Consider the following 288358-nt stretch of genomic DNA (forward strand, 5'->3'; position numbering starts at 1 on the left):
CGTGGGATGGCAAAACCACAAAACCACAGTTATTGTTTACTGGGGTATACCACACTTTTTTAAATAGAGATATTTGCGGCTGAACAGTGAGCGACACACTCAAACTGCTTTTTTTTTAGATACCAAAGGCCCAAAACTGGATAGTACAGCGATTTGACCCGTGGTACTGCGAAACCACACTGGGATGTCGGGCCTACACAAGACTATTTTCAACAGATATATTTTTGTGTCACAACAGTCAGGAGACACTACTGTTTTTCTTTACGGAAAAAACTACCAAAAGCTGAATAATAGAGATTTTTTACCGTGGGATGGCAAAACCACAGTTATTGTTTACTGGGGTATACCACACTTTTTTAAATAGAGATATTTGCGGCTGAACAGTGAGCGACACACTCAAACTGCTTTTTTTTTAGATACCAAAGGCCCAAAACTGGATAGTACAGCGATTTGACCCGTGGAACTGCGAAACCACACTGGGATGTCGGGCCTACACAAGACTATTTTCAACATATATATTTTTGTGTCACAACAGTCAGGAGACACTACTGTTTTTCTTTACGGAAAAAACTACCAAAAGCTGAATAATAGAGATTTTTTACCGTGGGATGGCAAAACCACAGTTATTGTTTACTGGGGTATACCACACTTTTTTAAATAGAGATATTTGCGGCTGAACAGTGAGCGACACACTCAAACTGCTTTTTTTTTAGATACCAAAGGCCCAAAACTGGATAGTACAGCGATTTGACCCGTGGAACTGTGAAACCACACTGGGATGTCGGGTCTACACAAGACTATTTTCAACAGATATATTTTTGTGTCACAACAGTCAGGAGACACTACTGTTTTTCTTTACGGAAAAAACTACCAAAAGCTGAATAATAGAGATTTTTTACCGTGGGATGGCAAAACCACAGTTATTGTTTACTGGGGTATACCACACTTTTTTAAATAGAGATATTTGCGGCTGAACAGTGAGCGACACACTCAAACTGCTTTTTTTTTAGATACCAAAGGCCCAACACTGGATAGTATAGCGATTTGACCCGTGGAACTGCGAAACCACACTGGGATGTCGGGCCTACACAAGACTATTTTCAACAGATATATTTTTGTGTCACAACAGTCAGGAGACACTACTGTTTTTCTTTAAGGAAAAAACTACCAAAAGCTGAATAATAGAGATTTTTTACCGTGGGATGGCAAAACCACAATTATTGTTTACTGGGGTATACCACACTTTTTTAAATAGAGATATTTGCGGCTGAACAGTGAGCGACACACTCAAACTGCTTTTTTTTTAGATACCAAAGGCCCAACACTGGATAGTATAGCGATTTGACCCGTGGAACTGCGAAACCACACTGGGATGTCGGGCCTACACAAGACTATTTTCAACAGATATATTTTTGTGTCACAACAGTCAGGAGACACTACTGTTTTTCTTTAAGGAAAAAACTACCAAAAGCTGAATAATAGAGATTTTTTACCGTGGGATGGCAAAACCACAATTATTGTTTACTGGGGTATACCACACTTTTTTAAATAGAGATATTTGCGGCTGAACAGTGAGCGACACACTCAAACTGCTTTTTTTTTAGATACCAAAGGCCCAAAACTGGATAGTACAGCGATTTGACCCGTGGAACTGTGAAACCACACTGGGATGTCGGGTCTACACAAGACTATTTTCAACAGATATATTTTTGTGTCACAACAGTCAGGAGACACTACTGTTTTTCTTTACGGAAAAAACTACCAAAAGCTGAATAATAGAGATTTTTTACCGTGGGATGGCAAAACCACAGTTATTGTTTACTGGGGTATACCACACTTTTTTAAATAGAGATATTTGCGGCTGAACAGTGAGCGACACACTCAAACTGCTTTTTTTTTAGATACCAAAGGCCCAACACTGGATAGTATAGCGATTTGACCCGTGGAACTGCGAAACCACACTGGGATGTCGGGCCTACACAAGACTATTTTCAACAGATATATTTTTGTGTCACAACAGTCAGGAGACACTACTGTTTTTCTTTAAGGAAAAAACTACCAAAAGCTGAATAATAGAGATTTTTTACCGTGGGATGGCAAAACCACAATTATTGTTTACTGGGGTATACCACACTTTTTTAAATAGAGATATTTGCGGCTGAACATTGAGCGACACACTCAAACTGCTTTTTTTTAGATACCAAAGGCCCAAAACTGGATAGTACAGCGATTTGACCCGTGGAACTGTGAAACCACATTGGGATGTTGGGCCTACACAAGACTATTTTCAACAGATATATTTTTGTGTCACAACAGTCAGGAGACACTACTGTTTTTCTTTACGGAAAAAACTACCAAAAGCTGAATAATAGAGATTTTTTACCGTGGGATGGCAAAACCAAAGTTATTGTTTACTGGGGTATACCACACTTTTTTAAATAGAGATATTTGTGGCTGAACAGTGAGCGACAAACTCAAACTGCTTTTTTTTTAGATACCAAAGGCCCAAAACTGGATAATACAGCGATTTGACCCGTGGAACTGCGAAACCACACTGGGATGTCGGGCCTACACAAGACTATTTTCAACAGATATATTTTTGTGTCACAACAGTCAGGAGACACTACTGTTTTTCTTTACGGAAAAAACTACCAAAAGCTGAATAATAGAGATTTTTTACCGTGGGATGGCAAAACCACAGTTATTGTTTACTGGGGTATACCACACTTTTTTAAATAGAGATATTTGCGGCTGAACAGTGAGCGACACACTCAAACTGCTTTTTTTTTAGATACCAAAGGCCCAACACTGGATAGTATAGCGATTTGACCCGTGGAACTGCGAAACCACACTGGGATGTCGGGCCTACACAAGACTATTTTCAACAGATATATTTTTGTGTCACAACAGTCAGGAGACACTACTGTTTTTCTTTAAGGAAAAAACTACCAAAAGCTGAATAATAGAGATTTTTTACCGTGGGATGGCAAAACCACAATTATTGTTTACTGGGGTATACCACACTTTTTTAAATAGAGATATTTGCGGCTGAACATTGAGCGACACACTCAAACTGCTTTTTTTTAGATACCAAAGGCCCAAAACTGGATAGTACAGCGATTTGACCCGTGGAACTGTGAAACCACATTGGGATGTTGGGCCTACACAAGACTATTTTCAACAGATATATTTTTGTGTCACAACAGTCAGGAGACACTACTGTTTTTCTTTACGGAAAAAACTACCAAAAGCTGAATAATAGAGATTTTTTACCGTGGGATGGCAAAACCAAAGTTATTGTTTACTGGGGTATACCACACTTTTTTAAATAGAGATATTTGTGGCTGAACAGTGAGCGACAAACTCAAACTGCTTTTTTTTTAGATACCAAAGGCCCAAAACTGGATAATACAGCGATTTGACCCGTGGAACTGCGAAACCACACTGGGATGTCGGGCCTACACAAGACTATTTTCAACAGATATATTTTTGTGTCACAACAGTCAGGAGACACTACTGTTTTTCTTTACGGAAAAAACTACCAAAAGCTGAATAATAGAGATTTTTTACCGTGGGATGGCAAAACCACAGTTATTGTTTACTGGGGTATACCACACTTTTTTAAATAGAGATATTTGCGGCTGAACAGTGAGCGACACACTCAAACTGCTTTTTTTTTAGATACCAAAGGCCCAACACTGGATAGTATAGCGATTTGACCCGTGGAACTGCGAAACCACACTGGGATGTCGGGCCTACACAAAACTATTTTCAACAGATATATTTTTGTGTCACAACAGTCAGGAGACAATACTGTTTTTCTTTAAGGAAAAAACTACCAAAAGCTGAATAATAGAGATTTTTTACCGTGGGATGGCAAAACCACAATTATTGTTTACTGGGGTATACCACACTTTTTTAAAAAGAGATATTTGCGGCTGAACATTGAGCGACACACTCAAACTGCTTTTTTTTTAGATACCAAAGGCCCAAAACTGGATAGTACAGCGATTTGACCCGTGGAACTGCGAAACCACACTGGGATGTCGAGCCTACACAAGACTATTTTCAACAGATATATTTTTGTGTCACAACAGTCAGGAGACACTACTGTTTTTCTTTAATGAAAAAACTACCAAAAGCTGAATAATAGAGATTTTTTACCGTGGGATGGCAAAACCACAGTTATTGTTTACTGGGGTATACCACACTTTTTTAAATAGAGATATTTGCGGCTGAACATTGAGCGACACACTCAAACTGCTTTTTTTTAGATACCAAAGGCCCAAAACTGGATAGTACAGCGATTTGACCCGTGGAACTGCGAAACCACACTGGGATGTCGGGCCTACACAAGACTATTTTCAACAGATATATTTTTGTGTCACAACAGTCAGGAGACACTACTGTTTTTCTTTACGGAAAAAACTACCAAAAGCTGAATAATAGAGATTTTTTACCGTGGGATGGCAAAACCACAAAACCACAGTTATTGTTTACTGGGGTATACCACACTTTTTTAAATAGAGATATTTGCGGCTGAACATTGAGCGACACACTCAAACTGCTTTTTTTTAGATACCAAAGGCCCAAAACTGGATATTACAGCGATTTGACCCGTGGAACTGCGAAACCACACTGGGATGTCGGGCCTACACAAGACTATTTTCAACAGATATATTTTTGTGTCACAACAGTCAGGAGACACTACTGTTTTTCTTTAAGGAAAAATCTACCAAAAGCTGAATAATAGAGATTTTTTACCGTGGGATGGCAAAACCACAATTATTGTTTACTGGGGTATACCACACTTTTTTAAATAGAGATATTTGCGGCTGAACATTGAGCGACACACTCAAACTGCTTTTTTTTAGATACCAAAGGCCCAAAACTGGATAGTACAGCGATTTGACCCGTGGAACTGTGAAACCACACTGGGATGTCGGGCCTACACAAGACTATTTTCAACAGATATATTTTTGTGTCACAACAGTCAGGAGACACTACTGTTTTTCTTTACGGAAAAAACTACCAAAAGCTGAATAATAGAGATTTTTTACCGTGGGATGGCAAAACCAAAGTTATTGTTTACTGGGGTATACCACACTTTTTTAAATAGAGATATTTGTGGCTGAACAGTGAGCGACACACTCAAACTGCTTTTTTTTTAGATACCAAAGGCCCAAAACTGGATAATACAGCGATTTGACCCGTGGAACTGCGAAACCACACTGGGATGTCGGGCCTACACAAGACTATTTTCAACAGATATATTTTTGTGTCACAACAGTCAGGAGACACTACTGTTTTTCTTTACGGAAAAAACTACCAAAAGCTGAATAATAGAGATTTTTTACCGTGGGATGGCAAAACCACAGTTATTGTTTACTGGGGTATACCACACTTTTTTAAATAGAGATATTTGCGGCTGAACAGTGAGCGACACACTCAAACTGCTTTTTTTTTAGATACCAAAGGCCCAACACTGGATAGTATAGCGATTTGACCCGTGGTACTGCGAAACCACACTGGGATGTCGGGCCTACACAAGACTATTTTCAACAGATATATTTTTGTGTCACAACAGTCAGGAGACAATACTGTTTTTCTTTAAGGAAAAAACTACCAAAAGCTGAATAATAAAGATTTTTTACCGTGGGATGGCAAAACCACAATTATTGTTTACTGGGGTATACCACACTTTTTTAAAAAGAGATATTTGCAGCTGAACATTGAGCGACACACTCAAACTGCTTTTTTTTAGATACCAAAGGCCCAAAACTGGATAGTACAGCGATTTGACCCGTGGAACTGTGAAACCACACTGGGATGTCGGGCCTACACAAGACTATTTTCAACAGATATATTTTTGTGTCACAACAGTCAGGAGACACTACTGTTTTTCTTTACGGAAAAAACTACCAAAAGCTGAATAATAGAGATTTTTTACCGTGGGATGGCAAAACCAAAGTTATTGTTTACTGGGGTATACCACACTTTTTTAAATAGAGATATTTGTGGCTGAACAGTGAGCGACACACTCAAACTGCTTTTTTTTTTAGATACCAAAGGACCAAAACTGGATAGTACAGCGATTTGACCTGTGGAACTGCGAAACCACACTGGGATGTCGGGCCTACACAAGAGTATTTTCAACAGATATATTTTTGTGTCACAACAGTCAGGAGACACTACTGTTTTTCTTTACGGAAAAAACTACCAAAAGCTGAATAATAGAGATTTTTTACCGTGGGATGGCAAAACCACAGTTATTGTTTACTGGGGTATACCACACTTTTTTAAATAGAGATATTTGCGGCTGAACAGTGAGCGACACACTCAAACTGCTTTTTTTTTAGATACCAAAGGCCCAAAACTGGATAGTACAGCGATTTGACCCGTGGAACTTCGAAACCACACTGGGATGTCGGGCCTACACAAGACTATTTTCAACAGATATATTTTTGTGTCACAACAGTCAGGAGACACTACTGTATTTCATTACGGAAAAAACTACCAAAAGCTGAATAATAGAGATTTTTTACCGTGGGATGGCAAAACCACAGTTATTGTTTACTGGGTACACCACACTTTTTTAAATAGAGATATTTGCGGCTGAACAGTGAGCGACACACTCAAACTGCTTTTTTTTAGATACCAAAGGCACAAAACTGGATAGTACAGCGATTTGACCCATGGAACTGCGAAACCACACTGAGATTTCAGGCCTACACAAGACTATTTTCAACAGATATATTTTTGTGTCACAACAGTCAGGAGACACTACTGTTTTTCTTTACGGAAAAAAACTACCAAAAGCTGAATAATAGAGATTTTTTACCGTGGGATGGCAAAACCACAAAACCACAGTTATTGTTTACTGGGGTATACCACACTTTTTTAAATAGAGATATTTGCGGCTGAACAGTGAGCGGCACACTCAAACTGCTTTTTTTTTAGATACCAAAGGCCCAAAACTGGATAGTACAGCGATTTGACCAGTGGAACTTCGAAACCACACTGGGATGTCGGGCCTACACAAGACTATTTTCAACAGATATATTATTGTGTCACAACAGTCAGGAGACACTACTGTTTTTCTTTACGGAAAAAACTACCAAAAGCTGAATAATAGAGATTTTATACCGTGGGATGGCAAAACCACAGTTATTGTTTACTGGGGTATACCACACTTTTTTAAATAGAGATATTTGCGGCTGAACAGTGAGCGACACACTCAAACTGCTTTTTTTTTAGATACCAAAGGCCCAAAACTGGATAGTACAGCGATTTGACCCGTGGAACTGCGAAACCACACTGGGATGTCGAGCCTACACAAGACTATTTTCAACAGATATATTTTTGTGTCACAACAGTCAGGAGACACTACTGTTTTTCTTTAATGAAAAAACTACCAAAAGCTGAATAATAGAGATTTTTTACCGTGGGATGGCAAAACCACAGTTATTGTTTACTGGGGTATACCACACTTTTTCAAATAGAGATATTTGCGGCTGAACAGTGAGCGAGACAGTCAAACTGCTTTTTTTCAGATACCAAAGGCCCAAAACTGGATAGTACAGCGATTTGACTCGTGGAACTGCAAAACCACACTGGGATGTCGGGTCTACACAAGACTATTTTCAACAGATATATTTTTGTGTCACAACAGTCAGGAGACACTACTGTTTTTCTTTACGGAAAAATCTACCAAAAGCTGAATAATAGAGATTTTTTACAGTGGGATGGCAAAACCAAAGTTATTGTTTACTGGGGTATACCACACTTTTTTAAATAGAGATATTTATGGCTGAACAGTGAGCGACACACGCAAACTGCTTTTTTTTTAGATACCAAAGGCCCAAAACTGGATAGTACAGTGATTTGACCTGTGGAACTGCGAAACCACACTGGGATGGCGGGCCTACACAAGACTATTTTCAACAGATATATTTTTGTGTCACAACAGTCAGGAGACACTACTGTTTTTCTTTACGGAAAAAACTACCAAAAGCTGAATAATAGAGATTTTTTACCGTGGGATGGCAAAACCACAGTTATTGTTTACTGGGGTATACCACACTTTTTTAAATAGAGATATTTGCGGCTGAACAGTGAGCGACACACTCAAACTGCTTTTTTTTTAGATACCAAAGGCCCAAAACTGGATAGTACAGCGATTTGACCCGTGGAACTTCGAAACCACACTGGGATGTCGGGCCTACACAAGACTATGTTCAACAGATATATTTTTGTGTCACAACAGTCAGGAGACACTACAGTTTTTCTTTACGGAAAAAACTACCAAAAGCTGAATAATAGAGATTTTTTACCGTGGGATGGTAAAACCACAGTTATTGTTTACTGGGGTATACCACACTTTTTTAAATAGAGATATTTGCGGCTGAACAGTGAGTGACACAGTCCAACTGCTTTTTTTCAGATACCAAAGGCCCAAAACTGGATAGTACAGCGATTTGACCCGTGGAACTGCAAAACCACACTGGGATGTCGGGTCTACACAAGACTATTTTCAACAGATATATTTTTGTGTCACAACAGTCAGGAGACACTACTGTTTTTCTTTACGGAAAAATCTACCAAAAGCTGAATAATAGAGATTTTTTACAGTGGGATGGCAAAACCACAGTTATTGTTTACTGGGGAATACCATACTTTTTTAAATAGAGATATTTGCGGCTGAACAGTGAGCGACACACTCAAACTGCTTTTTTTTTAGATACCTAAGGCCCAAAACTGGATAGTACAGCGATTTGACCCGTGGAACTGCGAAACCACACTGGGATGTCGGGCCTACACAAGATTATTTTCAACAGATATATTTTTGTGTCACAACAGTCAGGAGACACTACTGTTTTTCTTTACGGAAAAAACTACCAAAAGCTGAATAATAGAGATTTTTTACCGTGGGATGGCAAAACCACAGTTATTGTTTACTGGGGTATACCACACTTTTTCAAATAGAGATATTTGCGGCTGAACAGTGAGCGAGACACTCAAACTGCTTTTTTTTTAGATACCAAAGGCCCAAAACTGGATAGTACAGCGATTTGACCCGTGGAACTGCGAAACCACACTGGGATGTCGGGCCTACACGAGACTATTTTCAACAGATATATTTTTGTGTCACAGCAGTCAGGAGACACTACTGTTTTTCTTTACGGAAAAAACTACCAAAAGCTGAATAATAGAGATTTTTTACCGTGGGATGGCAAAACCACAGTTATTGTTTACTGGGGTATACCACAATTTTTTAAATAGAGATATTTGCGGCTGAACAGTGAGTGACACAGTCAAACTGCTTTTTTTCAGATACCAAAGGCCCAAAACTGGATAGTACAGCGATTTGACCCGTGGAACTGCAAAACCACACTGGGATGTTGGGTCTACACAAGACTATTTTCAACAGATATATTTTTGTGTCACAACAGTCAGGAGACACTACTGTTTTTCTTTACGGAAAAATCTACCAAAAGCTGAATAATAGAGATTTTTTACAGTGGGATGGCAAAACCAAAGTTATTGTTTACTGGGGTATACCACACTTTTTTAAATAGAGATATTTGTGGCTGAACAGTGAGCGACACACTCAAACTGCTTTTTTTTTAGATACCAAAGGCCCAAAACTGGATAGTACAGTGATTTGACCTGTGGAACTGCGAAACCACACTGGGATGGCGGGCCTACACAAGACTATTTTCAACAGATATATTTTTGTGTCACAACAGTCAGGAGACACTACTGTTTTTCTTTACGGAAAAAACTACAAAAAGCTGAATAATAGAGATTTTTTACCGTGGGATGGCAAAACCACAGTTATTGTTTACTGGGGTATACCACACTTTTTTAAATAGAGATATTTGCGGCTGAACAGTGAGCGACACACTCAAACTGCTTTTTTTTTAGATACCAAAGGCCCAAAACTGGATAGTACAGCGATTTGACCCGTGGAACTTCGAAACCACACTGGGATGTCGGTCCTACACAAGACTATTTTCAACAGATATATTTTTGTGTCACAACAGTCAGGAGACACTACTGTTTTTCTTTACGGAAAAAACTACCAAAAGCTGAATAATAGAGATTTTTTACCGTGGGATGGCAAAACCACAGTTATTGTTTACTGGGGTATACCACACTTTTTTAAATAGAGATATATGCGGCTGAACAGTGAGCGACACACTCAAACTGCTTTTTTTTAGATACCAAAGGCCCAAAACTGGATAGTACAGCGATTTGACCCGTGGAACTGCGAAACCACACTGGGATGTCGGGCCTACACAAGACTATTTTCAACAGATATATTTTTGTGTCACAACAGTCAGGAGACACTACTGTTTTTCTTTACGGAAAAAACTACCAAAAGCTGAATAATAGAGATTTTTTACCGTGGGATGGCAAAACCACAGTTATTGTTTACTGGGGTATACCACACTTTTTTAAATAGAGATATTTGCGGCTGAACAGTGAGCGACACACTCAAACTGCTTTTTTTTTAGATACCAAAGGCCCAAAACTGGATAGTACAGCGATTTGACCCGTGGAACTTCGAAACCACACTGGGATGTCGGGCCTACACAAGACTATGTTCAACAGATATATTTTTGTGTCACAACAGTCAGGAGACACTACTGTTTTTCTTTACGGAAAAAACTACCAAAAGCTGAATAATAGAGATTTTTTACCGTGGGATGGTAAAACCACAGTTATTGTTTACTGGGGTATACCACACTTTTTTAAATAGAGATATTTGCGGCTGAACAGTGAGCGACACACTCAAACTGCTTTTTTTTTAGATACCAAAGGCCCAAAACTGGATAGTACAGCGATTTGACCCGTGGAACTTCGAAACCACACTGGGATGTCGGGCCTACACAAGACTATGTTCAACAGATATATTTTTGTGTCACAACAGTCAGGAGACACTACTGTTTTTCTTTACGGAAAAAACTACCAAAAGCTGAATAATAGAGATTTTTTACCGTGGGATGGTAAAACCACAGTTATTGTTTACTGGGGTATACCACACTTTTTTAAATAGAGATATTTGCGGCTGAACAGTGAGCGACACACTCAAACTGCTTTTTTTTTAGATACCAAAGGCCCAAAACTGGATAGTACAGCGATTTGACCCGTGGAACTTCGAAACCACACTGGGATGTCGGGCCTACACAAGACTATGTTCAACAGATATATTTCTGTGTCACAACAGTCAGGAGACACTACTGTTTTTCTTTACGGAAAAAACTACCAAAAGCTGAATAATAGAGATTTTTTACCGTGGGATGGCAAAACCACAGTTATTGTTTACTGGGGTACACCACACTTTTTCAAATAGAGATATTTGCGGCTGAACAGTGAGCGACACACTCAAACTGCTTTTTTTTTAGATACCAAAGGCCCAAAACTGGATAGTACGGCGATTTGACCCGTGGAACTGCGAAACCACACTGTGATGTCGGGCCTACACAAGACTATTTTCAACAGATATATTTTTGTGTCACAACAGTCAGGAGACACTACTGTTTTTCTTTACGGAAAAAACTACCAAAAGCTGAATAATAGAGATTTTTTACCGTGGGATGGCAAAACCACAGTTATTGTTTACTGGGGTATACCACACTTTTTTAAATAGAGATATTTGCGGCTGAACATTGAGCGACACACTCAAACTGCTTTTTTTTTAGATACCAAAGGCCCCAAACTGGATAGTACAGCGATTTGACCCGTGGAACTGCGAAACCACACTGGGATGTCGGGCCTACACAAGACTATTTTCAACAGATATATTTTTGTGTCTCAACAGTCAGGAGACAGTACTGTTTTTCTTTACGGAAAAAAACTACCAAAAGCTGAATAATAGAGATTTTTTACCGTGGGATGGCAAAACCACAGTTATTGTTTACTGGGGTATACCACAATTTTTTAAATAGAGATATTTGCGGCTGAACAGTGAGTGACACAGTCCAACTGCTTTTTTTCAGATACCAAAGGCCCAAAACTGGATAGTACAGCGATTTGACCCGTGGAACTGCAAAACTACACTGGGATGTCGGGTCTACACAAGACTATTTTCAACAGATATATTTTTGTGTCACAACAGTCAGGAGACACTACTGTTTTTCTTTACGGAAAAATCTACCAAAAGCTGAATAATAGAGATTTTTTACAGTGGGATGGCAAAACCAAAGTTATTGTTTACTGGGGTATACCACACTTTTTTAAATAGAGTTATTTGTGGCTGAACAGTGAGCGACACACTCAAACTGCTTTTTTTTTAGATACCAAAGGCCAAAAACTGGATAGTACAGTGATTTGACCTGTGGAACTGCGAAACCACACTGGGATGGCGGGCCTACACAAGACTATTTTCAACAGATATATTTTTGTGTCACAACAGTCAGGAGACACTACTGTTTTTCTTTACGGAAAAAACTACCAAAAGCTGAAAAATAGAGATTTTTTACCGTGGGATGGCAAAACCACAGTTATTGTTTACTGGGGTATACCACACTTTTTTAAATAGAGATATTTGCGGCTGAACAGTGAGCGACACACTCAAACTGCTTTTTTTTAAGATACCAAAGGCCCAAAACTGGATAGTACAGCGATTTGACCCGTGGAACTTCGAAACCACACTGGGATGTCGGTCCTACACAAGACTATTTTCAACAGATATATTTTTGTGTCACAACAGTCAGGAGACACTACTGTTTTTCTTTACGGAAAAAACTACCAAAAGCTGAATAATAGAGATTTTTTACCGTGGGATGGCAAAACCACAGTTATTGTTTACTGGGGTATACCACACTTTTTTAAATAGAGATATATGCGGCTGAACAGTGAGCGACACACTCAAACTGCTTTTTTTTTAGATACCAAAGGCCCAAAACTGGATAGTACAGCGATTTGACCCGTGGAACTGCGAAACCACACTGGGATGTCGGGCCTACACAAGACTATTTTCAACAGATATATTTTTGTGTCACAACAGTCAGGAGACACTACTGTTTTTCTTTACGGAAAAAACTACCAAAAGCTGAATAATAGAGATTTTTTACCGTGGGATGGTAAAACCACAGTTATTGTTTACTGGGGTATACCACACTTTTTTAAATAGAGATATTTGCGGCTGAACAGTGAGCGACACACTCAAACTGCTTTTTTTTTAGATACCAAAGGCCCAAAACTGGATAGTACAGCGATTTGACCCGTGGAACTTCGAAACCACACTGGGATGTCGGGCCTACACAAGACTATGTTCAACAGATATATTTTTGTGTCACAACAGTCAGGAGACACTACTGTTTTTCTTTACGGAAAAAACTACCAAAAGCTGAATAATAGAGATTTTTTACCGTGGGATGGTAAAACCACAGTTATTGTTTACTGGGGTATACCACACTTTTTTAAATAGAGATATTTGCGGCTGAACAGTGAGCGACACACTCAAACTGCTTTTTTTTTAGATACCAAAGGCCCAAAACTGGATAGTACAGCGATTTGACCCGTGGAACTTCGAAACCACACTGGGATGTCGGGCCTACACAAGACTATGTTCAACAGATATATTTCTGTGTCACAACAGTCAGGAGACACTACTGTTTTTCTTTACGGAAAAAACTACCAAAAGCTGAATAATAGAGATTTTTTACCGTGGGATGGCAAAACCACAGTTATTGTTTACTGGGGTACACCACACTTTTTCAAATAGAGATATTTGCGGCTGAACAGTGAGCGACACACTCAAACTGCTTTTTTTTTAGATACCAAAGGCCCAAAACTGGATAGTACGGCGATTTGACCCGTGGAACTGCGAAACCACACTGTGATGTCGGGCCTACACAAGACTATTTTCAACAGATATATTTTTGTGTCACAACAGTCAGGAGACACTACTGTTTTTCTTTACGGAAAAAACTACCAAAAGCTGAATAATAGAGATTTTTTACCGTGGGATGGCAAAACCACAGTTATTGTTTACTGGGGTATACCACACTTTTTTAAATAGAGATATTTGCGGCTGAACATTGAGCGACACACTCAAACTGCTTTTTTTTTAGATACCAAAGGCCCCAAACTGGATAGTACAGCGATTTGACCCGTGGAACTGCGAAACCACACTGGGATGTCGGGCCTACACAAGACTATTTTCAACAGATATATTTTTGTGTCTCAACAGTCAGGAGACAGTACTGTTTTTCTTTACGGAAAAAAACTACCAAAAGCTGAATAATAGAGATTTTTTACCGTGGGATGGCAAAACCACAGTTATTGTTTACTGGGGTATACCACAATTTTTTAAATAGAGATATTTGCGGCTGAACAGTGAGTGACACAGTCCAACTGCTTTTTTTCAGATACCAAAGGCCCAAAACTGGATAGTACAGCGATTTGACCCGTGGAACTGCAAAACTACACTGGGATGTCGGGTCTACACAAGACTATTTTCAACAGATATATTTTTGTGTCACAACAGTCAGGAGACACTACTGTTTTTCTTTACGGAAAAATCTACCAAAAGCTGAATAATAGAGATTTTTTACAGTGGGATGGCAAAACCAAAGTTATTGTTTACTGGGGTATACCACACTTTTTTAAATAGAGTTATTTGTGGCTGAACAGTGAGCGACACACTCAAACTGCTTTTTTTTTAGATACCAAAGGCCAAAAACTGGATAGTACAGTGATTTGACCTGTGGAACTGCGAAACCACACTGGGATGGCGGGCCTACACAAGACTATTTTCAACAGATATATTTTTGTGTCACAACAGTCAGGAGACACTACTGTTTTTCTTTACGGAAAAAACTACCAAAAGCTGAAAAATAGAGATTTTTTACCGTGGGATGGCAAAACCACAGTTATTGTTTACTGGGGTATACCACACTTTTTTAAATAGAGATATTTGCGGCTGAACAGTGAGCGACACACTCAAACTGCTTTTTTTTAAGATACCAAAGGCCCAAAACTGGATAGTACAGCGATTTGACCCGTGGAACTTCGAAACCACACTGGGATGTCGGTCCTACACAAGACTATTTTCAACAGATATATTTTTGTGTCACAACAGTCAGGAGACACTACTGTTTTTCTTTACGGAAAAAACTACCAAAAGCTGAATAATAGAGATTTTTTACCGTGGGATGGCAAAACCACAGTTATTGTTTACTGGGGTATACCACACTTTTTTAAATAGAGATATATGCGGCTGAACAGTGAGCGACACACTCAAACTGCTTTTTTTTTAGATACCAAAGGCCCAAAACTGGATAGTACAGCGATTTGACCCGTGGAACTGCGAAACCACACTGGGATGTCGGGCCTACACAAGACTATTTTCAACAGATATATTTTTGTGTCACAACAGTCAGGAGACACTACTGTTTTTCTTTACGGAAAAAACTACCAAAAGCTGAATAATAGAGATTTTTTACCGTGGGATGGCAAAACCACAGTTATTGTTTACTGGGGTATACCACACTTTTTTAAATAGAGATATTTGCGGCTGAACAGTGAGCGACACACTCAAACTGCTTTTTTTTTAGATACTAAAGGCCCAAAACTGGATAGTACAGCGATTTGACCCGTGGAACTTCGAAACCACACTGGGATGTCGGGCCTACACAAGACTATGTTCAACAGATATATTTTTGTGTCACAACAATCAGGAGACACTACTGTTTTTCTTTACGGAAAAAACTACCAAAAGCTGAATAATAGAGATTTTTTACCGTGGGATGGCAAAACCACAGTTATTGTTTACTGGGGTACACCACACTTTTTCAAATAGAGATATTTGCGGCTGAACAGTGAGCGACACACTCAAACTGCTTTTTTTTTTAGATACCAAAGGCCCAAAACTGGATAGTACAGCGATTTGACCCGTGGAACTTCGAAACCACACTGGGATGTCGGGCCTACACAAGACTATGTTCAACAGATATATTTTTGTGTCACAACAGTCAGGAGACACTACTGTTTTTCTTTACGGAAAAATCTACCAAAAGCTGAATAATAGAGATTTTTTACCGTGGGATGGCAAAACCACAGTTATTGTTTACTGGGGTATACCACACTTTTTTAAATAGAGATATTTGCGGCTGAACAGTGAGCGACACACTCAAACTGCTTTTTTTTTAGATACCAAAGGCCCAAAACTGGATAGTACAGCGATTTGACCCGTGGAACTTCGAAACCACACTGGGATGTCGGGCCTACACAAGACTATGTTCAACAGATATATTTTTGTGTCACAACAGTCAGGAGACACTACTGTTTTTCTTTACGGAAAAAACTACCAAAAGCTGAATAATAGAGATTTTTTACCGTGGGATGGCAAAACCACAGTTATTGTTTACTGGGGTACACCACACTTTTTCAAATAGAGATATTTGCGGCTGAACAGTGAGCGACACACTCAAACTGCTTTTTTTTTTAGATACCAAAGGCCCAAAACTGGATAGTACGGCGATTTGACCCGTGGAACTGCGAAACCACACTGTGATGTCGGGCCTACACAAGACTATTTTCAACAGATATATTTTTGTGTCACAACAGTCAGGAGACACTACTGTTTTTCTTTAAGGAAAAAACTACCAAAAGCTGAATAATAGAGATTTTTTACCGTGGGATGGCAAAACCACAGTTATTGTTTACTGGGGTATACCACACTTTTTTAAATAGAGATATTTGCGGCTGAACATTGAGCGACACACTCAAACTGCTTTTTTTTTTAGATACCAAAGGCCCCAAACTGGATAGTACAGCGATTTGACCCGTGGAACTGCGAAACCACACTGGGATGTCGGGCCTACACAAGACTATTTTCAACAGATATATTTTTGTGTCACAACAGTCAGGAGACACTACTGTTTTTCTTTACGGAAAAAACTACCAAAAGCTGAGTAACAGAGATTTTTTACCGTGGGATGGCAAAACCACTGTTATTGTTTACTGGGGTATACCACACTTTTTTAAATAGAGATATTTGCGGCTGAACAGTGAGTGACACACTCAAACTGCTTTTTTTTTTAGATACCAAAGGCCCAAAACTGGATAGTACAGCGATTTGACCCGTGGAACTGCGAAACCACACTGGGATGTCAGGCCTACACAAGACTATTTTCAACAGATATACAGTCATATGAAAAAGTTTGGGCACCCCTATTAATCTTAAGCTTAATATTTTATAAAAAATGGTGTTTTTGCAACAGCTATTTCAGTTTGATATATGTAATAACTGTTGGACACAGTAATGTTTCTGCCTTGAAATGAGGTTTATTGTACTAACAGAAAATGTGCAATCTGGATTCAATCAAAATTTGACAGGTGCATAAATATGGGCACCTCACCAGAAAAGTGACATTAATATTTAGTAGATCTTCCTTTTGCAAAAATAACAGCCTCTAGTCGCTTCCTGTAGCTTTTAATGAGTTCCTGGATCCTGGATGAAGGTATTTTTGACCCTTCCTCTTTACAAAACAATTCCAGTTCAGTTAAGTTTGATGGTTGCCGAGCATGGACAGCCCTCTTCAAATGATCCCACAGATGTTCAATGATATTCAGGTCTGGGGACTGGGATGGCCATTCCAGAACATTGTAATTGTTCCTCTGCATGAATGCCTGAGTAGATTTGGCGCAGTGGTTTGGATCATTGTCTTGCTGAAAGATCCATCCCCTGCGTAACTTCAACTTTATCACTGATTCTTGAACATTATTGTCAAGAATCTGCTGATACTGAGTGGAATCCATGCGTCCCTCAACTTTAACAAGATTCCCGATGCCGGCATTGGCCACACAGCCCCAAAGCATGATGGAACCTCCACCAAATTTTACTGTGGGTAGCAAGTGTTTTTCTTGGAATGCTGTGTTTTTTTGCCGACATGCATAATGCCTTTTTGTATGACCAAACAACTCAATCTTGGTTTCATCAGTCCACAGGACCTTCTTCCAAAATGAAATTGGCTTCTCCAAATGTGCTTTTGCATACCTCAGCCGACTCTGTTTGTGGCGTGCTTGCAGAAACGGCTTCTTTCGCATCACTCTCCCATACAGCTTCTCCTTGGGCAAAGTGCGTTGTATAGTTGACCGATGCACAGTGACACCATCTGCAGCAAGTTGATGCTGCAGCTCTCTGGAGGTGGTCTGAGGATTGTCCTTGACTGATCTCACCATTCTTCTTCTCTGCCTTTCTGATGTTTTTCTTGGCCTGCCACTTCTGGCCTTAACAAGAACTGTCCCTGTGTTCTTCCATTTCCTTACTATGTTCCTCACAGTGGAAACTGACAGGTTAAATCTCTGAGACAGCTTTGTGTATCCTTCCCCTGAACAACTATGTTGAATAATCTTTGTTTTCATATCATTTCACAGTTGTTTGGAGGAGCCCATGATGACACTCTTCAGAGGAGATTCAAACAGGAGAACAACTTGCAAGTGGCCACTTTAAGTAGCTTTTCTCATGATTGCATACACCGGGCTATGAAGTTCAAAGCTCAATGAGGTTACAAAACCAAAAAAAGTGCTTTAGTAAGTCAGAAAAAAGTAGGTAGGAGTATTTAAAACAAGAAAATGATAAGGGTTCCCATACTTATGCACCTGTCAAATTTTTTTGAATGCAGATTGCACATTTTCTGTTAGTACAATAAGCCTGATTTCAAGGCAGAAACATTACTGTGTCCAACAGTTATTACATATATCAACCTGAAATAGCTGTTGCAAAAACACCAATTTTTATAAAACATTAAGCTTAAGATTAATAGGGGTGCCCAAACTTTTTCATATAACTGTATTTTTGTGTCACAACAGTCAGGAGATACTACTGTTTTTCTTTACGGAAAAAACTACCAAAAGCTGAATAATAGAGATTTTTTACAGTGGGATGGCAAAACCACAGTTATTGTTTACTGGGGTATACCAAACTTTTTTAAATAGAGATATTTGCGGCTGAACAGTGAGCGGCACACTCAAACTGCTTTTTTTTTAGATACCAAAGGCCCAAAACTGGATAGTACAGCGCTTTGACCCGTGGAACTTCGAAACCACACTGGGATGTCGGGCCTACACAAGACTATTTTCAACAGATATATTTTTGTGTCACAACAGTCAGGAGACACTACTGTTTTTCTTTACGGAAAAAACTACCAAAAGCTGAATAATAGAGATTTTTTACCGTGGGATGGCAAAACCACAGTTATTGTTTACTGGGGTATACCACACTTTTTTAAATAGAGATATTTGCGGCTGAGCATTGAGCGACACACTCAAACTGCTTTTTTTTAGATACCAAAGGCCCAAAACTGGATAGTACAGCGATTTGACCCGTGGAACTGCGAAACCACACTGGGATGTCGGGCCTACACAAGACTATTTTCAACAGATATATTTTTGTGTCACAACAGTCAGGAGACACTACTGTTTTTCTTTAAGGAAAAAACTACCAAAAGCTGAATAATAGAGATTTTTTACCGTGGGATGGCAAAACCACAGTTATTGTTTACTGGGGTATACCACACTTTTTTAAATAGAGATATTTGCGGCTGAACATTGAGCGACACACTCAAACTGCTTTTTTTTTTAGATACCAAAGGCCCCAAACTGGATAGTACAGCGATTTGACCCGTGGAACTGCGAAACCACACTGGGATGTCGGGCCTACACAAGACTATTTTCAACAGATATATTTTTGTGTCACAACAGTCAGGAGACACTACTGTTTTTCTTTACGGAAAAAACTACCAAAAGCTGAATAACAGAGATTTTTTACCGTGGGATTGCAAAACCACTGTTATTGTTTACTGGGGTATACCACACTTTTTTAAATAGAGATATTTGCGGCTGAACAGTGAGTGACACACTCAAACTGCTTTTTTTTTTAGATACCAAAGGCCCAAAACTGGATAGTACAGCGATTTGACCCGTGGAACTGCGAAACCACACTGGGATGTCAGGCCTACACAAGACTATTTTCAACAGATATACAGTCATATGAAAAAGTTTGGGCACCCCTATTAATCTTAAGCTTAATATTTTATAAAAAATGGTGTTTTTGCAACAGCTATTTCAGTTTGATATATGTAATAACTGTTGGACACAGTAATGTTTCTGCCTTGAAATGAGGTTTATTGTACTAACAGAAAATGTGCAATCTGCATTCAATCAAAATTTGACAGGTGCATAAATATGGGCACCTCACCAGAAAAGTGACATTAATATTTAGTAGATCTTCCTTTTGCAAAAATAACAGCCTCTAGTCGCTTCCTGTAGCTTTTAATGAGTTCCTGGATCCTGGATGAAGGTATTTTTGACCCTTCCTCTTTACAAAACAATTCCAGTTCAGTTAAGTTTGATGGTTGCCGAGCATGGACAGCCCTCTTCAAATGATCCCACAGATGTTCAATGATATTCAGGTCTGGGGACTGGGATGGCCATTCCAGAACATTGTAATTGTTCCTCTGCATGAATGCCTGAGTAGATTTGGAGCAGTGGTTTGGATCATTGTCTTGCTGAAAGATCCATCCCCTGCGTAACTTCAACTTTATCACTGATTCTTGAACATTATTGTCAAGAATCTGCTGATACTGAGTGGAATCCATGCGTCCCTCAACTTTAACAAGATTCCCGATGCCGGCATTGGCCACACAGCCCCAAAGCATGATGGAACCTCCACCAAATTTTACTGTGGGTAGCAAGTGTTTTTCTTGGAATGCTGTGTTTTTTTGCCGACATGCATAATGCCTTTTTGTATGACCAAACAACTCAATCTTGGTTTCATCAGTCCACAGGACCTTCTTCCAAAATGAAATTGGCTTCTCCAAATGTGCTTTTGCATACCTCAGCCGACTCTGTTTGTGGCGTGCTTGCAGAAACGGCTTCTTTCGCATCACTCTCCCATACAGCTTCTCCTTGGGCAAAGTGCGTTGTATAGTTGACCGATGCACAGTGACACCATCTGCAGCAAGTTGATGCTGCAGCTCTCTGGAGGTGGTCTGAGGATTGTCCTTGACTGATCTCACCATTCTTCTTCTCTGCCTTTCTGATGTTTTTCTTGGCCTGCCACTTCTGGCCTTAACAAGAACTGTCCCTGTGTTCTTCCATTTCCTTACTATGTTCCTCACAGTGGAAACTGACAGGTTAAATCTCTGAGACAGCTTTGTGTATCCTTCCCCTGAACAACTATGTTGAATAATCTTTGTTTTCATATCATTTCACAGTTGTTTGGAGGAGCCCATGATGACACTCTTCAGAGGAGATTCAAACAGGAGAACAACTTGCAAGTGGCCACTTTAAGTAGCTTTTCTCATGATTGCATACACCGGGCTATGAAGTTCAAAGCTCAATGAGGTTACAAAACCAAAAAAAGTGCTTTAGTAAGTCAGAAAAAAGTAGGTAGGAGTATTTAAAACAAGAAAATGATAAGGGTTCCCATACTTATGCACCTGTCAAATTTTTTTGAATGCAGATTGCACATTTTCTGTTAGTACAATAAGCCTGATTTCAAGGCAGAAACATTACTGTGTCCAACAGTTATTACATATATCAACCTGAAATAGCTGTTGCAAAAACACCAATTTTTATAAAACATTAAGCTTAAGATTAATAGGGGTGCCCAAACTTTTTCATATAACTGTATTTTTGTGTCACAACAGTCAGGAGATACTACTGTTTTTCTTTACGGAAAAAACTACCAAAAGCTGAATAATAGAGATTTTTTACCGTGGGATGGCAAAACCACAGTTATTGTTTACTGGGGTATACCAAACTTTTTTAAATAGAGATATTTGCGGCTGAACAGTGAGCGGCACACTCAAACTGCTTTTTTTTTAGATACCAAAGGCCCAAAACTGGATAGTACAGCGCTTTGACCCGTGGAACTTCGAAACCACACTGGGATGTCGGGCCTACACAAGACTATTTTCAACAGATATATTTTTGTGTCACAACAGTCAGGAGACACTACTGTTTTTCTTTACGGAAAAAACTACCAAAAGCTGAATAATAGAGATTTTTTACCGTGGGATGGCAAAACCACAGTTATTGTTTACTGGGGTATACCACACTTTTTTAAATAGAGATATTTGCGGCTGAGCATTGAGCGACACACTCAAACTGCTTTTTTTTAGATACCAAAGGCCCAAAACTGGATAGTACAGCGATTTGACCCGTGGAACTGCGAAACCACACTGGGATGTCGGGCCTACACAAGACTATTTTCAACAGATATATTTTTGTGTCACAGCAGTCAGGAGACACTACTGTTTTTCTTTACGGAAAAAACTACCAAAAGCTGAATAATAGAGATTTTTTACCGGGGGATGGCAAAACCACAGTTATTGTTTACTGGGGTATACCATACTTTTTTAAATAGAGATATTTGCGGCTGAACAGTGAGCGACACACTCAAACTGCTTTTTTTTTAGATACCTAAGGCCCAAAACTGGATAGTACAGCGATTTGACCCGTGGAAATACGAAACCACACTGGGATGTCGGGCCTACACAAGATTATTTTCAACAGATATATTTTTGTGTCACAACAGTCAGGAGACATTACTGTTTTTCTTTACGGAAAAAACTACCAAAAGCTGAATAATAGAGATTTTTTACCGTGGGATGGCAAAACCACAGTTATTGTTTACTGGGGTATACCACACTTGTTTAAATAGAGATATTTGCGGCTGAACAGTGAGCGACACACTCAAACTGCTTTTTTTTTAGATACCAAAGGCCCAAAACTGGATAGTACAGCGATTTGACCCGTGGAACTGCGAAACCACACTGGGATGTCGGGCCTACACAAGACTATTTTCAACAGATATATTTTTGTGTCACAGCAGTCAGGAGACACTACTGTTTTTCTTTACGGAAAAAACTACCAAAAGCTGAATAATAGAGATTTTTTAGCGTGGGATGGCAAAACCACAGTTATTGTTTACTGGGGTATACCACACTTTTTTAAATAGAGATATTTGCGGCTGAACATTGAGTGACACAGTCAAACTGCTTTTTTTCAGATACCAAAGGCCCAAAACTGGATAGTACAGCGATTTGACCCGTGGAACTGCAAAACCACACTGGGATGTCGGGTCTACACAAGACTATTTTCAACAGATATATTTTTGTGTCACAACAGTCAGGAGACACTACTGTTTTTCTTTACGGAAAAATCTACCAAAAGCTGAATAATAGAGATTTTTTACCGTGGGATGGCAAAACCACAGTTATTGTTTACTGGGGTATACCACACTTTTTTAAATAGAGATATTTGCGGCTGAACAGTGAGCGACACACTCAAACTGCTTTTTTTTAAGATACCAAAGGCCCAAAACTGGATAGTACAGCGATTTGACCCGTGGAACTGCGAAAACACACTGGGATGTCGGGCCTACACAAGACTATTTTCAACAGATATATTTTTGTGTCACAACAGTCAGGAGACACAACTGTTTTTCTTTACGGAAAAAACTACCAAAAGCTGAATAATAGAGATTTTTTATCGTGGGATGGCAAAACCACAGTTATTGTTTACTGGGGTATACCACACTTTTTTAAATAGAGATATTTGCGGCTGAACAGTGAGCGACACCCTCAAACTGCTTTTTTTTTAGATACCAAAGGCAAAAAACTGGATAGTACAGCGATTTGACCCGTGGAACTTCGAAACCACACTGGGATGTCGGTCCTACACAAGACTATTTTCAACAGATATATTTTTGTGTCACAACAGTCAGGAGACACTACTGTTTTTCTTTACGGAAAAAACTACCAAAAGCTGAATAATAGAGATTTTTTACCGTGGGATGGCAAAACCACAGTTATTGTTTACTGGGGTATACCACACTTTTTTAAATAGAGATATATGCGGCTGAACAGTGAGCGACACACTCAAACTGCTTTTTTTTTAGATACCAAAGGCCCAAAACTGGATAGTACAGCGATTTGACCCGTGGAACTGCGAAACCACACTGGGATGTCGGGCCTACACAAGACTATTTTCAACAGATATATTTTTGTGTCACAACAGTCAGGAGACACTACTATTTTTCTTTACGGAAAAAGCTACCAAAAGCTGAACAATAGAGTTTTTTTACCGTGGGATGGCAAAACCACAGTTATTGTTTACTGGGGTATACCAGACTTTTTTAAATAGAGGTATTTGCGGCTGAACAGTGAGCGACACACTCAAACTGCTTTTTTTTTAGATACCAAAGGCCCAAAACTGGATAGTACAGCGATTTGACCCGTGGAACTGCGAAACCACACTGGGATGTCGGGCCTACACAAGACTATTTTCAACAGATATATTTTTGTGTCACAGCAGTCAGGAGACACTACTGTTTTTCTTTATGGAAAAAACTACCAAAAGCTGAATAATAGAGATTTTTTAGCGTGGGATGGCAAAACCACAGTTATTGTTTACTGGGGTATACCATACTTTTTTAAATAGAGATATTTGCGGCTGAACAGTGAGCGACACACTCAAACTGCTTTTTTTTTAGATACCTAAGGCCCAAAACTGGATAGTACAGCGATTTGACCCGTGGAAATACGAAACCACACTGGGATGTCGGGCCTACACAAGATTATTTTCAACAGATATATTTTTGTGTCACAACAGTCAGGAGACATTACTGTTTTTCTTTACGGAAAAAACTACCAAAAGCTGAATAATAGAGATTTTTTACCGTGGGATGGCAAAACCACAGTTATTGTTTACTGGGGTATACCACACTTTTTTAAATAGAGATATTTGCGGCTGAACAGTGAGCGACACACTCAAACTGCTTTTTTTTTAGATACCAAAGGCCCAAAACTGGATAGTACAGCGATTTGACCCGTGGAACTGCGAAACCACACTGGGATGTCGGGCTTACACAAGACTATTTTCAACAGATATATTTTTGTGTCACAGCAGTCAGGAGACACTACTGTTTTTCTTTACGGAAAAAACTACCAAAAGCTGAATAATAGAGATTTTTTAGCGTGGGATGGCAAAACCACAGTTATTGTTTACTGGGGTATACCACACTTTTTTAAATAGAGACATTTGCGGCTGAACATTGAGTGACACAGTCAAACTGCTTTTTTTCAGATACCAAAGGCCCAAAACTGGATAGTACAGCGATTTGACCTGTGGAACTGCAAAACCACACTGGGATGTCGGGTCTACAGAAAACTATTTTCAATAGATATATTTTTGTGTCACAACAGTCAGGAGACACTACTGTTTTTCTTTACGGAAAAATCTACCAAAAGCTGAATAATAGAGATTTTTTACCGTGGGATGGCAAAACCAAAGTTATTGTTTACTGGGGTATACCACACTTTTTTAAATAGAGATATTTGTGGCTGAACAGTGAGCGACACACTCAAACTGCTTTTTTTTTTAGATACCAAAGGCCCAAAATTGGATAGTACAGCGATTTGACCTGTGGAACTGCGAAACCACACTGGGATGTCGGGACTACACAAGACTATTTTCAACAGATATATTTTTGTGTCACAACAGTCAGGAGACACTACTGTTTTTCTTTACGGAAAAAACTACCAAAAGCTGAATAATAGAGATTTTTTACCGTGGGATGGCAAAACCACAGTTATTGTTTACTGGGGTATACCACACTTTTTTAAATAGAGATATTTGCGGCTGAACAGTGAGCGACACACTCAAACTGCTTTTTTTTAAGATACCAAAGGCCCAAAACTGGATAGTACAGCGATTTGACCCGTGGAACTGCGAAACCACATTGGGATGTCGGGCCTACACAAGACTATTTTCAACAGATATATTTTTGTGTCACAACAGTCAGGAGACACAACTGTTTTTCTTTACGGAAAAAACTACCAAAAGCTGAATAATAGAGATTTTTTACCGTGGGATGGCAAAACCACAGTTATTGTTTACTGGGGTATACCACACTTTTTTAAATAGAGATATTTGCGGCTGAACAGTGAGCGACACACTCAAACTGCTTTTTTTTTAGATACCAAAGGCCCAAAACTGGATAGTACAGCGATTTGACCCGTGGAACTTCGAAACCACACTGGGATGTCGGTCCTACACAAGACTATTTTCAACAGATATATTTTTGTGTCACAACAGTCAGGAGACACTACTGTTTTTCTTTACGGAAAAAACTACCAAAAGCTGAATAATAGAGATTTTTTACCGTGGGATGGCAAAACCACAGTTATTGTTTACTGGGGTATACCACACTTTTTTAAATAGAGATATATGCGGATGAACAGTGAGCGACACACTCAAACTGCTTTTTTTTTAGATACCAAAGGCCTAAAACTGGATAGTACAGCGATTTGACCCGTGGAACTGCGAAACCACACTGGGATGTCGGGCCTACACAAGACTATTTTCAACAGATATATTTTTGTGTCACAACAGTCAGGAGACACTACTGTTTTTCTTTAAGGAAAAAACTACCAAAAGCTGAATAATAGAGATTTTTTACCGTGGGATGGCAAAACCACAGTTATTGTTTACTGGGGTATACCACACTTTTTTAAATAGAGATATTTGCGGCTGAACAGTGAGTGACACACTCAAACTGCTTTTTTTTTAGATACCAAAGGCCCAAAACTGGATAGTACAGCGATTTGACCCGTGGAACTTCGAAACCACACTGGGATGTCGGGCCTACACAAGACTATGTTCAACAGATATATTTTTGTGTCACAACAGTCAGGAGACACTACTGTTTTTCTTTACGGAAAAAACTACCAAAAGCTGAATAATAGAGATTTTTTTCCGTGGTATGGCAAAACCACAGTTATTGTTTACTGGGGTATACCACACTTTTTTAAATAGAGATATATGCGGCTGAACAGTGAGCGACACACTCAAACTGCTTTTTTTTTAGATACCAAAGGCCCAAAACTGGATAGTACAGCGATTTGACCCGTGGAACTGCGAAACCACACTGGGATGTCAGGCCTACACAAGACTATTTTCAACAGATATATTTTTGTGTCACAACAGTCAGGAGACACTACTGTTTTTCTTTACGGAAAAAACTACCAAAAGCTGAATAATAGAGATTTTTTACCGTGGGATGGCAAAACCACAGTTATTGTTTACTGGGGTACACCACACTTTTTTAAATAGAGATATTTGCGGCTGAACATTGAGCGACACACTCAAACTCCTTTTTTTTTTAGATACCAAAGGCCCCAAACTGGATAGTACAGCGATTTGACCCGTGGAACTGCGAAACTACACTGGGATGTCGGGTCTACACAAGACTATTTTCAACAGATATATTTTTGTGCCACAACAGTCAGGAGACACTACTGTTTTTCTTTACGGAAAAATCTACCAAAAGCTGAATAATAGAGATTTTTTACCGTGGGATGGCAAAACCACAGTTATTGTTTACTGGGGTATACCACACTTTTTTAAATAGAGATATTTGTGGCTGAACAGTGAGCGACACACTCAAACTGCTTTTTTTTTAGATACCAAAGGCCCAAAACTGGATAGTACAGCGATTTGACCTGTGGAACTTCGAAACCACACTGGGATGTCGGGCCTACACAAGACTATTTTCAACAGATATATTTTTGTGTCACAACAGTCTGGAGACACTACTGTTTTTCTTTACGGAAAAAACTACCAAAAGCTGAATAATAGAGATTTTTTACCGTGGGATGGCAAAACCACAGTTATTGTTTACTGGGGTATACCACACTTTTTTAAACAGAGATATATGCGGCTGAACAGTGAGCGACACACTCAAACTGCTTTTTTTTTAGATACCAATGGCCCAAAACTGGATAGTACAGCGATTTGACCCGTGGAACTGCGAAACCACACTGGGATGTCGGGCCTACACAAGACTATTTTCAACAGATATATTTTTGTGTCACAACAGTCAGGAGACACTACTGTTTTTCTTTAAGGAAAAAACTACCAAAAGCTGAATAATAGAGATTTTTTACCGTGGGAGGGCAAAACCACAGTTATTGTTTACTGGGTATACCACACTTTTTTAAATAGAGATATTTGCGGCTGAACATTGAGAGACACACTCAAACTGCTTTTTTTTTAGATACCAAAGGCCCAAAACTGGATAGTACAGCGATTTGACTCGTGGAACTGCGAAACCACACTGGGATGTCGGGCCTACACAAGACTATTTTCAACAGATATATTTTTGTGTCACAACAGTCAGGAGACACTACTGTTTTTCTTTAAGGAAAAAACTACCAAAAGCTGAATAATAGAGATTTTTTACCGTGGGATGGCAAAACCACAGTTATTATTTACTGGGGTATACCACACTTTTTTAAATAGAGATATTTGCGGCTGAACAGTGAGCGACACACTCAAACTGCTTTTTTTTTAGATACCAAAGGCCCAAAACTGGATAGTACAGCGATTTGACCCGTGGAACTGCGAAACCACACTGGGATGTCGGGCCTACACAAGACTATTTTCAACAGATATATTTTTGTGCCACAACAGTCAGGAGACACTAATGTTTTTCTTTACGGAAAAAACTACCAAAAGCTGAATAATAGAGATTTTTTACCGTGGGATGGCAAAACCACAGTTATTGTTTACTGGGGTATACCACACTTTTTTAAATAGAGATATTTGCAGCTGAACAGTGAGCGACACACTCAAACTGCTTTTTTTTTAGATACCAAAGGCCCAAAACTGGATAGTACAGCGATTTGACCCGTGGAACTGCGAAACCACACTGGGATGTCGGGCCTACACAAGACTATTTTCAACAGATATATTTTTGTGTCACAACAGTCAGGAGACACTACTGTTTTTCTTTACGGAAAAAACTACCAAAAGCTGAATAATAGAGATTTTTTTACCGTGGGATGGCAAAACCAAAGTTATTGTTTACTGGGGTATACCACACTTTTTTAAATAGAGATATTTGCGGTTGAACAGTGAGCGACACACTCTAACTACTTTTTTTTTAGATACCAAAGGCCCAAAACTGGATAGTACAGCGATTTGACCCGTGGAACTGCGGAACCACACTGGGATGTCGGGCCTACACAAGACTATTTTCAACAGATATATTTTTGTCTCACAACAGTCAGGAGACGCTACTGTTTTTCTTTACGGAAAAAACTACCAAAAGCTGAATAATAGAGATTTTTTACCGTGGGATGGCAAAACCACAGTTATTGTTTACTGGGGTATACCACACTTTTTTAAATAAAGATATTTGCGGCTGAACAGTGAGCGACACACTCAAACTGCTTTTTTTTTAGATACCAAAGGCCCAAAACTGGATAGTACAGCAATTTGACCCGTGGAACTGCGAAACCACACTGGGATGTCGGGCCTACACAAGACTATTTTCAACAGATATATTTTTGTGTCACAGCAGTCAGGAGACACTACTGTTTTTCTTTACGGAAAAAACTACCAAAAGCTGAATAATAGAGATTTTTTACCGTGGGATGGCAAAACCACAGTTATTGTTTACTGGGGTATACCACACTTTTTTAAATAGAGATATTTGTGGCTGAACAGTGAGTGACACACTCAAACTGCTTTTTTTTTAGATACCAAAGGCCCAAAACTGGATAGTACAGCGATTTGACCCGTGGAACTGTGAAACCACACTGGGATGTCGGGCCTACACAAGACTATTTTCAACAGATATATTTTTGTGTCACAACAGTCAGGAGACACTACTGTTTTTCTTTACGGAAAAAACTACCAAAAGCTGAATAATAGAGATTTTTTACCGTGGGATGGCAAAACCAAAGTTATTGTTTACTGGGGTATACCACACTTTTTTAAATAGAGATATTTGTGGCTGAACAGTGAGCGACACACTCAAACTGCTTTTTTTTTTAGATACCAAAGGACCAAAACTGGATAGTACAGCGATTTGACCTGTGGAACTGCGAAACCACACTGGGATGTCGGGCCTACACAAGAGTATTTTCAACAGATATATTTTTGTGTCACAACAGTCAGGAGACACTACTGTTTTTCTTTACGGAAAAAACTACCAAAAGCTGAATAATAGAGATTTTTTACCGTGGGATGGCAAAACCACAGTTATTGTTTACTGGGGTATACCACACTTTTTTAAATAGAGATATTTGCGGCTGAACAGTGAGCGACACACTCAAACTGCTTTTTTTTTAGATACCAAAGGCCCAAAACTGGATAGTACAGCGATTTGACCCGTGGAACTTCGAAACCACACTGGGATGTCGGGCCTACACAAGACTATTTTCAACAGATATATTTTTGTGTCACAACAGTCAGGAGACACTACTGTATTTCATTACGGAAAAAACTACCAAAAGCTGAATAATAGAGATTTTTTACCGTGGGATGGCAAAACCACAGTTATTGTTTACTGGGTACACCACACTTTTTTAAATAGAGATATTTGCGGCTGAACAGTGAGCGACACACTCAAACTGCTTTTTTTTAGATACCAAAGGCCCAAAACTGGATAGTACAGCGATTTGACCCATGGAACTGCGAAACCACACTGAGATTTCAGGCCTACACAAGACTATTTTCAACAGATATATTTTTGTGTCACAACAGTCAGGAGACACTACTGTTTTTCTTTACGGAAAAAACTACCAAAAGCTGAATAATAGAGATTTTTTACCGTGGGATGGCAAAACCACAAAACCACAGTTATTGTTTACTGGGGTATACCACACTTTTTTAAATAGAGATATTTGCGGCTGAACAGTGAGCGGCACACTCAAACTGCTTTTTTTTTAGATACCAAAGGCCCAAAACTGGATAGTACAGCGATTTGACCAGTGGAACTTCGAAACCACACTGGGATGTCGGGCCTACACAAGACTATTTTCAACAGATATATTATTGTGTCACAACAGTCAGGAGACACTACTGTTTTTCTTTACGGAAAAAACTACCAAAAGCTGAATAATAGAGATTTTTTACCGTGGGATGGCAAAACCACAGTTATTGTTTACTGGGGTATACCACACTTTTTTAAATAGAGATATTTGCGGCTGAACAGTGAGCGACACACTCAAACTGCTTTTTTTTTAGATACCAAAGGCCCAAAACTGGATAGTACAGCGATTTGACCCGTGGAACTGCGAAACCACACTGGGATGTCGAGCCTACACAAGACTATTTTCAACAGATATATTTTTGTGTCACAACAGTCAGGAGACACTACTGTTTTTCTTTAATGAAAAAACTACCAAAAGCTGAATAATAGAGATTTTTTACCGTGGGATGGCAAAACCACAGTTATTGTTTACTGGGGTATACCACACTTTTTCAAATAGAGATATTTGCGGCTGAACAGTGAGCGAGACAGTCAAACTGCTTTTTTTCAGATACCAAAGGCCCAAAACTGGATAGTACAGCGATTTGACTCGTGGAACTGCAAAACCACACTGGGATGTCGGGTCTACACAAGACTATTTTCAACAGATATATTTTTGTGTCACAACAGTCAGGAGACACTACTGTTTTTCTTTACGGAAAAATCTACCAAAAGCTGAATAATAGAGATTTTTTACAGTGGGATGGCAAAACCAAAGTTATTGTTTACTGGGGTATACCACACTTTTTTAAATAGAGATATTTGTGGCTGAACAGTGAGCGACACACGCAAACTGCTTTTTTTTTAGATACCAAAGGCCCAAAACTGGATAGTACAGTGATTTGACCTGTGGAACTGCGAAACCACACTGGGATGGCGGGCCTACACAAGACTATTTTCAACAGATATATTTTTGTGTCACAACAGTCAGGAGACACTACTGTTTTTCTTTACGGAAAAAACTACCAAAAGCTGAATAATAGAGATTTTTTACCGTGGGATGGCAAAACCACAGTTATTGTTTACTGGGGTATACCACACTTTTTTAAATAGAGATATTTGCGGCTGAACAGTGAGCGACACACTCAAACTGCTTTTTTTTTAGATACCAAAGGCCCAAAACTGGATAGTACAGCGATTTGACCCGTGGAACTTCGAAACCACACTGGGATGTCGGGCCTACACAAGACTATGTTCAACAGATATATTTTTGTGTCACAACAGTCAGGAGACACTACAGTTTTTCTTTACGGAAAAAACTACCAAAAGCTGAATAATAGAGATTTTTTACCGTGGGATGGTAAAACCACAGTTATTGTTTACTGGGGTATACCACACTTTTTTAAATAGAGATATTTGCGGCTGAACAGTGAGCGACACACTCAAACTGCTTTTTTTTTAGATACCAAAGGCCCAAAACTGGATAGTACAGCGATTTGACCCGTGGAACTTCGAAACCACACTGGGATGTCGGGCCTACACAAGACTATGTTCAACAGATATATTTCTGTGTCACAACAGTCAGGAGACACTACTGTTTTTCTTTACGGAAAAAACTACCAAAAGCTGAATAATAGAGATTTTTTACCGTGGGATGGCAAAACCACAGTTATTGTTTACTGGGGTACACCACACTTTTTCAAATAGAGATATTTGCGGCTGAACAGTGAGCGACACACTCAAACTGCTTTTTTTTTAGATACCAAAGGCCCAAAACTGGATAGTACGGCGATTTGACCCGTGGAACTGCGAAACCACACTGTGATGTCGGGCCTACACAAGACTATTTTCAACAGATATATTTTTGTGTCACAACAGTCAGGAGACACTACTGTTTTTCTTTAAGGAAAAAACTACCAAAAGCTGAATAATAGAGATTTTTTACCGTGGGATGGCAAAACCACAGTTATTGTTTACTGGGGTATACCACACTTTTTTAAATAGAGATATTTGCGGCTGAACATTGAGCGACACACTCAAACTGCTTTTTTTTTAGATACCAAAGGCCCCAAACTGGATAGTACAGCGATTTGACCCGTGGAACTGCGAAACCACACTGGGATGTCGGGCCTACACAAGACTATTTTCAACAGATATATTTTTGTGTCTCAACAGTCAGGAGACACTACTGTTTTTCTTTACGGAAAAAAACTACCAAAAGCTGAATAATAGAGATTTTTTACCGTGGGATGGCAAAACCACAGTTATTGTTTACTGGGGTATACCACAATTTTTTAAATAGAGATATTTGCGGCTGAACAGTGAGTGACACAGTCCAACTGCTTTTTTTCAGATACCAAAGGCCCAAAACTGGATAGTACAGCGATTTGACCCGTGGAACTGCAAAACCACACTGGGATGTCGGGTCTACACAAGACTATTTTCAACAGATATATTTTTGTGTCACAACAGTCAGGAGACACTACTGTTTTTCTTTACGGAAAAATCTACCAAAAGCTGAATAATAGAGATTTTTTACAGTGGGATGGCAAAACCACAGTTATTGTTTACTGGGGAATACCATACTTTTTTAAATAGAGATATTTGCGGCTGAACAGTGAGCGACACACTCAAACTGCTTTTTTTTTAGATACCTAAGGCCCAAAACTGGATAGTACAGCGATTTGACCCGTGGAACTGCGAAACCACACTGGGATGTCGGGCCTACACAAGATTATTTTCAACAGATATATTTTTGTGTCACAACAGTCAGGAGACACTACTGTTTTCTTTACGGAAAAAACTACCAAAAGCTGAATAATAGAGATTTTTTACCGTGGGATGGCAAAACCACAGTTATTGTTTACTGGGGTATACCACACTTTTTCAAATAGAGATATTTGCGGCTGAACAGTGAGCGAGACACTCAAACTGCTTTTTTTTTAGATACCAAAGGCCCAAAACTGGATAGTACAGCGATTTGACCCGTGGAACTGCGAAACCACACTGGGATGTCGGGCCTACACGAGACTATTTTCAACAGATATATTTTTGTGTCACAGCAGTCAGGAGACACTACTGTTTTTCTTTACGGAAAAAACTACCAAAAGCTGAATAATAGAGATTTTTTACCGTGGGATGGCAAAACCACAGTTATTGTTTACTGGGGTATACCACAATTTTTTAAATAGAGATATTTGCGGCTGAACAGTGAGTGACACAGTCAAACTGCTTTTTTTCAGATACCAAAGGCCCAAAACTGGATAGTACAGCGATTTGACCCGTGGAACTGCAAAACCACACTGGGATATTGGGTCTACACAAGACTATTTTCAACAGATATATTTTTGTGTCACAACAGTCAGGAGACACTACTGTTTTTCTTTACGGAAAAATCTACCAAAAGCTGAATAATAGAGATTTTTTACAGTGGGATGGCAAAACCAAAGTTATTGTTTACTGGGGTATACCACACTTTTTTAAATAGAGATATTTGTGGCTGAACAGTGAGCGACACACTCAAACTGCTTTTTTTTTAGATACCAAAGGCCCAAAACTGGATAGTACAGTGATTTGACCTGTGGAACTGCGAAACCACACTGGGATGGCGGGCCTACACAAGACTATTTTCAACAGATATATTTTTGTGTCACAACAGTCAGGAGACACTACTGTTTTTCTTTACGGAAAAAACTACAAAAAGCTGAATAATAGAGATTTTTTACCGTGGGATGGCAAAACCACAGTTATTGTTTACTGGGGTATACCACACTTTTTTAAATAGAGATATTTGCGGCTGAACAGTGAGCGACACACTCAAACTGCTTTTTTTTTAGATACCAAAGGCCCAAAACTGGATAGTACAGCGATTTGACCCGTGGAACTTCGAAACCACACTGGGATGTCGGTCCTACACAAGACTATTTTCAACAGATATATTTTTGTGTCACAACAGTCAGGAGACACTACTGTTTTTCTTTACGGAAAAAACTACCAAAAGCTGAATAATAGAGATTTTTTACCGTGGGATGGCAAAACCACAGTTATTGTTTACTGGGGTATACCACACTTTTTTAAATAGAGATATATGCGGCTGAACAGTGAGCGACACACTCAAACTGCTTTTTTTTAGATACCAAAGGCCCAAAACTGGATAGTACAGCGATTTGACCCGTGGAACTGCGAAACCACACTGGGATGTCGGGCCTACACAAGACTATTTTCAACAGATATATTTTTGTGTCACAACAGTCAGGAGACACTACTGTTTTTCTTTACGGAAAAAACTACCAAAAGCTGAATAATAGAGATTTTTTACCGTGGGATGGCAAAACCACAGTTATTGTTTACTGGGGTATACCACACTTTTTTAAATAGAGATATTTGCGGCTGAACAGTGAGCGACACACTCAAACTGCTTTTTTTTTAGATACCAAAGGCCCAAAACTGGATAGTACAGCGATTTGACCCGTGGAACTTCGAAACCACACTGGGATGTCGGGCCTACACAAGACTATGTTCAACAGATATATTTTTGTGTCACAACAGTCAGGAGACACTACTGTTTTTCTTTACGGAAAAAACTACCAAAAGCTGAATAATAGAGATTTTTTACCGTGGGATGGTAAAACCACAGTTATTGTTTACTGGGGTATACCACACTTTTTTAAATAGAGATATTTGCGGCTGAACAGTGAGCGACACACTCAAACTGCTTTTTTTTTAGATACCAAAGGCCCAAAACTGGATAGTACAGCGATTTGACCCGTGGAACTTCGAAACCACACTGGGATGTCGGGCCTACACAAGACTATGTTCAACAGATATATTTCTGTGTCACAACAGTCAGGAGACACTACTGTTTTTCTTTACGGAAAAAACTACCAAAAGCTGAATAATAGAGATTTTTTACCGTGGGATGGCAAAACCACAGTTATTGTTTACTGGGGTACACCACACTTTTTCAAATAGAGATATTTGCGGCTGAACAGTGAGCGACACACTCAAACTGCTTTTTTTTTAGATACCAAAGGCCCAAAACTGGATAGTACGGCGATTTGACCCGTGGAACTGCGAAACCACACTGTGATGTCGGGCCTACACAAGACTATTTTCAACAGATATATTTTTGTGTCACAACAGTCAGGAGACACTACTGTTTTTCTTTAAGGAAAAAACTACCAAAAGCTGAATAATAGAGATTTTTTACCGTGGGATGGCAAAACCACAGTTATTGTTTACTGGGGTATACCACACTTTTTTAAATAGAGATATTTGCGGCTGAACATTGAGCGACACACTCAAACTGCTTTTTTTTTAGATACCAAAGGCCCCAAACTGGATAGTACAGCGATTTGACCCGTGGAACTGCGAAACCACACTGGGATGTCGGGCCTACACAAGACTATTTTCAACAGATATATTTTTGTGTCTCAACAGTCAGGAGACAGTACTGTTTTTCTTTACGGAAAAAAACTACCAAAAGCTGAATAATAGAGATTTTTTACCGTGGGATGGCAAAACCACAGTTATTGTTTACTGGGGTATACCACAATTTTTTAAATAGAGATATTTGCGGCTGAACAGTGAGTGACACAGTCCAACTGCTTTTTTTCAGATACCAAAGGCCCAAAACTGGATAGTACAGCGATTTGACCCGTGGAACTGCAAAACTACACTGGGATGTCGGGTCTACACAAGACTATTTTCAACAGATATATTTTTGTGTCACAACAGTCAGGAGACACTACTGTTTTTCTTTACGGAAAAATCTACCAAAAGCTGAATAATAGAGATTTTTTACAGTGGGATGGCAAAACCAAAGTTATTGTTTACTGGGGTATACCACACTTTTTTAAATAGGGTTATTTGTGGCTGAACAGTGAGCGACACACTCAAACTGCTTTTTTTTTAGATACCAAAGGCCAAAAACTGGATAGTACAGTGATTTGACCTGTGGAACTGCGAAACCACACTGGGATGGCGGGCCTACACAAGACTATTTTCAACAGATATATTTTTGTGTCACAACAGTCAGGAGACACTACTGTTTTTCTTTACGGAAAAAACTACCAAAAGCTGAAAAATAGAGATTTTTTACCGTGGGATGGCAAAACCACAGTTATTGTTTACTGGGGTATACCACACTTTTTTAAATAGAGATATTTGCGGCTGAACAGTGAGCGACACACTCAAACTGCTTTTTTTTAAGATACCAAAGGCCCAAAACTGGATAGTACAGCGATTTGACCCGTGGAACTTCGAAACCACACTGGGATGTCGGTCCTACACAAGACTATTTTCAACAGATATATTTTTGTGTCACAACAGTCAGGAGACACTACTGTTTTTCTTTACGGAAAAAACTACCAAAAGCTGAATAATAGAGATTTTTTACCGTGGGATGGCAAAACCACAGTTATTGTTTACTGGGGTATACCACACTTTTTTAAATAGAGATATATGCGGCTGAACAGTGAGCGACACACTCAAACTGCTTTTTTTTTAGATACCAAAGGCCCAAAACTGGATAGTACAGCGATTTGACCCGTGGAACTGCGAAACCACACTGGGATGTCGGGCCTACACAAGACTATTTTCAACAGATATATTTTTGTGTCACAACAGTCAGGAGACACTACTGTTTTTCTTTACGGAAAAAACTACCAAAAGCTGAATAATAGAGATTTTTTACCGTGGGATGGCAAAACCACAGTTATTGTTTACTGGGGTATACCACACTTTTTTAAATAGAGATATTTGCGGCTGAACAGTGAGCGACACACTCAAACTGCTTTTTTTTTAGATACTAAAGGCCCAAAACTGGATAGTACAGCGATTTGACCCGTGGAACTTCGAAACCACACTGGGATGTCGGGCCTACACAAGACTATGTTCAACAGATATATTTTTGTGTCACAACAATCAGGAGACACTACTGTTTTTCTTTACGGAAAAAACTACCAAAAGCTGAATAATAGAGATTTTTTACCGTGGGATGGCAAAACCACAGTTATTGTTTACTGGGGTACACCACACTTTTTCAAATAGAGATATTTGCGGCTGAACAGTGAGCGACACACTCAAACTGCTTTTTTTTTTAGATACCAAAGGCCCAAAACTGGATAGTACAGCGATTTGACCCGTGGAACTTCGAAACCACACTGGGATGTCGGGCCTACACAAGACTATGTTCAACAGATATATTTTTGTGTCACAACAGTCAGGAGACACTACTGTTTTTCTTTACGGAAAAATCTACCAAAAGCTGAATAATAGAGATTTTTTACCGTGGGATGGCAAAACCACAGTTATTGTTTACTGGGGTATACCACACTTTTTTAAATAGAGATATTTGCGGCTGAACAGTGAGCGACACACTCAAACTGCTTTTTTTTTAGATACCAAAGGCCCAAAACTGGATAGTACAGCGATTTGACCCGTGGAACTTCGAAACCACACTGGGATGTCGGGCCTACACAAGACTATGTTCAACAGATATATTTTTGTGTCACAACAGTCAGGAGACACTACTGTTTTTCTTTACGGAAAAAACTACCAAAAGCTGAATAATAGAGATTTTTTACCGTGGGATGGCAAAACCACAGTTATTGTTTACTGGGGTACACCACACTTTTTCAAATAGAGATATTTGCGGCTGAACAGTGAGCGACACACTCAAACTGCTTTTTTTTTTAGATACCAAAGGCCCAAAACTGGATAGTACGGCGATTTGACCCGTGGAACTGCGAAACCACACTGTGATGTCGGGCCTACACAAGACTATTTTCAACAGATATATTTTTGTGTCACAACAGTCAGGAGACACTACTGTTTTTCTTTAAGGAAAAAACTACCAAAAGCTGAATAATAGAGATTTTTTACCGTGGGATGGCAAAACCACAGTTATTGTTTACTGGGGTATACCACACTTTTTTAAATAGAGATATTTGCGGCTGAACATTGAGCGACACACTCAAACTGCTTTTTTTTTTAGATACCAAAGGCCCCAAACTGGATAGTACAGCGATTTGACCCGTGGAACTGCGAAACCACACTGGGATGTCGGGCCTACACAAGACTATTTTCAACAGATATATTTTTGTGTCACAACAGTCAGGAGACACTACTGTTTTTCTTTACGGAAAAAACTACCAAAAGCTGAATAACAGAGATTTTTTACCGTGGGATGGCAAAACCACTGTTATTGTTTACTGGGGTATACCACACTTTTTTAAATAGAGATATTTGCGGCTGAACAGTGAGTGACACACTCAAACTGCTTTTTTTTTTAGATACCAAAGGCCCAAAACTGGATAGTACAGCGATTTGACCCGTGGAACTGCGAAACCACACTGGGATGTCAGGCCTACACAAGACTATTTTCAACAGATATACAGTCATATGAAAAAGTTTGGGCACCCCTATTAATCTTAAGCTTAATATTTTATAAAAAATGGTGTTTTTGCAACAGCTATTTCAGTTTGATATATGTAATAACTGTTGGACACAGTAATGTTTCTGCCTTGAAATGAGGTTTATTGTACTAACAGAAAATGTGCAATCTGGATTCAATCAAAATTTGACAGGTGCATAAATATGGGCACCTCACCAGAAAAGTGACATTAATATTTAGTAGATCTTCCTTTTGCAAAAATAACAGCCTCTAGTCGCTTCCTGTAGCTTTTAATGAGTTCCTGGATCCTGGATGAAGGTATTTTTGACCCTTCCTCTTTACAAAACAATTCCAGTTCAGTTAAGTTTGATGGTTGCCGAGCATGGACAGCCCTCTTCAAATGATCCCACAGATGTTCAATGATATTCAGGTCTGGGGACTGGGATGGCCATTCCAGAACATTGTAATTGTTCCTCTGCATGAATGCCTGAGTAGATTTGGCGCAGTGGTTTGGATCATTGTCTTGCTGAAAGATCCATCCCCTGCGTAACTTCAACTTTATCACTGATTCTTGAACATTATTGTCAAGAATCTGCTGATACTGAGTGGAATCCATGCGTCCCTCAACTTTAACAAGATTCCCGATGCCGGCATTGGCCACACAGCCCCAAAGCATGATGGAACCTCCACCAAATTTTACTGTGGGTAGCAAGTGTTTTTCTTGGAATGCTGTGTTTTTTTGCCGACATGCATAATGCCTTTTTGTATGACCAAACAACTCAATCTTGGTTTCATCAGTCCACAGGACCTTCTTCCAAAATGAAATTGGCTTCTCCAAATGTGCTTTTGCATACCTCAGCCGACTCTGTTTGTGGCGTGCTTGCAGAAACGGCTTCTTTCGCATCACTCTCCCATACAGCTTCTCCTTGGGCAAAGTGCGTTGTATAGTTGACCGATGCACAGTGACACCATCTGCAGCAAGTTGATGCTGCAGCTCTCTGGAGGTGGTCTGAGGATTGTCCTTGACTGATCTCACCATTCTTCTTCTCTGCCTTTCTGATGTTTTTCTTGGCCTGCCACTTTTGGCCTTAACAAGAACTGTCCCTGTGTTCTTCCATTTCCTTACTATGTTCCTCACAGTGGAAACTGACAGGTTAAATCTCTGAGACAGCTTTGTGTATCCTTCCCCTGAACAACTATGTTGAATAATCTTTGTTTTCATATCATTTCACAGTTGTTTGGAGGAGCCCATGATGACACTCTTCAGAGGAGATTCAAACAGGAGAACAACTTGCAAGTGGCCACTTTAAGTAGCTTTTCTCATGATTGCATACACCGGGCTATGAAGTTCAAAGCTCAATGAGGTTACAAAACCAAAAAAAGTGCTTTAGTAAGTCAGAAAAAAGTAGGTAGGAGTATTTAAAACAAGAAAATGATAAGGGTTCCCATACTTATGCACCTGTCAAATTTTTTTGAATGCAGATTGCACATTTTCTGTTAGTACAATAAGCCTGATTTCAAGGCAGAAACATTACTGTGTCCAACAGTTATTACATATATCAACCTGAAATAGCTGTTGCAAAAACACCAATTTTTATAAAACATTAAGCTTAAGATTAATAGGGGTGCCCAAACTTTTTCATATAACTGTATTTTTGTGTCACAACAGTCAGGAGATACTACTGTTTTTCTTTACGGAAAAAACTACCAAAAGCTGAATAATAGAGATTTTTTACAGTGGGATGGCAAAACCACAGTTATTGTTTACTGGGGTATACCAAACTTTTTTAAATAGAGATATTTGCGGCTGAACAGTGAGCGGCACACTCAAACTGCTTTTTTTTTAGATACCAAAGGCCCAAAACTGGATAGTACAGCGCTTTGACCCGTGGAACTTCGAAACCACACTGGGATGTCGGGCCTACACAAGACTATTTTCAACAGATATATTTTTGTGTCACAACAGTCAGGAGACACTACTGTTTTTCTTTACGGAAAAAACTACCAAAAGCTGAATAATAGAGATTTTTTACCGTGGGATGGCAAAACCACAGTTATTGTTTACTGGGGTATACCACACTTTTTTAAATAGAGATATTTGCGGCTGAGCATTGAGCGACACACTCAAACTGCTTTTTTTTAGATACCAAAGGCCCAAAACTGGATAGTACAGCGATTTGACCCGTGGAACTGCGAAACCACACTGGGATGTCGGGCCTACACAAGACTATTTTCAACAGATATATTTTTGTGTCACAACAGTCAGGAGACACTACTGTTTTTCTTTAAGGAAAAAACTACCAAAAGCTGAATAATAGAGATTTTTTACCGTGGGATGGCAAAACCACAGTTATTGTTTACTGGGGTATACCACACTTTTTTAAATAGAGATATTTGCGGCTGAACATTGAGCGACACACTCAAACTGCTTTTTTTTTTAGATACCAAAGGCCCCAAACTGGATAGTACAGCGATTTGACCCGTGGAACTGCGAAACCACACTGGGATGTCGGGCCTACACAAGACTATTTTCAACAGATATATTTTTGTGTCACAACAGTCAGGAGACACTACTGTTTTTCTTTACGGAAAAAACTACCAAAAGCTGAATAACAGAGATTTTTTACCGTGGGATTGCAAAACCACTGTTATTGTTTACTGGGGTATACCACACTTTTTTAAATAGAGATATTTGCGGCTGAACAGTGAGTGACACACTCAAACTGCTTTTTTTTTTAGATACCAAAGGCCCAAAACTGGATAGTACAGCGATTTGACCCGTGGAACTGCGAAACCACACTGGGATGTCAGGCCTACACAAGACTATTTTCAACAGATATACAGTCATATGAAAAAGTTTGGGCACCCCTATTAATCTTAAGCTTAATATTTTATAAAAAATGGTGTTTTTGCAACAGCTATTTCAGTTTGATATATGTAATAACTGTTGGACACAGTAATGTTTCTGCCTTGAAATGAGGTTTATTGTACTAACAGAAAATGTGCAATCTGCATTCAATCAAAATTTGACAGGTGCATAAATATGGGCACCTCACCAGAAAAGTGACATTAATATTTAGTAGATCTTCCTTTTGCAAAAATAACAGCCTCTAGTCGCTTCCTGTAGCTTTTAATGAGTTCCTGGATCCTGGATGAAGGTATTTTTGACCCTTCCTCTTTACAAAACAATTCCAGTTCAGTTAAGTTTGATGGTTGCCGAGCATGGACAGCCCTCTTCAAATGATCCCACAGATGTTCAATGATATTCAGGTCTGGGGACTGGGATGGCCATTCCAGAACATTGTAATTGTTCCTCTGCATGAATGCCTGAGTAGATTTGGAGCAGTGGTTTGGATCATTGTCTTGCTGAAAGATCCATCCCCTGCGTAACTTCAACTTTATCACTGATTCTTGAACATTATTGTCAAGAATCTGCTGATACTGAGTGGAATCCATGCGTCCCTCAACTTTAACAAGATTCCCGATGCCGGCATTGGCCACACAGCCCCAAAGCATGATGGAACCTCCACCAAATTTTACTGTGGGTAGCAAGTGTTTTTCTTGGAATGCTGTGTTTTTTTGCCGACATGCATAATGCCTTTTTGTATGACCAAACAACTCAATCTTGGTTTCATCAGTCCACAGGACCTTCTTCCAAAATGAAATTGGCTTCTCCAAATGTGCTTTTGCATACCTCAGCCGACTCTGTTTGTGGCGTGCTTGCAGAAACGGCTTCTTTCGCATCACTCTCCCATACAGCTTCTCCTTGGGCAAAGTGCGTTGTATAGTTGACCGATGCACAGTGACACCATCTGCAGCAAGTTGATGCTGCAGCTCTCTGGAGGTGGTCTGAGGATTGTCCTTGACTGATCTCACCATTCTTCTTCTCTGCCTTTCTGATGTTTTTCTTGGCCTGCCACTTCTGGCCTTAACAAGAACTGTCCCTGTGTTCTTCCATTTCCTTACTATGTTCCTCACAGTGGAAACTGACAGGTTAAATCTCTGAGACAGCTTTGTGTATCCTTCCCCTGAACAACTATGTTGAATAATCTTTGTTTTCATATCATTTCACAGTTGTTTGGAGGAGCCCATGATGACACTCTTCAGAGGAGATTCAAACAGGAGAACAACTTGCAAGTGGCCACTTTAAGTAGCTTTTCTCATGATTGCATACACCGGGCTATGAAGTTCAAAGCTCAATGAGGTTACAAAACCAAAAAAAGTGCTTTAGTAAGTCAGAAAAAAGTAGGTAGGAGTATTTAAAACAAGAAAATGATAAGGGTTCCCATACTTATGCACCTGTCAAATTTTTTTGAATGCAGATTGCACATTTTCTGTTAGTACAATAAGCCTGATTTCAAGGCAGAAACATTACTGTGTCCAACAGTTATTACATATATCAAACTGAAATAGCTGTTGCAAAAACACCAATTTTTATAAAACATTAAGCTTAAGATTAATAGGGGTGCCCAAACTTTTTCATATAACTGTATTTTTGTGTCACAACAGTCAGGAGATACTACTGTTTTTCTTTACGGAAAAAACTACCAAAAGCTGAATAATAGAGATTTTTTACCGTGGGATGGCAAAACCACAGTTATTGTTTACTGGGGTATACCAAACTTTTTTAAATAGAGATATTTGCGGCTGAACAGTGAGCGGCACACTCAAACTGCTTTTTTTTTAGATACCAAAGGCCCAAAACTGGATAGTACAGCGCTTTGACCCGTGGAACTTCGAAACCACACTGGGATGTCGGGCCTACACAAGACTATTTTCAACAGATATATTTTTGTGTCACAACAGTCAGGAGACACTACTGTTTTTCTTTACGGAAAAAACTACCAAAAGCTGAATAATAGAGATTTTTTACCGTGGGATGGCAAAACCACAGTTATTGTTTACTGGGGTATACCACACTTTTTTAAATAGAGATATTTGCGGCTGAGCATTGAGCGACACACTCAAACTGCTTTTTTTTAGATACCAAAGGCCCAAAACTGGATAGTACAGCGATTTGACCCGTGGAACTGCGAAACCACACTGGGATGTCGGGCCTACACAAGACTATTTTCAACAGATATATTTTTGTGTCACAGCAGTCAGGAGACACTACTGTTTTTCTTTACGGAAAAAACTACCAAAAGCTGAATAATAGAGATTTTTTACCGGGGGATGGCAAAACCACAGTTATTGTTTACTGGGGTATACCATACTTTTTTAAATAGAGATATTTGCGGCTGAACAGTGAGCGACACACTCAAACTGCTTTTTTTTTAGATACCTAAGGCCCAAAACTGGATAGTACAGCGATTTGACCCGTGGAAATACGAAACCACACTGGGATGTCGGGCCTACACAAGATTATTTTCAACAGATATATTTTTGTGTCACAACAGTCAGGAGACATTACTGTTTTTCTTTACGGAAAAAACTACCAAAAGCTGAATAATAGAGATTTTTTACCGTGGGATGGCAAAACCACAGTTATTGTTTACTGGGGTATACCACACTTGTTTAAATAGAGATATTTGCGGCTGAACAGTGAGCGACACACTCAAACTGCTTTTTTTTTAGATACCAAAGGCCCAAAACTGGATAGTACAGCGATTTGACCCGTGGAACTGCGAAACCACACTGGGATGTCGGGCCTACACAAGACTATTTTCAACAGATATATTTTTGTGTCACAGCAGTCAGGAGACACTACTGTTTTTCTTTACGGAAAAAACTACCAAAAGCTGAATAATAGAGATTTTTTAGCGTGGGATGGCAAAACCACAGTTATTGTTTACTGGGGTATACCACACTTTTTTAAATAGAGATATTTGCGGCTGAACATTGAGTGACACAGTCAAACTGCTTTTTTTCAGATACCAAAGGCCCAAAACTGGATAGTACAGCGATTTGACCCGTGGAACTGCAAAACCACACTGGGATGTCGGGTCTACACAAGACTATTTTCAACAGATATATTTTTGTGTCACAACAGTCAGGAGACACTACTGTTTTTCTTTACGGAAAAATCTACCAAAAGCTGAATAATAGAGATTTTTTACCGTGGGATGGCAAAACCACAGTTATTGTTTACTGGGGTATACCACACTTTTTTAAATAGAGATATTTGCGGCTGAACAGTGAGCGACACACTCAAACTGCTTTTTTTTAAGATACCAAAGGCCCAAAACTGGATAGTACAGCGATTTGACCCGTGGAACTGCGAAACCACACTGGGATGTCGGGCCTACACAAGACTATTTTCAACAGATATATTTTTGTGTCACAACAGTCAGGAGACACAACTGTTTTTCTTTACGGAAAAAACTACCAAAAGCTGAATAATAGAGATTTTTTATCGTGGGATGGCAAAACCACAGTTATTGTTTACTGGGGTATACCACACTTGTTTAAATAGAGATATTTGCGGCTGAACAGTGAGCGACACACTCAAACTGCTTTTTTTTTAGATACCAAAGGCCCAAAACTGGATAGTACAGCGATTTGACCCGTGGAACTGCGAAACCACACTGGGATGTCGGGCCTACACAAGACTATTTTCAACAGATATATTTTTGTGTCACAGCAGTCAGGAGACACTACTGTTTTTCTTTACGGAAAAAACTACCAAAAGCTGAATAATAGAGATTTTTTAGCGTGGGATGGCAAAACCACAGTTATTGTTTACTGGGGTATACCACACTTTTTTAAATAGAGATATTTGCGGCTGAACATTGAGTGACACAGTCAAACTGCTTTTTTTCAGATACCAAAGGCCCAAAACTGGATAGTACAGCGATTTGACCCGTGGAACTGCAAAACCACACTGGGATGTCGGGTCTACACAAGACTATTTTCAACAGATATATTTTTGTGTCACAACAGTCAGGAGACACTACTGTTTTTCTTTACGGAAAAATCTACCAAAAGCTGAATAATAGAGATTTTTTACCGTGGGATGGCAAAACCACAGTTATTGTTTACTGGGGTATACCACACTTTTTTAAATAGAGATATTTGCGGCTGAACAGTGAGCGACACACTCAAACTGCTTTTTTTTAAGATACCAAAGGCCCAAAACTGGATAGTACAGCGATTTGACCCGTGGAACTGCGAAACCACACTGGGATGTCGGGCCTACACAAGACTATTTTCAACAGATATATTTTTGTGTCACAACAGTCAGGAGACACAACTGTTTTTCTTTACGGAAAAAACTACCAAAAGCTGAATAATAGAGATTTTTTATCGTGGGATGGCAAAACCACAGTTATTGTTTACTGGGGTATACCACACTTTTTTAAATAGAGATATTTGCGGCTGAACAGTGAGCGACACCCTCAAACTGCTTTTTTTTTAGATACCAAAGGCAAAAAACTGGATAGTACAGCGATTTGACCCGTGGAACTTCGAAACCACACTGGGATGTCGGTCCTACACAAGACTATTTTCAACAGATATATTTTTGTGTCACAACAGTCAGGAGACACTACTGTTTTTCTTTACGGAAAAAACTACCAAAAGCTGAATAATAGAGATTTTTTAGCGTGGGATGGCAAAACCACAGTTATTGTTTACTGGGGTATACCACACTTTTTTAAATAGAGATATTTGCGGCTGAACATTGAGTGACACAGTCAAACTGCTTTTTTTCAGATACCAAAGGCCCAAAACTGGATAGTACAGCGATTTGACCCGTGGAACTGCAAAACCACACTGGGATGTCGGGTCTACACAAGACTATTTTCAACAGATATATTTTTGTGTCACAACAGTCAGGAGACACTACTGTTTTTCTTTACGGAAAAATCTACCAAAAGCTGAATAATAGAGATTTTTTACCGTGGGATGGCAAAACCACAGTTATTGTTTACTGGGGTATACCACACTTTTTTAAATAGAGATATTTGCGGCTGAACAGTGAGCGACACACTCAAACTGCTTTTTTTTAAGATACCAAAGGCCCAAAACTGGATAGTACAGCGATTTGACCCGTGGAACTGCGAAACCACACTGGGATGTCGGGCCTACACAAGACTATTTTCAACAGATATATTTTTGTGTCACAACAGTCAGGAGACACAACTGTTTTTCTTTACGGAAAAAACTACCAAAAGCTGAATAATAGAGATTTTTTATCGTGGGATGGCAAAACCACAGTTATTGTTTACTGGGGTATACCACACTTTTTTAAATAGAGATATTTGCGGCTGAACAGTGAGCGACACCCTCAAACTGCTTTTTTTTTAGATACCAAAGGCAAAAAACTGGATAGTACAGCGATTTGACCCGTGGAACTTCGAAACCACACTGGGATGTCGGTCCTACACAAGACTATTTTCAACAGATATATTTTTGTGTCACAACAGTCAGGAGACACTACTGTTTTTCTTTACGGAAAAAACTACCAAAAGCTGAATAATAGAGATTTTTTACCGTGGGATGGCAAAACCACAGTTATTGTTTACTGGGGTATACCACACTTTTTTAAATAGAGATATATGCGGCTGAACAGTGAGCGACACACTCAAACTGCTTTTTTTTTAGATACCAAAGGCCCAAAACTGGATAGTACAGCGATTTGACCCGTGGAACTGCGAAACCACACTGGGATGTCGGGCCTACACAAGACTATTTTCAACAGATATATTTTTGTGTCACAACAGTCAGGAGACACTACTATTTTTCTTTACGGAAAAAACTACCAAAAGCTGAACAATAGAGGTTTTTTACCGTGGGATGGCAAAACCACAGTTATTGTTTACTGGGGTATACCAGACTTTTTTAAATAGAGGTATTTGCGGCTGAACAGTGAGCGACACACTCAAACTGCTTTTTTTTTAGATACCAAAGGCCCAAAACTGGATAGTACAGCGATTTGACCCGTGGAACTGCGAAACCACACTGGGATGTCGGGCCTACACAAGACTATTTTCAACAGATATATTTTTGTGTCACAGCAGTCAGGAGACACTACTGTTTTTCTTTATGGAAAAAACTACCAAAAGCTGAATAATAGAGATTTTTTAGCGTGGGATGGCAAAACCACAGTTATTGTTTACTGGGGTATACCATACTTTTTTAAATAGAGATATTTGCGGCTGAACAGTGAGCGACACACTCAAACTGCTTTTTTTTTAGATACCTAAGGCCCAAAACTGGATAGTACAGCGATTTGACCCGTGGAAATACGAAACCACACTGGGATGTCGGGCCTACACAAGATTATTTTCAACAGATATATTTTTGTGTCAAAACAGTCAGGAGACATTACTGTTTTTCTTTACGGAAAAAACTACCAAAAGCTGAATAATAGAGATTTTTTACCGTGGGATGGCAAAACCACAGTTATTGTTTACTGGGGTATACCACACTTTTTTAAATAGAGATATATGCGGCTGAACAGTGAGCGACACACTCAAACTGCTTTTTTTTTAGATACCAAAGGCCCAAAACTGGATAGTACAGCGATTTGACCCGTGGAACTGCGAAACCACACTGGGATGTCGGGCCTACACAAGACTATTTTCAACAGATATATTTTTGTGTCACAGCAGTCAGGAGACACTACTGTTTTTCTTTACGGAAAAAACTACCAAAAGCTGAATAATAGAGATTTTTTAGCGTGGGATGGCAAAACCACAGTTATTGTTTACTGGGGTATACCACACTTTTTTAAATAGAGATATTTGCGGCTGAACATTGAGTGACACAGTCAAACTGCTTTTTTTCAGATACCAAAGGCCCAAAACTGGATAGTACAGCGATTTGACCCGTGGAACTGCAAAACCACACTGGGATGTCGGGTCTACACAAGACTATTTTCAACAGATATATTTTTGTGTCACAACAGTCAGGAGACACTACTGTTTTTCTTTACGGAAAAATCTACCAAAAGCTGAATAATAGAGATTTTTTACCGTGGGATGGCAAAACCACAGTTATTGTTTACTGGGGTATACCACACTTTTTTAAATAGAGATATTTGCGGCTGAACAGTGAGCGACACACTCAAACTGCTTTTTTTTAAGATACCAAAGGCCCAAAACTGGATAGTACAGCGATTTGACCCGTGGAACTGCGAAACCACACTGGGATGTCGGGCCTACACAAGACTATTTTCAACAGATATATTTTTGTGTCACAACAGTCAGGAGACACAACTGTTTTTCTTTACGGAAAAAACTACCAAAAGCTGAATAATAGAGATTTTTTATCGTGGGATGGCAAAACCACAGTTATTGTTTACTGGGGTATACCACACTTTTTTAAATAGAGATATTTGCGGCTGAACAGTGAGCGACACCCTCAAACTGCTTTTTTTTTAGATACCAAAGGCAAAAAACTGGATAGTACAGCGATTTGACCCGTGGAACTTCGAAACCACACTGGGATGTCGGTCCTACACAAGACTATTTTCAACAGATATATTTTTGTGTCACAACAGTCAGGAGACACTACTGTTTTTCTTTACGGAAAAAACTACCAAAAGCTGAATAATAGAGATTTTTTAGCGTGGGATGGCAAAACCACAGTTATTGTTTACTGGGGTATACCACACTTTTTTAAATAGAGATATTTGCGGCTGAACATTGAGTGACACAGTCAAACTGCTTTTTTTCAGATACCAAAGGCCCAAAACTGGATAGTACAGCGATTTGACCCGTGGAACTGCAAAACCACACTGGGATGTCGGGTCTACACAAGACTATTTTCAACAGATATATTTTTGTGTCACAACAGTCAGGAGACACTACTGTTTTTCTTTACGGAAAAATCTACCAAAAGCTGAATAATAGAGATTTTTTACCGTGGGATGGCAAAACCACAGTTATTGTTTACTGGGGTATACCACACTTTTTTAAATAGAGATATTTGCGGCTGAACAGTGAGCGACACACTCAAACTGCTTTTTTTTAAGATACCAAAGGCCCAAAACTGGATAGTACAGCGATTTGACCCGTGGAACTGCGAAACCACACTGGGATGTCGGGCCTACACAAGACTATTTTCAACAGATATATTTTTGTGTCACAACAGTCAGGAGACACAACTGTTTTTCTTTACGGAAAAAACTACCAAAAGCTGAATAATAGAGATTTTTTATCGTGGGATGGCAAAACCACAGTTATTGTTTACTGGGGTATACCACACTTTTTTAAATAGAGATATTTGCGGCTGAACAGTGAGCGACACCCTCAAACTGCTTTTTTTTTAGATACCAAAGGCAAAAAACTGGATAGTACAGCGATTTGACCCGTGGAACTTCGAAACCACACTGGGATGTCGGTCCTACACAAGACTATTTTCAACAGATATATTTTTGTGTCACAACAGTCAGGAGACACTACTGTTTTTCTTTACGGAAAAAACTACCAAAAGCTGAATAATAGAGATTTTTTACCGTGGGATGGCAAAACCACAGTTATTGTTTACTGGGGTATACCACACTTTTTTAAATAGAGATATATGCGGCTGAACAGTGAGCGACACACTCAAACTGCTTTTTTTTTAGATACCAAAGGCCCAAAACTGGATAGTACAGCGATTTGACCCGTGGAACTGCGAAACCACACTGGGATGTCGGGCCTACACAAGACTATTTTCAACAGATATATTTTTGTGTCACAACAGTCAGGAGACACTACTATTTTTCTTTACGGAAAAAACTACCAAAAGCTGAACAATAGAGTTTTTTTACCGTGGGATGGCAAAACCACAGTTATTGTTTACTGGGGTATACCAGACTTTTTTAAATAGAGGTATTTGCGGCTGAACAGTGAGCGACACACTCAAACTGCTTTTTTTTTAGATACCAAAGGCCCAAAACTGGATAGTACAGCGATTTGACCCGTGGAACTGCGAAACCACACTGGGATGTCGGGCCTACACAAGACTATTTTCAACAGATATATTTTTGTGTCACAGCAGTCAGGAGACACTACTGTTTTTCTTTATGGAAAAAACTACCAAAAGCTGAATAATAGAGATTTTTTAGCGTGGGATGGCAAAACCACAGTTATTGTTTACTGGGGTATACCATACTTTTTTAAATAGAGATATTTGCGGCTGAACAGTGAGCGACACACTCAAACTGCTTTTTTTTTAGATACCTAAGGCCCAAAACTGGATAGTACAGCGATTTGACCCGTGGAAATACGAAACCACACTGGGATGTCGGGCCTACACAAGATTATTTTCAACAGATATATTTTTGTGTCAAAACAGTCAGGAGACATTACTGTTTTTCTTTACGGAAAAAACTACCAAAAGCTGAATAATAGAGATTTTTTACCGTGGGATGGCAAAACCACAGTTATTGTTTACTGGGGTATACCACACTTTTTTAAATAGAGATATATGCGGCTGAACAGTGAGCGACACACTCAAACTGCTTTTTTTTTAGATACCAAAGGCCCAAAACTGGATAGTACAGCGATTTGACCCGTGGAACTGCGAAACCACACTGGGATGTCGGGCCTACACAAGACTATTTTCAACAGATATATTTTTGTGTCACAACAGTCAGGAGACACTACTATTTTTCTTTACGGAAAAAACTACCAAAAGCTGAACAATAGAGTTTTTTTACCGTGGGATGGCAAAACCACAGTTATTGTTTACTGGGGTATACCAGACTTTTTTAAATAGAGGTATTTGCGGCTGAACAGTGAGCGACACACTCAAACTGCTTTTTTTTTAGATACCAAAGGCCCAAAACTGGATAGTACAGCGATTTGACCCGTGGAACTGCGAAACCACACTGGGATGTCGGGCCTACACAAGACTATTTTCAACAGATATATTTTTGTGTCACAGCAGTCAGGAGACACTACTGTTTTTCTTTATGGAAAAAACTACCAAAAGCTGAATAATAGAGATTTTTTAGCGTGGGATGGCAAAACCACAGTTATTGTTTACTGGGGTATACCATACTTTTTTAAATAGAGATATTTGCGGCTGAACAGTGAGCGACACACTCAAACTGCTTTTTTTTTAGATACCTAAGGCCCAAAACTGGATAGTACAGCGATTTGACCCGTGGAAATACGAAACCACACTGGGATGTCGGGCCTACACAAGATTATTTTCAACAGATATATTTTTGTGTCACAACAGTCAGGAGACATTACTGTTTTTCTTTACGGAAAAAACTACCAAAAGCTGAATAATAGAGATTTTTTACCGTGGGATGGCAAAACCACAGTTATTGTTTACTGGGGTATACCACACTTTTTTAAATAGAGATATTTGCGGCTGAACAGTGAGCGACACACTCAAACTGCTTTTTTTTTAGATACCAAAGGCCCAAAACTGGATAGTACAGCGATTTGACCCGTGGAACTGCGAAACCACACTGGGATGTCGGGCTTACACAAGACTATTTTCAACAGATATATTTTTGTGTCACAGCAGTCAGGAGACACTACTGTTTTTCTTTACGGAAAAAACTACCAAAAGCTGAATAATAGAGATTTTTTAGCGTGGGATGGCAAAACCACAGTTATTGTTTACTGGGGTATACCACACTTTTTTAAATAGAGACATTTGCGGCTGAACATTGAGTGACACAGTCAAACTGCTTTTTTTCAGATACCAAAGGCCCAAAACTGGATAGTACAGCGATTTGACCTGTGGAACTGCAAAACCACACTGGGATGTCGGGTCTACAGAAAACTATTTTCAACAGATATATTTTTGTGTCACAACAGTCAGGAGACACTACTGTTTTTCTTTACGGAAAAATCTACCAAAAGCTGAATAATAGAGATTTTTTACCGTGGGATGGCAAAACCAAAGTTATTGTTTACTGGGGTATACCACACTTTTTTAAATAGAGATATTTGTGGCTGAACAGTGAGCGACACACTCAAACTGCTTTTTTTTTTAGATACCAAAGGCCCAAAATTGGATAGTACAGCGATTTGACCTGTGGAACTGCGAAACCACACTGGGATGTCGGGACTACACAAGACTATTTTCAACAGATATATTTTTGTGTCACAACAGTCAGGAGACACTACTGTTTTTCTTTACGGAAAAAACTACCAAAAGCTGAATAATAGAGATTTTTTACCGTGGGATGGCAAAACCACAGTTATTGTTTACTGGGGTATACCACACTTTTTTAAATAGAGAAATTTGCGGCTGAACAGTGAGCGACACACTCAAACTGCTTTTTTTTAAGATACCAAAGGCCCAAAACTGGATAGTACAGCGATTTGACCCGTGGAACTGCGAAACCACATTGGGATGTCGGGCCTACACAAGACTATTTTCAACAGATATATTTTTGTGTCACAACAGTCAGGAGACACAACTGTTTTTCTTTACGGAAAAAACTACCAAAAGCTGAATAATAGAGATTTTTTACCGTGGGATGGCAAAACCACAGTTATTGTTTACTGGGGTATACCACACTTTTTTAAATAGAGATATTTGCGGCTGAACAGTGAGCGACACACTCAAACTGCTTTTTTTTTAGATACCAAAGGCCCAAAACTGGATAGTACAGCGATTTGACCCGTGGAACTTCGAAACCACACTGGGATGTCGGTCCTACACAAGACTATTTTCAACAGATATATTTTTGTGTCACAACAGTCAGGAGACACTACTGTTTTTCTTTACGGAAAAAACTACCAAAAGCTGAATAATAGAGATTTTTTACCGTTGGATGGCAAAACCACAGTTATTGTTTACTGGGGTATACCACACTTTTTTAAATAGAGATATATGCGGATGAACAGTGAGCGACACACTCAAACTGCTTTTTTTTTAGATACCAAAGGCCCAAAACTGGATAGTACAGCGATTTGACCCGTGGAACTGCGAAACCACACTGGGATGTCGGGCCTACACAAGACTATTTTCAACAGATATATTTTTGTGTCACAACAGTCAGGAGACACTACTGTTTTTCTTTAAGGAAAAAACTACCAAAAGCTGAATAATAGAGATTTTTTACCGTGGGATGGCAAAACCACAGTTATTGTTTACTGGGGTATACCACACTTTTTTAAATAGAGATATTTGCGGCTGAACAGTGAGTGACACACTCAAACTGCTTTTTTTTTAGATACCAAAGGCCCAAAACTGGATAGTACAGCGATTTGACCCGTGGAACTTCGAAACCACACTGGGATGTCGGGCCTACACAAGACTATGTTCAACAGATATATTTTTGTGTCACAACAGTCAGGAGACACTACTGTTTTTCTTTACGGAAAAAACTACCAAAAGCTGAATAATAGAGATTTTTTTCCGTGGTATGGCAAAACCACAGTTATTGTTTACTGGGGTATACCACACTTTTTTAAATAGAGATATATGCGGCTGAACAGTGAGCGACACACTCAAACTGCTTTTTTTTTAGATACCAAAGGCCCAAAACTGGATAGTACAGCGATTTGACCCGTGGAACTGCGAAACCACACTGGGATGTCAGGCCTACACAAGACTATTTTCAACAGATATATTTTTGTGTCACAACAGTCAGGAGACACTACTGTTTTTCTTTACGGAAAAAACTACCAAAAGCTGAATAATAGAGATTTTTTACCGTGGGATGGCAAAACCACAGTTATTGTTTACTGGGGTACACCACACTTTTTTAAATAGAGATATTTGCGGCTGAACATTGAGCGACACACTCAAACTGCTTTTTTTTTTAGATACCAAAGGCCCCAAACTGGATAGTACAGCGATTTGACCCGTGGAACTGCGAAACTACACTGGGATGTCGGGTCTACACAAGACTATTTTCAACAGATATATTTTTGTGCCACAACAGTCAGGAGACACTACTGTTTTTCTTTACGGAAAAATCTACCAAAAGCTGAATAATAGAGATTTTTTACCGTGGGATGGCAAAACCACAGTTATTGTTTACTGGGGTATACCACACTTTTTTAAATAGAGATATTTGTGGCTGAACAGTGAGCGACACACTCAAACTGCTTTTTTTTTAGATACCAAAGGCCCAAAACTGGATAGTACAGCGATTTGACCTGTGGAACTTCGAAACCACACTGGGATGTCGGGCCTACACAAGACTATTTTCAACAGATATATTTTTGTGTCACAATAGTCTGGAGACACTACTGTTTTTCTTTACGGAAAAAACTACCAAAAGCTGAATAATAGAGATTTTTTACCGTGGGATGGCAAAACCACAGTTATTGTTTACTGGGGTATACCACACTTTTTTAAACAGAGATATATGCGGCTGAACAGTGAGCGACACACTCAAACTGCTTTTTTTTTAGATACCAAAGGCCCAAAACTGGATAGTACAGCGATTTGACCCGTGGAACTGCGAAACCACACTGGGATGTCGGGCCTACACAAGACTATTTTCAACAGATATATTTTTGTGTCACAACAGTCAGGAGACACTACTGTTTTTCTTTAAGGAAAAAACTACCAAAAGCTGAATAATAGAGATTTTTTACCGTGGGAGGGCAAAACCACAGTTATTGTTTACTGGGTATACCACACTTTTTTAAATAGAGATATTTGCGGCTGAACATTGAGAGACACACTCAAACTGCTTTTTTTTTAGATACCAAAGGCCCAAAACTGGATAGTACAGCGATTTGACTCGTGGAACTGCGAAACCACACTGGGATGTCGGGCCTACACAAGACTATTTTCAACAGATATATTTTTGTGTCACAACAGTCAGGAGACACTACTGTTTTTCTTTAAGGAAAAAACTACCAAAAGCTGAATAATAGAGATTTTTTACCGTGGGATGGCAAAACCACAGTTATTATTTACTGGGGTATACCACACTTTTTTAAATAGAGATATTTGCGGCTGAACAGTGAGCGACACACTCAAACTGCTTTTTTTTTAGATACCAAAGGCCCAAAACTGGATAGTACAGCGATTTGACCCGTGGAACTGCGAAACCACACTGGGATGTCGGGCCTACACAAGACTATTTTCAACAGATATATTTTTGTGCCACAACAGTCAGGAGACACTAATGTTTTTCTTTACGGAAAAAACTACCAAAAGCTGAATAATAGAGATTTTTTACCGTGGGATGGCAAAACCACAGTTATTGTTTACTGGGGTATACCACACTTTTTTAAATAGAGATATTTGCAGCTGAACAGTGAGCGACACACTCAAACTGCTTTTTTTTTAGATACCAAAGGCCCAAAACTGGATAGTACAGCGATTTGACCCGTGGAACTGCGAAACCACACTGGGATGTCGGGCCTACACAAGACTATTTTCAACAGATATATTTTTGTGTCACAACAGTCAGGAGACACTACTGTTTTTCTTTACGGAAAAAACTACCAGAAGCTGAATAATAGAGATTTTTTTACCGTGGGATGGCAAAACCAAAGTTATTGTTTACTGGGGTATACCACACTTTTTTAAATAGAGATATTTGCGGTTGAACAGTGAGCGACACACTCTAACTACTTTTTTTTTAGATACCAAAGGCCCAAAACTGGATAGTACAGCGATTTGACCCGTGGAACTGCGGAACCACACTGGGATGTCGGGCCTACACAAGACTATTTTCAACAGATATATTTTTGTCTCACAACAGTCAGGAGACGCTACTGTTTTTCTTTACGGAAAAAACTACCAAAAGCTGAATAATAGAGATTTTTTACCGTGGGATGGCAAAACCACAGTTATTGTTTACTGGGGTATACCACACTTTTTTAAATAAAGATATTTGCGGCTGAACAGTGAGCGACACACTCAAACTGCTTTTTTTTTAGATACCAAAGGCCCAAAACTGGATAGTACAGCAATTTGACCCGTGGAACTGCGAAACCACACTGGGATGTCGGGCCTACACAAGACTATTTTCAACAGATATATTTTTGTGTCACAGCAGTCAGGAGACACTACTGTTTTTCTTTACGGAAAAAACTACCAAAAGCTGAATAATAGAGATTTTTTACCGTGGGATGGCAAAACCACAGTTATTGTTTACTGGGGTATACCACACTTTTTTAAATAGAGATATTTGTGGCTGAACAGTGAGTGACACACTCAAACTGCTTTTTTTTTAGATACCAAAGGCCCAAAACTGGATAGTACAGCGATTTGACTAGTGGAACTGCGAAACCACACTGGGATATCGGGTCTACACAAGACTATTTTCAACAGATATATTTTTGTGTCACAACAGTCAGGAGACACTACTGTTTTTCTTTACAGAAAAAACTACCAAAAGCAGAATAATAGAGATTTTTTACCGTGGGATGGCAAAACCACAGTTATTGTTTACTGGGGTATACCACACTTTTTTAAATAGAGATATTTGCTGCTGAACAGTGAGCGACACACTCAAACTGTTTTTTTTTTTAGATACAAATGGCCCAAAATGGATAATACAGAGGTTTGTATCGTGGAAGTGCAAAACAACACTTCTGTTTCTCTAGCCTACACCAGACTATTTTCAACAGTTATATTTGTGTCTGAAAAATCAGAGACACGCTTTTTTTTTGGGGGGGGGGATACACCAAAAGGTTAATAAGACGGGTATTTGTACAGTGTGAAGGAGGAAAAAAAAAGGAGGATTTAGATGAAAAAAAATGGATTTTTCCTGTCCCCCGACACCTGGTGCTAAGTCCAGCAATTTCAGCAGCAGGAGCACACAGGACTGTAATGCAGCGTTTGCTGGTATAACCACTGTGTCTCCTATACAGCCTGCCTGCCTGGTATCTGGGATGGATATTAGTCCTGAAAATGACTGTTTGTTTGTTCTGGCAGCCTTTACAGACCCTACACTAACTATTTCACAGTTTATATCTCTCCCTAAATCAGCAGCGCTGTCCCTACACTGTCTAATCCGGAGCAACTGTGTCCAAGATGGCGGTGCCCGGTTTTAAATACTCGAGGTGACGCTGTGCGGCCAGCCAATCACTGTAATGCCCACAACCAACATGGCTGCAGCATTACAGTGACTGGCTGGCAATCCCTGCATGTTCATTGGCTCTGTAAAGAGCGCCAAACATGCAGGGCGGAGACCCGAGCTCCCGCCCGAGTAACCCGGAAATGCTCGGTGCTCGCCGAACATCCCGAGTAGCGTGATGCTCGGGCGAGTACCGAGCAGTGTCGAGCATGTTCGCTCAACACTAATCTTTATCCAATGCCCAGAGTGGATGAGCTGATTGAGAGATTGGGGCAGGCCCAGTACTTTACCATGCTCAATTTCACCAAGGGTTACTGGCTCACGAACTCGGTGAAGTAAAAGACCGCCTTCATAACTCCGGAGGGTCTATACCACTATGTGGTCTTGCCTTTTGGGTTACATGGGGCCCCGGCTACATTCCTGAGGTTGATGGACATAGTGCTCAATTCTCATCAGGAGTATGCGTCCATGTATCTAGATGATATTATCATCTTTAGCACTGACTGGCATACGCACCTATCCCAGGTACAAGCAGTGCTGGATTCTCTCAGAGCCACCGGGTTAACGGCAAACCCCAAAAAATGTGCGATAGGACTAGAGGAAGCCCGATATTTGGGGTATGTGATTGGCCGAGGAGTTATCAAGCCCCAAATCAATAAAGCTGAGGCCATTAAAAACTGGCCTAAACCGTTAAGTACAAAACAGATGAGGGCATTCCTTGGCATCCTTGGGTATTACTGCCGGTTTATACCTAATGTATCCATCAATATAATGTACCCATCAATAAATATTATTATGAACAAAAAAACAAAAACAACAATAAAAGTACACATATTTGGTATCGCCTCATTCAGAATGACCTGACCTATAAAACTGTCCCACTATTTAACCCCTTTAGTGAACTAGTGAACACGGTAAAAAAAATAAATACAAAACGAAACAAAAAACAATGCTTTATCATCATATCGCCAAACAAAAAATGGAATAACACGTGATCAAAAAGACAAATATAAATAAAAATGTTACCGCTGAAAATGTAATCTTGTCCCACAAAAAACAAGCTGCCATACAGCTCCATTAGCCAAAAAATAAAAAAGTTATAGCTCTCAGAATAAAGCGATGCAAATAAATATTTTTTTCTATAAAATAGCTTTTATTGTGTAAAAGCGCCAAAACATAGAAAAATGATATAAATGTGGTACTGCTGTAAATGTACTGACCCGAAGAATAACGCTGCCTTATCAATTTTACCACACGTGGAACAGCATAAAAAAACCCCCATAAAAACAATTCTGGAATTGCTGGTTTTTGTTTATTCTGCCTCCCAAAAATCGGAATAGAAAGCGATCAAAAAATGTCAAGTGCCTGAAAATGCTACCAATAAAAACGTCAAGCAAAAAAAAAGCCGTCACATGACTCTGTCGGCCATAATATGGAAAAATTATAGCTCTCAGAATATGGCGATACAAAACTAGATTTTACAAAAAATGCGTCTTTTAGTGTGTGACAGCTGTGAATCATAAAAACCCGATATGATTCTGGTATCGCTGTAATCGCATCGACCCGAAGAATAAAGTTGTCTTATCACTTATACCGCACGAGGAACGGCGTAAAAAATAAACTCTAGGGTTAGGGTTGTGCTAGGGTTAGGGTTATGTTAGGGTTAGGGTTGGGCTAGGGTTAAGGTTGGGCTATGGTTAGGGTTAGGGTTGGGCTAGGGTTGGGGTTGGGGTTAGGGTTGGGCTAGGGTAAGGGTTGGGATTTTTTTCAAAAGTAAAAAAAAAAAGATGACGATATGACGATTAGTGTTGAGCGCAAGTGCTCGCTACTTGAGTTTGCATCGGGGGCTCGGGTATGCACTGAGTATCGCGGGTGCTCAAGTGACATGCTCGAGTCTCCGCTCCATATACTTCGTGGCCAAAAAAAAACCTTGCGGGGATTGCCTGCCATGCACGAGCGATCCCCGCATGTTTTTTTTTTGGTGTCTAATAACCATGAAACATATGAGCGGGGACTTGAGCATGTCACTCGAGCACGCACGATACATGGTGCATACTCGTGTACCTGACTCAAGTAGCGAGCACTTACGCTCAAGACTAATGACAACTTATTCAATACGATGACCTAATGTTATCAAATTTTGCGTCGTACCTCTGGGTTCAAAATGTTCACTATACCCCTTGATAAAATCCTTTAGGGGTGTAGTTTCCAAAATGGGGTCACTTGTAGGGGGTTTCCACTATTTAGGCACATCAGGGGCTCTCCAAATGCGACATGGTGTCCACTCTCAATTCCAGCCAATTTTGTGTTCAAAAAGTCACACAGTGCTCCTTCCCTTCTGAACTCTGCCGTGCACCCAAACACTGTATTTTCCCCACATATGGGGTATTGGCGTACTCAGGAGAAATTGCACAACAGTTTTGGGGTCCATTTTCTCCTCTTATCCTTGTGAAAGTAAAAAAAATGGGGCTCAAACATCATTTTTGTGGAAAAAGTTTGATTTTTTTATTTTCACGGCTCCATGTTATAATCTTCTGTAAAGCACTTGGGGGTTCAGGGTGCTCACCACACATCTAGATAAGTTCTCTGAGGGGTCTAATTTCCAAAATGGTTGTCACTTGTGTCTTTTTTTCACTGTTTAGGCACATCAGGGGCACATCCGCTAAGTATTCAAGCAAATTTTACATTCAAAAAGTCAAATGGTGCTCCTTCCTTTCCGAACCCTGCCGTGCGCCCAAACAGTGGTTTTCCCCCACATATTGGGTATCTGCTTACTCAGGAGAAATTGCACAACAAACTGCATGGTGCAATTTCTTCTGTTACCCTTATGAAAATGCAAAATTGGGGGCTGAAAAACATTTTTGTGGGAAAAATGTGAAAATTTTATTTTTACAGCTCAATGTTCTAAACTTCTGTGAAGCACCTTGGGGTTCAAGGTGCTCATCATACATCTAGATAAGTTCCCTGAGAGGTCTAGTTTCCAAAATGGTGTCACTTGTGGGGGTTTCCACTGTTTAGGCACATCAGGGGCTCTCCAAACGCAAAATCGCTTCCGCTAATTATTCATGCAAATTTTACAATCAAAAAGTCAAATGGCGCTCCTTCCCTTTCCAACCCTACCGTGTGCCCAAACAGTGTTTTTTCCCCACGTATGGGCTATCTGCGTGCTCAGGGGAGATTGCACAACAAATTTTGTGGTCCATTTTTTCCTGTTACCCCCGCGAAAATAAGAAAATTTGGGTCTAAAGTAACATTTTTGTGAAAAAAGTTAAATGATAATTTTTTTATTCCACATTCCAATAATTCCTGTGAAGCACCTGAAGGGTTAATAAAGTTCATGAATGTGGTTTTGAGCGCCTTGAGGGGTGCAGTTTTTAGAATGGTGTCACTTTTGGGTATTTTCTGTCATAAAGACCCCTCAAAGTGACTTCAAATGTGATGTGGTCCCTAAAAACATGGTTTTGCAAATTTTGTTGGAAAAATGAGAAATCGCTGGTCATCTTTTAACCCTTATAGCTCCCTAATAAAAAAAAATTTTGGCTCCAAAATTGTGCTGATGTAAAGTAGACATTTTGGAAATGTTATTTATTAACTATTTTGTGTGACATATCTCTCTGATTTAAGGGCATAAAAATTAAAATTTTTAAAATTGCTAAATTTTCAAAATTTTCTCCAAATCTCAGATTTTTTCACAAAGAAACGCAAGTGATATCGAAGAAATTTTACCACAATCATGAAGTACAATCATGAAGTACAATATGTCATGAAAAAACAATTCAAAATCAGGGGGATCCATTGAAGCATTCCAGAGTAATTACCTCATAAAGTGACGGTGGTCAGAATTGTAAAAATTGGCCCGGTCATTACTGTGTAATGGCTGTGTCTGATCATACAGGAATATGGTCTGATCATATCACAGCTACTGGGCAGTAAGTCACTTATTCATACCAAGTTTAAGAGCGGTCTTCGCTCGAAACACGTCTGGCAGCGCACCCCTCCTTGGTGCCCCTGTGTTTCCTTTCTAGTATCGTTCTTCTACCAGCTGGAGTTACATTATCACCATCTGAATATTTTTAAAAAATTCTAAATAAAAGACATTTGTTTTTACTATTGGAGTCTGTGGAGCTGGATCATCGCTTTTCCTATTACCTGTCTACTGAGCGCAAGCAGCAGCGCTGATCACGAATCACGGATCGCGGCGACACCCAGCTGGTTCATGGAGGTGAGCTGTTTTTTTTTCTTTTCCCTGCCCTGGAGTGGTACCTGGTGTCTACCGGTGGCCCAGCCTATCCTCACCATCAGAGGCTCTAGTGAATACCTGGCAGACACTTAGTCACGCCCCTCCAGGGTAAATCGGCCCATGACGCAATAGGTCCTTACTAGTGTTGAGCGAGTATGTTCTATTAACCCTTTTGCCGAGTATGCTCGGGCCAAGCTCCGAGTATTTATAGCTGCTCGGTGATATGGTTGAATCGCTCCCGTGTGCATGATTTGCAACTATTTAACAGTTTTATTACATGTGAGGAATGTCTATTTCTTACACATTCCTCACATTTAATAAAACTGTCAAATAGTTGCAAATCATGCAGGGAGTGATTCAACCATATCACCGAGCAGCTATAAATACTCGGAGCTCAGCCCGAGCATACTCGGACAGAACATACTCGCTCAACACTAGTCCTTACCCACCAGCATTACACAAGGGATTAGGCCATGTTCAGCATTTGGTCTGTATTTTACATAAGTATTTGTAAGCCAAAACCAGGAGTGGGTGATAAATACAGAAGTGGTGATTTGTTTCTATTATTCTTTTCCTCTGATTGTTCCACTCCTGATTTTGGCTTACAAATAGTGATGTAAAATACAGACCAAATGCTCAACGTGTGCACATGGCCTTACAATGGCCAAGTCAAAGTTCAATTGTCAGTGCCATTGAAATGCTGTGCTGGATTTTAAGAGCACAGTGCATAAATTAATACCCACAAACCTAAATGAACTTAGGTTGTAAAGAAAGGTAGGCTAAAATCTTGCTACAAATATGTTAGCGACTGTTAAAATTATATAGAAAACTATTATGCAAAGTCATTGTTATTAAATGTGGTTCTATAAGCCATTGAGGAGTGTACTTAGTCCTCTACACACTGTTTCTGCATTTTAGCCTAGTTTTTCTTAAATAAATAATGACACACTAATTTATCATGTGTTCTAGTTCATATGAGGTTGGGTTTACCTAATGTTAAGACCTTCTAAGTACCAAATGTTTTTATTTATTAATTTCCTAAAACCATAGAGCTCAGAGTATGTTTAGTTTATATCATGACTGTACATTGAGTTCATTCAATATATAAAGATAAAACCAAACATTCATGTCTGCATATGTCCACACAGGCCGTATTTCAGGCAGGTTTCAAATAAAATAAAAAAATCAGAAAATTGTATTCCTGCTGAGTACTAGACAAATGGTGAGGATCAACCTACCATAATATGATCTCCTTGGATAAAATGCTTGAAAATGTTGCTCCTCTATGTATTGCACAGCTTCTGTTCAGTTATAGCCTCTGTTCTCAATACTGTTCTATCAGTTCTTTCATTCTTTCTGTGCTATGCTACGCAACAAAGCATAAAATTTAAGGATTAGGGATGAACGAGCACTAAAATGCTCGTAAGCTCATTACTTTAAATGATCAATTCCTAATGCTCGGATGCTCGTTTCAAGTAGCAAGTATAATGGGAGTCAATGGGAAATGCAAGCATTTTTTCCAGCAGACACTACAAGGAGGTCAGTGAAAATATTGAAATGAATGGAAAAAGTTCGGAATAGAAGGAGAAGAGCACGAGGAAGACTCCTGGAAGCATCTCTGACTCACAGATCGCTGCTGAGAACAATAGTGTCACAATTTTACTCCACTTTAAGGAATGACAATAAAACATTCAAAATCGACAAGAAATTGAAGTTTACATGAAAAAAAATGTTAAGAAACATTCTTTCCTGTATAATGACTTGTATATAAGGCAAAATTTAAAAAGGATATAAAATAAATAATAATTTAAGTAAACAAAACTGTATTTTTTATTAATTCTTAATTTTTTTATAAAACAATTGGAAATGTCAGTTTAATTTATGAAGGAAGCAAGAACTGCCAAAAATTAGATGAAAGAGGGACTCAGATACACCCTGTATTAGACATAAAGGAGGGCCTCATACACATCCTGTTCAAATTGTGATGTAGTGGTACTCCTAGACTCATAAAGGCTATACACTAAGTGCAAAGCATGGCAGAAATTACAAGCAGTGTCATCCATACACCCTTGAAGGCAAAATAAATAACCAAAAACAAAAATGCTCCACCATACCTTGGGCTACATTCACATGTACCATTTTTGATGCATTTTTGCACTTTTGCATTGCTTTCAACGGTGAAAAATACATTCACCAATAAATGTAATTTTAACATTTTACTACCTTATCTGGCCATGCTGTGTGTGAGACATGATCAGACACATCCTGTTTCATTTATGAAGGAGGGCCATCAGGTGACCCTTCCTATTCTTAAAGGGCCAGCAGTTGGACCTCACTATTGTTAGAGAGCCATCAGACAAATATGTTTTGGTGTTTCCATTATTAAAGAGTGGGTCTCCTATACTGTTATTGCCTATGCAGTGAATGCAAGGGCTGACAAAAATTTGGAGGCACTCCAATGCCCATTACAAGAGATGTAGAGGAGGGCCACATGAAAAATGTTTTCCCATTATTAGGAAGTGGGTCTCCTATACTGTTATTGCCTATGCAGTGAATGCAATGGCTGCCAAAATTTGGACGCACTCCAATGCCCTTTGCAAGAGACGTAGATATGGTGATATGTTAGATATGGTGGTGATAAGGTGGTGGAAGATGAGGATGAGAAGAAGGAGGAGGACAAGAGCAAATAGACAAAATCAGGGAGTGTATACCCATGTCTGGGTGTGAAGAGGTGCATGGGAATAGACCTCCCCCCAAAAAAAGACACTGGATTTGAGATTGTTATGCTGCTATCAGTCGGTGATGTTGAGAAGTCTGGCCCAATCCAGCCCTTGTTCATTTTTATAAGAGTCAGCCTGTCAGCATTTTCAGTTGATAGGCGGATGCGACTATCAGTTATAATTTCCCCGGGGGCACTAAAAACCCACTCTGACAAAACGCTAGAGGCAGGGCAGGCCAGGACCTCCAAGGCGTAGAGAGCCAGTTCATGCCACATGTCCAGCTTGGATACCCAATAATCATAAGGCACAGAGGAATCATGGAGGACGTTAGGACGTTTGGCAAAGTACTCCTTCAGCATCTTCCCAAACTTTTCCCTCCTTGTGAGACTACCCCACACATCAGGGCTTGCGCGATGGTAGGGTCTGAGAAAACTGTCCAGAACTTTGACAGTGTTCCCCTGCCTCTGCTGGATTGGATTTGTGTCTCTCTCACCTGTACTCCTTGGTTGTCCAATGAACTGTGACTTCTGCCTTCAGCGTCTTCAGATGGGAATTTTTTTAATAATTCTGCAACAAGGGGCTTCTGGTACTGCCCCATTTTAGCAGACCTGTCTGCCACGGGACTAAGAGATAGAAAGTTCTCCTTGTAGCGTTGGTCTAGAAGTGTCACCAACCAGTAATGACTGTCACCCAAAATTTGGAGAACGCGAGGGTCACGTGAAAGGCAGCGTAACAAACTGAGCCATGTGTGAGAGACTACTAACAGACAAGACTTCCGTGTCCTCACCAAGAGAATGACTGACCATGCTCTCCTCATCCTCCTCTTCCTCCTCCCTCTCCTCAGGCTATCCACACTGAACAGACGATATGACAGTTGTGCAGGCAGTACCATCTATAGCGCAGGAAAATAGCTCCTGTTCTTCCTCCTCCTTCTCTTCCTCATTGTCACTTAATCCACATTGGGATGTGATGAGGCTGGGCTGTATGGAATCACCCTGTATGGTTCCTTGCTCCATCTCATCATGCTTTGCCTGCAATGCCTCCTCTTTAATTGTGAGCTGCGAGCATTTTAGAAAACAGAGAAGCGGAATGGTGACACTAATTATGGCATCATCACCACTCACCATCTTGGTGGAGTCCTCAAAGTTTTGGAGGATGACACAGATGTCTGACATCCATGCCCACTTCTGAGGTCTTATCTGTGGAGGCTGACCTGAATACCGACAGCCGTTTTGATGCTGGTAGTCAATATCTGCCATCTGCTACTAACAAGTCCTTCCCAACATCTGCAATGTTGAGTTCCAATGTATGGGGACATCGCCCACCAGTCGGTGAGCTGGAAGTTGCAAATGCTGCTGAAGCACGGCAAGGGCGGTGGAAGCTGTAGCTGACTTTCTAAAATAGGCACACACGCGGCGTACTTTGACAAGCAGATCCGGCAGATCCAGGTAGGTTTTGAGAAACCGCTGAACCACAAGGCTAAGCACATGGCCAGGCATGGTACATGTGTGAGCTAGCCTCACTTCAGAGCCGCCACCAGGTTCCAGCCATTGTCACACACGACCATGCCTGGCTGAAGGTTCAGTGGTGTCAGACACAGATCTGCCTGCTCTTTCAGGGCTGTCCACAACTTTTCAGCGGTGTGCGGTTTGTCACCTAAGCATATTAGTTTCAGCACAGCCTGTTGCTACTTTGCCGAGGCAGTGCTGCAGTGCTTCCAGCTTGTGACTGATGTGGTCATTTTGGACATGGAGGCTGAAGAGGAGGAGGAGGTTCAGGAGCTGTAGAATGTGGGGGCAACCCTGATTGACCCAGGGCCTGCAATCCACGGTGTTGGGAGGATGTGTTCCATCCCAGGATCCAACTGGGTCCCAGCTTCCACTATATTAACCCAGTGTGCCGCCAGCGAGATGTACGGTCCCTGCCCAAAAGCACTTGTACACGTGTCCGTGGTTAGGTGGACTTTCCCAGTATCTGCATTGCTGAGGGCATGGGTAATGTTCTGGGACACGTGCTTGTGTAATGCGGGGACGGCACACCAGGAGAAATAGTGGCGGCTGAGGACCAAGTACCGAGCGACGTCCGCCGCCATCAGGTTGTGGAAAGCTTCCATCTCCATGAGCCTAAAAGGCAATACTTCAAGCGCAAGCATTTGCAAAATGTGTGAGTTTAGTAGTGTGACTTGTGGGGCGTTGGCTGCGTATTTGCACTTGCGCTCCGAAGACTGGGGTAGGTACAACTGAACACTGTACTAGGACAAGGACGTGGATGTGGTTGCTGATGGTGCTAGTTGAGAGTGTGCAATGACAGGTGCAGGGCGGGAGACATCTTCGTTTGCGCCATGGACAGGGGATTGGCGTGCATGCACAACAGTGGAACAAGCAGACACTGTTTCTGGACCCTGGCGTTTGACCCACTTAGTGGGGTGTTTTGCTTTCATGTGCCTTATCATGCTGGTGGTGGTCAGGCTACTAGTTTTACTACCCCTGCTGATGCTGGCCTGGCAGATGGTGAGGTTATCTGCAGAGACTTTAAAAAAGAACCAGACTCGGGAAGACCTAACAGTTGTATTGGCAACTTCCGTCGTGTTGGTGTTCCGGAAGCAATTGCAATTGCCCATCTTGTGTCTGTGGCAACCACACTGCATGTTACCTTCCCAGGTTTGGTCAGTGACTTCATCGTCCACCAGCTCGTTTAAACTTCCGCACCCTGGTCCTCCTCCTGACTTTCTGGCAATTGTGTCTCATCATCATCATCCACCTCTTGCAACAGTAATTGCACTTTCCCACCGTCGCCTTCATGTGACTGTGGCTGGGCATTGCTACACGCGTTCTCCTCTTGCCCCATTTGAAGCTGGCCGGACGAGAGGCCCAAATCTATAAATGGAAAAGTGAACAGCTCTTCGGAGTGTCCAAGTGTGGGATCAGTTGTCTCCGGGAGTTGTGACTCCCCACGGGAAGAGTGCAGCCCCAGGGCAGTGTAGTGGATGTTGGGAGTGATGATAGTGCGGGTCCCCGTGCTGATAGTGCTGGAGGCGCGAAGGAGCACACAGACAACAAGTTACAGTCCAGGGTCTTTACTCACAGTTAGTTTGTTCCAGGTCACTTCGGCCAGCAGTGACCACCCGAGCCGTGCTGCGTCCACCAGGTGAGGGGCTCGGTCAACTCCCAGGCAGTTCAGGAGCATGGCACAGGACCCCCTTTTATCCTTTCTCTGGCCTGCCTCACCAGTGACCCACTTTGGTCCAGCTGCCGCGGACCTGTGCGGTTAAACGTGGGCCCCGTCCTCCGCTGTCCTATATGGTGCCTTCCTAGCAGGTTTGATGAGGTGTCGCACCAATATATGATCACGACGACCGGTCTTTGGCTGAGGGTTGTTTCTCCTCCACCAACTTGGGATCCGGTACCCTTAATCTGCCTGACCCTGCACCCTGGATTCTCGTGGGTTCTTAGGGTCCCTTCCACCTTCTTGTTCCTGAGCCCTTCTGTTTCTCTGTCTCTCCTTCTTTGCAGTTCCTTTCTGTTTCTGTTCCTTTCTCTTGGAGCTGAGATGAGCCAGAATCTCAGCTCCCCTTCACCTCCTCCTCGGCCTCTTCTCCAGGCCTACTTCTCCTTCTCCTCTCAGGCCCCGGCCTCTTCCCTAGGCCTGCCTCTGGAGCAGCACTCAGCCTGAGCTGCTGCTCCCTGTCTTCTCCTCTCCACAGACTGAACACTGTTCTAAGATGGTGCCCACCTTTTATACCTCCCTCTGACCATGAGCCCAGGTGACCAGCAACCAATGGGCTCCTTCCTACGCTCAGGAACCGCCCCTATCTGCCCCTACAGCACTGGGTGTTCCACCCCTCCCTCCCCACTCCAGCAGGGACATGGTCGGTCGTGCCTGCACTTATGTCTAGTGGGAGCACCGTTGAGCTGTCCCTCGGAAATGGGGTGTGTGTGCTGCATGCAGCTAACTGAGCCCTGGTCCATACTCCATCCTTACCTGGGAGTGGAATATCACACCTCTGGTCTGAGGTGCAATACCCCTGTAGCGGCCGAACCCTCGGGGCGCTACATTCCCCCCTGGTAAAGCACAGCACGTCCTCGGGCTGGAAAAGAGCAAAAACAGATAATTACAGGACATGCAAAACTTTTTCAATAACTTTTTACATTAGAAACAGACATTACGGTTCAACTCCCTTTATGGGACACACTTTTCTTTTCACTAGACATTATAGAAAACTTTTCCAATACTTCTGGAACTCTTTTGTATAAAACATTATAGAAACTTTCACATGACTATTTAGCAGCATATAAAACCTTTTCACATAAAACATTTTTTTAAGTAAAGCACATTCTTGGATTTTGGCGGCGGTGCAACTTGCGACCAGGTGTTCTTTCTTTTTAAAGGTGCAACAGTCCATTTTAACTTTGAGGTAGACGTTGCGGTTCTTGTATAAAACCAGTAGGGGTCGCTTTAAGAAGCGCAACTATATACATGGGATTGGCCGTTCCCAGTCCTCCGCCGGTGGGGATAGGGGAATGGCTGCTCACAGTCCTCAGCCTGTTAGGGGAAGAGGGATGGCTGCTCTCAGTCCTCAGCCAGGTTACTTAGGAGATAGGGCATAACGTTCACACAGTCCTATATCAGTCCCAACGGGGACCACACGCAATTTGAAACAGTCCCACACAGTTTCTTTGCACCCTCACGGGTAACTATTTACAATGCCACTTGACCGTTCACTGGTAACGGTGTCTTCGTGACGCTCCTTCTTCCTCCTCATACGGACCTTCAGGCCCGTCCGGGCCCTCCTGGTACTCAGCGTCCGAGTAGTGCTGTTCCTCCTCCTCTACTACTCGGCGGACGTGTAGGGCGTACCACCCCTTCACGCCTTGGTGTCGGGTGTAAGACACCACGTCACCTGGGAATAGATCCCGCCCACGATTGCCTTCCGGTAGGTGACTCTCCACATCTCTCCTTGTCACAAACACGTCACTGATGGTCTCGGGGTCTCGGATGAAGCCCCAGCCGCGCTCCATCTGGAACTTCACCACAGTCCCGGTAACTCGGGGTCTGCGGGCAGTTCGGGAATCTCGTCGCGCCTTCATCTTCTGCTCCGCACTTTGGGCCTGCAGCTTCTCCTGTTTCATGCGCCGCTCCCGCTGCTCCCTCTCGAACTCCTCCAGCTGTTGGCGGCAGTACTCCCGTCGACGGGCGGCGTACGGGGGCGCTAGGCCTTGCGACCGGGTCTGCGATTGTGGTCTGCTGATCACGCCCGGGGTCAGAGGGCACGGCGTGGGGCGGGGCTCGCTGGTGGTGTCGATGGCATGGGAACCGGTTGGTAGCGGTGGAGGCACGGTGTTGATGGCGGGTTCAGGTACGTTGGGCTCCGCAACAGGGTGCAGGGGCAGGTCGGCGGCCCCAGGGTTCGGGGTAGGGGCGTCTCCATTACCTGCCTCTGCTGTCGCGGCCTCCTCCGCGGCGTCGTCCTCGGCCTCCGCTCTGCTTTCACTGCCCTCGGTGGCTGGTGTGCCGCTGGATGTCGACGGCGCCTCCTGCTGCAGGATCACGGCCCGCCGGGCCATTTCTTCTTTCCACCCGGCAATCACGTCCCGCTGCGCCCGGACCATCCTCTGGTCCAGCTCCTCCAGCGCAGCCCGCACATACTCGGGGTCTTCCTTGGGGAGGTGTGCTAGCAGCTCCGTGAAGCTGCATGGGGATTCGGCCTGCAGCAGGCCACGCGCCAGGGCGCTGGAGCTGGTTCCTGTCTCTATCTTTGGGTGTGGCCTGGCCAGACTGATCCAGACTGCGCCCTGCCCCACAGTTTTCTTCTCTCTCCGCCCCCAGAGGGGGTGGTCCTGGGGCATTCTGCTGACAATCACTTTCAGGGGCAGCCCCCCCATGTTGATGGACATCTCCACTTCTGCATTCATGGCTGGTGGGGGCGGGCTCCTTCTTTGGCGCCATTCTGGGACCTGGCCCACGATGGGAGGTGGCTTCCTGCTGTCTTTTGGTGCGCACATAATGGCGTCCGCTCTGCCAGGGCGGGAAAGACGGATGAAGATGGCGGGAAACGGTCCAAGATGGCGTCTGATGGCGGGAATCGGCTCTGGATGGCGGGAAACGACTCCGGACGGCGGGAAACTTCTTTTTAAGGTACATGTGCAATTTTCTTCAGGCACGCAATATCCGCTTGTGGCGGGTTGGTAATGATCCTGCCGACTACGCCAAAGCTGACTCGCCCCCTGGGCCGTGGGGCACGCGGATCCGGGCGATAGGGGAACGATGGGGGTAGTAGTAGTGGCGGCCCGGTCCCGCGGCTCAGGGTGGTCAGGCCAATGGTAGTCTGCTATGCGCTCCAAATAATGTCCGACTACGCCACCCGTGGATTGCGGTTATTAGGAACCGCCGCTGCAAGGCAGTCCGCTGGGGCTGATGATGGGTGCAGCTGAGGTGATGTGACTCCCCACGGGAAGAGTGCAGCCCCAGGGCAGTGTAGTGGATGTTGGGAGTGATGGTAGTGCAGGTCCCGGTGCTGATAGTGCTGGAGGCGCGAAGGAGCACACAGACAACAAGTTACAGTCCAGGGTCTTTACTCACAGTTCGTTTGTTCCAGGTCACTTCGGCCAGCAGTGACCGCCCGAGCCGTGCTGCGTCCACCAGGTGAGGGGCTCGGTCAACTCCCAGGCAGTTCAGGAGCATGGCACAGGACCCCCTTTTATCCTTTCTCTGGCCTGCCTCACCAGTGACCCACTTTTGTCCAGCTGCCGCGGACCTGTGCGGTTAAACGTGGGCCCCGTCCTCCGCTGTCCTATATGGTGCCTTCCTAGCAGGTTTGATGAGGTGTCGCACCAATATATGATCACGACGACCGGTCTTTGGCTGAGGGTTGTTTCTCCTCCACCAACTTGGGATCCGGTACCCTTAATCTGCCTGACCCTGCACCCTGGATTCTCGTGGGTTCTTAGGGTCCCTTCCACCTTCTTGTTCCTGAGCCCTTCTGTTTCTCTGTCTCTCCTTCTTTGCAGTTCCTTTCTGTTTCTGTTCCTTTCTCTTGGAGCTGAGATGAGCCAGAATCTCAGCTCCCCTTCACCTCCTCCTCGGCCTCTTCTCCAGGCCCACTTCTCCTTCTCCTCTCAGGCCCCGGCCTCTTCCCTAGGCCTGCCTCTGGAGCAGCACTCAGCCTGAGCTGCTGCTCCCTGTCTTCTCCTCTCCACAGACTGAACACTGTTCTAAGATGGTGCCCACCTTTTATACCTCCCTCTGACCATGAGCCCAGGTGACCAGCAACCAATGGGCTCCTTCCTTCGCTCAGGAACCGCCCCCTATCTGCCCCTACAGCACTGGGTGTTCCACCCCTCCCTCCCCACTCCAGCAGGGATATGGTCGGTCGTGCCTGCACTTATGTCTAGTGGGAGCACCGTTGAGCTGTCCCTCAGGAAATGGGGTGTGTGTGCTGCATGCAGCTAACTGAGCCCTGGTCCATACTCCATCCTTACCTGGGAGTGGAATATCACACCTCTGGTCTGAGGTGCAATATCCCTGTAGCGGCCGAACCCTCGGGGCGCTACACATGCAGTTTCACTTCTGCCAGCTGGTAACCAGACAGGAGAAAATGGAGAGAGCAGAGCCGTAGTACATGCCCAACTTCAGCCTCCACGATGGAGTTTACAATTCAAATCACACTAGGTAGTGCTTCGCTCAGCAGGAGAAGAGGCAGAAATAAGGGCATCTTTGCTTCTGTTCTCCTGTAATGCTCTTGCCCAGCACAGCGCTGCTTAGTGTTATCCATCTGCGATTGCAGAGGCAGAAGCAGTCAGGATGTCCTACTGACCTGCGCTCTGCATCTTCTCATGCTCTGGGATCTGGCCATCCATCTTTACATTGACAGGTTTTTAATCTATACTGTGTACTGACACTTGCTGTTCAGCAAAAAGCACATAATATAAATCTGGGCTGGGAACAAAAGGTAAAAAGTCCCCCTAAATTTGTATATCAAGTGAAAGGTGGAGTACTCCCATATCATAAGAACATCCAGAAGCAGCAAAAGAGTGGAGTAAACAAGGACCACCAAGCAAGGATGTTAGCTAAAAAAAAATCACCTTTTATTAATTGAAAAAAACAAAGACAGAAACACAATGCACAAATACCCTGAAGTAAGTAAATAAACCGCAAGTGCATGAAAATAATAAAGGGTACTGAGTTAACATAATTTTGATCAAAATAATGTGTAAGCCATCCCGGCTCGTCACGGTGACCCCCATGGGACAGTCCTAACTCTAATATTAAAAACCTTACCGTTTGTCAAGTGACATCAAACATGTAAGATAAGGGCAGAGAGACTGAACCACTGATGGACTCACAGCACACAGTGCATGCCCTGGAGGGGATTCAAAAGTTTTAATTTTAGACCGGACAGTATAGTCCTCCATACAGCATTATGGCCACCACATAGTCCTCCATACAGAATTATGAGCACCACATAGTCCACCTTACAGAATTATGGGCACCACATAGTCCTCCATACAGAATGCAATGGGCACCACATAGTGAACCATACAGTATAATGGGCAAAACATAGTAAGCCATACAGCTTAATGAGCCCCATATAATGTTCCATACAGTATAATGGGCCCCACACGGTGCACCATACAGCATGCAATGGGCCCCACATGGTGCACCATACAGTATGAAATGGGCCCCACACGGTGCACCATACAGTATGAAATGGGCCCCACATGGTGCATCATACAGTACGTAATTGGCCCCACACGGTGCACCATACAGTATGCAATTGGCCCCATACAGTGCACCATACAGTATGCCATCGGCCCCACACAGTGCACCTTACAGTATGAAATGGGCCCCACATGGTGCACCATACAGTATGCAATGGGCCCCACATGGTGCACCATATAGTATGCAATTGGCCCCACACGGTGCACCATACAGTATGCAATGGGCCCTACACAGTGCACCATACAGTATGCAATAGGCCGCACCCAGTGCACCATACAGTATGCAATGGGCCCCACAGAGTGCACCATACAGTATGCAATGGGCCACACACAGTGCACCATACAGTATGCAATGGGCCCCACACGTTGCACCATACAGTATGCAATAGGCCCTACACGGTGCACCATACAGTATTCAATAGGTCCCACACAGTGCACCAAACAATATGCAGTGGGCCCCACACAGTGCACCTTACAGTATGAAATGGGCCCCACACGGTGCACCATACAGTATGCAATGGGCCCCACACGATGCACCATACAATATGAAATGGGCCCCACACGGTGCACCATACAGTATGCAATTGGCCCCACACGGTGCACCATACAGTATGCAATTGGCCCCATATGGTGCACCATACAGTATGCCATGGGCCCCACACGGTGCACCATACAGTATGCAATGGGCCCCACACAGTGCACCATACAGTATGCAATGGGCCCCACACAGTGCACCATACAGTATGCAATGGGCCGCACACAGTGCACCATACAGTATGCAATGGGCCCCACACAGTGCACATAAGATATGCAATAGGCCCCACACAGTGCACCATACAGTATTCAATAGGCCCCACACAGTGCACCAAACAGTATGCAGTGGGCCCCACACAGTGCACCTTACAGTATGAAATGGGCCCCACACGGTGCACCATACAGTATGCAATGGGCCCCACACGATGCACCATACAATATGAAATGGGCCCCACACGGTGCACCATACAGTATGCAATTGGCCCCACACGGTGCACCATACAGTATGCAATTGGCCCCATATGGTGCACCATACAGTATGCCATGGGCCCCACACGGTGCACCATACAGTATGCAATGGGCCCCACACAGTGCACCATACAGTATGCAATGGGCCCCACACAGTGCACCATACAGTATGCAATGGGCCGCACACAGTGCACCATACAGTATGCAATGGGCCCCACACAGTGCACCATAAGATATGCAATAGGCCCCACACAGTGCACCATACAGTATGCAATGGGCCCCACACAGTGCACCATACAGTATGCAATGGGCACCACACGTTGCACCATACAGTATGCAATAGGCCCCACACGGTGAACCATACAGTATGAAAAGGGCCCCACACAGTGTTTCATACAGTATGCAATGGACCCCACACAGTGCATCTTACAGAATGAAATGGGCCCCACACGGTGCACCATACAGTATGCAAAGGGCCCCACACGGTGCACCATATAGTATACAATTGGCCCCACACGGTGCACCATACAGAATGCAATTGGCCCCATACGGTACACCATACAGTATTCCATGGGCCCCACATGGTGCACTTTACAGTATGCAATGGCCCCCACACAGTGCACCATACAATATGCCATGGACCCCACATGGTGCACCATACAGTATGCCATGGGCCCCACATGGTGCACCATACAGTATGCAATTGGCCCCACGCAGTGCACCATACAGTATGCAATAGGCCCACACAGTGCACCATACAGTATGCAATGGGCCCCACACAGTGCACCATACAGTATGCAATAGGCCCCACACAGTGCATCATACAGTATGCAATGGTCCCACACAGTGCACCATAAGATATGCAATGGGCCCCACATAGTGCAACATACAGTATATTGGGCCCTGTATAATGCTGCATATAGAAAATATTGGCCCCCATATAATGTTGCATAAAAAAAATCAAATACTCACCTCTCTCCTTCCCCACGGGTCCATTGTACTCACTGTGCCTTCTGACTCTGCATTGCTCAGCACAGAGGGCCTTAGGAAGGGATAAAGCGAAGTTTTTCTTGTAGCGTGGGTCTAACAGGCAGTGTGAACAACCAGTACTCTTTTTTGGCCAAGATGAATGTAGTGCGAGGGTCACTGGAAAGGCAGTGGTACATAAAGTCGGACATACAGTACAGACCAAAAGTTTGGACACACCTTCTCATTTAAAGATTTTCCTGTATTTTCATGACTATGAAAGTTGTACATTCACACTGAAGGCATCAAAACTATGAATTAACACATGTGGAATTATATACTTAACAAAAAAGTGTGAAACAACTGAAAATATGACTTATATTCTAGGTTCTTCAAAGTAGCCACCTTTTGCTTTGATGACTGCTTTGCACACTCTTGGCATTCTCTTGATGAGCTTCAAGAGGTAGTCACCGGAAATGGTCTTCCAACAATCTTGAAGGAGTACCAGAGATGCTTAGCACTTGTTGGCCCTTTTGCCTTCACTCTGCGGTCCAGCTCACCCCAAACCATCTCGATTGGGTTCAGGTCTGGTGACTGTGGAGGCCAGGTCATCTGGCATAGCACCCCATCACTCTCCCTCTTGGTCAAATAGCCCTTACACAGCCTGGAGGTGTGTTTGGGGTCATTGTACTATTGAAAAATAAATGATGGTCCAACTAAACGTAAACCCGATGGAATAGCATGCCGCTGCAAGATGCTGTGGTAGCCATGCTGGTTCAGTATGCCTTCAATTTTGAATAAATCCCCAACAGTGTTACCAGCAAAGCACCCCCACACCATCACACCTCCTCCTCCATGCTTCACGGTGGGAACCAGGCATGTAGAGTCCATCCGTTCACTTTTTCTGCATTGCACAAAGACACGGTGGTTGGAAACAAAGATCTCAAATTTGGACTCATCAGACCAAAGCACAGATTTCCACTGGTCTAATGTCCATTCCTTGTGTTCTTTAGCCCAAACAAGTCTCTTCTGCTTGTTGCCTGTCCTTATCAGTGGTTTCCTAGCAGATATTTTACCATGAAGGCCTGCTGCACAAAGTCTCCTATTAGCAGTTGTTGAAGAGATGTGTCTGCTGCTAGAACTCTGTGTGTCATTGACCTGGTCTCTAATCTGATCTGCTGTTCACCTGCGATTTCTGAGGCTGGTGACTCGGATAAACTTATCCTCAGAAGCAGAGGTGACTCTTGGTCTTCCTTTTCTGGGGGGTCCTCATGTGAGCCAGCTTCTTTGTAGCGCTTGATGGTTTTTGCAACTGCACTTGGGGACACTTTCAAAGTTTTCCCAATTTTTCGCACTGACTGACCTTCATTTCTTAAAGTAATGATGGCCACTCATTTTTCTTTACTTAGCTGCTTTTTTCTTGCCATAATACAAATTCTAACAGTCTATTCAGTAGGACTATCAGCTGTGTATCCACCAGACTTCTGCACAACACAACTGATGGTCCCAACTCCATTTATAAGGCAAGGCAAGAAATCCCACTTATTAAACCTGACACGGCACACCTGTAAAGTGAAAACCATTTCCGGTGACTACCTCTTGAAGCTCATCAAGAGAATGCCAAGAGTGTGCTAAGCAGTCATCAAAGTTGTAACGGGTCTGGGAGGCGGAACCTCTGAGCTACTATACAAGGGGGCAGTCCTTGTAAGGGAGCGGGTGGCGACCAGGGAAGACGGGCAGGAGGTCACAGCAGGTGACCGGGACAGTCTCTGAGTGAACGGGCTGGAGGTCACGGCAAGTGACCGGGGCAATCTCTGGATGAACGGGCAGATGGTCACGGCAAGTGACCGGGGCAGTCTCTGGATGAACGTGCAGATGGTCACGGCAAGTGACCGGGGCAGTCTCTAGGTAAAGGGTTGGTACGACCTGTGGCGGCTGATAATAGACGTGAGCTCCCAGGTGAGCAGGCGAGAGTCTCTGGATGAACGGGTGGTCACAGCATGTGACGGCGGAGCCTCCAGGAAGACCAACAGACAGGCGGCAGAGAAGCGCTCCCAGGTGAGCGAGCAGAAGTCTCTGGACAGGCGGGTGGTCACAGCACGTGACGGCAGAGCCTCCAGGTAGGCTAGCAGACAGGCAGCAGGTGAGCGCTCCCAGGTGAGCGAGCAGGAGTCACTGGACAGGCAGGTGGTCACAGCACGTGACGGCGGAGCCTCCAGGTAGACTAGCAGGCAGGTAGCAGGTGTGTGCTCCCAGGTGAGCGGGCAAGCTGGTCCATAGACAGACTGACAGGAGTTGGAAGGCAGACCGTCGGACCTCGGGCAAGCAGGCAGGTGGCTGATGTGCGCTCCCAGGTGAGCGGGCAGACTGGTCCTTAGACAGACTGACAGGAGTAGTAAGGCAGACCGTCGGACCTCAGACTAGCAGGCAGGTAGCGGATAATCAGGCAGGAATCTGGCAGGTAACTGGCAGGTAACTGGCAGGTAACTGGCAACGGGACCTGAGGGCTGAAGCAGAGTAGTAAACAGTGCAACAACATTGCTCGGGCACCTCCATTTTGGAGGAGGTGCCTTATATATGGTGAAGTCCTCTGGCCATTGGCCGGGGACTCCTTAGGACGGCACGCGCGGCCCCTTTAAGAGGGAGGGAGAGCGCGCGCACCCTAAGCACAGTGGACGGGAAGGAGCGCGCGCTGCCAGCAGAGCGGGAGGAGGACGCCGGGCACGGAGCAGGGAGGTGAGGGGAACAGCGTCCCTGCCTAGCAGAGGGCAGGGACGCCAGCGCTACAGTACCCCCCCCTTTAGGCCCCCCCTTTTTTAGGCCAGACAGAAATTTAGCTAGGATAAGAGGGGCATGGATGTTCTCCCGGGGCTCCCACGTTCTCTCCTCATAACCAAACCCCCTCCAATCTACTAGAAAAAAGGTCTTTCCTCTTACCCTTTTGGTGGCAAGAATGTTCTCTACCTCAAACTCGTCCTCAGCGGAAACCGGAGCAGGAGGCGTACCTGTAGACTTGGAAAAAGAGTTAAGTACCACAGGTTTGAGGAGAGATACATGGAAGGAGTTAGGGATCCGTAAGTTGGCCGGGAGTTTTAATTTATAGGCCACCGGGTTGATCTGACTGATGACCTCCAGAGGACCGATGAACCGAGGCCCTAACATGTAAGAAGGTATCTTGAGTCGGACATATTTAGACGAGAGCCAGACTTTATCTCCAGGACGAAATTGTGGAGGATCCAAGCGTTTTTTGTCAGCGTGTCTTTTCATCCGTTCGGACGACTGGAGGAGTGCGGATCGGGTACTCTCCAAAATGGAGGTTCCCGAGCAAACTCTAACGGGTCTGGGAGGCGGAACCTCTGAGCTACTATACAAGGGGGCAGTCCTTGTAAGGGAGCGGGTGGCGACCAGGGAAGACGGGCAGGAGGTCACAGCAGGTGACCGGGACAGTCTCTGAGTGAACGGGCTTGAGGTCACGGCAAGTGACCGGGGCAGTCTCTGGATGAACGGGCAGATGGTCACGGCAAGTGACCGGGGCAGTCTCTGGATGAACGGGCAGATGGTCACGGCAAGTGACCGGGACAGTCTCTAGGTAAAGGGTTGGTACGACCTGTGGCGGCTGATGATAGACGTGAGCTCCCAGGTGAGCAGGCGAGAGTCTCTGGATGAACGGGTGGTCACAGCATGTGACGGCGGAGCCTCCAGGAAGACCAACAGACAGGCGGCAGAGAAGCGCTCCCAGGTGAGCGGGCAGAAGTCTCTGGACAGGCGGGTGGTCACAGCACGTGACGGCAGAGCCTCCAGGTAGGCTAGCAGACAGGCAGCAGGTGAGCGCTCCCAGGTGAGCGAGCAGGAGTCACTGGACAGGCAGGTGGTCACAGCACATGACGGCGGAGCCTCCAGGTAGACTAGCAGGCAGGTAGCAGGTGTGTGCTCCCAGGTGAGCGGGCAAGCTGGTCCATAGACAGACTGACAGGAGTTGGAAGGCAGACCGTCGGACCTCGGGCAAGCAGGCAGGTGGCTGATGTGCGCTCCCAGGTGAGCGGGCAGACTGGTCCTTAGACAGACTGACAGGAGTAGTAAGGCAGACCGTCGGACCTCAGACTAGCAGGCAGGTAGCAGATAATCAGGCAGGAATCTGGCAGGTAACTGGCAGGTAACTGGCAGGTAACTGGCAACGGGACCTGAGGGCTGAAGCAGAGTAGTAAACAGTGCAACAACATTGCTCGGGCACCTCCATTTTGGAGGAGGTGCCTTATATATGGTGAAGTCCTCCGGCCATTGGCCGGGGACTCCTTAGGATGGCGCGCGCAGCCCCTTTAAGAGGGAGGGAGAGCGCGCGCGCGCGCCCTAAGCACAGTGGACGGGAAGGAGCGCGCGCTGCCAGCAGAGCAGGAGGAGGACGCCGGGCACGGAGCAGGGAGGTGAGAGGAACAGCGTCCCTGCCTAGCAGAGGGCAGGGAAGCCGGCGCTACAAAAGCAAAAGGTGCCTACTTTGAAGAACCTAGAATATAAGACATATTTTCAGTTGTTTCACACTTTTTTGTTAAGTATACAATTCCGCATGTGTTAATTCATAATTTTGATGCCTTCAGTGTGAATGTACAATTTTCATAGTCATGAAAATACAGAAAAAAATTTAAGTGAGAAGGTGTGTCCAAACTTTTGGTCTGTACTGTATGTGCCAAGCTCCCTACAGCCAGCACTTCCCTGTCTCCACCATGATAACTACTCTCCATCTCTTCCTCCTCATACAAGCTTGTGTGGGTACTAGCCTCTGTTGCTCTAGCAACCATTCCTGTTACTCTTCCTACTCAGCCTCCACCTCCTCATTGTTACTCAATCCACTCTGAGCAGATGAGATGAGGCTGGGCTGGGTAGTATTTCCCGTCTCATGTCTTCTTCCTTGTCTACCTGGTACGCATGCAAATCTTCAGCTTTAATTGTGAGCAGCAACTGTTTAAGTAGGCACTAGTATTGAGTGAGCATGCTCGACACTGCTCGGTACTCACCCGAGCATCACACTACTCGGGATGTTCGGCGAGCACCGAGCATTTCCGGGTTACTCGGGCGGGAGCTCGGGTCTCCGCCCTGCATGTTTGGCGCTCTTTACAGAGCCAATGAACATTCAGGGATTGCCAGCCAGTCAATGTAATGCCGCAGCCATGTTGTTTGTGGGCAGTGATTGGCTGGCCGCACAGCGTCACGTCGAGTATTTAAAACCAGGCGGCGCCATCTTGGACACAGTCGCTCCGGATCAGACTGTGTAGGGACAGCGCTGCTGATTTAGGGAGAGATATATCCTGCGAAATAGTTAGTGTAGGGTCTGCAAAGGCTGCCAGATCAAACAAACAGTCCTTCTCAGGACTAATATCCATCCCAAATATCAGGCAGGCAGGCAGGCTGTATAGGAGACGAAGTGGTTATACTAGCAAATGCTGCATTACAGTCCTGTGTGCTCCTGTTGCTGAAATTGCTGGGCTTAGCTCCAGGTCTCGGGGGCCAGGAAAAATCTTTTTTTTTCGTCTAAATCCTCTTTTTTTTTCCGCCTTCACACTGTGCAAATACTCGTCTTATTAACCTTTTGATGTCACCCCCCCAAAAAAAAGTGTGTCTCTGATTTTCAGACACAAATATATCTGTTGAAAATAGTCTGGTGTAGGTCAGAGAAATAGAAGTGTGGTTTTGCAGTTCCATGGGCCATTTGTATCTAAAAAAACAGTTTGAGTGTGTCGCTCACTGTTCAGCCGCAAATATATATATTTAAAAAAGTCTGGTATATATAAGTAAATTATAACTGTGGTTTTGCTGTTCCACGGTAAAAAATCTCTATTATCCTGTTTTTGTAATTTTTTGCCGTAAAAAAAAAAATAATACTGTCTCCCTGATTTTTCAAACACAAATATATCTGTTGAAAATAGTCTGGTGTAGGCCAGAGAGACAGAAGTGTGGTTTTGCTGTTCCACGGTAAAAAATCTCTATTATCCTGCTTTTGGCATTTTTGGCCGTAAAAAAAAAAATAATAGTGTCTCCCTCATTTTTCAGACACAAATATATCTGTTGAAAATAGTCTGGTGTAGGCCAGAGAGACAGAAGTGTGGTTTTGCTGTTCCACGGTAAAAAATCTCTATTATCCTGCTTTTGCCATTTTTTTGCCATAAAAAATAAATAATATTGTCTCCTGATTGTTCAGACACAAATATATCTGTTGAAAATAGTCTGGTGTAGGCCCGAGAAATACAAGTGTGGTTTTGCAGTTCCACGGGTCAAATCTCTGTATTATCCTGCTTTTCGCATTTTTTGCCGTAAAAAATAAATAATAGTGTCTCCTGATTTTTCAGACACAAATATATCTGTTGAAAATAGTCTGGTGTAGGCCAGAGAAATACAAGTGTGGTTTTGCAGTTCCACGGTTGAAACCTCTGTATTATCCAATTTTGGGCCACTTGTATCTAAAAAAAAAGTTTGAGTGTGTCGCTCACTATTCAGCCGCAAATATATATATTTAAAAAAGTCTGGTATACACCAGTAAATTATAACTGTGGTTTTGCTGTTCCACGGTAAGAAATCTCAATTATTCAGCTTTTGGTATTTTTTCCGTAAAGAAAAACAGTAATAGTTTCTCCCTGATTGTTCAGATTGTTTAAAAGAGTCGGGTGTAGGCAAGAGAAATAGAACTGTGGTTTCCCTCTTCCACGGCTCTAATCTACTTTTTAATACCCTTTTTCCATTGATAGTGCGAGTGTAAGCTATTTTACTTCCTTTACAATGGGCATGGCGCATGGCAAGGGACGTGGAAGTGGACGTTCAGGTGATGGTGCGTGCAGAGGACGGGGCCGTGGCCAAGATGAAAATGTGCCACAACCAACAGCCACATCTTCTCACTCCCACTTCATGACCGAATTACTAGGGAAGCACAGAAAAACACCAGTATTGCGAACTGATCAGTGAGAACAGGTTATTAATTGGATAGCAGATAATACTTCCAGATACCTGGGCACCACCACCTCCGGCCTCTTTTCCACACGGTCGACTCTTAGTAGCAGTGAGTCTCGAAAGCATACTCCTCCTCACCCTGATGCTCCTTCCTCCCACCATGCCAAGTGTCGTCAGACAGCAATTGATCCCACACTTGGACACTCTGAAGAGCTGTTCACTGGTCCATTTCAATATTTGTGCCCCTCGCCTGCTCCACTTGAAGTGGTGGAAGATGAGATCCAATGTAGCGATGCCCGAATATTTGAACAGCCATGGCCAGAGGAAGTCGACGCTGGCAATTTGTCACAAGAGGTGGACTATGACGAGACATAATTTCCAGGAAGTGAGGAGGAGGATCGTGGTGTGCAAGTGGAAGAGTAAGAGGTGGTGGATGATCTAGTAACTGACCCAACATGGCAGGAGGACATGCACAGTGAGACCAGCAGCACACAGGGGGAGGGAGGCAGAGTACCCCAACAGGCAGGAAGAAGCAGTGTGGTGGCCACAGACAGAAGGCAAGAAACCGTTCCCCGTAACACCAACACGAGGGACATTGCGAGTACAAGCGATAGGTCTTCCAGAGTCTGGAATTTTTTTAAAGACTCTGCTGATAACCCCAAAAAGGCCATTTGCACCACCTGCCATGCCAGCATTATCAGGGGTGACAAAACTACCAGCCTGACCACTGCCAGCATGATCAGGCACATGGTAGCAAAGCACCCGACTTTGTGGGGCGAAATCCAGGGTCCACGACCAGTGTCAGAGGGTGTCACCACTGCTTCTTTCGCTGTTGTGCGTGCAATAGAACCCCCTGTTGTGTGTGCAAGGCTATACCCTGTCCATACTGCATGCAAAGATGCACCCTCCACTCAGTCTTCACTTGTTATGACAGTTTCTCAAGAAACAACATCAACGTCCACGTCGCACCGCACCGTTCAATTGTCCATATCCCAGACCTTTGAACGAAAGCGGAAATTCGCAGCTAACGCCCCACAGGACACAGTCTTAAATTCGCACATTTCACGACTGCTTGCGTTGGAAATGCTGTCTTTTAGACTGGTGGAGACGGAATTCTTCCGCAACCTTATGGCGGTGGCCATCCTGCGGTACTCGGTCCCCAGCCGACACTATTTTGCCCGGTGTCTCATCCCCGCACTACACAAGCACGTGTCCCAAAATCATCTGCCGTGCCCTCAACAACGCAGTTACTGGGAGAGTCCACCTGACAACGGACACGTGGACAAGTGCTTGTGGCAAGGGACGGTACATCTCCCTGACGGTACACTGGGTAAACAGAGTGGAAGCCAGGACCCAGTCGGACCTTGGGACAGAACACATCCTCCCCACACCGAGGATTGCAGGCCCTATGTTGCCAGCACAGTGTACAGCTCCTGCGCATCATCCTCCTCCTCCTCCTCATGTTCAGCCTCCATCTCAAATATCAACACATCAGTTACAAGCTGGAAGCACTGCAGTACTGCCTCCGCCAAGCAGCAACAGGCTGTGCTGAAACTCATAAGCTTAGGTGAGAAACCTCACACTGCTTGTGAGTTGTGGACAGCTGTGAATGAGCAGGCAGATCTGTGGCTGAGACCGCTGAACCTACATCCAGGCATGGTCGTGTGTGACTATGGCTGTAACCTGGTGGAGGCTCTGAGGCAAGGCGAGATCACACACGTACCATGCCTGGCTCATGTGCTTAACCTCGTGGTTCAGCGGTTTCTTAAATGGTACCCCGAGTTGCCAGATCTGCTCGTCAAAGTACGCCGCCTGTCAGCTCATTATCGCAAGTGGGCTACAGCTTCCGCCGCCCTTGCTGTGTTGCAGCAGCGTTTGCAGCTTCCGGCACACCGACTGGTGTGTGATGTCCCCACACGTTGGAACTCTACCCTCCACATGTTGCAAAGGATTTGTGAGCAAAACAGAGCAGTTGTGGAGTACCAGCTGCAACAAGGCCGTCGATATTCAGGTCAGACTCCACACATAAGACCTCAGGAGTGGACCTGGATGTCTGACATATGTACCATCTTGACAAACTTTGAGGAGTCCACCATGATGGTGAGTGGCGATGACGCCATCATTAGCGTCAGCATCCCACTTGTCTGTCTTTTGCAACGCTCTTTGCAGAGAATTAAAGAGGAGGCATTGCAGCCAGAGTATGATGAGATGGATTAAGAAGCCGTAGCGGTCGATTACACACAGCCCAGCCTCATCTCATCCCAACGTGCATTGGGGGACAATGAGGGAGAGGAGAAGGAGTAGGAGGAAGAACAGGAGCTTGTATCATGCGCTGTAGACGGTAGTACCTGTACAACTGTCATACTGTCGGTTCAGGGTGGGTGGCTTGAGGACAGGGGGGAGGAGGAGGAGGAGGAGAGCATGGTCAGTTGTCATCTTGGTGAGGACACGGAAGTCTTGCCCGTTACCAGTCTGGCACGCATGGCTGACTTTATGTTACGCTGCCTTACGCGTTGTCAAAATGTTGGGTGACAGTCATTACTGGTTGGTGACACTATTAGACCCCCGCTACAAGGAGAACTTTCACTCTCTTATTCCTGAGGTGGAGAGGTCTACAAAAATGGGGCAGTACCAGAGGGCCCTTGCTGCAGAACTGTTAAAAAAGTTCCCATCTGAACACGCTAGCGGCAGAGGTCACAGTTCGTTGACCAACCAAGGCATACAAGCGAGAGAGAGGCAACTCCAATCCAGCAGAGGCAGGGGAACACTGTTAACGTTCTGGGACAGTTTTCTGAGACCCACCCAGCTTACAGGCCCTGAGGCGCGGTGTACTCTCACAAGGAGTGGAAAGTTTCAAAAGATGGGGAGGGAGTACCTTGCCGACCGTACCAGCGTCCTCCGTGATTCCTCTGTGCCTTTTAATTATTGGGTATCCAAACTGGACACTTGGAATGATTTCGCTCTGTACGCCTTGGATGTCCTGGCCTGCCCTGCCGCTAGCGTGTTATCGGAGCGTGTTTTTAGTGCCGCTGGGGGAATTATAACTGATAACTGCACTCGCCTGTCAACTGACAATCTTGACAAGCTGACCCTTATCAAAATGAACAAGGGCTGGATTGGGCCAGACTTATCATCACCACCAAATGACAGCAGAGTAACATAAAGTCAAATTCACTGTGTTTTTTCGGGAGGTGTATTCACATGCACTGCTTCACACCCACACATGGGTATACGCTTCCTCATTTCGGCTGTTCTATGTTCTTCTCCTTATCCTCAGCTTCCACCACCATTATACAACCAGGGTGACCGTGGTCGGTGTTGCCATTATTGAAAGTTCCTCCGTCCTTATTTTTGACAGCTTTTGCTTGGAAGGCATAAGCAAAGACTGTGGGAGACCCACTCCCCAATAATGGGAATAATATTTTTAAGATGTTGTACTGTATGGCTCTTGTAAGGGGCATTAAAAGCGTCTTGCTAAGCTACTGCGACCTCCACCACTTTTCCGAGGGGCATTAAAAGCGTCTTGTTAAGCTACTGGGACCTCCACGTCACTTCTGATGGGCATTAAAAGCATCTTGTTAAGCTACTGGGACCTCCACGTCTCTTCTAAGGGGTATTATAACCTTCTTGTTAAGCTACTGCAACCTCCAAGTCTCTTCTGAGGGGCATTAAAAGCATCTTGTTAAGCTACTGGGACCTCCAAGTCTTTTCTGAGGGGCACTAAAACCATCTTGTTAAGCTACTGCGACCTCCACCACTTTTCCGAGGGGCATTAAAAGCGTCTTGTTAAGCTACTGGGACGTCCACGTCTCTTCTGAGGGGCATTAAAAGCGTCTTCTTAAGCTACTGCGACCTCCACCACTTTTCCTAGGGGCATTAAAAGCATCTTGTTAAGCTACTGGGACCTCCACGTCTCTTCTGAGGGGCATTAAAAGCGTCTTGTTAAGCTATTGGGACCTCCACGTCTCTTCTGAGGGGCATTAAAAACGTCTTGTTAAGCTACTGGGACCTCCACGTCTCTTCTGAGGGGCATTAAAACCTTCTTGTTAAGCTACTGTGTCCTCCACGTCTCTTCTGAGGGGCATTAAAAGCATCTTGTTAAGCTACTGGTACCTCCACGTCTTTTCTGAGGGGCACTAAAACCATCTTGTTAAACTACTGCGACCTCCACCACTTTTCCGAGGGGCATTAAAAGCGTCTTGTTAAGCTACTTTGACCTCCACGTCTCTTCTGAGGGGCTTTAAAAGCGTCTTGTTAAGCTACTGGGACCTCCACGTCTCTTCTGAGGGGCATTAAAAGCGTCTTGTTAAGCTATTGCGACCTCCACCACTTTTCCGAAGGGCATTAAAAGCATCTTGTTAAGCTACTGGGACCTCCATGTTTCTTTTGAGGGGCATAAAAAGCGTCTTGTTGAGCTACTGCGACCTCCACCACTTTTCCGAGGGGCATTACAAGCGTCTTGTTAAGCTACTGGGACCTCCACGTCTCTTCTGAGTGGCATTAAAACCGTCTTGTTAAGCTACTGCGACATCCACGTGTCTTCTGAGGGGCAATAAAAGCGTCTTCTTAAGCTACTGGGACCTCCACGTCTCTTCTGAGGGGCGTTAAAACCATCTTGTTAAGCTACTGTGACCTCCACGTCTCTTCTGAGGGGCATTAAAAGCGTCTTGTTAAGCTACTGGGACCTCCACGTCTCTTCTGAGGGGCACTAAAACCGTCTTGTTAAGCTACTGCGACCTCCATCACTTTTCCGAGGGGCATTAAAAGCATCTTGTTAAGCTACTGTGACCTCCACGTCTCTTCTGAGGGGCATTCAAAGCGTCTTGTTTATCTACTGGGACCTCCACCACTTTTCCGAGGGGCATTAAAACCGTCTTGTTAAACCACTCTGAACTCCACAGCTCTTCCAAGGGGCATTGAAATGTTGTTTTTAATTAACTCTAACCTCCACGACTCTTCGAACGGGCATTGCATTTCCTCCTAATTTTTGGCACCTTTTGCTTGGAAGGCATAAGCAAAGACTATGGGAGACCCACTCCGGAATAATGGGAATAATGTTTGTAATATGCTGTACTGCATGGCTCTTGTAAGGGGCATTGCAAGTTCCTCCGTCCTAATTTTTGGCAGCTTTTGCTTGGAAGGCTTAAGCAAATACTATGGGAGACCCACTCCCCAATCATGGGAATAATGCTTGTAATATGCTGTACTGCATGGCTTTTGTAAGGGGCATTGCAAGTTCCTCCGTCCCAAATTTTGGCAGATTTTGCTTGGAAGGCATAAGCAAATACTATGGGAGTCCCACTCCCCAATAATGGGAATAATGTTTGTAATATGCTGTATGGCATGGCTCTTGTAAGGGGCATTGCAAGTTCCTTCATCCTAATTTTTGGCAGCTTTTGCTTGGAAAGCATAAGCAAAGACTCTGGGAGACACACTCCCCAATAATGGGAATAATGTTTGTAATATGCTGTACTGCATGGCTCTTGTAAGGGGCATTGCAAGTTCCTCCGTCCTAATTTTTGGCAGCTTTTGCTTGGAAGGCATAAGCAAAGACTATGGGAGACACACTCCCCAATAATGGGAATAATGTTTTTAAGATGCTGTACTGTATGGCTCTTGTAAGGGGCATTGCAAGTTTCTCCATCCTAATTTTTGGCAGCTTTTGCTTGGAAGGCATAAGCAATGACTATGGGAGACACACTCCCCAATAATGGGAATAATGTTTGTAATATGCTGTACTGCATGGCACTTGTAAGGGGCATTGCACGTTCCTCCATCCTAATTTTTGGCAGCTTTTGCTGGGAAGGCATTAGCAAAGACTATGGGAGACCCACTCCCCAATAATAGGAATAATTTTTGTAATATGCTGTACTGCATGGCTCTTGTAAGGGGCATTGCAAGTTCCTCCGTCCTAATTTTTGGCAGCTTTTGCTTGGAAGGCATAAGCAAAGACTATGGGAGATACACTCCCCAATAATGGGGATAATGTTTTTAAGATGCTGTACTGTATGGCTCTTGTAAGGGGCATTGCAAGTTTCTCCATCCTAATTTTTGGCAGCTTTTGCTTGGAAGGCATAAGCAATGACTATGGGACACACACTCCCCAATAATGGGAATAATGTTTGTAATATGCTGTACTGCATGGCTTTAGTAAGGGGCATTGCAAGTTCCTCAGTCCTAATTTTTTGGCAGCTTTTGCTTGGAAGGCATAAGCAAAGACTATGGGAGACACACTTCCCAATAATGGGAATAATGTTTTTAAGATGCTGTACTGTATGGCTCTTGTAATGGGCATTAAAACCGTCTTGTTAAGCTACTGTGACCTCCACCACTTTTCCGAGGGACATTAAATCCGTCTTGTTAAGCTACTGTGACCTCCACGTCTCTTCCAAGGGGCATTCAAACCGTCTTGTTAAGCTACTGGGACCTCCACGTCTTTTCCGAGGGGCATTAAAACCATCTTGTTAAGCTACTGTGACCTCCACGTCTCTTCAAGGGGGCATTAAAAGCATCTTCTTAAGCGGCTCTGAACTCCACAGCTCTTCCAAGGGGCATTGAAATGTTGTTTTTAATTACCTCTAACCTCCACGACTCTTCCAACGGGCATTGCATTTCCTCCTAATTTTAGTCAGCTTTTACTTTTCAATGCAAAGGCGAAAACTAAGGGAGACCCACTCCTCAATAATGGGTAGAAGGTTTTTAGTACGCTGTAATACACGTCTGTTTCAACGGGCATTGCAGTTCCTCATAATTTTTGGAAAGCCTTCCATTCACTGCTTAGGCCGACAGTGTACAGGAGACCCAATTGCTATAAATGGAAAAAACGGTTTAGTTAAGGCCCTCTGACCTCCATGTCATTTCCAAGGGGCATTGGAGTGCCTCAAAATTTTTGGTAGGCATTGCACTCACTGTATGCCCTATAACTGTGTAGCCGAACCGCTCCTTTTGTTACAGAAACATATCCTACAAGACATATGTGGTTGAATGGCCTGATATTGATGTGAATGGTCCCTGTTCCTCCTGCTCTTTCTCCTTTGCCACTACCTCATCCATCATTTATCACTTGAAGCTTTTTTTAACAGGAGTCATAGAACTGGGATAGTAGCAGGAAAACATCCAGCAATCCTCGGAGGAGGTAGGATATGCGCCAAAACGCTGACCACCTCAGGCCTAGCCGCTACTACATACATGCGCTTGCATTCCAAGGAAACAAAGCAGATGGTAACTTCTATCATCATCATCATGGTCCTCACCTTGGCACTCTCAACTCCCCTGATGGAGAAGCCAGGGCCTACCGGAGGAGTCTGGCTCTCTGGTGGGCTCGTCCAATGCTGCCCTAAAGCAGGCCGGGCTAAGAAAAGTGTGTGGGGGGATGTTCCAAGGTGAAATAGGGGCCGCTTGGGACCGTTTATGGACACCCGGCTGCCCCCAGACGGCTGGGGACCGTGTGTGGACACCCGGCCGTGGGGTGGCTGGGGACTGAGTATGGATACCCGGCCGCCCCCTGGCGGCTGGGGACCGAGTGTGGACACCCGGCCGCCGGGCGGCAGGGGACTGAGTATGGATACCAGGCCACCAACGTAGCCATGATGTGGTGGCCAGATTCAGCCTCCACATGCCTAAAAGGCCCAATTTCAAGTGCAAGCACGCAAGCAGTATGGTATTGCAGCCTGGGGTTGGTTGGGTGGCAGGCTGCACACTTACAATTGCATTCCAAGAAAACAAAGCAGATGCTAACTTCTATCATCATCATCATGCTCCTCACCTTGGCACTCTCAACTCCCCTGATGGAGAAGCCAGGGCCCACCGGAGGAGTCTGGTTCTCTGGTGGGCTCGTCCAAAGCTGCGGTAAAGCAGGCCGGGCAAAGGAAAGTATCGGGGGGGATGTTCCAAGGAGAAATAGGGGCGGCTGGGGACTGTTTATGGACACCCGGCTGCCCCCAGACGGCTGGGGACCGTGTGTGGACACCCGGCCGTGGTGCGACTAGGGACCGAGTATGGACACCCGGTCGCCCCCTGGCGGCTGGGGACCGAGTGTGGACACCCGGCCGCCGGGCGGTTGGGGACTGAGTATGGATACCAGGCTGCCAACACAGCCATGATGTGGTGGCCAGATTCCGCCTCCGCATGCCTAAAAGGCCCAATTTCAAGTGCAAGCAATCAAGCAGTATGGTATTGCTGCCTGGGGGTGGGTGGGTGGTTGGCTGCATATTTGCGCTTGCATTGCAAGGAATGGGGGAGGTACAATTGAACAGTGCCCTGGAACAAGAACTTTCACGGGGATAGTTGCAAGTCTGCATCTTCTGATGCGGCAAGGATCACTTATGATGGGCACACTTTTAGGCAGTGACCTGGGTGTCAGAGATGCTTCATGGGGTCTTCTCCATGCTGTTCCCATGTATTTTCAGCACTGTATGCATGTGTCACACAGTACATGGCCAGATAAGGTTGTAAAATGTTAAAATGACATTTCCCAGTGAATGCATTTGTCACGGTTGAAAGCAATGCAAAGTGCAAAAACGCATAAAAAATGCTACTTGTGAACATAGCCCAAGGTGTGGAGGAGTACTTTTGTTTTTGGTTATTTATTTTACCTCATACACAAATCTTTACCCTGGAAACGAACTTCCTTAACATATTTCACAGGAAAGCACTTTCAGTTTCATTTTTGAACGCTTTATTGTGAGCCCTTAACAATGGCTTAATACCTCTGACCACGTTGTTGACAGCAGTGACCTGGGGGTCAGAAATGCTTCCTGGGGCGATCCCCATGCTGTCCCCATGTCATTTGAGCACTGTCACTATCGTTTTGGGCACTTGTTAGGCTTTTAAAAGACTGCCGGGGGTGCCGCCGCAAAAATGCTCGGTCTCCCATAGACTAACATTGGGCTCGTTGCTTGGGTCGAGCACCCGAGTATCACGGCGAGCTCGGCCCGAGCTTCGAGCACCCAAGCATTTTAGTGCTCGCTCAACACTAGTAGGCACAGAAGCGGGATTGTTGCGCTGATTATGGTGTCATCGCTGCTCACCAACTTTGTGGAGTCCTCAAAGGGTTTGAGAATCGCACAAATGTCAGGCATCCATACCCACTCTTCAGTTGTTATGTGTGGAGGTTGCCCAGAATACCGACGGGCGTGTTGGAGCTGGTATTCGACAACTGGCCTTTGCTGCTCACAACACCTTTTCAGCATGTGCAGTGTGGAGATCCAGCATGTGGTGACATCTCACACCAATCGGTGAGCAGGCACTTGCATGTGCTGCTGCAGCGCAGCCAGAGCGGCGGCAGCTGTAACCACCTTGCGGAAATGGGCACTGACGTGGCGTACCGTGACCATAAGCTCTGGCAAATCTGAGTTTTTTTCAGAAACTGCTGAACCACCAAGTTTAGCACATGGGCCAAGCATGATACATTTGTGAGCTTGCCAAGCTTCACAGCCACCATCATTATTGTAACATCCCTGGCAGCATGCTTGCATAGTGCACCACCTCCCACCATGCAAGAGCGCAATCTTTCCCAGCAGTCCAGCCTGCAAACCTTGCTCCAGTTCATGCTGCGTGCATGTCTCTTGTCTGACTGCTTAGGGCGGAGGCCCGGTTACTTCCTGATTCTTATAGCTGCTGTGGGCGCACTCCTAATGCATCTCCAGCCTATTGCTGTGAGTCACTGGATATTTAAACCCCCTCCACCCAGAAGGAGGTGCCTGAGCCACACTTTCTATCAGTGTGCTCCTCGCATCTGAGTTGCCAGGTCTTGTCCTGTATCTTGTCTGGTTCTGCCACCCTGGGGGCTGCATACCCAGGCCTGTTATCTCTTACTTCTAATCTGTTTCTGCCACCCAGGGGGCTGCATACCCTGGCCTGTTATCTCTAACTTCTAGTCTGTTTCCGCCACCCTGGGGGCTGTATACCCAGGCCTGTAACCTGTGACTTCTAGTCTGTTTCCGCTTCTGGGGGCTGTATAACCAGGCTCGTTCCTGTATCTCGTTGCAGTGTCAGTTCCTGTCTGAAGTGTCTCCTAGCCTGTTACCTGTTTGTCTCTATGTCCCTTCCTTCCTTTTTCCTGCAGTGTCTGAACCTGCACCTAACTCCAACTCGTTGTCTCTGTACTTCTGTTTGTGAAATTTGTGTCCACTCGTTGCTTCATTGTAAGTACCTTGTGTGTATCTGGTTCTGCTTGTCCCTTTTCCCTTCCTCCGTATCTACCTCCTATGTTCTAGCCATTTTCCTGTATTTTCCAGTCTGTTCCATGTGAACAGAGCCCTGTCCTCTCTGCCTGCATCTGCAGCCCTGTTCTGCTCTGCTTGCTCACCGTGCCAGCGGTTTCTCTCTGCTCTGCCTTGCCCATCGCTCCGGCGGTTCCTCTCTGCTCTGCCTTGTCCACCGCACCTGCGGTTTTGCTCTGCTCTGCTTGCTCACCGCACTTGCGGTTTTGCTCTGCTCTGCCTTGTCCACTGCTCCGGCGGTTCCTCTCTGCTCTGCCTTGTCCACTGCTCCGGCGGTTTCGCTCTGCTCTGCCTTGTCCACCGCACCTGCGGTTTCGCTCTGCTCTGCTTGCTCACCGCACCTGCGGTTTCGCTCTGCTCTGCCTTGTCCACTGCTCCGGCTGTTCCTCTCTGCCCTGCCTTGTCCACTGCTCCAGCGGTTTCGCTCTGCTCTGCCTTGTCCACCGCACCTGCTGCTTCGCTCTGCTCTGCTTGCTCACCACACCAGCTGTTCCTCTCTGCTCTGCCTTGTCCTCCGCTTCAGCAGTTCCTCTCTGCTCTGCCTTGTCCACCGCTCCGGCGGTTTCGCTCTGCTCTGCCTTGTCCACCGCACCTGCGGTTTCGGTCTGCTCTGCTTACTCACCGCACCGGCAGTTTCGCTCTGCTCTGCCTTGTCCTCTGCTCCGGCGGTTTCGCTGCTTGTCTACTGCATCTGCGGCTCTGTTCCTGTCTCCCAGTCTGTACTGGACCCTATCCAGCCTCCGCTCCAACCTGCTAGTACCTCCGTGTCTGCACTCCAGCCGTGCTTGCCAGTATCTCCCTGTCTGCACTCCAGCCATGCTTGCCAGTACCCACCTGTCTGCATACCAGCCGTGCTTGCCAGTACCCACCTGTCTGCATACCAGCCGTGCTTGCCAGTACCCACCTGTCTGCATACCAGCCGTGCTTACCAGTACCCACCTGTCTGCATACCAGCCGTGCCTGCCAATACCCACCTGTCTGTATGCCAGCCTAACCTGCTTGTTCCTGCATTCCCCGGTGTGGGTCAACAGCTGTGACCGGGGTCTGACCTGGAGTAGCACCTGGTCCCTCTGCTCGGTTCCTCCTTGGTTCACGGAGTCGACTGAGCCACCGTGCGACCTTGGACGGGTTGATACTTAGTTACGCCCCTCCAGGAACTCCTCGGTTCATGGTACAGTGGGATCACTAATCATGCTCAATGCAGTCAGTCCAGGCGCGAGCGTAACAATTATCACACACTACCATGCCTGGTTGAAGGTTCAGTGGCAAGAGCCATAGATCTGTCTGGTATTCCTTTCAAAAACTCTGCTTTGGTGTGTGGTTTGTTTCCTAGACAAATTAGCTTCAGCAGAGCCTGTTACCACTTCGTTGAGGCAATGCTGCAGAGCTTCCAGCTTCTGGCTGATGTGGACAAAGTGCTCTGAGAATCGGAAGTGGAGGATGAGGAGGAGCAGAAAGGGGTGCAGGCACTGGTGTAGAAGGTGGACCAAACCCTGATAGAAGTAGGGCTAGCAATCCTCTGCGTCAGTAGCACATGTGCTGTGCCAGGGTGGGACTCGGCCCCAGCCTCCACAGTGTTTACCCAGTGTGCTGTCAGGGAAGTGTAGCGTCCCTTGTCCACATGTCAGTCGTTAAGTGTACTATTCCACGAACTGCATTGGCAAGGACACGGGTGATATTCCTGGAAACGTGCTGGTACAAGATGGGGATGCCACACTGGGAAAAAGAGTGGCGACTGGGGACCGAGTACTGTGGAAGAGCAGCAGCGATGAGTCAACGGAAATACTCCAGCCTAAACGGCAACATTTCCACGGCAAGCAAACTTGAATTGTGCTCGTTTAGCGTTTGGGCCTGTGGGTGGGTGGCTGGGAACTTTCTTTTTTATTCCAAAGCCTGGAGTAGGGAGGGACAGCTGAATTCTGTTCTGCGACAAGTTTTTGAAAGCGCCTGATGATAGTGCCTCAGAATGTGCAAGGACTAGTGTTGAGCGAGCACTAAAATGCTCGGGTGCTCGAAGCTCGGGCTGAGCTCGCCGTGATACTCGGGTGCTCGACCCGAGCAACGAGCCCAATGTTAGTCTATGGGAGACTCGAGCATTTTTGCGGTGGCACCACCGGCAGTCTTTTAAAAGCCTAACAAGTGCCCAAAACGATAGTGACAGTGCTCAAATGACATGGGGACAGCATGGGGATCGCCCCAGGAAGCATTTCTGACCCCCAGGTCACTGCTGTCAACAACGTGGTCAGAGGTATTAAGGCACTTTTATGGGCTCACAATAAAACGTTCAAAAACGAAAGTGAAACTTTTTTCCGGTGAAATATGTTAAGGAACATCCTTTTCAGGGAAAAGACTTGTGTATAAGTTAAAATAAATGACCAAAAACAAAAATACTCCTCCACACCTTCGGCTATGTTCACAAGTAGCATTTTTTATGCGTTTTTGCACTTTTGCATTGCTTTCAACTATGACAAATGAATTCACCGGGAAATGTCATTTTAACATTTTACAACCTTATCTGGCCATGTGCTGTGTGACACATGCATAAAGTGCTTAAAATACATGGGGACAGCATGGGGAAGACCCCTGGAAGCATCTCTGACTCCCAGGTCACTGTCTAAAAGTGTGCCCATCATAAGTGATCCTTGTCGCATCAGAAGATGCAGACTTGCAACTATCCCCATTCAAGTCCTTGTCCCAGGGCAGTGTTCAATTGTACCTCTCCCATTCCTTGCAATGCAAGCGCAAGTATGCAGCCTGCCACCCACCCACCCCCAGGCTGCAATACCATACTGCTTGCTTGCTTGCACATTAAATTGGGCCTTTTAGGCATGTGGAGGCGGAATCTGGCCACCACGCCATGGCTGTGTCGGCGGCCTGGTATCCATACTCAGTCCCCAGACGCCTGGTGGCCGGGTGTCCCCGCTTGCTCACCAGCCTCCAGGGGGTGGCCGGGTGTCCATACTCGGTCCCCAGCCACCCCTATTTGTCCCGGTAACCTTTCCCACACCTTTCTTAGCCTGGCCTGCTTTAGGGCAGCATTGGCAGAGCCCAACGGACTATCAGACTCCTCCGGTGGGCCCTGGCTTCTCCATCAGGGGAGTTGAGAATGCCAAGGTGAGGAACATGATGAGGATGATAGAAGTTAGCATCTGCTTAGTTTTGTTGTAATGCAAGAGCATGTATGTAGTAGCGGCTAGGCCTGAGGTGGTCAGCGTTTTGGCGCATATCCTACCTCCTCCGAGGATTGCTGGATGTTTTCCTGCTACTATCCAAGTTCTATGACTCCTGTTAAAACAAAGCTTCAGGTGATAAATGATGGATGAGGTAGTGGCAAAGGAGAAAGAGCAGGAGGAACAGGGACAATTTACATCAATATCAGGCAAGTCAACCACATATGTCTTGTAGGATATGTTTCTGTAACAAAAGGAGCGGTTCGGCTACACAGTTATAGGGCATACAGTGAGTGCAATGCCTACCAAAAATTTCGAGGCACTCCAATGCCCCTTGGAAATGACATGGAGGTCAGAGGGCGTTAACTAAACCTTTTTTTCCATTTATAGCAACTGGGTCTCCTGTGCACTGTTGGCCTAAGCAGTGAATGGAAGGCTTTCCAAAAATTATGAGGAACGGTAATGCCCCTTACAAGAGCCAAGTGTGGCACCCCAGGGGTCTGGTCACACAGTAATAGAGATATTACGTCGGAGAGCAAGTGGGAGGTTTCCTGGTCAGGATCCCTTAAACATGCAACATCCTCCTGCCCCAGTCCTGGGAGGGGAGAATTCTGCCCTTATAAACTGGATCTGGTGCGAGGTTGAGTGAGTCAGAGAACAGAGAACAGTCAGAGTCAGAGTGAGAGCAAGGGAAAATAACAGCAAGAAGCTCTGTAGGAGCTAGGAGCTAAAGACCAGGGGCTGGAAGCTGAGCAGAGCTCGCCCTGGCAGAAGACAATAGGAACCGGACACAGGAGTCCGAGGCTGTGAGGACTTATATATCCAGAAGCAGAAACCAGCCGGCAGGGGATTTCAGGTGCTCTGGCCATAGAAGCCCAGAGGCTCAGTCACAAGCAAGGGACCAGCACCGCCGTCGTGGAGCGGAGGCTAACAGAAGGCCCCAAGTCACCAGCCATACGGGTGAGCACTACACGGTACACTCAGGGACGTAAGCTACTTCTACCCGCTTACAGCAAGGTGGCCAGGAAGAGTGCAGACAGATGGGGAGGCCTACAACTCCACCTGGCCAGGGGAACTCCTGCTTGCTCACAGACTGACCAGGCCTCTTATGCTAGCTAGTACTCCCGGGATGGTCTACCTTATAATCATCAGTAAAGACCCTGAACTGCACTGCAAAGACTCTGAGTCGTTCCTGCTGCGCTCGTGCACCATCACCCCCATCATCCACACTCACTGCCCTGAGGCTATACTCCTCCCGTGGGGAGTTATCTCATTCTCTGCTGCGCACACAACACCAGCCTCAGCGGTCTGCCTCGCAGCGGTGGTACTCCCTGACAGCAATCCACGGGTGGTGCAGTCGGACAATTAACCTCAAAACCTAAGAAAGACTGCCACTGGTTTGACCAGCCTGAGCCACGGGACCGGGTCACCGCTACGGAGACTACAGACCCCAGAGACCCGGCACCGGGTATCCCACACACGTGTACACACGGCCCAGGGGGCGCGTCACATGCAGTACAGCATATTACAAACATAAGTCCCATTATTGGGGAGTGGGTCTCCCATAGTATTTGCTTATGCCTTGCAAGCAAAAGCTGCCAAAAATTAGAATGGAGCAACTTGCAATGCCCCTTACAAGAGCCATGCAGTACAGCATTTTACAAACATAAGTCCCATTATTGGGGAGTGGGTCTCCCATAGTATTTGCTTATGCCTTGCAAGCAAAAGCTGCCAAAAATTAGGACGGAGCAACTTGCAATGCCCCTTACAAGAGCCATGCAGTACAGCATATTACAAACATAAGTCCCATTATTGGGGAGTGGGTGTCCCATAGTATTTGCTTATGCCTTGCAAGCAAAAGCTGCCAAAAAGTAGGACTGAGCAACTTGCAATGCCCCTTACAAGAGCCATGCAGTACAGCATATTACAAACATAAGTCCCATTATTGGGGAGTGGGTCTCCCATAGTATTTGCTTATGCTTTCCAAGCAAAACCTGCCAGAAATTAGGACGGAGCAACCTGCAATGCCCCTTACAAGAGCCATGCAGTGCAGCATATTACAAACATAAGTCCCATTATTGGGGAGTGGGTGTCCCATAGTATTTGCTTATGCCTTGCAAGCAAAAGCTGCCAAAAATTAGGACGGAGCAACTTCCAATGCCCCTTACAAGAGCCATGCAGTACAGCATATAACAAACATAAGTCCCATTATTGGGGAGTGGGTCTCCCATAGTATTTGCTTATGCCTTGCAAGCAAAAGCTGCCAAAAATTAGAATGGAGCAACTTGCAATGCCCCTTACAAGAGCCATGCAGTACAGCATTTTACAAACATAAGTCCCATTATTGGGGAGTGGGTCTCCCATAGTATTTGCTTATGCCTTGCAAGCAAAAGCTGCCAAAAATTAGGACGGAGCAACTTGCAATGCCCCTTACAAGAGCCATGCAGTACAGCATATTACAAACATAAGTCCCATTATTGGGGAGTGGGTGTCCCATAGTATTTGCTTATGCCTTGCAAGCAAAAGCTGCCAAAAAGTAGGACTGAGCAACTTGCAATGCCCCTTACAAGAGCCATGCAGTACAGCATATTACAAACATAAGTCCCATTATTGGGGAGTGGGTCTCCCATAGTATTTGCTTATGCTTTCCAAGCAAAACCTGCCAGAAATTAGGACGGAGCAACCTGCAATGCCCCTTACAAGAGCCATGCAGTGCAGCATATTACAAACATAAGTCCCATTATTGGGGAGTGGGTGTCCCATAGTATTTGCTTATGCCTTGCAAGCAAAAGCTGCCAAAAATTAGGACGGAGCAACTTCCAATGCCCCTTACAAGAGCCATGCAGTACAGCATATAACAAACATAAGTCCCATTATTGGGGAGTGGGTCTCCCATAGTATTTGCTTATGCCTTGCAAGCAAAAGCTGCCAAAAATTAGGATGGAGCAACTTGCAATGCCCCTTACAAGAGCCATGCAGTACAGCATTTTACAAACATAAGTCCCATTATTGGGGAGTGGGTCTCCCATAGCATTTGCTTATGCCTTGCAAGCAAAAGCTGCCAAAAATTAGGACGGAGCAACTTGCAATGCCCCTTACAAGAGCCATGCAGTACAGCATATTACAAACATAAGTCCCATTATTGGGGAGTGGGTCTCCCATAGTATTTGCTTATGCCTTGCAAGCAAAAGCTGCCAAAAATTAGGACGGAGCAACTTGCAATGCCCCTACAAGAGCCATGCAGTACAGCATATTACAAACATAAGTCCCATTATTGGGGAGTGGGTCTCCCATGGTATTTGCTTATGCTTTCCAAGCAAAAGCTGCCAAAAATTAGGACGGAGCAACTTGCAATGCGCCTTACAAGAGCCATGCAGTACAGCATATTCCAAACAAAAGTCCCATTATTGGGGAGTGGGTGTCCCATAGTATTTGCTTATGCTTTCCAAGCAAAAGCTGCCAAAAATTAGGATGGAGCAACTTGCAATGCCCCTTACAAGAGCCATGCAGTACAGCATATTACAAACATAAGTCCCATTATTGGGGAGTGGGTGTCCCATAGTATTTGCTTATGCCTTGCAAGCAAAAGCTGCCAAAAAGTAGGACTGAGCAACTTGCAATGCCCCTTACAAGAGCCATGCAGTACAGCATATTACAAACATAAGTCCCATTATTGGGGAGTGGGTCTCCCATAGTATTTGCTTATGCTTTCCAAGCAAAACCTGCCAGAAATTAGGACGGAGCAACCTGCAATGCCCCTTACAAGAGCCATGCAGTGCAGCATATTACAAACATAAGTCCCATTATTGGGGAGTGGGTGTCCCATAGTATTTGCTTATGCCTTGCAAGCAAAAGCTGCCAAAAATTAGGACGGAGCAACTTCCAATGCCCCTTACAAGAGCCATGCAGTACAGCATATAACAAACATAAGTCCCATTATTGGGGAGTGGGTCTCCCATAGTATTTGCTTATGCCTTGCAAGCAAAAGCTGCCAAAAATTAGGATGGAGCAACTTGCAATGCCCCTTACAAGAGCCATGCAGTACAGCATATTACAAACATAAGTCCCATTATTGGGGAGTGGGTCTCCCATAGTATTTGCTTATGCCTTGCAAGCAAAAGCTGCCAAAAATGAGGACGGAGCAACTTGCAATGCCCCTTACAAGAGCCATGCAGTACAGCATATTACAAACATAAGTCCCATTATTGGGGAGTGGGTCTCCCATAGTATTTGCTTATGCCTTGCAAGCAAAAGCTGCCAAAAATGAGGACGGAGCAACTTGCAATGCCCCTTACAAGAGCCATGCAGTGCAGCATATTACAAACATAAGTCCCATTATTGGGGAGTGGGTCTCCCATAGTATTTGCTTATGCCTTGCAAGCAAAAGCTGCCAAAAATTAGGACGGAGCAACTTGCAATGCCCCTACAAGAGCCATGCAGTACAGCATATTACAAACATAAGTCCCATTATTGGGGAGTGGGTCTCCCATGGTATTTGCTGATGCTTTCCAAGCAAAAGCTGCCAAAAATTAGGACGGAGCAACTTGCAATGCGCCTTACAAGAGCCATGCAGTACAGCAAATTACAAACAAAAGTCCCATTATTGGGGAGTGGGTGTCCCATAGTATTTGCTTATGCTTTCCAAGCAAAAGCTGCCAAAAATTAGGATGGAGCAACTTGCAATGCCCCTTACAAGAGCCATGCAGTACAGCATATTACTAACATAAGTCCCATTATTGGGGAGTGGGTGTCCCATAGTATTTGCTTATGCCTTGCAAGCAAAAGCTGCCAAAAAGTAGGACGGAGCAACTTGCAATGCCCCTTACAAGAGCCATGCAGTACAGCATATTACAAACATAAGTCCCATTATTGGGGAGTGGGTCTCCCATAGTATTTGCTTATGCTTTCCAAGCAAAACCTGCCAGAAATTAGGACGGAGCAACCTGCAATGCCCCTTACAAGAGCCATGCAGTGCAGCATATTACAAACATAAGTCCCATTATTGGGGAGTGGGTGTCCCATAGTATTTGCTTATGCCTTGCAAGCAAAAGCTGCCAAAAATTAGGACGGAGCAACTTGCAATGCCCCTACAAGAGCCATGCAGTACAGCATATTACAAACATAAGTCCCATTATTGGGGAGTGGGTCTCCCATGGTATTTGCTTATGCTTTCCAAGCAAAAGCTGCCAAAAATTAGGACGGAGCAACTTGCAATGCGCCTTACAAGAGCCATGCAGTACAGCATATTACAAACATAAGTCCCATTATTGGGGAGTGAGTGTCCCATAGTATTTGCTTATGCCTTGCAAGCAAAAGCTGCCAAAAATTAGGACGGAGCAACTTGCAATGCCCCTTACAAGAGCCATGCAGTACAGCATATTACAAACTTAAGTCCCATTATTGGTGAGTGGGTCTCCCATAGTATTTGCTTATGCTTTCCAAGCAAAAGCTGCCAAAAATTAGGACGGAGCAACTTGCAATGCCCTTTACAAGAGCCATGCAGTACAGCATATTACAAACATAAGTCCCATTATTGGGGAGTGGGTGTCCCATAGTATTTGCTCATGCCTTGCAAGCAAAAGCTGCCAAAAATTAGGACGGAGCAACTTGCAATGCCCCTTACAAGAGCCATGCAGTACAGCATATTACAAACATAAGTCCCATTATTGGGGAGTGGGTGTCCCATAGTATTTGCTTATGCCTTTCAAGCAAAAGCTGCCAAAAATTAGGACGGAGCAACTTGAAATGCCCCTTAAAAGAGCCATGCAGTACAGCATATTACAAACATAAGTCCCATTATTGGGGAATGGGTCTCCCAAAGTATTTGCTTATGCTTTCCAAGCAAAAGCTGCCAAAAATTAGGACGGAGCAACTTGCAATGCCCCTTACAAGAGCCATGCAGTACAGCATATTACAAACATAAGTCCCATTATTGGGGAGTGGGTGTCCCATAGTATTTGCTTATGCCTTGCGAGCAAAAGCTGCCAAAAATTAGGACGGAGCAACTTGCAAATGTCCCTTACAAGAGCCATGCAGTACAGCATATTACAAACATAAGTCCCATTATTGGGGACTGGGTGTCCCAAAGTATTTGCTTATGCCTTGCAAGCAAAAGCTGCCAAAAATTAGGACGGAGCAACTTGAAATGCCCCTTAAAAGAGCCATGCAGTACAGCATATTACAAACATAAGTCCCATTATTGGGGAGTGGGTCTCCCATAGTATTTGCTTATGCTTTCCAAGCAAAAGCTGCCAAAAATTAGGACGGAGCAACTTGCAATGCCCCTTACAAGAGCCATGCAGTACAGCATATTACAAACATACTGTAAGTCCCATTATTGGGGAGTGGGTCTCCCATAGTATTTGCTTATGCTTTCCAAGCAAAACCTGCCAAAAATTAGGACGGAGGAACTTGCAATGCCCCTTACAAGAGCCATGCAGTACAGCATATTACAAACATAAGTCCCATTATTGGGGAGTGGGTGTCCCATAGTATTTGCTTATGCTTTCCAAGCAAAAGCTGCCAAAAATAAGGACGGAGGAACTTGCAATGCTGGCAACCTGGTGGTATAGTGGTGGTGGAGGCTGAGGATAAGGAGAAGAAGATAAAACAGCCGAAGCGAGGAAGCGTATACCCATGTGTGGGTGTGAAGCGGTGCATGTGAATACACCTCCCGAAATAACACAGTGGATTTGACTTTATGTTACTCTGCTGTCATTTGGTGGTGATGAGAAGTCTGGCCCAATCCAGCCCTTGTTCATTTTGATAAGAGTCAGCTTGTCAGCATTGTCAGTTGACAGGTGAGTGCGCTTATCAGTTATAATTCCCCCAGCGGCACTAAAAACACGCTCCGATAACACGCTAGCGGCAGGGCAGGCCAGGACCTCCAAGGCGTACAGAGCGAGTTCATTCCAAGTGTCCAGCTTGGATACCCAATAATTAAAAGGCACAGAGGAATCACGGAGGACGCTGGTACGGTCGGCAAGGTACTCCCTCACCATCTTTTGAAACTTTCCACTCCTTGTGAGATTACCCCGCGCCTCAGGGCCTGTAAGCTGGGCGGGAGTCATAAAACTGTCCCAGAACGTTGACAGTGTTCCCCTGCCTCTGCTGGATTGGAGTTGCATCTCTCTCGCCTGTACGCCTTGGTTGGGCAACGAACTGTGACCTCTGCCGCTAGCGTGTTCAGATGGGAATTTTTTTAAGAGTTCTGCAGCAAGGGCCTTCTGGTACTGCCCCATTTTTGTAGACATCTCCAGCTCAGGAATAAGAGAGTGAAAGTTCTCCTTGTAGCGGGGGTCTACAAGTGTCACCAACCAGTAATGACTGTCACCCAACATTTTGACAACGCGAGGGTCACGGTTAAGGCAGCGTAACATAAAGTCAGCCATGCGTGCCAGACTGGTAACGGGCAAGATTTCCGTGTCCTCACCAAGATGACGACTGACCATGCTCTCCTCCTCCTCCTCCTCCTCTTCCTCCTCCCCCCTGTCCTCAGGCCACCCACGCTGAACCGACGGTATGACACTTTTACAGGTACTACCGTCTACAACGCATGATAGCAGCTCCTGTTATTCCTCCTCCTCCTCCTCTCCCTCATTGTCCCCCAATGCACATTGGGATGAGATGAGGCTGGGCTGTGTGTAATCGCCCGCTACGGCTTCTTGATCCATCTCATCATACTCTGGCTGCAATGCCTCCTCTTTAATTCTTTGCAGAGAGCGTTGCAAAAGACAGACAAGTGGGATGCTGACACTAATGATGGTGTCATCGCCACTCACCATCTTGGTTGCCTCCTCAAAGTTTGTCAGGATAGTACATATGTCAGACATCCAAGTCCACTCCTGAGGTCTTATGTGTGGAGTCTGACCTGAATATCGACGGCCTTGTTGCAGCTGGTACTCCACAACTGCTCTCTTCTGCTCACAAATCCTTTGCAACATGTGGAGGGTAGAGTTCCAACGTGTGGGGACATCACACACCAGTCGGTGTGCCGGAAGCTGCAAACGCTGCTGCAACACAGCAAGGGCGGCGGAAGCTGTAGCCGACTTGCGAAAATGAGCTGACAAGCGGCGTACTTTCACGAGTAGATCTGGCAACTCGGGGTACGATTTAAGAAACAGCTGAACCACGAGGTTAAGCACATGAGCCAGGCATGGTACGTGTGTGATCTCACCTCGCCTCAGAGCCGCCACCAGGTTACGGCCATTGTCACACACGACCATGCCGGGATGTAGGTTCAGCGGTCTCAGCCACAGATCTGCCTGCTCTTTCACAGCTGTCCACAACTCACAAGCAGTGTGAGGTTTATCACCTAAGCTTATGAGTTTCAGCACAGCCTGTTGCCGCTTGGCGGAAGCAGTACTGCAATGCTTCCAGCTTGTAACTGATGTGGTGATATCTGAGATGGATGCTGAACATGAGGAGGAGGAGGAGGATTCTCTAGGAGCTGTACACTGTGGGGGCAACTCTGACTGACATGGGGCCCGCAATCCTCGGTGTGGGGAGGATGTGTTCCGTCCCAAGGTCCGACTGGGTCCTGGCTTCCACTATGTTTACCCAGTGTGCCGTCAGAGAGATGTACCGTCCCTGGCCACAAGCACTTGTCCACGTGTCCGTTGTCAGATGGACTCTCCCAGTAACTGCGTTGTTGAGGGCACGGCAGATGCTTTGGGACACGTGCTTGTGTAGTGCGGGGATGGCACACCGGGCAAAATAGTGTCGGCTGGGGACCGAGTACCGAGGGACGGCCACCGCCATAAAATTGCGGAAGGATTCCGTCTCCACCAGCCTAAAAGGCAGCATTTCCAACGCAAGCAGTCGTGAAATGTGCGAATTCAGGACTGTGGCCTGTGGGGCGTTAGCTGCGAATTTCCACTTTCGTTCAAAGGTCTGGGATATGGACAATTGAACGCTGCGGTGGGACGTGGACGTGGACGTTGATGCTGTTTCTTGAGAAACTGTCATAACAAGTGAAGACTGAGAGGGGGCATCTTTACATGAGGTATGGACAGGGGATTGCCTTGCACACACAACAGGGGGTTCTATTGCATGCACAACAGTGGAAGAAGCAGTGGTGACACCCGCTGACACTGGTGTGGACCCTGGGTTTCGCCCCACAAAGTCGGGTGCTTTGCTGCCATGTGCCTGATCATGCTGATGGTGGTCAGGCTGGAAGTTTTGTCACCCCTGCTGATGCTGGCATGGCAGGTGGAACATATGGCCTTTTTGGGGTTATCAGCAGAGTCTTTAAAAAAATTCCAGACTCTGGAAGACCTACCGCTTGTACTGGCAACGTCCCTCGTGTTGGTGTTACGGGGAACGGTTGCCTGCCTTCTGTCTGCGGCCACCACACTGCTTCTTCCTGCCTGTTGGGGTACTCTGCCTCCCTCCCCCTGTGTGCTGCTGGCCTCACTCTGCATGTCCTCCTTTCACGTTGGGTCAGTTACTAGATCATCCACCACCTCCTCCTCTTCCACTTGCGCACCACGATCCTCCTCCTCACTTCCTGGCAATTGTGTCTCGTCATCGTCCACCTCTTGTGACAGATTGCCAACGTCGACTTCCTGTGGCCGTGGCTGTCCAAATATTTGGGCATCGCAACATGGGATCTCCTCTTCCACCACTTCAAGCATATCAGGCGAGGGGCCCAAATATGGAAATGGACAAGTGAACAGCTCTTCAGGGTGTCCAAGTGTGGGATCACTTGCTGTCTGACGACACTCGGCATGGTGGGAGGAAGGAGCATCAGGGTGAGGAGAAGTATGCGGTCGAGACTCACGGCTACTAAGAGTTGACCGTGTGGAAGACAGACCGGAGGTGGTGGTGCCCAGGTAACTGGAAGTATTATCTGCTATCCAATTAATAACCTGTTCACACTGATTAGTTCTCAATACTGGTGTTGTTCTGTGCTTCCCTAGTAATTCGGTCAAGAAGTGGGAGCGAGAAGATGTGGCTGTTGGTTGTGGCACATTTTCACCTTGGCCACGGCCCCGTCCTCTGCACGAACCATCACCAGAACGTCCACTACCACGTCCCTTGCCACGCGCCTTGCCCATTGTAAATGAAGTAAAATAGCTTACACTTGCACTATCAATGGAAAAAGGGTAATAAAGAGTAGATTAGAACTGTGGAAGAGGAAAACCACAGTTATTGTTTACTGTGGTATACCACACTTTTTTAAATAGAGATATTTGCGGCTGAACAGTGAGCGACACACTCAAACTGCTTTTTTTTTAGATATCAAAGGCCCAAAACTGGATAGTACAGCGATTTGACCCGTGGAACTGCGAAACCACACTGGGATGTCGGGCCTACACAAGACTATTTTCAACAGATATATTTTTGTGTCTCAACAGTCAGGAGACACTACTGTTTTTCTTTACGGAAAAAACTACCAAAAGCTGAATAATAGAGATTTTTTTACCATGGGATGGTAAAACCACAGTTATTGTTTACTGTGGTATACCACACTTTTTTAAATAGAGATATTTGCGGCTGAACAGTGAGCGACACACTCAAACTGCTTTTTTTTTAGATATCAAAGGCCCAAAACTGGATAGTACAGCGATTTGACCCGTGGAACTGCGAAACCACACTGGAATGTCGGGCCTACACAAGACTATTTTCAACAGATATATTTTTGTGTCTCAACAGTCAGGAGACACTACTGTTTTTCTTTACGGAAAAAACTACCAAAAGCTGAATAATAGAGATTTTTTACCGTGGGATGGTAAAATCACAGTTATTGTTTACTGGGGTATACCACACTTTTTTAAATAGAGATATTTGCAGCTGAACAGTGAGAGACACATTCAAACTGCTTTTTTTTTAGATACCAAAGGCCCAAAACTGGATAGTACAGCGATTTGACCCATGGAACTGCGAAACTACACTGGGATGTCGGGCCTAAACAAGACTATTTTCAACAGATATATTTTTGTGTCACAACAGTCAGGAGACACTACTGTTTTTCTTTACGGAAAAAACTACCAAAAGCTGAATAATAGAGATTTTTTACCGTGGGACGGCAAAACCACAGTTATTGTTTACTGGGGTATACCACACTTTTTTAAATAGAGATATTTGCGGCTGAACAGTGAGCGACACACTCAAACTGCTTTTTTTTTAGATAGCAAAGGCCCAAAACTGGATAATACAGCGATTTGACCCATGGAACTGCGAAACTACACTGGGATGTCGGGCCTACACAAGACTATTTTCAACAGATATATTTTTGTGTCACAACAGTCAGGAGACACTCCTGTTTTTCTTTACGGAAAAAACTACCAAAAGCTGAATAATAGAGATTTTTTACCGTGGGATGGCAAAACCACAGTTATTGTTTACTGGGGTATACCACACTTTTTTAAATAGAGATATTTGCGGCTGAACAGTGAGCGACACACTCAAACTGCTTTTTTTTTAGATACCAAAGGTCCAAAACTGGATAGTACAGCGATTTGACCCGTGGAACTGCGAAACCACACTGGGATGTCGGGCCTACACAAGACTATTTTCAACAGATATATTTTTGTGTCACAACAGTCAGGAGACACTACTGTTTTTCTTTACGGAAAAAACTACCAAAAGCTGAATAATAGAGATTTTTTTACCGTGGGATGGCAAAACCAAAGTTATTGTTTACTGGGGTATACCACACTTTTTTAAATAGAGATATTTGCGGCTGAACAGTGAGCGACACACTCAAACTGCTTTTTTTTTAGATATCAAAGGCCCAAAACTGGATAGTACAGCGATTTGACCCGTGGAACTGCGAAACCACACTGGAATGTCGGGCCTACACAAGACTATTTTCAACAGATATATTTTTGTGTCACAACAGTCAGGAGACACTACTGTTTTTCTTTACAGAAAAAACTACCAAAAGCTGAATAATAGAGATTTTTTACCGTGGGATGGCAAAACCACAGTTATTGTTTACTGGGGTATACCACACTTTTTTAAATAGAGATATTTGCGACTGAACAGTGAGCGACACACTCAAACTGCTTTTTTTTTAGATAGCAAAGGCCCAAAACTGGATAATACAGCGATTTGACCCATGGAACTGCGAAACCACACTGGGATGTTGGGCTTACACAAGACTATTTTCAACAGATATATTTTTGTGTCACAACAGTCAGGAGACACTACTGTTTTTCTTTACGGAAAAAACTACGAAAAGCTGAATAATAGAGATTTTTTACCGTGGGATGGCAAAACCACAGTTATTGTTTACTGGGGTATACCACACTTTTTTAAATAGAGATATTTGCGGCTGAACAGTGAGCGACACACTCAAACTGCTTTTTTTTTATATACCAAAGGCCCAAAACTGGATAGTACAGCGATTTGACCCGTGGAACTGCGAAACCACACTGGGATGTCGGGCCTACACAAGACTATTTTCAACAGATATATTTTTGTGTCACAACAGTCAGGAGACACTACTGTTTTTCTTTACGGAAAAAACGACCAAAAGCTGAATAATAGAGATTTTTTACCGTGGGATGGCAAAAGCACAGTTATTGTTTACTGGGGTATACCACACTTTTTTAAATAGAGATATTTGCGGCTGAACAGTGAGCGACACACTCAAACTGCTTTTTTTTTAGATACCAAAGGCCCAAAACTGGATAGTACAGCGATTTGACCCATGGAACTGCGAAACCACACTGGGATGTCGGGCCTACACAAGACTATTTTCAACAGATATATTTTTGTGTCACAACAGTCAGGAGACACTACTGTTTTTCTTTACGGAAAAAACTACCAAAGGCTGAATAATAGAGATTTTTTACCGTGGGATGGCAAAACCACAGTTATTGTATACTGGGGTATACCACACTTTTTTAAATAGAGATATTTACAGCTGAACAGTGAGCGACACACTCAAACTGCTTTTTTTTTAGATACCAAAGGCCCAAAACTGGATAGTACAGCGATTTGACCCGTGGAACTGCGAAACCACACTGGGATGTCGGGCCTACACAAGACTATTTTCAACAGATATATTTTTGTGTCACAACAGTCAGGAGACACTACTGTTTTTCTTTACGGAAAATATACCAAAAGCTGAATAATAGAGATTTTTTACCGTGGGATGGCAAAACCACAGTTATTGTTTACTGGGGTATACCAGACTTTTTTAAATATACAGATTTGCGGCTGAACAGTGAGCGACACACTCAAACTGTTTTTTTTTTTAGATACAAATGGCCCAAAATGGATAATACAGAGGTTTGAACCGTGGAAGTGCAAAACAACACTTCTGTTTCTCTAGCCTACACCACACTATTTTCAACAGTTATATTTGTGTCTGAAAAATCAGAAACACGCTTTTTTTTGGGAGGGGGGACACCAAAATGTTAATAAGACGGGTATTTGTACAGTGTGAAGGAGGAAAAAAAAAGTAGCATTTAGATGTAAAAAAAAGGATTTTTCCTGGTCCCCGACCCCTGGTGCTAAGTCCAGCAATTTCAGCAACAGGAGCACACAGGACTGTAATGCAGCGTTTGCTGATATAACCACTGTGTCTCCTATACAGCCTGCCTGCCTGGTATCTGGGATGGATATTAGTCCTGAAAAGGACTGTTTGTTTGTTCTGGCAGCCTTTACAGACCCTACACTAACTATTTTGCAGTTTATATCTCTCCCTAAATCAGCAGCGCTGTCCCTACACTGTCTAATCTGGAGCGACTGTGTCCAAGATGGCGGCGCCCGGTTTTAAATACTCGAGGTGACGCTGTGCGGCCAGCCAATCACTGTAATGCCCACAACCAACATGGCTGCAGCATTACAGTGACTGGCTGGCAATCCCTGCATGTTCATTGGCTCTGTAAAGAGCGCCAAACATGCAGGGCGGAGACCCGAGCTCCCGCCCGAGTAACCCGGAAATGCTCGGTGCTCGCCGAACATCCCGAGTGATGCTCAGGCGAGTACCGAGCAGTGTCGAGCATGTTCGCTCAGCACTAGCAAGGACAGGTGCAGAGTGGAAGATATCTGTCATGGACAGGGGGTTGGGAAGCAACTAGCACAGGGGAAGAGGTGTTGGTTTCACCTGCTAGCACCAACCATGAACACAGGTGTTCGGCCCACCGAGTCGGGTGCTTCGATGACATGTGCTTGATCATGCTGGTGGTGGTTAGGCCCTTAGTGGTCAGGCCCCTGCTGGTCTTGGCATGGCACATGTAGCAAATGACCATTTTTTTTATCTCAGAACTGTCTTTAAAAAAGTCTCTTTAAAAAAGTTTTAGACTGGGGAACACCTAACTCTTTAACGGAGAAATTCACGAGTGTTGGTGTTCTGTGGAAGAGTTTCCCGCCTTCTTCCTCTGGTCACCCCACTGCCTCTTTCTGCCTGTTTTGGTGCTGTCAATCCCTCCCCATCAGTGCTGCTGGCCTTGCTCTGCATGCCAGCTTCCCACATTAGGTCGGTGACTTCGTCATCCATCACCTCGTGTTCCACCGCCGCACCCTGGTCCTCCTGACTTGATGATTTAACAACAACCTGACCTATCGGCAATTGTTTCTTATCATCATCTATCTCCTTCGACAAAATTTTCCGTTCCCCATGTCATCTTCTCGTGACCATGGCGGCTCTAAATTTGGTGCTGGCAAGCATGCTGGAAGCATTATCTGCTATCTTAAGAGCCACCTATTCGCACTGGTGCAATTTCAGAAGTGGTGTCCCGTGCCTCCCTGCAAAGTAGGACAGAAAGCTATGTGTCGTGGATGGGCGCGTTTCTTGTGCTCCAGAAACAGGCATAGTCACTAGTGATGAGCGAATGTGCTCGCGACTGCTCGGTACTCGCCCGAGCATCTCACTGCTCGAGATGCTCGGAACTTTGCGAGTATTTCCTGGTTGATCGGGCGGTAGCTCGGGTCCCCTCCCTACATGTTTGACGCTCTTTAGAGAGGCAATGAACATGCAGGATTGCATGCCACGCACTGTAATACTGTAGCCATGTTGGTTGTGGCATTACAGTGATTGGCTGGCCGCACACTGTCATCATCTTTATAAGACCTGGTGCCGCCGTGCTCGTCACAGCCTACCCCGGAAACAGGCAGTGTAGGGAGAGATGCTGCTGAGCTAGGGAGAGATTTGCTTGTTTATTAGTTAGTGTATGTATACCACAACATCTATATATATCCATCTGAACTAACAGTCCTTCTGAGGACTAAAAAAGCTGCATCTATTCAGTGGTGACAGCAGGAGTTAGGCAGGCAGGCAGTGTATGTGGCAGACTGCAGTGCATATAGCAAGAGGGTCCATTGAAAGTCCTGTTAGTCTAGATATTCCACAACATATATATATATATATATATATATATATATATATATATATACACATACATATATATACAGTATGTATGTTTTTTAAGTATATAATTCCACATGTGTTAATTCATAGTTTTGATGCCTTCAGTGTGAATGTACAATTTTCATAGTCATGAAAATACATAAAAATCTTTAAATGAGAAGGTGTGTCCAAACTTTTGGTCTGTACTGTATATATATATATATATATATATATATATATATATATACACTGCTAAAAAAAATAAAGGGAACACTTAAACAACAGAATATAACTCCAAGTAAATCAAACTTCTGTGAAATCAAACTGTCCACTTAGGAAGCAACACTGATTGACAATCTATTTCACATGCTGTTGTGCAAATGGAATAGACAATAGATAGAAATGATTGGCAATTATCAAGACACCCTCAATAAAGGAGTAGTTCTGCAGGTGGGGACCACAGACTACATCTCAGTACCAATGCTTTCTGACTGATGTTTTGGTCACTTTTGAATGTTGGCTGTGCTTTCACACTCGTGGTAGCATGAGATGGACTCTACAACCCACAGAAGTTGCTCAGATAGTGCAGCTCATCCAGGATGGCTCATCAATGCGCGCTGTGGCAAGAAGGTTTGCTGTGTCTGTCAGCGTAGTGTCCAGAGGCTGGAGGCGCTAAAAGAAGACAGGCCAGTACACGAGAAGACATGGAGGGGGCCGTAGCAGGGCAACAACCCAGCAGCAGGACCGCTACCTCCGCCTTTGTGCAAGGAGGAACAGGAGGAGCACTGCCAGAGCCCTGCAAAATGACCTCCAGCAGTCCACAAATGTGCATGTGTCTGCACAAACGGTTAGAAACTGATTCCATGAGGGTGGTATGAGGGCCCGACGTCCACAGATGGGGGATGTGCTCACAGCCCAACACCGTGCAGGACGCTTGGCATTTGCCACAGAACATCAGGATTGGCAAAGTCGCCACTGGCGCCCTGTGCTCTTCACAGATGAAAGCAGGTTCACACTGAGCACATGTGACAGAGTCTGGAGATGCCTTGAAGAGTGATCTGCTGCCTGCAACATCCTTCAACATGACCGGTTTGGCAGTGGGTCAGTAATGGTGTGGGGTGGCATTTCTTAGGAGGGCCGCACAGCTCTCCATATGCTCGCCAGAGGCAGCCTGACTGCCAATTGGTACTGAGATGAGATCCTCAGACCCCTTTTGAGACCATATGCTGGTGCAGTTGGCCCTGGGTTCCTCCTAATGCAGGACAATGCCAGACCTCATGTGGCTGGAGTGTGTCAGCAGTTCCTGCAAGATGAAGGCATTGAAGCTATGGGCTGGCCCGCCCATTCCCCAGACCTGAATCCGATTGAGCACATCTGGGACATCATGTCTAATTCCATCCACCAACGTCACGTTGCACCACCAGGAGTTTGCGGATGCTTTAGTCCAGGTCTGGAAGGAGATCCCACAGAAGACCATCCGCAACCTCATTAGGAGCATGCCCAAGCATTGTAGGGAGGTTATACAGGCACATGGAGGCCACACACAATACTGAGCCTCCAAATCCAGGCCTCCATTGGTTAATAAATTTGATTTTTATTCATGATTTTTGTGTGATTTTGTTGTCAGCACATTCAACTTTGTACAGAACAAAGTATTCAATGAGAATATTTCATTCATTCAGATCTAGGATGTGTCATTTGAGTGTTCCCTTTATTTTTTTGAGTTGTGTATATCAGAGCTAGGCAGGCAGGCAGTGTATGTGGCAGACTTCAGTGCATACAGCACAAGAGGCTCCATTGCAGTTCTGTCTGCTGCTGCTGCTAGAAATAGTCCCAAGTATAAGTGCCAGGGATAATTTTTATCTTAATCCTGATTATTAGCTTAAAAAGCAATCCAGGGAACACCGTTTTTCTGTTCCATTTGCTTGTTGCCATTGCAGAATACAGCCAGATCCTTTTTCATATTACAGTGATAAAAATCCAGAAATTTGTAGTGAACGTGGAAAATCTTGGCCTCCATTTAAATTTTTTTGCAGTGTGTTAGTGAAGTTATTGACACCAGGTCGCTGTGAAAAATAGTAACCCACAGGCCTGTTATTTAAAACTGTGGTTTTCCGTCACACGTATCACATATAAGTTCCCTCCAAATTCAGCCATTTCTGGCTTCCATTTACAGTGGGTACGGAAAGTATTCAGACAGCCTTAAAAATTTTTCATTGTTTCATTGAAACAATTTGGTAAATTCTAAAAAGTTCATTTTTTTCGCATTAATGTACACTTTGCACCCCATCTTGACTGGAAAAAAACAGATATGTAAAAATTTTTGCAAATTTATTAAAAAAAAACTGAAATATCACATGGTCATAAGTATTCAGACTCTGCTCAGACACTCATATTTAAGTCACATGCTGTCCATTTCCTTGTGATCCTCCTTGAGATGGTTCTACTCTTTCATTGGAGTCCAGCTGTGTTTAATTAAACTAATAGGACTTGATTTGGAAAGGCACACACCTGTCTATATACAGTTATATGAAAAAGTTTGGGCACCCCTATTAATCTTAAGCTTAATGTTTTATAAAAATTGGTGTTTTTGCAACAGCTATTTCAGTTTGATATATGTAATAACTGTTGGACACAGTAATGTTTCTGCCTTGAAATGAGGTTTATTGTACTAACAGAAAATGTGCAATCTGCATTCAAACAAAATTTGACAGATCTGGCCAAGTTTACAAAACTATTTCTACAACACTCAAGGCTCCTAAGAGCACAGTGGCCTCCATAATCCTTAAATGGAAGAAGTTTGGGACCACCAGAAGTCTTCCGAGACCTGGCCGTCCATCCAAACTGAGCAATCGTGGGAGAAGAGCCTTGGTGAGAGAGGTAAAGAAGAACCCTAAGATCACTGTGGCTGAGCTCCAGAGATGCATTAGGGAGATGGGAGAAAGTTCCACAAAGTCAACTATCACTGAAGCCCTCCACCAGTCGGGCCTTTATGGCAGAGTGGCCCAACAGAAGCCTCTCCTCAGTTCAAGACATATGAAAGCCCACATAGAGTTTGCTCAAAAACACATAAAGGACTCCCAGACTATGAGAAATAAGATTCTCTGGTCTGATGAGACGAAGATAGAACTTTTTGGTGATAATTCTAAGCGGTATGTGTGGAGAAAACCAGGCACTGCTTATCACCTGCCCAATACAATACCAACAGTGAAACATGGTGGTGGCAGCATCATGCTATGGGGGTGTTTTTCAGCTGCAGGTACAGGACGACTGGTTGCAATTGAAGGAAACATGAATGTGGCCAAATACAGAGCTATCCTGAATGAAAACCTCTTCCAGAGTGCTCTGGACCACAGACTTGGCCGAAGGTTCACCTTCCAACAAGACAATTAACCTAAGCACGCAGCTAAAATAACAAAGGAGTGGCTTCAGAACAACTCGGTGACCATTCTTGACTGGCTCAGCCAGAGCCCTGACCTAAACCCAATTGAGCATCTCTGGAGAGACCTGAAAATGGCTGTCCACCAACGTTCACCATCCAACCTGACGGAACTGGAGAGGATCTGCAAGGAAGAATGGCAGAGGATCCCCAAATCCTGGTGTGAAAAACTTGTTGCATCATTCCCAAGAAGACTCATGGCTGTACTAGCTCAAAAGGGTGTTTCTACTCAATATTGACAAAAGGGTCTGAATACTTATGACCCTGTGATATTTCAGCTTTTCTTTTTTAATACATTTTTAAAAATTTCTACATTTCTGTTTTGTTTTCAGTCAAGATGGAGGGCAGAGAGTACATTAATGCAGTGTGTTAGTGAAGTTATTGACACGAGGTAGCTGTGAAAAATAGTAACCTACAGGCCAGCTATTTAAAACTGTAGCAAAACTAGCATCCTGACAACCACCAGCATGATCGGGCACATGGCAGTAAAGCACCCGACTAAGTGGGTCGAACCCAAGGGTCCAGCAACAGTGTCTGCGGGTGACAGCATTGCTTGTTCCGCTGTTGTGCATGCACGCCAATCTCCTGTCCATGGCGCATGCCAAGATGCCTCCCACCCACACCTGTCGTTGAACACTCTCAACTAGCACCATCAGCAAGCACGTCCATGTCCTTGTCCTAGTGCAGCGTTTAATTGTCCCTACCCCGGTCCTTGGAACGCAAGTGCAAATACGCAGCTAATGCCCCACATGCCACACTACTAAATTCACACATTTCGCGAATGCTTGCGATCTAAATGTTGCCTTTTAGGCTCGTGAAGACAGAAGTTTTTTGATGATGGCAGCCGTCCCTCAGTACTCGGACCCCAGCTGCCACTATTTCTCCCGGTGTCCCGTCCCCGCATTACACAAGCACATGTCCCACAAAATTAGCCGTGCCCTTAACAATGCAGTTAATGGAAAAGTTCACTTAACCACGGACACGTGGACCAGTGCTTGTGGGCAGGGATGGTACAACTTGCTGACGGCACACTGGGCTAACATAGTGGAAGCCGGGACCCAGTCGGACCTTGGGACGGAATATGTCCTCCCGACGTCGAGGATTGCGAGCCCTAGGTCAATCAGGGTTGCCCCCACATTCTATAGCTCCTGCACCTCATCCTCCTCTTCCTCCTCTTCAGCCTCCATCTCTGAAATGACCACATCAGTCACAAGCTGGAAGCACTGCAGCACTGTCTCGGCTAAGCGGCAACAGGCTGTGCTGAAGCTAATATGCTTAAGTGACAAACCGCACAATGTTGAAGAGTTGTGGACAGCTCTGAAAGAACAGGCAGATCTGTGGCTGACACCACTGAACCTACAGCCAGGCATGGTCGTGTGTGACAATGGCTAGAACCTGGTGGCGGCTCTAAGGTGAGGCAAGCTCACACACGTACCATGCCTGGCCCTTGTGCTTAACTTTGTGGTTCAGCGGTTTCTCGAAACCTACCCAGATCTGCTGGATCTGCTTGTCAAAGTATGCCGACTGTGTGCCCATTTTAGAAAGTCAGCTACAGCTTCCACTGCCCTTGCCGTGCTTCAGCAGCATTTGCAGCTTCCGGCTCACTGACTGGTGTGTGATGTCCCCACGCAGTGGAACTCCACATTGCAGATGTTGGGAAGGATTTGTGAGCAGAAGAGGGCAGTTGTTGACTACCAGCAACAATAAGGCCATAGGTGTTCAGGTCAGACTCCACACATAAGACCTCAGGAGTGGACATGGATGTCACACATATGTACCATCCTCCAAAACTTTGAGGACTCCACCAAGATGGTGAGCGGCGATGACGCCATAATTAGCATCACTATCCTGCTTCCCTGTCTTCTGAAACGCTCTCTGCTCTCAATAAAGAAGATGCATTGCAGGTGGAACACGATGAGATGGAGCAAGGAACCATACAGGGTGATTACACACAGCCCAACCTCATCTCTTCCCAACTTGGATTGGGTGACAATGAGGAAGATTAGGAGGAGGAGGAAGAACAGGAGCTAGTTTCCTGCACTATAGACGGTACTACCTGCACAACTGTCATACAGTCTGTTCAGCGTGGATGGCCTGAGGACAGGGAGGAGGAGGAGGATGAGGAGGAGAGCATGGTCAGTCGCCCTATTGGTGAGGACATGGAAGTCTTGCCTCTTTGCAGTCTGGGACACATGGCTGAGTTTATGTTACACTGCCTTTCCCGTGACCCTCGCGTAGTCCAAATTTTGGGTGACAGTCATTACTGGTTGGTGACGCTTCTAGACCCACACTATAGGGAGAACTTTATGTCTCTTATTCCCTTGCAGTACAGGCCTAATAAAATGGTGCAGTATGAGAAGGCCCTTGTTGCGAAATTATTAAAAAAAATTCCCATCTGAAAACGCTGCCGGCAGAGGTCACAGTACATTGGACAACCAAGGAGTACAGGCGAGAGAGCCACAAATGCAATCCAGCAGAGGCAGGGGAACACTATCAAAGTTCTGGGACAGTTTTCTCAAACCCTTCCATCGCACAGGGGCAGGGTACTCCCATCGCCCTGAGGCGCAGGGTACTCTCACAAGGAATTCAAAGTTTCGGAAGTTGGTGAGGGAGTACTTTGCCGACCATACCAACATCCTCCGTGATTCCTCTGTGCCTAATAATTATTTGGTATCCAAGCTGGACACGTGGCATGAACTGGCTCTCTACGCCTTTGAGGTCCTGGCCTGCCCTGCTGCTAGCGTTTTGTCAGAGCGGGTTTTTAGTGCCGCAGGTGGAATTATAACCTATAGGTGCATCCACCTGTCAACTGAAAATTCTGACAGGCTGACTCTTATAAAAATGAACAAGGGCTAGATTGTGCCTGACTTCTCAACACCACCGAATGATAGCAGAGTAACATAAGCTCAAATGCAGTGTCTTTTTTTGGGGAGGTCTAACTCTATTCCCATGCACCTCTGCCTTCACACCCAGACATGGGTATATGCTCCCTGATTTTGTCTATTTGCTCTTGTCCCCCTCCGTCTCCACATCCTCATCCTCCACCACCATATCACCACCATATGTACCATATCAACATACATTCGTCTCTTGCAAGGGGCATTGGAGTTCCTCCAAATTTTTAGCAGCTGTTGCTTCACTGCATATGCAAACACTATGGGAGACCAACTTCCTAATAATGGGAATATTGTTTTCAGGAGGCCCTCTGACCTCTATGTCTCTTGCAAGGGGCATTGGAGTGCCTCCAAATTTTTGACAGCCATTGCAGTCACTGCATAGGCAAACAGTATGGGAGACTGTCTCCTTTCTAATGGGAATATGTCGTTACTGTGGCCCTGCTCTATGTGTCTTTAAATTGTTGGTGGAGTTTTTCCTAAATTTTATCAGCCGTTGGACTCACTGCATGCCCTATAACTGTATAGCACACCAGCTCCTTTGTAGTGAAAACATGTCATTACTGTGGCCCTGCTCTATGTGTCTTTAAATTATTTGTGGGGTTTTTCCCAAATTTTGTCAGCCCTTGCAGTCACAGTATGGGCATTACCACTATAGGAGACCCGCTCCTTTATAATGGGAACATTTTTTGTACTGAGACCTTTCTCTATGTCTCTTCAAAGGGGTATTGGGTTGCGTTCAAATTTTTGGCAGCCCTTGCAGTCACTGCATACGCAATAACAGTATAGGAGACCCATTTGTTAATAATGGGAACAGCAAAGCATAGCCGGCTGATGGCTCTCTAACAACAGCGAGGGCCGATTGCTGAGTAGTGTTGAGCCACCCCCGTAGTGTTCGAGTTCGGTTCGGTTCGTCAAACACCCGTGTGTTCGCCGAATTGTTCGTCGAACTGTTCGTCGAACACCTTCGAACACCGTTAAAACCAATGGCAGGCAAACAAAAAAACATAGAAACACATAGAAAACACCTTCAAAGGTGTCCAAAAGCTGACAAACTGCTCAGAAGACACAACTAACACATGGAAAAGTGACAAGTACATATAGTCATGCGAAAAGAAAAGAGGTGGAGGAGTAAAAGGAGGGGGAGACACAGATATAGGCATGTCATGCCCTTCTAAAATCCAAAAAGTGAGAAGCCGACACTGCCAGTCCGTTCCTGCCTGTGCCACCTCTGTGTCGCCGGGTTTGTGCCAGAGCCGCGGTGGACCCTGACGGCCAGCCCCCCTATCCCAATACTGGTGCCTGTCCGCCGGTGGGTCGAGGCCCCCACGGTGGGGGGGGAGTAACATCTGCAGAAGAAAGACCATCTTCCAGCCAAACTAAGATGTCGACTTCTTTTCGTGGACAATGTGATACGATCCCATTCTTACGGACACGCCCATCGCTACAAATTCTAGATGAGGCACAAAAACAGCAGGTGCTTCAACGGATATCAAGTGCTCCTTCAAATGGGCTCTCCATCACCTCAATTTCAACATCACAAATACTCCAGTCCTCAGAGGTGTCACCCCAATCGCACTTGCTTCCTCACAGCTCCCAAGTCTCCAGCTGCCCGTCTGAGTATGGGGTAACACAGATGGCTGAGTCTGCCCAGCTGTTTACTCATACTATAGCCTGGGAAACGGAGGTCTGCTCCAGAGCTTCTGTTAATCCAGATGAGGAAATGATCTGATCCGATGCCCAGAATCTTTATAAGTTGGATCCAGGACCAGATGAAGAAGGTTCTGAGCATAATGTAGACCCTTGTTCCCAAACTGTAACTCCTGTTGGTGGAGACAATGATGAAGACGATGATGAGACTCAAATACCTGATTGGAGCGACAACTTGACTTTTCGGTCAGGGCAGGAAGAGGTTGGCTCTGAGGGCGACGGGTGTGATAACACACAGGGTGATGATGACGAGGTTGGAGATCCCACTTACTGTCAACCCACAGTCAGACAGTCGATGAGGTCAGCAGAGGAGGTGGAGGAGGATGTGACTAGCCCTGGGGATGGGGATGACTCGGTACCCGGGCATTTGCCTGGCCTTGGGGATGTCGCGGTGGTCGGCTCCCTGGCCCGTACCCTGGGGTCTCTCTTTAAAAGGGTGGATAATTGTTAATTTTATAAGAGTTCATGACGCCACCTGTGGTATCTGGTGACAAGCACCAGCGCTGCAGCAGTCCACTGAGGCCGGTGATAAGGCAGCTCGATGGTATAGCTCCCCACAGGTGGAGCTAGGTCTCAGGGCAGTGTATGCAGGGGGAATGCAGGACAGGCGAGACCCAGCTGGGTCAGAGCAAGAACGGGAACGGACACGGTAGTCACTTCAGTACCTTTTACTGGTGGAAATTCAGGCACATCCCGGAGCACTGTAGGGTGAAGGGTGCATATCAGGATCCTCCCCAATGAGCGGGTGTAGGGCCTCCTGTTTCTTGCCTCTGCGTAGTAAGTTTCTGACCTGCCTGGAGCTAGGCCTAACTTTGTCTCTGTCCTGCGCTGGCTGACCTTGGGGTAGGGCCTTCTCTTGGAGTTCACGCTCCCAGTATGCGGGGCCTAAGCGTCTCCTGGCTCTGTTACATATCAGCACCTTAGCGATCCTGGGACTTGTAGTTCTCCAGGGATTCCGGTTATGCCTTACTGGGTCATAGAGATACCGGTAAGCTCGGATCCTGTGTCCGGTAAATGCTTCGGGGTGAGCTAGTTAAGCTCCTCTGCCCCTTATGTACTAACTCGCCACTCGCCTTCGGCCTACTCGGGCCCTCACTAGGCTATACACACTAACGGCAGCTTGCCGCGCTTCACTGATCTTACGGCACCGGCACACCTTAAGCTCTATCTGGGCTCCCTGAATCTAGCAAGCAGGAGCATCGTGCTCCACTGCTGAACTATTAACTGCGTTCTCTAGACTAGACTGAGCTCCACTGCAGACTGACCTCTCTTAGGCTTCTCTACTGCAGGAACTCTTCAGAGGAACTGAACTGCCTAGCTCCACCTTCCCTATTTATATCCCTAACGGGCTCCCTCTGCTGGTCTGAGGTGGAAGGTGGAGATGTGTGAATGTTTATGGGGGCCTCTTGTGGAGGATTCCATCAATGCACTCTTGTAGGATCTGTGATACCAAGCGCAGCGGGGCATCACAGATGCTATTGACGACGAGGTTAGGTTGCGCCTTCCTGAACAGAGACGGAGTACTGGAAGCACGTAAACAACTGCATCCTCAACCACAACTCTGCCTCTGACCACAAGTCGTAGTGGCTCTTCAGGTCACATGGGCTATAAGCCTTGCATAGCCTGGGCATTTATTCAGATCGATAAGGATGACCCAACTCGTGTTATCTGTAATATTTGTCAGCAAAAGCTAAGTAGAGGCCAAAAAATACATAGTTTGAGTACTTCATGCATGTACCGTCACATGGATATGAAGCATAAGTTGCAGTGGGAAGCTCACTGTGCTACAATGCGGCCTAGCCGCCTGGGCCAACCACCGTCTGCCCCATCTTGTGCATCCGCAGCCTCTTCATCCTCTGTGACTGGGGGGACAGCAGTCACACATGTTTTTGGACGCAGACCTGCCACCTCTTTACCCGCAACAGCCAGTGTGATTGGCAGGTCGTCAGTTCATTGGGAAGTGGAAACACCTGCTAGTGTTGAGCGCTCTCCGACATCGAGAGCACCACCTTTGGATCAAGGCAACCTAACATGTCCGTCTGCATCTTCCTCACAGACCGGCAGTTGCCGGGGACACCCTACTCAACACCGTCTAAGCACAACAGCCAGCCTCGGTCCCTCAGATGTGGAAAAGTAAAAGACCATTTCCTCCTAGCCATGAGAAAGCTAAGAGGTTGAATTTCACCATCTGCAAGCTGTTGGCTACAGAAATGCTGCCTTTCCACCTGGAGGACACAGATGATTTTCAAGACCTTATGTCCATCACAGTGCCCCAGTACCAGATGCCCAGTCGGCACTACTTCTCAAAGAAAGGTGTGCCTGCGCTCCACTAGCATGTCGCACACAACATCACCGCTTCTTTGAGAAACTCTGTGTGTGACAGGGTGCACTTCACCACAGACACTTGGACGAGAAGGCCTTTACAGGGGCGTTACATGTCGCTGACTGGGCACTGGGTAACTATGGTGACAGCAGGACAAGGGGCTGCTGTCCAAGTCTTACCGTCCCCACGAGTTGTGTGTTAATCCTCTTTATGTCAACATTCCTCCACTGCTTCTGCCTCCTCAACCTCCTCTCGGTCCTCCAGCTGCACCCAAAGCCTGTCTGGTAATGCCACCTGCTTTCTAACTGCGCAGAAGGAATCCTGCACACCTCCTTACTATGCTGGCAGCAGGGCTCAACGCATCAGTGTTTACTTTGAAATGTCTGGGAAATGTGAGTCACACAGCTGAGGAGTTTTGGTCAGCTCTGGAGAACCAGTTTCATGAAAGGTTGTCTCCACTGGACCTGCAACCAGGGAAGGCCATGTGCGACAATGCTGCAAACCTGGGTACGGCACTTCGCCGGGGCAATGTCACACACGTGCCTTGTATGGCTCACGTGTTGAACCTGGTTGTCCAGCAATTTTTAGCCCACTATCCCGGACTAGATGGCCTTCTGCAGAGTGCACGGTCGCTGTGTGCTCACTTCCGCCGTTCGCATCCCGCAGTTCAACGACTTACATCTCTACAGAAGTCGTTGGGCCTGCCAGTTCACCGGCTGAAATGCGATGTGCCGACACGGTGGAATTCAACTTTGCACATGTTGCAGCGACTGTGACAGCACCGACAAGCCCTGGTGCAATACGTTCTGACGTATAGCCTGGGCCAACGAGATCCAGAGGTGGGGCAAATCACGCTGGAGGAGTGGTCTCAGATCAGGGACCTATGCACCCTTGTGCACAGTCTTGAAATGGCGACGAAGATGTTTAGTGCTGACGATGCCATTATCAGCATGACTATTACGGTGATTTCCATGCTGGAGCACATGTTAAACAGAATTCGGAGTCAGGTGGTGGGACAAGAGGAGGTGGAGGAAGTAAAGGAGGAGTCGTATGCGGAAGGGATAACATCTCCAAGGTCCAGACGGTTGGCAGCACCAAGGCGGCAGGCATAGGAGGGTGGGGGAGAGGGATTAACCAGGGCGCATGGTAGCAGCCAAACTGTTGAGGAAGGTGCAGGAGCCGAGGAAGAAGTGGAGGACAAACTGGCAATGGGCATGGAAGACTCATCAGATGAGGGAGACCTTGATCACATTTCTGTTGTGCGAGGTTGGAGGGAGAGGGTAGAGGAAGGAAGCATGATTCTTACCTCGCTACCAACACAACAAGGACTTGGTCCTTCTGGATGTGCAAGACACATGAGTGCCTTCTTGCTGCACTACCTGCAACATGACCCCCGGATTGTCAGAATTCGAAGTAATCCCGACTACTGGGTTGCCACACTCTTAGATCCCCGGTACAAAAGTATATTTGCCGAAATAATTCCTGCCATAAAAAGGTATTGACGAATGCAGGAGTATCTGTTGCAGAATCTTACATGTGCTTTTCCACAAAACACCAGTGGTGCACGTAGTGAATCTCACAGTTCTAACTTGCCAACGGTGGGACTGTCAATTCTTCATCACTCAAACAGTAACAGTAACACAGTATCTGCTGGTAACAGCAATTTTGTGGAATCGTTTCACCACTTTTTTAGACCATCCTTTGCAAGGCCACAGGAGACAAGAAGTCTGACACATAGTCAATGCCTAGAGAGGATGGTACAGGAGAATCTCCAAGTGAACATCGAAGCCAAGACTGTGTCACTGGACCCTTGCTCATTTTGGTATTCCAATCTTGAAAAATCGCCGGAGCTCGCCACTCACGCCTTGGAGATCTTGTCATGCCATGCAGCCAGCGTTCTCTCTGAACGTGTGTTCAGCGCTGCTGGTGGTGTGCTGACAGATAAGCGCACGCGGCTGTCCACTGAGAATGTAGACAGACTCACGTTCATAAAGATGATCAAATCATGGATCCGCAAGGACATTTCTACCCCTGTGTCATCCTTGGGAGACTAAAAGCTTGGGGATTTGGTAAAATCACCTCACCAACCGTTTTAAGCAACAGTGGGCCAATTGATGCCACTTAACCCTAGAACGCATGACCATAAAAATCTACACTTTCACATACCTGGGGCCCTTTAGGCCCGTGTGCAAATAACATGGAATAACTCAAACTCAAATGACAAACAACTATATACATGAAGAATACCTAGAGTTTCAAAATTCTAACTAAAGCAATCTTGCAGAAAATAGAAAACAATTAACTGGGCGGGCCTGCAAGGCCACAGGTATGCGTTCTAGGGTTAAGTGGTGTCTGTGCCACAATTTTGGGAGTCCCCTTGCTGTGTCTTACGTGACGTTGGCATCGTCAATTCCAGGTGGGTTGGGTCGCACCCCCCCCTTTTAACTGTAAGAAACTACATACACTATGGCTTGGGGTAACACAGATGGTTGAGTCTGAAGAGCTGTTTACTCAGAGGTCTGCTCCAAATCTTCAGTGTCTGCTAGTCAGCGTAGAATTTTTAACTGCATCTAGCCTAGGCAATACTTTGGGCGTAGTAGCCCAGCTGCGAAGCAAGCTGCACCGCCTGTGTATTTAATAAGAATTTTTAAATTAATCTAGCCTAGGCAGACTGTGGGGACCCCCAACCAAACCCAGATGCCCAGCCCCCCTACCGCCAACCTTTCATGGACAACCCAATAATGTAACTCTTACATCTGGATGGGTGAGGATCGGTCACAGCTTTATTAACTCTTTATTCTCATTCCATTAGAAAGGCATTTTATTTCTAAAATAATTCAGCTTGTTGCAGCATGCCCTGGGTCCCCACTCCGGCAAGTTGGCCAACAAGTGTAACTCTCCAACATGTCCTTTCTATTTCCAGGCCACGGAGGATCCAGCGTACTCGTATGCAGGACTCTGACCCCCACCCATCACTCTTAACGCTTGTTCCACTCCGTCCTGGAGTCCTGACAGGAATATGTCCAGTCCAATATCTATTAAGTGAACACCGTCGGGCCGTATGAGGCCTGCTTTATCTCCTTCCAGTTGTCGGTGTCGTATCACTACACCGCCTCTGTCTCTTCTAAATTTTGCCATCCGAATATTTATTACCCGCCTTGTCCATTCGATGGCCGTGATGTCTCGCGCACCTTGCCATACCGCTATCGGCACAATCTCTGACCATACTATAGCTAATTTTGTGAAAAATTCTCTGAAGCTCTCAGTGTCTAGTTTCATTATTGCCATTAGTTATGCGCTCTTGTAATGACCTAGGTTGTTTCCCCCGGCCTGTATAACTAAGATGACCGGACCTCTTGCCTCTCTCCCTACCTTGATTACCTCCATTAGTACCTGTGGCCATAGCAGGCCTCTAATACCTCTCCAGTTGAAATATGTGTTATGAAACTCTAATTTCCTCCCGCCTGGGCGGACTTTCGCCCTTTTTTGTGCCCAATATATATATGAGTGGCCTATCACTCACACTGTTGGCTTAGCGTCACCTGTAAAAGAAACAAACCACGTTAGGATAACAAGTCCGGTCTTATGTATCTCGCCAAACACGTGGATCGCCATCTCCCTATCTTCTGAACTTCCGTTTCTGACAGTCCTGCTCTTGCTGCTTCCGTGGCCGCACCTATGCGGAATGAGTGTGTCCCGTAATCTTTGGGGTGGTTCCCTGCCGATGTTATGCATTTATTAAATATAGCTTGGAACAGGTATCTTGATAATGGCGTTCCATCAATGTGTGATACGAAGAAATTACTTTGTGATCTGATGGTTAGATATGTTTTTACTATTGTTACCCGACTCAGTGTACCGTTTGTGGGTTGTAGAAGTACCCAAGTATCCCTGCCCGCTGGAACCGTTTTCGATTGGTGTATGCGTACACGTATTGCATTATTGGCTATGACTACTTCCTGGTGTAATAAACATCCACTGGTGGTAATTTTGGATTGAGGGACTAATTCGCTTATACATAGCGCCCCGAAGAAGGCGATCACAAATGCAGTAGACGTTAGTGTTGCTTCAAATTGTGAGTGTCATGTTAATGGTATTAGGGATAAGATGTGAGAAATCAGTTTTAGTGACACGGGACGGGACGTCTACATTTCTGACTTGGCTGACCCCTTTTCCACCCTTTTATGGATTGTCTGATGATGAATCTTTGTCACATCTCCCCAATTCAGTAGTTGGAAGTGAAATGCTACTCCGGTCAGACACCGCTGCGCTGACGCCCCTGATATGCCCCTCATCATTAGCTGGTGGAGAAATTCTATGGTGACTTGTGATCTGGCTTGTTCACATTGGTCAACCCGTCTGCCTGCTACTAGTCGTGTCCACTCTTCCCATGCCTTACCGTATGCTTGCCACGTTGACGGGGCAACTGACGCTCTGATTAATGGCATCAATTATTCGCCACTAGATACCATAGGGAGGGTGGGCAACTGTTGCCCGATGGGTGGGCATTGTGGAAGAGCTCTGTGAAAATCTGCCAATCGAATTGTTATAAAGCGTTAGCAGCAGCTTTATACCCCTCAGCATAGTGGCTAGCGCGGACCCATACATTGTGTTTTAGGCACAGGAATACTAGCCTGCGTAGTAGGCCTAGCACTGGGAGAGACGATGATGCCATCTTATTAATGCAGTGCGCTAGGCTGGTGTTTTGTGTTATGAAGCGTATATTTTTGTTAGCCAGGCGCGCGCCCCATATTTCTATTGCTACCACTATTGGGAAAAATTATTTTCAGGGCTAGATGCAGCTAAAAATTATTATTAATTTCAAAGCTGGTGGAGCTTGGTATATATGGTCTAATACAATGAGTCCCACAAACTGCTAGAAGCCCAAATATTTTTTCAGAGGTAGATGCAGATAAAAATTATTTTTAATTTGCAACCTGATGGAGGTCAGTATAGATGGACTAATAGAGAAAGTCCCACACACTGCTAGAAGGCCAAATATTTTTTCAGAGCTAGATGCAGATAAAAATTATATTCAATTTGCAACCTGATGGAGGTCAGTATAGATGGACTAATAGAACAAGTCCCACACACAGCTAGAAGCCCAAATATTTTTTCAGAGGTACTGTAGATGCAGATAAAAATTATTTTTAATTTGCAATCTGATGGAGGTCAGTATAGATGGACTAATACAACAAGTCCCACACAGCTAGAAGCCAAATATTTTTTCAGAGCTAGATGCAGACAAAAAATTATTTTGAATTTGCAACCTGATGGAGGTCAGTATAGATGGACTAATAGAGAAAGTCCCACACACTGCTAGAAGGCCAAATATTTTTTCAGAGCTAGATGCAGAAAAAAATTATATTCAGTTTGCAACCTGATGGAGGTCAGTATAGATGGACTAATAGAGAAAGTCCCACACACTGCTAGAAGGCCACATATTTTTTCAGAGGTAGATGCAGAAAAAAATATATTCAGTTTGCAACCTGATGGAGGTCTGTATAGATGGATTAATAGAACAAGTCCCACACACAGCTAGAAGCCCAATATTTTTTCAGAGGTAGATGCAGAAAAAAATATATTCAGTTTGCAACCTGATGGAGGTCAGTATAGATGGACTAATACAACAAGTCCCACACACAGCTAGAAGCCCAATATTTTTTTCAGAGGTAGATGCAGAAAAAATATATTCAGTTTGCAACCTGATGGAGGTCTGTATAGATGGATTAATAGAACAAGTCCCACACACAGCTAGAAGCCCAAATATTTTTTCAGAGGTAGATGCAGATAAAAATTATTTTTAATTTGCAACCTGATGGAGGTCAGTATAGATGGACTAATAGAGAAAGTCCCACACACTGCTAGAAGGCCAAATATTTTTTCAGAGCTAGATGCAGATAAAAATTATATTCAATTTGCAACCTGATGGAGGTCAGTATAGATGGACTAATAGAACAAGTCCCACACACAGCTAGAAGCCGAAATATTTTTTCAGAGGTAAATGCAGATAAAAATTATTTTTAATTTGCAACCTGATGGAGGTCAGTATAGATGGACTAATAGAGAAAGTCCCACACACTGCTAGAAGGCCAAATATTTTTTCAGAGCTAGATGCAGATAAAAATTATATTCAGTTTGCAACCTGATGGAGGTCAGTATAGATGGACTAATAGAGAAAGTCCCACACACTGCTAGAAGGCCAAATATTTTTTCAGAGGTAGATGCAGAAAAAAATATATTCAATTTGCAACCTGATGGAGGTCAGTATAGATGGACTAATACAGAAAGTCCCACACACTGCTAGAAGGCCAAATATTTTTTCAGAGCTAGATGCAGAAAAAAATTATATTCAGTTTGCAACCTGATGGAGGTCAGTATAGATGGACTAATAGAGAAAGTCCCACACACTGCTAGAAGGCCACATATTTTTTCAGAGGTAGATGCAGAAAAAAATATATTCAGTTTGCAACCTGATGGAGGTCTGTATAGATGGATTAATAGAACAAGTCCCACACACAGCTAGAAGCCCAATATTTTTTCAGAGGTAGATGCAGAAAAAAATATATTCAGTTTGCAACCTGATGGAGGTCAGCATAGATGGACTAATACAACAAGTCCCACACACAGCTAGAAGCCCAATATTTTTTCAGAGGTAGATGCAGAAAAAAATATATTCAGTTTGCAACCTGATGGAGGTCTGTATAGATGGATTAATAGAACAAGTCCCACACACAGCTAGAAGCCCAAATATTTTTTCAGAGGTAGATGCAGATAAAAATTATTTTTAATTTGCAACCTGATGGAGGTCAGTATAGATGGACTAATAGAGGAAGTCCCACACACTGCTAGAAGGCCAAATGTTTTTTCAGAGCTAGATGCAGATAAAAATTATATTCAATTTGCAACCTGATGGAGGTCAGTATAGATGGACTAATAGAACAAGTCCCACACACAGCTAGAAGCCCAAATATATTTTCAGAGGTAGATGCAGATAAAAATTATTTTTAATTTGCAACCTGATGGAGGTCAGTATAGATGGACTAATAGAGAAAGTCCCACACACTGCTAGAAGGCCAAATATTTTTTCAGAGCTAGATGCAGATAAAAATTATATTCAATTTGCAACCTGATGGAGGTCAGTATAGATGGACTAATAGAACAAGTCCCACACACAGCTAGAAGCCCAAATATTTTTTCAGAGGTACTGTAGATGCAGATAAAAATTATTTTTAATTTGCAACCTGATGGAGGTCAGTATAGATGGACTAATACAACAAGTCCCACACACAGCTAGAAGCCCAATATTTTTTCAGAGCTAGATGCAGAAAAAAATTATATTCAATTTGCAACCTGATGGAGGTCAGTATAGATGGACTAATAGAATGATGCTATGCCCAAAAGATTTTACTTCACTAGGTGCAGTAAAAAAATTGGTATTCTATACACAGGTGGTATATCTTGCAACACAGATAGGCTACTCCACTGACTAACACACTCTGCAATAGGCCAAAAAGGATTAGCTTTGCTAGATTCAGCCAAATGCTGTGAAAAAAACTTGCACAGCACTGGCACAGACCTGCCTGGCAAAAACTGATAGGAACTGATGTAACCTAGTCCTGAAAAGGACTCCAATTACAATTAGTCTTTACTCCCACAACCTATCTATTTAAGAGCACAGACCTGCCTGATAAAAGTCATAGGAAATGCTGTAACCTAGTCCTTAAAAGGACTGCAATCACAACTATTTCCTACTCCCAAGCTATCTGTAGATTTGTGCGAAAATTGGCTTGAAATTAACAAGGTATAGCGCACACAGCAACAGCGGTGCCGTCTAACACGCAGCTGCAGCAGTGAGAAAATGGTGGCGACGGGGAAAATGGCTTGGTCTTATAGGGCAAGGACATGTGACATACACTGCCAATGACACATGCCCTTGCTTGTGTGAAAAAAAGCACTTCGCTCCGTGTGTGCGCTGCTGATAGGCTGACAGATTGCACCTCCCCACTGTAAATGCGGGAAAGAGAAAAAAAAAATGGAGATCTTCATTGTTCCTGCAGAGATCCATCCCCTGCCCCTCCCCCCACCCCGCTGTACACTCAAACTGCGTATTAACATTAATTTTCATCATTACTGAGAAAAAATCCAGTTATGATTTTGGTGCACGAACAGTTATCGAACATAACCTCGAACAGCCGAATTTTTCTCAAATTGTTCGTGTTCGCCGAACGGCTCGAACACCGCCCAAAACAGCTCGAATTTGAGATTGGCGAACAGTTCGAGTAGAACAATGCTCATCTCTATTGCTGAGCCTTTAAGAATAGTAAGAGCTGCCTGATGGCCCTATAAAAATAGGCTTTGTGACTTTCAGAGTCCTTCCATCATAAATGAAACAGGATGTGTCTGATGATGTGTCACACACCACATGGCCAGATAAGGTTGCAAAATGTTAAAATGACATTTCCCAATGAATACATTTGTCTTGGTTGAAAGCAATGCAAAAATGCATCAAAAACGCTATGTGTGAACATAGCTCAAGGTGTGAAGGAGCAGTTTTGTTTTTGGTTATTTATTTTGCATTATATATAAGTCATTACCCGGGAAAGGATGTTCCTTAACATTTTTCCCAGGAAAATCCATTTTGGTTTCATTTTGACATGTTTCATTGAGTCCGTAAAAGTGGCGTAATACCTCTGATAACATTGTTGACAGCAGTGACTTGGACATCCGAAATGCTTCCAGAGGTCTTCCCTATGCTGATCCTATGTCATTTGAGCACTGTTCCCATCGTTTTGTGCAATTTTTAAGCCCTCTGCAGACCGCCGGGGAAAGCCGTTGGAAAAATGCTCGAGTTTCCCATAGACTTACATTGGGCTCGTTACTCAGTCTGAGCACTCGTGCATTCCAATTTGCTCAACTTCAACGACGAGTACCCGAGCATTTTAGTGCTCGCTCATCACTAGTAGTCACACCTGCCCCACAACCTTGGCGTCTGCGTGCACCATCATCAGCACTTCTACTTCCATGTCCCTAGCCACATGCCTTACACATTTTCTAATTGTTAGGTCTCTGGAAACCAATTTTATTTTTAATGAAAAAAAAAAAAATTGTCACCTGCAGCAGGCAAAGTGGTTTTGGGGAGTTTAATATACCACCGTAATGTAACACAAAGCATTCTAAACTCTACAGATGACTCATTTTTTTGGAACGTAATGTAACACTAAGTATGTTACACTGTATGGATTACTAATTGAATACAGAAAGATTTTTTGAACTTTTTTTTTAGATTAACCCCTTTACCCCCGAGGGTGGTTTGCACGTTAATGACCGGGCCAATTTTTACAATTCTGACCACTGTCACTTTATGAGGTAATTACTCTGGAATGCTTCAACGGATCCCCCTGATTCTGAGATTCTTTTTTCGTGACATATGGTACTTCATGATAGTAAAATTTCTTCGATATCACTTGCGTGATATCGAATGGAAATTTGGCGAAAATATAGAAAATTTTACAATTTTCAAACTTTGAATTTTTATGCCCTTAAATCAAAGAGATATGTCACACAAAATAGTTAATAAATAACATTTCCCACTTGTCTACTTTACATCAACACAATTTTGGAAACACATTTTTTTTGTTAGGGCGCTATAAGGGTTAAAAATTGACCAGTGATTTCTCATTTTTTCAACAAAATTTACAAAAACATTTTTAGGGTCCACATCACATTTGAAGTCACTTTGAGGGGTCTTTATGACAGAAAATACCCAAAAGTGATGCCATTCTAAAAACTGCACCCCTCAAGTGCTCAAAACCACATTCAAGAACTTTATTAACCCTTCACATGCTTCACAGCAATTAATTGAACGTGAAAGGAAAAAAGAACATTTAACTTTTTTTCACTAAAATTTTACTTTAGACCCCAAATTTTTTATATTCACGAGGGTACCAGGAGAAATTGGACATCAAAAGTGGTTGTGCAATTTCTGATACCTAAACAGAGCCCCTAAACAGAGAGTGTTTTGCAAAACTTTATGACGTAGAGGCGTGAAAATAAAAAATCATTTTTTTCCCACAAAAAAAGATCTTTTAGCCGCAATTTTGTTAATTTCATGAGGGTACCAGGAGAAATTGAACCCCAAAAGTTGTTGTGCAATTTCTTCTGAGTACGCTCATACCCCATATGTGGGGGAAAGCCATTGTTTGGGTGCACGGCAGGGCTCGGAAGGGAAGGAGCGCCATTTGACATTTTCAATGCAAAACTCGCTGGAGTTGACAGCGGACCCCATGTTGCGTTTGGAGAGCCCCTGATGTGCCTAAACAGTGGAAACCCCCAACAAGTGACCCCATTTGGGAACTTATTTAGATGTGTGGTGAGCACTTTGAACCCCCAAGTGTTTAGAAAAACTTTATGACGTAGAGGCGTGAAAAAAAATCATTTTTTTTTCCACAAAAACAATGTTTTAGCCACAATTTTGTTAATTTCACGAGGGTACCAGGAGAATTTGAACCCCAAAAGTTGTTGTGCAATTTCTTCTGAGTACGCTGATACCCCACATGTGGGGGAAAGCCATTGTTTGGGCGCACAGCAGGGCTCGGAAGGGAAGGAGTGACGCTTTGGAATGCAGACTTTCATGGAATGGTCTGCGGGCGTCATGTCACGTTCTCAGAGCCCGTGATGTGTCTTAACAGTAGAAACCCCCCACAAGTGACCCCATTTTGGAAACTTGACCCCTCATTGAATTTATCTAGATGTGTGGTGAGCCCATTGAACCCCCAGGTGCTTCACAGAAAATTATAACGTTGACTTGTGAAAATAAGAAAAACACATTTTTTCCACAAAAATGTAAAAAAAAAATATTTTCACAAGGGTAACAGGAGAAAGTGTACCTCAAAATCTGTTGTCCAATTCCTCCTGCATACTCTGATACCCCATGTGTTGGAGAAAACTACTGTTTGGGCGCATGTCAAGGCTCGGAAGGGAAGGAGCGACGCTTTAGAATGCAGACTTTCATGCAGGCGTCATGTCACATTCTCAGAGCCCCTGATGTGCCTAAACAGTGGAAATGCCCAATAAGTGCCCCCTTTATGGAACTGATACTCGATTTGTGAATTTTATATTGTAGTGTTATACATCAGTTGTGTAGGACAACCTGACGAACACTACACAACTGACATATGACAACCTGACGAACACTACGTTAGTTGTGTAGTGTTCGTCAGGTTGTCATACGTCAGAAATTAATTTAGCAGAAGAAGGGGGTTTCACCAGCTCACCTGAGCACAGACGTTTCTGAAGCACGGATGCGATGAACCATTCGCAAAATTCCAGAAGATGAGGATGTTGTATTATCAAAAATTCTGGATTCTGGAGTGTTAGTGGTTGCAAAAAAAGCACAAACAATAGGAGTACTATTATCATCTAGTCTCCCTAATAACAGACATAAACGCCACACCTGGCTCAATTGTAAAGGTTTTTACAGATGTGGTCACACTAGATGCGGCATCTGCCGTTATATAAAAATTACTAAAACCTTTATTAATGCTGATTTAAGTGAAACACACAACATAAGGAGCTATCTAAATTGCAACAGTAACTATGTAATATATATAATTAAATGCACTATTTGCGATTTAGCATATGTTGAATACACTATAAGAAAGCTAAAACAAAGAGTGGGTGAACATTTAAGCGATATCTGCAATGTCACTAATCATAATATCTCTTGTGCCTCCAGACATTTTATCAAACAGCACAATAGAGAGACATCTTCATTTCAGGTTTTGGGTATCGAAAAACTGACCTTTAACCCACGGGGTGGAGACAATAGGAGACGCCTACTTGATCGAGAAGCATTTTGGATGTATCATTTAGATACTTGTCAACCAAACGGCTTAAATTTACGGAGAGAATTACTGTTTCATTACAGCGAATGAATCACCTATATACTGTATGCGTTATCTTCTTTGTCATGTTATTTGTTTTATTTGTGCATTTGTTTTGTTAAAGAAAGAGTTTTACACACTTGTATGTGAATTCTTGCATCATGTGACCTTTATTCTGTATGTTGATTGGTGAACAATGGTTTATATACCTTTGCAATGCCTTTCACAAGCCAGTCTTGACAAAGAACGCACCTTTTGCGTTCTAAACGCGTTGCCCTGGCTATACACCATGACTATGTAGTCTGAATTTTAAATTTTGTCTACAATAAAAGAAAATTTTTTGGACTATTCATGAAGCTGGATACCCTTTCTTTTATATCTTCAGAAATTAATTTAGTAGTGCATAGAAGTATGGTACCTTTTGAAGCATTCTTTCATGCACAGGCCTGGTTTGTCGGGGCAGGTGTCGCATTGGTAAGTGGTGTCCTTGCGTATTCCCCTTTTAAAACACACTCGGCACCTCTTTTGTGACTTACCTTTTTTTCCGCTGTGAGGAACCTTTCCCGGGAAATGCTGGCCTGGTACAATTCGAGGTCCTTCAGTTCCAGAAGTACTGGGGCCCGCTCCGTCACCGCTGCCAAATATCAGGGCCTTGATAATTGTCTCCTGGAAGTGAAGGTACGACGCAGAAGTCTGGCCTGCACATTGTGACAGAAGGAAAGCGTTGTGCATTGCCATCTGTACAAGGTGCACCGCCAACTTCTTATACCATACCTTGGCCTTTCTCAAAGCACTGTACAGCTGGAGGACTTGATCAGAGAGATCAACTCCCCCCATGTACTTGCTGTACCCCACTACACAGTCTGGCTTGGCGACTTGTGTAGTGGAACCTCGTACAGTGCTGAGGGTACTGCCATCACCATGTATGGTGGTCAAGAGAAGGACATCCCTCTTGTCCTTGTACTTGACCACCAGCAGGTGGTCACTACATTGGGCTCTGCTCTCAACCCTACTGAGCAGCGGCCCAATTAGCATCTTTGGGAGGCCTCTCTGATTTTTGCGGACAGTACCACAGGCTGCAGTACATCGCGCATAGAGGGACTTGAAGAGCGGGATACTTGTATAAAAGTTATCCACATACAGGTGATAACCTTTATCCAGCAGTGGGTGCGCCAAATCCCACACAATTTTCCCACTCACTCCCAGGACAGGGGGGCACTCAGGGGGTTCAATCCGGGAGTCCTTCCCTTCATAAACTCTAAACTTGTGAGTGTACCCTGAGGTACTCTCACAAAGTTTATACAGCTTGATTCCGTACCTCGACCTTTAACTGGGCAGGTACTGCCGGAATCCAAGCCGCCCCTTAAAATGGATTAAGGACTCATTCACGCAGATGTCCCTTTGGGGCACATACACTTCAGCAAACTTATTGCTGAAGTGCTCGATGACCGGCCGAACTTTGAAAAGACGATCAAAGTTCGGGTCATCACGTGCTGGACACCTTGCATTATCGTTGTAATGCAAGAACTTGTGGATGGCCTCAAAACGTTTTTGGGTCATGACCATTTGGAACACTGGAGTGTTATACAAAACGTCAACACTCCAGTATTGCTGAAGTTCTGTTTTTTTCAAGATCCCCATATCAAGGACCAGGTCGCAAAACTTCATAATTTCTTCTGCGTCTACAGGAGACCAGTTAGAAAATGATGAAGAGGGGTTTTGTTCAAAAAATTGATGAGAGTACAAATTAGTTTGGCCCACCATGAGGTTTACGAAATCCTCATAGAAAAAGACTTTGAAAAAGTCTATTTCTGTGAGGCCGGTGGTGTCAAACTTGATTCCTGATTCCGCCACGAATTCAGGAATCAGGGGCTCATAATTTTTGGGGGGCGAGGTCCATATGGGGTCAGTAAAGGGGGGCGCTGGTTCATCTTCTATCCTGGGGCGTCTTCGTGGCGGTCCAGCAGCACCTGAGGAGGAGGAAGAAGAGTAGAAAGAAGAAGAGGAGGAAGACGAGGAATCAGAAAAGTAAAGAAATGTGGGATCCTCGCCATCACTTTCAGTGTCAGTGTCGGAGGCAAGGAGAGCGTATGCCTCCTCCGCTGAATAGCGAGTTTGGGATGAGTGGGACATTTTTTGTTGTGTATGTGGTGCGTGTGTGTCAGTACTTTATTTAGAGTGTGTGTGTGTCAGTGTGCTTGGTGTGAACTTTTTTCTTTATCTGGAAAAAAAAAGAAACAACCGTATGTGGTGAAAACAGTGAGCACGAGTGTGGATCGGTGAACTATATCACCAATCAACTCTCGGCAGCTGCTGGATGTGCACGTGGATGTGGTGCAAATGAGGGGGAGTGCTAAACTGCGAGCACGAGTGCGGATCAGTGATCTGTGGTCACGAATCAGCGCTCAGCCGCTTCAGAAAGCACGAAAAAAAAAAACAGACAAAAGTCGAGCGATCAAATACTGATCAAGTAATGATCAGCACTTGGTGGCAGAAAGGCGGATGGGAAGGGGGGAAGAGGAGAGGGGAGAGAGGGGGATTGGCGTGGATGAGGACGGATCAAAAAATCCTACTTACAGTTGTCATCTTTCAGATGTCTTCTGTAGCAGGAGCGGCGATTGTGGTGTCACAGGCTTCTGTGGCACAGCAAGGCCCAGCACGGCGCACAGCACGGAAGACAGCGCGATCGCCCTCTACAAAAAAAAAGGTTAGTGGAGAAAAAAAAAGTGTAAAGTAGCAAGCGCAAGTGCTGATCAGTGATTTGTGTCACAGATCAACGTTCAGCGACTGCTGGATGCACGCACGGAGGTGGTGCAAAGTGGGAGGGGCGGAGAAAAATGGACAGTGACAAAAAAAGTCCTGGAAAACAGTGAGCATGGACGTTGATCAGTGACATTGTCACTGGTCAGCGCTCGGCTGCTGCAGGACGCACAAAAAAAGACACGCAAGGACGGTAAAAAGAGAGGGGTGAGGGGGGGTAAAATGAGGGGGGGGGGAGGGGGTTGAGGTGGATGAGGGGACAAGAGCGATGGACTTACCAAAAAGTCTTCTCTGTTCTTTTTTCTGCAGGATTAGGAGCAGGCTCAGGAGCAGGAGCAGGGTCAGTAGCAGGATCAGCAGCAGGAGCCCAGCAGCAGCAGGAGACTGAAGACCCGAGCAGACCAGAGCAGGAGATCCACGACACTGCAGCAGGACTGGAGCAGGACACCGGAGGAGCAGATCCAGAAGACCGAACACGGGAGCAGGTAGGAGAAAGGTCTTGTAGTGTCACAGAAAATTATGTGACACTACAAGGCCCAGCACAGCGCAGATCAGACGTGACCGCTCTGTAGAAATCCTCACCAAGTGTGAGGATCTGCAGGGCGGTCACAGGGGGGTGATAGGGTGGTGACAGGCAGGTCACAGGCCGGTCACCTCCAGTTCAGGTACTCTGATTGGTGCGATCGATGATGACATCGATCGCACCAATCAGAGATGGCTGGAGCCTGGACATGCACCACAGGGGGTCACAGGGAGTTGACAGGCAGATCACAAGCCGGTCACCGCCCTGTGACTGCCCTGTCACCTGTGTTCAGGTACTCTGATTGGAGCGATAGATGTCATCATCGATCGCTCCAATCAGAGCTGGCTGGGGGCTTCTATGACATCACAGGAGGTCATGGGGCGGTGACAGGCAGGTCACAAGCCAGTCACCGCCCTGTGACCGCCCTGTTACCGCGTGGTCCCGCTATGATCGGTGCGATTGATGTGATCGTCGATCGCACCGATCATAGAAGTTGGGGGTCAGGGCTGGGGTCTCCTAGCAAACAGCCTAGGATCGGTGCTCTTAGGAGCACCGATCCTAGGCTGCACATCACTGTTTCCGGCAATCTGATTGCTGGAAACAGTGAGAAATTCTGTGATTGGCTGTTCAGAATTGAACAGGCAATCACAGCGATCGTGGTAGTGGGGGGGCGGCGACACCCCCTGAGATGCCGGCACCATCTACCCTAAGGTAAGATGGGACCGGAATTTTAATGCAATCACTGCGACTTCGGTCGCGGGACCGCATTAAAGATCACGCGTAATAATACATAGCTGGTCCATAAGGCCCAGGACGCAGCTACGTACTATTACTGACAAGGTCGGAAAGGGGTTAATACCACCGTAATGTAATACTAACCACGTTAAACTCCATGGATGAAAAATTTAATCCAGAAAAAAAGTAACGTTTTTTTTTTAGTTTTATATACCACCGTAATGTAGCACTAAGCACGGTAAACTTTATGGATGACTAATTCAATCCACAAAAATTTTTGTAACTTTTTTTTTGAGTTTTGTATACCACCATAATGAAACACTGTGTACGTTAAACTCTATGGATGACTCATTGAATCCAGAAACGACTATTGACTAACTGAATCCAGAAAGATTTTTTGAGCGTTTTTTTTGGAGAGTAATACCACCGTAATATAACACTAAGCACCTTACGCTGTATGGATTACTAATTCAATCCAGTAAGATTTTTTGAACTTTTTTTTGAGTTTTATATACTACTGTAATTTAACACTAACCACGTTAAACTCTATGGATGACAATATAGTACATTCCCCCCCCCCGACCAAAAGAAAAAAATGCAGTCACCTGCAGCAGATATATATTTAGCAACGGACTGCAAAGCCTTAAGCCCTACCTAGTGGCTGTATTCTGATACTGTCCCTGTGTCCCTGCTCCTGTGTTTGTCCCTCCTAAGTCTAAATACAGAATGTATCTGATACAAACAGCAAAGCACAGGATTAGCCCTTAGAAGCACTGTTAATACGATGGCACAGCATCAGCACCAGTAGCAACACTAGAGGGCAACCACTCTCTCCCTCCAATAAGAACTGTCCCTGAGCTGTGCAATGGTGTCAGTGTGCCGAGCGTGGTGGTGCATGTTCCTTTATAACCCCTGATGATGTAATTCGGCCAGCCAATTACAGTAATGCCACTACCAAGATGGCTGTGGCATTACAGAGACTTGGAGGCAATAATCGCATGTTTATTGGCTGTGTAACAGGTGCCAATCATGCAGGACGGGGTTTCAAGCTTCAAATCCAAGCACCAGTCAATGCTCACTGAGTGCCAAGCACATCCGAGCACCCAGATACTGGAGTTATATCTGAGTATCACCGAGCACGTTCACTCATCCCTATTAAGGATACATTATAAATCAATGGGAATAGTTAATATCCATTATGAAACATATCATAATAGATCTATCATATTTGTAATGGATTCTTCCAAAACATAAGCCAGGGTACTTTGTATGTTACACTGTGTGTTTTTGATCTGCAACCTATGTAAACTGGTTGAAAATCTAGTAACATTTTTTGACAGGACCGAGGGAGGAGATTTTTATGGTGTACATGTGCTGCCCCGGCCGGACCGCTGTGGTTGCGGTACTGGTGCACGGCGGTCCAAGTGCTGTTATGGTCCGACTGGCGACACGTGACAGTCTTTATCAACTGTGGGGGTTAATAATAAAACAATAAAAAGGTTCGTGATTGATGAGGGCCCCTGGGAGTTAGGTGGTGATGAGCAGTGCCAGGTGGTTAACCCTTCCCAACCAGGGCTGGCTCTGAGGGGAGAGGGAGCAGGAATGGCGCAGCAGCAAATAATTAGCTTCAGACAGGGTGATAACCAGTTTGTACCTTTTACTGGAATCAGGCACACAGCTCCAACAACTTCTGTACCGTTCACATACAGGGGTTTAGACAGGTCTGCATGGTGAGAGATGAGTTTCTCTGCTGTGAGATTGTGTAGCCTCCTTGCTGCTAGTTTTACCTCTGTTAGACAATTCTTTGGATCCCCAGGGGTCAGAGGTAAACAGTTACTGGATTTGTGATCCCTTCCAGCAAGCAGGCAACATGAATCCTGTCAGAACACTCACTTTCTCTTGCAGCAGTGTCTTTGTGACTCCATGCGGTTTGTGAGCTCCAGGGAAAACATTTCACTGCTCGTTATATGAAAACCGAGTGTGAGGTTCTCATGGTGGTAGTTGTGGCGAGGGGCTGCTGCGTTCCCACACCCTGGCTACCTGACAAAGACAAATGTCCCAGCTCTCTTGTGTTGTGTGTGTGGTGTGTAACACTTACGTTTCGGTCACAGATCTCTGCTGTCTACGGTTCTTCCACTCCAGGAACCGCCACACACACATTTAGGGACTTTCACTTTTTATAAAAAATAACTTTACTTGAACGTTTGGAATCAACTTCATACAGCATGCAGAATTGATCACATACTTTTCCAGGGTTACCGTCTGTTGCACCGCACGTATTGATGTTCACTGTCCATTTGTCCTGAGCTGTCCCTTCCATAGTTGACCTTTTTGGCCTATGAGATGCCCGCAGCTCTAAGAATCCTGTATTGTCTTCTCTGTACTATTTCCTGTCTGACTTCTGAACACACACTCCTCTGTGGCTCCTGTGGACCATAGGCCTCGAACATTAAGGAAATATCTGCTTCAGAGTTTCTGACTGACGTTCTTCTGCTGCTGGACAGACGGTGCCCCTGCTGCCCCCTGGACCACTAACTGCTGCTCTTGTCACATCATGCTCTCACTCTCTCCAACCCCCACTTAAACTGCCTGCAATCAGGAAGTGTCTCAGTTCTTCAAGGAACCTGCTCCTCCCACACTGCAGAAGCTCCTGAACCCCTTAACTCATTCCTATCTGATAACTAAGTACTTCCTAACCTATAGTGCCAAAAGCTGAACTATCCCATTCCTAATCTAACACCCTATCTATATCTATCCTTTACTGACCCTGTAACTGACACATCAGACAGTCGGTCCTAGCACATTCTCGTATATAAAACAGAGTGTAACATTATGTGCATAAAGAGGTAGGAGGCACTTGACCGTCCCGATCACCCTCTTACACGAGCAGGCTCACAGTTTAGCACAGACTCTGCAGGTCTCTGTGCTCTAGGGACTGAAGGACCCTGCCTTGTGCATCTTGTCCTCTCAGAGAGAGCATGTCTCAGCATCCAGGACCTCCATGATGCTACTTGTTTCTTTAACACACTACAACTACAACTGAAGCACCTCCTCCCTTCTCTAAGGGAGCTGCTAAACTTCCTGGTTTAATCAAAAATGTACAGCCCTTCAGTAAGGGATCGGGTAACAATATGTGTATGCAATGAAAGCAGCAGAGAACTTGTCCCTCACCATTGCGGGCAAAACATATGAATTATATTACACATGCAGGCATATTTTAGTGGCACCATAGACACGGGCGCCACATATGCATTTCACCTAGATTCCTGACTCAACTACTTTAATGAATCAACTGTGGAGTTTTGTGCAAGGAATTTATTACATCCAGGTTTTTGGTGTCAATGTGGCCAATTACATACATAGCTGAGGTGCTTAAAGGGGTTGACCGGTAAAAAGTGACTGCAGACTTATGAAACTGTACTGTGCGCTGTGGGGATTCACCGGTATGAGACCCGGGACCAGAGGCTATAATATACGTTATACATACCCCTTATGGAGTGAGGCTGCGCTGAATGGCCGGAGGTATGTATAACGTATATATAGCCTCCGGTCCCGGGTCTCATACCGGTGAATCCCCACAGCGCACAGTGCATGCGCTGGTGGGATTCATGAGTCTGCAGTCACACAGAGTGACTGCAGACTTATCACTTTTGACCAGACAACCACTTTATACAGAGCAGAGAGAGTTATGTTTGCTTGGGATGTGCATAGTTAGTGGCCAGGGCCCTAGGAATTTCTTTTGAATTACTTATATATTGTTTTTGCTAAATTGCAAGAAAAGCAGATAAAACTGTTTGCGGTTAATTGCATCAAACTTGTATGATTTGGACAATATTCTTGGAATGTCTGAAGAGCCCATTATTATGAGATGGTGGATAGTGTTGAGCCACCCACGTAGTGTTCGAGTTCGGTTCGTCGAACACCCGTATGTTCGTCGAACTGTTCGTCGAACACCTTCGAACACCGTTAAAACCAATGGCAGGCAAACAAAAACACATATAAACACATAGAAAACACCTTCAAAGGTGTCCAAAAGCTGACAAACTGCTCAGAAGACACAACTAACACAAGGAAAAGTGACAAGTACATATAGTCATGCGAAAAGAAAAGAGGTGGAGGAGTAAAAGGAGAGGGAGACACAGATATAGGCATGTCATGCCCTTCTAAAACCAAAAAAGTGCGAAGCCGACACGGCCAGTCCGTTCCTGCCCGTGCTACCTCCAGAGTCGCGGTGGACCCTGAAGGCCAGCCCCCCTCTCCCAATACTGGTGCCTATCCGCTGGTGGGTCGAGCGAGCCCCCCTGCGGTGGAGGCAGGTCTAATCTTTTTAATTTAAATTGTCTCTCTAATTTGAATGAGTTCACTTTAAATCCTTTTACAAGGATCTATTGAAGGGCAAGTCTCATGCCAGCAGCCGCGGTAATTCCAGCTCCAGTAGTGTCCACTAAAGCTGCTGCAGTTAAAAGCTTTTATAAGGATCGAGCTTGGCGGTCCTCCGCAAGGCGTCCTACCGCCAGTCCCAGCCCCTGTGCCTTGGGGTGCCTCCCCGATGCTCTTCACTGAGTGTCCCGGGGGCCCGAACCATTTCCTTTGAAAAAATTAAGTGTCCAAACTACAGGTGGTGTAGCTAGTTTAACAGCTGGGATAATCCGCTGACTAGCAGACACTGCTACTAGGCACAAAGTATTTCCTGGGCTAGATGCAGTTAAAAATTTGTAATTAGATACTCTCGTTGGATGCTGAGAAAGCATTCAATGGAGTCTCCTGGCACGCCATATATTATTCTCTTAAAAAGCTTGGGGTAGGGGTCAAGGGGACCCTTTTATAGGCAAAATCATGGCCCTGTTTCGCAATACGTCACCTAGGCTGAAGATAAATGGAACATTTTCATCACCTTTCATAATCACCAATGGGCCAAGACAGGGATGTCCTCTGTCCCCTCTCTTATACATCCTAGTGACGGAGCACCTGCTCTCATCAATTCGCCATAACCCCAATATTAGGTGGATTGAGGTGGGAGGCACCGAGTACAAGTGCCCTGTATTTGCTGATGATGTCCTAGTATACATCACTCAATCACATATATCCATCCCTGCTGTTATAGCTGAAATAGATCACTTTGTTACATGGTCAAATTTTAAAATCAATGCAAGTCTGAGGTCCTCGATGTCTCCCTCCCCAAATCCATACAGGATTCCATCCAGTCCAACTTTCCCTTTGCCTGGCCCTCACAGGGTATCAAATACTTAGGAATTCGTATTCATAGAGACCTCTCTCGTCTATGTTATATTAATTTTGGGCCCTTTATTGAACAACTCCATACAGACCACGGTTGGCAAGTTACAACTGTAAGATTCACTACGTGAACCACTGGTGTTTTGTGGAAAAGCACATGTACACTGTGTTCCAAATTATTATGCAAAAAGTGTTTAGGAGTGATAAGGTAAGAATTTTTTTGTTTTTCAGTTAAACTCATTGATGGTGATGTGTGTCAGGGCTCTTTATATCACTGTAAGCAATTGCAGACACCTGTGCTAATTAGTTTGGCAGGTGTGTCCAATGAAAGGCAAGACTACTTAAGAAGGCTGTCCCACATTATTAAGCAGCCTACATTTTCTGCCAAAATGGGAAAGAAAAAGGATGTGTCGGCTGCTGAGAAGCAACAAATTGTGGAGTGTTTAGGTCAAGGCATGACTACAATCAACATTGCCAAGACACTTCATCCTGATCATCGCACAATCAAGAAGTATGTAGCTGATTCACAGTACACACGTGTGCGTGCTGATAAGGGAAAATTGAGGACTCTTTCCTACAGGCAATTACGTCAGGTCAAAAGAGCAGTGGCAAAAAAACCTTGTCATAGCAGCAGACAAGTTTTTGAAGCTGCTGGTGCCTCCAACGTCCCCCAAACAACAAAATGCAGGGTCCTTCAGAGGTTTGCAGCTGTGCGTAAGCCATCCTGTCGACCGCCTCTATCCACTGTACACAAGCAGGAACGGCTCCAGTGGGCCAAACAATACATGAAGACTGACTTCAAAACTGTTTTGTTCACCGATGAGTGCCGTGCAACGCTCGATGGTCCAGATGGATGGAGTGGAGGATGGATGGTTGATGGACACACCATGCAAACACGGCTACAGCGCCAACAAGGAGGAGGTGGAGTAATGTTTTGGGCTGGGATCATGGGGGGAGAGATTGTCAGCCCCTTTAGGATCCCTGAAGGGGTAAAGATGAACTCCATAATGTATGTGGAGTTTCTCAAACCACTTCCTGCCATGGTTCAAGAAGAAGAACCGTGTATTCTGCAGCATGATCATTTTCATGCATAATAATGCACCGTCTCATGCTGCACATAACACATCTGCATCTGTGGCTGATATGGCCATAAAAGGGGACAAACTTATGGTGTGACTCCCATGCTCCCCTGACCTCAACCCCATTGAGAACCTCTGGAGCATCATCAAAAGGAGTGTCTATGATGGCAGGAGGCAGTTCATATCTAAGCAACAGCTCAGGGAGGGTATTCTGTCCTCATGCAAAACAATTGAAGCAGAAACCATCCAAAACCTGACAAATTAAATGGACGAGAGAGTTCAGAAGCTCCTTTCGAACAAGGGGTCCTATGTGCAAATGTAACATCACCTAGAATAAAGTTTTGAGTTGAAAACTGTTTGATTTCAGTTTCTAATAACCTGCTAATGCTTATAATTTCAAAAATGACCATTTTTTGGTTCTTTAGTAAAATGAAAAGGTTGATCGAAGAGTGTGGGGGATCTAAGAGTGTGGCAACCCAGTAGTCAGGATTATTTCGAATTCTGACAATCTGAGGGTCATGTTGCAGGTAGTGCAGCAAGAAGGCACTCATGTGTCTTGCACATCTTGGAGCCCCAAAATTATTTTCCGAGCTAGATGCAGCTAAAAATTATTATTAATTTGAAAGCTGGTGGAGCTTAGTATAGATGGACTAATAGAATCAGTACTGCAAACTGCTACAAGGCTCAAATTATTTTCCAGCCAAGATACAGATAAACATGATTAGTAATTTTAAATCTGGTGGCGTTTAGTATAGATGGCCTAATAGAATCAGTACTGCAAACTGCTACAAGGCCCAAATTATTTTCCAGCCAAGATACAGATAAACATGATTAGTAATTTGAAAGCTTAAAATGGTTGGTGAGGTGATTTTAACAAATCATCAAGCTTTTACTCTCCCCAGGATGACACAGGGGTAGAAAAGTTGTTTCGGATCCATGATTTGTTCATCTTTATGAGCGTGAGTCTGTCTAAATTATCAGTGAAGAGCCGCGTGCGCTTATCTGTCAGCACACCACCAGCAGCGCTGAACACACGTTCAGACAGAACGTTGGCTGCGGGGCATGACAAGATCTCCAAGGGGTAAGTGGCGAGCTCCGGCCATTTATCCAGATTGGAAGCCCAAAAAGAGCAAGGGTCCAGTGACACAGTCATGGCTTCAATGTTTACTTGGAGATACTCCTGTACCATCGTCTCTAGGCGTTGACTATGTGTCAGACTTCTTATCTCCTGTGGCATTGCAAAGGATGGGCTAAAAAAGTGGTGAAATGATTCCGCAAAATTGATGTTACCAGCAGATACTGTGTTTCTGTTACGTTTTGAGTGCTGAATACTTGACGGTCCCACGGTTGACAAGTTGGAACTGTGAGATTCACTACGTGCACCACTAGTGTTTTGTGGAAAAGCTCATGTAAGATTCTGCAACAGTCTCTGCTGATACTCCTGCATGCGTGCATCTCTTTCTATGACAGGAATAATTTCTGCAAATTTACTTTTGTACCGGGGATCTAACAGTGTGGCCACCCAGTAGTCAGGATTATTTCTAATTCTGACATTTCGAGGGTCATGTTGCAGTTAGTGCAGCAAGAAGGCACTCATGTGTCTTGCGCATCCAGGAGCACCAAGTACCTGTTGTGTTGGTGGCGAGGTAACAATCATGCTTCCTTCCTCTGCCCTCTCCCCTCAACCTCGCACAACAGAAATGTGATCAAGGTCTCCCTCATCTGATGAGTCTTCCATCAGTTCGTCCTCACTTCTTCCAGGGCTCCTGCACCTTCCTCACTAGTTTGGCTGCTACCATGCGCCCTGGTAAAACCATCTCTCCCACCCTCACATGCCTGCCGCCTTGGTGCTGCCGACCGTCTGGACCTTGCAGATGTTAGCCCTTCCGCATACAACTCCTCCTCCTCTACTTCCTCCACTTCCTCTTGTGCCACCACCTGACTCCGAATTCTGTTTAACATGTGCTCCAGCATGTAAATCACCGGAATAGTCATGCTGATAATGGCATCGTCAGTAGAGATGAGCGTTGTTCTACTCGAACTTTTCGCCAATCTCAAATTCGAGCTGTTTTGGGCGGTGTTCGAGCCGGTCGGCGAACACGAACAATTTGAGAAAAATTCGGCTGTTCGAGGTTATGTTCGATAACTGTTCGTGCACCAAAATCATAACTGGATTTTTTCTCAGTAATGATGAAAATTAATGTTAATACGCAGTTTGAGTGTACAGCCTGGGCGGGGGGAGGGGCAGGGGATGGATCTCTGCAGGAACAATGAAGATCTCCATTTTTTTTTCTCTTTCCCGCATTTGCAGTGGGGAGGTGCAATCTGTCAGCCTATCAGCAGCGCACACACGGAGCGAAGTGCTTTTTTTCACACAAGCAAGGGCATGTGTGATTGGCAGTGTATGTCACATGTCCTTGCCCTATAAGACCAAGCCATTTTCCCCGTCGCCACCATTTTCTCACTGCTGCAGCTGCGTGTTAGACGGCACCGCTGTTGCTGTGTGCGCTATACCTTGTTAATTTCAAGCCAATTTTCGCACAAATATACAGATAGCTTGGGAGTAGGGAATAGTTGTGATTGCAGTCCTTTTAAGGACTAGGTTACAGCATTTCCTACAACTTTTATCAAGCAGGTCTGTGCTCTTAAATAGATAGATTGTGGGAGTAAAGACTAATTGTAATTGGAGTCCTTTTCAGGACTAGGTTACATCAGTTCCTATCAGTTTTTGCCAGGCAGGTCTGTGCCAGTGCTGTGCAAGTTTTTTTCACAGCATTTGGCTGAATCTTGCAAAGCTAATCCTTTTTGGCCTATTGCAGAGTGTGTTAGTCAGTGGAGTAGCCTATCTGTGTTGCAAGATATACCACCTGTGTATAGAATACCATTTTTTTTACTGCACCTAGTGAAGTAAAATCTTTTGGGCATAGCATCATTCTATTAGTCCATCTATACTGACCTCCATCAGGTTGCAAACTGAATATAATTTTTTTCTGCATCTAGCTCTGAAAAAATATTTGGGCTTCTAGCAGTGTGTGGGACTTGGTCTATTAGTCCATCTATACTGACCTCCATCAGGTTGCAAATTAAAAATAATTTTTTTCTGCATCTAGCTCTGAAAAAATATTTGGGCTTCTAGCAGTGTGTGGGACTTGGTCTATTAGTCCATCTATACTGACCTCCATCAGGTTGCAAATTAAAAATATATTTTTTCTGCATCTAGCTCTGAAAAAATATTTGGGCTTCTAGCAGTGTGTGGGACTTGGTCTATTAGTCCATCTATACTGACCTCCATCAGGTTGCAAATTAAAAATAATTTTTTTCTTCATTTATCTCTGAAAAAATATTTGGGCTTCTAGCAGCGTGTGGGACTTGTTCTATTAGTCCATCTATACTGACCTCCAGCAGGTTGCAAATTAAAAATAATTTTTTTCTGCATCTAGCTCTGAAAAAATATTTGGGCTTCTAGCAGTGTGTGGGACTTGGTCTATTAGTCCATCTATACTGACCTCCATCAGGTTGCAAATTAAAAATAATTTTTTTCTTCATTTAGCTCTGAAAAAATATTTGGGCTTCTAGCAGTGTGTGGGACTTGTTCTATTAGTCCTTCTATACTGACCTCCAGCAGGTTGCAAATTGAATATAATTTTTTTCTGCATCTAGCTCTGAAAAAATATTTGGGCTTCTAGCGGTGTGTGGGACTTGGTCTATTAGTCCATCTATACTGACCTCCATCAGGTTGCAAATTAAAAATAATTTTTTTCTGCATCTAGCTCTGAAAAAATATTTGGGCTTCTAGCAGTGTGTGGGACTTGGTCTATTAGTCCATCTATACTGACCTCCATCAGGTTGCAAATTGAATAAAAAAAATTTCTGCATCTAGCTCTGAAAAAATATTTGGGCTTCTAGCGGTTTGTGGGACTTGGTCTATTAGTCCATCTATACTGACCTCCATCAGGTTGCAAATTAAAAATAATTTTTTTCTGCATCTAACCCAGCCAATAGTTTTGGCCTAATACCACAGTTTGGCCACTCAGCTCTGCTCGGTTACCATCCATTTTTTTTTTGTGCAAACAACTCCAGAGTTGTGAATTAGTTAACCACCAAAATGAGTGGAAAAAGGCCTGCTGCTGGTGGAAAGGGGAATAGGCGTGTTGGGAAGGGGAAAAAAGGTTGTGTCCGTGGGGTAGGTGCAGAAGAAAGACCATCTTCCAGCCAAACTAAAATGTCTACTTCTTTTAGCGGACAATGTGATAAGATCCCTTTCTTACGGCCACGCCAATCGCTACAAATTCCAGATGAGGCACAAAAACAGCAGGTGCTTCAACGGATATCAAGTGCTCCTTTAAGTGGGCTCTCCTCCACATCAACTTCAACATCACAAATACTCCAGTCCTCAAAGGTGTCACCCAAATCGCACTTGCTTCCTCACAGCTCCCAAATCTCCAGCTGCCCGTCTGAGTATGAGGTAGAACAGATGGTTGAGTCTGCAGAGCTGTTTACTCATACTATAGCCTGGGAATCAGAGGTCGACTCCAGCGCTTCTGTGAATCCAGACGAGGAAATGATCTGCACTGATGCCCAGAATCTTTATGAGTCGGATCCAGGACCAGACGCAGAAGGTTCTGACCATAATGTAGACCCTCATTCCCAAACTGTAACTCCTGTTGGTGGAGACAATGAGGAAGACGATGATAAGACTCAAATACCTGATTGGAGCGACAACTTTAGTTTTTTGTCAGGGCAGGAACAGGTTGGCTCTGAGGACGACGGGTGTGATAACGCACAGGGTGATGATGATGAGGTCGGAGATCCCACTTACTGTCAACCCAGAGTCAGCCAAGAGATGAGGTCAGCAGAGGAGGTGGAGGAAGATGCTAGTGACGACGAGGTCAGGTTGCGCCTTCCTGGCCAGAGACGTAGTACTGGATGCACGTCAACAACTGCATCCTCAAACACAACTCTGCCTCTCACCACAAGTCGTGGTGGCTCTTCAGGTCGCATGGGTGCTAAGCCTTGCATAGCCTGGGCATTTTTTCAGATCGATAAAGATGACCCAACTCGTGTTATCTGTAACATTTGTCAGCAAAAGCTAAGTAGAGGCCAAAAAATACATAGTTTGAGTACTTCATGCATGAACCGGCACATGGACATGAAGCATAAGTTGCAGTGGGAAGCTCAGTGTGCTACAATGCGGCCTAGCCGGCCGGGCCAACCACCGTCTGCCATATCTTGTGCATCCGCGGCCTCTTCATCCTCTGTGACTGGGGGGACAGCAGTCACACCTGTTTTGGGGCGCAGACCTGCCACCTCTTTACCCGCAACAGCCAGCGTGATTGGCAGGTCATCATTTTCTTTGGAGGTGGTAACACCAGCTGGTCTTGAGCGCTGTCCGACATCGATAGCACCACCTTTGGATCAAGGCAACCTAACATGTCCGCCTGCATCTTCCTCACAGACCGGCAGTTTGCCGGGGACACCCTTATCAACCCCGTCTAAGCACAATAGCCAGCCCTCGGTCCCTCAGATGTGGACAAGTAAAAGACCATTTCCTCCTAGCCATGAGAAAGCTAAGAGGTTGAATTTCACCATCTGCAAGCTCTTGGCTACAGAAATGCTGCCTTTCCGCCTGGTGGACACAGAGGATTTTCGAGACCTTATGTCCGTCGCAGTGCCCCAGTACCAGATGCCCAGTCGGCACTACTTCTCAAAGAAAGGTGTGCCTGCGCTCCACCAGCATGTCGCACACAACATCACCGCTTCTTTGAGAAACTCTGTGTGTGACAGGGTGCATTTCACCACAGACACTTGGACGAGTAGGCATGGACAGGGGCGTTACATGTCGCTGACTGGGCACTGGGTAACTATGGTGACAGCAGGACAAGGGGCTGCTGTCCAAGTCTTGCCGTCCCCACGAGTTGTGCGTCAATCCTCTTTATGTCAAAGTTCCTCCACTGCTTCTGCCTCCTCAACCTCCTCTCGGTCTTCCACCTGCACCCAAAGCCTGTCTGGTCATGCCACAAGCTTTCTAACTGTGCAGAAGGGATCCTGCACACCTCCTTACTATGCTGGCAGTAGGGCTCAACGTCATCAGGCGGTTTTTACATTGAAATGTCTGGGAAATGTGAGTCACACAGCTGAGGAGTTGTGGTCAGCTCTGGAGAACCAATTTCATGAATGGTTGTCTCCACTGGACCTGAAACCAGGGAAGGCCGTGTGCGACAATGCTGCAAACCTGGGTGCGGCCCTTCGCCGGGGCAATGTCACACACGTGCCTTGTATGGCTCACGTGTTGAACCTGGTTGTCCAGCAATTTTTAGCCCACTATCCCAGACTAGATGGCCTTCTGCAGAGGGCACGGTCGCTGTGTGCTCACTTCCGCCGTTCGCATCCCGCAGCTCAGCGACTTACATCTCTACAGAAGTCGTTGGGCCTGCCACTTCACCGGCTAAAATGCGATGTGCCTACCCGGTGGAATTCAACTCTGCACATGTTGCAGCGACTGTGGCAGCACCGACAAGCCCTGGTGCAATACGTTCTGACGTATAACCTGGGCCAACGAGATTCAGAGGTGGGGCAAATCACGCTGGAGGAGTGGTCTCAGATCAGGGACCTATGCACCCTTCTGCACAGTTTTGAAATGGCGACGAAGATGTTTAGTGCTGACGATGCCATTATCAGCATGACTATTCCGGTGATTTACATGCTGGAGCACATGTTAAACAGAATTCGGAGTCAGGTGGTGGCACAAGAGGAGGTGGAGGAAGTAGAGGAGGAGGAGTTGTATGCGGAAGGGCTAACATCTGCAAGGTCCAGACGGTCGGCAGCACCAAGGCGGCAGGCATGTGAGGGTGGGGGAGATGATTTTACCAGGGCGCATGGTAGCAGCCAAACTAGTGAGGAAGGTGCAGGAGCCCAGGAAGAAGTGGAGGACGAACTGATGGAAGACTCATCAGATGAGGGAGACCTTGATCACATTTCTGTTGTGCGAGGTTGGGGGGAGAGGACAGAGGAAGGAAGCATGATTGTTACCTCGCCATCAACACAACAGGGACTTGGTGCTCCTGGATGCGCAACACACATGAGTGCCTTCTTGCTGCACTACCTGCAACATGACCCTCGAATTGTGAGAATTAGAAATAATTCTGACTACTGGGTTGCCACACTGTTAGATACCCGGTACAAAAGTAAATTTGCAGAAATTATTCCTAAATTTGCAGAAATTATTCCTGCCATAGAAAGGGATGCACGCATGCAGGAGTATCAGCAGAGACTGTTGCAGAATCTTACATGTGCTTTTCCACAAAATACCAGTGGTGCACGTAGTGAATCTCACAGTTCCAACTTGCCAACCGTGGGACCGTCAAGTGTTCAGCACTCAAACCGTAACAGAACCACAGTATCTGCTGGTAACATCAATTTTGCGGAATCATTTCACCACTTTTTTAGCCCATCCTTTGCAAGGCCACAGGAGACAAGAAGTCTGACACATAGTCAACGCCTAGAGACGATGGTACAGGAGTATCTCCAAGTAAACATTGAAGCCACGACTGTGTCACTGGACCCTTGCTCTTTTTGGGCTTCCAATCTGGATAAATGGCCGGAGCTAGCCACTTACGCCTTGAAGATCTTGTCATGCCCCGCAGCCAGCGTTCTGTCTGAACGTGTGTTCAGCGCTGCTGGTGGTGTGCTGACAGATAAGCGCACGCGGCTCTCCACTGATAATGTAGACAGACTCACGTTCATAAAGATGAACAAATCATGGATCCGAAACGACTTTTCTACCCCTGTGTCATCCTGGGGAGAGTAAAAGCTTGATGATTGGTTAAAATCACCCTACCAACCGTTTTAAGCTTTCAAATTACTAATCATGTTTATCTGTATCTTGACTGGAAAATAATTTGGGCTTTGTAGCAGTGTGCAGCACTGATCCTATTAGGCCATCTATAATAAGCTTCACCAGATTTAAAATTAAAAATAATTTTTAGCTGCATCTAGCCCGGAAAATAATTTTGGGGCTCCGAGATGCGCAAGACACATAAGTGCCTTCTTGCTGCACTACCTGCAGCATGACCCTCATATTGTCAGAATTCGAAGTAATCATGACTACTGGGTTGCCACACTCTTAGATCCCCCAAACTTTTCGATCAACCTTTTCATTTTAATAAAGACCAAAAAAATGGTCATTTTTGAAATTATAAGCATTAGCAGGTTGTTAGAAACTGAAATCAAACAGTTTTCAACTCAAAACTTTATTCTAGGTGATGTTACATTTTCACATAGGACCCCTTGTTCGAAAGTAGCTTCTGAACTCTCTCGTCCATTGAATTTGTCAGGTTTTGGATGGTTTCTGCTTCAATTGTTTTGCATGAGGACAGAATACCCTCCCAGAGCTGTTGCTTAGATGTGAACTGCCTCCCGCCATCATAGACACTCCTTTTAATGATGCTCCAAAGGTTCTGAATGGGGTAGAGGTCAGGGGAGCATGGGGGTCACACCATAAGTTTGTCCCCTTTTATGCCCATATCAGCCAGAGATGCAGATGTTTTATGTGCAGCATGAGATGGTGCATTATCATGCAGAAAAATGATCTTGCTGTGAAATACACGGTTCTTCTTCTTGAACCATGGCAGGAAGTGCTGTTTGAGAAAATCCACATACATTATGGAGTTCATCTTTAGCGCCTTCAGGGATCCTAAAGGGGCCGACAATCTCTCTCCCCATGATTCCAGCCCAAAACATTACTCCACCTCCTCCTTGTTGGCGCTGTAGCCGTGTTTGCGTGGGGTGTCCATCAACCAGCCATCCTCCACTCCATTCATCTGGACCATCGAGCGCTGCACGGCACTCATCCGTGAACAAAACAGTTTTGAAATCAGTCTTCATGTAATGTTTGGCCCACTGGAGCCGTTTCTGCTTGTGTGAAGTGGATAGAGGAGGTCGACAGGATGGCGTATGCACAGCTGCAAACCTCTGAAGGACCCTGCATCTTGTTGTTCGGGGGACGTTAGAGGCACAAGCAGCTTCAAAAACTTGTCTGCTGCTATGAAAAGGCTTTTTTGCCGCTGCTCTTTCAACCTGACGTAATTGCCTGTAGGAAAGAGTCCTCAATTTGCCCTTATCAGCACGCACACGTGTGTACTGTGAATCAGCTACATACTTCTTGATTGCCAAGACACTTCATCCTGATCATCGCACAATGTTGATTGTAGTCATGCCTTGACCTAAACACTCCACAATTTGTTGCTTCTCAGCAGCCGACACATCCTTTTTCTTTCCCATTTTGGCAGAAAATGTAGGCTGCTTAATAATGTGAGAGAGCCTTCTTAAGTAGTCTTGCCTTTCATTGGACACACCTGCCAAACTAATTAGCACAGGTGTCTGCAATTGCTTACAGTGATATAAAGAGCCCTGACACACATCACCATCAATGAGTTTAACTGACAAACAAACAAATTCTTCCCTTATCACTCCTAAACACTTTTTGCATAATAATTTGGAAAAAGGTGTACATGTGCTTTTCCACAAAACACCAGTGGTTCACGTAGTGAATCTTACAGTTCTAACTTGCCAACCGTGGTCTGTATGGAATTGTTCAATAAAGGGCCCAAAATTAAGATAACATAGATGGGAGAGGTCTCTATGAATAGGAATTCCTAAGTATTTGATACCCTGTGAGGGCCAGGCAAAGGGAAAGTTGGACTGGATGGAATCCTATATGGATTTAGGGAGGGAGACATCGAGGGCCTCAGACTTCGCTGCATTGATTTTAAAATTTTACCATGTAACAAAGTGATCTATTTCAGCCATAACAGCAGGGATGGATATATGTGATTGAGTGATATATACTAGGACATCATCAGCAAATAGAGAGCACTTGTACTCGGTGCCTCCCACCTCAATCCACCTAATATTGGGGTTATGGCGAATTGATGAGAGCAGGTGCTCCGTCACTAGGATGTATAAGAGAGGGGACAGAGGACATCCCTGCCTTGTCCCATTGGTGATTGTGAAAGGTGATGAAAATGTTCTGACGCACCCCCTGGGCCTTGGGACACCCGGAGCCGGACCCTTTTTGGTGGATGCTGGTGGTTGTAGTCTTCGTGGCGGCGATCCGGTTCCGTGGCTCAGGGCGGTCAAACCAGTGGCGGAACTATTTATGTGGTTTTGATGTTTAAATGTCCGACTACGCCACCCGTGGATTGCGGTCAGAGTGAACCGCCGCTACAGGGCAGACCGCTAAGGCTGGTGTTGTGGGTGCAGCAGAGCGTAGCATAACTCCCCACGGGAGGAGTATAGGCTCAGGGCAGTGTATGCGGAGGATGGGGGTGATGGTGCAGGGCAGCAGCAGTAACGACACGGAGTCAGTGATGCAGTTCAGGGCCTTTACTCACAGTTCTTATTATCCAGACCACGTCTGCAGGTAACGGCTGCCCACGTCGTACTGTGCTCACCAGGTGAGGGGCTCAGACAACTCCCAGATAACTTTGGAGCGCTTCACAGGACCCCCTTTGTGTGTCCTTTGTCTGGCCTTTCTTACCAACACTTCTGTCCGGCTGCCTCGGGCCTCCTCTTGGTAAACTTGGCGCCAGTTTCCCTGACCCTATGTGGTGCCTTCCTAGCGGGTGGAGCAAGGGGCTGCGCCACATAAAATGTCAGAGCCTCCGGTTTCTAGCTGAGGGTCGTTTCCTGCCTCCACTAGTTCGGGGACCGGTCTCCCCCTTTGGCCTGACCCCTCCACGCATTTGGATTCGGGCGTGCGGTGGCGACTCGCCCGTCCGCACCCCTGGGATCCCTTCATTCCTCGTTCCTGGAGCCTTCTCCGCTCCTCTTCCTTCCTTCTCCCTCTTGCAGGCCTGGGCCTCTGTTACTAGGCCCGCCTCCGGAGCAGAGCTCATGCAGAGCCCCTGCTCCCTGCCACTTCTGCTCAGACTTCTCTGCACTGAACTAAGATGGTGCCCACCTTTTATACTCCCTTCTCAATGCACCCAGGAACTGCTTCCTCCCTGCTCCTGCACTGCAGGGTTCCCCTTCCTCAGTGTTCCCTCCCCCCACTCCAGCCAGGGACATGGACTGTCGTGTCCATCTCAGGGGCATATTGGTCGCCCTGCCCCATGGCAATGTGGTGTAATGCATGCAGGTGTCGGGTCCTGATCCACACTCCATCCTTATCTGAGAGTGAGATATCACACCTCTGGGTGAGGTGCAATACGTCTGTAGCAACCGAGCCCTCGGTGCTACAGTTCCATTTATCTTCAGCCTAGGTGACGTATTGTGATACAGGGCCGTGATTTTGGCTATAAAAGGGTCCCCTAGACCCCTACCCCAAGCTTTTTAAGAGAATCATATATGGCGTGCCAGGAGACTCTATGGAATGCTTTCTCAGCATCCAAAGAGAGTATCTACTTACAAATTTTTAACTGCATCTAGCCCAGGAAATACTTTGTGCCTAGTAGCAGTGTCTGCTAGTCAGCGGATTATCCCGGCTGTTAAGCAAGCTACACCACCTGTAGTTTGGACACTTAATTTTTTCAAAGGAAATGCTTCGGGACCACGGGATACTCAGTGAAGAGCATCAGGAGGCACCCCAAGGCATAGGGGCTGGGACTGGCACTAGGATGCCTTGCGGTGGACAGCCGAGCTCGATCCTTATAAAAGCTTTTTAACTGCAGCAGCTTTAGTGGACGCTACTGGAGCTGGAATTACGCGGCTGCTGGCATGAGACTTGCCCTCCAATAGATCCTTGTAAATGGATTTAAAGTGTATTCATTCAAATTAGAGGGACAATTTAAATTAAAAAGCTTAGAGCTGCCTCCACCACAGGGGGGCTCTCTCGACCCACCAGCGGACAGGCACCAGTATTGGGAGAGGGGGGCTGGCCGTCAGGGTTCACCGCGGCTCTGGCACAAACCCGGCGACACGGAGGTGGCACGGGCAGGAGCGGACTGGCCGTCTCGGCTTCTCACTTTTTGGATTTTAGAAGGGCATGACATGCCTATATCTGTGTCTCCCCCTCCTTTTACTCCTCCACCTCTTTTCTTTTCGCATGACTATATGTACTTGTCACTTTTCCATGTGTTAGTTGTGTCTTCTGAGCAGTTTGTCAGCTTTTGGACACCTTTGAAGGTGTTTTCTATGTGTTTCTATGTGTTTTTGTTTGCCTGCCATTGGTTTTAACGGTGTTCGAAGGTGTTCGACGAACAGTTCGACGAACAGTTCGGCGAACACACGGGTGTTCGACGAACCGAACCGAACTCGAACACTACGGGGGTGGCTCAACACTAATCGTCAGCACTAAACATCTTCGTCGCCATTTCAAAACTGTGCAGAAGGGTGCATAGGTCCCTGATCTGAGACCACTCCTCCAGCATGATTTGCCCCACCTCTGGATCTCGTTGGCCCAGGCTATACGTCAGAATGTATTGCACCAGGGCTTGTCGGTGCAGCCACAGTCGCTGCAACATGTGCAGAGTTGAATTCCACCGGGTAGGCTCATTGCATTTTAGCCAGTGAAGTGGCAGGCCCAACGACTTCTGTAGAGATGTAAGTCGCTTAGCTGCGGGATGCGAACGGCGGAAGTGAGCACACAGCGACCGTGCCCTCTGCAGAAGGCCATCTAGTCCGGGATAGTGGGCTAAAAATTGCTGGACAACCAGGTTCAACACGTGAGCCAAACAAGGCACGTGTGTGACATTGCCCCGGCGAAGGGCCGCACCCAGGTTTGCAGCATTGTCGCACACGGCTTTCCCTGGTTTCAGGTCCAGTGGAGACAACCATTCATGAAACTGGTTCTCCAGAGCTGACCACAACTCCTCAGCTGTGTGACTCACATTTCCCAGACATTTCAAAGTAAAAACTGCCTGATGACGTTGAGCCCTGCTGCCACCATAGTAAGGAGGTGTGCAGGATCCCTTCTGCGCAATTAGAAAGCTTGTGGCATGACCAGACAGGCTTTGGGTGCAGGTGGAGGACCGAGAGAAGGTTGAGGAGGCAGAAGCAGTGGAGGAACTTCGAGATAAAGAGGATTGACGCACAACTCGTGGGGACTGCAAGACTTGGACAGCAGCCCCTTGTCCTGCTGTCACCATAGTTACCCAGTGCAGAGTCAGCGACATGTAACATCCCTGTCCATGCCTACTTGTCCAAGTGTCTGTGGTGAAATGCACCCTGTCACACACAGAGTTTCTCAAAGAAGCGGTGATGTTGCGTGCGACATGCTGGTGGAGCGCAGGCACACCTTTCTTTGAGAAGTAGTGCCGACTGGGCATCTGGTACTGGGACACTGCGACTGACATAAGGTCTCGAAAATCTTCTGTGTCCACTAGGTGGAAAGGCAGCATTTCTGTAGCCAAGAGCTTGCAGATGGTGAAATTCAACCTCTTAGCTTTCTCATGGCTAGGAGGAAAGGGACCGAGGGCTGGCTGTTGTGCTTAGACGGGTTGAGAAGGGTGTCCCCAGCAAACTGCCGGTCTGTGAGGAAGATGCAGGCGGACATGTTAGGTTGCCTTGATCCAAAGGTGGTGCTATCGATGTCGGACAGCGCTGAACACCAGCTGGTGTTTCCACCTCCAAAGAAAATGATGACCTGCCAATCACGCTGGCTGTTGCGGGTAAAGAGGTGGCAGGTCTGCGTCCCAAAACAGGTGTGACTGCTGTCCCCCCAGTCACAGAGGATGAAGAGGCTGCGGATGCACAAGATGTGGCAGACGGTGGTTGGCCCGGCCGGCTAGGCCACATTGTAGCACAGTGAGCTTCCCACTGCAACTTATGCTTCATATCCATGTGCCGGTTCATGCATGAAGTACTCAAACTATGTATTTTTTGGCCTCTACTTAGCTTTTGCTGACAAATGTTACAGATAACACGAGTTGGGTCATCTTTATCGATCTGAAAAAATGCCCAGGCTATGCAAGGCTTAGCACCCATGCGACCTGAAGAGCCACCACAACTTGTGGTCAGAGGCAGAGTTGTGTTTGAGGATGCAGTTGTTGACGTGCTTCCAGTACTACTTCTCTGTCCAGCAAGGCGCAACCTGACCTTGTCGTCACTAGCATCCTCCTCCACCTCCTCTGCTGACTTCATCTCTTGGCTGACTGTGGGTTGACAGTAAGTGGGATCTCCAACCTCGTCATCATCACCCTGTGTGTTATCACACCCGTCGTCCTCAGAGCCAACCTCTTCCTGCCCTGACAAAAAACTAAAGTTGTCGCTCCAATCAGTTATTTGAGTCTCATCATCATCTTCCTCATTGTCTCCACCAACAGGAGTTACAGTTTGGGAACGAGGGTCTACATTATGGTCAGAACCTTCTGTGTCTGGTCCTGGATCCGACTCAAAGATTCTGGGCATCAGTGCAAATCATTTCCTCGTCTGGGTTCACAGAAGCTCTGGAGCCGACCTCTGATTCCCAGGCTATAGTATGAGTAAACAGCTCTGCAGACTCAACCATCTGTTCTACCCCATACTGAGATGGGCAGCTGGAGACTTGGGAGCTGTGAGGAAGCAAGTGCGATTGGGGTGACACCTCTGAGGACTGGAGTATTTGTGATGTTGAAGTTGAGGTGGAGGAGAGCCCACTTAAAGGAGCACTTGATATCTGTTGAAGCACCTACTGTTTTTGTGCCTCATCTGGAATTTGTAGCGATTGGCGTGGCCGTAAGAAAGGGATCTTATCACATTGTCCCCTAAAAGAAGTAGACATCTTAGTTTGGCTGGAAGATGGTCTTTCTTCTGCAGATGTTACTGGTGCTTTAACACATACCCCACGGACATGCCTATTCCCCTTTCCACCAGCAGCAGGCCTTTTTCCACTCATTTTGGTGGTTAACTAATTCACAACTCTGGAGTTGTTTGCACAAAAAACAATGGATGGGAACCAAGCAGAGCTGAGTGGCCAAACTGTGGTATTAGCCCAAAAGTATTAGCTGGGTTAGATGCAGATAAAAATTATTTTGAATTTGAAACCTGGTGGAGGTTAGTATAGATGGACTAATAGAACAAGTCCCACACACTGCTACAAGCCAAAATATTTTTTCAGAGCTAGATGCAGATAAAAATTATTTTGAATTTGCAACCTGGTGGAGGTTAGTATAGATGGACTAATAGAACAAGTCCCACACACTGCTACTAGCCGAAATATTTTTTCAGAGCTAGATGCAGAAAAAAATTATATTGAATTTGCAACCTGGTGGAGGTTAGTATAGATGGACTAATAGAACAAGTCCCACGCACTGCTACAAGCCGAAATATTTTTTCAGAGCTAGATGCAGATAAAAATTATTTTGAATTTGCAACCTGGTGGAGGTTAGTATAGATGGACTAATAGAACAAGTCCCACACACTGCTACAAGCCAAAATATTTTTTTCAGAGCTAGATGCAGAAAAAAATTATATTGAATTTGCAACCTGGTGGAGGTTAGTATAGATGGACTAATAGAACAAGTCCCACGCACTGCTACAAGCCGAAATATTTTTTCAGAGATAGATGCACATAAAAATTATTTTGAATTTGCATCCTGGTGGAGGTTAGTATAGATGGACTAATAGAACAAGTCCCACACACTGCTACAAGCCGAAATATTTTTTCAGAGCTAGATGCAGGTAAAAATTATTTTGGATTTGCACCCTGGTGGAGGTTAGTATAGATGGACTAATAGAACAAGTCCCACACACTGCTACAAGCCAAAATATTTTTTCAGAGCTAGATGCAGATAAAAATTATTTTGAATTTGCAACCTGGTGAAGGTTAGTATATATGGACTAATAGAACAAGTCCCACACAACGCTACAAGCCCAAGCCCAAATATTTTTTCAGAGCTAGATGCAGATAAAAATTATTTTGAATTTGCAACCTGGTGGAGGTTAGTATAGATGGACTAGCAGAATGATGCTATGCCCAAAAGGTTTTACTTCACTAGGTGCAGTAAAAAAAATTGTATTCTATACACAGGTGGTATAGCTTGCAACACAGATAGGCTACTCCACTGACTAACAGACACTGCAAGAGGCCAAAAAGGATTTGCTTTGCTAGATTTAGCCAAATCCTGTGAAAAAAACTTGCACAGCACTGGCACAGACCTGCCTGGCAGAAAGTGATAGGAACTGATGTAACCTAGCCCTCAAAAGGACTGCAATTACAATTAGTCTTTACTCCCAACCTATCTATTTAAGAGCACAGACCTGCCTGATAAAAGTGATAGGAACTGATGTAACCTAGCCCTGAAAAGGACTGCAATTACAATTAGTCTTTTCTCCCAACCTATCTATTTAAGAGCACAGACCTGCCTGATAAAAGTTGTAGGAAATGATGTAACCTAGTCCTTAAAAGGACTGCAATCACAACTATTCCATACTCCCAAGTTATCTGTAGATTTGTGCAAAAATTGGCTTGAAATTAACACTGAAAGTATAGCGCACACAGCAACAGTGGTGCCGTCTAACACACAGCTGTAGCAGTGAGAAAATGGTGGCGACGGGGAAAATGGCTGGGTCTTATAGGGCAAGGACATGTGACAGACACTGCCAATGACACATGCCCTTGGTTGTGTGAAAAAAAGCAGTTCGCTCCGTGTGTGCGCTGCTGATAAGCTGACAGATTGCACCTCCCCATTGTAAATGCGGGAAAGAGAAAAAAAAATGGAGATCTTCATTATTTCTGCAGAGATCCATCCCCTGCCCCTTCCCCTGCCCCGCTGTACACTCAAACTGCGTATTAACATTAATTTTCAGCATTACTGAGAAAAAATCCAATTATGATTTTGGTGCACGAACAGCTATCGAACATAACCTCGAACAGCCAAATTTTTTTCAAATTTTTCGTGTTCGCCGAACCGCTCGACCACCGACCAAAACAGCTCGAATTTGAGATTGGCGAACAGTTTGAGTCAAACACCGCTCATCTCTAATGGTGGATCTCTGACCTAATCCCCCAAAAGTATATCACTGACTGCGGTGGAACATAATAAAATATAACCTTTATTGAATATATAAGATAATACTCTAAATCCACCGTGCTTGTCTGCAGTCTACCCAAGTGTGTCTGCACAAGCAGAACACACCATGGGTAATATTAGACCTAAAATGACAATTAAATGTCCACCAGCATCAGCTTATAATATACGGAGGTACTAGACTCACTAATATTCAAATCCCCAACTGATGAAAGAGGGCATAGAAAAACTAAACCAAGAAGGGAGAACACCCCCTTTCATAGAGTGCAATTAGTTGTATATTGCACACTAGCCCAAATGCTTGTCATAGAGCCCTGTCACAGAGCTCCCTATCTCATAAAGTGCAATCAGTTGTATATTGCACAATAGACTAATTGCCTATCATAGAGCCCTGTCATAGAGCTCCTTCTTAAAACCCTAATTTACCCAGAGCACCTTAGAGTTTACTACAGATAGCTCCCACAAATATTATGGTCTATATCACAGGTCACTGCCTTGAGATTAATTACCAGCTCCTAATACTATAGCTCACACTGCTTCATTCATAGCAGAGGAGCACATTCATATCACACCTCGACGCATTTCATCCCTTTTTAATGCTCATAGGGATACATCAGGAGGCTTATTAGACTACGGTGCATTAGTTTAGCACTGGAGCTCAACAGGTACCGGCCACGATATGAGCCGCACGCGGCGGCACGGACACCCGACATTTGTAAAGAATCCTCCGCCAATCCCATGCTTCGTCCCATCGGACCAATCAGCGGTGGCCACATCTGGCGCAAACGTCACAGCGCCGTCCCGGATGCAGAGGTATCCTAGATACAGGCATAGATAGATTGCGGAGAAGAACACACTGTGGGCAAAATCTGCGCAAACAAATCCTGCCCACTATATGGATCCCCACTTATAACACAAGGATTACTAGGCTTGTCTAAAGGAATATATAAGTGTTAGAACCTTCCTGTTAATTTTTTTTCTATTTTGTGGTCACATGACCTGCTGCCTATTTATTCCAGCTCCGCCCTTCTGGCTTTGCTGGACTTCAGTGTTACTTTGACTCTTAATCTAGCCAGGTGCTTTGTACATATCTCTATAGTTTGCTTGGTCCTTGGACCTCTAAGTATTTTTGTCTGTTTGTCTTTTTGCTCCGCTACAACTTCTGTTAGGCGGTGTCCAATTTTGTCCCAGTCCTTAGTACTTTTAGGGACCCCTCCCTTATATCTATAGGTCTGCGTTCAGACTAGCTGAGGACAAAGGCGGGTCTGTTCACAAGGAACAGGTTGCCCGCTGCATCGTAGGGAATCAGCTTAGTCCTATTGTAGGGACAGTTTTCCTATCTTTCCTTAGTTCTTGTAGCAGATCATAACAATAAGGGACTATTATGTCTCTACTGATCACTTCCAATAATTGAAATAGGCCCTCATATCAATATAAGCATAATTCAAAACTTATTGACATCTATAGGGCACTACATTAAACTACTATCTTCTCACAGTTTGGGGCATTTTTACCCTAAAATAACGGTCCCAGTCTCTTCTCATCAAATAAAGGGGACAAAGGAAATACATTCATTAAGTCCCAATGGGGTCACCGTATTTACCTTATTTTTCGGACCATAAGACGCACTTTTTTCCTCCAAAATTTTGGAGGAAAATGGGGGGTGCGTCTTATAGTCCGAATGTTGGGGGGTGTATATTTATGTGTGGTGTGGGGGGAGCGGTAGCGGTGGAGGAGCGGGGCACAGGAGGCAGCAGCCGCCTGCTGCAGCCTACACTGTCCACGTTTCTAAAGAAAATTAATATTCAGTGCTCCCCACGCCCATTGGGCGTGGGGAGCACTGAATATTCATGCTCCTTAATAGCGGTATACAGTGTAGCCGCGCCGCGGCTGCTGCTGCTGCCTGCTATCTCCTGTGCCCACTCATTAAAGGGCATGAATATTCAACCTCTCTCCACACCCATGGGCGTGGGGAGGGGGTGAATATTCATGCCCTTTAATGAGCGGGCACAGGAGATAGCCTACAGCAGCAGCAGCCGCAGCGCCGCTCCGCTGTATGCCGGCTATGAAGGAGAGTGAAGTCACTGCTCCCCGCGCACACAGACCCGGCGTGGGGAGCAGTGACTTCCGGCAGCTGATCTCTCCTTGTGAGCCGCGCATGGCAGTGACGTCATGCGCGGCTCACATGGAGAGATCAGTGCAGGCAGATCGGACGCAGCGCTGGAGGAGAGAAGAAAGGTGAGTAGGAGTGTTTATTTTTTTTTAATGTGCAGCATGATGGGGATTAGGGGGACCATGCCTACTAGGACAGGGTTTAGGGGTGCCATGCATACCAAGACAGGGATTACGGGTGCCATGCATACCAGGAAAGGGATTAGGGGTGCCAAGCATACCAGGACAGGGATTAGGGGTGCCAAGCATACCAGGACAGGGATTAGGGGGGCACATGCATACCAGGACAGGGATGAGGGGTGCCATGCAAACCAGGACAGGGATGAGGGGTGCCATGCATACCAGGATAGGGATTAGGGGTGCCATGCATACCAGGACAGGGATGAGGGGTACCATGCATACTAGGACAGGGATAAGGGATGCCATGCATATCAGGATAGGTATGAGGGGTGCCATGCATACCAGGATAAGGATGAGGGGTGCCATGCATACCAGGATGGGGATGGGGACCACGTATAAAAGGAAGGGGGGGTCATATATATCAGGATGGGGGATATTGTCAGAATTGGGGGACATTACCCCTATACCAGTGACAGCAGAAGACCCCCTCCCCCTTAAAAGTGCATCATGACCACATTTTTTGCTTCCATTTTAATTTTTTTATTTTCCTCCTCTAAAACCGAGTTGCGTCTTATGGTCCGGTGAGTCTTATAGTCCGAAAAATAAGGTAATCTAAAAATCCATTGGGCCTCCTTCCTCAAAATCCTATTATCATGATCACCCCCCCTGGGAGAGGATCTAATTTTCTCCACACCTTGAAACCGCATTACTTTGAGGTCACCACCATGTTTCTCCCAAACATACCTATCAATAGGGGTGTCCTCTTTTCTCTTAATATCCCCTATGTGTTCAAGAATTCTCCTTCTTAATTCTTGACTCGTCTTCCCAACATAAGATTTAGGACATGTGCATTTAGCCAAATACACTAGGCCTTCAGTACGACAGTTAATGAGCACTCTATTTTCATAGACAATCCCCGTTTTATCACTTTCAAAGGTATTACCCTTTAGGATATAATTACAGGCCTTACATAGGCCACATCTAAAGGTACCCCTAGGTGTGGTCTTATTCAACCATGTCGGGTTGGCCACATCAGGTGAGAGATGACTGTGGACGAGACGATCCTTCAAATTTTGGCCTCTCCGATAAGTGACCGAAGGGCGAGGAGTTATCACTTCCTTCAAATCAGGATCCAGTTTAAGGATTTCCCAAAAAGTCCCTAAGATGTTCATAACCTCTCTTGACTTATCATCGTAGGTACCTATAAGGCGTATACATTTATCATCCTCTTTTCTCTGCCTAGGAACCAACAGGGAGGTCCTATTGGCAGCTTTAGCATGAAGGTATGCTGATTCCTAAGTACTTTTGGGATATCCATGTCTCACAAATCTATCTCTCAAATTAATGGTCTCCTACTCAAAATCCACCAAAGATGAACAATTACGCCTAAGTCTTAAATATCATCCCTTTGCGATTCCACGTTTTAAAGAAAGAGAATGATGGCTATTATATTGAAGGAGGCTATTAGTGGCCATAGATTTATGAAAAAGATTGGTGACCAGATGTCCTGTGGATTCAATTTGTATATTCAAATCCAAAAATGACATTTGATGTTTATGAATGGCGGATGTAAGTCTCAGATCAATGTTATTATTATTTAATACTGAGACAAAGTTTTCAAACAACTCGATGGTTCCCGTCCACAAAATGAGGACTTTGTCTATGAACCTTATCCACAACGACACATTAGACGTCCATTCCTCATTAGCATCACTAAAAAACAGAGTTTCCTCCCACCAGCCCAGGAATAAATTAGCATACGTGGGGGCACAAGGGCTCCCCATCGCTGTACCCCTGAGCTGGTGGAAGTACCGCCCACTAAATAAAAAATAATTATGCTCCAATATGAATCTTACAAGGTCCATCACTAGGATATTATGTCTTCTGAGGTGCAACCCTTTCATTTTCAAAAAATGTTCAATCGCTCCACAGCCCGCCCCATGTGGTATCGAGCTATAGAGCGCCTCCACATCAAGTCTCGCCAAATATACTTCCTTCTGAACCTGCAAGTCCTCCAATCTTCTAAAGACGTCCATTGTGTCTCGGACATAGGAAGGCAATGCCAACACAAAGGGCCTAAGGATGATATCCACATAGGTGCCTATGCCCTGGGTAAGACTTCCTATGCCTGAGACAATCGGACGTCCCCTTAATGGGTTGCACCCCTTATGAACTTTAGGAAGTTCATAAAAAGTTGCGGTTTGGGGGTGTCTCGGTTTTAAAAAAGACATCTCATTTTTGTCAATCAATCTATCCTCCAATACTTTTACTAATATATTCTCGAGTTCAGCTTCATATTTGGTAGTGGGATTGGTTTTAAGAATCTCATAACACTCACGATCAGATAAGAGATCAAGACACATCCGTTTATATTGAAGTCTATCAAGGACCACAATATTACCTCCCTTGTCGGAGGGCTTGATTATCAAATTAGGGTCATTCTCAAGACACTTAAGGGCCTGTGTCTCATTCTTTGTTAAATTAGCATTTCTTACTCCATTATTCTGCCCCTCTTCTAGGCTCTGTGTGACCATCGCTTCAAATATATCAATATGACTCGAATCCAGGACAGGGGGAGATTTTGTATTCTTAGATCTTAATTTAGTGAAGGGACCATCACCTATGCCACCTTGTCCATCCTGCCATAGATCCTCCAACAATCTAAGATCCATTAATTCATTTTCTGAGATTCCTGCCCCTCTACATTTGTCTCTTTCATTTTGTTTCATAAATTTTCTCCACCTCAGTTTTCTTGCAAATAGGGCAACATCCTTCGTCCACTCAAAGCTGTCAAAGCGTGCAGTGGGGACAAATGATAGCCCCCCTTGAGAGTAGATCAATTTCACTCTCAGTTAGAGCCCTCTCCGATAAATTAATCACTCTAAGATCATCATCCCTCTGTCCTAAATTATGATCACAAGTTCCTGATCTTTTTGGAATGGCCCCCCTCAATATTTCTTCGCTCACATTAATCATTCCTCTTCTTTCTATATTGGCATTGGTAGAGGTTACCCTTAGTTCTTCTTTTCTATGAGCAGACCACCCCCGCCATTAGGGGTGGTCCCTGAGCCAAAAAAGAAGCCCCAGATCCAGGCGAACCAGAGGATGATTCTCCATGATATAGACCAACCGATGTGCATTGTTGAATATCTCTAGAACGTGTATTATATTCAAATCTCCCTCTGCCCCTATCACTGTTCCTATTCCTACCTCTATTCCTTCCCTTATTTCTATTCCCTCTACCGAAATTAGGTAGGATTCTCTCACTATCTGAAGTATCATAGTCAGAGGAACTAATATCACCACCTCCTGTTGTCAAATTTTGTGGGTCATAAGCTCTATTCTCTTAAAAATCAGATAGATCTCTCAGAAATTGATAATGCTTCCTTTCCTTAATGAAGGAGGTGAATTTCTCTATACTTAATTGCAAAGCTTTTTCTTTTTTCAGAAATTCTGTATCGGATGAAATTTTTTTTATATGGTCCAATGTTTCTTTCAGTATTCTATCTTTGTCCTCCAAAATTGACCGTTCCTCCTCTAATAAGATAGCAATACACCTCAAGGAACTTTCTGTGGTTTCCTTTTCCCACTTTCCCACTAGGGTCGGCGTACGTACCCTTCTACTGGGCACCAAGAGAATTCTTAACCCTCTAGGGACAATCTTATGTTGGAGATAATTTTGTAAACCTTTAACTTCCCACCACGACCAAATATAATCTTTATACACAGAGGTTAATTTCTTAAAGGATAAATTAATAGATATAGGATTAGAATCTGAAGGTAAATCCTTATCCGAGAAGACGTTCCTATCTTCCTCCAGCCATCTATCAGTGTTTACATTCGTTGACAGAAAACCTGCCATTAGATAATCAGGTCTTTGGTGGATTTTGAGAAGGAGGCCATTAATTTGAAAGATAGATTTGTGAGACGTGGATATCCCAAGAGTACTTTGGAATCAGCATACCATCATGCCAAAGCTGCCAATATGACCTCCCTGTTGGTTCCTAGGCAGAGAAAAGAGGATGATAAATGTATACGCCTTATAGGTACCTACAATGATAAGTCAAGAGAGGTTATGAACATCTCCTGTGGCGCCGGTACTATCCCCGAGTGCCCAGGAAGGTAGTAAGAGATGTTGTGAACTGGGTCCTAGGACTGTTGCAGGTTTTTTTTTTAGAGTAACCCCTACAGATATAGTTGTCCAAAAGGAAGCGGAGTTTCAAAAGGGGGTGGAGCATACAAAACCAGAAGTGGTTACCGGTCATGTGTTGGTACCACCTAAAAATGACAATTCGACCATTGATAATTGGGTAGCTCCAGTAGAAGAGGTTGACGTCAAAGTGGGAGGTGACTTGTTGGTCCATAACACCAGGGGGAGTGACACAGACCCCACAGCTGACGGTGACACTACAAAAGTAGAAAGAGAGTTCAGTTAGGAGGAGTTAAACGAGGTGAGTAAGTCCCACTCTCGTCGTCGAAGGCGCAAGGGCCACAAAAAGGTTGCTCCTGTAGCCTTTGCTGAAAGGGTAAATAAAGAAAATGCAATGCTGTGTGCCTTTATTCCAAGTGTGGATCCTCCTTTAGAAATAGAGGAGACCAGGAAGGAAGAGGAGGTGGCATTCAAGAGCTGGAGCCTGTCAGGCAGCAGTATCAGAGTGATGTGCAGCAACTAAGGAAAAACATGTAGAATGTGTCCCCGGACCAGCTGAGTCTGGAGTCTGAATGGCAGAAAATAAACCAGGTTGTGAGGAACTTGCAGTGAGAACTGGAGGAAAGCAGCGAGGAAATCAACAAATGGAAGGAAAAGTTCCAGAAAAAAAAGAGGACCTCTGCAAAACCAAAGAGGAGGTTTTTCAGTTTAAGTTTGACAAAGCGGTGTTTTAAGATGAGCTGTACGAGATGAAAGATCGTTTCTCCCTGGTGCAGTTAGAGCTGTACTAAGTGAAGAAAGGCTCTGTGGATGTGGAAGAAGCAGAGGTCTCAAGAAAGTGAGTGCAGAGATTTCAGGAGCAGGTGAAACAGCTGATGCAGGAGAAGCAAAGGCTGGATGAGGGTCTACACCAGAGGGATAGGGAGCTATCTGCCTTAAAAGGGGCGCTGCAGGATGAAGTTTCTGGACGTGATCAAGGCCTAGAACGACTGCGCGAACAGTTCAAGTGAGAGATGTGTGAATCCAAGAAGGAGTATGGTGAACTCATGAGGGAGCTGCAGCAATTCCAGGACCAAGTGAAGCCTCTAATGAAGGAGAAGGAGTGGCTGGAGGACTCTACCAGCGAGACCGGGAGCTATCCACCCTGAAAGGGGCATTAAAAGATGAAGTGTCTGGTCACGACTGGGAGGCAGAAAAGATGCGTGAAAAATTCAATAGGAAACTGCAACAAACCAAGAGAGACTGTGAGGATCTCCTCAAGGTTAAGAAAAAACTAGAGGATGGTAAGGGTGATGCAGAGCACATGCGCCAAGTGATTGAGACCACTCTACAGGACACTCGTGATGAGAATGATGATCTCCGCAGAAAGATCCCGGGACTGGAAGCTCAGGTGAAGGAGCTGCAGACATTCTGTGATGATCTCCAGAGGGCAGAGACGTGCCTTAAGGATAGAATCTGCAGGATGGAAGCTGAATGGAAAAAGGTGGAGGAGTCTATCAGAGAAGCCACAGACCAGGGTCAGGAGTTTGCCACTGGAGAAGGGAGGTATGAAGTAAATACCACCTCGAATAATGCGAGCTTGGATGATTCGGTGGGTGTAAGAGCCGAGATCAAGGAGCTCAAGGTGACGCTACAAGCCCATTTGAAGCAAGAGAAGCTTGAGAGACTGGCTGTCGAGAGCCGAGTGGCGCATTGGAGACAGAGAGGTCTGAAAGAACTCTACTGATAAAGGAGCAGTTGAAGCAGGAAGAGCTTCAGAGATGGGCTGCTGAGAGGCGAGTAGCTGAGCTAGAGGAAAAAGTTTTTGAGCTCAAAGGTCGCCTGGTAAAGTACCAATCAGTGAACAAGGCCGCCTTGGAGAAGGAAAAGGGCAAACAAGGTGCGCTTAATCCTTTATACCATGAGAAGGTGGACCTGAGGAGAATTCTTGAGTTCATAGCTGTGAGTCAGCTCAGGGGAAACATACAGGGTGAATCCTGAATCCTGAGCCAGATGATCATTTGGAGACCACTGGTGAGACAGAAACTTTTCGGTACAAGTGCCTCATAGATGTACCCGAAGATTTGAGAGAAGAATGCACCAGCGAGTCTGTGCATGAAGAGTTTAAGAAGGCCGTGGGAGCCTGTAAGGTGTACTCGACCTCAGAAGCTAAACATCTGGTGGTCCTGTCCACAACAGAAGTCACAGTGAAGAGGTGGCTATCCTAAGTGACATGCACTGGCAATGTGTTCGCACTAAGTGGTTTGTCCGGTTAAAGACGGAACAAGCCATTAGACAACTGGAGCTTATGAGAAAAGCTCAAAGTCTGCGGAAAGAAGTCATCCGGGTGCCTCATTGGGAGAAATGGCCGAACCATGCAAATGATGGTAAAGAAGTTTGGTGTGATAAAAATAAGCAGTCCACGTGATCATCAGGACTGGATACTGGATGAAGACTGCATGGTGTCATTCTCTGCTGTAGGCACAGAAGAAAATCTTGCATATATACGAATGCTGATGGAGTACCGAGTGACCTACCTGCGAGAGGTAGAACAGTTGAATCTCGCCAGACTGCGAATAGAAAGACAGCGTCGTCTGAGCAGCAGAAGATGGCTGCAGTCTATAAATTGTGAGACCAGACAGAGAAAGGGCCCCCTAAATAATAGAACAGCTACAGCAGAAGTTAGAGACCTTTCAGGATGTCCTGAGGGTAGTGGGCATGGGTTTAGAGGTAGTGAGACCTCCAGTAACTCAGGTCTGAGAGGCCCATGCAAACGTCCCAATTGAGTACGAGACAGTACGGAGTTGGACCGGACCTTAGATACAAGTGCATGTGAGTCACACTGCTGTATTGACCGCTGGGAACGGGGGAGGTCTGACAAGGTTACGACTAGGAAATGTGACTTGACGAAGTTGGAGACAATGACGGATGGTAGGTCCCTAAGGAATGGGCTAATGTTGATGACTAATGTTCCAGGGGCTGAGATGCGCAAATGTCAAGTACATGGTCTTTGTGTGAACTGTGGGTTATAATGTGATTGTGTATATTATGTGTTCAACCCCACAAGTTTGAACATAGGGGGGGGATATGTAATGCAGCGGCTTGCTGCATTACTAAAATGACCAGGGGGCGTGTTCTGGCTGACCACGTACCACCCCTTCAGGTGACTGATCACATGACTGTGACATCATCACAGGTCCGGTGCACACAGAAGGATATATAAATCCTGGTGGTTTTGAAACAGTGGAAGGCAAGAGGCCTGGTCCCTGTGTCTGGGACACCATTAAAACTGGAAGGCACGTGGCCGGGGGGGCCACACCTGGTGAACCTTAAGCCACAGTTTTGGCAGAACAGAGCTGATAGAAGCAGCTAAGACCCGGCAAAGGTAAAAACGCTGCTTGATATGGACATTGACATTGTTAACTTGCTGAAGGCTGTATCTAGAGCCAGGCGGGCATAGCTGCCACTGAAAAGGCTCTAGGATATTACATGTGTAAAATGCCTGCGAGCCACTGAGATGGACTATGTTATAAGCAGTTTATGATTAGAGATGAGCGCTATTCTACTCGAACTGTTCGCCAATCTCAAATTCGAGCTGTTTTGGGCGGTGTTTGAGCCGTTCGGCGAACACGAACAATTTGAGAAAAATTCGGCTGTTCGAGGTTATGTTCGATAACTGTTCGTGCACCAAAATCATAACTGGATTTTTTCTCAGTAATGATGAAAATTAATGTTAATACGCAGTTTGAGTGTACAGCGGGGTGGGGGGAGGGGCAGGGGATGGATCTCTGCAGGAACAATGAAGATCTCCATTTTTTTTTTCTCTTTCCCGCATTTACAGTGGGGAGGTGCAATCTGTCAGCCTATCAGCAGCGCACACACGGAGCGAAGTGCTTTTTTTCACACAAGCAAGGGCATGTGTCATTGCAGTGTATGTCACATGTCCTTGCCCTATAAGACCAAGCCATTTTCCCCGTCGCCACCATTTTCTCACTGCTGCAGCTGCGTGTTAGACGGCACCGCTGTTGCTGTGTGCACTATACCTTGTTAATTTCAAGCCAATTTTCGCACAAATCTACAGATAGCTTGGGAGTAGGGAATAGTTGTGATTGCAGTCCTTTTAAGGACTAGGTTACAGCATTTCCTACGACTTTTATCAGGCAGGTCTGTGCTCTTAAATAGATAGATTGTGAGAGTAAAGACTAATTGTAATTGGAGTCCTTTTCAGGACTAGGTTACATCAGTTCCTATCAGTTTTTGCCAGGCAGGTCTGTGCCAGTGCTGTGCAAGTTTTTTTCACAGCACTTGGCTGAATCTAGCAAAGCTAATCCTTTTTGGCCTATTGCAGAGTGTGTTAGTCAGTGGAGTAGCCTATCTGTGTTGCAAGATATACCACCTGTGTATAGAATACCAATTTTTTTACTGCACCTAGTGAAGTAAAATCTTTTGGGCATAGCATCATTCTATTAGTCCATCTATACTGACCTCCATCAGGTTGCAAATTGAATATAATTTTTTTCTGCATCTAGCTCTGAAAAAATATTGGGCTTCTAGCTGTGTGTGGGACTTGTTGTATTAGTCCATCTATACTGACCTCCATCAGGTTGCAAACTGAATATATTTTTTTCTGCATCTACCTCTGAAAAAATATTGGGCTTCTAGCTGTGTGTGGGACTTGTTCTATTAATCCATCTATACAGACCTCCATCAGGTTGCAAACTGAATATATTTTTTTCTGCATCTACCTCTGAAAAAATATTGGGCTTCTAGCTGTGTGTGGGACTTGTTGTATTAGTCCATCTATACTGACCTCCATCAGGTTGCAAACTGAATATATTTTTTTCTGCATCTACCTCTGAAAAAATATTGGGCTTCTAGCTGTGTGTGGGACTTGTTGTATTAGTCCATCTATACTGACCTCCATCAGATTGCAAACTGAATATATTTTTTTCTGCGTCTACCTCTGAAAAAATATTGGGCTTCTAGCTGTGTGTGGGACTTGTTCTATTAATCCATCTATACAGACCTCCATCAGGTTGCAAACTGAATATAATTTTTTTCTGCATCTAGCTCTGAAAAAATATTCGGCCTTCTAGCAGTGTGTGGGACTTTCTCTATTAGTCCATCTATACTGACCTCCATCAGGTGCAAATTAAAAATAATTTTTATCTGAATCTACAGTACCTCTGAAAAAATATTTGGGCTTCTAGCTGTGTGTGGGACTTGTTCTATTAGTCCATCTATACTGACCTCCATCAGGTTGCAAATTGAATATAATTTTTATCTGCATCTAGCTCTGAAAAAATATTTGGCCTTCTAGCAGTGTGTGGGACTTTCTCTATTAGTCCATCTATACTGACCTCCATCAGGTTGCAAATTAAAAATAATTTTTATCTGCATCTACCTCTGAAAAAATATTTGGGCTTCTAGCTGTGTGTGGGACTTGTTCTATTACTCCATCTATACTGACCTCCATCAGGTTGCAAACTGAATAAAAAAATGTTCTGCATCTACCTCTGAAAAAATATTTGGGCTTCTAGCTGTGTGTGGGACTTGTTCTATTAGTCCATCTATACTGACCTCCATCAGGTTGCAAATTGAATATAATTTTTTTCTGCATCTAACCCAACCAATAGTTTTGGCCTAATACCACAGTTTGGCCACTCAGCTCTGCTCGGTTCCCATCCATTGTTTTTTTGTGCAAACGACTCCAGAGTTGTGAATTAGTTAACCACCAAAATGAGTGGAAAGGGGAATAGGCGTGTTGGGAAGGGGAAAAAAGGTTGTGTCCGTGGGGTAGGTGTTAAAGCAACAGTAACATCTGCAGAAGAAAGACCATCTTCCAGCCAAACTAAAATGTCTACTTCTTTTAGCGGACAATGTGATAAGATCCCTTTCTTACGGCCACGCCAATCGCTACAAATTCCAGATGAGGCACAAAAACAGCAGGTGCTTCAACGGATATCAAGTGCTCCTTTAAGTGGGCTCTCCTCCACATCAACTTCAACATCACAAATACTCCAGTCCTCAAAGGTGTCACCCCAATCGCACTTGCTTCCTCGCAGCTCCCAAATCTCCAGCTGCCCGTCTGAGTATGAGGTAGAACAGATGGTTGAGTCTGCAGAGCTGTTTACTCATACTATAGCCTGGGAATCAGAGGTCGACTTCAGCCCTTCTGTGAATCCAGACGAGGAAATGATCTGCACTGATGCCCAGAATCTTTATGAGTCGGATCCAGGACCAGACACAGAAGGTTCTGACCATAATGTAGACCCTCATTCCCAAACTGTAACTCCTGTTGGTGGAGACAATGAGGAAGACGATGATAAGACTCAAATACCTGATTGGAGCGACAACTTTAGTTTTTTGTCAGGGCAGGAACAGGTTGGCTCTGAGGACGACGGGTGTGATAACGCACAGGGTGATGATGATGAGGTTGGAGATCCCACTTACTGTCAACCCACAGTCAGCCAAGAGATGAGCTCAGCAGAGGAGGTGGAGGAAGATGCTAGTGACGACGAGGTCAGGTTGCGCCTTCCTGGACAGAGACGTAGTACTGGAAGCACGTCAACAACTGCATCCTCAAACACAACTCTGCCTCTCACCACAAGTCGTGGTGGCTCTTCAGGTCGCATGGGTGCTAAGCCTTGCATAGCCTGGGCATTTTTTCAGATCGATAAAGATGACCCAACTCGTGTTATCTGTAACATTTGTCAGCAAAAGCTAAGTAGAGGCCAAAAAATACATAGTTTGAGTACTTCATGCATGAACCGGCACATGGACATGAAGCATAAGTTGCAGTGGGAAGCTCAGTGTGCTACAATGCGGCCTAGCCGGCCGGGCCAACCACCGTCTGCCATATCTTGTGCATCCGCGGCCTCTTCATCCTCTGTGACTGGGGGGACAGCAGTCACACCTGTTTTGGGGCGCAGACCTGCCACCTCTTTACCCGCAACAGCCAGCGTGATTGGCAGGTCATCATTTTCTTTGGAGGTGGTAACACCAGCTGGTGTTGAGCGCTGTCCGACATCGATAGCACCACCTTTGGATCAAGGCAACCTAACATGTCCGCCTGCATCTTCCTCACAGACCGGCAGTTTGCCGGGGACACCCTTATCAACCCCGTCTAAGCACAATAGCCAGCCCTCGGTCCCTCAGATGTGGACAAGTAAAAGACCATTTCCTCCTAGCCATGAGAAAGCTAAGAGGTTGAATTTCACCATCTGCAAGCTCTTGGCTACAGAAATGCTGCCTTTCCGCCTGGTGGACACAGAGGATTTTCGAGACCTTATGTCCGTCGCAGTGCCCCAGTACCAGATGCCCAGTCGGCACTACTTCTCAAAGAAAGGTGTGCCTGCGCTCCACCAGCATGTCGCACACAACATCACCGCTTCTTTGAGAAACTCTGTGTGTGACAGGGTGCATTTCACCACAGACACTTGGACGAGTAGGCATGGACAGGGGCGTTACATGTCGCTGACTGGGCACTGGGTAACTATGGTGACAGCAGGACAAGGGGCTGCTGTCCAAGTCTTGCCGTCCCCACGAGTTGTGCGTCAATCCTCTTTATGTCAAAGTTCCTCCACTGCTTCTGCCTCCTCAACCTCCTCTCGGTCTTCCACCTGCACCCAAAGCCTGTCTGGTCATGCCACAAGCTTTCTAACTGCGCAGAAGGGATCCTGCACACCTCCTTACTATGCTGGCAGTAGGGCTCAACGTCATCAGGCGGTTTTTACATTGAAATGTCTGGGAAATGTGAGTCACACAGCTGAGGAGTTGTGGTCAGCTCTGGAGAACCAATTTCATGAATGGTTGTCTCCACTGGACCTGAAACCAGGGAAGGCCGTGTGCGACAATGCTGCAAACCTGGGTGCGGCCCTTCGCCGGGGCAATGTCACACACGTGCCTTGTATGGCTCACGTGTTGAACCTGGTTGTCCAGCAATTTTTAGCCCACTATCCCAGACTAGATGGCCTTCTGCAGAGGGCACGGTCGCTGTGTGCTCACTTCCGCCGTTCGCATCCCGCAGCTCAGCGACTTACATCTCTACAGAAGTCGTTGGGCCTGCCACTTCACCAGCTAAAATGCAATGTGCCTACCCGGTGGAATTCAACTCTGCACATGTTGCAGCGACTGTGGCAGCACCGACAAGCCCTGGTGCAATACGTTCTGACGTATAGCCTGGGCCAACGAGATCCAGAGGTGGGGCAAATCACGCTGGAGGAGTGGTCTCAGATCAGGGACCTATGCACCCTTCTGCACAGTTTTGAAATGGCGACGAAGATGTTTAGTGCTGACGATGCCATTATCAGCATGACTATTCCGGTGATTTACATGCTGGAGCACATGTTAAACAGAATTCGGAGTCAGGTGGTGGCACAAGAGGAGGTGGAGGAAGTAGAGGAGGAAGATTTGTATGCGGAAGGGCTAACATCTGCAAGGTCCAGACGGTCGGCAGCACCAAGGCGGCAGGCATGTGAGGGCGGGGGAGATGGTTTTACCAGGGCGCATGGTAGCAGCCCAAACTAGTGAGGAGGGTGCAGGAGCCCAGGAAGAAGTGGAGGATGAACTGATGGAAGACTCATCAGATGAGGGAGACCTTGATCACATTTCTGTTGTGCGAGGTTGAGGGGAGAGGACAGAGGAAGGAAGCATGATTGTTACCTCGCCACCAACACAACAGGGACTTGGTTCTCCTGGATGCGCAACACACATGAGTGCCTTCTTGCTGCACTACCGGCAACATGACCCTCGAATTGTGAGAATTAGAAATAATCCTGACTACTGGGTTGCCACACTGTTAGATCCCCGGTACAAAAGTAAATTTGCAGAAATTATTCCTGCCATAGAAAGGGATGCACGCATGCAGGAGTATCAGCAGAGACTGTTGCAGAATCTTACATGTGCTTTTCCACAAAATACCAGTGGTGCACGTAGTGAATCTCACAGTTCCAACTTGCCAACCGTGGGACCGTCAAGTGTTCAGCACTCAAACCGTAACAGAACCACAGTATCTGCTGGTAACATCAATTTTGCGGAATCATTTCACCACTTTTTTAGCCCATCCTTTGCAAGGCCACAGGAGACAAGAAGTCTGACACATAGTCAACGCCTAGAGACGATGGTACAGGAGTATCTCCAAGTAAACATTGAAGCCATGACTGTGTCACTGGACCCTTGCTCTTTTTGGGCTTCCAATCTGGATAAATGGCCGGAGCTAGCCACTTACGCCTTGGAGATCTTGTCATGCCCCGCAGCCAGCGTTCTGTCTGAACGTGTGTTCAGCGCTGCTGGTGGTGTGCTGACAGATAAGCGCACGCGGCTCTCCACTGATAATGTAGACAGACTCACGTTCATAAAGATGAACAAATCATGGATCCGAAACGACTTTTCTACCCCTGTGTCATCCTGGGGAGAGTAAAAGCTTGATGATTGGTTAAAATCACCCTACCAACCGTTTTATGCTTTCAAATTACTAATCATGTTTATCTGTATCTTGGCTGGAAAATAATTTGGGCTTTGTAGCAGTGTGCAGCACTGATTCTATTAGGCCATCTATAATAAGCTCCACCAGATTTAAAATTACTAATCATGTTTATCTGTATCTTGACTGGAAAATAATTTGGGCTTTGTAGCAGTGTGCAGCACTGATCCTATTAGGCCATCTATACTAAAGCTTCACCAGATGTAAAATTAATAATAATTTTTAGCTGCATCTAGCCCGGAAAATAATTTTGGGGCTCCGAGATGCGCAAGAAACATAAGTGCCTTCTTGCTGCACTACCTGCAGCATGACCCTCATATTGTCAGAATTCGAAGTAATCATGACTACTGGGTTGCCACACTCTTAGATCCCCCAAACTTTTTGATCAACCTTTTCATTTTAATAAAGACCAAAAAAATGGTCATTTTTGAAATTATAAGCATTAGCAGGTTGTTAGAAACTGAAATCAAACAGTTTTCAACTCAAAACTTTATTCTAGGTGATGTTACATTTTCACATAGGACCCCTTGTTCGAAAGGAACTCTCTCGTCCATTGAATTTGTCAGGTTTTGGATGGTTTCTGCTTCAATTGTTTTGCATGAGGACAGAATACCCTCCCAGAGCTGTTGCTTAGATGTGAACTGCCTCCCGCCATCATAGACACTCCTTTTAATGATGCTCCAAAGGTTCTGAATGGGGTAGAGGTCAGGGGAGCATGGGGGTCACACCATAAGTTTGTCCCCTTTTATGCCCATATCAGCCAGAGATGCAGATGTTTTATGTGCAGCATGAGATGGTGCATTATCATGCAGAAAAATGATCTTGCTGTGAAATACACGATTCTTCTTCTTGAACCATGGCAGGAAGTGCTGTTTGAGAAAATCCACATACATTATGGAGTTCATCTTTAGCGCCTTCAGGGATCCTAAAGGGGCCGACAATCTCTCTCCCCATGATTCCAGCCCTAAACATTACTCCACCTCCTCCTTGTTGGCGCTGTAGCCGTGTTTGCGTGGGGTGTCCATCAACCAGCCATCCTCCACTCCATCCATCTGGACCATCGAGCGCTGCATGGCACTCATCCGTGAACAAAACAGTTTTGAAATCAGTCTTCATGTAATGTTTGGCCCACTGGAGCCGTTTCTGCTTGTGTGAAGTGGATAGAGGAGGTCGACAGGATGGCGTATGCACAGCTGCAAACCTCTGAAGGACCCTGCATCTTGTTGTTCGGGGGACGTTGGAGGCACCAGCAGCTTCAAAAACTTGTCTGCTGCTATGACAAGTCTTTTTTGCCGCTGCTCTTTCAACCTGACGTAATTGCCTGTAGGAAAGAGTCCTCAATTTGCCCTTATCAGCACGCACACGTGTGTACTGTGAATCAGCTACATACTTCTTGATTGCCAAGACACTTCATCCTGATCATCGCACAATGTTGATTGTAGTCATGCCTTGACCTAAACACTCCACAATTTGTTGCTTCTCAGCAGCCGACACATCCTTTTTCTTTCCCATTTTGGCAGAAAATGTAGGCTGCTTAATAATGTGAGACAGCCTTCTTAAGTAGTCTTGCCTTTCATTTGACACACCTGCCAAACTAATTAGCACAGGTGTCTGCAATTGCTTACAGTGATATAAAGAGCCCTGACACACATCACCATCAATGAGTTTAACTGACAAACAAACAAATTCTTCCCTTATCACTCCTAAACACTTTTTGCATAATAATTTGGAACACAGTGTACATGTGCTTTTCCACAAAACACCAGTGGTTCACGTAGTGAATCTTACAGTTCTAACTTGCCAACCGTGGTCTGTATGGAGTTGTTCAATAAAGGGCCCAAAATTAAGATAACATAGATGGGAGAGGTCTCTATGAATAGGAATTCCTAAGTATTTGATACCATGTGAGGGCCAGGCAAAGGGAAAGTTGGACTGGAAGGAATCCTATATGGATTTGGGGAGGGAGACATCGAGGGCCTCAGACTTCGCTGCATTGATTTTAAAATTTGACCATGTAACAAAGTGATCTATTTCAGCCATAACAGCATGGATGGATATATGTGATTGCGTGATATATACTAGGACATCATCAGCAAATAGAGAGCACTTGTACTCGGTGCCTCCCACCTCAATCCACCTATTATTGGCGAATTGATGAGAGCAGGTGCTCCGTCACTAGGATGTATAAGAGAGGGGACAGAGAACATCCCTGCCTTGTCCCATTGGTGATTGTGAAAGGTGATGAAAATGTTCTGACGCGCCCCCTGGGCCTTGGGACACCCGGAGCCGGACCCTTTTTGGTGGATGCTGGTGGTTGTAGTCTCCGTGGCGGCGACCCGGTTCCGTGGCTCAGGGCGGTCAAACCAGTGGCGAAACTATTTATGTGGTTTTGATGTTTAAATGTCCGACTACGCCACCCGTGGATTGCGGTCAGAGTGAACCGCCGCTCCAGGGCAGACCGCTGAGGCTGGTGTTGTGGGTGCAGCAGAGCACAGCATAACTCCCCACGGGAGGAGCATAGCCTCAGGGCAGTGTATGCGGAGGATGGGGGTGATGGTGCAGGGCAGCAGCAGTAACGACACGGAGTCAGTGATGCAGTCCAGGGCCTTTACTCACAGTTCTTATTATCCAGACGACGTCTGCAGGTAACGGCTGCCCACGTCGTACTGTGCTCACCAGGTGAGGGGCTCAGACAACTCCCAGATAACTTTGGAGCGCTTCACAGGACCCCCTTTGTGTGTCCTTTGTCTGGCCTTTCTTACTAACCCTTCTGTCCGGCTGCCTCGGGCCTCCTCTTGGTAAACTTGGCGCCAGTTTCCCTGACCCTGTGTGGTGCCTTCCTAGCGGGTGTAGCGAGGGGCTGCGCCACATACAATGTCACAGCCTCCTGTTTCTAGCTGAGGGTCGTTTCCTGCCTCCACTAGTTTCGGGGACCGGTCTCCCCCTTTGGCCTGACCCCTCCACGCAGGTGGATTCGGGCGTGCGGTGGCGACTCGCCCGTCTGCACCCCTGGGATCCCTTCGTTCCTCGTTCCTGGAGCCTTCTCCGCTCCTCTTCCTTCCTTCTCCCTCTTCCAGGCGTGGGCCTTTGTTACTAGGCCCGCCTCCGGAGCAGAGCTCATGCAGAGCCCCTGCTCCCTGCCACTTCTGCTCAGACTTCTCTGCACTGAACTAAGATGGTGCCCACCTTTTATACTCCCTTCTCAATGCACCCAGGAACTGCTTCCTCCCTGCTCCTGCACTACAGGGTTCCCCTTCCTCAGTGTTCCCTCCCCCCACTCCAGGCTGGGACAGGGACTGTCGTGCCCATCTCAGGGGCATATTGGTCACCCTGCCCCACGGCAATGTGGTGCAATGCATGCAGGTGTCGGGTCCTGATCCACACTACATCCTTACCTGAGAGTGAGATATCACACCTCTGGGTGAGGTGCAATACCTCTGTAGCAACCAAGCCCTCAGGGTGCTACAGTTCCATTTATCTTCAGCCTAGGTGACGTATTGCGATACAGGGCCGTGATTTTGGCTATAAAAGGGTCCCCTAGACCCCTACCCCAAGCTTTTTAAGAGAATCATATATGGCGTGCCAGGAGACTCTATGGAATGCTTTCTCAGCATCCAACGAGAGTATCTAATTACAAATTTTTAACTGCATCTAGCCCAGGAAATACTTTGTGCCTAGTAGCAGTGTCTGCTAGTCAGCGGATTATCCCGGCTGTTAAGCAAGCTACACCACCTGTAGTTTGGACACTTAATTTTTTCAAAGGAAATGCCTCGGGACCACGGGATACTCAGTGAAGAGCATCAGGAGGCACCCCAAGGCATAGGGGCTGGGACTGGCAGTAGGATGCCTTGCGGTGGACAGCCGAGCTCGATCCTTATAAAAGCTTTTTAACTGCAGCAGCTTTAGTGGACGCTACTGGAGCTGGAATAACGCGGCTGCTGGCATGAGACTTGCCCTCCAATAGATCCTTGTAAATGGATTTAAAGTGTATTCATTCAAATTAGAGAGACAATTTAAATTAAAAAGCTTAGAGCTGCCTCCACCACAGGGGGGCTCGCTCGACCCACCAGCGGACAGGCACCAGTATTGGGAGAGGGGGGCTGGCCGTCAGGGTTCACCGCGGCTCTGGCACAAACCCGGCGACGCGGAGGTGGCACGGGCAGGAGCGGACTGAACGTGTCGGCTTCTCACTTTTTGGATTTTAGAAGGGCATGACATGCCTATATCTGTGTCTCCCCCTCCTTTTACTCCTCCACCTCTTTTCTTTTCGCATGACTATATGTACTTGTCACTTTTCCATGTGTTAGTTGTGTCTTCTGAGCAGTTTGTCAGCTTTTGGACACCTTTGAAGGTGTTTTCTATGTGTTTCTATGTGTTTTTGTTTGCCTGCCATTGGTTTTAACGGTGTTCGAAGGTGTTCGACGAACAGTTCGACGAACAGTTCGGCGAACACACGGGTGTTCGACGAACCGAACCGAACTCGAACACTACGGGGGTGGCTCAACACTATTTATGATGTTTAATAAACTGCAGGACTGTAGATTACCGGAAAACGTTGCATGTGTGCTTTAATTGACCTGGTGAAGTGAGTGCCCCTCAACATGATAAACAGCGCTACCTTACAGTGGGGATCCACATAGTGGGCATGATTTGTTTGTGCAGACTTTGCCCACTGTGTGTTCTTCTCCGCAATCTATCTGTTGTTTCTATGCCAGTATCTAGGATACCTCCTTATCCGGGACGGCGCTATGACGTTTGCACCAGACGTGGCACTGCTAATTGGTCCGATGGGATGAAGGTTGGGAATGGCCAGCGTGAGCGTGCGTCATCTGTTGGGGGCGGAGGATTCTTTACAAATGTCAGGCGTCCATGCCGCCGCGTGCGGCTCATATCGTGGCTGGTACCTGTTGAGCTCCAATGCTAAACAAATGCACCGTATACTAATAAGTCTCTTGATGTATCCCTATGAGCATTAAAAAGGGATGAAACGCGTCGAGGTGTGATATGAACGTGCTCCCCTGCTATGAATGAAGCAGTGTGAGCTATAGTATTAGGAGCTAGTAATTAATCTCAAGGCAGTGACCTGTGATATAGACCATAATATTTGTGGGAGCTATCTGTATGTAAACTCTAAGGTGCTCTGGGTGAATGATGGTTTTAAGAAGGAGCTCTATGACAGGGCTCTATAATAGGCAGTTGGGCTATTGCGCAATATACAACTGATTGCACTTTATGAGATAAGGAGCTCTGTGACATGGCTCTATGACAAGCATTTGGGCTAGTGTGCAATATACAACTAATTGCACTCTATGAAAGGGGGTGTTCTCCCTTCTTGGTTTAGTTTTTTCTATGCCCTCTTTCATCAGTTGGGGATTTGAATATTAGTGAGTCTAGTACCTCCGTATATTATGAGCTGATGCTGGACATTTAATTGTCATTTTAGGTCTATTATTACCCATGGTGTGTTCTGCTAGTGCAGACACACTTGGGTAGACTGCACACAAGCAACGTGTATTTAGAGAATTATCTTATATATTCAATAAAGGTTATATTTTATTATGTTCCACAGCAGTCAGTGATATACTATTATATTTGGTGGTAAATTACGAGTTGGTAGGTCCTCTTTCAGTGATTAGTTTATTTATTTTTCTAGACCTGATTATCTAATGGCAGGTTTTCCGTCAACGAATGTAAACACTGATAGATGGCTGGAGGAAGCTAGGAACGTCTTCTCGGATAAGGATTCACCTTCGGATTCTAATCCTATATCTATTAATTTATCCTTTAAGAAATTAACCTCGGTGTATAAAGATTATATTCGGTCGTGGTGGGAAGTTCAAGGTTTACAAAATTATCTCCAACATAAGATTGTCCCTAGAGGGTTAAGAATTCTCTTGGTGCCCAGTAGAAGGGTACGTACGCCGACCCTAGTGGCAAGGTGGGAAAAGGAAGCCACAGAAAGTTCCTTGAGGTTTATTGCTATCTTATTAGAGGAGGAACGGTCAATTTTGGAGGACAAGGATAGAATACTTAAAGAAACATTGGACCATATTTAAAAAATTTCATCCGATAAAGAATTTGTAAAAAAGAAAAAGCTTTGCAATTAAGTATAGAGAAATTCACCTCCTTCATTAAGGAAAGGAAGCATTATCAATTTCTGAGAGATCTATCTGATTTTAAAGAGAATAGAGCTTATGACCCACAAAATTTGACAACAGGAGGTGGTGATATTAGTTCCTCTGACTACGATACTTCCGATAGTGAGAGAATCCTACCTAATTTCAGTAGAGGGAATAGAAATAAGGGAAGGAATAGAGGTAGGAATAGGAACAGTGATAGGGGCAGAGGGAGATTTGAATATAATACACGTTCTAGAGATATTCAACAATGCACATCGGTTGGTCTATATCATGGAGAATCATCCTCTGGTTCGCCTGGATCTGGGGCCTCTTTTTTGGCTCAGGGACCACCCCTAATGGCGGGGGGTGGTCTGCTCATAGAAAAGAAGAACTAAGGGTAACCTCTACCAATGCCAATATAGAAAGAAGAGGAATGATTAATGTGAGCGAAGACATATTGAGGGGGGCCAATCCAAAAAGATCAGGAACTTGTGATCGTAATTTAGGACAGAGAGATGATGATCTTAGAGTGATTAAATTATCGGAGAGGGCTCTAACTGAGAGCGAAATTGATCTACTCACAAGGGGGCTATCATTTGTCCCCACTGCACGCTTTGACAGCTTTGACTGGACAAAGGATGTTGCCCTATTTGCAAGAAAACTGAGGTGGAGAAAATTTATGAAACAAAATGAAAGAGACAAATGTAGAGGGGCAGGAATCTCAGAAAATGAATTAAGGATCTTAGATTGTTGGAGGATCTATGGCAGGAGGGACAAGGTGGCATAGGTGATGGTCCCTTCACTAAATTAAGATCTAAGAATACGAAATCTCCCCCTGTCCTGGATTCGAGTCACATTGATATATTTGAAGGGATGGTCACACAGAGCCTAGAAGAGGTGCAGAATAATGGAGTAAGAAATGCTAATTTAGCAAAGAAAGAGACACAGGCCCTTATGTGTCTTGAGAATGACCCTAATTTGATAATCAAGCCCTCCGACAAGGGAGGTAATATTGTGGTCCTTGATAGACTTCAATATAAACGGATGAGTCTTGATCTCTTATCTGATCGTGAGTGTTATGAAATTCTTAAAACCAATCCCACTACCAAATATGAAGCTGAACTCGAGGATATATTAGTAAAAGTATTGGAGGATGGATTGATTGACAAAAATGAGATGTCTTTTTTAAAACCGAGACACCCCCAAACCGCAACTTTTTATGGACTTCCTAAAGTTCATAAGGGGTGCAACCCATTAAGGGGACGTCTGATTGTCTCGGGCATAGGAAGTCTTACCCAGGGCATAAGCACCTATGTGGATATCATCCTTAGGCTCTTTGTGTTGGCATTGCCTTCCTATGTCCGAGACACAATGGACATCCTTAGAAGATTGGAGGACTTGCAGATTGAGAAGGAGGTATATTTGGCGAGCCTCGATGTGGAGGCGCTCTATAGCTCGATACCACATGGGGCGGGCTGTGGAGCGATTGAACATTTTTTTGAAATTGAGAGGGTTGCACCTCAGTAGACATAATATCCTAGTGATGGACCTTGTAAGATTCATATTGGAGCATAATTATTTTTTATTTGATGGGCGGTACTTCCACCAGCTCAGGGGTACAGCGATGGGGAGCCCTTGTGCACCCACGTATGCTAATTTATTCCGGGGCTGGTGGCAGGAAACTCTGATTTTTAGTGATGCTAATGAGGAATGGACGTCTAATGTGTCATTGTGGATAAGGTTCATAGACGAAGTCCTCATTTTGTGGACGGGAACCATCGAGTTGTTTGAAAACTTTGTCTCAGTATTAAATAATAATAACATTGGTCTGAGACTTACATCCGCCATTCATAAACATCAAATGTCATTTTTGGATTTGAATATACAAATTGACTCAACAGGACATCTGGTCACGAATCTTTTTCGTAAATCTACGGCCACTAATAGCCTCCTTCAATATAATAGCCAACATCCTCCTTCTTTAAAATGTGGAATCCCAAAGGGACAATATTTAAGACTTAGGCGTAATTTTTCATCTTTGGTGGATTTTGAGAAGGAGGCCATTAATTTGAGAGATTGATTTGTGAGACGTGGATATCCCAAAAGTACTTTGGAATCAGCATACCATCATGCTAAAGCTGCCAATAGGACCTCCCTGTTGGTTCCTAGGCAGAGAAAAGAGGATGATAAATGTATACACCTTATAGGTACCTACGATGATAAGTCAAGAGAGGTTATGAACATCTTAGGGACTTTTTGGGAAGTCCTTAAACTGGATCCTGATTTGAAGGAAGTGATAACTCCTCGCCCTTCGGTCACTTATCGGAGAGGCCGAAATTTGAAGGATCGTCTCGTCCACTGTCATCTCTCACCTGATGTGGCCGACCCGACATGGTTGAATAAGACCACACCTATGGGTACCTTTAGATGTGGCCTATGTAAGGCCTGTGATTATATCCTAAAGGGTAATACCTTTGAAAGTGATACAACGGGGATTGTCTATGAAAATAGAGAGTTAATTAACTGTCGTGTATTTGGCTAAATGCACATGTCCTAAATCTTATGTTGGGAAGACGAGTCGAGAATTTAGAAGGAGAATTCTTGAACACATAGGGGATATTAGGAGAAAAGAGGACACCCCTATTGCTAGGCATGTTTGGGAGAAACATGGTGGTGACCTCAAAGTAATGCGGTTTCAAGGTGTGGAGAAAATTAGATCCTCTCCCAGGGAGGGTGATCATGATAATAGGATTTTGAGGAAGGAGGCCCAATGGATTTTTAGATTAAAAACGGTGACCCCATTGGGACTTAATGAATGTATTAGCTTTGTCCCCTTTATTTGATGAGAAGAAAGTGGGACAGTTTTTTTAGGGTAAAAATGCCCCAAACTGTGAGAATAGAAGTTGTTTAATATAGTGCCCTATAGTTGTCAATAAGTTATGAATCATGCTTATATTGATATGAGGGCCTATTTCGATTATTGGAAGTGATCAGTAGAGACATAATAGTCCCTTATATGTTCCTTTAGACAAGCCTAGTAATCCTTGTGTTATAAGTGGGGATCCACATAATGGGCATGATTTGTTTGCGCAGATTTTGCCCACAGTGTGTTCTTCTCCGCAATCTATCTGTTGTTTCTATGCCTGTATCTAGGATACCTCTGCATCCGCGACGGCGCTGTGACGTTTGCGCCAGACGTGGCCACCGCTGATTGGTCCGATGGGACGAAGCATGGGATTGGCCGGCGTGAGCGTGCATCATCTGTTGGGGGCGGAGGATTCTTTACAAATGTCGGGTGTCCGTGCCGCCGCGTGCGGCTCATATCATGGCCGGTACCTGTTGAGCTCCGGTGCTAAACTAATGCACCGTATTCTAATAAGTCTTCTGATGTATCCCTATGAGCATTAAAAAGGGATGAAACGCGTCGAGGTGTGATATGAATGTGCTCCTCTGCTATGAATGAAGCAGTGTGAGCTATAGTATTAGGAGCTGGTAATTAATCTCAAGGCAGTGACCTGTGATATAGACCATAATATTTGTGGGAGCTATCTGTAGTAAACTCTAAGGTGCTCTGGGTGAATGAGGGTTTTAAGAAGGACCTTTATGACAGGGCTCTATGATAGGCAATTGGGCTATTGTGCAATATACAACTGATTGCACTTTATGAGATAAGGAGCTCTGTGACAGGGCTCTATGACAAGCATTTGGGCTAGTGTGCAATATACAACTAATTGCACTCTATGAAAGGGGGTGTTCTCCCTTCTTGGTTTAGTTTTTCTATGCCCTCTTTCATCAGTTGGGGATTTGAATATTAGTGAGTCTAGTACCTCCGTATATTATGAGCTGATGCTGGACATTTAATTTTCATTTTAGGTCTATTATAACCCATGGTGTGTTCTGCTTGTGCAGACACACTTGGGTAGACTGCACACAAGCACTGTGGATTTAGAGTATTATCTTATATATTCAATAAAGTTTATATTTTATTATGTTCCACCGCAGTCAGAGATATACTATTATATTTGGTGGTAAATTACGAGTTGGTAGGTCCTCTTTCAGTAATTACCTAATCCCCCAAAACCCTTACATTATTGACAATTATAATCTTTACTAAACAATTGATCACAGGCTCTATTCACACTGAAGTGATGGCTTAAGTTTATAACAGAAGCCATTATGCTGTAACATATCTGCTTTCCAAAAGATCCAGATGGACACTGACAGATACTATTGACTTTAATGGGTTCATTAGGGTTTTGCTATCTTTGACACCATGATCGGATGAAATCAGGATGATTGATTACAATGTAAAGCAAAGGGTCGTTTGCAGCCTTACTATGGAGGGAGTAAAAGTAAGTTCGGAGATGATAAATACATAGATTACATATTTGGAATCTGTGTCTCTTCAGCTATGCAAGCATTATAGTAGATCGAGTGTGGCAAAGGCTGGTCATTAAAGGGAATGTGTCAGCAGGTTTTGCTACCTCATCTAAGAGCATTACAATGTAGGAAAAGAGACCTTGAATTCAAGATATATCACTTAGTTTACTGAGTTCTGAAACAATCTGAGTCTTTAGATTTACCATGCAGCGGAGCTAAGAAAGCTAACCCCGCCCGCACCTGGTTCTCTATGTCTATTGACAGTGAGCTGCTTATCACAGGAAGGTGCATGGTTGAAACAGTGATCGTGCACCAGCCCAGTCACAGCAATGACTATGTTCTAGTGATAAAATCTTCACTGTAAGAAAACAACAGCAGACAGCCTTATAAGAGGCACATCACTGAAATCTGTGTTTAAACCCCTACGTTATGCTGTAATCAGATTACAAAGCAAAAACCTGCTGACAGATTCCCTTTAAAAGAAATTAATATTGCAAGAAAAGGACCCTTAGACTTTATCCTTACCTGAATAAAGGCTTCAATTTCTGGACACTCTATGTTGGATTTGTTTCTTGATCATAAAAATATTAATAGATAAGAGAAAATGTTGTGAAGACAAGCTCTATCCTTAAAGGGGAGTCCTCTATTCTAGACCCCTGTCTATAAAGCAAAATAGAGAGTTGTGGACATTGCAGGGGAAGTATCTGACCAGACAACACATCTATTGGCAATAAAAGCTGATCACCCAGGGTAAAATAAGTTGGCACTTATTTAAAGAGAGGCATGTCTTTAAAATGTTTAAGACTCTTGTATTTTTTCAGGAAATTTTAGTTAGCTTTAAGGCTGTGTGCCAACTATGCGTTTTTAAGTGTTTCCTCAGCGGCAAAAACGCTGCAGAAATGCTTAAAAAACGCATGGTAGAAAGCCTGCCATGTTCCCCAATGATAATCCGCATGTGCTGTGCATATGCTGCGGAAATTTCCACTGCGGATTATCATTGCGGAAAAAAAACGCAGCACTACCAATTATTTTGTGGAAGTGCTGCGTGTTCGCCGCCATTGACTTGCATTGGAACGCTTGGATTCCGCATCACTGTATATGTAGATGCGCATTCCATGCGTTCCAATGTGCGGATGGTACCCATGTTTAAAGGACAGGAGACTCTCCTCCGGACCCGGGTACCATAGAAACTGTGAAAAAAAGAATAAAATAAAAAATAAATGTTATATTTACCTTCTGACGGCCCCCGCTGCGCTCATCCTCCCTTGCCGGCAGCTCGCGATGGACTGGAGGACCTGCGCTAACGTCATAGTCATGTGACGGGTCAGTGAAGCTGATGTCGGCAGGTCCTTCAGTGTACCGCAATCTGCCGGCAAGGGAGAACGGAGGGAAGCAAGACTCCGGGGGCCATCGGAAGGTAAGTATAGATTTATTTTTTTATTTTTAAACATTCTTTATGGTCACACTATATAAATCCATGCCGTTTGCATGGATTTATATAGTGTGACCAAGTTGTCAAGCACTTTCCAAGTGATGCTAAAATCGCTTGGAAAGCGCTTGTCAACCCGCATGCGGAAATGCATGTGAAGAACGCTTCACATCCGCATGTCCCTGGCAGGAAAAACGCATGTATAATCCGCATGTGCAATCCGCGTGCGTTTTTTCTGCCAGGTGAGATGCAGAAACGCTCAGGAAAAATCCGGAGCATTTCTGCATCGTGGGCACATAGCCTAACACCTAAAGGATTTGTTTGTATCTGAACAACTTTATGGGACCGAATGTGGGGTAGCCTTATTCCATCACTTTGACCAGTTATGTTACTATTGTTCAGCAGTGTATGTAAGGAGATATTACAAGCCAGCCAGCTGTCATAATAAATATTCATAGTGTGCGGAGCTTCATACATATGGCATCCAATTGAGCATGCCATGATTTGTGTGGAATTCAACAGAAAAAAATATTACATAATTGGATATAAAGTCAGAAGCACAGGGAGGAATAGAAAACGCAGTAGAAATTAGGGCAGTAGTATGGGCATATGCATGAAGCATCATCCTGCCATCACTAGCTCTGTAATATAGGGATTCCTATACTCAAATGATGATTAAGTAACTAAGCACATTGGAAACGTAACTAAGAACAAAAAAAAACTATAAAATCGTAGCATTCACAGTGGATTGTGAGGATTAGGACAAAATATTTTATTCATAGCATTTTTCTTGACTAAAATGTGAACCAAATAATTTCATGATTGCTTCCTTTTTGTGAAAATAATTATGTAAATAATATTTACAGTCAATATACACATACACCTGTGCTAATAATACACCTAAACAAACAAAGTAAATAGTAATCAGCAATTTAGAATCACTTTATGTGCAGCAACATGCACAAATATAAGAAGCACTTCAGAGGGTTAACACTAGAGCTTATAAAAACTGTTTCATAAATGCAATTCACACGTAGCCATTCATTTCTGTGTCTGCAGATGAAGGGGGGAGAGGGAAGATTAGAATTTGCTGGGTGGATAGCTATCCAATGAACCCTGCCAGTGTATCCAGGGATGTTTGGAGTGGTGAAAAAAAAGAAAAGTAAATAACATTAGTAATGCCAAAGACAATGAGATACCATCACCTTCAAGGTTATAAAATGAGGAAGTAAACAACTAAGCGTAATGATTAATTCGCTTCATATTGCCCCATAATGATCATGAAATAAAATGTATATGTGAGACGGAAAGTGCATCTACAATTATAATGATATATTAAAATAATAAAAAACTGTCGATTTTTCACTGTCAAAGGAAACTGTCATCAAGATTTTATACCCCTAATGACAAATGCGTAAAGGCCCTTTAATGCTGATTAAATTAAATAAAACAATTAAATTGTACAATTTAGCTTTGAAGCTTTACCAAAATCCAGCCTTGCTATGCTAATAAGCTACAAGGGCAGCAGAACTGTTCCAGCACTTACTGCTCTCCTGCGCTCTCTCGCTTTTCCCTGTCCTCCACCAGCATTCAGTCTCTGACAGACAGGTCACTCTTGTCTCAGTGATCTGCCTTCCTTGCCAGAGATTAAGTGTTCATTCTGGTGATGTATTTATATACTGATGATGGTTCTGGTGATATATTAATGTACTGATGGTGGTTCTGGTGATGTTTTCCTGTACAGATAAAGGTTCTGGTGCCACTATATTTCAGTATATGATAAAAATCACAGTCTTCTATGAAGCCCAATGAAAGCACAGGGTCTTCAGCAGGTTTCAGTGGAGCATTGTCATGGCGGGACAGAAGGCCCCCAGCTGCCACGGCAACCCATCGACACCCCATGATCTCATTGCGGGGGGACAGATGAACACATGGAATGGTATATCCCCTGACTTGTGTGCTTTAACCCTTTCCCACATACGATTACATCATATGGTGGGTCCCTGACTTTGATGTGGGCTCACAAGTTGAGCCCGCCTCTTTCCCGCCTGTTTCCTCATCATCTTCTGCCTCTAACAGCTGCTCGTGGAGCGGAGTCCGCCCTCAGCTGTTAACCTGTTAAATGACACTGACAATCTCTAAGCAGGGCATTTGATGTGAGCTAGCAGTGAGCCCATCGATGGGTTGCCATGACAGTTGGGGATTTGATGAAGGTTTCTGTGCTTGTTATGACAGTAGTTGGTCTTCATAGGAGACCTTGATTTTCGCCATATATACAGTCATGGCCAAAAGTTTTGAGATTGACACCAAATTATATTTTCACATGATCTGCTGGCCTCTGGTTTTTATTAGTGTTTGTCTGATGTTTATATCACATACAGAAATATAATTGCAATCATATTATGAGTACCAATAGGTTATATTGACAGTTAGAATGAGTTAATGCAGCAAGTCAGTATTTGCAGTGTTGCCCCTTCTTCTTCAAGACCTCTGTAATTCTCCCTGGCATGCTCTCAATCAACTTTTGGACCAAATCCTGACTGATAGCAGTCCATTCTTGCATAATCAATGCTTGCATTTTGCCAGAATTTGTTGGTTTTTGTTTGTCCACTCGTCTCTTGATGATTGACCACAAGTTCTCAATGGGATTAATATCTGGGGAGTTTCCAGGCCATGGACCCAAAATCTCTATGTTTTGTTCCATGAGCCATTTAGTTATCACTAGAGATGAGCGTTGTTCTACTCGAACTGTTCGCCAATCTCAAATTCGAGCTGTTTTGGGCGGTGTTCGAGCCGTCCGGCGAACACGAACAATTTGAGAAAAATTCGGCTGTTCGAGGTTATGTTCGATAACTGTTCGTGCACCAAAATCATAACTGGATTTTTTCTCAGTAATGATGAAAATTAATGTTAATACGCAGTTTGAGTGTACAGCGGGGTGGGGGGAGGGACATGGGATGGATCTCTGCAGGAACAATGAAGATCTCCATTTTTTTTTCTCTTTCCCGCATTTACAGTGGGGAGGTGCAATCTGTCAGCCTATCAGCAGCACACACACGGAGCGAAGTGCTTTTTTTCACACAAGCAAGGGCATGTGTCATTGGCAGTGTATGTCACATGTCCTTGCCCTATAAGACCAAGCCATTTTCCCCGTCGCCACCATTTTCTCACTGCTGCGGCTGCGTGTTAGACGGCACCGCTGTTGCTGTGTGCGCTATACCTTGTTAATTTCAAGCCAATTTTCGCACAAATATACAGATAGCTTGGGAGTAGGGAATAGTTGTGATTGCAGTCCTTTTAAGGACTAGGTTACAGCATTTCCTATGACTTTTATCAGGGAGGTCTGTGCTCTTAAATAGATAGGTTGTGGGAGTAAAGACTAATTGTAATTGGAGTCCTTTTCAGGACTAGGTTACATGAGTTCCTATCAGTTTTTGCCAGGCAGGTCTGTGCCAGTGCTGTGCAAGTTTTTTTCACAGCATTTGGCTGAATCTAGCAAAGCTAATCCTTTTTGGCCTATTGCAGAGTGTGTTAGTCAGTGGAGTAGCCTATCTGTGTTGCAAGATATACCACCTGTGTATAGAATACCAATTTTTTTACTGCACCTAGTGAAGTAAAATCTTTTGGGCATAGCATCATTCTATTAGTCCATCTATACTGACCTCCATCAGGTTGCAAATTAAAACTAATTTTTATCTGCATCTACAGTACCTCTGAAAAAATATTTGGGCTTCTAGCAGTGTGTGGGACTTGTTCTATTAGTCCATCTATACTGACCTCCATCAGGTTGCAAACTGAATATATTTTTTTCTGCATCTACCTCTGAAAAAATATTGGGCTTCTAGCTGTGTGTGGGTCTTGTTCTATTAATCCATCTATACTGACCTCCATCAGGTTGCAAACTGAATATAATTTTTTTCTGCATCTAGCTCTGAAAAAATATTTGGCCTTCTAGTAGTGTGTCGGACTTTCTCTATTAGTCCATCTATACTGACCTCCATCAGGTTGCAAATTAAAAATAATTTTTATCTGCATCTACAGTACCTCTGAAAAAATATTTGGGCTTCTAGCTGTGTGCGGGACTTGTTCTATTAGTCCATCTATACTGACCTCCATCAGGTTGCAAACTGAATATATTTTTTTCTGCATCTACCTCTGAAAAAATATTTGGCCTTCTAGTAGTGTGTTGGACTTTCTCTATTAGTCCATCTATACTGACCTCCATCAGGTTGCAAACTGAATATAATTTTTTTCTGCATCTAGCTCTGAAAAAATATTTGGCCTTCTAGTAGTGTGTCGGACTTTCTCTGTTAGTCCATCTATACTGACCTCCATCAGGTTGCAAACTGAATATATTTTTTTCTGCATCTACCTCTGAAAAAATATTGGGCTTCTAGCTGTGTGTGGGTCTTGTTCTATTAATCCATCTATACTGACCTCCATCAGGTTGCAAACTGAATATATTTTTTTCTGCATCTACCTCTGAAAAAATATTTGGCCTTCTAGTAGTGTGTCGGACTTTCTCTATTAGTCCATATATACTGACCTCCATCAGGTTGCAAACTGAATATATTTTTTTCTGCATCTACCTCTGAAAAAATATTGGGCTTCTAGCTGTGTGTAGGTCTTGTTCTATTAATCCATCCATACTGACCTCCATCAGGTTGCAAACTGAATATATTTTTTTCTGCATCTACCTCTGAAAAAATATTTGGCCTTCTAGTAGTGTGTCGGACTTTCTCTATTAGTCCATCTATACTGACCTCCATCAGGTTGCAAATTAAAACTAATTTTTATCTGCATCTACAGTACCTCTGAAAAAATATTTGGGCTTCTAGCAGTGTGTGGGACTTGTTCTATTAGTCCATCTATACTGACCTCCATCAGGTTGCAAACTGAATATATTTTTTTCTGCATCTACCTCTGAAAAAATATTTGGCCTTCTAGTAGTGTGTCGGACTTTCTCTATTAGTCCATCTATACTGACCTCCATCAGGTTGCAAACTGAATATAATTTTTTTCTGCATCTAGCTCTGAAAAAATATTTGGCCTTCTAGTAGTGTGTCGGACTTTCTCTATTAGTCCATCTATACTGACCTCCATCAGGTTGCAAATTAAAACTAATTTTTATCTGCATCTACAGTACCTCTGAAAAAATATTTGGGCTTCTAGCTGTGTGTGGGACTTGTTGTATTAGTCCATCTATACTGACCTCCATCAGGTTGCAAATTCAAAATAATTTTTATCTGCATCTACAGTACCTCTGAAAAAATATTTGGGCTTCTAGCTGTGTGCGGGACTTGTTGTATTAGACCATCTATACTGACCTCCATCAGGTTGCAAACTGAATATATTTTTTCTGCATCTACCTCTGAAAAAATATTTGGCCTTCTAGTAGTGTGTTGGACTTTCTCTATTAGTCCATCTATACTGACCTCCATCAGGTTGCAAACTGAATATTATTTTTTTCTGCATCTAGCTCTGAAAAAATATTTGGCCTTCTAGTAGTGTGTCGGACTTTCTCTGTTAGTCCATCTATACTGACCTCCATCAGGTTGCAAACTGAATATAGTTTTTTCTGCATCTACCTCTGAAAAAATATTGGGCTTCTAGCTGTGTGTGGGTCTTGTTCTATTAATCCATCTATACTGACCTCCATCAGGTTGCAAACTGAATATATTTTTTTCTGCATCTACCTCTGAAAAAATATTTGGCCTTCTAGTAGTGTGTCGGACTTTCTCTATTAGTCCATATATACTGACCTCCATCAGGTTGCAAACTGAATATATTTTTTTCTGCATCTACCTCTGAAAAAATATTGGGCTTCTAGCTGTGTGTAGGTCTTGTTCTATTAATCCATCCATACTGACCTCCATCAGGTTGCAAACTGAATATATTTTTTTCTGCATCTACCTCTGAAAAAATATTTGGCCTTCTAGTAGTGTGTCGGACTTTCTCTATTAGTCCATCTATACTGACCTCCATCAGGTTGCAAATTAAAACTAATTTTTATCTGCATCTACAGTACCTCTGAAAAAATATTTGGGCTTCTAGCAGTGTGTGGGACTTGTTCTATTAGTCCATCTATACTGACCTCCATCAGGTTGCAAACTGAATATATTTTTTTCTGCATCTACCTCTGAAAAAATATTTGGCCTTCTAGTAGTGTGTCGGACTTTCTCTATTAGTCCATCTATACTGACCTCCATCAGGTTGCAAACTGAATATAATTTTTTTCTGCATCTAGCTCTGAAAAAATATTTGGCCTTCTAGTAGTGTGTCGGACTTTCTCTATTAGTCCATCTATACTGACCTCCATCAGGTTGCAAATTAAAACTAATTTTTATCTGCATCTACAGTACCTCTGAAAAAATATTTGGGCTTCTAGCTGTGTGTGGGACTTGTTGTATTAGTCCATCTATACTGACCTCCATCAGGTTGCAAATTCAAAATAATTTTTTTCTGCATCTAACCCAGCCAATAGTTTTGGCCTAATACCACAGTTTGGCCACTCAGCTCTGCTCGGTTACCATCCATTGTTTTTTTGTGCAAACAACTCCAGAGTTGTGAATTAGTTAACCACCAAAATGAGTGGAAAAAGCCTGCTGCTGGTGGAAAGGGGAATAGGCGTGTTGGGAAGGAGAAAAAAGGTTGTGTCCGTGGGGTAGATGTTAAAGCAACAGTAACATCTGCAGAAGAAAGACCATCTTCCAGCCAAACTAAAATATCTACTTCTTTTAGCGGACAATGTGATAAGATCCCTTTCTTACGGCCACGCCAATCGCTACAAATTCCAGATGAGGCACAAAAACAGCAGGTGCTTCAACGGATATCAAGTGCTCCTTTAAGTGGGCTCTCCTCCACATCAACTTCAACATCACAAATACTCCAGTCCTCAAAGGTGTCACCCAAATCGCACTTGCTTCCTCACAGCTCCCATATCTCCAGCTGCCCGTCTGAGTATGAGGTAGAACAGATGGTTGAGTCTGCAGAGCTGTTTACTCATATTATAGCCTGGGAATCAGAGGTCGACTCCAGCGCTTCTGTGAATCCAGACGAGGAAATGATCTGCACTGATGCCCAGAATCTTTATGAGTCGGATCCAGGACCAGACGCAGAAGGTTCTGACCATAATGTAGACCCTCATTCCCAAACTGTAACTCCTGTTGGTGGAGACAATGAGGAAGACGATGATAAGACTCAAATACCTGATTGGAGCGACAACTTTAGTTTTTTGTCAGGGCAGGAACAGGTTGGCTCTGAGGACGACGGGTGTGATAACGCACAGGGTGATGATGATGAGGTCGGAGATCCCACTTACTGTCAACCCACAGTCAGCCAAGAGATGAGGTCAGCAGAGGAGGTGGAGGAAGATGCTAGTGACGACGAGGTCAGGTTGCGCCTTCCTGGACAGAGACGTAGTACTGGAAGCACGTCAACAACTGCATCCTCAAACACAACTCTGCCTCTCACCACAAGTCGTGGTGGCTCTTCAGGTCGCATGGGTGCTAAGCCTTGCATAGCCTGGGCATTTTTTCAGATCGATAAAGATGACCCAACTCGTGTTATCTGTAACATTTGTCAGCAAAAGCTAAGTAGAGGCCAAAAAATACATAGTTTGAGTACTTCATGCATGAACCGGCACATGGACATGAAGCATAAGTTGCAGTGGGAAGCTCAGTGTGCTACAATGCGGCCTAGCCGGCCGGGCCAACCACCGTCTGCCATATCTTGTGCATCCGCGGCCTCTTCATCCTCTGTGACTGGGGGGACAGCAGTCACACCTGTTTTGGGGCGCAGACCTGCCACCTCTTTACCCGCAACAGCCAGCGTGATTGGCAGGTCATCATTTTCTTTGGAGGTGGTAACACCAGCTGGTGTTGAGCGCTGTCCGACATCGATAGCACCACCTTTGGATCAAGGCAACCTAACATGTCCGCCTGCATCTTCCTCACAGACCGGCAGTTTGCCGGGGACACCCTTATCAACCCCGTCTAAGCACAATAGCCAGCCCTCGGTCCCTCAGATGTGGACAAGTAAAAGACCATTTCCTCCTAGCCATGAGAAAGCTAAGAGGTTGAATTTCACCATCTGCAAGCTCTTGGCTACAGAAATGCTGCCTTTCCGCCTGGTGGACACAGAGGATTTTCGAGACCTTATGTCCGTCGCAGTGCCCCAGTACCAGATGCCCAGTCGGCACTACTTCTCAAAGAAAGGTGTGCCTGCGCTCCACCAGCATGTGGCACACAACATCACCGCTTCTTTGAGAAACTCTGTGTGTGACAGGGTGCATTTCACCACAGACACTTGGACGAGTAGGCATGGACAGGGGCGTTACATGTCGCTGACTGGGCACTGGGTAACTATGGTGACAGCAGGACAAGGGGCTGCTGTCCAAGTCTTGCCGTCCCCACGAGTTGTGCGTCAATCCTCTTTATGTCAAAGTTCCTCCACTGCTTCTGCCTCCTCAACCTCCTCTCGGTCTTCCACCTGCACCCAAAGCCTGTCTGGTCATGCCACAAGCTTTCTAACTGCGCAGAAGGGATCCTGCACACCTCCTTACTATGCTGGCAGTAGGGCTCAACGTCATCAGGCGGTTTTTACATTGAAATGTCTGGGAAATGTGAGTCACACAGCTGAGGAGTTGTGGTCAGCTCTGGAGAACCAATTTCATGAATGGTTGTCTCCACTGGACCTGAAACCAGGGAAGGCCGTGTGCGACAATGCTGCAAACCTGGGTGCGGCCCTTCGCCGGGGCAATGTCACACACGTGCCTTGTATGGCTCACGTGTTGAACCTGGTTGTCCAGCAATTTTTAGCCCACTATCCCAGACTAGATGGCCTTCTGCAGAGGGCACGGTCGCTGTGTGCTCACTTCCGCCGTTCGCATCCCGCAGCTCAGCGACTTACATCTCTACAGAAGTCGTTGGGCCTGCCACTTCACCGGCTAAAATGCGATGTGCCTACCCGGTGGAATTCAACTCTGCACATGTTGCAGCGACTGTGGCAGCACCGACAAGCCCTGGTGCAATACGTTCTGACGTATAGCCTGGGCCAACGAGATTCAGAGGTGGGGCAAATCACGCTGGAGGAGTGGTCTCAGATCAGGGACCTATGCACCCTTCTGCACAGTTTTGAAATGGCGACGAAGATGTTTAGTGCTGACGATGCCATTATCAGCATGACTATTCCGGTGATTTACATGCTGGAGCACATGTTAAACAGAATTCGGAGTCAGGTGGTGGCACAAGAGGAAGTGGAGGAAGTAGAGGAGGAGGAGTTGTATGCGGAAGGGCTAACATCTGCAAGGTCCAGACGGTCGGCAGCACCAGGGCGGCAGGCATGTGAGGGTGGGGGAGATGATTTTACCAGGGCGCATGGTAGCAGCCAAACTAGTGAGGAAGGTGCAGGAGCCCAGGAAGAAGTGGAGGACGAACTGATGGAAGACTCATCAGATGAGGGAGACCTTGATCACATTTCTGTTGTGCGAGGTTGGGGGGAGAGGACAGAGGAAGGAAGCATGATTGTTACCTCGCCACCAACACAACAGGGACTTGGTGCTCCTGGATGCGCAACACACATGAGTGCCTTCTTGCTGCACTACCTGCAACATGACCCTCGAATTGTGAGAATTAGAAATAATCCTGACTACTGGGTTGCCACACTGTTAGATCCCCGGTACAAAAGTAAATTTGCAGAAATTATTCCTGCCATAGAAAGGGATGCACGCATGCAGGAGTATCAGCAGAGACTGTTGCAGAATCTTACATGTGCTTTTCCACAAAATACCAGTGGTGCACGTAGTGAATCTCACAGTTCCAACTTGCCAACCGTGGGACCGTCAAGTGTTCAGCACTCAAACCGTAACAGAACCACAGTATCTGCTGGTAACATCAATTTTGCGGAATCATTTCACCACTTTTTTAGCCCATCCTTTGCAAGGCCACAGGAGACAAGAAGTCTGACACATAGTCAACGCCTAGAGACGATGGTACAGGAGTATCTCCAAGTAAACATTGAAGCCACGACTGTGTCACTGGACCCTTGCTCTTTTTGGGCTTCCAATCTGGATAAATGGCCGGAGCTAGCCACTTACGCCTTGGAGATCTTGTCATGCCCCGCAGCCAGCGTTCTGTCTGAACGTGTGTTCAGCGCTGCTGGTGGTGTGCTGACAGATAAGCGCACGCGGCTCTCCACTGATAATGTAGACAGACTCACGTTCATAAAGATGAACAAATCATGGATCCGAAACGACTTTTCTACCCCTGTGTCATCCTGGGGAGAGTAAAAGCTTGATGATTGGTTAAAATCACCCTACCAAACGTTTTAAGCTTTCAAATTACTAATCATGTTTATCTGTATCTTGACTGGAAAATAATTTGGGCTTTGTAGCAGTGTGCAGCACTGATCCTATTAGGCCATCTATAATAAGCTCCACCAGATTTAAAATTAAAAATAATTTTTAGCTGCATCTAGCCCGGAAAATAATTTTGGGGCTCCGAGATGCGCAAGACACATAAGTGCCTTCTTGCTGCACTACCTGCAGCATGACCCTCATATTGTCAGAATTCGAAGTAATCATGACTACTGGGTTGCCACACTCTTAGATCCCCCAAACTTTTCGATCAATCTTTTCATTTTAATAAAGACCAAAAAAATGGTCATTTTTGAAATTATAAGCATTAGCAGGTTGTTAGAAACTGAAATCAAACAGTTTTCAACTCAAAACTTTATTCTAGGTGATGTTACATTTTCACATAGGACCCCTTGTTCGAAAGGAGCTTCTGAACTCTCTCGTCCATTGAATTTGTCAGGTTTTGGATGGTTTCTGCTTCAATTGTTTTGCATGAGGACAGAATACCCTCCCAGAGCTGTTGCTTAGATGTGAACTGCCTCCCGCCATCATAGACACTCCTTTTAATGATGCTCCAAAGGTTCTGAATGGGGTAGAGGTCAGGGGAGCATGGGGGTCACACCATAAGTTTGTCCCCTTTTATGCCCATATCAGCCAGAGATGCAGATGTTTTATGTGCAGCATGAGATGGTGCATTATCATGCAGAAAAATGATCTTGCTGTGAAATACACGGTTCTTCTTCTTGAACCATGGCAGGAAGTGCTGTTTGAGAAAATCCACATACATTATGGAGTTCATCTTTAGCGCCTTAAGGGATCCTAAAGGGGCCGACCATCTCTCTCCCCATGATTCCAGCCCAAAACATTACTCCACCTCCTCCTTGTTGGCGCTTTAGCCGTGTTTGCGTGGGGTGTCCATCAACCAGCCATCCTCCACTCCATCCATCTGGACCATCGAGCGCTGCACGGCACTCATCCGTGAACAAAACAGTTTTGAAATCAGTCTTCATGTAATGTTTGGCCCACTGGAGCCGTTTCTGCTTGTGTGAAGTGGACAGAGGAGGTCGACAGGATGGCGTATGCACAGCTGCAAACCTCTGAAGGACCCTGCATCTTGTTGTTCGGGGGACGTTGGAGGCACAAGCAGCTTCAAAAACTTGTCTGCTGCTATGACAAGGCTTTTTTGCCGCTGCTCTTTCAACCTGACGTAATTGCCTGTAGGAAAGAGTCCTCAATTTGCCCTTATCAGCACGCACACGTGTGTACTGTGAATCAGCTACATACTTCTTGATTGCCAAGACACTTCATCCTGATCATCGCACAATGTTGATTGTAGTCATGCCTTGACCTAAACACTCCACAATTTGTTGCTTCTCAGCAGCCGACACATCCTTTTTCTTTCCCATTTTGGCAGAAAATGTAGGCTGCTTAATAATGTGAGAGAGCCTTCTTAAGTAGTCTTGCCTTTCATTGGACACACCTGCCAAACTAATTAGCACAGGTGTCTGCAATTGCTTACAGTGATATAAAGAGCCCTGACACACATCACCATCAATGAGTTTAACTGACAAACAAACAAATTCTTCCCTTATCACTCCTAAACACTTTTTGCATAATAATTTGGAACGCGGTGTACATGTGCTTTTCCACAAAACACCAGCGGTTCACGTAGTGAATCTTACAGTTCTAACTTGCCAACCGTGGTCTGTATGGAATTGTTCAATAAAGGGCCCAAAATTAAGATAACATAGATGGGAGAGGTCTCTATGAATAGGAATTCCTAAGTATTTGATACCCTGTGAGGGCCAAGCAAAGGGAAAGTTGGACTGGATGGAATCCTATATGGATTTGGGGAGGGAGACATCGAGGGCCTCAGACTTCGCTGCATTGATTTTAAAATTTTACCATGTAACAAAGTGATCTATTTCAGCCATAACAGCATGGATGGATATATGTGATTGAGTGATATATACTAGGACATCATCAGCAAATAGAGAGCACTTGTACTCGGTGCCTCCCACCTCAATCCACCTAATATTGGGGTTATGGCGAATTGATGAGAGCAGGTGCTCCGTCACTAGGATGTATAAGAGAGGGGACAGAGGACATCCCTGCCTTGTCCCATTGATGATTGTGAAAGGTGATGAAAATGTTCTGACGCACCCCCTGGGCCTTGAGACACCCGGAGCCGGACCCTTTTTGGTGGATGCTGGTGGTTGTAGTCTTCGTGGCGGCGACCCGGTTCCGTGGCTCAGGGCGGTCAAACCAGTGGCGGAACTATTTATGTGGTTTTGATGTTTAAATGTCCGACTACGCCACCCGTGGATTGCGGTCAGAGTGAACCGCCGCTACAGGGCAGACCGCTGAGGCTGGTGTTGTGGGTGCAGCACAGCGTAGCATAACTCCCCACGGGAGGAGTATAGCCTCAGGGCAGTGTATGCGGAGGATGGGGGTGATGGTGCAGGGCAGCAGCAGTAACGACACGGAGTCCGTGATGCAGTCCAGGGCCTTTACTCACAGTTCTTATTATCCAGACCACGTCTGCAGGTAACGGCTGCCCACGTCGTACTGTGCTCACCAGGTGAGGGGCTCAGACAACTCCCAGATAACTTTGGAGCACTTCACAGGACCCCCTTTGTGTGTCCTTTGTCTGGCCTTTCTTACCAACACTTCTGTCCGGCTGCCTCGGGCCTCCTCTTGGTAAACTTGGCGCCAGTTTCCCTGACCCTATGTGGTGCCTTCCTAGCGGGTGTAGCGAGGGGCTGCGCCACATAAAATGTCAGAGCCTCCGGTTTCTAGCTGAGGGTCGTTTCCTGCCTCCACTAGTTCGGGGACCGGTCTCCCCCTTTGGCCTGACCCCTCCACGCAGGTGGATTCGGGCGTGCGGTGGCGACTCGCCCGTCCGCACCCCTGGGATCCCTTCATTCCTCATTCCTGGAGCCTTCTCCGCTCCTCTTCCTTCCTTCTCCCTCTTCCAGGCCTGGGCCTCTGTTACTAGGCCCGCCTCCGGAGCAGAGCTCATGCAGAGCCCCTGCTCCCTGCCACTTCTGCTCAGACTTCTCTGCACTGAACTAAGATGGTGCCCACCTTTTATACTCCCTTCTCAATGCACCCAGGAACTGCTTCCTCCCTGCTCCTGCACTACAGGGTTCCCTTTCCTCAGTGTTCCCTCCCCCCACTCCAGCCAGGGACAGGGACTGTCGTGCCCATCTCAGGGGCATATTGGTCGCCCTGCCCCACGGCAATGTGGTGTAATGCATGCAGGTGTCGGGTCCTGATCCACACTCCATCCTTACCTGAGAGTGAGATATCACACCTCTGGGTGAGGTGCAATACGTCTGTAGCAACCGAGCCCTCAGGGTGCTACAGTTCCATTTATCTTCAGCCTAGGTGACGTATTGCGATACAGGGCCGTGATTTTGGCTATAAAAGGGTCCCCTAGACCCCTACCCCAAGCTTTTTAAGAGAATCATATATGGCGTGCCAGGAGACTCTATGGAATGCTTTCTCAGCATCCAACGAGAGTATCTAATTACAAATTTTTAACTGCATCTAGCCCAGGAAATACTTTGTGCCTAGTAGCAGTGTCTGCTAGTCAGCGGATTATCCCGGCTGTTAAGCAAGCTACACCACCTGTAGTTTAGACACTTAATTTTTTCAAAGGAAATGCTTCGGGACCATGGGATACTCAGTGAAGAGCATCAGGAGGCACCCCAAGGCATAGGGGCTGGGACTGGCAGTAGGATGCCTTGCGGTGGACAGCCGAGCTCGATCCTTATAAAAGCTTTTTAACTGCAGCAGCTTTAGTGGACGCTACTGGAGCTGGAATTACGCGGCTGCTGGCATGAGACTTGCCCTCCAATAGATCCTTGTAAATGGATTTAAAGTGTATTCATTCAAATTAGAGAGACAATTTAAATTAAAAAGCTTAGAGCTGCCTCCACCACAGGGGGGCTCGCTCGACCCACCAGCGGACAGGCACCAGTATTGGGAGAGGGGGGCTGGCCATCAGGGTTCACCGCGGCTCTGGCACAAACCCGGCGACACGGAGGTGGCACGGGCAGGAGCGGACTGGCCGTGTCGGCTTCTCACTTTTTGGATTTTAGAAGGGCATGACATGCCTATATCTGTGTCTCCCCCTCCTTTTACTCCTCCACCTCTTTTATTTTCGCATGACTATATGTACTTGTCACTTTTCCATGTGTTAGTTGTGTCTTCTGAGCAGTTTGTCAGCTTTTGGACACCTTTGAAGGTGTTTTCTATGTGTTTCTATGTGTTTTTGTTTGCCTGCCATTGGTTTTAACGGTGTTCGAAGGTGTTCGACGAACAGTTCGACGAACAGTTCGGCGAACACACGGGTGTTCGACGAACCGAACCGAACTCGAACACTACGGGGGTGGCTCAACACTAGTTATCACCTTTGCTTTATGGCAAGGTGCTCCGTCATGCTGGAAAAGGCATTGTTGGGCGCCAAACTGCTCTTGGACGGTTGGGAGAAGTTGCTCTTGGAGGACATTCTGGTACCATTCTTTATTCATGGCTGTGTTTTTAGGCAAGACTGTGAGTGAGCCGATTCCCTTGGCTGAGAAGCAACCCCACACATGAATGGTTTCAGGATGCTTTACAGTTGGCATGAGACAAGTCTGGTGGCAGTGCTCACCTCTTCTTCTCTGAATAAGCTGTTTTCCAGATGTCCCAAACAATCGAAAAGGGGATTCATCAGAGAAAATGACTTTTCCCCAGTCCTCAGCAGTCCACTCCCTGTACTTTTTGCAGAATATCAGTCGGTCCCTGATGTTTTTTCTGGAGAGAAGTGGCTTCTTTGCTGCCCTCCTTGAAACCAGCCCTTGCTCAAAGAGTGTCCGCCTCACAGTGCGTGCAGAAGCACTCACACCAGCCTGCTGCCATTCCTGAGCAAGCTCGGCACTGCTGGTAGTCCGATCCCGCAGCTGAAACAGTTTTAAGATACGGTCCTGGCACTTGCTGGTCTTTCTTGGGCGCCCTGGAGCCTTTTTGACAACAATGGAAGCTCTCGCCTTGAAGTTCTTGATGATGCGATAGATTGTTGACTGAGGTGCAATCTTTGTAGCTGCGATACTCTTCCCTGTTAGGCCATTTTTGTGCAGTGCAATGATGGCTGCACGTGTTTCTTTAGAGATAACCATGGTTAACTGAAGAGAAACAATGATACCAAGAACCAGCCTCCTTTTAAAATGTCCAGTGATGTCATTCTTACTTAATCATGACTGATTGATCGCCAGCCCTGTCCTCATCAACACCCACACCTGTGTTAATGGATCAATCACTAAAACGATGTTAGCTGCTCCTTTTAAGGCAGGACTGCAATGATGTTGAAATGTGTTTTGGGGGTTAAAGTTCATTTTCTGGGCAAATATCGACTTTGCAAGTACAGTAATTGCTGTTAAGCTGATCACTCTTTGACATTCAGGAGTATATGCAAATTGCCATTACAAAAAATGAAGCAGTAAACTTTGGAAAAATTACTATTTGTCTCATTCTCAATACTTTTGGCCATGACTGTACTGTAACACTGCTGTGTATAGCACAAGCAATTGGATGATCACAGGTTCACATCCCCTAAGGGGAATAACAAAAACAGTAGAAAGTAAAAAAAAAAATTAAAAAATATGAGAAGAATAAAAAAAAGTCAACCCCTTTTTCCCCCATTAAAAATAAAGAAATAAAAAAAATACACATATTTGGGATAGCTACATCTATAAAAATCCGAGCTATCACAATACAAAATAAATAAATCCAATCTGTAAACAGTGTAATGAGAAAAAAATTTTAAACTCCAGAAATATGGGTTTTCGGGACGCAAAAATATGGCAATAAAATCCATAAGAGACCATCAAAACATCATATTTACACTAAAAATTTTATCAATAAGAACGTCAATTCAGTGTGCAAAAAATAAGCCCTCACACAGTCCGATCTACCTAAGATTGAATTGTTACTTGTCTCAGAAAATAGCAATACAAGCAAAATAGTTTTTTTCTTTTTAAAAATTTCTGATTTTTTTTCACCACTTAAATAAAAAGGAAACTATGCATGCTTGATATCTGCATAATTGTACTGACCTGGAAAATCATATTCTCAGGTCAGTTTTACTATATAGTAAACATAAAATAAATACAATGAAATAAAAGCCCAAAAAACAATTATGGAATTGCACTTTTTTTGTAATTTCTACACACTTGGAATTATTTCCCTACTTTCCAGTGCATCAAATGATGAAATGAATAATATCATTCAAAATCACAATTCGTTCTGCAAAAAACAAGCCCTCAAATGGACAGAAAAATAAAAAAGTTGTGTCTCTTGGAAGAATGGGAGGGAAAAAGAAAAATGAGAAATCTGAAATTGGTTGCAGCGGGAAGGGGATAAATATCAAATATTGACATTAGTATTTAATGAGTTAACAACAGAGCAATTCTGGCATATTGAATTTTAAGCTTCATGGGAGGACCAAGATAGCAGCGACAGGCCCCTGACTTCCATGGTAACCAATTGGTTCTTCACAATCCTGTCACAGGGAGTCGATGCGTGTGAGAATTGGCACATGGACCACACATTCTGACTAGTGATGAGCAAGCGTGCTCCTTGCTCGAGATTTACGAGCATGCTCGGGTGTTTTCCGAGAATCTTCAGCGCGTTCGGGTGTTATGTATGAGTAACGCCGTGCCCATGATTTGAGACTGTTTGACAGTTTTAATACATGTGAGGAATGCCTATTTAAAGTTGTCAAATAGTCGCAAATCATGAGCACTGAGTGACTGAAACATAACTCCCGAGCACGCTGAAGATACTCGGCGAGCACCCGAGCTTGCTCGCCGAAAGGGTTAACAGAACATACTCGCTCATCACTAATCCCGACCTGTTCCATGATAGATTTATGTTAGAACTCCCCTGTTTGTTTTTTCCATCTTGTGTTTTGCGGTTACGTGACCATCTGCCTTTATATTCCAGCTCCGCCCTTTTGGCTGTGCTGGACCTCAGTGTTGTTTGACTGTTTCGCTAGCCAGGTGCTTCGGTGCCTTTCTCTGTCAGTTCGCTTGGTCCTTCTGGGACCTCTAGTACCTTTTTGTCAGTTTATCCTTTTGTGTTCTGCAACAACTTCTCTGTTTAGGAGGTGTCCCACTTTTGTTATAGTCCTTAGTTCTTTTAGGGACTTATGCTATAGGTCTTTGTTCAGACTAGCCGAGGACTAAGGCGGGTCTGTTCGCAAGGAACAGGCAGCCCGCTACATCGTAGGGATTCAGCTTAGTCTTACTGTAGGGACAGCTTTCCCCTTTCTTTCCTTAGTACATGTTGCAGATCATAACAATATATCCATTATGAGGCATTAAGGGGTTAAACTAGACATTTTATTTGGATTTTTTATAATATACCACCAAAAGAACAATGTGTCAGGAAGGAAGTAATACTCAGATCTAATTAAAAAGTAAAATTTTATTTTAACAGGTGCTTAAAAGAACAATGTATGTAGATAAACTCCAAATTACAGACATAAAAGACTACTATTTGATGGGTGAGTTAATCTGGGAATATACCCACAGATAAATATACACATATGTGTATAATGTACAAATAGCAATACAGTGATTACATATATAAATGGTAGTTTAACAATATATACACATATGTACATATAACTGTGCGCTCAGTGAATTTGGTAATGCGAAGATTTTTTACTTCAATATGTGGTACACAGAAATAATTTGGTTAAAGACCAATATGACCTATAGCTGATCAGAAAACATTTGTGACCTTTTGGTTTATAGCCACTAGTGTTGAGCCACCCCCGTAGTGTTCGAGTTCGGTTCGGTTCGTCGAACACCAGTGTGTTCGCCGAACTGTTCGTCGAACTGTTCGTCGAACACCTTCGAACACCGTTAAAACCAATGGCAGGCAAACAAAAACACATAGAAACACATAGAAAACACCTTCAAAGGTGTCCAAAAGCTGACAAACTGCTCAGAAGACACAACTAACACATGGAAAAGTGACAAGTACATATAGTCATGCAAAAATAAAAGAGGTGGAGGAGTAAAAGGAGGGGGAGACACAGATATAGGCATGTCATGCCCTTCTAAAATCCAAAAAGTGAGAAGCCGACACGGCCAGTCCGCTCCTGCCCGTGCCACCTCCGTGTCGCCAGGTTTGTGCCAGAGCCGCGGTGAACCCTGATGGCCAGCCCCCCTCTCCCAATACTGGTGCCTGTCCGCTGGTGGGTCGAGCGAGCCCCCCTGTGGTGGAGGCAGCTCTAAGCTTTTTAAGTTAAATTGTCTCTCTAATTTGAATGAATACACTTTAAATCCATTTACAAGGATCTATTGGAGGGCAAGTCTCATGCCAGCAGCCGTGTAATTCCAGCTCCAGTAGCGTCCACTAAAGCTGCTGCAGTTAAAAAGCTTTTATAAGGATCGAGCTCGCTGTCCACCGCAAGGCATCCTACTGCCAGTCCCAGCCCCTATGCCTTGGGGTGCCTCCTGATGCTCTTCACTGAGTATCCCATGGTCCCGAAGCATTTCCTTTGAAAAAATTAAGTGTCTAAACTACAGGTGGTGTAGCTTGCTTAACAGCCGGGATAATCCGCTGACTAGCAGACACTGCTACTAGGCACAAAGTATTTCCTGGGCTAGATGCAGTTAAAAATTTGTAATTAGATACTCTCGTTGGAAGCTGAGAAAGCATTCCATTGAGTCTCCTGGCACGCCATATATGATTCTCTTAAAAAGCTTGGGGTAGGGGTCTAGGGGACCCTTTTATAGCCAAAATCACGGCCCTGTACCGCAATACATCACCTAGGCTGAAGATAAATGGAACTGTAGCACCCTGAGGGCTCGGTTGCTACAGACGTATTGCACCTCACCCAGAGGTGTGATATCTCACTCTCAGGTAAGGATGGAGTGTGGATCAGGACCCGACACCTGCATGGATTACACCACATTGCCGTGGGGCAGGGCGACCAATATGCCCCTGAGATGGGCACGACAGTCCCTGTCCCTGGCTGGAGTGGGGGGAGGGAACACTGAGGAAGGGGAACCCTGTAGTGCAGGAGCAGGGAGGAAGCAGTTCCTGGGTGCATTGAGAAGGGAGTATAAAAGGTGGGCACCATCTTAGTTCAGTGCAGAGAAGTCTGAGCAGAAGTGGCAGGGAGCAGGGGCTCTGCATGAGCTCTGCTCCGGAGGCGGGCCTAGTAACAGAGGCCCAGGCCTGCAAGAGGGAGAAGGAAGGAAGAGGAGCGGAGAAGGCTCCAGGAACGAGGAATGAAGGGATCCCAGGGGTGCGGACGGGCGAGTCGCCACCGCACGCCCGAATCCACCTGCGTGGAGGGGTCAGGCCAAACAGGGGAGACCGGTCCCCGAACTAGTGGAGGCAGGAAACGACCCTCAGCTAGAAACCGGAGGCTCTGACATTTTATGTGGCGCAGCCCCTCGCTACACCCGCTAGGAAGGCACCACATAGGGTCAGGGAAACTGGCGCCAAGTTTACCAAGAGGAGGCCCGAGGCAGCCGGACAGAAGTGTTGGTAAGAAAGGCCAGACAAAGGACACACAAAGGGGGTCCTGTGAAGTGCTCCAAAGTTATCTGGGAGTTGTCTGAGCCCCTCACCTGGTGAGCACAGTACGACGTGGGCAGCCGTTACCTGCAGACGTGGTCTGGATAATAAGAACTGTGAGTAAAGGCCCTGGACTGCATCACTGACTCCGTGTCGTTACTGCTGCTGCCCTGCACCATCACCCCCATCCTCCGCATACACTGCCCTGAGGCTATACTCCTCCCGTGGGGAGTTATGCTACGCTCTGCTGCACCCACAACACCAGCCTCAGCGGTCTGCCCTGTAGCGGCGGTTCACTCTGACCGCAATCCACGGGTGGCGTAGTCGGACATTTAAACATCAAAACCACATAAATAGTTCCGCCACTGGTTTGACCGCCCTGAGCCACGGAACCGGGTCGCCGCCACGAAGACTACAACCACCAGCATCCACCAAAAAGGGTCCGGCTCCGGGTGTCCCAAGGCCCAGGGGGTGCGTCAGAACATTTTCATCACCTTTCACAATCACCAATGGGACAAGGCAGGGATGTCCTCTGTCCCCTCTCTTATACATCCTAGTGACGGAGCACCTGCTCTCATCAATTCGCCATAACCCCAATATTAGGTGGATTGAGGTGGGAGGCACCGAGTACAAGTGCTCTCTATTTGCTGATGATGTCCTAGTATATATCACTCAATCACATATATCCATCCATGCTGTTATGGCTGAAATAGATCACTTTGTTACATGGTCAAATTTTAAAATCAATGCAGCGAAGTCTGAGGCCCTCGATGTCTCCCTCCCCAAATCCATATAGGATTCCATCCAGTCCAACTTTCCCTTTGCCTGGCCCTCACAGGGTATCAAATACTTAGGAATTCCTATTCATAGAGACCTCTCCCATCTATGTTATCTTAATTTTGGGCCCTTTATTGAACAATTCCATACAGACCACGGTTGGCAAGTTAGAACTGTAAGATTCACTACGTGAACCGCTGGTGTTTTGTGGAAAAGCACATGTACACCGCGTTCCAAATTATTATGCAAAAAGTGTTTAGGAGTGATAAGGGAAGAATTTGTTTGTTTGTCAGTTAAACTCATTGATGGTGATGTGTGTCAGGGCTCTTTATATCACTGTAAGCAATTGCAGACACCTGTGCTAATTAGTTTGGCAGGTGTGTCCAATGAAAGGCAAGACTACTTAAGAAGGCTCTCTCACATTATTAAGCAGCCTACATTTTCTGCCAAAATGGGAAAGAAAAAGGATGTGTCGGCTGCTGAGAAGCAACAAATTGTGGAGTGTTTAGGTCAAGGCATGACTACAATCAACATTGTGCGATGATCAGGATGAAGTGTCTTGGCAATCAAGAAGTATGTAGCTGATTCACAGTACACACGTGTGCGTGCTGATAAGGGCAAATTGAGGACTCTTTCCTACAGGCAATTACGTCAGGTTGAAAGAGCAGCGGCAAAAAAGCCTTGTCATAGCAGCAGACAAGTTTTTGAAGCTGCTTGTGCCTCCAACGTCCCCCGAACAACAAGATGCAGGGTCCTTCAGAGGTTTGCAGCTGTGCATACGCCATCCTGTCGACCTCCTCTATCCACTTCACACAAGCAGAAACGGCTCCAGTGGGCCAAACATTACATGAAGACTGATTTCAAAACTGTTTTGTTCACGGATGAGTGCCGTGCAGCGCTCGATGGTCCAGATGGATGGAGTGGAGGATGGCTGGTTGATGGACACCCCACGCAAACACGGCTACAGCGCCAACAAGGAGGAGGTGGAGTAATGTTTTGGGCTGGAATCATGGGGAGAGAGATTGTCGGCCCCTTTAGGATCCCTGAAGGCGCTAAAGATGAACTCCATAATGTATGTGGATTTTCTCAAACAGCACTTCCTGCCATGGTTCAAGAAGAAGAACCGTGTATTTCACAGCAAGATCATTTTTCTGCATGATAATGCACCATCTCATGCTGCACATAAAACATCTGCATCTCTGGCTGATATGGGCATAAAAGGGGACAAACTTATGGTGTGACCCCCATGCTCCCCTGACCTCTACCCCATTCAGAACCTTTGGAGCATCATTAAAAGGAGTGTCTATGATGGCGGGAGGCAGTTCACATCTAAGCAACAGCTCTGGGAGGGTATTCTGTCCTCATGCAAAACAATTGAAGCAGAAACCATCCAAAACCTGACAAATTCAATGGACGAGAGAGTTCAGAAGCTCCTTTCGAACAAGGGGTCCTATGTGAAAATGTAACATCACCTAGAATAAAGTTTTGAGTTGAAAACTGTTTGATTTCAGTTTCTAACAACCTTCTAATGCTTATAATTTCAAAAATGACCATTTTTTTGGTCTTTATTAAAAATGAAAAGGTTGATCGAAAAGTTTGGGGGATCTAAGAGTGTGGCAACCCAGTAGTCATGATTACTTCGAATTCTGACAATATGAGGGTCATGCTGCAGGTAGTGCAGCAAGAAGGCACTTATGTGTCTTGCGCATCTCGGAGCCCCAAAATTATTTTCCGGGCTAGATGCAGCTAAAAATTATTTTTAATTTTAAATCTGGTGGAGCTTATTATAGATGGCCTAATAGGATCAGTGCTGCACACTGCTACAAAGCCCAAATTATTTTCCAGTCAAGATACAGATAAACATGATTAGTAATTTGAAAGCTTAAAACGTTTGGTAGGGTGATTTTAACCAATCATCAAGCTTTTACTCTCCCCAGGATGACACAGGGGTAGAAAAGTCGTTTCGGATCCATGATTTGTTCATCTTTATGAACGTGAGTCTGTCTACATTATCAGTGGAGAGCCGCGTGCGCTTATCTGTCAGCACACCACCAGCAGCGCTGAACACACGTTCAGACAGAACGCTGGCTGCGGGGCATGACAAGATCTCCAAGGCGTAAGTGGCTAGCTCCGGCCATTTATCCAGATTGGAAGCCCAAAAAGAGCAAGGGTCCAGTGACACAGTCGTGGCTTCAATGTTTACTTGGAGATACTCCTGTACCATCGTCTCTAGGCGTTGACTATGTGTCAGACTTCTTGTCTCCTGTGGCCTTGCAAAGGATGGGCTAAAAAAGTGGTGAAATGATTCCGCAAAATTGATGTTACCAGCAGATACTGTGGTTCTGTTACGGTTTGAGTGCTGAACACTTGACGGTCCCACGGTTGGCAAGTTGGAACTGTGAGATTCACTACGTGCACCACTGGTATTTTGTGGAAAAGCACATGTAAGATTCTGCAACAGTCTCTGCTGATACTCCTGCATGCGTGCATCCCTTTCTATGGCAGGAATAATTTCTGCAAATTTACTTTTGTACCGGGGATCTAACAGTGTGGCAACCCAGTAGTCAGGATTATTTCTAATTCTCACAATTCGAGGGTCATGTTGCAGGTAGTGCAGCAAGAAGGCACTCATGTGTGTTGCGCATCCAGGAGCACCAAGTCCCTGTTGTGTTGGTGGCGAGGTAAAAATCATGCTTCCTTCCTCTGTCCTCTCCCCCCAACCTCGCACAACAGAAATGTGATCAAGGTCTCCCTCATCTGATGAGTCTTCCATCAGTTCGTCCTCCACTTCTTCCTGGGCTCCTGCACCTTCCTCACTAGTTTGGCTGCTACCATGCGCCCTGGTAAAATCATCTCCCCCACCCTCACATGCCTGCCGCCTTGGTGCTGCCGACCGTCTGGACCTTGCAGATGTTAGCCCTTCCGCATACAACTCCTCCTCCTCTACTTCCTCCACCTCCTCTTGTGCCACCACCTGACTCCGAATTCTGTTTAACATGTGCTCCAGCATGTAAATCACCGGAATAGTCATGCTGATAATGGCATCGTCAGCACTAAACATCTTCGTCGCCATTTCAAAACTGTGCAGAAGGGTGCATAGGTCCCTGATCTGAGACCACTCCTCCAGCGTGATTTGCCCCACCTCTGAATCTCGTTGGCCCAGGCTATACGTCAGAACGTATTGCACCAGGGCTTGTCGGTGCTGCCACAGTCGCTGCAACATGTGCAGAGTTGAATTCCACCGGGTAGGCACATCGCATTTTAGCCGGTGAAGTGGCAGGCCCAACGACTTCTGTAGAGATGTAAGTCGCTGAGCTGCGGGATGCGAACGGCGGAAGTGAGCACACAGCGACCGTGCCCTCTGCAGAAGGCCATCTAGTCTGGGATAGTGGGCTAAAAATTGCTGGACAACCAGGTTCAACACGTGAGCCATACAAGGCACGTGTGTGACATTGCCCCGGCGAAGGGCCGCACCCAGGTTTGCAGCATTGTCGCACACGGCCTTCCCTGGTTTCAGGTCCAGTGGAGACAACCATTCATGAAATTGGTTCTCCAGAGCTGACCACAACTCCTCAGCTGTGTGACTCACATTTCCCAGACATTTCAATGTAAAAACCGCCTGATGACGTTGAGCCCTACTGCCAGCATAGTAAGGAGGTGTGCAGGATCCCTTCTGCGCAGTTAGAAAGCTTGTGGCATGACCAGACAGGCTTTGGGTGCAGGTGGAAGACCGAGAGGAGGTTGAGGAGGCAGAAGCAGTGGAGGAAAAATGACATAAAGAGGATTGACGCACAACTCGTGGGGACGGCAAGACTTGGACAGCAGCCCCTTGTCCTGCTGTCACCATAGTTACCCAGTGCCCAGTCAGCGACATGTAACGCCCCTGTCCATGCCTACTCGTCCAAGTGTCTGTGGTGAAATGCACCCTGTCACACACAGAGTTTCTCAAAGAAGCGGTGATGTTGTGTGCGACATGCTGGTGGAGCGCAGGCACACCTTTCTTTGAGAAGTAGTGCCGACTGGGCATCTGGTACTGGGGCACTGCGACGGACATAAGGTCTCGAAAATCCTCTGTGTCCACCAGGCGGAAAGGCAGCATTTCTGTAGCCAAGAGCTTGCAGATGGTGAAATTCAACCTCTTAGCTTTCTCATGGCTAGGAGGAAAAGGTCTTTTACTTGTCCACATCTGAGGGACCGAGGGCTGGCTATTGTGCTTAGACGGGGTTGATAAGGGTGTCCCCGGCAAACTGCCGGTCTGTGAGGAAGATGCAGGCGGACATGTTAGGTTGCCTTGATCCAAAGGTGGTGCTATCGATGTCGGACAGCGCTCAAGACCAGCTGGTGTTACCACCTCCAAAGAAAATGATGACCTGCCAATCACGCTGGCTGTTGCGGGTAAAGAGGTGGCAGGTCTGCGCCCCAAAACAGGTGTGACTGCTGTCCCCCCAGTCACAGAGGATGAAGAGGCCGCGGATGCACAAGATATGGCAGACGGTGGTTGGCCCGGCCGGCTAGACCGCATTGTAGCACACTGAGCTTCCCACTGCAACTTATGCTTCATGTCCATGTGCCGGTTCATGCATGAAGTACTCAAACTATGTATTTTTTGGCCTCTACTTAGCTTTTGCTGACAAATGTTACAGATAACACGAGTTGGGTCATCTTTATCGATCTGAAAAAATGCCCAGGCTATGCAAGGCTTAGCACCCATGCGACCTGAAGAGCCACCACGACTTGTGGTGAGAGGCAGAGTTGTGTTTGAGGATGCAGTTGTTGACGTGCTTCCAGTACTACGTCTCTGTCCAGGAAGGCGCAACCTGACCTCGTCGTCACTAGCATCTTCCTCCACCTCCTCTGCTGACCTCATCTCTTGGCTGACTGTGGGTTGACAGTAAGTGGGATCTCCGACCTCATCATCATCACCCTGTGCGTTATCACACCCGTCGTCCTCAGAGCCAACCTGTTCCTGCCCTGACAAAAAACTAAAGTTGTCGCTCCAATCAGGTATTTGAGTCTTATCATCGTCTTCCTCATTGTCTCCACCAACAGGAGTTACAGTTTGGGAATGAGGGTCTACATTATGGTCAGAACCTTCTGCGTCTGGTCCTGGATCCGACTCATAAAGATTCTGGGCATCAGTGCAGATCATTTCCTCATCTGGATTCACAGAAGCGCTGGAGTCGACCTCTGATTCCCAGGCTATAGTATGAGTAAACAGCTCTGCAGACTCAACCATCTGTTCTACCTCATACTCAGACGGGCAGCTGGAGATTTGGGAGCTGTGAGGAAGCAAGTGCGATTTGGGTGACACCTTTGAGGACTGGAGTATTTGTGATGTTGAAGTTGATGTGGAGGAGAGCCCACTTAAAGGAGCACTTGATATCCGTTGAAGCACCTGCTGTTTTTGTGCCTCATCTGGAATTTGTAGCGATTGGCGTGGCCGTAAGAAAGGGATCTTATCACATTGTCCGCTAAAAGAAGTAGACATTTTAGTTTGGCTGGAAGATGGTCTTTCTTCTGCAGATGTTACTGTTGCTTTAACACCTACCCCACGGACACAACCTTTTTTCCCCTTCCCAACACGCCTATTCCCCTTTCCACCAGCAGCAGGCCTTTTTCCACTCATTTTGGTGGTTAACTAATTCACAACTCTGGAGTTGTTTGCACAAAAAAACAATGGATGGTAACCGAGCAGAGCTGAGTGGCCAAACTGTGGTATTAGGCCCAAACTATTGGCTGGGTTAGATGCAGAAAAAAATTATTTTGAATTTGCAACCTGATGGAGGTCAGTATAGATGGACTAATAGAGAAAGTCCGACACACTACTAGAAGGTCAAATATTTTTTCAGAGGTAGATGCAGAAAAAAATATATTCAGTTTGCAACCTGATGGAGGTCAGTATAGATGGACTAATACAAATAGTCCCACACACAGCTAGAAGCCCAAATATTTTTTCAGAGGTACTGTAGATGCAGATAAAAATTATTTTTAATTTGCAACCTGATGGAGGTCAGTATAGATGGACTAATAGACCAAGTCCCACACACTGCTAGAAGCCCAAATATTTTTTCAGAGCTAGATGCAGAAAAAAATTATTTTTAATTTGCAACCTGATGGAGGTCAGTATAGATGGACTAATAGACCAAGTCCCACACACTGCTAGAAGCCCAAATATTTTTTCAGAGCTAGATGCAGAAAAAAATTATTTTTAATTTGCAACCTGATGGAGGTCAGTATAGATGGACTAATAGACCAAGTCCCACACACTGCTAGAAGCCCAAATATTTTTTCAGAGCTAGATGCAGAAAAAAATTATTTTTAATTTGCAACCTGATGGAGGTCAGTATAGATGGACTAATAGACCAAGTACCACACACTGCTAGAAGCCCAAATATTTTTTCAGAGCTAGATGCAGAAAAAAATTATTTTTAATTTGCAACCTGATGGAGGTCAGTATAGATGGACTAATAGACCAAGTCCCACACACTGCTAGAAGCCCAAATATTTTTTCAGAGCTAGATGCAGAAAAAAATTATTTTTAATTTGCAACCTGATGGAGGTCAGTATAGATGGACTAATAGACCAAGTCCCACACACCGCTAGAAGCCCAAATATTTTTTCAGAGCTAGATGCAGAAAAAAATTATTTTTAATTTGCAACCTGATGGAGGTCAGTATAGATGGACTAATAGACCAAGTCCCACACACTGCTAGAAGCCCAAATATTTTTTCAGAGCTAGATGCAGAAAAAAATTATTTTTAATTTGCAACCTGATGGAGGTCAGTATAGATGGACTAATAGACCAAGTCCCACACACCGCTAGAAGCCCAACTATTTTTTCCGAGCTAGATGCAGAAAAAAATTATATTCAATTTGCAACCTGCTGGAGGTCAGTATAGAAGGACTAATAGAACAAGTCCCACACACTGCTAGAAGCCCAAATATTTTTTCAGAGCTAAATGAAGAAAAAAATTATTTTTAATTTGCAACCTGATGGAGGTCAGTATAGATGGACTAATAGACCAAGTCCCACACACTGCTAGAAGCCCAAATATTTTTTCAGAGCTAGATGCAGAAAAAAATTATATTCAGTTTGCAACCTGATGGAGGTCAGTATAGATGGACTAATAGAATGATGCTATGCCCAAAAGATTTTACTTCACTAGGTGCAGTAAAAAAATTGGTATTCTATACACAGGTGTTATATCTTGCAACACAGATAGGCTACTCCACTGACTAACACACTCTGCAATAGGCCAAAAAGGATTAGCTTTGCTAGATTCAGCCAAATGCTGTGAAAAAAACTTGCACAGCACTGGCACAGACCTGCCTGGCAAAACCTGATAGGAACTCATGTAACCTAGTCCTGAAAAGGACTCCAATTACAATTAGTCTTTACTCCCACAACCTATCTATTTAAGAGCACAGACCTCCCTGATAAAAGTCGTAGGAAATGCTGTAACCTAGTCCTTAAAGGACTGCAATCACAACTATTCCCTACTCCCAAGCTATCTGTATATTTGTGCGAAAATTGGCTTGAAATTAACAAGGTATAGCGCACACAGCAACAGCGGTGCCGTCTAACACGCAGCTGCAGCAGTGAGAAAATGGTGGCGACGGGGAAAATGGCTTGGTCTTATAGGGCAAGGACATGTGACATACACTGCCAATGACACATGCCCTTGCTTGTGTGAAAAAAAGCACTTCGCTCCGTGTGTGCGCTGCTGATAGGCTGACAGATTGCACCTCCCCACTGCAAATGCGGGAAAGAGAAAAAAAAATGGAGATCTTCATTGTTCCTGCAGAGATCCATCCCCTGCCCCTCCCCCCACCCCGCTGTACACTCAAACTGCGTATTAACATTAATTTTCATCATTACTGAGAAAAAATCCAGTTATGATTTTGGTGCACGAACAGTTATCGAACATAACCTCGAACAGCCGAATTTTTCTCAAATTGTTCGTGTTCGCCGTCCGGCTCGAACACCGCCCAAAACAGCTCGAATTTGAGATTGGCGAACAGTTCGAGTAGAACAACGCTCATCTCTAGTGTTCAGCACTCAAACCGTAACAGAACCACAGTATCTGCTGGTAACATCAATTTTGCGGAATCATTTCACCACTTTTTTAGCCCATCCTTTGCAAGGCCACAGGAGACAAGAAGTCTGACACATAGTCAACGCCTAGAGACGATGGTACAGGAGTATCTCCAAGTAAACATTGAAGCCACGACTGTGTCACTGGACCCTTGCTCTTTTTGGGCTTCCAATCTGGATAAATGGCCGGAGCTAGCCACTTACGCCTTGGAGATCTTGTCATGCCCCGCAGCCAGCGTTCTGTCTGAACGTGTGTTCAGCACTGCTGGTGGTGTGCTGACAGATAAGCGCACGCGGCTCTCCACTGATAATGTAGACAGACTCACGTTCATAAAGATGAACAAATCATGGATCTGAAACGACTTTTCTACCCCTGTGTCATCCTGGGGAGAGTAAAAGCTTGATGATTGGTTAAAATCACCCTACCAACCGTTTTAAGCTTTCAAATTACTAATCATGTTTATCTGTATCTTGACTGGAAAATAATTTGGGCTTTGTAGCAGTGTGCAGCACTGATCCTATTAGGCCATCTATAATAAGCTTCACCAGATTTAAAATTAAAAATAATTTTTAGCTGCATCTAGCCCGGAAAATAATTTTGGGGCTCCGAGATGCGCAAGACACATAAGTGCCTTCTTGCTGCACTACCTGCAGCATGACCCTCATATTGTCAGAATTCGAAGTAATCATGACTACTGGGTTGCCACACTCTTAGATCCCCCAAACTTTTCGATCAACCTTTTCATTTTAATAAAGACCAAAAAAATGGTCATTTTTGAAATTATAAGCATTAGCAGGTTGTTAGAAACTGAAATCAAACAGTTTTCAACTCAAAACTTTATTCTAGGTGATGTTACATTTTCACATAGGACCCCTTGTTCGAAAGGAGCTTCTGAACTCTCTCGTCCATTGAATTTGTCAGGTTTTGGATGGTTTCTGCTTCAATTGTTTTGCATGAGGACAGAATACCCTCCCAGAGCTGTTGCTTAGATGTGAACTGCCTCCCGCCATCATAGACACTCCTTTTAATGATGCTCCAAAGGTTCTGAATGGGGTAGAGGTCAGGGGAGCATGGGGGTCACACCATAAGTTTGTCCCCTTTTATGCCCATATCAGCCAGAGATGCAGATGTTTTATGTGCAGCATGAGATGGTGCATTATCATGCAGAAAAATGATCTTGCTGTGAAATACACGGTTCTTCTTCTTGAACCATGGCAGGAAGTGCTGTTTGAGAAAATCCACATACATTATGGAGTTCATCTTTAGCGCCTTCAGGGATCCTAAAGGGGCCGACAATCTCTCTCCCCATGATTCCAGCCCAAAACATTACTCCACCTCCTCCTTGTTGGCGCTGTAGCCGTGTTTGCGTGGGGTGTCCATCAACCAGCCATCCTCCACTCCATTCATCTGGACCATCGAGCGCTGCACGGCACTCATCCGTGAACAAAACAGTTTTGAAATCAGTCTTCATGTAATGTTTGGCCCACTGGAGCCGTTTCTGCTTGTGTGAAGTGGATAGAGGAGGTCGACAGGATGGCATATGCACAGCTGCAAACCTCTGAAGGACCCTGCATCTTGTTGTTCGGGGGACGTTGGAGGCACAAGCAGCTTCAAAAACTTGTCTGCTGCTATGACAAGGCTTTTTTGCCGCTGCTGTTTCAACCTGACGTAATTGCCTGTAGGAAAGAGTCCTCAATTTGCCCTTATCAGCACGCACACGTGTGTACTGTGAATCAGCTACATACTTCTTGATTGCCAAGACACTTCATCCTGATCATCGCACAATGTTGATTGTAGTCATGCCTTGACCTAAACACTCCACAATTTGTTGCTTCTCAGCAGCCGACACATCCTTTTTCTTTCCCATTTTGGCAGAAAATGTAGGCTGCTTAATAATGTGAGAGAGCCTTCTTAAGTAGTCTTGCCTTTCATTGGACACACCTGCCAAACTAATTAGCACAGGTGTCTGCAATTGCTTACAGTGATATAAAGAGCCCCGACACACATCACCATCAATGAGTTTAACTGACAAACAAACAAATTCTTCCCTTATCACTCCTAAACACTTTTTGCATAATAATTTGGAACGCGGTGTACATGTGCTTTTCCACAAAACACCAGTGGTTCACGTAGTGAATCTTACAGTTCTAACTTGCCAACCGTGGTCTGTATGGAATTGTTCAATAAAGGGCCCAAAATTAAGATAACATAGATGGGAGAGGTCTCTATGAATAGGAATTCCTAAGTATTTGATACCCTGTGAGGGCCAGGCAAAGGGAAAGTTGGACTGGATGGAATCCTATATGGATTTAGGGAGGGAGACATCGAGGGCCTCAGACTTCGCTGCATTGATTTTAAAATTTTACCATGTAACAAAGTGATCTATTTCAGCCATAACAGCAGGGATGGATATATGTGATTGAGTGATATATACTAGGATATCATCAGCAAATAGAGAGCACTTGTACTCGGTGCCACCCACCTCAATCCACCTAATATTGGGGTTATGGCGAATTGATGAGAGCAGGTGCTCCGTCACTAGGATGTATAAGAGAGGGGACAGAGGACATCCCTGCCTTGTCCCATTGGTGATTGTGAAAGGTGATGAAAATGTTCTGACGCACCCCCTGGGCCTTGGGACACCCGGAGCCGGACCCTTTTTGGTGGATGCTGGTGGTTGTAGTCTTCGTGGCGGCGATCCGGTTCCGTGGCTCAGGGCGGTCAAACCAGTGGCGGAACTATTTATGTGGTTTTGATGTTTAAATGTCCGACTACGCCACCCGTGGATTGCGGTCAGAGTGAACCGCCGCTACAGGGCAGACCGCTAAGGCTGGTGTTGTGGGTGCAGCAGAGCGTAGCATAACTCCCCACGGGAGGAGTATAGCCTCAGGGCAGTGTATGCGGAGGATGGGGGTGATGGTGCAGGGCAGCAGCAGTAACGACACGGAGTCAGTGATGCAGTTCAGGGCCTTTACTCACAGTTCTTATTATCCAGACCACGTCTGCAGGTAACGGCTGCCCACGTCGTACTGTGCTCACCAGGTGAGGGGCTCAGACAACTCCCAGATAACTTTGGAGCGCTTCACAGGACCCCCTTTGTGTGTCCTTTGTCTGGCCTTTCTTACCAACACTTCTGTCCGGCTGCCTCGGGCCTCCTCTTGGTAAACTTGGCGCCAGTTTCCCTGACCCTATGTGGTGCCTTCCTAGCGGGTGGAGCAAGGGGCTGCACCACATAAAATGTCAGAGCCTCCGGTTTCTAGCTGAGGGTCGTTTCCTGCCTCCACTAGTTCGGGGACCGGTCTCCCCCTTTGGCCTGACCCCTCCACGCAGGTGGATTCGGGCGTGCGGTGGCGACTCGCCCGTCCGCACCCCTGGGATCCCTTCATTCCTCGTTCCTGGAGCCTTCTCCGCTCCTCTTCCTTCCTTCTCCCTCTTGCAGGCCTGGGCCTCTGTTACTAGGCCCGCCTCCGGAGCAGAGCTCATGCAGAGCCCCTGCTCCCTGCCACTTCTGCTCAGACTTCTCTGCACTGAACTAAGATGGTGCCCACCTTTTATACTCCCTTCTCAATGCACCCAGGAACTGCTTCCTCCCTGCTCCTGCACTGCAGGGTTCCCCTTCCTCAGTGTTCCCTCCCCCCACTCCAGCCAGGGACAGGGACTGTCGTGCCCATCTCAGGGGCATATTGGTCGCCCTGCCCCACGGCAATGTGGTGTAATGCATGCAGGTGTCGGGTCCTGATCCACACTCCATTCTTATCTGAGAGTGAGATATCACACCTCTGGGTGAGGTGCAATACGTCTGTAGCAACCGAGCCCTCGGTGCTACAGTTCCATTTATCTTCAGCCTAGGTGACGTATTGTGATACAGGGCCGTGATTTTGGCTATAAAAGTGTCCCCTAGACCCCTACCCCAAGCTTTTTAAGAGAATCATATATGGCGTGCCAGGAGATTCTATGGAATGCTTTCTCAGCATCCAACGAGAGTATCTACTTACAAATTTTTAACTGCATCTAGCCCAGGAAATACTTTGTGCCTAGTAGCAGTGTCTGCTAGTCAGCGGATTATCCCGGCTGTTAAGCAAGCTACACCACCTGTAGTTTGGACACTTAATTTTTTCAAAGGAAATGCTTCGGGACCACGGGATACTTAGTGAAGAGCATCAGGAGGCACCCCAAGGCATAGGGGCTGGGACTGGCACTAGGATGCCTTGCGGTGGACAGCCGAGCTCGATCCTTATAAAAGCTTTTTAACTGCAGCAGCTTTAGTGGACGCTACTGGAGCTGGAATTACGCGGCTGCTGGCATGAGACTTGCCCTCCAATAGATCCTTGTAAATGGATTTAAAGTGTATTCATTCAAATTAGAGGGACAATTTAAATTAAAAAGCTTAGAGCTGCCTCCACCACAGGGGGGCTCTCTCGACCCACCAGCGGACAGGCACCAGTATTGGGAGAGGGGGGCTGGCCGTCAGGGTTCACCGCGGCTCTGGCACAAACCCGGCGACACGGAGGTGGCACGGGCAGGAGAGGACTGGCCGTCTCGGCTTCTCACTTTTTGGATTTTAGAAGGGCATGACATGCCTATATCTGTGTCTCCCCCTCCTTTTACTCCTCCACCTCTTTTCTTTTCGCATGACTATATGTACTTGTCACTTTTCCATGTGTTAGTTGTGTCTTCTGAGCAGTTTGTCAGCTTTTGGACACCTTTGAAGGTGTTTTCTATGTGTTTCTATGTGTTTTTGTTTGCCTGCCATTGGTTTTAACGGTGTTCGAAGATGTTCGACGAACAGTTCGACGAACAGTTCGGCGAACACACGGGTGTTCGACGAACCGAACCGAACTCGAACACTACGGGGGTGGATCAACACTAATCGTCAGCACTAAACATCTTCGTCGCCATTTCAAAACTGTGCAGAAGGGTGCATAGGTCCCTGATCTGAGACCACTCCTCCAGCGTGATTTGCCCCACCTCTGAATCTCGTTGGCCCAGGCTATACGTCAGAACGTATTGCACCAGGGCTTGTCGGTGCTGCCACAGTTGCTGCAACATGTGCAGAGTTGAATTCCACCGGGTAGGCACATCGCATTTTAGCCGGTGAAGTGGCAGGCCCAACGACTTCTGTAGAGATGTAAGTCGCTGAGCTGCGGGATGCGAACGGCGGAAGTGAGCACACAGCGACCGTGCCCTCTGCAGAAGGCCATCTAGTCTGGGATAGTGGGCTAAAAATTGCTGGACAACCAGGTTCAACACGTGAGCCATACAAGGCACGTGTGTGACATTGCCCCGGCGAAGGGCCGCACCCAGGTTTGCAGCATTGTCGCACACGGCCTTCCCTGGTTTCAGGTCCAGTGGAGACAACCATTCATGAAATTGGTTCTCCAGAGCTGACCACAACTCCTCAGCTGTGTGACTCACATTTCCCAGACATTTCAATGTAAAAACCGCCTGATGACGTTGAGCCCTACTGCCAGCATAGTAAGGAGGTGTGCAGGATCCCTTCTGCGCAGTTAGAAAGCTTGTGGCATGACCAGACAGGCTTTGGGTGCAGGTGGAAGACCGAGAGGAGGTTGAGGAGGCAGAAGCAGTGGAGGAACTTTAACATAAAGAGGATTGACGCACAACTCGTGGGGACGGCAAGACTTGGACAGCAGCCCCTTGTCCTGCTGTCACCATAGTTACCCAGTGCCCAGTCAGCGACATGTAACGCCCCTGTCCATGCCTACTCGTCCAAGTGTCTGTGGTGAAATGCACCCTGTCACACACAGAGTTTCTCAAAGAAGCGGTGATGTTGTGTGCGACATGCTGGTGGAGCGCAGGCACACCTTTCTTTGAGAAGTAGTGCCGACTGGGCATCTGGTACTGGGGCACTGCGACGGACATAAGGTCTCGAAAATCCTCTGTGTCCACCAGGCGGAAAGGCAGCATTTCTGTAGCCAAGAGCTTGCAGATGGTGAAATTCAACCTCTTAGCTTTCTCATGGCTAGGAGGAAATGGTCTTTTACTTGTCCACATCTGAGGGACCGAGGGCTGGCTATTGTGCTTAGACGGGGTTGATAAGGGTGTCCCCGGCAAACTGCCGGTCTGTGAGGAAGATGCAGGCGGACATGTTAGGTTGCCTTGATCCAAAGGTGGTGCTATCGATGTCGGACAGCCCTCAACACCAGCTGGTGTTACCACCTCCAAAGAAAATGATGACCTGCCAATCACGCTGGCTGTTGCGGGTAAAGAGGTGGCAGGTCTGCGCCCCAAAACAGGTGTGACTGCTGTCCCCCCAGTCACAGAGGATGAAGAGGCCGCGGATGCACAAGATATGGCAGACGGTGGTTGGCCCGGCCGGCTAGGCCGCATTGTAGCACACTTAGCTTCCCACTGCAACTTATGCTTCATGTCCATGTGCAGGTTCATGCATGAAGTACTCAAACTATGTATTTTTTGGGCTCTACTTAGCTTTTGCTGACAAATGTTACAGATAACACGAGTTGGGTCATCTTTATCGATCGGAAAAAATGCCCAGGCTATGCAAGGCTTAGCACCCATGCGACCTGAAGAGCCACCACGACTTGTGGTGAGAGGCAGAGTTGTGTTTGAGGATGCAGTTGTTGACGTGCTTCCAGTACTACGTCTCTGTCCAGGAAGGCGCAACCTGACCTCGTCGTCACTAGCATCTTCCTCCACCTTCTCTGCTGACCTCATCTCTTGGCTGACTGTGGGTTGACAGTAAGTGGGATCTCCGACCTCATCATCATCACCCTGTGCGTTATCACACCCGTCGTCCTCAGAGCCAACCTGTTCCTGCCCTGACAAAAAACTAAAGTTGTCGCTCCAATCAGGTATTTGAGTCTTATCATCGTCTTCCTCATTGTCTCCACCAACAGGAGTTACAGTTTGGGAATGAGGGTCTACATTATGGTCAGAACCTTCTGCGTCTGGTCCTGGATCCGACTCATAAAGATTCTGGGCATCAGTGCAGATCATTTCCTCGTCTGGATTCACAGAAGCGCTGGAGTCGACCTCTGATTCCCAGGCTATAGTATGAGTAAACAGCTCTGCAGACTCAACCATCTGTTCTACCTCATACTCAGACGGGCAGCTGGAGATTTGGGAGCTGTGAGGAAGCAAGTGCGATTTGGGTGACACCTTTGAGGACTGGAGTATTTGTGATGTTGAAGTTGATGTGGAGGAGAGCCCACTTAAAGGAGCACTTGATATCCGTTGAAGCACCTGCTGTTTTTGTGCCTCATCTGGAATTTGTAGCGATTGGCGTGGCCGTAAGAAAGGGATCATATCACATTGTCCGCTAAAAGAAGTAGACATTTTAGTTTGGCTGGAAGATGGTCTTTCTTCTGCAGATGTTACTGTTGCTTTAACACCTACCCCACGGACACAACCTTTTTTCCCCTTCCCAACACGCCTATTCCCCTTTCCACCAGCAGCAGGCCTTTTTCCACTCATTTTGGTGGTTAACTAATTCACAACTCTGGAGTTGTTTGCACAAAAAAACAATGGATGGTAACCGAGCAGAGCTGAGTGGCCAAACTGTGGTATTAGGCCAAAACTATTGGCTGGGTTAGATGCAGAAAAAAATTATTTTGAATTTGCAACCTGATGGAGGTCAGTATAGTTGGACTAATACAACAAGTCCCACACACAGCTAGAAGCCCAAATATTTTTTCAGAGGTACTGTAGATGCAGATAAAAATTAGTTTTAATTTGCAACCTGATGGAGGTCAGTATAGATGGACTAATAGAGAAAGTCCGACACACTACTAGAAGGCCAAATATTTTTTCAGAGCTAGATGCAGAAAAAAATTATATTCAGTTTGCAACCTGATGGAGGTCAGTATAGATGGACTAATAGAGAAAGTCCGACACACTACTAGAAGGCCAAATATTTTTTCAGAGGTAGATGCAGAAAAAAATATATTCAGTTTGCAACCTGATGGAGGTCAGTATAGATGGATTAATAGAACAAGACCCACACACAGCTAGAAGCCCAATATTTTTTCAGAGGTAGATGCAGAAAAAAACTATATTCAGTTTGCAACCTGATGGAGGTCAGTATAGATGGACTAATAGAACAAGTTCCACACACTGCTAGAAGCCCAAATATTTTTTCAGAGGTACTGTAGATGCAGATAAAAATTAGTTTTAATTTGCAACCTGATGGAGGTCAGTATAGATGGACTAATAGAGAAAGTCCGACACACTACTAGAAGGCCAAATATTTTTTCAGAGGTAGATGCAGAAAAAAATATATTCAGTTTGCAACCTGATGGAGGTCAGTATAGATGGATTAATAGAACAAGACCCACACACAGCTAGAAGCCCAATATTTTTTCAGAGGTAGATGCAGAAAAAAATATATTCAGTTTGCAACCTGATGGAGGTCAGTATAGATGGACTAATAGAGAAAGTCCGACACACTACTAGAAGGCCAAATATTTTTTCAGAGGTAGATGCAGAAAAAAATCTATTCAGTTTGCAACCTGATGGAGGTCAGTATAGATGGATTAATAGAACAAGACCCACACACAGCTAGAAGCCCAATATTTTTTCAGAGGTAGATGCAGAAAAAAATATATTCAGTTTGCAACCTGATGGAGGTCAGTATAGATGGATTAATAGAACAAGACCCACACACAGCTAGAAGCCCAATATTTTTTCAGCGGTAGATGCAGAAAAAAATATATTCAGTTTGCAACCTGATGGAGGTCAGTATACATGGACTAATAGAGAAAGTCCGACACATTACTAGAAGGCCAAATATTTTTTCAGAGGTAGATGCAGAAAAAAATATATTCAGTTTGCAACCTGATGGAGGTCAGTATAGATGGACTAATACAACAAGTCCCGCACACAGCTAGAGGCCCAAATATTTTTTCAGAGGTACTGTAGATGCAGATAAAAATTATTTTTAATTTGCAACCTGATGGAGGTCAGTATAGATGGACTAATAGAGAAAGTCCGACACACTACTAGAAGGCCAAATATTTTTTCAGAGCTAGATGCAGAAAAAAATTATATTCAGTTTGCAACCTGATGGAGGTCAGTATAGATGGATTATTAGAACAAGACCCACACACAGCTAGAAGCCCAATATTTTTTCAGAGGTAGATGCAGAAAAAAATATATTCAGTTTGCAACCTGATGGAGGTCAGTATAGATGGACTAATAGAACAAGTCCCACACACTGCTAGAAGCCCAAATTTTTTTTCAGAGGTACTGTAGATGCAGATAAAAATTAGTTTTAATTTGCAACCTGATGGAGGTCAGTATAGATGGACTAATAGAATGATGCTATGCCCAAAAGATTTTACTTCACTAGGTGCAGTAAAAAAATTGGTATTCTATACACAGGTGGTATATCTTGCAACACAGATAGGCTACTCCACTGACTAACACACTCTGCAATAGGCCAAAAAGGATTAGCTTTGCTAGATTCAGCCAAATGCTGTGAAAAAAACTTGCACAGCACTGGCACAGACCTGCCTGGCAAAAACTGATAGGAACTCATGTAACCTAGTCCTGAAAAGGACTCCAATTACAATTAGTCTTTACTCCCACAACCTATCTATTTAAGAGCACAGACCTCCCTGATAAAAGTCGTAGGAAATGCTGTAACCTAGTCCTTAAAAGGACTGCAATCACAACTATTCCCTACTCCCAAGCTATCTGTATATTTGTGCGAAAATTGGCTTGAAATTAACAAGGTATAGCGCACACAGCAACAGCGGTGCCGTCTAACACGCAGCTGCAGCAGTGAGAAAATGGTGGCGACGGGGAAAATGGCTTGGTCTTATAGGGCAAGGACATGTGACATACACTGCCAATGACACATGCCCTTGCTTGTGTGAAAAAAAGCACTTCGCTCCGTGTGTGCGCTGCTGATAGGCTGACAGATTGCACCTCCCCACTGTAAATGCGGGAAAGAGAAAAAAAAATGGAGATCTTCATTGTTCCTGCAGAGATCCATCCCCTGCCCCTCCCCCCACCCCGCTGTACACTCAAACTGCGTATTAACATTAATTTTCATCATTACTGAGAAAAAATCCAGTTATGATTTTGGTGCACGAACAGTTATCGAACATAACCTCGAACAGCCGAATTTTTCTCAAATTGTTCGTGTTCGCCGAACGGCTCGAACACCGCCCAAAACAGCTCGAATTTGAGATTGGCGAACAGTTCGAGTAGAACAACGCTCATCTCTAATAGCCACCATCAGACCAACAAACCTCCGTATCTGTTTGGATCCCGGGCCCCAAAGTAGGGTAGCTCGCCCTGTGGCCGTTGTGTGGCTTGTCCAAACATGGTGAATGACACTGATATCCAAAATTCTGAGGGCACTAAAATAGAGAATCAGAGCGCATGTACAGGATGTTCGCTTGGCCAAAGAGGCAACCACTTATCCGTATTAGTATTCGACCTTTTAAAATGTTTAAAGCAATTTCGTCTATGGCTGTAATTAAATCTCTGCTTGCATTGCGCAAAATAGATTTTCTGACAGCGGGGGTTGCCTTCACCAGCGTTTTTAAGAGCGCCAAGTTACGTCGTATTCTCTCAGACATCTTTACAACACTGTGTATACAGCGTAGAATGCCCGGTTTAGTGTGAAATTCACTTTTTATTTGTATTTTTCTTTTGAACATGCACAGCGGGCAATGCTGGTGGAAACAACCCCGTCCTTAATCACAGATCCTCAGGAGTATTAGCTCTTAAATCTAACAGCAAATACCCATAAGGCTCCCGCGTGGCATCCTCAAAAGCCTCTAAGAAGAAGCATGTCTTTACGTGGTATATCTGACGAGCTAATGTCACAATTTGTAATTTATCTCGGGGGTTAATAAAGTACCATGTACTTTGTGTTTACATTTAACGTCCTGCTTTTCTTATCCTGACAAAATATGTTTTGTATCAGGTAGAAAATGTTGAGATTTCTGTAGTGTACATACTTGGCAAATCTCTCAGTTATCAGTAGCACTCTCCATGAGATAATCAACAATAGTCAAATTTACCTTGTCAGATGGGAATAAATCATCATCTATGAACGTATGCGGCAGACCCTCCACAAATCTGATGTTGGGGAAAGAGAGAGAGATTTCATCATATGGTTTTTGCCAGCATGAATAAAACCAAACAATATTATTGGGTTTGTGACAAAAATGTGTGTCAATATTATGTAACAGCTGCTTTACAAAATAACTTTTCTCCGAATTAGATGGGCCAGCTAGAATGCAGGAGAATGGGTGTTAAAGCCACGGATCCATCACAGCGCTCCTAATAGCCAAATGGCTGGGTGGTGAAATCGTCTAATAGCCGCCGCTTTGTGTAAACGCAATTTTGTGTTTTGCGCAGCAGTCTTGTTTCAATGTCCCAGTACTTTTTATTTCTCACAATGTACGACAATACTTTTCTGTGTTTCAGAACCAGAATTACATGGGTAGTCCAGAACTAGATCTTTTAGACTGTTAAAATTAATAGACTGTATGTTACCAACATTTAGTGTTATACGCTTAACTTTTAAGACAGTTCAGTTTGTACCCCTAAGTTTTGGGACCCGCAGATACAAACTCTGTGATGTAAGTGTCATCGGGTATCTCACTGGTCAGTTCACCCAGATAATCACCTAAAGTCGGGTCCCACTCACCTTCCCTCTGCACAAAAATAACTGAATCTGTGTCATGATAAAGACACCTCTCCTGCAGCCTGTCCAGCAGAGAATAGAGCTCTAGCCGGGCATATGCGGTTGTAAAACACGCTATAAAAATGTTTGTGATTTTGTTGATGGTGTGATGGCCTTTTGCATATTTCCAGTTAATGGTTGCAGTTTCATCATCAATGAAATGTAACATTGAAATGTCATAGTAAGGTAGAAACACTTAAAAAGCTCATTGGGGTCACTGACAATGCTGGTACATGATGAATTTGATCGTTGACCAAACTTTCCCCATAAATAATTTAAGAAAAGTTTAGAGATCTATCTGTTAGCCAGATTCACACCGATGTTTTCCGGCCGTAATTGTACACCTTCTTTTTCAAGAAAGGCATCAATGTACTGCTTTTTCTTGACTTCATCAGTGCACCAGCTAGGATAACCCGAAGCCTCCTGCTTATCCCGAAGATGTAATTTAATGTAGGGAGCAAAAAGATCATCAGTTGTATAAGGAAAATGCCATATTTCATAGATGTGGGCAATCCTGTACCCCTTTTCTACAGCCAGCTCAAGCTCTATAGTGCACCATGTACCTGTCAGGGAACGTTTTTCATCACTATGAGCGCAAACCTCTGTCTGTGAACTTACAGCGCATGTGTAGCAAAGGGGAAACATTAATTTTTTGTTGAGTTTTACAGGCAGCACAGGGAAAAACAAATCTCTTGGAGGGTAGACCTTGACTTTAGCAATACCAAAGGTTTTTTTTATGAAGCCGAAATTGTCATAGATGATATCTGGGTGGCCTACAGGGTATGTTTTAGTTTTGTTTACAAAGGGATACATACTGGTGAAATCGTAGTAATGCAATGTCTCTCCATCTTTCAAGCGGTGATAGAGTTTAATGCAGTTAGTTCGGCCACCATAAAGAGCATCTCGTGGGTCTAAAGGTGTTGGGAATTTCATTTGGAGAAGAAATGTTTGAAGGTTAGAATCTTTTTCAACCATTTCATTCCAGTCATGCTCCCACATCACTCTTACGTGTATCCGCAGCACTGTAAGTAACACTTTTTAGCTAAAATAATATAACTGACTGTAGGAAGTATTTGTTACCTTATTTGTGTAATTTTCATTATAGCACATGAGACATCCGTGGTAAAAGCATCCCTGAAATTCAAATGCTATGTGTGGACTGTTAACATAGGCGTACCCATCTAGAAAATATTTCCCGACTTTTGTTTTTCACCCCCTCTCAAAGCATGCTGAATGACAATGTTCGCGGAGTGTGCTAGATACATGAGCCACTGTATAGCGGGTGATGAGTAGCGCTTTTTTGTCTTGTGATAATTATCACCGGGTAAAATGGCAATGGACCTGTACATTGTCATACATACAGATGCCAGGGTGATGAGCTGAAAAGGATAAACACATTTGAACACTACAATAGTTTGTTTTTGGCGCTTACAGTATGTTTTAATGTTTTTCCGTGTCATATCCATAATACGCTCTCTATAGATCTCGCAGGAACTCCTCAAAATCTCAACATCTTGCTGGCAATAAGATATTAATTGAATGTTTCTGGCTCTCATACCACTCCATGAACTCTGCTTTCTCATCAAATGACATGTACGCCGCCCCATAATATTTTACATCAGGTAGGGGTCCTGCATAGTTTTGGTTTTCTTTGGTGTTAAAAAAGTGTAGAAAATGGCCTTTGGTGCCTGAAAAACCCATAGCCTGCGGTAATTTACTAAGCTTCATGGGGATGAAATTTAGAGAGTCTATGAATCTCATATTTAAATCGGGCAGCGTCACACACAAGTGACGGCCACCTAGGGTTACCAACTGCACCTAAAGTTTTTCAAAAATCAGCTCCTTAACAATAAAGTAAGAATCATAGCGCCTTACATTATGGGCTATCATTTTATAGCCTGAAAATTTCCCGCTGGTAAAGAACTGTACAAAGTCATGAGTGCAGGTATCGCCTTCAAACTCCCAGGATGAGTGCCCACACAGCGTTGTGTCATAAACGTAATTCGGTATGTGTGTGCCCGTCACCTGCATGCATTCAAAGTCGTAAAAGATATAGCGATCTGACTCTACCTTTGGTACATACCGCTGCATGTAGCAAAGATTGTCATCAAATTTATTTATATGACCGTGGCATACAGGGCACCGTAAACCATTACATTTATGCTCAGTCTCACTATTTCTGAAGACAAAACGGTTGCAGTCATCACAAAATATTCTAAGTCGGCAGAATGTCGGGTCTTCTACAACTAATTGTGTGTGATAATCTAAGCACTCGCTCAAGCGACAATACACCCGGCAAATTGGGCATTGGGGTTGTTGCTCACTAGTGCTCTCCACTATTGATGAGCGAGCACTAAAATGCTCAGGTACTCGTTGCTCGGGTCGAGCAAATTGGAATACTCGGGTGCTCAACCCGAGCAAAGAGCCAATGTAAGTTTATGGGAAACTCAACCATTTTTCAGGCAGCTCCCCCCGGTGGTCTGCAGAGGGCCTAAAAATTGCCCAAATCGATGGGAACAGTGCTCAAATGACATGGGAACAGCATGGGGAAGACCCTTGGAAGCATCTCTGACTCCCAGATCACTGCTGTCAGCAACGTGGTCAGAGTTTTACGCCACTTTTACGGACTCACAATAAAACATACAAAAACGAAACCAAAATGGATTTTCCTGGGAAATATGTTAAGAAACATCCTTTCCAGGGTAATGACTTGTGTATAAGGCAAAATAAATAACCAAAAACAAAAATACTCCTCCACAACTTGGGCTATGTTCACACGTAGCATTTTTGCACTTTTGAATTGCTTTCAACCAAGACAAATGCATTCACCAGGAAATGTAATTTTAACATTTTACAACCTTATCTTGCCATGTGGTGTGTAACACATCATCAGACACATGCATACAGTGCTGAAAAGACATGGGAACAGCATGGGGAAGATCTCTGGAAGCATCTCTGACTCCCAGGTCACTGCCTAAAAGTGTGCCCATCATAAGTGATCCTTGGCGCATGCGAAGATGCCTCCCGCCATGCACCTGTCGTTGCAGACATGCAGCAATCACCGTCCATGTCCTTGTCCCACTGCAGCGTTCAGTTGTCCGTTCCCCATTCCTTGGAATGCAAGCGTAAGTATGCAGGCAGCCACCCACCCACCCACAGGCTGCAATACTATACTGCCAAATTTTTGACAGCTGCTTGCACTTGAAATGTGGCCTTTTAGGCTCGTGGAGGCGGAAGCTTTTCACAACCTCATGCCGGTGGCGGCCGGGTGTCCATACTCGGTCCCCATCCGCCACTATATTTCCCGGTATCGCCTCCACCTTCCACAAGCATGGGTCCCACAACATTACCCGTGCCCTCCCCAGTGCACTTACTCGGAAGGACCGCCTAACCACAAACACCTGGACAGGTGAATGTGGCCAGGGATGGTACGGAGCAAGTCTACAACTTTTTTTGCTAAGAGTTGTATTTAGCTCGGTGAAAGGACTGGCATAGAGGGAAACCGTATGTACCCTGCGTGTCATTTCTCCCAGGAAGTCCTGTAATCGAGCTTGTTGCAGATGCAATGGCAGCCTGTCTAACATCAACTAGCACTTGTCAGTGGTGCTTTGACACACACACATCTTTCTTTGCGCATTTAATTTCTTGAATACAGAGTTGGACAATGGCCTGATCTGTAATGCGTTTTGATAAATAACATGCATAAGCATGGCCGATCCACATTAAAAAAGCAGCCATAGAGTGTCCGGGAACCTTCCCCCACACTTTTCTTAGCCAGGGCTGCTTTTCGGCAGGGTTGGACGGGCCCACCAGAGAACCGGAGACTCCTCCGGCGGGCCCTGGCTTCTCCTTCCGGAGAGTTCATAGCGCCAAGGTGAGGCCATGATGATGATAGAGGCCACCATCTGCTTAGTTTTCTGTTACTTGGAATGCAAGTGCAAGTATGCAGCCAGCCACCCATCCACCCACAGGCCGCAACACTAAACTGCCAGATTTCTGGGCAGGTCTTTGCACTTGAAATATGGCCGTTTAAGCTCGTGGAGGCGGAAGCTTTTCATAATCTCATGTCGGCGGCGGCCGGGTGGTCATACTCGGTCCCCAGCCGCCACTATGTTTTCCGGTATCGCCTCCGCCTTCCATAAGCACAGGTCCCACAGCATTACCAGTGCCCTCCCCAGTGCACTTACTGGGAAGGACCGCCTAACCACAAACACGTGGACAGGTGAATGTGGCCAGGGACGGTACGGAGCCAGTCCACAACTTTTTTGGCTGAGAATTGTATTTAGCTCGGTGAAAGGACTGGCATAGAGGGAAACCGTATCTACCCTGCGTGTCATTTCTCCCAGGAAGTCCTCTAAAGCTGCTTGCACTTGATATGTGGCATGAACATTGCTGCTGGTACTTTTCTGTAGGAATTTGCTTACCTCCTACCAGCCTGGTATATTTCCAGCAAACTATGGTACGACACCATGGTATTAGCACGGCCACCAGTACCAGTAGAGAAGCCATCCCCAATTTCCTTCTCAGGAATTTTATTTGGTAAACTGAGTGGCTGCCCAAATACATTTTCTCACAAAGGAGCTGAAGATAGAGTGGCAGTAGGTGTAAGTTTCTCTAGCCTGTTAGATATTAGAGGGTGAACGGCAGCACACTGGATCAGTGGTTAGCACTAGTGGTTAGCACTAGTGTTGAGCGAACATGCTCGACACTGCTCGGTACTCGCCCGACCATCACGCTACTCGGCATGTTCGGCGAGCACCGAGCATTTCCGGGTTACTCGGGCGGTAGCTCGGGTCTCCGCCCTGCATGTTTGGCGCTCTTTACAGAGCCAATGAACATGCAGGGATTGCCAGCCAGTCACTGCAATGCCGCAGCCATGTTGGTTGTGGGCATTAAATTGATTGGCTGGCTGCACAGCGTCACCTCGAGTATTTAAAACCGGGCATTGGCATCTTGGACACAGACGGCTGGAATCAGACAGTGTATGGACAGCGCTGCTGATTTAGGGAGAGATATATACTGCAAAATAGTTAGTGCAGGGTCTGTAAAGGCTGCCAGATGAAACAAACAGTCCTTCTCAGGACCAATATCCATCCCAGATATCAGGCAGGCAGGCTGTATAGGAGATGCAATGGTTATACCAGCAAACGCTGCATTACAGTCCTGTGTGCTCCTCTAGCTGAAATTGGTGGACTTAGCTCCACGTCTTTGGGGCCAGGAAAAATCCTTTTTTTTTCATCTAAATCCTCATTTTTTTTTCCTCCTTCTCACTGTACAAATACCCGTCTTATTAACCTTTGGGGTCCGTCCCGTCCCCCCAAAAAAAAAAAAAGTGTCTGTGACAGTTCAGACACAAATATATCTGTTAAAAAAAATAGTCTGGTGTAGGCCAGAGAAACAGAAGTGTTGTTTTGCCGTTCCACGGTTCAAACCTCTGAAATATCCACCTTTGGGCCATTTGTATCTAAAAAAAAACAGTTTGAGTGTGTCGCTCACTGTTCAGCCACAAATATATATATTTAAAAAAGTCTGGTACACCAGTAAATTATAACTGTTGTTTTGCTGTTCCACAGTAAAAAAATCTCTATTATCCTGCTTTTGGCATTTTTTGCCGTAAAAAAAAAACTAATAGTGTCTCCCTGATTTTTCAGACACAAATATATCTGTTGAAAATAGTCTGGTGTAGGCCAGAGAAACAGAAGTGTGGTTTTGCAGTTCCATGGCTCAAACCTCTGTATTATCCCCTTTAGGGCCATTTGTATCTAAAATAAACAGTTTGAGTGTGTCGCTCACTGTTCAGCCGCAAATATATATATTTAAAAAAGTCTGGTATACACCAGTAAATTAAAACTGTGGTTTTGCTGTTCCACGGTAAAAAATCTCTATTATCCTGCTTTTGGCATTTTTTGCCATAAAAAAAAAACTAATAGTGTCTCCCTGATTTTTCAGACACAAATATATCTGTTGAAAATAGTCTGGTGTAGGCCAGAGAAACAGAAGTGTGGTTTTGCAGTTCCACGGTTTAAACCTCTGTATTATCCACTTTTGGGCCATTTGTATCTAAAAAAAACAGTTTGAGTGTGTCGCTCACTGTTCAGCCACAAATATATATGTATTTAAAAAAGTCTGGTACACCAGTAAATTATAACTGTGGTTTTGCTGTTCCATGGTAAAAAATCTCTATTATCCTGGTTTTGGCATTTTTTGCCGTAAAAAAAAGCTAATAGTGTCTCCCTGATTTTTCAGACACAAATATATCTGTTGAAAATAGTCTGGTGTAGGCCAGAGAAACAGAAGTGTGGTTTTTCAGTTCCACGGTTCAAACCTCTGTATTATCCACTTTTGGGCCATTTGTATCTAAAAAAACAGTTTTAGTGTGTCGCCCACTGTTCAGCCGCAAATATATATATTTAATAATGTCTGGTATACCAGTAAATTATAACTGTGGTTTTGCTGTTCCACGGTAAAAATCATTTATTGTCCTGCTTTTGGCATTTTTTGCCGTAAAAAAAAAACTAATAGTGTCTCCCTGATTTTTCAGACACAAATATATCTGTTGAAAATAGTCTGGTGTAGGCCAGAGAAACAGAAGTGTGGTTTTGCAGTTCCACGGTTCAAACCTCTGTATTATCCACTTTTGGGCCATTTGTATCTAAAAAAAACAGTTTTAGTGTGTCGCCCACTGTTCAGCCGCAAATATATATATTTAATAATGTCTGGTATACCAGTAAATTATAACTGTGGTTTTGCTGTTCCACGGTAAAAATCATTTATTGTCCTGCTTTTGGCATTTTTTGCCGTAAAAAAAAAACTAATAGTGTCTCCCTGATTTTTCAGACACAAATATATCTGTTGAAAATAGTCTGGTGTAGGCCAGAGAAACAGAAGTGTGGTTTTGCAGTTCCACGGTTTAAACCTCTGTATTATCCACTTTTGGGCCATTTGTATCTAAAAAAAACAGTTTGAGTGTGTTGCTCACTGTTCAGCCACAAATATATATGTATTTAAAAAAGTCTGATACACCAGTAAATTATAACTGTGGTTTTGCTGTTCCATGGTAAAAAATCTCTATTATCCTGGTTTTCCAATTTTTTGCCGTAAAAAAACAACTAATAGTGTCTCCCTGATTTTTCAGACACAAATATATCTGTTGAAAAAAAGTCTGGTGTAGGCCACAGAAACAGAAGTGTGGTTTTGCAGTTCCACGGTTCAAACCTCTGTATTATCCACTTTTGGGCCATTTGTATCTTAAAAAAACAGTTTGATTGTGTCACTCACTGTCCAGCCGCAAATATATATATTTAAAAAAGTCTGGTATACCAGTAAATTATAAATGTGGTTTTGCTGTTCCATGGTAAAAAAAATTTAATGTCCTGCTTTTGGCATTTTTTGCCGTAAAAAAAAAACTAATAGTGTCTCCCTGATTTTTCAGACAAAAATATATCTGTTGAAAATAGTCTGGTGTAGGCCAGAGAAACAGAAGTGTGGTTTTGCAGTTCCACGGTTTAAACCTCTGTATTATCCACTTTTGGGCCATTTGTATCTAAAAAAAACAGTTTGAGTGTGTCGCTCACTGCTCAGCCGCAAATACATATATTTAAAAAAGTCTGGTACACCATTAAATTATAACTGTTGTTTTGCTGTTCCACAGTAAAAAATCTCTATTATCCTGCTTTTGGCATTTGTTGCCGTAAAAAAAAAACTAATAGTGTCTCCTTGATTTTTCAGACACAAATATATCTGTTGAAAATAGTCTGGTGTAGGCCAGAGAAACAGAAGTGTGGTTTTGCAGTTCCATGGTTCAAACCTCTGTATTATCCCCTTTAGGGCCATTTGTATCTAAAAAAAAACAGTTTTAGTGTGTCGCCCACTGTTCAGCTACAAATATATATATTTAATAATGTCTGGTATACCAGTAAATTATAACTGTGGTTTTGCTGTTCCACGGTAAAAATCATTTATTGTCCTGCTTTTGGCATTTTTTGCCGTAAAAAAAAAACTAATAGTGTCTCCCTGATTTTTCAGACACAAATATATCTGTTGAAAATAGTCTGGTGTATGCCAGAGAAACAGAAGTGTGGTTTTGCAGTTCCACGGTTCAAACCTCTGTATTATCCACTTTTGGGCCATTTGTATCTAAAAAAAAACAGTTTGAGTGTGTCGCTCACTGTTCAGCCGCAAATATATATATTTAAAAAAGTCTGGTACACCATTAAATTATAACTGTTGTTTTGCTGTTCCACAGTAAAAAATCTCTATTATCCTGCTTTTGGCATTTGTTGCCGTAAAAAAAAAACTAATAGTGTCTCCCTGATTTTTCAGACACAAATATATCTGTTGAAAATAGTCTGGTGTAGGCCAGAGAAACAGAAGTGTGGTTTTGCAGTTCCATGGTTAAAACCACTGTATTATCCCCTTTAGGGCCATTTGTATCTAAAAAAAAAAAAAAATGAGTGTGTCGCTCACTGTTCAGCCGCAAATATATATATTTAAAAAAGTCTGGTATACACCAGTAAATTATAACTGTGGTTTTGCTGTTCCACGGTAAAAAATCTCTATTATCCTGCTTTTGGCATTTTTTGCCGTAAAAAAAAAACTAATAGTGTCTCCTTGATTTTTCAGACACAAATATATCTGTTGAAAATAGTCTGGTGTAGGCCAGAGAAACAGAAGTGTAGTTTTGCAGTTCCATGGCTCAAACCTCTGTATTATCCACTTTTGGGCCATTTGTATCTAAAAAAAAATAGTTTGAGTGTGTCGCTCACTGTTCAGCCGCAAATATATATATTTAAAAAAGTCTGGTACACCAGTAAATTATAACTGTGGTTTTGCTGTTCCACGGTAAAAAATCTCTATTATCCTGCTTTTGGCATTTTTTGCCGTAAAAAAAAGCTAATAGTGTCTCCCTGATTTTTCAGACACAAATATATCTGTTGAAAATAGTCTGGTGTAGGCCAGAGAAACAGAAGTGTGGTTTTGCAGTTCCACGGTTCAAACCTCTGTATTATCCACTTTTGGGCCATTTGTATCTAAAAAAAACAGTTTTAGTGTGTCGCCCACTGTTCAGCCGCAAATATATATATTTAATAATGTCTGGTATACCAGTAAATTATAACTGTGGTTTTGCTGTTCCACGGTAAAAATCATTTATTGTCCTGCTTTTGGCATTTTTTGCCGTAAAAAAAAAAACTAATAGTGTCTCCCTGATTTTTCAGACACAAATATATCTGTTGAAAATAGTCTGCTGTAGGTCAGAGAAACAGAAGTGTGGTTTTGCAGTTCCACGGTTCAAACCTCTGTATTATCCACTTTTGGGCCATTTGTATCTAAATAAAACAGTTTTAGTGTGTCGCTCACTGTTCAGCCGCAAATATATATATTTAAGAAAGTCTGATACACCAGTAAATTATAACTGTGGTTTTGCTGTTCCACGGTAAAAAATCTCTATTATCCTGCTTTTGGCATTTTTTACCGTAAAAAAAAACTAATAGTGTCTCCCTGATTTTCAGACACAAATAAATCTGTTGAAAATAGTCTGGTGTAGGCCAGAGAAACAGAAGTGTGGTTTTGCAGTTCCAAGGTTCAAACCTCTGTATTATCCACTTTTGGGCCATTTGTATCTAAAAAAAAACAGTTTGAGTGTGTCGCTCACTGTTCAGCCGCAAATATATATATTTAAAAAAGTCTGGTACACCAGTAAATTATAACTGTTGTTTTGCTGTTCCACAGTAAAAAATCTCTATTATCCTGCTTTTGGCATTTTTTGCCGTAAAAAAAAAACTAATACTGTCTCCCTGATTTTTCAGACACAAATATATCTGTTGAAAATAGTCTGGTGTAGGCCAGAGAAACAGAAGTGTGGTTTTGCAGTTCCACGGTTCAAACCTCTGTATTATCCACTTTTGGGCCACTTGTATCTAAAAAAAACAGTTTGAGTGTGTCGCTCACTGTTCAGCCACAAATATATATGTATTTAAAAAAGTCTGGTACACCAGTAAATTATACCTGTTGTTTTGCTGTTCCATGGTAAAAAATCTCTATTATCCTGGTTTTCCAATTTTTTGGGGTAAAAAAACAACTAATAGTGTCTCCCTGATTTTTCAGACACAAATATTTCTGTTGAAAATAGTCTGGTGTAGGCCAGAGAAACAGAAGTGTGGTTTTGCAGTTCCACGGTTCAAACCTCTGTATTATCCACTTTTGGGCCATTTTTATCTAAAAAAAACAGTTTGAGTGGGTCGCTCACTGTTCAGCCGCAAATATATATATTTAAAAAAGTCTGGTACACTAGTAAATTATAACTGTGGTTTTGCTGTTCCACGGTAAAAAAAATTTATTGTCCTGCTTTTGGCATTTTTTGCCGTAAAAAAAAAACTAATATTGTCTCCCTGATATTTCAGACACAAATATATCTGTTGAAAAAAGTCTGGTGTAGGCCAGAGAAATAGAAGTGTGGTTTTGCTGTTCCACGGTTCAAACCTCTGTATTATCCACATTTGGGCCATTTGTATCTAAAAAAAACAGTTTGAGTGAGTCGCTCACTGCACAGCCGCAAATACATATATTTAAAAAAGTCTGGTATACACCAGTAAATTATAACTGTCGTTTTGCTATTCCACGGTAAAAAATCGCTATTATCCTGATTTTTGTATTTTTTGCTGTAAAAAAGCAACTAATAGTGTCTCCCTGATTTTTCAGACACAAATATATCTGTTGAAAATAGTCTGGTGTAGGCCAGAGAAACAGAAGTGTGGTTTTGCAGTTCCACGGTTCAAACCTCTGTATTATCCACTTTTGGGCCATTTGTATCTAAAAAAAACAGTTTGAGTGTGTCGCTCACTGCTCAGTCGCAAATATATATATTTAAAAAAGTCTGGTGTACACCAGTAAATTATAACTGTTGTTTTGCTATTCCATGGTAAAAAATCTCTATCATCCTGCTTTTGGCATTTTTTGCCGTAAAAAAACGCTAATAGTGTCTCCCTGATTTTTCAGACACAAATATATCTGTTGAAAAAAGTCTGGTGTAGGCCAGAGAAATAGAAGTGTGGTTTTGCAGTTCCACAGTTCAAACCTCTGTATTATCCACATTTGGGCCATTTGTATCTAAAAAAAACAGTTTGAGTGTGTTGCTCACTAGAGATGAGCGTTGTTCGACTCGAACTGTTCGCCAATCTCAAATTCGAGCTGTTTTGGGTTGTGTTCGAGCCGTTCGGCGAACACGAACGATTTGAGAAAAATTCGGCTGTTCGAGGTTATGTTCGATAACTGTTCGTGCACCAAAATCATAACTGGATTTTTTCTCAGTAATGATGAAAATTAATGTTAATACGCAGTTTGAGTGTACAGCGGGGTGGGGGGAGGGGCAGGGGATGGATCTCTGCAGGAATAATGAAGATCTCCATTTTTTTTTCTCTTTCCCGCATTTACAGTGGGGAGGTGCAATCTGTCAGCCTATCAGCAGCGCACACACGGAGCGAAGTGCTTTTTTTCACACAAGCAAGGGCATGTGTCATTGGCAGTGTATGTCACATGTCCTTGCCCTATAAGACCAAGCCATTTTCCCCGTCGCCACCATTTTCTCACTGCTGCAGCTGCATGTTAGATGGCACCGCTGTTGCTGTGTGCGCTATACCTTGTTAATTTCAAGCCAATTTTCGCACAAATCTACAGATAGCTTGGGAGTAGGGAATAGTTGTGATTAAAGTCCTTTTAAGGACTAGGTTACAGCATTTCCTACGACTTTTATCAGGCAGGTCTGTGCTCTTAAATAGATAGATTGTGGGAGTAAAGACTAATTGTAATTGCAGTCCTTTTCAGGACTAGGTTACATCAGTTCCTATCAGTTTTTGCCAGGCAGGTCTGTGCCAGTGCTGTGCAAGTTTTTTTCACAGCATTTGGCTGAATCTAGCAAAGCTAATCCTTTTTGGCCTATTGCAGAGTGTGTTAGTCAGTGGAGTAGCCTATCTGTGTTGCAAGATATACCACCTGTGTATAGAATACCAATTTTTTTACTGCACCTAGTGAAGTAAAATCTTTTGGGCATAGCATCATTCTATCAGTCCATCTATACTTACCTCCATCAGGTTGCAAATTGAATATAATTTTTTTCTGCATCTAGCTCTGAAAAAATATTTGGGCTTCTAGCTGTGTGTGGGACTTGTTCTATTAGTCCATCTATACTGACATCCATCAGGTTGCAAACTGAATATAATTTTTATCTGCATCTAGCTCTGAAAAAATATTTGACCTTCTAGCAGTGTGTGGGACTTTCTCTATTAGTCCATCTATACTGACCTCCATCAGGTTGCAAATTAAAAATAATTTTTATCTACATCTAGCTCTGAAAAAATATTTGGCCTTCTAGCAGTGTGTGGGACTTTCTCTATTAGTCCATCTATACTGACCTCCATCAGGTTGCAAATTAAAAATATTTTTTTGTCTGCATCTAGCTCTGAAAAAATATTTGGCCTTCTAGCAGTGTGTGGGACTTTCTCTATTAGTCCATCTATACTGACCTCCATCAGGTTGCAAATTCAAAATAATTTTTTGTCTGCATCTAGCTCTGAAAATATATTTGGCCTTCTAGCAGTGTGTGGGACTTTCTCTATTAGTCCATCTATACTGACCTCCATCAGGCTGCAAATTAAAAGTAATTTTTATCTGCATTTACCTCTGAAAAAATATTTGGCCTTCTAGCTGTGTGTGGGACTTGTTCTATTAGTCCATCTATACTGACCTCCATCAGGTTGCAAACTGAATATAATTTTTTTCTGCATCTAGCTCTGAAAATATATTTGGCCTTCTAGCAGTGTGTGGGACTTTCTCTATTAGTCCATCTATACTGACCTCCATCAGGCTGCAAATTAAAAATAATTTTTATCAGCATCTAGCTCTGAAAAAATATTTGGCCTTCTAGCAGTGTGTGGGACTTTCTCTATTAGTCCATCTATACTGACCTCCATCAGGTTGCAAATTCAAAATAATTTTTTGTCTGCATCTAGCTCTGAAAAAATATTTGGCCTTCTAGCAGTGTGTGGGACTTTCTCTATTAGTCCATCTATACTGACCTCCATCAGGCTGCAAATTAAAAGTAATTTTTATCTGCATCTACCTCTGAAAAAATATTTGGCCTTCTAGCTGTGTGTGGGACTTGTTCTATTAGTCCATCTATACTGACCTCCATCAGGTTGCAAACTGAATATAATTTTTTTCTGCATCTAGCTCTGATAATATATTTGGCCTTCTAGCAGTGTGTGGGACTTTCTCTATTAGTCCATCTATACTGACCTCCATCAGGCTGCAAATTAAAAATAATTTTTATCAGCATCTTCCTCTGAAAAAATATTTGGCCTTCTAGCTGTGTGTGGGACTTGTTCTATTAGTCCATCTATACTAACCTCCACCAGGTTGCAAATTCAATATAACTTTTTTCTGCATCTAGCTCTGGAAAAATATTTCAGCTTGTAGCAGTGTGTGGGACTTGGTCTATTAGTCCATCTATACTAACCTCCATCAGGTTGCAAATTAAAAATAATTTATATCTGCATCTAGCTCTGAAAAAATATTTGGCCTTCTAGCAGTGTGTGGGACTTTCTCTATTAGTCCATCTATACTGACCTCCATCAGGCTGCAAATTAAAAATAAGTTTTATCTGCATCTACCTCTGAAAAAATATTTGGCCTTCTAGCTGTGTGTGGGACTTGTTCTATTAGTCCATCTATACTGACCTCCATCAGGTTGCAAACTGAATATAATTTTTTTCTGCATCTAGCTCTGAAAAAATATTTGGCCTTCTAGCAGTGTGTGGGACTTTCTCTATTAGTCCATCTATACTGACCTCCATCAGGTTGCAAATTAAAAATAATTTATATCTGCATCTAGCTCTGAAAAAATATTTGGCCTTCTAGCAGTGTGTGGGACTTTCTCTATTAGTCCATCTATACTGACCTCCATCAGGTTGAAAATTAAAAATAATTTTTTGTCTGCATCTAGCTCTGAAAAAATATTTGGCCTTCTAGCAGTGTGTGGGACTTTCTCTATTAGTCCATCTATACTGACCTCCATCAGGTTGCAAACTGAATATATTTTTTTTCTGCATCTACCTCTGAAAAAATATTGGGCCTTCTAGCTGTGTGTGGGACTTGTTCTATTAGTCCATCTATACTGACCTCCATCAGGTTGCAAATTGAATATAATTTTTTTCTGCATCTAACCCAGCCAATAGTTTTGGCCTAATACCACAGTTTGGCCACTCAGCTCTGCTCGCTTCCCATCCATTGTTTTTTTGTGCAAACAACTCCAGAGTTGTGAATTAGTTAACCACCAAAATGAGTGGAAAAAGGCCTGCTGCTGGTGGAAAGGGGAATAGGCGTGTTGGGAAGGGGAAAAAAGGTTATGTCCGTGGGGTAGGTGTTAAAGCAACAGTAACATCTGCAGAAGAAAGACCATCTTCCAGCCAAACTAAAATGTCTACTTCTTTTAGCGGACAATGTGATAAGATCCCTTTCTTACGGCCACGCCAATCGCTACAAATTCCAGATGAGGCACAAAAACAGCAGGTGCTTCAACGGATATCAAGTGCTCCTTTAAGTGGGCTCTCCTCCACATCAACTTCAACATCACAAATACTCCAGTCCTCAAAGGTGTCACCCCAATCGCACTTGCTTCCTCACAGCTCCCAAATCTCCAGCTGCCCGTCTGAGTATGAGGTAGAACAGATGGTTGAGTCTGCAGAGCTGTTTACTCATACTATAGCCTGGGAATCAGAGGTCGACTCCAGCGTTTCTGTGAATCCAGACGAGGAAATGATCTGCACTGATGCCCAGAATCTTTATGAATCGGATCCAGGACCAGACGCAGAAGGTTCTGACCATAATGTAGACCCTCATTCCCAAACTGTAACTCCTGTTGGTGGAGACAATGAGAAAGACGATGATGAGACTCAAATACCTGATTGGAGCGACAACTTTAGTTTTTTGTCAGGGCAGGAACAGGTTGGCTCTGAGGACGACGGGTGTGATAACGCACAGGGTGATGATGATGAGGTCGGAGATCCCACTTACTGTCAACCCACAGTCAGCCAAGAGATGAGGTCAGCAGAGGAGGTGGAGGAAGATGCTAGTGACGACGAGGTCAGGTTGCGCCTTCCTGGACAGAGACGTAGTACTGGAAGCACGTCACCAACTGCATCCTCAAACACAACTCTGCCTCTCACCACAAGTCGTGGTGGCTCTTCAGGTCGCATGGGTGCTAAGCCTTGCATAGCCTGGGCATTTTTTCAGATCGATAAAGATGACCCAACTCGTGTTATCTGTAACATTTGTCAGCAAAAGCTAAGTAGAGGCCAAAAAATACATAGTTTGAGTACTTCATGCATGAACCGGCACATGGACATGAAGCATAAGTTGCAGTGGGAAGCTCAGTGTGCTACAATGCGGCCTAGCCGGCCGGGCCAACCACCGTCTGCCATATCTTGTTCATCCGTGGCCTCTTCATCCTCTGTGACTGGGGGGACAGCAGTCACACCTGTTTTGTGGCGCAGACCTGCCACCTCTTTACCCGCAACAGCCAGCGTGATTGGCAGGTCATCATTTTCTTTGGAGGTGGTAACACCAGCTGGTGTTGAGCGCTGTCCGACATCGATAGCACCACCTTTGGATCAAGGCAACCTAACATGTCCGCCTGCATCTTCCTCACAGACCGGCAGTTTGCCGGGGACACCCTTATCAACCCCGTCTAAGCACAATAGCCAGCCCTCAGTCCCTCAGATGTGGACAAGTAAAAGACCATGTCCTCCTAGCCATGAGAAAGCTAAGAGGTTGAATTTCACCATCTGCAAGCTCTTGGCTACAGAAATGCTGCCTTTCCGCCTGGTGGACACAGAGGATTTTCGAGACCTTATGTCCATCGCAGTGCCCCAGTACCAGATGCCCAGTCGGCACTACTTCTCAAAGAAAGGTGTGCCTGCGCTCCACCAGCATGTCGCACACAACATCACCGCTTCTTTGAGAAACTCTGTGTGTGACAGGGTGCATTTCACCAGAGACACTTGGACGAGTAGGCATGGACAGGGGCGATACATGTCGCTGACTGGGCACTGGGTAACTATGGTGACAGCAGGACAAGGGGCTGCTGTCCAAGTCTTGCTCTCCCCACGAGTTGTGCGTCAATCCTCTTTATGTCAAAGTTCCTCCACTGCTTCTGCCTCCTCAACCTCCTCTCGGTCTTCCACCTGCACCCAGATCCTGTCTGGTCATGCCACAAGCTTTCTAACTGCGCAGAAGGGATCCTGCACACCTCCTTACTATGCTGGCATTAGGGCTCAACGTCATCAGGCGGTTTTTACATTGAAATGTCTGGGAAATGTGAGTCACACAGCTGAGGAGTTGTGGTCAGCTCTGGAGAACCAATTTCATGAATGGTTGTCTCCACTGGACCTGAAACCAGGGAAGGCCGTGTGCGACAATGCTGCAAACCTGGGTGCGGCCCTTCGCCAGGGCAATGTCACACACGTGCCTTGTATGGCTCACGTGTTGAACCTGGTTGTCCAGCAATTTTTAGCCCACTATCCCAGACTAGATGGCCTTCTGCAGAGGGCACGGTCGCTGTGTGCTCACTTCCGCCGTTCGCATCCCGCAGCTCAGCGACTTACATCTCTACAGAAGTCGTTGGGCCTGCCACTTCACCAGCTAAAATGCGATGTGCCTACCCGGTGGAATTCAACTCTGCACATGTTGCAGCGACTGTGGCAGCACCGACAAGCCCTGGTGCAATACGTTCTGACGTATAGCCTGGGCCAACGAGATCCAGAGGTGGAGCAAATCACGCTGGAGGAGTGGTCTCAGATCAGGGACCTATGCACCCTTCTGCACAGTTTTGAAATGGCGACGAAGATGTTTAGTGCTGACGATGCCATTATCAGCATGACTATTCCGGTGATTTACATGCTGGAGCACATGTTAAACAGAATTCGGAGTCAGGTGGTGGCACAAGAGGAGGTGGAGGAAGTAGAGGAGGAGGAGTTGTATGCGGAAGGGCTAACATCTGCAAGGTCCAGACGGTCGGCAGCACCAAGGCGGCAGGCATGTGAGGGTGGGGGAGATGGTTTTACCAGGGCGCATGGTAGCAGCCAAACTAGTGAGGAAGGTGCAGGAGCCCAGGAAGAAGTGGAGGACGAGCTGATGGAAGACTCATCAGATGAGGGAGACCTTGATCACATTTCTGTTGTGCTAGGTTGGGGGGAGAGGACAGAGGAAGGAAGCATGATTGTTACCTCGCCACCAACACAACAGGGACTTGGTGCTCCTGGATGCACAACACACATGAGTGCCTTCTTGCTGCACTACCTGCAACATGACCCTCGAATTGGGAGAATTTGAAATAATCCTGACTACTGGGTTGCCACACTGTTAGATCCCCGGTACAAAAGTAAATTTGCAGAAATTATTCCTGCCATAGAAAGGGATGCACGCATGCAGGAGTATCAGCAGAGACTGTTGCAGAATCTTACATGTGTTTTTCCACAAAACACCAGTGGTGCACGTAGTGAATCTCACAGTTCCAACTTGCCAACTGTGGGACCGTCAAGTGTTGAGCACTCAAACCGTAACAGAACCACAGTATCTGCTGGTAACATCAATTTTGCGGAATCATTTCACCACTTTTTTAGCCCATCCTTTGCAAGGCCACAGGAGACAAGAAGTCTGACACATAGTCAACGCCTAGAGAGGATGGTACAGGAGTATCTCCAAGTAAACATTTAAGCCATGACTGTGTCACTGGACCCTTGCTCTTTTTGGGCTTCCAATCTGGATAAATGACCGGAGCTAGCCACTTACGCCTTGGAGATCTTGTCATGCCCCGCAGCCAGCGTTCTGTCTGAACGTGTGTTCAGCGCTGCTGGTGGTGTGCTGACAGATAAGCGCACGCGGCTCTCCACTGATAATGTAGACAGACTCACGTTCATAAAGATGAACAAATCATGGATCCGAAACGACTTTTCTACCCCTGTGTCATCCTGGGGAGAGTAAAAGCTTGATGATTGGTTAAAATCACCCTACCAACCGTTTTAAGCTTTCAAATTACTAATCATGTTTATCTGTATCTTGGCTGAAAAATAATTTGGGCTTTGTAGCAGTGTGCAGCACTGATTCTATTAGGCCATCTATAATAAGCTCCACCAGATTTAAAATTACTAATCATGTTCATCTGTATCTTGACTGGAAAGTAATTTGGGCTTTGTAGCAGTGTGCAGCACTGATCCTATTAGGCCATCTATACTAAGCTCCACCAGATTTAAAATTAATAATAATTTTTAGCTGCATCTAGCCCGGAAAATAATTTTGGGGCTCCGAGATGCGCAAGACACATAAGTGCCTTCTTGCTGCACTACCTGCAACATGACCCTCATATTGTCAGAATTCGAAGTAATCATGACTACTGGGTTGCCACACTCTTAGATCCCCCAAACTTTTCGATCAACCTTTTCATTTTAATAAAGACCAAAAAAATGGTCATTTTTGAAATTATAAGCATTAGCAGGTTATTAGAAACTGAAATCAAACAGTTTTCAACTCAAAACTTTATTCTAGGTGATGTTACATTTTCACATAGGACCCCTTGTTTGAAAGGAGCTTCTGAACTCTCTCGTCCATTGAATTTGTCAGGTTTTGGATGGTTTCTGCTTCAATCGTTTTGCATGAGGACAGAATACCCTCCCAGAGCTGTTGCTTAGATGTGAACTGCCTCCCGCCATCATAGACACTCCTTTTGATGATGCTCCAGAGGTTCTGAATGGGGTAGAGGTCAGGGGAGCATGGGGGTCACACCATAAGTTTGTCCCCTTTTATGCCCATATCAGCCAGAGATGCAGATGTTTTATGTGCAGCATGAGATGGTGCATTATCATGCAAAAAAATGATCTTGCTGTGAAATACACGGTTCTTCTTCTTGAACCATGGCAGGAAGTGCTGTTTGAGAAAATCCACATACATTATGGAGTTCATCTTTAGCGCCTTCAGGGATCCTAAAGGGGCCGACAATCTCTCTCCCCATGATTCCAGCCCAAAACATTACTCCACCTCCTCCTTGTTGGCGCTGTAGCCGTGTTTGCGTGGGGTGTCCATCAACCAGCCATCCTCCACTCCATCCATCTGGACCATCGAGCGCTGCACGGCACTCATCCGTGAACAAAACAGTTTTGAAATCAGTCTTCATTTAATGTTTGGCCCACTGGAGCCGTTTCTGCTTGTGTGAAGTGGATAGAGGAGGTCGACAGGATGGCGTAAGCACAGCTGCAAACCTCTGAAGTACCCTGCATCTTGTTGTTCGGGGGACGTTGGAGGCACCAGCAGCTTCAAAAACTTGTCTGCTGCTATGACAAGGCTTTTTTGCCGCTGCTCTTTTAACCTGACGTAATTGCCTGTAGGAAAGAGTCCTCAATTTGCCCTTATCAGCACGCACACGTGTGTACTGTGAATCAGCTACATACTTCTTGATTGCCAAGACACTTCATCCTGATCATCGCACAATGTTGATTGTAGTCATGCCTTGACCTAAACACTCCACAATTTGTTGCTTCTCAGCAGCCGACACATCATTTTTCTTTCCCATTTTGGCAGAAAATGTAGGCTGCTTAATAATGTGAGACAGCCTTCTTAAGTAGTCTTGCCTTTCATTGGACACACCTGCCAAACTAATTAGCACAGGTGTCTGCAATTGCTTACAGTGATATAAAGAGCCCTGACACACATCACCATCAATGAGTTTAACTGACAAACAAACAAATTCTTCCCTTATCACTCCTAAACACTTTTTGCATAATAATTTGGAACACAGTGTACATGTGCTTTTCCACAAAACACCAGTGGTTCACGTAGTGAATCTTACAGTTCTAACTTGCCAACCGTGGTCTGTATGGAGTTGTTCAATAAAGGGCCCAAAATTAAGATAACATAGATGGGAGAGGTCTCTATGAATAGGAATTCCTAAGTATTTGATACCCTGTGAGGTCCAGGCAAAGGGAAAGTTGGACTGGATGGAATCCTATATGGATTTGGGGAGGGAGACATCGAGGGCCTCAGACTTTGCTGCATTGATTTTAAAATTTGACCATGTAACAAAGTGATCTATTTCAGCCATAACAGCATGGATGGATATATGTGATTGAGTGATATGTATTAGGACATCATCAGCAAATAGAGAGCACTTGTACTCGGTGCCTCCCACCTCAATCCACCTAATATTGGGGTTATGGCGAATTGATGAGAGCAGGTGCTCCGTCACTAGGATGTATAAGAGAGGGGACAGAGGACATCCCTGCCTTGTCCCATTGGTGATTGTGAAAGGTGATGAAAATGTTCTGATGCACCCCTTGGACACCCGGAGCCGGACCCTTTTGGTGGATGCTGGTGGTTGTAGTCTTCGTGGCGGCGACCCGGTTCCGTGGCTCAGGGTGGTCAAACCAGTGGCGGAACTATTTATGTGGTTTTGATGTTTAAATGTCCGACTACGCCACCCGTGGATTGCGGTCAGACCGCTGAGGCTGATGTTGTGGGTGCAGCAGAGTGTAGCATAACTCCCCACGGGAGGAGTATAGCCTCAGGGCAGTGTATGCGGAGGATGGGGGTGATGGTGCAGGGCAGCAGCAGTAACGACACGGAGTCAGTGATGCAGTCCAGGGCCTTTACTCACAGTTCTTATTATCCAGACCACGTCTGCAGGTAACGGCTGCCCACGTCGTACTGTGCTCACCAGGTGAGGGGCTCAGACAACTCCCAGATAACTTTGGAGCGCTTCACAGGACCCCCTTTGTGTGTCCTTTGTCTGGCCTTTCTTACCAACCCTTCTGTCCGGCTGCCTCGGGCCTCCTCTTGGTAAACTTGGCGCCAGTTTCCCTGACCCTATGTGGTGCCTTCCTAGCGGGTGTAGCGAGGGGCTGCGCCACATAAAATGTCACAGCCTCCGGTTTCTAGCTGAGGGTCGTTTCCTGCCTCCACTAGTTTCGGGGACCGTTCTCCCCCTTTGGCCTGACCCCTCCACGCAGGTGGATTCGGGCGTGCGGTGGCGACTCGTCCGTCCGCACCCCTGGGATCCCTTCATTCCTCGTTCCTGGAGCCTTCTCCGCTCCTCTTCCTTCCTTCTCCCTCTTCCAGGTCTGGGCCTCTGTTACTAGGCCCGCCTCCGGAGCAGAGCTCATGCAGAGCCCCTGCTCCCTGCCACTTCTGCTCAGACTTCTCTGCACTGAACTAAGATGGTGCCCACCTTTTATACTCCCTTCTCAATGCACCCAGGAACTGCTTCCTCCCTGCTCCTGCACTACAGGGTTCCCCTTCCTCAGTGTTCCCTCCCCCCACTCCAGCCAGGGACTGGGACTGTCGTGCCCATCTCAGAGGCATATTGGTCGCCCTGCCCCATGGCAATGTGGTGTAATGCATGCAGGTGTCGGGTCCTGATCCACACTCCATCCTTACCTGAGAGTGAGATATCACGCCTCTGGGTGAGGTGCAATACCTCTGTAGCAACCGAGCCCTCAGGGTAATACAGTTCCATTTATCTTCAGCCTAGGTGACGTATTGCGATACAGGGCCGTGATTTTGGCTATAAAAGGGTCCCCTAGACCCCTACCCCAAGCTTTTTAAGAGAATCATATATGGCGTGCCAGGAGACTCTATGGAATGCTTTCTCAGCATCCAACGAGAGTATCTAATTACAAATTTTTAACTGCATCTAGCCCAGGAAATACTTTGTGCCTAGTAGCAGTGTCTGCTAGTCAGCGGATTATCCCGGCTGTTAAGCAAGCTGCACCACCTGTAGTTTGGACACTTCATTTTTTCAAAGGAAATGCTTCGGGACCACGGGATACTCAGTGAAGAGCATCAGGAGGCACCCCAAGGCATAGGGGCTGGGACTGGCAGTAGGATGCCTTGCGGTGGACAGCCGAGCTCGATCCTTATAAAAGCTTTTTAACTGCAGCAGCTTTAGTGGACGCTACTGGAGCTGGAATTAAGCAGCTGCTGGCATGAGACTTGCCCTCCAATAGATCCTTGTAAATGGATTTAAAGTGTATTCATTCAAATTAGAGAGACAATTTAAATTAAAAAGCTTAGAGCTGCCTCCACCACAGGGGGGCTCGCTCGACCCACCAGCAGACAGGCACCAGTATTGGGAGAGGGGGGCTGGCCGTCAGGGTTCACCGTGGCTCTGGCACAAACCCGGCGACACAGAGGTGGCACGGGCAGGAGCGGACTGAACGTGTCGGCTTCTCACTTTTTGGATTTTAGAAGGGCATGACATGCCTATATCTGTGTCTCCCCCTCCTTTTACTCCTCCACCTCTTTTCTTTTCGCATGACTATATGTACTTGTCACTTTTCCATGTGTTAGATGTGTCTTCTGAGCAGTTTGTCAGCTTTTGGACACCTTTGAAGGTGTTTTCTATGTGTTTCTATGTGTTTTTGTTTGCCTGCCATTGGTTTTAATGGTGTTCGAAGGTGTTCGACGAACAGTTCGACGAACAGTTCGGCGAACACACGGGTGTTCGACGAACCGAACCGAACTCGAACACTACGGGGGTGTCTCAACACTATTGCTCACTGCTCAGCCGCAAATATATATATTTAAAAAAGTCTGGGGTACACCAGTAAATTATAACTGTTGTTTTGCTATTCCATGGTAAAAAATCTCTATCATCCTGCTTTTGGCATTTTTTGCCGTAAAAAAAAGCTAATAGTGTCTCCCTGATTTTTCAGACACAAATATATCTGTTGAAAATAGTCTTGTGTAGGCCAGAGAAACAGAAGTGTGGTTTTGCAGTTCCACGGTTCAAACCTCTGTATTATCCACTTTTGGGCCATTTGTATCTAAAAAAAACAGTTTGAGTGTGTCGCTCACTGCTCAGCCGCAAATACATATATTTAAAAAAGTCTGGTATACACCAGTAAATTATAACTGTTGTTTTGCTATTCCACGGTAAAAAATCTCTATTTTCGTATTTTTTGCCGTAAAAAAACAACTAATAGTGTCTCCCTGATTTTTCAGACACAAATATATCTGTTGAAAAAAGTCTGGTGTAGGCCAGAGAAATAGAAGTGTGGTTTTGCAGTTCCACGGTTCAAACCTCTGTATTATCCACTTTTGGGCCATTTTTATCTAAAAAAAACAGTTTGAGTGTGTCGCTCACTGTTCAGCCGCAAATATATATATTTAAAAAAGTATGATACACTAGTAAATTATAACTGTGGTTTTGCTGTTCCAAGGTAAAAAATCTCTATTATCCTGCTTTTGGCATTTTTTGCCGTAAAAAAAAAAACTAATAGTGTCTCCCTGATTTTTCAGACACAAATATATCTGTTGAAAATAGTCTGGTGTAGGCCAGAGAAACAGAAGTGTGGTTTTGCAGTTCCACGGTTCAAACCTCTGTATTATCCAATTTTGGGCCATTTGTATCTAAAAAAAACTGTTTTAGTGTGTCGCCCACTGTTCAGCCGCAAATATACATTTTTAAAAATGTCTGGTATACCAGTAAATTATAACTGTGGTATTGCTGTTCCACGTTAAAAAATTTTTATTGTCCTGCTTTTGGCATTTTTTGCCGTAAAAAAAAAAACTAATAGTGTCTCCCTGATTTTTCAGACAAAAATATATCTGTTGAAAATAGTCTGGTGTAGGCCAGAGAAACAAAAGTGTGGTTTTGCAGTTCCACGGTTCAAACCTCTGTATTATCCACTTTTGTGCCATTTGTATCTAAAAAAATCAGTTTGAGTGTGTCGCTCACTGTTCAGCCGCAAATATATATATTTAAAAAAGTCTGATACACCAGTAAATTATAACTGTGGTTTTGCTGTTCCACGGTAAAAAAATCTCTATTATCCTGCTTTTGGCATTTTTTGCCGTAAAAAAAAAACTAATAGTGTCTCCCTGATTTTTCAGACACAAATATATCTGTTGAAAATAGTCTGGTGTAGGCCAGAGAAACAGAAGTGCGGTTTTGCAGTTCCACAATTCAAACCTCTGTATTTTCCACTTTTGGGCCATTGGTATCTAAAAAAACTGTTTTAGTGTGTTGCCCACTGTTCAGCCGCAAATATATATATTTAAAAATGTCTGGTATACCAGTAAATTATAACTGTGGTATTGCTGTTCCACGGTAAAAAAAATTTATTGTCCTGCTTTTGGCATTTTTTGCCGTAAAAAAAAAACTAATAGTGTCTCCCTGATTTTTCAGACACAAATATATCTGTTGAAAATAGTCTGGTGTAGGCCAGAGAAACAGAAGTGCGGTTTTGCAGTTCCACAATTCAAACCTCTGTATTATCCACTTTTGGGCCATTGGTATCTAAAAAAACTGTTTTAGTGTGTTGCCCACTGTTCAGCCGCAAATATATATATTTAAAAATGTCTGGTATACCAGTAAATTATAACTGTGGTATTGCTGTTCCACGGTAAAAAAATTTTATTGTCCTGCTTTTGGCATTTTTTGCCGTAAAAAAAAAACTAATAGTGTCTCCCTGATTTTTCAGACACAAATATATCTGTTGAAAATAGTCTGGTGTAGGCCAGAGAAACAGAAGTGTGGTTTTGCAGTTCCACGGTTCAAACCTCTGTATTATCCACTTTTGGGCCATTTTTATCTAAAAAAAACTGTTTGAGTGTGTCGCTCACTGTTCAGCCGCAAATACATATATTTAAAAAAGTCTGGTATACACCAGTAAACTATAACTGTTGTTTTGCTATTCCACGGTAAAAAATCTCTATTATCCTGATTTTCGTATTTTTTGCCGTAAAAAAACAACTAATAGTGTCTCCCTGATTTTTCAGACACAAATATATCTGTTGAAAATAGTCTTGTGTAGGCCAGAGAAACAGAAGTGTGGTTTTGCAGTTCCACAGTTCAAACCTCTGTATTATCCTCTTTTGGGCCATTTGTATCTAAAAAAAACTGTTTTAGTGTGTCACCCACTGTTCAGCCGCAAATATATATATTTAAAAATGTCTGGTATACCAGTAAATTATAACTGTGGTTTTGCTGTTCCACGGTAAAAAAAATTTATTGTCCTGCTTTTGGCATTTTTTGCCGTAAAAAAAAAACTAATAGTGTCTCCCTGATTTTTCAGACACAAATATATCTGTTGAAAAAAGTCTGGTGTAGGCCAGAGAAATAGAAGTGTGGTTTTGCAGTTTCACGGTTCAAACCTCTGTATTATACACTTTTGGGCCATTTGTATCTAAAAAAAACAGTTTGATTGTGTCGCTCACTGCTCAGCCGCAAGTACATATATTTAAAAAAGTCTGGTACACTAGTAAATTATAACTGTGGTTTTGCTGTTCCACGGTAAAAAATCTCTATTATCCTGCTTTTGGCATTTTTTGCCGTAAAAAAAAAACTAATAGTGTCTCCCTGATTTTTCAGACACAAATATATCTGTTGAAAATAGTCTGGTGTAGGCCAGAGAAACAGAAGTGTGGTTTTGCAGTTCCACGGTTCAAACCTCTGTATTATCCACTTTTGGGCCATTTGTATCTAAAAAAAACAGTTTGAGTGTGTCGCTCACTGCTCAGCCGCAAATACATATATTTAAAAAAGTCTGGTATACACCAGTAAATTATAACTGTTGTTTTGCTATTCCACGGTAAAAAATCTCTATTATCCTGATTTTCGTATTTTTTGCCGTAAAAAAACAACTAATAGTGTCTCCCTGATTTTTCAGACACAAATATATCTGTTGAAAAAAGTCTGGTGTAGGCCAGAGAAATAGAAGTGTGGTTTTGCAGTTCCACGGTTCAAACCTCTGTATTATCCACTTTTGTGAAATTTGTATCTAAAAAAATCAGTTTGAGTGTGTCGCTCACTGTTCAGCCGCAAATATATATATTTAAAAAAGTCTGATACACCAGTAAATTATAACTGTGGTTTTGCTGTTCCACGGTAAAAAAATCTCTATTATCCTGCTTTTGGCATTTTTTGCCGTAAAAAAAAAACTAATAGTGTCTCCCTGATTTTTCAGACACAAATATATCTGTTGAAAATAGTCTGGTGTAGGCCAGAGAAACAGAAGTGCGGTTTTGCAGTTCCACAATTCAAACCTCTGTATTATCCACTTTTGGGCCATTGGTATCTAAAAAAACTGTTTTAGTGTGTTGCCCACTGTTCAGCCGCAAATATATATATTTAAAAATGTCTGGTATACCAGTAAATTATAACTGTGGTATTGCTGTTCCACGGTAAAAAATTTTTATTGTCCTGCTTTTGGCATTTTTTGCCGTAAAAAAAAAACTAATAGTGTCTCCCTGATTTTTCAGACACAAATATATCTGTTGAAAATAGTCTGGTGTAGGCCAGAGAAACAGAAGTGCGGTTTTGCAGTTCCACAATTCAAACCTCTGTATTATCCACTTTTGGGCCATTGGTATCTAAAAAAACTGTTTTAGTGTGTTGCCCACTGTTCAGCCGCAAATATATATATTTAAAAATGTCTGGTATACCAGTAAATTATAACTGTGGTATTGCTGTTCCACGGTAAAAAAATTTTATTGTCCTGCTTTTGGCATTTTTTGCCGTAAAAAAAAAACTAATAGTGTCTCCCTGATTTTTCAGACACAAATATATCTGTTGAAAATAGTCTGGTGTAGGCCAGAGAAACAGAAGTGTGGTTTTGCAGTTCCACGGTTCAAACCTCTGTATTATCCACTTTTGGGCCATTTTTATCTAAAAAAACTGTTTGAGTGTGTCGCTCACTGTTCAGCCGCAAATACATATATTTAAAAAAGTCTGGTATACACCAGTAAACTATAACTGTTGTTTTGCTATTCCACGGTAAAAAATCTCTATTATCCTGATTTTAGTATTTTTTGCCGTAAAAAAACAACTAATAGTGTCTCCCTGATTTTTCAGACACAAATATATCTGTTGAAAATAGTCTTGTGTAGGCCAGAGAAACAGAAGTGTGGTTTTGCAGTTCCACAGTTCAAACCTCTGTATTATCCTCTTTTGGGCCATTTGTATCTAAAAAAAACTGTTTTAGTGTGTCACCCACTGTTCAGCCGCAAATATATATATTTAAAAATGTCTGGTATACCAGTAAATTATAACTGTGGTTTTGCTGTTCCACGGTAAAAAAAATTTATTGTCCTGCTTTTGGCATTTTTTGCCGTAAAAAAAAAACTAATAGTGTCTCCCTGATTTTTCAGACACAAATATATCTGTTGAAAAAAGTCTGGTGTAGGCCAGAGAAATAGAAGTGTGGTTTTGCAGTTTCACGGTTCAAACCTCTGTATTATACACTTTTGGGCCATTTGTATCTAAAAAAAACAGTTTGATTGTGTCGCTCACTGCTCAGCCGCAAATACATATATTTAAAAAAGTCTGGTACACTAGTAAATTATAACTGTGGTTTTGCTGTTCCACAGTAAAAAATCTCTATTATCCTGCTTTTGGCATTTTTTGCCGTAAAAAAAAAACTAATAGTGTCTCCCTGATTTTTCAGACACAAATATATCTGTTGAAAATAGTCTGGTGTAGGCCAGAGAAACAGAAGTGTGGTTTTGCAGTTCCACGGTTCAAACCTCTGTATTATCCACTTTTGGGCCATTTGTATCTAAAAAAAACAGTTTGAGTGTGTCGCTCACTGCTCAGCCGCAAATACATATATTTAAAAAAGTCTGGTATACACCAGTAAATTATAACTGTTGTTTTGCTATTCCACGGTAAAAAATCTCTATTATCCTGATTTTCGTATTTTTTGCCATAAAAAAACAACTAATAGTGTCTCCCTGATTTTTCAGACACAAATATATCTGTTGAAAAAAGTCTGGTGTAGGCCAGAGAAATAGAAGTGTGGTTTTGCAGTTCCACGGTTCAAACCTCTGTATTATCCACTTTTGGGCCATTTTTATCTAAAAAAAACAGTTTGAGTGTGTCGCTCACTGTTCAGCCGCAAATATATATATTTAAAAAAGTATGATACACTAGTAAATTATAACTGTGGTTTTGCTGTTCCAAGGTAAAAAATCTCTATTATCCTGCTTTTGGCATTTTTTGCCGTAAAAAAAAAAACTAATAGTGTCTCCCTGATTTTTCAGACACAAATATATCTGTTGAAAATAGTCTGGTGTAGGCCAGAGAAACAGAAGTGTGGTTTTGCAGTTCCACGGTTCAAACCTCTGTATTATCCAATTTTGGGCCATTTGTATCTAAAAAAAACTGTTTTAGTGTGTCGCCCACTGTTCAGCCGCAAATATACATTTTTAAAAATGTCTGGTATACCAGTAAATTATAACTGTGGTATTGCTGTTCCACGTTAAAAAAATTTTATTGTCCTGCTTTTGGCATTTTTTGCCGTAAAAAAAAAAACTAATAGTGTCTCCCTGATTTTTCAGACAAAAATATATCTGTTGAAAATAGTCTGGTGTAGGCCAGAGAAACAAAAGTGTGGTTTTGCAGTTCCACGGTTCAAACCTCTGTATTATCCACTTTTGTGCCATTTGTATCTAAAAAAATCAGTTTGAGTGTGTCGCTCACTGTTCAGCCGCAAATATATATATTTAAAAAAGTCTGATACACCAGTAAATTATAACTGTGGTTTTGCTGTTCCACGGTAAAAAAATCTCTATTATCCTGCTTTTGGCATTTTTTGCCGTAAAAAAAAAACTAATAGTGTCTCCCTGATTTTTCAGACACAAATATATCTGTTGAAAATAGTCTGGTGTAGGCCAGAGAAACAGAAGTGCGGTTTTGCAGTTCCACAATTCAAACCTCTGTATTATCCACTTTTGGGCCATTGGTATCTAAAAAAACTGTTTTAGTGTGTTGCCCACTGTTCAGCCGCAAATATATATATTTAAAAATGTCTGGTATACCAGTAAATTATAACTGTGGTATTGCTGTTCCACGGTAAAAAAATTTTATTGTCCTGCTTTTGGCATTTTTTGCCGTAAAAAAAAAACTAATAGTGTCTCCCTGATTTTTCAGACACAAATATATCTGTTGAAAATAGTCTGGTGTAGGCCAGAGAAACAGAAGTGCGGTTTTGCAGTTCCACAATTCAAACCTCTGTATTATCCACTTTTGGGCCATTGGTATCTAAAAAAACTGTTTTAGTGTGTTGCCCACTGTTCAGCCGCAAATATATATATTTAAAAATGTCTGGTATACCAGTAAATTATAACTGTGGTATTGCTGTTCCACGGTAAAAAAATTTTATTGTCCTGCTTTTGGCATTTTTTGCCGTAAAAAAAAAACTAATAGTGTCTCCCTGATTTTTCAGACACAAATATATCTGTTGAAAATAGTCTGGTGTAGGCCAGAGAAACAGAAGTGTGGTTTTGCAGTTCCACGGTTCAAACCTCTGTATTATCCACTTTTGGGCCATTTTTATCTAAAAAAAACTGTTTGAGTGTGTCGCTCACTGTTCAGCCGCAAATACATATATTTAAAAAAGTCTGGTATACACCAGTAAACTATAACTGTTGTTTTGCTATTCCACGGTAAAAAATCTCTATTATCCTGATTTTCGTATTTTTTGCCGTAAAAAAACAACTAATAGTGTCTCCCTGATTTTTCAGACACAAATATATCTGTTGAAAAAAGTCTGGTGTAGGCCAGAGAAATAGAAGTGTGGTTTTGCAGTTCCACGGTTCAAACCTCTGTATTATCCACTTTTGGGCCATTTTTATCTAAAAAAAACAGTTTGAGTGTGTCGCTCACTGTTCAGCCGCAAATATATATATTTAAAAAAGTATGGTACACTAGTAAATTATAACTGTGGTTTTGCTGTTCCAAGGTAAAAAATCTCTATTATCCTGCTTTTGGCATTTTTTGCCGTAAAAAAAAAAACTAATAGTGTCTCCCTGATTTTTCAGACACAAATATATCTGTTGAAAATAGTCTGGTGTAGGCCAGAGAAACAGAAGTGTGGTTTTGCAGTTCCACGGTTCAAACCTCTGTATTATCCAATTTTGGGCCATTTGTATCTAAAAAAAACTGTTTTAGTGTGTCGCCAACTGTTCAGCCGCAAATATACATTTTTAAAAATGTCTGGTATACCAGTAAATTATAACTGTGGTATTGCTGTTCCACGTTAAAAAAATTTTATTGTCCTGCTTTTGGCATTTTTTGCCGTAAAAAAAAAAACTAATAGTGTCTCCCTGATTTTTCAGACAAAAATATATCTGTTGAAAATAGTCTGGTGTAGGCCAGAGAAACAAAAGTGTGGTTTTGCAGTTCCACGGTTCAAACCTCTGTATTATCCACTTTTGTGCCATTTGTATCTAAAAAAATCAGTTTGAGTGTGTCGCTCACTGTTCAGCCGCAAATATATATATTTAAAAAAGTCTGATACACCAGTAAATTATAACTGTGGTTTTGCTGTTCCACGGTAAAAAAATCTCTATTATCCTGCTTTTGGCATTTTTTGCCGTAAAAAAAAAACTAATAGTGTCTCCCTGATTTTTCAGACACAAATATATCTGTTGAAAATAGTCTGGTGTAGGCCAGAGAAACAGAAGTGCGGTTTTGCAGTTCCACAATTCAAACCTCTGTATTATCCACTTTTGGGCCATTGGTATCTAAAAAAACTGTTTTAGTGTGTTGCCCACTGTTCAGCCGCAAATATATATATTTAAAAATGTCTGGTATACCAGTAAATTATAACTGTGGTATTGCTGTTCCACGGTAAAAAAATTTTATTGTCCTGCTTTTGGCATTTTTTGCCGTAAAAAAAAAACTAATAGTGTCTCCCTGATTTTTCAGACACAAATATATCTGTTGAAAATAGTCTGGTGTAGGCCAGAGAAACAGAAGTGCGGTTTTGCAGTTCCACAATTCAAACCTCTGTATTATCCACTTTTGGGCCATTGGTATCTAAAAAAACTGTTTTAGTGTGTTGCCCACTGTTCAGCCGCAAATATATATATTTAAAAATGTCTGGTATACCAGTAAATTATAACTGTGGTATTGCTGTTCCACGGTAAAAAAATTTTATTGTCCTGCTTTTGGCATTTTTTGCCGTAAAAAAAAAACTAATAGTGTCTCCCTGATTTTTCAGACACAAATATATCTGTTGAAAATAGTCTGGTGTAGGCCAGAGAAACAGAAGTGTGGTTTTGCAGTTCCACGGTTCAAACCTCTGTATTATCCACTTTTGGGCCATTTTTATCTAAAAAAAACTGTTTGAGTGTGTCGCTCACTGTTCAGCCGCAAATACATATATTTAAAAAAGTCTGGTATACACCAGTAAACTATAACTGTTGTTTTGCTATTCCACGGTAAAAAATCTCTATTATCCTGATTTTCGTATTTTTTGCCGTAAAAAAACAACTAATAGTGTCTCCCTGATTTTTCAGACACAAATATATCTGTTGAAAAAAGTCTGGTGTAGGCCAGAGAAATAGAAGTGTGGTTTTGCAGTTCCACGGTTCAAACCTCTGTATTATCCACTTTTGGGCCATTTTTATCTAAAAAAAACAGTTTGAGTGTGTCGCTCACTGTTCAGCCGCAAATATATATATTTAAAAAAGTATGGTACACTAGTAAATTATAACTGTGGTTTTGCTGTTCCAAGGTAAAAAATCTCTATTATCCTGCTTTTGGCATTTTTTGCCGTAAAAAAAAAAACTAATAGTGTCTCCCTGATTTTTCAGACACAAATATATCTGTTGAAAATAGTCTGGTGTAGGCCAGAGAAACAGAAGTGTGGTTTTGCAGTTCCACGGTTCAAACCTCTGTATTATCCAATTTTGGGCCATTTGTATCTAAAAAAAACAGTTTTAGTGTGTCGCCCACTGTTCAGCCGCAAATATACATTTTTAAAAATGTCTGGTATACCAGTAAATTATAACTGTGGTATTGCTGTTCCACGTTAAAAATTTTTTATTGTCCTGCTTTTGGCATTTTTTGCCGTAAAAAAAAAAACTAATAGTGTCTCCCTGATTTTTCAGACACAAATATATCTGTTGAAAATAGTCTGGTGTAGGCCAGAGAAACAGAAGTGTGGTTTTGCAGTTCCACGGTTCAAACCTCTGTATTATCCACTTTTGTGCCATTTGTATCTAAAAAAATCAGTTTGAGTGTGTCGCTCACTGTTCAGCCGCAAATATATATATTTAAAAAAGTCTGATACACCAGTAAATTATAACTGTGGTTTTGCTGTTCCACGGTAAAAAAATCTCTATTATCCTGCTTTTGGCATTTTTTGCCGTAAAAAAAAACTAATAGTGTCTCCCTGATTTTTCAGACACAAATATATCTGTTGAAAATAGTTTGGTGTAGGCCAGAGAAACAGAAGTGCGGTTTTGCAGTTCCACAGTTCAAACCTCTGTATTATCCACTTTTGGGCCATTGGTATCTAAAAAAACTGTTTTAGTGTGTTGCCCACTGTTCAGCCGCAAATATATATATTTAAAAATGTCTGGTATACCAGTAAATTATAACTGTGGTATTGCTGTTCCACGGTAAAAAAATGTTATTGTCCTGCTTTTGGCATTTTTTGCCGTAAAAAAAAAACTAATAGTGTCTCCCTGATTTTTCAGACACAAATATATCTGTTGAAAATAGTCTGGTGTAGGCCAGAGAAACAGAAGTGTGGTTTTGCAGTTCCACGGTTCAAACCTCTGTATTATCCACTTTTGGGCCATTTTTATCTAAGAACAACTGTTTGAGTGTGTCGCTCACTGCTCAGTCGCAAATACATATATTTAAAAAAGTCTGGTATACACCAGTAAACTATAACTGTTGTTTTGCTATTCCACGGTAAAAAATCTCTATTATCCTGATTTTCGTATTTTTTGCCATAAAAAAACAACTAATAGTGTCTCCCTGATTTTTCAGACACAAATATATCTAATGGAAAAAGTCTGGTGTAGGCCAGAGAAACAGAAGTGTGGTTTTGCAGTTCCACGGTTCAAACCTCTGTATTATCCACTTTTGGGCCATTTTTATCTAAAAAAAACTGTTTGAGTGTGTCGCTCACTGCTCAGCCGCAAATATATATATTTTAAAATGTCTGGTGTACACCAGTAAATTATAACTGTTGTTTTGCTATTCCATGGTAAAAAATCTCTATCATCCTGCTTTTGGCATTTTTTGCCATAAAAAAAAGCTAATAGTGTCTCCCTGATTTTTCAGACACAAATATATCTGTTGAAAATAGTCTGGTGTAGGCCAGAGAAACAGAAGTGTGGTTTTGCAGTTCACACAGTTCAAACCTCTGTATTATCCACTTTTGGGCCATTTGTATCTAAAAAAAACAGTTTGAGTGTGTCGCTCACTGCTCAGCCGCAAATATATATTTTTAAAAATGTCTGGTATACCAGTAAATTATAAATGTGGATTTGCTGTTCCACGGTAAAAAATCTCTATTATCCTGCTTTTGGCATTTTTTGCTGTAAAAAAGAAAACTAATAGTGTCTCCATGATTTTTCAGACACAAATATATCTGTTGAAAATAGTCTGGTGTAGGCCAGAGAAACAGAAGTGTGGTTTTGCAGTTCCACGGTTCAAAACTCTGTATTATCCACTTTAGTGCCATTTGTATCTAAAAAAAAACAGTTTGAGTGTGTCGCTCACTGTTCAGCCGCAAATATATATATTTAAAAAAGTCTGGTATAAACCAGTAAATTATCACTGTGGTTTTGCTGTTCCACGGTAAAAAATCTCTATTATCCTGCTTTTAGCATTTTTTGCCGTAAAAAAAAAACTAATACTGTCTCCCTGATTTTTCAGACACAAATATATCTGTTCAAAATAGTCTGGTGTAGGCCAGAGAAACAGAAGTGTGGTTTTGCAGTTCCACGGTTCAAACCTGTGTATTATCCACTTTTGGGCCATTTGTATCTAAAAAAAACAGTTTGAGTGTGTCGCTCACTGTTCAGCCGCAAATATATATATTTAAAAAAGTCTGATACACCAGTAAATTATAACTGTGGTTTTGCTGTTCCACGGTAAAAAAATCTCTATTATCCTGCTTTTGGCATTTTTTGCCGTAAAAAAAAAACTAATAGTGTCTCCCTGATTTTTCAGACACAAATATATCTGTTGAAAATAGTCTGGTGTAGGCCAGAGAAACAGAAGTGCGGTTTTGCAGTTCCACAATTCAAACCTCTGTATTATCCACTTTTGGGCCATTGGTATCTAAAAAAACTGTTTTAGTGTGTTGCCCACTGTTCAGCCGCAAATATATATATTTAAAAATGTCTGGTATACCAGTAAATTATAACTGTGGTATTGCTGTTCCACGGTAAAAAAAATTTATTGTCCTGCTTTTGGCATTTTTTGCCGTAAAAAAAAAACTAATAGTGTCTCCCTGATTTTTCAGACACAAATATATCTGTTGAAAATAGTCTGGTGTAGGCCAGAGAAACAGAAGTGCGGTTTTGCAGTTCCACAATTCAAACCTCTGTATTATCCACTTTTGGGCCATTGGTATCTAAAAAAACTGTTTTAGTGTGTTGCCCACTGTTCAGCCGCAAATATATATATTTAAAAATGTCTGGTATACCAGTAAATTATAACTGTGGTATTGCTGTTCCACGGTAAAAAAATTTTATTGTCCTGCTTTTGGCATTTTTTGCCGTAAAAAAAAAACTAATAGTGTCTCCCTGATTTTTCAGACACAAATATATCTGTTGAAAATAGTCTGGTGTAGGCCAGAGAAACAGAAGTGTGGTTTTGCAGTTCCACGGTTCAAACCTCTGTATTATCCACTTTTGGGCCATTTTTATCTAAAAAAAACTGTTTGAGTGTGTCGCTCACTGTTCAGCCGCAAATACATATATTTAAAAAAGTCTGGTATACACCAGTAAACTATAACTGTTGTTTTGCTATTCCACGGTAAAAAATCTCTATTATCCTGATTTTCGTATTTTTTGCCGTAAAAAAACAACTAATAGTGTCTCCCTGATTTTTCAGACACAAATATATCTGTTGAAAATAGTCTTGTGTAGGCCAGAGAAACAGAAGTGTGGTTTTGCAGTTCCACAGTTCAAACCTCTGTATTATCCTCTTTTGGGCCATTTGTATCTAAAAAAAACTGTTTTAGTGTGTCACCCACTGTTCAGCCGCAAATATATATATTTAAAAATGTCTGGTATACCAGTAAATTATAACTGTGGTTTTGCTGTTCCACGGTAAAAAAAATTTATTGTCCTGCTTTTGGCATTTTTTGCCGTAAAAAAAAAACTAATAGTGTCTCCCTGATTTTTCAGACACAAATATATCTGTTGAAAAAAGTCTGGTGTAGGCCAGAGAAATAGAAGTGTGGTTTTGCAGTTTCACGGTTCAAACCTCTGTATTATACACTTTTGGGCCATTTGTATCTAAAAAAAACAGTTTGATTGTGTCGCTCACTGCTCAGCCGCAAATACATATATTTAAAAAAGTCTGGTACACTAGTAAATTATAACTGTGGTTTTGCTGTTCCACGGTAAAAAATCTCTATTATCCTGCTTTTGGCATTTTTTGCCGTAAAAAAAAAACTAATACTGTCTCCCTGATTTTTCAGACACAAATATATCTGTTGAAAATAGTCTGGTGTAGGCCCGAGAAACAGAAGTGTGGTTTTGCAGTTCCACGGTTCAAACCTCTGTATTATCCACTTTTGTGCCATTTGTATCTAAAAAAATCAGTTTGAGTGTGTCGCTCACTGTTCAGCCGCAAATATATATATTTAAAAAAGTCTGATACACCAGTAAATTATAACTGTGGTTTTGCTGTTCCACGGTAAAAAAATCTCTATTATCCTGCTTTTGGCATTTTTTGCCGTAAAAAAAAACTAATAGTGTCTCCCTGATTTTTCAGACACAAATATATCTGTTGAAAATAGTTTGGTGTAGGCCAGAGAAACAGAAGTGCGGTTTTGCAGTTCCACAGTTCAAACCTCTGTATTATCCACTTTTGGGCCATTGGTATCTAAAAAAACTGTTTTAGTGTGTTGCCCACTGTTCAGCCGCAAATATATATATTTAAAAATGTCTGGTATACCAGTAAATTATAACTGTGGTATTGCTGTTCCACGGTAAAAAAATGTTATTGTCCTGCTTTTGGCATTTTTTGCCGTAAAAAAAAAACTAATAGTGTCTCCCTGATTTTTCAGACACAAATATATCTGTTGAAAATAGTCTGGTGTAGGCCAGAGAAACAGAAGTGTGGTTTTGCAGTTCCACGGTTCAAACCTCTGTATTATCCACTTTTGGGCCATTTTTATCTAAAAACAACTGTTTGAGTGTGTCGCTCACTGCTCAGTCGCAAATACATATATTTAAAAAAGTCTGGTATACACCAGTAAACTATAACTGTTGTTTTGCTATTCCACGGTAAAAAATCTCTATTATCCTGATTTTCGTATTTTTTGCCATAAAAAAACAACTAATAGTGTCTCCCTGATTTTTCAGACACAAATATATCTATTGGAAAAAGTCTGGTGTAGGCCAGAGAAACAGAAGTGTGGTTTTGCAGTTCCACGGTTCAAACCTCTGTATTATCCACTTTTGGGCCATTTTTATCTAAAAAAAACTGTTTGAGTGTGTCGCTCACTGCTCAGCCGCAAATATATATATTTTAAAATGTCTGGTGTACACCAGTAAATTATAACTGTTGTTTTGCTATTCCATGGTAAAAAATCTCTATCATCCTGCTTTTGGCATTTTTTGCCATAAAAAAAAGCTAATAGTGTCTCCCTGATTTTTCAGACACAAATATATCTGTTGAAAATAGTCTGGTGTAGGCCATAGAAACAGAAGTGTGGTTTTGCAGTTCCACAGTTCAAACCTCTGTATTATCCACTTTTGGGCCATTTGTATCTAAAAAAAACAGTTTGAGTGTGTCGCTCACTGCTCAGCCGCAAATATATATTTTTAAAAATGTCTGGTATACCAGTAAATTATAAATGTGGATTTGCTGTTCCACGGTAAAAAATCTCTATTATCCTGCTTTTGGCATTTTTTGCTGTAAAAAAAAAAACTAATAGTGTCTCCATGATTTTTCAGACACAAATATATCTGTTGAAAATAGTCTGGTGTAGGCCAGAGAAACAGAAGTGTGGTTTTGCAGTTCCACGGTTCAAAACTCTGTATTATCCACTTTAGTGCCATTTGTATCTAAAAAAAAACAGTTTGAGTGTGTCGCTCACTGTTCAGCCGCAAATATATATATTTAAAAAAGTCTGGTATAAACCAGTAAATTATCACTGTGGTTTTGCTGTTCCACGGTAAAAAATCTCTATTATCCTGCTTTTAGCATTTTTTGCCGTAAAAAAAAAACTAATACTGTCTCCCTGATTCTTCAGACACAAATATATCTGTTCAAAATAGTCTGGTGTAGGCCAGAGAAACAGAAGTGTGGTTTTGCAGTTCCACGGTTCAAACCTGTGTATTATCCACTTTTGGGCCATTTGTATCTAAAAAAAACAGTTTGAGTGTGTCGCTCACTGTTCAGCCGCAAATATATATATTTAAAAAAGTCTGATACACCAGTAAATTATAACTGTGGTTTTGCTGTTCCACGGTAAAATATCTCTATTATCCTGCTTTTAGCATTTTTTGCCGTAAAAAAAACTAATAGTGTCTCCCTGATTTTTCAGACACAAATATATCTGTTGAAAATAGTATGGTGTAGGCCAGAGAAACAGAAGTGTGATTTTGCAGTTCCACAGTTCAAACCTCTGTATTATCCACTTTTGGGCCATTTGTATCTAAAAAAACAGTTTTAGCGTGTCGCCCACTGTTCAGCCGCAAATATATATATTTAAAAATGTCTGGTATACCAGTAAATTATATCTGTGGTTTTGCTGTTCCACGGTAAAAATTTTTTATTGTCCTGCTTTTCACATTTTTTGCCGTAAAAAAAAACTAATAGTGTCTCCCTGATTTTTCAGACACAAATATATCTGTTGAAAATAATCTGGTGTAGGCCAGAGAAACAGAAGTGTGGTTTTGCAGTTCCACGGTTCAAACCTCTGTATTATCCACTTTTGGGCCATTTGTATCTAAAAAAAACAGTTTGAGTGTGTCGCTCACTGCTCAGCCGCAAATACATATATTTAAAAAAGTCTGGTATACACCAGTACATTATAACTATTGTTTTGCTATTCCACGGTAAAAAATCTCTATTATCCTGATTTTTGTATTTTTTGCCGTAAAAAAACAACTAATAGTGTCTCCCTGATTTTTCAGACACAAATATATCTGTTGAAAAATACTTTACTCACAGTTCTTATTATCCAGACCACGTCTGCAGGTAACGGCTGCCCACGTTGTACTTTGCTCACCAGGTGAGGGGCTCAGACATCTCCCAGATAACTTTGGAGCGCTTCACAGGACCCCCTTTGTGTGTCCTTTGTCTGGCCTTTCTTACCAACCCTTCTGTCCGGCTGCCTCGGGCCTCCTCTTGGTAAACTTGGCGCCGGTTTCCCTGACCCTATGTGGTGCCTTCCTAGCGGGTGTAGCGAGGGGCTGCGCCACATAAAATATCACAGCCTCCGGTTTCTAGCTGAGGGTCGTTTCCTGCCTCCACTAATTTCGGGGACCGGTCTCCCCCTTTGGCCTGACCCCTCCACGCAGGTGGATTCGGGCGTGCGGTGGCGACTCGTCCGTCCGCACCCCTGGGATCCCTTCATTCCTCGTTCCTGGAGCCTTCTCCACTCCTCTTCCTTCCTTCTCCCTCTTCCAGGTCTGGGCCTCTGTTACTAGGCCCGCCTCCGGAGCAGAGCTCATGAAGAGCCCCTGCTCCCTGCCACTTCTGCTCAGACTTCTCTGCACTGAACTAAGATGGTGCCCACCTTTTATACTCCCTTCTCAATGCACCCAGGAACTGCTTCCTCCCTGCTCCTGCACTACAGGGTTCCCCTTCCTCAGTGTTCCCTCCCCCCACTCCAGCCAGGGACTGGGACTGTCGTGCCCATCTCAGAGGCATATTGGTCGCCCTGCCCCATGGCAATGTGGTGTAATGCATGCAGGTGTCGGGTCCTGATCCACACTCCATCCTTACCTGAGAGTGAGATATCACACCTCTGGGTGAGGTGCAATACCTCTGTAGCAACCGAGCCCTCAGGGTGCTACAGTTCCATTTATCTTCAGCCTAGGTGACGTATTGTGATACAGGGCCGTGATTTTGGCTATAAAAGGGTCCCCTAGACCCCTACCACAAGCTTTTTAAGAGAATCATATATGGCGTGCCAGGAGACTCTATGGAATGCTTTCTCAGCATCCAACGAGAGTATCTAATTACAAATTTTTAACTGCATCTAGCCCAGGAAATACTTTGTGCCTAGTAGCAGTGTCTGCTAGTCAGCGGATTATCCCGGCTGTTAAGCAAGCTGCACCACCTGTAGTTTGGACACTTCATTTTTTCAAAGGAAATGCTTCGGGACCACGGGATACTCAGTGAAGAGCATCAGGAGGCACCCCAAGGCATAGGGGCTGGGACTGGCAGTAGGATGCCTTGCGGTGGACAGCCGAGCTCGATCCTTATAAAAGCTTTTTAACTGCAGCAGCTTTAGTGGACGCTACTGGAGCTGGAATTAAGCGGCTGCTGGCATGAGACTTGCCCTCCAATAGATCCTTGTAAATGGATTTAAAGTGTATTCATTCAAAGTAGAGAGACAATTTAAATTAAAAAGCTTAGAGCTGCCTCCACCATAGGGGGGCTCGCTCGACCCACCAGCAGACAGGCACCAGTATTGGGAGAGGGGGGCTGGCCGTCAGGGTTCACCGCGGCTCTGGCACAAACCCGGCGACACGGAGGTGGCACGGGCAGGAGCGGACTGAACGTGTCGGCTTCTCACTTTTTGGATTTTAGAAGGGCATGACATGCCTATATCTGTGTCTCCCCCTCCTTTTACTCCTCCACCTCTTTTCTTTTCGCATGACTATATGTACTTGTCACTTTTCCATGTGTTAGATGTGTCTTCTGAGCAGTTTGTCAGCTTTTGGACACCTTTGAAGGTGTTTTCTATGTGTTTCTATGTGTTTTTGTTTGCCTGCCATTGGTTTTAATGGTGTTCGAAGGTGTTCGACGAACAGTTCGACGAACAGTTCGGCGAACACATGGGTGTTCGACGAACCGAACCGAACTCGAACACTACGGGGGTGGCTCAACACTATTGCTCACTGCTCAGCCGCAAATATATATATTTAAAAAAGTCTGGGGTACACCAGTAAATTATAACTGTTGTTTGGCTATTCCATGGTAAAAAATCTCTATCATCCTGCTTTTGGCATTTTTTGCCGTAAAAAAAAGCTAATAGTGTCTCCCTGATTTTTCAGACACAAATATATCTGTTGAAAATAGTCTTGTGTAGGCCAGAGAAACAGAAGTGTGGTTTTGCAGTTCCACGGTTCAAACCTCTGTATTATCCACTTTTGGGCCATTTGTATCTAAAAAAAACAGTTTGAGTGTGTCGCTCACTGCTCAGCCGCAAATACATATATTTAAAAAAGTCTGGTATACACCAGTAAATTATAACTGTTGTTTTGCTATTCCACGGTAAAAAATCTCTATTATCCTGATTTTCGTATTTTTTGCCGTAAAAAAACAACTAATAGTGTCTCCCTGATTTTTCAGACACAAATATATCTGTTGAAAAAAGTCTGGTGTAGGCCAGAGAAATAGAAGTGTGGTTTTGCAGTTCCACGGTTCAAACCTCTGTATTATCCACTTTTGGGCCATTTTTATCTAAAAAAAAACAGTTTGAGTGTGTCGCTCACTGTTCAGCCGCAAATATATATATTTAAAAAAGTATGGTACACTAGTAAATTATAACTGTGGTTTTGCTGTTCCAAGGTAAAAAATCTCTATTATCCTGCTTTTGGCATTTTTTGCCGTAAAAAAAAAAACTAATAGTGTCTCCCTGATTTTTCAGACACAAATATATCTGTTGAAAATAGTCTGGTGTAGGCCAGAGAAACAGAAGTGTGGTTTTGCAGTTCCACGGTTCAAACCTCTGTATTATCCAATTTTGGGCCATTTGTATCTAAAAAAAACAGTTTTAGTGTGTCGCCCACTGTTCAGCCGCAAATATACATTTTTAAAAATGTCTGGTATACCAGTAAATTATAACTGTGGTATTGCTGTTCCACGTTAAAAAAATTTTATTGTCCTGCTTTTGGCATTTTTTGCCGTAAAAAAAAAAACTAATAGTGTCTCCCTGATTTTTCAGACACAAATATATCTGTTGAAAATAGTCTGGTGTAGGCCAGAGAAACAGAAGTGTGGTTTTGCAGTTCCACGGTTCAAACCTCTGTATTATCCACTTTTGTGCCATTTGTATCTAAAAAAATCAGTTTGAGTGTGTCGCGCACTGTTCAGTCGCAAATATATATATTTAAAAAAGTCTGATACACCAGTAAATTATAACTGTGGTATTGCTGTTCCACGTTAAAAAATTTTTATTGTCCTGCTTTTGGCATTTTTTGCCGTAAAAAAAATAAATAATAGTGTCTCCCTGATTTTTCAGACACAAATATATCTGTTGAAAATAGTCTGGTGTAGGCCAGAGAAACAGAAGTGTGGTTTTGCAGTTCCACGGTTCAAACCTCTGTATTATCCAATTTTGGGCCATTTGTATCTAAAAAAAACAGTTTTAGTGTGTCGCCCACTGTTCAGCCGCAAATATACATTTTTAAAAATGTCTGGTATACCAGTAAATTATAACTGTGGTATTGCTGTTCCACGTTAAAAATTTTTTATTGTCCTGCTTTTGGCATTTTTTGCCGTAAAAAAAAAAACTAATAGTGTCTCCCTGATTTTTCAGACACAAATATATCTGTTGAAAATAGTCTGGTGTAGGCCAGAGAAACAGAAGTGTGGTTTTGCAGTTCCACGGTTCAAACCTCTGTATTATCCACTTTTGTGCCATTTGTATCTAAAAAAATCAGTTTGAGTGTGTCGCTCACTGTTCAGCCGCAAATATATATATTTAAAAAAGTCTGATACACCAATAAATTATAACTGTGGTTTTGCTGTTCCACGGTAAAAAAATCTCTATTATCCTGCTTTTGGCATTTTTTGCCGTAAAAAAAAAACTAATAGTGTCTCCCTGATTTTTCAGACACAAATATATCTGTTGAAAATAGTCTGGTGTAGGCCAGAGAAACAGAAGTGCGGTTTTGCAGTTCCACAGTTCAAACCTCTGTATTATCCACTTTTGGGCCATTGGTATCTAAAAAAACTGTTTTACTGTGTTGCCCACTGTTCAGCCGCAAATATATATATTTAAAAATGTCTGGTATCCCAGTAAATTATAACTGTGGTATTGCTGTTCCACGGTAAAAAAATTTTATTGTCCTGCTTTTGGCATTTTTTGCCGTAAAAAAAAAACTAATAGTGTCTCCCTGATTTTTCAGACACAATTATATCTGTTGAAAATAGTCTGGTGTAGGCCAGAGAAACAGAAGTGTGGTTTTGCAGTTCCACGGTTCAAACCTCTGTATTATCCACTTTTGGGCCATTTTTATCTAAAAAAAACTGTTTGAGTGTGTCGCTCACTGCTCAGCCGCAAATACATATATTTAAAAAAGTCTGGTATACACCAGTAAACTATAACTGTTGTTTTGCTATTCCACGGTAAAAAATCTCTATTATCCTGATTTTCGTATTTTTTGCCATAAAAAAAGAACTAATAGTGTCTCCCTGATTTTTCAGACACAAATATATCTGTTGAAAATAGTCTGGAGTAGGCCAGAGAAACAGAAGTGCGGTTTTGCAGTTCCACAGTTCAAACCTCTGTATTATCCACTTTTGGGCCATTGGTATCTAAAAAAACTGTTTTAGTGTGTTGCCCACTGTTCAGCCGCAAATATATATAATTAAAAATGTCTGGTATACCAGTAAATTATAACTGTGGTATTGCTGTTCCACGGTAAAAAAAATTTATTATCCTGATTTTTGTATTTTTTGCCATAAAAAAACAACTAATAGTGTCTCCCTGATTTTTCAGACACAAATATATCTATTGGAAAAAGTCTGGTGTAGGCCAGAGAAACAGAAGTGTGGTTTTGCAGTTCCACGGTTCAAACCTCTGTATTATCCACTTTTGGGCCATTTGTATCTAAAAAAAACTGTTTGAGTGTGTCGCTCACTGCTCAGCCGCAAATATATATATTTTAAAAAGTCTGGTGTACACCAGTAAATTATAACTGTTGTTTTGCTATTCCATGGTAAAAAATCTCTATCATCCTGCTTTTGGCATTTTTTGCCGTCAAAAAAAGCTAATAGTGTCTCCCTGATTTTTCAGACACAAATATATCTGTTGAAAATAGTCTGGTGTAGGCCAGAGAAACAGAAGTGTGGTTTTGCAGTTCCACAGTTCAAACCTCTGTATTATCCACTTTTGGACCATTTGTATCTAAAAAAAACAGTTTGAGTGTGTCGCTCACTGCTCAGCCGCAAATACATATATTTAAAAAAGTCTGGTATACACCAGTAAATTATAACTATTGTTTTGCCATTCCACGGTAAAAAATCTCTATTATCCTGATTTTTGTATTTTTTGCCGTAAAAAAACAACTAATAGTGTCTCCCTGATTTTTCAGACACAAATATATCTGTTGAAAAATGTCTGGTGTAGGCCAGAGAAACAGACGTGTGGTTTTGCAGTTCAATGGTTCAAACCTCTGTATTATCCACTTTTGGGCCATTTGTATCTAAAAAAAACAGCTTGAGTGTGTCGCTCACTGCTCAGCCGCAAATATATATATTTAAAAAAGTCTGGTACACGAGTAAATTATAAATGTGGATTTGCTGTTCCACGGTAAAAAATCTCTATTATCCTGCTTTTGGCATTTTTTGCTGTAAAAAAAAAAACTAATAGTGTCTCCATGATTTTTCAGACACAAATACATCTGTTGAAAATAGTCTGGTGTAGGCCAGAGAAACAGAAGTGTGGTGTGCAGTTCCACGGTTCAAATCTCTGTATTATCCAATTTTGGGCCACTTGTATCTAAAAAAAAACAGTTTGAGTGTGTCACTCACTGTTCAGCTGCAAATATATATATTTAAAAAAGTCTGGTACACCAGTAAATTATAACTGTGGCTTTGCTGTCCCACGGTAAAAAATCTCTATTATCCTGCTTTTGGCATTTTTTGCCATAAAAAAAAAACTAATAGTGTCTCCCTGATTTTTCAGACACAAATATATCTGTTGAAAATAGTCTGGTGTAGGCCAGAGAAACAGAAGTGTGGTGTGCAGTTCCACAGTTCAAATCTCTGTATTATCCACTTTTGGGCCACTTGTATCTAAAAAAAAACAGTTTGAGTGTGTCGCTCACTGTTCAGCTGCAAATATATATATTTAAAAAAGTCTGGTACACCAGTAAATTATAACTGTGGCTTTGCTGTTCCACGGTAAAAAAGCTCTATTATCCTGCTTTTGGCATCTTTGGCCGTAAAAAATAAAAACTAATAGTGTCTCCCTGATTTTTCAGACACAAATATATCTGTTGAAAATAGTCTGGTGTAGGCCAGAGAAACAGAAGTGTGGTTTTGCAGTTCCACGGTTCAAACTTCTGTATTATCCACTTTTGGGCCATTTGTATCTGAAAAAAAACAGTTTGAGTGTGTCGCTCACTGTTCAGCGCAAATATATATTACAGACCAAAAGTTTGGACACACCTTCTCATTTAAAAATTTTTCTGTAATTTCATGACTATGAAAATTGTACATTCACACTGAAGGCTTCAAAACTATGAATTAACACATGTGGAATTATACACTTAACAAAAAAGTGTGAAACAACTGAAAATATGTCTTATATTTTAGATTCTTCAAAGTAGCCACCTTTTGCTGTGATGGCTGCTTAGCACACTCTTGGCATTCTCTTGATAAGCTTCAAGTGGTAGTCACCGGAAATGGTTTTCACTTCACAGGTGTGCCCTGTCAGGTTTAATAAGTGGGATTTCTTGCCTTATTAATGGGGTTGGGACCATCAGTTGTGTTGTGCAGAAGTCTGATGGATACACAGCTGATAGCCCTACTGAATAGACTGTTTGAATTTGTATTATGGCAAGAAAAAAGCAGCTAAGTAAAGAAAAATGAGTGACCATCATTACCGTACTTTAAGAAATGAAGGTCAGTCAGTCCGAAAAATTGGGAAAACTTTGAAAGTGTCCCCAAGTGCAGTTGCAAAAACCATCAAGCGCTACAAAAAAACTGGCTGACATGAGGACCTCCCCAGGAAAGGAAGACCAAGAGTCACCTCTGCTTCTGAGGATAAGTTTATCCGAGTCACCAGCCTCAGAAATCGCAGGTTAACAGCAGCTAAGATTAGAGACCAGGTTAATGCCACACAGAGTTCTTGCAGCAGACACATCTCTACAACAACTGTTAAGAGGAGACTTTTTGCAGCAGGCCTTCATGGTAAAATATCTGCTAGTAAACCACTGATAAGGACAGGCAACAAGCAGAAGAGACTTGTTTGGGCTAAAGAACACAAGGAATGGACATTAGACCAGTGGAAATCTGTGCTTTGGTCTGATGAGTCCAAATTTGAGATCTTTGTTTCCAACCACTGTGTCTTTGTGCGACGCAAAAAAGTTGAACGGATGGACTCTACATGCCTGGTTCCCACCGTGAAGCATGGAGGAGGAGGTGTGATGGTGTGGGGGTGCTTTGCTGGTGACACTGTTGGGGATTTATTCAAAATTGAAGGCATACTGAACCAGCATGGCTACCAGAGCATCTTGCAGTGGCATGCTATTCCATCCGGTTTGCGTTTAGTTGGACCATCATTTATTTTTCAACAGGACAATGACCCCAAACACACCTCCAGGCTGTGTAAGGGCTATTTAAACAAGAAGGAGAGTGATGGGGTGATATGCCAGATGACCTGACCTCCACAGTCACCAGACCTGAACCCAATCGAGATGGTTTGAGGTGAGCTGGACCGCAGAGTGAAGGCAAAAGGGCCAACAAGTGCTAAGCATCTCTGGGAACTCCTTCAAGATTGTTGGAAGACCATTTCCGGTGACTACCACTTGAAGCTCATTAAGAGAATGCCAAGAGTGTGCTAAGCAGTCATCAAAGCAAAAGGTGGCTACTTTGAAGAACCTAGAATATAAGACATATTTTCAGTTGTTTCACACTTTTTTGTTAAGTATATAATTCCACATGTCTTAATTCATAGTTTTGATGCCTTCAGTGTGAATGTACACTTTTCATAGTCATGAAAATACAGAAAAATCTTTAAATGAGAAGGTGTGTCCAAACTTTTGGTCTGTACTGTATATATTTAAAAAAGTCTGGTACACCAGTAAATTATAACTGTGGTTTTGCTGTTCCACGGTAAAAAATCTCAATTATCCTGCTTTTGGCATTTTTTGCTGAAAAAAAAAACTAATAGTGTCTCCCTGATTTTTCTGACACAAATATATTTGTTGAAAATAGTCTGGTGAGGGCCAGAGAAACAGAAGTTTGGTTTTGCAGTTCCACGGTTCAAACCTCTGTATCATCCACTTTTGGGACATTTGTATCTAAAAAAAAACAGTTTCAGTGGGTCGCTCACTGTTCAGCCGCAAATATATATATTTAAAAAAGTCTGGTACACCAGTAAATTATAACTGTGGTTTTGCTATTCCACGGTAAAAAATCTCTATTATCCAGCTTTTGGAAATTTTTGCCGTAAAAAAACAACTAATAGTGTCTCCCTGATTTTTCAGACACAAATATATCTGTTGAAAATAGTCTGGTGTAGGCCAGAAAAACAGAAATGTGGTTTTGCAGTTCCATGGTTCAAACTCTGAATCATCCACTTTTGGGCCACTGTGAGGAACATAGTAAGGAAATGGAAGAACACAGGGACAGTTCTTGTTAAGGCCAGAAGTGGCAGGCCAAGAAAAACATCAGAAAGGCAGAGAAGAAGAATGGTGAGATCAGTCAAGGACAATCCTCAGACCACTTCCAGAGAGCTGCAGCATCAACTTGCTGCAGATGGAGTCACTGTGCATCGGTCAACTATACAATGCACTTTGCACAAGGAGAAGCTGTATGGGAGAATAATGCGAAAGAAGCCGTTTCTGCAAGCACGTCACAAACAGAGTCGGCTGAGGTATGCAAAAGCACATTTAGAGAAGCCAATTTCTTTTTGGAAGAAGGTCCTGTGGACTGATGAAACCAAGTTTGAGTTGTTTGGTCGTACAAAAAGGCATTATGCATGTCGGCAAAAAACACAGCATTCCAAGAAAAACACTTGCTACCCACAGTAAAATTTGGTGGAGGTTCCATCATGCTTTGGAGCTGTGTGGCCAATGCCGGCACCGGGAATCTTGTTAAAGTTGAGGGACGCATGGATTCCACTCAGTATCAGCAGATTCTTGACAATAATGTTCAAGAATAAGTGATAAAGTTGAAGTTACGCAGGGGATGGATCTTTCAGCAAGACAATTATCCAAAACACCGCTCCAAATCTACTCAGGCATTCATGCAGAGGAACAATTACAATGTTCTGGAATGGCCATCCCAGTCCCCAGACCTGAATATCATTGAACATCTGTGGGATTATTTGAAGAGGGCTGTCCATGCTCGGCGACCATCAAACTTAACTGAACTGGAATTGTTTTGTAAAGAGGAATGGTCAAAAATACCTTCATCCAGGATCCAGGAAATCATTAAAAGCTACAGGAAGCGACTAGAGGCTGTTATTTTTGCAAAAGGAGGATCTACTAAATATTAATGTCACTTTTCTGGTGAGGTGCTGTGTATCCACCTGACTTCTGCACAACACAACTGATAGTCCCAACCCCATTTATAAGGCAAGAAATCCCACTTATTAAACCTGACAGGGCACACATGTGAAGTGAAAACCATTTCCGGTGACTACCTCTTGAAGCTCATCAAGAGAATGCCAAGAGTGTGCAAAGCTGTCATCAAAGCAAAAGGTGTGAGAGGATGATGGGAGTTGTACTTCACGCAAGACTACGATGTAAGACACAGATGAAGTTATTCTTCCCTTATCTGGACATTTGGACTGACGCCCAGAAACTAGATTGTAACTTGTTTTTAGCTGTCTCAGCAACCTTCTACTAATTATCACTTTTCTGTTTATGAAACTTTCTTATCAACATTCCACTGTTATGAATCATCATTTCGCTGCCTGTGAAACAAAGGCATTTTACTGCGCATGTCTGACAAAAAAAAAAAAAAATGAATGAAATGATTATTAATATAAATAAAGGGACTGCACCTATAGAGGCAGACGCGCTCAGGGGCTTCCCAGTACTTGATTATACACTACGTGTCTGTGTATTTCTTGTTACGGGGATACCCCGACTCCAACAAGGACCCTCCATGGCTGAATGATCCTAACAATTCCTGGCGCCCGAAACAGGGACCCGAGGTCTGCGTATTCCTTCAAGTTCATCGACCGGCACGAGTAACCGCTGAGATTGGGACATCGGAACAGCAGATGACAAACCTGGCCAGGTAAGAGACACTGTTAGTTCTCTTACATCTGCTCTGCGATAGTCCGTAAATTTCATGCATATCTTGTGTTGGGATTGAGGAACTAGTAGAGAAGGATACCTATAGCTCGGGTCATTCATGTATATACTGTAGGATCTGCCGAAGGAGAGGTCAGAGAAGGTTATGAAACGGATGGTATGAAAGAGATGTGGATGTCGGGAATAGCCTCATAAGCCGCACTAAGGTAGATGACATAAGTATTACGGAGATTGCCTAACTGAGTCATAAGGTTGTGTCCTTTCGGGGAAACCTTCGCTCACGCTTAACTCCCGAACCTTTGTCCTCCTTTTTGACGGATAAGAGATTGACAGAATGAGCCCATGGAAGTAATGATAATACTCCAGGGACACGATATATAATGGAGACTGTATGGTTCATTTTATGTATTGTTGGTCTTGCCCTTGTTGCCATATATATGTGTGTTAGAATTACTCTACACTTCAGACAAAACGGTCCAGAGAAACCGTTTCAGATACTGGCTCCTTAGGACAGAATAGGTAACGAGGAAAGGTAGAATATAGAATATATTTTATCTAACCCAAAAAGCCTCCTAAGGTAAGAATAGTCAGGAAAAATGGGCAACAAACAGACTAAGACCACAAATGATGAACAAGATGTCTATACAATCGTGAAAGAAAGGTGTGGTGTAGAAGCAACTAAGAATTTAGGGAAAGTTTGCAAAACTTTTCAGGTAGCAAGGCATGACAGGTTTAACAGGAAACTATGGGAGGACATTCGGGCTAGAAAAGCAGGAGTGGTAAGAGACAAAGGATGGCAGAGTCCAAATTTTGGTGCCTGATGACCAAGAGTCTCTAGAAAACATTGTAAAAGTCCAAGCCTTAGAGGATGAGAAAGATCCTGCCCCTACCCAAATTATTTTAGATTTTTCTGAGGTACCAGAAAAATTATGGGCACAACATGACACCGATGTAGGACTAATGCCAATAGCTCCTGTAAAAGTCACTCCTGTTCCAGGTGTGACACTACCCCAATTGAGACAGTATCCTATTAGTGCCCAACAAGAACACGCCATAGGAGAACAGATAAAAGATTATCTAAAAACTGGAGTACTGATAGAAGTAAAGTCACCAGCCAATACACCGTTGTACCCCGTAAAAAAGAAATCTACTGAGGGGTCAGCTGCTAGATACCGGATGGTACATGATTTAAGAGAGATAAATAAAATTTTGGAACCTATTACTCCTGTTGTGCCAAATCCACACACGTTGCTATCACAGATCCCAGCAACAGCACGAGTATTTTCTGTCATAGACTTATCAAATGCATTTTTTTCAGTACCATTACACCCAGACTGTTACAAACTGTTTGCATTTACATTTAAGAATAGACAATTAGCATGGACAAGATTACCACAGGGTATGATACATTCACCTACCTTGTACTCAGAAGCTATGAGATCAGTTCTTCAAAATTTCAAACCTACGGATGAGGTTGTAATTCTCCAATATGTTGATGACCTATTGTTATGTGCCCCTGCTCAAGAGTCCGCAAACAGCAACACAATAAGGTTGTTAATATTTCTAGCAGACATGGGCTGTAAAGTTAACAAGAAAAAAGTACAACTTTGTATGACTACGGTAGTATTTCTAGGTCACTGCATTTCACAAGGTATTCGGCACCTCACCGCCGACAGACTAAAAATCATTAGAGATCTTGTTCCTCCCAAGAACTACAAAACATTAAGAGCATTTTTGGGAATAGTATCACACTGCAGACAATGGGTTATACATGCTAGTCAGCTTATGCAACCTCTATATGATTGTTTAAAAATCGAGCCTTTTCAGTTAACTGAATCAGCGCTCATAGCCTTTCAAGACCTCAAGAAAGGTCTCATGTCAGCCCCGGCCTTGGGAATCCCAGACTACGCCAAACCATTCCAATTAATGGCTGCGGAAATGTCTAATCATGCTACAGGAGTACTAACACAGAAACATGAAAATAAACAAAGACCTGTCGCATACTATTCTGCTCAATTAGATAATGTTACCAAAGCTGCACCATCATGTGTCAGAGTAGTAGCAGCTGTCTCTCTTTTGGTAGAAAAAGCCTCAGAAATAGTACTAGACCATGCCCTAATAGTACAAACTACACATGATGTACATGGCATACTGAATCAGGTATTGCCAAAACACATTTCAATGGCTAGACATCTTAGATTACAATGCTCCTTACTAATGCCACCAAACCTCACTTTTCGCCGCATATTGTCTCTAAATTTAGCCACTCTGTTACCACTAGAGACAAAGGGGGGAGTGGAAGGAGGTCAGGAAGACGAAGATGAAAATTTTTTACAATACCACGAACAAGACAATATAATACATGATTGCTTACAGTGTATAGAACAAGAAACACAAGGGCTACCTAATGTACAGGACACCCCTCTTGACAATCCAGACCTACATATGTATATAGATGGTAGTAGGTATGCAGATGAAACTGGTAACTTTCACACAGGTTATGCCATTGTATCAGATCATGATGTTATTGAAGCTGAGCCAATGCAGGCCAGCTGTTCAGCCCAGGAAGCTGAACTATTAGTTTTAATACGAGCATTACAGTTAGCAAAAGAAAAAACCGCTAATATTTTTACTGATATGCATATGGTATTGTACATGATTTTGGATGTATATGGAGAGCTAGAGGTTACATGACAGCTTCAGGTCAACCAGTAAAACATGGACAAATGATTAGACAAATCCTAGAATCAGCTGCCTCAACCAAACAAGTAGCAGTAATAAAAGTACCTGCACATGTAAGACTCGACACCGAGATAGCTAGGGGTAATGACCGAGCCGACAAGGCTGCTAAGCGAGCTGCAGTAAAACCTCTGACAACTGACCACACTATTAGTGCAGTATCAGAATTTGACTTAATTACACGGCTCAAAGAAGCCCACCAACAGGTGAGTAGAGAAGAAAAAGAAGAGTGGCAGAAACAGGGGGCAGAAGAAAAAGAAGGACTATGGAAAAAAGGAGATGAGCTTTGTCTCCCCCGAGCGTGGTACCCTGTTGTGGTCAGTGAAGCCCACGGACCTACACATGTGTCTGCAAACGGTATGATACAGAGGGTCAGACAGAAGTGGTTAGCCCCAGGGTTCGGCCAGGTAGCTCGAGCAAAATGTGGTTCTTGTGAAATCTGTTTAGCCCACAATCCAGGACAGACTGTTAAGACCCCCCAGAAGCACCATGTAAGACCACTATATCCGTTCCAGAGACTTCAGATCGATTACATCCAGATGCCTAAGCATGGACACTATGAGTATGTACTGGTATGTGTGGACATGTTTTCGGGGTGGCCAGAGGCTTATCCAGTTCATACAGCCACGGCTAAAGTCACTGCAGTAAAAATAGCACATGAACTGGTACCCCGTTATGGTATCCCAGAAGTGATCGAGTCAGATAGAGGTACACATTTTACTGGAGAGATTTTTCAGAATGTAATGAAAATGTTGTGTATAAAAAGTGAACTACACACCCCTTACCACCCACAGAGTTCTGGTAAGGTTGAGAGAATGAATGGAACACTTAAGTTAAAAATACAGAAAGCCATGGCAGAAACACAGAAACCATGGACTGAGTGTCTCCCAATAGCATTGTATTCAGTCAGAAACACCCCCCAGGGAAAGAGCAAACTCACCCCCCATGAAATATTGTTTGGTAGAGTTGCCAATACAGGATTGTATTTCCCACAGACTTTAATGTTAGAAACTGAAAGCTTAACTGCTTATGTACAAAATTTATGTAAGCATGTGTCTAAAATACACTCTTTAGTGTTCTCTTCCATTCCAGATCCAGATTCCATTGAGGGAACGCACAAGCTGCAACCAGGAGACGAAGTCTACGTAAAAAGACATAACAGAAGAACGCTAGAACCCAGATTTGAGGGTCCATATCAGGTGTTATTGACAACTCCAACTGCAGTAAAATTGGAAGTGTTTACATGGACTAATTGCTCAGACAAATTAGCAAATAACCAAACCGTTAATTCTAGATTATGGAACACCACTGTTGCCATCCCAGTTGTGGGGTGGGTGGGATTTCCCTGGTGGCAAGGTAATATGACCGGAAAAATAAACAACTTACAATATTTAGCGTTTAAAGGAGGTGTATGGGTTCCTAGAAATAAGACGGGACTAACAGACTTAGGGTTAATTCCTACAGAAAATATACAACTCAGTTTTAGTAGCACAGTATCTTTTTCTCAACCTTTTAAACCTGATATAGTAGAAAAATACATACACAATAATGGTTGGAAATATTCACAATTATTCCCCGATGGAAACAATGATACATGTTCAAAGATACCAGGTAATATATTATGTAATGAGTCAAGTGCATATGACCCAGGTACACCGACTTGTGAAAATCCAGATGCAGGATACTGTAGTCCATTAGGTCAAAAACCCCCTTGGTGTATACTTCAGAATGTATCTAAATTTTTAGATTTGGTACATAGGTTGGTGCTCCAACACTCTGCAATATGGGATCTGCCTGAAGGAACCTTCTGGATTTGTGGAAATGGAGCATACAAATGGCTCCCAGTAGGAATAAAAGGTACATGTACTCTAGGACGCTTAACACCGGCCACATTTATAGTTCAGAATCAGCAGGTAGATATGCAAGCAGTACCTAAACACACACTATACAAAAGAGCAGCCGACAACTCGCCTAGACCTTCAGGTAGGCCACATGTGGTCCAAATGGGAATTCCTAATAAAATATTCAGCACTTTCTTTGTGTATCCAATGTTGATGCAGATGTGGGACGAATATGACAGACACAATGATCAAAATAAAGATAGCTAGTGGTCAGACACCTTCTCCTTTCTCAACCCAAAGAACTGGTTTAAGGGTATTGGAGGTTGGGTGGCTGGAATTCTGCAAGGTATATTACAGATTGTGCTAATTATAGTAGTCATATATGTAGTGTTTAAAATAGGATTAAAAATTATTTTAATATGCATAAATAAGCTTTGTAACACGGACTCAAGAATATGAAAGAAAAGAACTCCCGGACCAGGTTTTCTACCAAAAGTCCATAAGGAAGAATCAAAGGGGGGACTGAGAGGATGATGGGAGTTGTACTTCACGCAAGACTACGATGTAAGACACAGATGAAGTTATTCTTCCCTTATCTGGACATTTGGACTGACGCCCAGAAACTAGATTGTAACTTGTTTTTAGCTGTCTCAGCAACCTTCTACTAATTATCACTTTTCTGTTTATGAAACTTTCTTATCAACATTCCACTGTTATGAATCATCATTTCGCTGCCTGTGAAACAAAGGCATTTTACTGCGCATGTCTGACAAAAAAAAAAAAAAATGAATGAAATGATTATTAATATAAATAAAGGGACTGCACCTATAGAGGCAGACGCGCTCAGGGGCTTCCCAGTACTTGATTATACACTACGTGTCTGTGTATTTCTTGTTACGGGGATACCCCGACTCCAACAAGGACCCTCCATGGCTGAATGATCCTAACAGGTGGCTACTTTGAAGAACCTAGAATATAAGACATATTTTCAGTTGTTTCACACTTTTTTGTTAAGTATATAATTCCACATGTGTTAATTCATAGTTTTGATGCCTTCAGTGTGAATGTACAATTTTCAAAGTCATGAAAATACTGAAAAATCTTTAAATGAGAAGGTGTGTCCAAACTTTTGGTCTGTACTGTATATTTAAAAAAGTCTGGTACACCAGTTAATTATAACTGTTGTTTTGCTGTTCCACATAAAAAATCTCTATTATCCCGCTTTTGGCATTTTTTGCTGTAAAAAAAAACTAATAGTGTCACCCTGATTTTTCAGACACAAATATATCTGTTGAAAATAGTCTGGTGTAGGCCAGAGAAACAGAAGTGTGGTTTTGCAGTTCCACGGTTCAAACCTCTGTATTATCCACTTTTGGGCCATTTGTATAAAAAAAAAACAGTTTGAGTGTGTCGCTCACTGTTCAGTCGCAAATATATATATTTAAAAAAGTCCGGCACACCAGTAAATTATAACTGTTGTTTTGCTGTTCCACAGTAAAAAATCTCTATTATCCTTCTTTTGACATTTTTTGCCATAAAAAAAACTAATAGTGTCTCCCTGATTTTTCAGACACAAATATATTTGTTGAAAATAGTCTGGTATAGGCCAGAGAAACAGAAGTGTGGTTTTGCAGTTCCACGGTTCAAACCTCTGTATTATCCACTTTTGGGCCATTTGTATCTTAAAAAAAACAGTTTGAGTGTGTCGCTCAATGTTCAGCCGCAAATATATATATTTAAAAAAGTCTGGTATACACCAGTAAATTATAACTGTGGTTTTGCTGTTCCAAGGTAAAAAATCTCTATTATCCTGCTTTTGTCATTTTTTGCCGTAAAAAATAAGAACTATTAGTGTGTTAGGCGTCGGTCTGGTGCTGGGTTTGAAATGGGTCCGGGACCTTCTGTGGTCTCCCATTTTAATCCTGCCAGTGCTGATGCTACGCAGCATCACCATCAGCCTCAACCCCTAGCTGGTCTGCGAGCACTGAATATCTCACAGGTAGCTGTGCCTAGCAATGTTAAGCCTGGGTTGCAGAGGGACACAGGGCTTGTGGAGTCTAAGTCCAGGATTTGCCGCGCTCAGCATGTCCGTGACCTGACGGATCATGATTGGTGGTTTGGCACCCACCTGATTTGGTGACCTGGCACCGCCTGATTGGTCCACGGGTAACATCACCAATGGCGCGTAGGTGGGCGGGGCTGAGTCTTTAAAAGGCCAGCCCACAAACATGGCGATGCGCTCAGATCATTTGAGAATGATGCTGATGTGTGGACGTCTGTGCTCCACATGTAGTTTCTTCAGGCAGGTCTAGTGAAAGTAGGCAGGTAGCTTCGCCTTGCAGTCTGGCTCTGTCATTAGGGGTTGCCTAACACCCCGAGCAGCCTGCAGACATCCTACTCCTATAGACACCTGTGGACCACGTGGAGAGATATTCCTCTGTCCGTTAGCACGCCGGCAGAGGGCATGTACTGTCGGCGTGAGTCACACACGCATCTTAGCGCCAACTCCTACTGCGTAGCGCCTGTATTGCAGACAGGGCTACTGCTTTTCCCTCGGTCGCACGTCTCCCTGCGGTTCTTGGAGATTGTGTGAACCGCTGAAACATGCTCCATGTGCTTTAACACGGAGTGGTTTATCAGTTAAGTAGGTGCTTTCTCGGACACTCTTCTCCCGTGCAGTTAACGGAGATAGAGCGTACCGCTATACCCGTTACTGTGTGCAGAAACATGGAAGGGTTTAATATTTAAGTTTGTCGCTTTCCTTTCCACCCGGAAAGTGTTCAGCAGCAGTCCACCAGGCTGCATTGTGGACCCCGGGTTCGGTTGCGTTCCATTAAATTAAAGTTGTTTGCAACCGCTCTCCTAACATAGTGTCTCCCTGATTTTTCAGACACAAATATATCTGTTGAAAATAGTCCGGTGTAGGCCAGAGAAACAGAAGTGTGGTTTTGCAGTTCCACGGTTCAAACCTCTGTATTATCCACTTTTGGGCCATTTGTATCTAAAAAAAACCAGTTTGAGTGTGTTGCTCACTGTTCAGCCGCAAATATATATATATTTTAAAAAGTCTGGTATACACCAGTAAATTATAACTGTGGTTTTGCTGTTCCACGGTAAAAAATCTCTATTATCCTGCTTTTGGCATTTTTTGCATTAAAAAAAAACTAATAGTGTCTCCCTGATTTTTCAGACACAAATATATCTGTTGAAAATAGTCTGGTGTAGGCCAGAGAAAGAGAAGTGTAGTTTTGCAGTTCCACGGTTCAAACCTCTGTATTATCCACTTTTGGGCCATTTGTATCTAAAAAAAAAACAGTTTGAGTGTGTCGCTCACTGTTCAGCCGCAAATATATATATTTTAAAAAGTCTGCTATACACCAGTAAATTATAACTGTGGTTTTGCTGTTCCACGGTTAAAAATCTCTATTATCCATCTTTTGTTATTTTTTCCGTAAAGAAAAACAGTAATAGTTTCTCCCTGATTGTTCAGATTGTTTAAAATAGTCGTGTGTAGGCCAGAGAAATAGAACTGTGGTTTTCCTCTTCCACAGTTCTAATCTACTTTTTATTACCCTTTTTCCATTGATAGTGCGAGTGTAAGCTATTTTACTTTCTTTACAATGGGCAAGGTGCGTGGCAAGGGACGTGGAACTGGACGTTCTGGTGATGGTGCGTGCAGAGGACGGGGCCGTGGCCAAGGTGAAAATGTGCCACAACCAAACCCACATCTTCTCGCTCCCACTTCTTGACCGAATTACTAGGGAAGCACAGAACAACACCAGTATTGCGAACTGATCAGAGTGAACAGGTTATTAATTGGATAGTAGATAATACTTCCAGTTACCTGGGCACCATCACCTCCGGTCAGTCTTCCACATGGTCAAATCTTAGTAGCCGTTAGTCTCGACCGCATACTCCTTCTCACCCTGATGCTACTTCCTCCCACCATGCCGAGTGTTGTCAGACAGCAACTGATCCCACACTTGGACACTCTGAAGAGCTGTTCACTCGTCCATTTCCATATTTGTGCCCCTCGCCTGCTCCGCTTGAAGTGGTGGAAGAGGAGATCCCATGTAGCGATGCCCAAATATTTGAACAGCCACGGCCACAGGAAGTCGACGCTGGCAATTTGTCACAAGAGGTAACTGACCCAACATGGCAGGAGGACAAGCAGAGCGAGGCCAGCAGCACACAGGGTGAGGGAGGCAGACTACCCTAACAGACAGGAAGAATCAGTGTGGTGGCCGCACACAGAAGGCAGGCAACAGTTCCCCGTAACACCAACACGAGGGACTTTGCCAGCACAACCTATAGGTCTTCCAGAGTCTGGAATTTTTTTTAAAGACTCTGCTGATAACCCAAAAAAGGCCATTTGTACCACCTGCCATGCCAGCATCAGTAGGGGTGACAAAACTACCAGCCTGACCACCACCAGCATGATCAGGCACATAGCAGCAAAGCACCCGACTTTGTGGGGTGATCCCCAGGGTCCACGACCAGTGTCAGCGGGTGTCACCACTGCTTCTTCCATTGTTGTGCATGCAATAGAACCCCCTGTTGTGTGTGCAAGGCAATTCCCTGTCCATACTGCATGCAAAGATGCCCCCTCCTCTCAGTCTTCACTTATTATGGCAGTTTCTCAAGAAACAGTATCAACATCCACGTCCACGACCCACCGCAGCGTTGAATTGTCCATATCTCAGACCTTTGAATGAAAGCGGAAATATGCAGCCAATGCCCGACAGGCCACAGTCCTAAATTCGCACATTTCCTGACTGCTTGCGTTGGAAATTCTGCCTTTTAGGCTGGTGGAGACGGAATCCTTCCGCAACCTTATGGTGGTGGCCGTCCCTCGGTACTCTGTCCCCAGCCGACACTATTTTGCCCGGTGTGCCATCCCCGCACTACACAAGCACGTGTTCCAAAGCATCTGCTGTGCCCTCAGCAACGCAGTTACTGGGAGAGTCCAACTGACAACGGACACGTGGACAAGTGCTTGTGGCCAGGGACGGTACATCTCCCTGACGGCACACTGGGTAAACATAGTGGATGCCGGGACCCAGTCGGACCTTGGGATGGAACACATCCTCCCCACACCGAGGATTGCGGGCCCTATGTCAGTCAGAGTTGCCCCTCAGTGTACAGCTCCTGCGTATCATCCTCCTCCTCCTCCTCATGTTCAGCCTCCATCTCAGATATCACCACATCAGATACAAGCTGAAAGCACTGCAGTACAGCCTCTGCCAAGTGGCAACAGGCTTTGCTGAAACTCATAAGCTTAGATGTGAAACCTCACACTGCTTGTGAGTTGTGGACAGCTGTGAAAGAGCAGGTAGATCTGTGGCTGAGACCGTTGAACCTACATCCAGGCATGGTCGTGTGTGACAATGGCCATAACCTGGTGGCAGCTCTGAGGCGAGGCGAGATCACACACGTACCATGCCTGGCTCATGTGCTTAACCTCGTGGTTCAACGGTTTTTTAAATCGTACCCCAAGTTGCCAGATCTGCTCGTTAAAGTACGCCGCCTGTCAGCTCATTTTCACAAGTCTGCTACAGCTTCCGCCGCCCTTGCTGTGTTGCAGCAGCGTTTGCAGCTTCCGTCACACCGACTGGTGTGTGATGTCCCCACACGTTGGAACTCTACCCTCCACATGTTGCAAAGGATTTGTGAGCAGAAGAGAGCAGTTGTGGAGTACCAGCTGCAACAAGGCCGTCGATATTCAGGTCAGACTCCACACATAAGACCTCAGGAGTGGACCTGGATGTCTGACATATGTACCATCTTGACAAACTTTGAGGAGTCCACCAAGATGGTGAGTGGCTATGACGCCATCATTAACGTCAGCATTCCACTTGTCTGTCTTTTGCAACGCTCTCTGCAGAGAATTAAAGAGGAGGCATTGCAGCCAGAGTATGATGAGATGGATCAAGAAGCCTTAGCGGTCGATTACACACAGCCCAGCCTCATCTCATCCCAACATGCATTGGGGGACAATGAGGGAGAGGAGGAGGAGGAGGAAGAACAGGAGCTTGTATCATGCGCTGTAGAGGGTAGTACCTGTACAAATGTCATACCGTCGGTTCAGCATGGGTGGCCTGAGGACAGGGGGTAGGAGGAGTAGAGCATGGTCAGTCGTCATCTTGGTGAGGACTCGGA

This window comes from Phyllobates terribilis, unplaced genomic scaffold (assembly GCF_046119375.1).
Source record: "Phyllobates terribilis strain yellow unplaced genomic scaffold, ASM4611937v1 Scaffold_4__5_contigs__length_816908805, whole genome shotgun sequence".
NCBI classification, from domain to species: domain Eukaryota; kingdom Metazoa; phylum Chordata; class Amphibia; order Anura; family Dendrobatidae; genus Phyllobates; species Phyllobates terribilis.